Genomic DNA, 288,358 nt, shown 5'->3' with positions numbered 1-288,358 from the left:
TTTTATAAAGATTAAATAAGTTTCAATCATCTATTACTGCATAACAACTCCAGAGTTAGTGGCTTAGAACAACAGCAATCATTTTATTATTATTATCACTCCTGGTTCTATCAACTGATTTGGCTCAGCCGGGTAATTCCTGTTTAAGTTCTGTTATGCTCTGGCAGTCAGATGGTGGTGGTTGGGACTGGATCATCTTGATCTCAGCTAGGGCTGTTGGTTGGTACATCTCCATTTGGCCTTTTCATGTGGCCTAGACTTCCTCCCAGCATGGAGACTGGGTTCCAAGTGTTAGTGCTGCAATGGAACTATATGGAAGGTATACCACTTTTTATGAACTAGCCTGAGAAGTCTCATGGGGTCATCTCTGCCGTATGCTATTGGTTAAAGTCATTGTAAAGATCCATTCTGGTTTACGGTAAAAGATTATAGATCCTACCACTTAACAGGAGGAGTGTCAACAGCACTCTGTAAGAAGAGCATATGGGATAAGGTAAGTTGTGGTAGCCAATGTGCTGCAGAAGGTAGAGCACTTAGAACAGTATCTGGCGCGTAATGAATGCTCAGTAACTCTTAGTTATCATCAGTTCCTGGATTCCAAGCCTAGTGACCCCAATTTGGGACATGTAACCACTTATTTCAGGAAAATTTGGAGAATGTTACTCTATAGCTGTGCCATTTTAATGATGCTACTATATAACTGTGTCTAAGGCTCTATGAGGAAGAACACCTGGGTCTGAGGCTGTTGTATCCTTTGGAAGTAAACCTTGAAATAAAAGACAAGGAGGAAATGCTGGCCAGGCTAAGAAATGTGTCTGAGGCATTTAGTCATAGTATGGCCACAATATTGGAAACCAAGTCCATTTCACTCCAGCACAGTTGACCCACAAACTGTCCTAGTCACTCAGAATAATTAATCTCTGGAAGAAGCTGAATAAAGTACCACCTTCATGTTCATTAAGACTCATCAACTTTGGATAAAACTGAGTAAAGTTTTCTTTGGCAATGGGCAGGGTCCCTTTGAGGCCGAACACCCCTGAGGCCAATCACCTCATGGATATCCTGGGAAGCATTTCTTTGACTTTGGAGTGGCCCTCATTTGAACCTGACTCTCAAAGGCAAATGAATTAGGTGGCTTAGTCATGGGAACACCAATCCAAAGCCAGAGCTTTAGGGCTGTTGTTGCAAGCAAGTGAAACATAGGAAAAGGCTTCTTATGTGCCATCTGCTTCATTATAGACCACATAGCAGCAATAGCAAGACTTGGGCTCTGGGCAGTGTTGACAGATTGGAGCAGCTTTCTTTGGATGTGTCTGAGCTCTTCATGACCTCCTTTGCCTTTTCCTAATATATCTCCCACCTTAAAAAAAGAAGTGGCCTTATTCCTATTCTTTATAGAATAAGGAGTCTGACTCTGAAACAGAAAAGTAGATCTATTGAAAACTGTAGATTTGTTCTAAAAGTATTCAAATGTGAAAATTACTCAAGAGGCTTGTGCTGCTCCTGTTGATGTCATTCAGCCATATGCAACATTGCCTAGGATGTTTCTCACTTATATGTAGCTGTTCTAAAGGTCCTAATGGAGATTTGAGGATTAGAGGAAACTACCAGTTAAATGTTTTTTTTTTTTTTAATTTGAGTAAAGAGATTTATTTGCTAAGTTGCCAGATTGACTTATTATAAAAAGATTTCCTGGAAATTAGTTTTCTTTTGCCCTTCCCCACCCTCTCCAATCCTTTAATAGTATCATAAAATTTCTACGTATTTGGGACGAGACATTTAGGAAGTTTATCGAAGATGTTTTTGTTCGTTGTTCTTTGCATAAAATAGACCACAGAGGTCATAGGAGAATTGAAATGACCGTAATTTATGATACAGTATCAACGTTCAGTGTGCAATTTCTCAGCTGTTTTCAATGGGTTTCCTTCTTTCCTACACACTGTTGGGTAAGGGGAAGGGCACAGATGTGTCATTAGAGAAAACTTATCACAGCAATTAGCAGTGGTAGAAAAGAAAATGTCCACGGAGAAAGAAAGTGCATAACATTTAACAACTAGCAGCAACTTCTGGCAATGTGATACTAATTAAATCTTGAAGGGCCTGTTTCATCCTTTAGTCTTACACGGATTGTTCTGCCCAGGCAAAATGATAACTCAGGTAGTTATATGGATGATATAAAAACTTTCTCTTCTGCCCCTGCTTTCTTCCTTTAGGGAAAAAAGGGAGAGAAGGGTTGATTCTAAACTTTTGCTTTGCACAAAGATCCATATTGCTTGAGCAACACATACATGCATATGTGTGTGTATAAATTCTCATATAGACAGAACACACCTGTTATTGTATTGGTTGTAGAATTGATATTCTGTACTCTTATAACAGCTAAGCTGAGCGTATCATATGCAACCTCCCTCACTTATTGCACATATTTTCTTGCTAATATCAGAAGAAGGGGTCAGTTGTCATGTTCACTGTCAGAGGTGCATCTTGGGGTTGTAGTTTCAGATTTTCTTTTCTTTCTTTCTTTTTTTTTTTCTTTCTTTTTTTTTTAAATTTATTTATTATTATTAAACTTCAAGTTGTAGGGTACATGTGCACAACGTGCAGGTTTGCTACATATGTATACTTGTGCCATGTTGGTGTGCTGCACCCATCAACTCGTCATTTACATCAGGTATAACTCCCAGTGCAATCCCTCCCCCCTCCCCCCTCCCCATGATAGGCCCCGGTGTGTGATGTTCCCCTTCCCGAGTCCAAGTGATCTCATTGTTCAGTTCCCGCCTATGAGTGAGAACATGCGGTGTTTGGTTTTCTGTTCTTGTGATAGTTTGCTGAGAATGATGGTTTCCAGCTGCATCCATGTTCCTACAAAGGACACAAACTCATCCTTTTTTATGGCTGCATAGTATTCCATGGTGTATATGTGCCACATTTTCTTAATCCAATCTGTCACTGATGGACATTTGGGTTGATTCCAAGTCTTTGCTATTGTGAATAGTGCTGCAATAAACATACGTGTGCATGTGTCTTTATAGCAGCATAATTTATAATCCTTTGGGTATATACCTAGTAATGGGATGGCTGGGTCATATGGTACATCTAGTTCTAGATCCTTGAGGAATCGCCATACTGTTTTCCATAATGGTTGAACTAGTTTACAATCCCACCAACAGTGTAAAAGTGTTCCTATTTCTCCACATCCTCTCCAGCACCTGTTGTTTCCTGACTTTTTAATGATCGCCATTCTAACTGGTGTGAGATGGTATCTCATTGTGGTTTTGATTTGCATTTCTCTGATGGCCAGTGATGATGAGCATTTTTTCATGTGTCTGTTGGCTGTATGAATGTCTTCTTTTGAGAAATGTCTGTTCATATCCTTTGCCCACTTTTCAATGGGGTTGTTTGTTTTTTTCTTGTAAATTTGTTTGAGTTCTTTGTAGGTTCTGGATATTAGCCCTTTGTCAGATGAGTAGATTGCAAAAATTTTCTCCCATTCTGTAGGTTGCCTGTTCACTCTGATGGTAGTTTCTTTTGCTGTGCAGAAGCTCTTTAGTTTAATGAGATCCCATTTGTCAATTTTGGCTTTTGCTGCCGTTGCTTTTGGTGTTTTAGACATGAAGTCTTTGCCCATGCCTATGTCCTGAATGGTACTACCTAGGTTTTCCTCTAGGATTTTTATGGTATTAGGTCTAACATTTAAGTCTCTAATCCATCTTGAATTAATTTTCGTATAAGGAGTAAGGAAAGGATCCAGTTTCAGCTTTCTACTTATGGCTAGCCAATTTTCCCAGCACCATTTATTAAATAGGGAATCCTTTCCCCATTTCTTGTTTCTCTCAGGTTTGTCAAAGATCAGATGGCTGTAGATGTGTGGTATTATTTCTGAGGACTCTGTTCTGTTCCATTGGTCTATATCTCTGTTTTGGTACCAGTACCATGCTGTTTTGGTTACTGTAGCCTTGTAGTATAGTTTGAAGTCAGGTAGCGTGATGCCTCCAGCTTTGTTCTTTTGACTTAGGATTGTCTTGGAGATGCGGGCTCTTTTTTGGTTCCATATGAACTTTAAAGCAGTTTTTTCCAATTCTGTGAAGAAGCTCATTGGGAGCTTGATGGGGATGGCATTGAATCTATAAATTACCTTGGGCAGTATGGCCATTTTCACGATATTGATTCTTCCTATCCATGAGCATGGTATGTTCTTCCATTTGTTTGTGTCCTCTTTGATTTCACTGAGCAGTGGTTTGTAGTTCTCCTTGAAGAGGTCCTTTACATCCCTTGTAAGTTGGATTCCTAGGTATTTTATTCTCTTTGAAGCAATTGTGAATGGAAGTTCATTCCTGATTTGGCTCTCTGTTTGACTGTCACTGGTGTATAAGAATGCTTGTGATTTTTGCACATTAATTTTGTATCCTGAGACTTTGCTGAAGTTGCTGATCAGCTTAAGGAGATTTTGGGCTGAGACAATGGGGTTTTCTAAATATACAATCATGTCATCTGCAAAGAGGGACAATTTGACTTCTTCTTTTCCTAACTGAATCCCCTTGATTTCTTTCTCTTGCCTGATTGCCCTAGCCTGAACTTCCAACACTATGTTGAATAGGAGTGGTGAGAGAGGGCATCCCTGTCTTGTGCCAGTTTTCAAAGGGAATTTTTCCAGTTTTTGCCCATTCAGTATGATATTGGCTGTGGGTTTGTCATAAATAGCTCTTATTATTTTGAGGTACGTTCCATCAATACCGAATTTCTTGAGCGTTTTTAGCATGAAGGGCTGTTGAATTTTGTCAAAAGCCTTTTCTGCATCTATTGAGATAATGATGTGGTTCTTGTCTTTGGTTCTGTTTATATGCTGGATTATGTTTATTGATTTGCGAATGTTGAACCAGCCTTGCATCCCAGGGATGAAGCCCACTTGATCATGGTCGATAAGCTTTTTGATGTGCTGCTGAATCCGGTTTGCCAGTATTTTATTGAGGATTTTTGCATCGATGTTCATCAGGGATATTGGTCTAAAATTCTCTTTTTTTGTTGTGTCTCTGCCAGGCTTTGGTATCAGGATGATGTTGGCCTCATAAAATGAGTTAGGGAGGATTCCCTCTTTTTCTATTCATTGGAATAGTTTCAGAAGGAATGGTACCAGCTCCTCCTTGTACCTCTGGTAGAATTCAGCTGTGAATCCATCTGGTCCTGGACTTTTTTTGGTTGGTAGGCTATTAATTATTGCCTCAATTTCAGAGCCTACTATTGGTCTATTCAGGGATTCAACTTCTTCCTGGTTTAGTCTTGGAAGAGTGTAAGTGTCCAGGAAATTATCCATTTCTTCTAGATTTTCCAGTTTATTTGCGTAGAGGTGTTTATAGTATTCTCTGATGGTAGTTTGTATTTCTGTGGGGTCGGTGGTGATATCCCCTTTATCATTTTTAATTGCATCGATTTGATTCTTCTCTCTTTTCTTCTTTATTAGTCTTGCTAGTGGTCTGTCAATTTTGTTGATCTTTTCAAAAAACCAACTCCTGGATTCATTGATTTTTTGGAGGGTTTTTTGTGTCTCTATCTCCTTCAGTTCTGCTCTGATCTTAGTTATTTCTTGCCTTCTGCTAGCTTTCGAATGTGTTTGCTCTTGCTTCTCTAGTTCTTTTAATTGCGATGTTAGAGTGTCAATTTTAGATCTTTCCTGCTTTCTCTTGTGGGCATTTAGTGCTATAAATTTCCCTCTACACACTGCTTTAAATGTGTCCCAGAGATTCTGGTATGTTGTATCTTTGTTCTCATTGGTTTCAAAGAACATCTTTATTTCTGCCTTCATTTCGTTATGTACCCAGTAGTCATTCAGGAGCAGGTTGTTCAGTTTCCATGTAGTTGAGCGGTTTTGATTGAGTTTCTTAGTCCTGAGTTCTAATTTGATTGCACTGTGGTCTGAGAGACAGTTTGTTATAATTTCTGTTCTTGTACATTTGCTGAGGAGTGCTTTACTTCCAATTACGTGGTCAATTTTGGAGTAAGTACGATGTGGTGCTGAGAAGAATGTATATTCTGTTGATTTGGGGTGGAGAGTTCTATAGATGTCTATTAGGTCTGCTTGCTGCAGAGATGAGTTCAATTCCTGGATATCCTTGTTCACTTTCTGTCTCGTTGATCTGTCTAATGTTGACAGTGGAGTGTTGAAGTCTCCCATTATTATTGTATGGGAGTCTAAGTCTCTTTGTAAGTCTCTAAGGACTTGCTTTATGAATCTGGGTGCTCCTGTATTGGGTGCATATATATTTAGGATAGTTAACTACCAGTTAAATTTTATGGTGATTCAGTGGCTCATAGTTAAGTCATTGTGGATGGGTTGTACTGAGGTAATATTCATATGGAGAGAGAGAGAGAGAGCAAGAGAGAGAGAGAGCGAGCAAACAACACAGACCTCCAGACAGATCAATCAGAGTTTCTCATTGGCTGGCTCCATCTGCTGAGAGCATCAAAAGGCATTCAGGGAAGAGACGCCTTTCTACAGATGGGCTGAGGGAGAAATGAGAGAACAAGAGAAGTTCATGGGTAAGGGAAAGTTTCTAATTAACACATGCTGATAGAGCAGAGGCCAGCAAAGGATGAAGGAGTGATAAGGAACACAAATTTAAAAAATAACGAGTGTTTGTTGTATGAGATGGCAATGCCATCTGAAGATTGATAACATCTTGCTATTGTCCTAGGCTGAAATTTTTAAAGTCCCAAACAACAGCAAAGATTAATTATACAATATTTTTTATTTCATCTGTGTCTTGTTTGAATCCACCCAAAACCAACACTGAGACAAGGACTTGGGTGCAAGTAATTTATTTGAGAAGGAGTAAGCACAAATGAGAGAATAAGGAAAAGTCAATTAGAAGTGTATTAACAAACAAATTGAGGGCCTCTAGATCTCAGTCTTGCTGGGGATCCTATGAGGAAACATGTCTAGCACACCAGGACAGAGATACTGGGGTATTTAGTCTTTCAATTCAGTCCCTATTGGTTGAGGGTTTCCTCCAAGGGTGTTATGTTCCCTTCCCTCCTCTCCCCTTCCCCTCCCTTCTTCCATTCCTCTCCCTTCTTCCCTTCCCCCTTCTTCCCTTCCCTTCCTTCCTTCCTCTTCTTCTTCCTCCTCTCTTTCTTTCTTTCTTTCTTTCTTTCTTTCTTTCTTTCTTTCTTTCTTTCTTTCTTTCTTTCTTTCTCTTTCTTTCTTTCTCTTTCTTTCTTTCTTTGTTTTCTTTTTCTTTCTTTTCTTTCTTCTTTCTTTCTTTCTTTCTTTCTTTCTTTCTTTCTTTCTTTCTTTCATTCTTCTTTCTTTCTCTCTCTTTCTTTCCTCCCTTCCCCTTCCTTCCTCCTTCTCTTTCTTTCTCTTTGTCTCTTTCTTTCCCCTTCCTTCCTTCCTCTTCTTCTTCCTCCTCCCTTTCTTTCTTTATTTTTCTTTCTTTCTTTCTTTTTCTTTCTTTATTTCTTTCCTTTCTTTCTCCTTTCTCTTTCTCTCTTTCTTCTTTTTCTCTTTCTCTCTCTCTTTCTTTCCTCTCTTCTCCTTCCTTCCTCCTTCTCTTCCTCCTTCTCTTTCTTTCTTTCTCTTTGTCTCTCTCTTTCCCCTTCCTTCTTTCCTTCCTTCCTTCCTTCCTTCCTTCCTCCCTCCCTCCCTCCTCTCCCTCCTTCTTCTTCTTATTTCTTTCTTTCTCTTTCTCTCTCTCTTTCTTTCCCCTTCCTTCCTTCCTCCCTTCCTTCCTGCCTTCTCCTCTCCCTCCTTCTTATTCTTTCTTTCTTTTTTCTTTCTTTCTCTCTTCTCTTTCTTTCTCTCTTTCTTTCTCTCTTTCTTTCCTTCCTTCCTCCCTCCCTCTCTTTTTCTCTTTCTCTCTTTCTTTCTTTATTTCCTTTCTTTTCTTTCTCTCTTCCTTTCTCTCTCCCATCCTTTTTTTTCTCTTCCTTTCTCTCCCTCCCATCTCCCTCCCATCTCTCTCTCTTTCTTTCTTTCTTTCTTTCTTTCTTTCTTTCTTTCTTTCTTTCTTTCTTTCTTTCTTTCTTTCTTTCTTTCTTTTTTCTTTCTTTTTTCTTTCTTTCTTTGTTTCTTTCTTTCTTTTTTCTTTCTTTCTTTCTTTCTTTCTTTCTTTCTTTCTTTCTTTTTTCTTTCTTTCTTTCTTTCTCTCTCTCTCTTCTTTTTCTTTCTCTTCCTTTCTCTCTCTCCCATCTTTCCTTCCCTCCCTTTCTCTCATGTTTCCTTCCTTCTCTCCCTCCCTCCCTCTCCCCTCCCTTTCCTTCCTTCCCTCCCTCCTCCCTTCTTTCCTTCCTTCCTTCCTTCCTTCCTTCCTTCTTTCATACCTTCCTCCTCTGTTTCTCTCCTTCTATCCATACATCTACCAACCCATATGTCCACTCTAGACTTGTGTGTTCATTGACTAGACGCTGGTGATAACGTAAAAACCATGCCCAGTTGAAATTTGATCCAATATATGTAAATGGGAGATAGATAGATGATAGATAGATAGATATCAATGGAATTATATTTAGAAAAGCATAGATGGCCTGTTCATGCTTTATCTTTGAAACAGTGTTATCTCACTTACCTGAAAGGAAAGGGTTAAATATTTTATCTCTCTCACATTGTCTAACCACTGAACAAAAGCTCCAGAGTTTGTTAAAAAAGATAACTGACTATTCATTTCTCTATTCTATGAATTTTGCTTTTGAAAGAGCTGGTATACGATGCCTCTCCAAAATCACCTTGTTCTTCCTGGATCTATTCAGAACCTGAAACTCCTAGAAAAGAAAAATGCAAGATGTATGAAGTGACCAAGACACTGCATTGAATCTTGGAAGATGTGTGATATGATTTGGACATGTGTCCCCACCCAAATCTCATGACGAATTATATCCCCAGAGTTTGAGGAGGGGCCTGGTGGGAGGTGACTGGATCATGGGCAGACTTCCCCCTTGCTGTTCTCATGATACTGAGTGAGTTCTCACAAGGTCTAGTTGTTTAGAAGTGTGTGGCACCTCGCCCTTCACTCTCTTTTCATTCTTCCTGGTCATGTAAGATGTGCCTCTTTCCTCTTCCTCTTCTACAATGATTGTACGTTTCCTGAGGCTTCCCAGCCATGCTTCCTGTACAGCCTATGGAACTTTGAGTCAATTACACTTTTTTTTTCCTGTTTTTGTTTTTTGTTTTTTGTTTTTTTGTTTTTTTTTTAAAAGTTACCCAGTCTCAGGTAGTTCTTTATAGCAATGCAAGAATGCAATGTGGTTCCCCTGAATAAGACTAGGAACTAGAGGAAGTTCAGGTAGCATTATGTCCTAGATATTGTAATTTTCAACATAATGCAGTAATTCAGAATATCAGTTATATATCTGGCATTATTCTCTAATTTTCTTTTTCTAAATTAAAAAAGATTTTAAATGTACATATTTATGGGGCACAGAGAGATATTTCAATACGTACAATGTCTAATGATCAAATCAGGGTAATTAGCATATCTACCACCTCAAACATTTATCATTTGTTTGTTTTGAGAATATTCAAAATCATCTCTTCTAGATATTTAAAAATATACAATAAATTATTGTTAACTGTATTTACCCTACAGTGCTATAAAACACTGGGACTTGTTTTTCCTATCTAGCTATAATTTTTTTATTGTACTTTTAGTTGACATAATACTTATACATATTTATGTGGTATGGAGCAATATCTCAATACATGTGTACCATGTGTAATGATCAAATCAGGGTAATTAACATATCTATCACCTCAAACATGTATTATTTCTTTGTGGTATGAACATTCAAAATCCTCTTTTCTAGCAAGTTGAAAATACAATAAATGTTAACCACATTTATCCTAGAGTACACTAGAACTAATTCTTCCTATCTAACTGTATGTAATTTTATATCCTTTACCAACCTCTCCGTGTCTTCTCCTCTCCCAATCCTTTCTGGCCTCTAATAACCACAATCCTACTCTCTACTTCTATGAGCTCAAGTTATTTTTAGATCGTACATATAAATGAGAACGTGTGGTACTTATCTTTTTGTGCCTGACTTATTTCACTTAACATAATGTCGTCCAGTTTCATTGATGTTTCCATGAATGACAGGATTTCATTCTTTTTATGGCTGGACAGTATTTCATTGTTATACATGTCACATTTTCTTTTCTTTCCTTTTCTTGTTTTTTGAGACGGAGTCTCACTCTGTCGCCTAGGCTGAAGTGCAGTTGCACGATCTCAGCTCACTGCAAGCCCCACCTCCCAGGTTCATGCCATTCTCCTGCCTCAGCCTCATGAGTAGCTGGGACTACAGGCGCCCGCCATCACACCTGGCTAATTTTGTTTTTGTAGTTTTAGTAGAGACGGGGTTTTACCATGTTAGCCCGGATGGTCTCGATCTCCTGACCTCATGAGGCACCCATCTCAGCCTCCCAAAGTGCTGGGTTTATAGGCGTGAGCCATTGCGCCCAGTCACATGTCACATTTACTTTATGTATTCATCTGTTGATGGACATTTAGGTTGATTCCATGTCTTGGCTATTGTGAATAGTGCTACAATAAACATGGGGTTGTAGATATCTCTTCAATATACTTTCTTTCCTTTGGATAAATACTCAGTAGTGGGACTGCTGAGGGAAAAAAGATGTATTCTGCAGCTGTTGGATGGAATGGTCTGTAAATAACTATTAAGTTCATAGTGCAGATTAAGTCCAATGTTTCTTTGTTGATTTTCTTTCTGGAAGATATATCAAATGCTGAAAGTCTGGTGTTGAAGTCTCTGTCTGTTACTGTATTGGAGTCTATCTCTCTTTTTAGCTCTGATAATATTTGCTTTATATACTTGGGTGCTCCAGGATTGGGTTCATATATATTTCAAATTGTTATATCCTCTTGCTAAATTAATCCCTTTATCATTATTTAGTGACCTTCTTTGTTTCTTCTTATAGATTTTTGTCTTGAAATCTGTTTTGTCTCATGTAAGCATAGTAACTCCTGCTTTTTTATTTGTTTGTTTCCACTGGCATGGAATATCTTTTACTATTCCTTTAGTTTCAGTCTATGTGTGTCTTTTTAGATGAAGTGTGTTTCTCATAGGGAACAGGTCATTGTTTTGTTTTTCTGTGTTTTTGTTTTTTTTTTTTGTTTTTTTTTTTTGTTTTTTTTTTTTGTTTTTTTTAAGCCCATTCAGTCACTTTATGTCTTTTTTTTTTTTTGAGACGGAGTCTTGCTCTGTCACCCGGGCTGGAGTGCAGTGGCCGGATCTCAGCTCACTGCAAGCTCCGCCTCCCGGGTTTACGCCATTCTCCTGCCTCAGCCTCCCGAGTAGCGGGGACTACAGGCGCCCGCCACCTCGCCCGGCTAGTTTTTTATGTTTTTTTAGTAGAGACGGGGTTTCACCGTGTTAGCCAGGATGGTCTCGATCTCCTGACCTCGTGATCCGCCCGTCTCGGCCTCCCAAAGTGCTGGGATTACAGGCTTGAGCCACCGCGCCCAGCCTACTTTATGTCTTTTGATTGGAGAGTTTAGTCCATTCAAATCCTGAAATTTTATTTTATTTTTTTGTGAATGTTTTGTGGTCTTCTCTTTTTTCCTTCCTTCCTTTCTTCCTTTTACTGAAGGTTATTTCCTCTGGTGGTATGATTTAGGTTTTGGCTTTTGATTTTTTGAATCTGTTGTATGCTTTTTGACTTCAGGTTGCCCTGAGGCTTGCAAATATTGTCCTGTAACTCATTATTTTAAGCTGATAACAATTAGCACCGTTTCCACCAAGGAACAAGCAAAAACAAAACTAATAAAAACTGTACATTTTAACTTTGTCATCTCATTTTTTAACTTGTTGTTATTTCTATTTATATTTCATGGTACTTTCCACATCGTAGTTGTTATTTTTGGTTGAAGTTTATCATGTAGCCTTTTTATTAGAGATAAGAGTAGTTTACACACCACAGTTACAATATTATAACATTCTGTGTTTTTCTGCGTACTTACTATTAAAAGTGAGTTTTGTATTTTCAGATGATTTCTTATAGCTCATGAACATCTTTTTTTTTTTTTTTTTCTGATTGAAGTACTCTCTGTAGCATTTCCTGTTGGAAAGGTTTTGTCTTCTCTGACTGTGTATTTTTCAATAGCCTGTCTTTGAGCTCACTAATTCTTTCCTCTGCTTCATCCATTCTGCTATTAAAGGACTCTAATATGTTCTTCAGTGTATCAATGCATTTTTCAGCTCCAGAATTTCTGCTTTATTCCTTTAAATTATTTCAATTTCTTTGTTAAATTTACCTGATAGAATTCTGAATTCCTTCTCTGTGTTCTCTTGAATTTCTTTGAGTTTCCTCAGCATAGCTATTTTGAATTCTCTGTCTCAAAGGTCACTTATCTCTGTTTCTCCAGGATTTGTCCCTGGTGCCTTATTTAGTTTATTTGGTGAGGTCATGTTTTCCTGGATGGTCTTGATACTTGTGGATATTCATCTGTGTCTTGGCATTGAAGACTTATGTATTCATTGCAGTCAGTGTAATCGGGACTTGTTTATTTTATTTTATTTTATTTTGAGATGGAGTCTCCCTCTGTCACCCAGGCTGGAGTGCAGTGATGTGATTCCAGCTCACTGCAAGCTACGCCTCCCAGGTTCCCACCATTCTCCTGCCTCAGCCTCCCGAGTAGCTGGGACTACAAGCGACTGCCACCACGTCCAGCTAATTTTTTTGTATTTTTAGTAGAGACAGGGTTTCACCCTGTTAGCCAGGATGGTCTTGATCTCCTAACCTTGTGATCCTCCTGCCTTGGCCTCCCAAAGTGCTGGGATTACAGGCATGAGCCACCGCGCCCAGCCAATCTGGGCTTGTTTGTACTTGTTCTTCTTGGGAAGGCTCTCTAAGTATTTGAAAGTGCTTGAGTGTTGTGATTTAAGCTTCATCTGCATTAGGGGACACCCCAAGCTCAGTAATGCTATGGTTCTTGCAGACTCCTAGAGATACTACTTTGGTGGTCTTGGACAAGATCCACAAGAATTCTCTGGATTACCAGACAGAAACGCTTGTTTTCTCCCCTTACTTTCTCCCAAATAAATGGAGTTTCTCTCTCTCTCTACTGAGCTGCCTGGAGCTGGAGGTGGAGTGATACAAGTACCCCTGTGGCTACCACCACTATGATTGTGCTGGATCAGAGCTGAAGCCAGCACAGTACTAGGTCTCAGTCAAGGCCTGTGAGTGGTTACATCCAATGCTGTAACCACTCCCTGGTTATAGCCTAGGTTTGCTCATGGCCCTGGGGCTCTACATTCAGCAGGTGGCAAAGCCAGCCAGGAGTGTGTCATTCTTTCCAGGGTGACAAGTGTCCCCAGGCCCCAGGTGGGTCCAGAGGTGCTGTCCGGGAGCCAGGGACTAGAGTGAAAGACCTTAGAAGTCCACCTGGTGTTCTAATGTACTGTGGCTGATGTAGTCCTTTCCTCCCCTTTTAAAAGGCAGAGGAGCCTCATTTCATGACCACTGCCACCACAGGCCCATGAGTAGTACTGCTAGATTACCACTGATATTCCCTTAAGCCCAGAGGCTCTTTAGTCAGTTTGTGGTGAATGCTTCTTAGCCTGGGACTCACCCTTCAGGGCAGTGGGCTCCCTTCTGGCCCAGGGCAGGTTCAGAAATGCCATCCAAGAGTCAAGGCCTAGAATCAGGGACCCTAAGAGCCCACTTGATGCTCTAATGTTATCTCTGTGACTGTACTGATACCTAAAGTCTAAGACAAAGTCTCCTTTACTTTCCCCTCTACTTTTCTCAAGCAGGAGTCTCTACCTGTGGCCACCAAAGCTGGGAATGTGCAGAGTCTCACCTGAAACCAGCAAGCGTCAGAGTCTCATCCAAGGGCCGTTGTATACTACCTGTGTATCATTACTGATTATTCAGGGCCCAAGGGCTCGACAGTTAGCAGGGGATGAATCCTGCCAGGACTGAGTCCTTCCTTTCAAGGAAATGGGTTCTCTTCTGGCCCAGGATGTGTCTAGAAATCTCATTTGGGAGCTAGGGCCAGGAAAGGGAGCCTCATGGCTCTGAGTGGTGCCCTATCTTCTTGTAGCTGAGCTGGTATCCAAGGAGCGAGACAAAATCCTCCCCACTCTTCCCTCTCCTCTCCACGAGTGGAAGGAAGGGGCCTCTTTTGGAGTTGCTGTCTGTGCAGCCTGGGGTTGGGTGAGGGGTAGAGTCAGCACTCCCTTAGCCACCCTGGCTGCTGTCTCAGTAGGTTGTGTGCCCCCTTAAGTCCACTGGCTCTGAGCCCAGTTCATCAACAGGACTCATGCGGGAGTTGCATTCCTTGTGACTCAGACTGTCTTTCACATTTATTTAGGGCCCCAGAGCACTTTAGCCCATGGGGTGAGGCTTGCAGGAACTCAAGTTTCTATCACTGGGATATGTGATTCCTCTTTGACTAGGGCTGATTTAAATGTTCTCTCCATGGGTGGGTGTCAGCTGAGTTTGTTCTGGTTTTGCGTTCTGCTGTAATGAAGAGGCAATGAATGTAATGCAATGACTCACAACTGCTGTGCTCTACCTCTCTCAAGTGCTCACATTGTCTCTGCACCACACTGGCATTGCCAGCGGACTGGGGAGGGGTGGCATTGGTGATTCAAAACTGCTTTTTCTATCTCTTCTGTGTGTGTGCTTTTTGTCTACATTTCTTCTTCTTATTATTATTATACTTTAAGTTCTAGGGTACGTGTGCACAACATGCATGTTTGATACATAGGTATACATGTGCCATGTTGCTTTGCTGCACCCATCAGCTCATAATTTACATTAGGTATTTTTCCTAACCCTATCCCTCTCCAGCCCCTGACACCCCGACAGGCCCCGGTGTGTGGTGTTCCCCACCCTGTGTTCAAGTGATCTCATTGTTCAGTTCCCACCTATGAGTAAGAACATGTAGTGTTTGGTTTTCTGTCCTTGTGATAGTTTGCTGAGAATGGTTTCCAGCTTCATCCATGTCCCTGCAAAGGACATGAACTCATCGTTTTTCATGGCTGAATAGTATTCCATGGTGTATATGTGCCACATTTTCTTAACCCAGTCTATCACTGATGGACATTTGGGCTGCTTCCAAGTCTTTGCTATTGTGAATAGTGCCACAATAAACATATGTGTGTATGCCTCTTTATAGTAGAATGATTTATAATCCTTTGGGTATATACCCAGTAATGGGATGGCTGGGTCAAATGGTATTTCTAGTTCTAGATCCTTGAGGATTGGCCACACTGTTTTCCAAAATGGTTGAACTAATTTACACTCCCACCAACAGTGTAAAACCGTTCCTATTTCTCCACATCCTCTCTGGCATCTGTTGTTTCCTGACTTTAATGATTGCCGTTCTAACTGGCGTGAGATGGTATCTCATTTTGGTTTTGATTTGCATTTCTCTGATGACTAGTAATGATGAGCATTTTTTCATGTGTCTGTTGGCTGCATAGATATCTTCTTTTGAGAAGTGTCTGTTCATATCCTTTGCCCACTTTTTGATAAAGTTGTTTGTTTTTTTCTTGTAAATTTGTGTTGTTTTAAGATTCTGGATATTAGCCCTTTGTCAGATGGGTAAGTTGCAAAAGTTTTCTCCCATTCTGTAGGTTGCCTGTTCACTCTGATGGTATTTTTTTTTTTTTTTGCTATGCAGAAGTCTTTTAGTTTAATTATATTCCATTTGTCAATTTTGGCTTTTGTTGCCTTTGCTTTCAATGTTTTAGTCATGAAGTCCTTGTCCATGCCTATGTCCTGAATGGTATTGCCTAGGTTTCCTTCTAGGGTTTTTATGGTTTAATATCTAACATTTAAGTCTTTCATCCATCTTGAATTAATTTTTGTATTTGGTGAAAGGAGGGGATCCAGTTTCAGCTTTCACTATATGGCTAGCCAGTTTTCCTAGCACCATTTATTAAAGAGGGAATCCTTTCATAATTGCTTGTTTTTGTTGAGTTTGCCAAAGATGAGATGCTTCTAGATGTGTGGTGTTAATTCTGAGGGCTCTGTTCTGTTCCATTGGTCTATACCTCTGTTTTGGTACCAGTACCATGCTGTTTTGGTTACTGTAGCCTTGTAGTGTAGTTTGAAGTCAGGTAGCATGATGCCTCCAGCTTTATTCTTTTGGTTTAGGATTGTCTTGGCAATGCGGGCTCTTTTTTGGTTCCATATGAACTTTAAAGCAGTTTTTTCCAATTCTGTGAAGAAAGTCAATAGTAACTTGATGGGGATGGCATTGAATCAATAAATTACCTTGGGCAGTGTGGCCATTTTCACGATATTGATTCTTCCTATCCATGAGCATGGTATGTTCTTCCATTTGTTTGTGTCCTCTTTTATTTCGTTGAGCAGTGGTTTGTAGTTCTCCTTGAAGAGGTCCTTCACATCCCTTGTAAGTTTTATTCCTAGGTATTTTATTCTCCTTGTAGCAATTGTGAATGGGAGTTCACTCATGATTTGGCTCTCTGTTTGTCTGTTAATGGTGTATAGAAATGCTTGTGATTTTTGCACATTGATTTTGTATCCTGAAACTTTGCTGAAGTTGCTTATCAGCTTAAGGAGATTTGGGGCTGAGACAATGGGGTTTTCCCTTTCTTGTCATCTGCAATCTTGTCATCTGCAAACAGGGACAATTTGACTTCCTCATTTCCTAATTGAATACCCTTTATTTCCTTCTCCTGCCTGATTGCCCTGGCCAGAACTTCCAACACTATGTTGAATAGGAGTGGTGAGAGAGGGCATCCCTGTCTTGTGCCAGTTTTCAAATGGAATGCTTCCAGTTTTTGCCCATTCAGTATAACATTGGCTGTGGGTGTGTCATAAATAGTTCTTATTATTTTGAGATACGTTCCATCAATACCGAATTTATTGAGAGTTTTTAGCATGAAGGGCTGTTGAATTTGGTCAAAAGCCTTTTCTGCATCTATTGAGATAATCATGTGGTTTTTGTCTTTGGTTCTGTTTATATGCTGGATTACGTTTATTGATTTGCGTATGTTGAATCAGCCTTGCATCCCAGGGATGAAGCCCACTTGATCATGGTGCATAAGCTTTTTGATGTGCTGCTGAATCCGGTTTGCCAGTATTTTATTGAGGATTTTTCCTTCGAAGTTCATCAGGGATATTGGTCTAAAATTCTCCTTTTTTGTTGTGTCCCTACCAGGCTTTGGTATCAGGATGATGTTGGCCTCATAAAATGAGTTAGGGAGGATTCCCTCTTTTTCTATTGATTGGAATAGGTTCAGAAGGAATGGTACCAGCTCCTCCTTGTACCTCTGGTAGAATTCAGCTGTGAATCCATCTGGTCCTGGACTTTTTTTGATTGGGAGGCTATTAATTATTGCCTCAATTTCAGAGCGTGCTATTGGTCTATTCAGGGATTCAACTTCTTCCTGGTTTAGTCTTGGGAGAGTGTAAGTGTCCAGGAAATTATCCATTTCTTCTGGGTTTTCTAGTTTATTTGCATAGAGGTGTTTATAGTATTCTCTGATGGTAGTTTGTATTTCTGTGGCATCAGTGGTGATATCCCCTTTATCATTTTTTATTGCATCTATTTGATTCTTCTCTCTTTTCTTCTTTATTAGTCTTGCTAGCGGTCTATCAATTTTGTTGATCTTTTCAAAAAAACAACTCCTGGATTCATTTATTTTTGGGAGGGTTTTTTGTGTCTCAATCTCCTTCACTTCTGCTCTGATCTTAGTTATTTCTTGCTTTCTGCTAGATTTTGAATGTGTTTGCTCTTGCTTCTCTAGTTCTTTTAATTGTTATGTTAGAGTGTCAATTTTAGATTTTTCCCACTTTCTCTTATGGGCATTTAGTGCTATAAATTTCCCTCTACACACTGCTTTAAATGTGTCCCAGAGATTCTTGTATGTTGTATCTTTGTTCTCATTGGTTTCAAAGAACATCTTTACTTCTGCCTTCATTTCGTTATGTACCCAGTAGTCATTCAGGAGCAGGTTGTTCAGTTTCCATGTAGTTGAGCGGTTTTGATTGAGTTTCTTAGTCCTGAGTTCTAGTTTGATTGCACTGTGATCTGAGAGACAGTTTGTTATAATTTCTGTTCTTGGACATTTGCTGAGGATTGCTTTACTTCCAATTATGTGGTCAATTTTGGAATAAGTGTGATGTGGTGCTGAGAAGAATGTATATTCTGTTGATTTGGGGTGGAGAGTTCTATAGATGTCTATTAGGTCCACTTGGTGCAGAGATGAGTTCAATTCCTGGATATCCTTGTTAACTTTCTGTCTCGTTGATTTGTCTGATGTTGACAGTGGGGTTTTGAAGTCTCCCATTATTATGGTATGGGAGTCTAAGTCTCTTTGTAAGTCTCTAAGGACTTGCTTTATGAATCTGGGTGCTCCTGTATTGGGTGCATATATGTTTAGGATAGTTAGGTCTTCCTGATGAATTGATCCCTTTCCATTATGTAATGGCCTTCTTTGTCTCTTTTGATCTTTGATGGCTTAATGTCTGTTTTATCAGAGACTAGGATTGCAACCCCTGCTTTTTTTTGTTCTCCATTTGCTTGGTAGATTTTCCTCCATCCCTTTATTTTGAGCCAATGTGTGTCTCTGCATGTGAGGTGGGTCTCCTGAATGCAGCAAACTGATGGGTCTTGACTCTTTATCCAGTTTGTCAGTCTGTGTCTTTTAAATGGGGCTTTTAGTCCATTTACATTTAAGGTTAATCTTGTTATTTCCGAATTTGATCCTGTCATTATGATGTTCGCTGGTAATTTTGCCCATTAATTGATGCAGTTTCTTGATAGCATCGATGAGATATTTACAGTTTGGCCTGTTTTTGCAGTGACTGGTACTGATTGTTTCTTTGCATGTTTAGTGATTCCTTCAGCAGCTCTTATAAGGCAGGCCTGGTGGCGACAGGATTTCTCTCGCATTTGCTTAACTGTAAAGGATTTTATTTCTCCTTCACTTATGAAGCTTAGTTTGGCTGAATATGAAATTCTGGGTTGAAAATTCTTTTCTTTAAGAATGATGATTATTAGCCCCCACTCTCTTCTGGCTTGTAGGGTTTCTGCCAAGAGATCTGCTGTTAGCCTGATGGGCTTCCTTTTGTGGGTAACTCAACCTTTTCCTTGGCTGTTGTTAACATTTTTTTCTTCATTTCAGCCTTGGTGAATCTGTCAATTATGTGTCTTGGAGTTGCCCTTGTCAAGGAGTATCTTTGTGATGTTCTCTGTATTTCCTGAATCTGAGTGTTGGCCTCCCTTGCTATGTTTGGGAAGTTCTCCTGGATAATATCCTGCAGAGTGTTTTCCAGCTTGGTTCCATTCTCCCCATCACTTTTAGGTACACCAGTTAAGTGTAGATTTGGTCTTTTCACATAGTCCCATATTTCTAGGAGGTTTTGTTCATTTCTTTTTATCTTTTTTTCTCTAACCTTGTCTTCTCACTTTATTTCATTAATTTGATCTTCCATCACTGATACCCTTTCTTCCACTTGATCAAATCTGCTATTGAATGTTGTGCATGCATCATGAAGTTCTTGTGCCATGGTTTTCAGCTCCATCAGGTCATTTAAGGTCTTCTCTACACTGTTTATTCTAGTTAGCCATATGTGTAATCTTTTCTCAAGTTTTTTAACTTCTTTGAAATGGTTTCAAACATTCTGCTTTAGCTCGGAGAAGTTTGTTATTACCGACCTTCTGAAGCCTAATTCTGTTAGCTCATCAAAGTCATTCTCCATCCAGCTTTGTTCCATTGCTGGTGAGGAGCTGTGATCCTTTGGAGGAGAAGAGGCACTTTGACTTTTAGAATTTTCAGCTTTTCTGCTCTGGTTTCTCCCCATCTTTGTGGTTTTATCTACCTTTGGTCTTTGATGTTAGTGACCTACAGATGTGGTTTTGGTGTAGATGACCTTTTTGTTGATGTTGATGCTATTCCTTTCTGTTTGTTGGTTTTCCTTCTAACCATCAGGTCCCTCAGCTGCAGGTCTGTTGGAGTTTGCTGGAGTTCCACTCCAGACCCTGCTTGCTTGTGTATCACCAGTGGAGGTTGCAGAACAGCACATATTGCTGCCTGATCCTTCCTCTGGAAGCTTCATCCCAGAGGGACGGCTGCCTTTTTTAGGTGTCTGTTGGCTCATACTGGGTATTGTCTCCCAGTTAGGCTACATGGGGGTCACGGACCCACTTGAGGAAGCAGTCTGTCCGTTCTTAGATCTCAAATGCCATGTTGGGAGAACCACTGCTCTCTTCAGAGCTGTCAGACAGGGACATTTAAGTCTGCAGAAGTTGTCTGTTTCCTTTTGTTCAGCTATGCCCACCCCACAGAAGTGGAGTCTAGAGGCACTAATCCTTGTTGAGTGTGGTGGGCTTCACTCAGTTTGAGGTTCCCAGTCACTTTGTTTACCTACTCAAGCCTCAGCAATGGTAGACGCCTCTCCCTCAGTCAAACTGCCACCTCACAGATTGATCTCAAACTGCTGCACTAGCAGTGAGCAAGGTTCCATGGACATGAGACCCCCTGAGCCAGGCATGGGAGAGAATCACCTTGTCTACTAGTTGCTAAGACCTTGGGAAAAGCATAGTATTTGGGCAGGAGTGTTCTGTTTTTCCAGGTAGTCTGTCACAGTTTTCCTTGGTTGGGAAAGGGAAATCCCCTGACCCCTGCACTTCCCAGGTGATGTGATGCCCTACCATGCTTTGGTTCACCTTCTGTGGGCTGCACCCACTGTCCAACCAGTCCCAGTGAGATGAACCACATACCTCAGTTGGAAATGCAGAAATCACCTGTCTTCTCTGCTGATCATATTGGGAGCTGCAGTCCGGAGCTGTTTCTTTTTGACCATCCTGGAATGCCCCCACCCCCCCCTTTTTTTTTTTTTTTTGATGGAGTCTCAGTCGGTAGCCCAGGCTGGAGTGCAGTGGTATGATCTTGGCTCACTGCAAGCTCCACCTCCTGGGTTTATGCCATTCTCCTTCCTCAGCCTCCCAAGTAGCTGGGACTATAGGCATGCTGTGGGTTTTTTTTTTTTTTTTTTTTTTTTTTTTAGTAATATGAAGTTAAAACCAGGTACCATGAGTGCTCACCAGATTTTGCTTCTTATGAAGGTGTTTATTTTTTTTTTTTGTTTGTTTGTTTGTGTGTGTGTGTGTGTGTGTGTGTGTAGAGAGAGAGAGTTGTTAAATTTGTATCCTTGCAAGATGGGAGATAAACAGTGGAGCCTTCTATTCTGCCATCTTCCTCCACCTTATTCTGGCATTTCTGTTGAAGGACTAATTCCTTTTATTTCAGAACCATATTGTAGCTCTTATCCTCTTCTATTTTCAAATATATGTTTTTGTATTGCTCCTTCTTTATCACATTATCTGTAAGGTCTAAGACATATTACTTCATAAACTTTGTTTTTCCTCAATGCCTAAGACCCAGGCAACACAGATGACAAGATAATCTGATAGGCTGAATGATCCTCAGGTACAAATTTAAGATCTCTTCCCTGTGAAGTGACAGGTAACATGTTACACAAGTGCGGCAGAAGAGGTAGAGAACCAAATATGACAACAAACTTTCCTAATATCAATCAATGACTACTGATACGTGAAGAGATATTAGATATCAGGGTGTCCAGCTCTTGCTTTAGAAATGAGGAGTTAGAAGGAAAGAGTTTTCAAGGGGGAACTGCTGGTTAATCACATTTCAAAGACCAGAATGTAAGCCTCCTAACTCTCAATTTACGGTTTAAAAATTGTGTCTTAGTTTTTCCTTAAAAATTAGAATCATAAATGATGAAGCATTGGGTGAAGAAGAAGGGTATAGTAAGGTTTGGAAAGGCCTTCCCAATGAGCCCTCTACATACTATTATCCAAGCCATGGTTAAATTACCTATGTGCACCTCTCCTTCTTGATCATCATCTCATAATTAAGCCTATATTCCCTGATCTAAATTTTGCTATCAGAGCCATCCTCTGAAATAAGTGACTTTATATGATGTCTTTACTTTCCTTATAAGGAGTCCCTTTGTTTCCCCTGATAATTTCTATCTCTCACTGCTCAGTCTGAGCTGCCTTATGTTCCTCTTAATGGGTTTCTCTCCAGAGGGCATTAGCTGGATGCATCCTTGAATATATGCCATATGCTTTATTTCCCTTTCTTCTTTTGCTTTTTCAAATTTGCTTTCAATCCTAAATTATTGGAAGCTCTTCAGGTTGAACATTGAATGCTTTCCAGTTTGTCTGATTTTTTAAAACAATCTTAACCAGTTTTAAATGTATAGTTCAGCAGTTTTGAGTGTGTTCATACTGTTGTACAACAGATCTCCAGTACTTTTTTATCTTGCAGATTGAGACTGTGTACCCACTAAACAACTTCCTCTTTTCCCCTTGGGCTTGATTTTACGTTAGGAAGAATAAGAACATACAACAAGATAATTTTCTGGACTGCAATCAGGGAAGGAATCAGCTCCCAATTCCTAGGACCTAGTTTTATGTAAAGATGTGGATACTAGGATGGGTGTCTCAAAATTAGTGGGGAAAACTCATCTAGAAGAAGCAGTCATCTCTTTGGATGCAATAGTCATCTCACACAAACACACACACAGCTTGAATGATATTTGTTCTCTGATTCATCAATATTTAAAACACAAAACAACTGTAGCCATGAGTGATGTGCAGCACACAAGACCCAGACCTTTCTTGTGGCAATTCTTAAATGCATTTGTGTTACAGCACCCTCTCTTTCTGGTCTTCTAACTTTATGCAATTCTAGCCCTAAATCTTTCCATTCCCAGATGAAGCCTGCCATCTGTTCATCAGACTTGTAGTTGGAGGGAGCAGCTGCAGTTTCTATCTAAATCTGAGTGTGTATGTGTTAGTCATTAAGAAAAAAATTTGTGCTCCTTTATGTTTTGAGTCATAACTATGCCATCAGTTGGTCCCAACAAAACTGTCAATGCCAGTCCCATGGGAGCAAGTCTGGGATCTGTTCCCAGCAGTAGGCTCCTGATGGATCTTGGGTAGCTTATATAAAATCTTTTCTATTTGTCTTCATCTAAAAATGGGAACTATTTTTTTTTTAACTCACCTTTTTTCCTTTTTGAGAATGAAGAAGCAGCTCTTTGATCTCCTTCCTTATTGTCTCTGGGCGAGCTGCTTATGTTGAGCTCTAGGAAGAATGTTCCTCTTGAAGAAAGAGTCTAAGTTAAGGAACTATGGTGTCCTAGGACTGGAACAGGCCTTGGAGATCAATTGGTCCAGTTCTCCTCAATATTCATATTTGCATATGATCTTGATAAATCTTGCTGTATCTTTATATTGCTTATTATTTACTTAATATATACTTAAATAAATTCTAGATTGACTCACTTTTAATACTTTGTCTACATGAAAATACCTGTAAATTATAGCTTAGATGTGTCACATATATTAATTTCATATTATACATTAAAATATAAAATTTATAAATATATATATTTTCACAAATCACATTAAAATAAACACACAATCTTTAAAATAAAAAGAAACCGATTGTGTACCATCTAAACTCAGTTGTTCAATATCATACTTTGGAGAATCCTGGTTTAAATCAGCTCCATCAATTTGTACATGCATAAAATGAGATTCAGAAAGTACAAGTGACTTTATAAAGTTGCTTGGCTAGGTGGAAGCCAGAACTCCTGAATTCCAGTCCAGTTTTCTAAGTCATAGAAATGTAGGTGGGAAAAGCTTTCTGGGTGATTAAATTTACCTGGAATTTAGTTTGGAGAATTTGGGGAGATGAGATTGTTTGGAAATAAAGTTTGAGAAGATTATGGAGGACCTTAAATATTAGATACAGCAGTAGAAACATCTCTCTGGGCTTCAAGGTCTTAGCCCAGGGATCTAAGGAACATCTAAGGTTGTACATAATGTTTAGAGGATTTATGCCTTTGGATATTTGGGATGGGAGTGGGGAGATTCCTCCAAAGAGGTTAACAACTACTGTTCTATTTGTTTCTCAAATAGAAGGAAAATTTATTTTAAGAAGATCACCATGGTGCAATATGAGAAATAAAGTGGAATGAGGATGCCATAAAAGATAGAGACTATGAGGTAGTCCCAGCAAAGGTTGTCTGAACAGGGCTGTAGAGAGTCATTCTTTCAAGATGGACTTAGAAATCTGGACTCAGATAACAATGAATCAGGTAAAACTGACTTTCATTTTCTTCATTTATTTTCTGAGGACAACCTAATGGAGCCAAATTGTTGAGTGAGAGTTATATAATATAAATATTACTCAAACAAGTCCTGATTTCTGTGTGTGGTTGTGTGGGGAGAGGGGGAAAGGAAGAACAAAAGGTAATAAAAGAAGGGGTTCCTGCACTATTGGAGAGCTACTGATTATGCTATTACATTGTGCATGTGGGATGTTTTCTGTTACTTTTCTCGAGGTTTATTAATTTCAAAGTAACTGTTGGCACTTACCTGTGTGAGAGTACTGTGGTGCCTCAAGAATGAGAAACATATTTAATGAACAAAGCAGCCCCCATGCAGGCACTGTGCTGGGTGGTTTTACAGGTTACTTTCCATGGTCATCACAACTGAAGAGAATTAAAATGAGTGATATCAATCCAGAGAATTGAATATTGAGCAATGCAGAATAAAGATGTATTCATTTGCTTACCAAATGTGTATTGATCATCTATTATGATCGTCGTGCTGATGGGCACAAAGACCACAGGAAATGAAAAGTCATAGCTCTTATCCTTAAGAAAGCCACATTCAGTTAGAAATAGCAAAACAAATACTTTCACTTATCTACACACATACATGAAAACATTGTATTACAAGTTCAATTAAGAAAGAAAAATAATCATACACTTGAAGATTAATTATATACCATTTTGTTATAATGTTTTTATGGAGGAGCCAGTGCTCCCCCTGCCTCTGGAGATCATTATCCTAATTTTTTATTGCAGTTTTATTGAAAACCTGAAAAAAAGACTACACAAGGGATGATATAGAAGAATAAACACAGAAGGAGATAGCCACTTGGGAATTTACTGATGAATGAGATAGCCTTTACATTGTGTAAATGCCTCTGCATGTAGCTCAGATTGTTACCAATGGAAGGTCACAATTATTTAATGTTTTGGAGATGACATCTATGTTCAAGAGACTGCTTCATAAAAACAGGCTCTCATAAATAACAAAGACATGGTCTGCTTCAGAAATTGAAATTGAAAACTGCAATACAGCTGTAAGTGGCTAAAAGTAAGAGAAAATAAAAGATGGAACATTCAAAAAATCTATTTTTGGATGGACTGTAATTTGGGAAACACTGATGAAGCATAATATAGAAAACAATATTTAGGTCAAACATAAAGTTTAGATTGTGGCTGGGAAACTAAGGCAAAATGTCAGGCTAGGAAAATCAGAAATAGAAGAGAAACTTGTGGCTTTTGACTTTCTACAAATATAATATAAAACTCACTTTTTGAAAAAAATGAAACAAAATAGTCCTCTAATTTATTAAAACTTGATATTGCATTTGCATGAAGTTAGAGCAAGAGTTTAAGAAGTCAGCGGAGTGGAATTTACCCCCTCAGATGATACTGATTTGAAATAGAAAAGAAAATCATTTCCTTTTACTTAACATCTCTTTCTGGAGTTGTTTAGCAGGGCCCATGTCAATAGAAAAGAAATTAAATAAGTAGATTAGCCAGGTGTGGTGGCTTGCAACTGTAATCCCAGCTACTCAGGAGGCTGAGGCAAGAGGATTGCCTGAGTCCAGGAGTTCAAATCTGCAGTGAGCTACAATCATGGCATTGTAATCCAGCCTGGGTGACAGAGTGAGACCTTGTCTCTTAAGAAAAAAAAAAAGTAGATTACATGGTGCAGCTCCTCCTTAGATATAAGATATCAAATACCCCAATGACTCTTTTTAACTTCTTAGTGATAGCTTTAATAACTTTCTCAAAAATGTCAATTAGAGCTGATCTTCTGGGTCACTATCCGCATAATTGCAAAAACAAAAATTTTTAATGAGATTAACAATAATGTCAAGCTTAATCTGTTGATAGCATGTACACTGGTTAGCCATTGCTACAAAGCAAACTCCCCCCAAATTCAGTGGTTAACAGCAATAATAATTTACTATTATAGCTCTATAGCTACAGATCAACTCTGGGTTGGGTGCTTTAGGTGGGGTTTGCCTGGGATGGCTCTGTTCCACGTGTCTCTCATCCTCCCCTTGGGACCAGTGAACTAGTCTCGATAAACATGTTTCGTGGTCATGGTAAAGGGCCAAAAGGCAAGAGGAAGACATACATGGCCTCTGAGGGCTTTAACAGATCATAACTTCCCCACTCATTGTACTAGTGACAATTTAAGCCACACGGCTAAACCCAAAGTGAAAAAGTGTGGAAATAGGTTTCCTCTATGTAGTGAAGAAACCTACAGTTATATGCAAAAGTTATAGGTACAAGGGAGGGTAAAGACTTGTGGGGGTGGGGTATTAATGCTGTCTCTCTCACTGTGCAAGGATGACAGAGATGTGGATATAAATTTTAGCCCTGTTGTTTCTAATTAAATGTGTTGGAGAGGTTGCTTAATTTTTCTGAATCTTCATTTGTTCATCTCTGAAACTGGAATAATGAAATACTCAGATGATGTTGGTAAAACTGCTGGGACTTTAAGTCATCCTTTTTCTTTTTCCTATTCTGTATGGATGGCCATATGTCTGCTGTCATCACATTCTTGCAATGATGCCCATGCACACCTTTTATGCTGCTCCGGATTGCCTCTATCACCTTTCAAAGATATGTTCCTGACAAAAAAGGAAAAGTGAATCAGGTGGAATTCTTCTCCAGTGATGTAGTGTCCAATAATGCAAACCTGGGTAGGTGGGAGCATTTCTCTCTTGGTCTTGGGAATGACTATCAACACCATATTAATTTTTTTCTGGCTCATGCTCTCACCCAGAAATATGAAGGATTTACTTTACTGGAATAACTAGTGCTTTTCCTTTGTACCTCCAATAGTTAACATCAGAATACTATTTAATATTGACAGTGACATCTTTGTTTGGTCCACTGTGAAGTCTACGAGGGCATCTACAACTGCATGGAGGATTGCTTTAGGAGGGTATCCTAGAAAGGCAGTAAAGAACATAAGCTAAGTAGCTAAGTGCATCATATATCTTATGTTGTTTAATCCTCAGGTTCATACTGTTATTTTCCCCATTTTACAGACACATACTTTAATGCTTAAACAGGCTAGATATCTTGCTTAAGGTCATACAATGTAATTTTAAGTTGTAGAATCTAGTTTTAAATGCAGATCTACTTCTTACCTCTATTATTAACTACCTTTTTTTTTGAAAAAAAGAAAAAAGCAACAGTATTATAATTGGGAGCTGCATTCCTGATTTAAGATTTAGAATTAAATAGCCATGGATATAATCTTTTTTTGCCAAAACATAAAAATACAACAGCAAAGGCATCTAAAATAATTGAAAATATTACATATTTTGTGTTCTCAGAAATATGTTTACATTGCACACATAAGTCTCCAACATATCATTAAAGGTACATATTTCACATAATAATTCAGCTTCACAATATATTTAACCTGTCATCAACCCATTAACTCTGGTGAATGTCAGTTGAACACATGAGTCACAATAATTTTGCTCACTTTTGAAAATATGTTAAGGCCTTTTTTGGAAATGATTTGAGTGATCCAGTACTGTTTTAAAAGTAGTCTGGGGAATTCTGAGCTGACACTTTCCCTTTAGCTTTATAAATTTTCCTGTAGCAAGCAGAGGCCCTCTTAAGTTATTTGCTTGACCCTAAATTGTGCTCCACGTTGAGATCATTCTTTTCCAAAATAGTGATTGACCATCTAAAGGTTTGAAGGTCTGGCTGAAGATTTAAATGATGAGAATCTAGTAGAAGAGACATCCTTCGAAACTTACTTTTAAAATCTTTCATTCTTTGCTTTCCAATATGTCTCTTTTAGTTCCTCTCCCACACCAACTGCTCATTTAAATAAGTCACGAAAGTTGAGTATGAGATCTTAATGGGGAAGTTACATGAAGGCAGATTTTATGAATATAAGCTTTCTTTTAGACCAACTGGCAGCCTCTCAGCTAATTTTCCTTTGCTTTCCCAAGCAATTGCCCAACATAACTCATGCTGTCTGTAACACACCAACAAACGGGCAGGCAAAGTTTATAAAACATGGAGATATACAGAACAGTAGAGAGTGGAAAAATATTAGTATTCAAAATATACTAAACATGGGAGTGAGTTGGCTACCACAATTGAGAACCAGGTAAGTTTCCTAAAGGCAAATAGGGAAGAACTTGTTTTCTTCTTGGATGTCATGACACCACTGTCCTGTTTTTCATTTGTCTCTCAGGCCACTTCTTGTTATCTTTGCATTCTTCTCCTTAATCTGGCCTCTAAATGTAGGAGCTTTTAGGACTTTGGCCTGGACTTTTTTTTTTTTCCAATTTACTTTATATTTACTTTATTAGAAAATCTTGCCCTCTAACAAACTTTTACGTGTCATTTTTATTCCGACAAGTTAAGCATTTTTTTTTTTCTATCTCTACCTTGAGTATCAGATCCATATATACAACTGCTGACTTGGTAGCCTCACCCAGATACCTCACCAGCATCTCGAACTCAACATGTTTGAAATTTTAATCAGCCCCCTTTGGTTTGTGCTATGTTAATAAATGCGAACTCTATCCACCTAGTTGCTTGTGCCAGAATCCCAGGAGTCATTCTTTTTATTTATTTCCTCTTTTAAGTCAGTAATTTAAAGTTTATTCTAGCTATAATGCATGCTTCTCTGGCATGCTTCAGAGTCCATTGCTAAGATATTCTGTTGTACTCATCTGACTGATTTACGGATCTATGAAATTTCTGGCACTAGGACATCATCTGAGTTTGGGCCATATAGCAGTGATAAAATGAGTAGGATAACTTTAGAAACAATAAAAGCAAGAGAACACTGTGATTCTAAGATGAATGCTCCCATTATTATTTAATGTTTGAGTGATAAATTAGAATCATTCACATTTAAATATTATTTAAAATTTAACATTATGCTAATATTTGGATGACGAATTCCAGTTATAATGCAATATTGTGCCAACAAGAATATACTGCCTTGATAAGGGCTGTCATTAGGGCCTAGAATTGTGGTTTGCCAATCTGTAACAGGCCAAATGTTTAAGTTCTTTATCAGTGGCTTTAGTGCTATGATCTATACTTTTCCTCTGATTTTTCATCTTCCCAGTGTGGATGTCTGACCAAACTTCAGGGTAGTGGAAAGAGTGTCCTTTTGCCTCATATCATCTTTGCTGAACACAAGTGCTAAATGGATGGCAGTTTGAGAGGGGTGGGTCAGAGCTGAGAGCAGTAGAGGGGAAGTAAAGGATACTCTGGGAGTCATCTTAAACCTTTCCTCCCTCAGCTCACTCTCCACATCCAACCAATCACTCGCCCTGACAAAAGAAAACTCAAACACACCTGGTCTCTCTACTCCACTAGCCTCCATGATCTTTTCCATCGTTAATAGCTTAACCATGTTAACCATCATTGATAGCTATCTAGGGGATCTTCCCTCTTTCAGTCTTTCCCACCTTGAACCCATTCTCTATACCACAGCCAAAGCGAGCATAAATCAGAGAAAGGTGGAGCAAGATGGTGGAATAGAGAGCTCCACTGATCATCCTCCATGCAAGGACACTAAGTTAACAACTATCTACATGGAAAAAACACCTTCATAAGAACCAAAAATCAGGTGAGCACTTATGTACCTGGTTTTAACTTTATAATGCTGAAATAGGCTCTAAAGAGATAGACAAAGCAGTCCTGAATCGCTGCCACAAACCCTTCCCTCCCCTTTGGTAGCAGCAGAGTGGGGCAGAGAGTGTTTCTGGGCACTTGGGGAAGAACACAGCAATTGTGAGGCACTGAACTCAGTGCTGCTCTGTTAGAGCAGACAGTAAAACCAAGATCAGACTGAGCTGATGCCCACCCACAGAGGGAGCATTTAAACCAACTCTAGCCACAGAGAAATCACTGATCCCAGCAGTCAGAACTTACATGCCTGCAAAAGTCACCACTGAGGGCCAAAGGACTCTGCATCTCTAAGTAAACTTGAAAGACAGTTTAGGCTGTAAGGATTGCAACTCTTAGACGAGTCCTAGGACAGAACTAGGCCCAGAGACAGTGGACTGGGGGGCAAGCAGCATACTGAGACACCAGCTGGGGCAGCCAAGTGAGTGCTGGCCTTACCCCTCCCCTAAACCCAGGCTGCACAGCTCATGGATCCAAAGGACACCCTTTCCTTCCACTAGAAGAGAGGAGAGGGAGAAGTGGGGAGGACTTTGTCTTGCATCTGGGATACTCACTCAACCACAGCAGGATAGGGCACCAGTCAGAGTCATAAAGCCCCCATTCCAGGTCCTAACTCCCAGACAACACTTCTAGACACACCCTGGGCCAGAACACTGTTGGTGGAAGTGTAAATTAGTTCAACCATTGTGGAAGACAGTGTGGCGATTCCTCAGGGATCTAGAACTAGTATTACTATTTGACCTAGCAATCCCATTATTGGGTATATACCCAAGGGATTAAAATCATTCTACTCTAAAGAGGCATACACACATATGTTTATTGCAGCACTATTCACGATAGCAAAGACTTGGAACCAACCCAAATGCCCATCAATGATAGATTGGATAAAGAAAATATGGCACATATACACCATGGAATACTATGCAGCCATAAAAAAGATTAATTCATGTCCTTTGCAGGGACATGGATACAGCTGGAAACCATCATTCTCAGCAAACTATCACAAGAAGAGAAAACCAAACACCACATGTTCTCACTCGTAAGTGGGAGTTGAACAATGAGAACACATGGACATAGGGAGGGGAACATCACACACTGGGGCCTGGCAGGGGTTGGGGGCTAGGGGAGGGATAAAATTAGGAGAAATACCTAATGTTATGGGGTTGATGGGTGCAGCAAACCACTATGGCACATGTATACTTGTGTAACAAAACTGCACGTTCTGCACATGTACCCTAGAACTTAAAGTATAATAAAAAAATCCTCAACAGAAAAAATACTAGCAAACCTAATTTGACAATACATTAGAAAGATCATTCATCATGGCCAAGTGGGATTTATCCCTGAGATACAAGGATGGTTAGACACATGCAAATCAATCATTGTGATACATTATATCAACAGAATAAAGGATAAAAATCATATGATCATTTAAATTGATGATGAAAAGCATTAGATAAACATCAACATCCCTTAATGTTAACCCCCTCCCCAAAAAAACTGGGATTAGAAGGAACATAACTAAATATATTAAAAGCCACACACAACAGACCCACAGCTCGTATCATACTGAATGGAGAAAAACTGAAAACTTTCCTCTAAGATCTGGAACATGACAAGGATACTCACTGTCACCACTGTTGTTCAACATAATACTGAAAGTCCTAACTAGAGCAATAAGACAAGACAAAGATACAAAGGACATCCCAAATTGGAAAGGAAGAAGTCAAATTATTCTTGTTTGCAGATGATATGATTTTACATTTGGAAAACCCTCAAGATGCTACAAGAAAACTATTAGATCTGATAAATTCAATATAGTTGCAGGATACAAAATCAGCACACAAAAATCAGTAGCATTTTTTATGTCAACAGTGAACAATGTGAGAAAGAAACCAAAAAGTAATCCCACTTATAACAGCCACACATAAAATTAAATATCTAGAAAACAACCAAATAAATAAAAGAACTCTACAATAAAAACTATAAAACAGTGATGAAAATAATTAAATAGGACACCAAAAAATGGAAAATATTCAATTTTTATGGATAAGAAGAGTCTATATTGTTAAAATATCCATACTACCCATAGCAAACTATAGACTCAATGCAATCTCTATCAAAATACCGATAACATTCTTCACAGAAATAGAAAAAATAATTCTAAAATTTATATGAAACCACAAAAGACCCAGAATAACTGAAGCTATCCTAAGTAAAAAGAACAAAAGAGAAAAAATCATTATTACCTGACTTCAAATCATACCACAGAGTTGTAGTAACCAAAACAGCATGGTACTGGCATAAAACAGACACATAGAGCAATGAAACAGAATAGAAAACTCAGAAAGAATCCACACATCTACAGTGAACTCGTTTTCCACAAAGTTGCCAAGAACATACACTGGGAAAAAGACAGTCTCTTTAATAAATGGTATGGGGAAAACTGAATATCCATATGTAGAAGAATGAAATAGAGCCCTGTCTCTTGCCATATACAAAAGTCAAATCAAAATGGGTTAAAGGCTTACACATAAGATCTCAAATCATGAAGTTACTATGAGAAAACATTTGAGAAAATCTCCAGGACATTGGTCTGGGCAAAAATTTCTTGAGCAATACCACACAAACACAGGCAACGAATGCAAAAATTAATCAATGGGATCACATCAAGTTAAAAAGCTTCCGCACAGCAAAGGATACAATAAATAAAATGAAGAGACAACTAACAGGATGGGGGAACATGTTTGCAAACTATCCATCTGTCAAGGGATTAATAACTAGAATATATAAGGAGCTGAAATAACTCTATAGGAAAAAAATCTAATGATCTGATTTAAAAAATGGGCTAAAGATTTGAGTAGATAATTCTCAAAAGAAGATATACAAATGGCAAGCAGGCTTGTGAAAAGGTTCTCAACATTATTGATCATCAGAGAAATGCAAATCAAAACTACAATGAGATATCATCTCACCCTAGTTAAAATGGCTTCTATCCAAAAGATGGGCAATAACTTATGCTGGAGGGTATGTGGAGTAAAGGGAACCCTTGTATGCAATTTGTGGGAATGTAAATTAGTGCAACCACTATGGAGAACAGTTTGGGGGTTCCTCACAAAACTAATAATTCAGTTCCTATGTGATCCAGCAATCTAACTGCTGTGTATATACCCCATAAAAAGGAAATAAGTATAATGAAGAGATATCTGCACTCCCATGTTTGTTGCAGCACTGTTTACAACAGCTAAGCTTTGAAAGCAACCTAAGTGTCCATCAACAGATGAATGAACAAAGAAAATGTGGTACATACACAATGGAGTATTATTCAGCTATAAAAGGAATGAGATCCTGTCATTTGCAACAACATGGATGGAACTGGAGATCATTACGTTAAATGAAATAAGTCAGGCACAGAAAGACAAACATCACATGTTCTCACTTATTTGTGGGATCTAAAAATCAAAATAATAGAAGTCATGGACATAGAGAGTAGAAGCATGGTTACCAAAGGCTGGGAAGGGTAGTAGGGGATTTTGAAGGGAGGTAGGGATGGTTAATGCATACAAAATAAATAGAAAGAATGAATAAGATATACTATTTGATAGCACAACAGGGTGACTATGTTAACTGTACATTTTAAAATAACTTAAGGAGTGTAATTGGATTGTTTGCAACTCATTGGATAAATGCTTGAGGGTATGGATACCCCATTCTTCATAATGTGCTTATTTCACATTGCATGCATGTATTAAAACATCTCATGTACTATATATGTGTGTGTATATATATATACACACACACATATATATACACCTACTGTGTACCTACAGAAATTAAAAATAAAACTTTAAAAAGTGAGACTAAATCAAAATATAGGTATATTTTGGAGGTATTATGAATTCAGTTCCAGCCCACTGCAATAAAGCAATAAAGTGATTCACACGAATTTTTGGTTTCCCAGTGCATATAAAAATTGTTTACACAATCCTATAGTCTATTAAGTGTGCAACAGAATAATGTCTTTAAAAATGTACATACATACCTTAGTTAAAAAACCTTTTTTTTTTTTTTTTTTGGCAGGGCATGGTGGCTCATGCCTGGAATCCTAGCACTTTGGGAGGTGAGGTGGGCGGATCTTGAGATGAGGAGATGGAGACCATCCTGGCTAACATGGTGAAACCCAGTCTCTCTAAAAATACAAAAATATACAAGAAAAAAATTAGCCGGGCGTGGTGGTGGGCGCCTGTAGTCCCAGCTACTACTTGGGAGGCTGAGGCAGGAGAATGACCTGAACCTGGGAGGTAGAGTTAGCAGTGAGCCGAGATCATGCCACTGCACTCCAGCCTGGGTGGCAGAGCGAGACTCCGTCTCAAAAACAATAACAACAACAAAAACAAAAAAACCTTTTTTTTGCTAAAAACTGCTAACAATCTTTTGAACCTTCAGCAAGTCATAACCTTTTTGCTGGTAGAGGATCTTGCCTCAATGTTGATGGCTGACTGATCATGGTGGTGATTTATGAAAGTTGGACTCGGTATGGCAATTTCTTAAAATAACAACGAAGTTTGCAGCATCAATTGACTTTTCCTTTCATGAAAGCTTTCTCTGTAGCTTTGTGATATTGTTAGTATTTTGTTAAATACTATTTTACTTACAGTAGAAATTATTTCAAATTAGGGTCAATCTTCTTACACTCCGCTTCTGATTTATCAATGAAGTATAAATTTATAAAGCTTATTACTTATAAAGTTATAAGTATATTCTAAATCGTTTGTTATCATTCCAACAATGTTTACAGTATCTTCACCAGGGGTATATTTAATCTCAAAAAACTGCTGGCTTTGCTCATCTGTCAGAGGCAACTCCTCATCTGTTAAAGTTTGATCATGAGATTGGAGCAATTCAATCCCACCTTCAGGCTCCACTTCTTATTCTAGTTTTCTTGCTATTTCCCCCATATCTATAGTAACTTCATCACTGAAGTCTTGAACCTCTCCAACTCATTGATGAGGGTTGGAACTAACTTGTTTCAAGCCCCTATCAACGTTGATATTTTGACCTTTCCCCATGAATCACAAATGTTATGGATGACTTCTAGATGGTGAACTTTTTTCCGAAGGTTTTCAATTTACATCGTCCAAGTTCATCAGAGAAATCACTCTCTATGGCAGCATTGGCATTATAAAATGTATTTCTTTTTTTAATACTTTAAGTTCTAGGGTACACATGTGCACAACATGCAGGTTTGTTATATATGTATACATGTGCCATGTTGGTGTGCTGCACCCATTAACTTGTCATTTACATTAGGTATATCTCCTAATGCTATCCTTCCCCTCTTCTCCCTCCCCACATTAGGCCCCAGTGTGTGATGTTCCCCTTCCTGTGTCCTAGTGACCTCATTGTTCAATTCCCACCTATGAGTGAGAACATGCGGTGTTTGGTTTTCTGTTCTTGCGATAGTTTGCTGAGAATGATGGTTTCCAGCTGCATCCATGTCCCTACAAAGGACAAAAACTCATCCTTTTTTATGGCTGCATAGTATTCCATGGTGTATATGTGCCACATTTTTTTAATCCAGTCTATCACTGATGGACATTTGGGTTGATTTCGAGTCTTTGCTATTGTGAATAGTGCTGCAGTAAACATACATGTGCATGTGTCTTTATAGCAGCATGATTTATAATCCTTTGGGTATATACCCAGCAATGGGATGGCTGGGTTAAATGGTATTTCTAGTTCTAGATCCTTGAGGAATCGCCACACTGTTTTCCACAATGATTGAACTAGTTTACAGTCCCACCAACAGTCTAAAAGCATTCCTATTTCTCCACATTATCTCCAGCACCTGTTATTTCCTGACTTTTTAATGATTGCCATTTTAACTGGTGTGAGACGGTGTCTCATTGTGGTTTTGATTTGCATTTCTCTGATGGCCAGTGATGATGAGCAGTTTTTCATGTGTCTGTTGGCTGTATAAATGTCTTCTTTTGAGAAGTGTCTGTTCATATCCTTTGCCCACTTTTTGATAGAGTTGTTTGTTTTTTTCTTGGAAATTTGTTTAAGTTCTTTGTAGGTTCTCGATATTAGCCCTTTGTCAGATGAGAAGATTGCAGAAATTTTCTCCCATTCTGTAGGTTGTCTGTACACTCTGACAGTAGTTTCTTTTGCTGTACAGAAGCTCTTTAGTTTAATTAGATCCCATTTGTCAATTTTGGCTTTTGTTGCCATTGCTTTTGGTATTTTTCTACTTATGGCTAGCCAATTTTCCCAGCACCACTTATTAAATAGGGAATCCTTTCTCCATTTCTTGTTTTGGTCAGGTTTGTCAAAGATCAGATGGCTGTAGATGTGTAGTATTATTTCTGAGGACTCTGTTCTGTTCCATTTGTCTATATGTCTGTTTTGGTACCAGTACCATGCTGTTTTGGTTACTGTAGCCTTGTAGTGTAGTTTGAAGTGAGGTAGCATGATGCCTCCAGCTTTGTTCTTTTGGCTTAGGATTGTCTTGGCTATGCGGGCTCTCTTTTGGTTCCAGATGACATTTAAAGTAGCTTTTTCTAATTCTGTGAAGAAAGTCAATGGTAGCTTGATGGGGATAGCATTGAATCTATAAATTACTTTGGAGAGCATGGCTATTTTCACAATATTGATTCTTCCTAACCATGAACATGGTATGCTCTTCCATTTTTTGGTGTCCTCTTTTATTTCACTGAACAGTGGTTTTTAGTTCTCCTTGAAGAGGTCCTTCACATCCCTTGTAAGTTTTATTCCTAGGTATTTTATTCTCCTTGTAGCAATTGTGAATGGGAGTTCATTCATGATTTGGCTCTCTGTCTGTTACTGGTGTATAAGAATGCTTGTGATTTTTGCACATTGATTTTGTATCATGAGACTTTGCTGAAGTTGCTTATCAGCTTAAGGAGATTTGGGGCTGAGATGATGGAGTTTTATAAATATACAATCATGTCATCTGCAAACAGGGACAGTTTGACTTCCTCTTTTCCTAATTGAATACACTTTATTTCTTTCTCCTGCCTGATTGCCCTAGCCAGAACTTCCAACACTATGTTGAATAGGCGTGGTGAGAGAGGGCATCCCTGTCTTGTGCCAGTTTTCAAATGGAATGCTTCCGGTTTTTGCCCATTCAGTATGATATTGGCTGTGGGTTTGTCATGAACAGCTCTTATTATTTTGAGATACGTTCCATCAATACCAAATTTTTTGGGAGCTTTTACCATGGAGGACTGTTGAATTTTGTCAGAGGCCTTTTCAGCATCTATTCAGGTAACCATGGGGTTTTTGTCTTTGGTTCTGTTTATATGCTGGTTTATGTTTATTGATTTGCATATGTTGAACCAGCCTTGCATCCCAGGGATGAAGCCCACTTGATCATGGTGGGTAAGCTTTTTGATGTGCTGCTGGATTCGGTTTGCCAGTATTTTATTGAGGATTTTTGCATCGAAGTTCATCAGGGATATTGTTCTAAAATTCTCTTTTTTTGTTGTGTCTCTGCCAGGCTTTGGTATCAGGATGATGTTGGCCTCATAAACTGAGTTAGGGAGGATTCCCTCTTTTCCTATTGATTGGAATAGTTTCAGAAGGAATGGTACCAGCTCCTCCTTGTACCTCTGGTAGAATTTGGCTGTGAATCCGTTTGGTCCTGGATTTTTTTTGGTTGGTAGGCTATTAATTATTGCCTCAATTTCAGAGCCTGCTATTGGTCTATTCAGGGATTCAACTTCTTCCTGGTTTAGTCTTGGGAGAGTGTATATGTCCAGGAATTTTTCCATTTCTTCTAGGTTTTCTAGTTTATTTGCATAGAGGTGTTTATAATATTCTCTGATGGTAGTTTGTATTTCTGTGGGGTCGGTGCTGATATCCCTTTTTCATTTTTTATTGCATCTATTTGATTCTTCTCTCTTTTCTTCTTTATTAGTCTTGTTAGTGGTCTATCAATTTTGTTGATCTTTTCAAAAAACCAACTCCTGGATTCATTGATTTTTTTGAAGGGCTTTTGTGTCTCTATCTCCTTCAGTTCTGCTCTGATCTTATTTATTTATTGTCTTCTGCTAGCTTTTGAATGTGTTTGCTCTTGCTTCTCTAGTTCTTTTAATTGTTATGTTAGGGTGTCAATTTTAGATCTTTCCTCCTTTCACTTGTGGGCATTTAGCACTATAAATTTCTCTCTACACACTGCTTTAAATGTTTCCCAGAGATTCTGGTATGTTGTATCTTTGTTCCCATTGATTTCAAAGAACATCTTTATTTCTGCCTTCATTTTGTTATGTACCCAGTAGTCATTCAGGAGCAGGTTGTTCAGTTTCCATGTAGTTGAGCGGTTTTGATTGAGTTTCTTAGTCCTGAGTTCTAGTTTGATTGCACTGTGATCTGAGAGACAGTTTGTTATAATTTCTGTTCTTTTATATTTGCTGAGGAGTGCTTTACTTCTAACTATGTGGTCGATTTTGGAATAAGTGCGATGTGGTGCTGAGAAGAATGTATATTCTGTTGAATTGTGGTGGAGAGTTCTGTAGATGTCTATTAGGTCTGCTTGGTGCAGAGTTGAGTTCAATTCCTGGATATCCTTGTTAACTTTCTGTCTCGTTGATAAGTCTAATGTTGACAGTGGGGTATTAAAGTCTCCCATTATTATGGCATGGGAGTCTAAGTCTCTGTAAGTCTCCAAGGACTTCCTTTATGAATCTGGGTGTTCCTGTATTGGGTGCATATCTATGTATGATAGTTAGCTCTTCTTGTCGAATTGATCCCTTTACCATTAGGGAATGGCCTTCTTTATCTCTTTCGATCTTTGTTGGTTTAAAGTCTGTTTTATCAGAGACTAGGATTGCAACCCCTTCCTTTTTTAGTTTTCTGTTTGCTTGGTAGATCTTCCTCCATCCCTTTATTTTGAGCCTATGTGTGTCTCTGCATGTGAGATGGATCTCCTGAATACAGCAAACTAAAATGTGTTTCTTAAATAATAAGACTTGAAATTAAAAATTACTACTTGATCCGTAAGTTACAGAATGGATGTTGTGCTGGCAAGCAGACAATCAACAATAACTTCCTTGTACATCTCCGTCAGAGCTTTTGAGTGACCAGGTGAATTGTCAATGAGCAGCGATATTTCAGAAAATATATATATATATATTTTTTCCGGAGCAATAGGTCTCAAGAGTGGTCATAATATTCAGTAAACCATGCTATAGACAGATGTGCTGTCATCTAGGCTTTGTTGTTCCATTTGCAGAGCACGGACAGAGTAGATTTATTAATAGCATCATTCTTAAGGGTCCTAGAATTTTCAAAATGGTAAATAAGCATTGGTTTCAATGTAAAGACACAAGCTGAATTAATCTCTAATAACAGAGTCAGCCTGTCCTTTGAAACTTTGAAGTCAGATATTGTCTTGTCCTCTTCAACTATGAAAGTCCTAGATGGCCTCTTCTCCCAGCAGCAGTCTGTTTTATCTACATCGAAAATCTGTTGTTTATTGTAGCCACCTTCATCAATGATCTAAGCTAGATCTTGTGGATAATTTATTGCAGCTTCTACATCAGCACCTTTTGTTGTAGCTTCTACATCAGCACCTTGCTGCTTCACTTATGGAGATGACTTATTTCCTTCAACCTCATGAACCAACTTCTGATAGCTTCCAACTTTTCTTCTGTAGCTTCCTCTCCTCTCTCAGCCTTCACAGAATTGAAAAGAGTTAGAGCCTTGCTTTGAATTAGGCTTAGGTCTAAGGGAATGTTTTGTGTGTTTTGATCTGTCTAGACCACTAAAACTTTCTCCGTATCAGGAATAAGGCTGTTTTGCTTTCTTATCATTCACATGTTCATTGAAATAACACTTTTAATTCCTCAATAACTTTTCCTTTGCACTCACAACTTGGCTAACTGGTACAAGAGGCCTAGCTTTTGGCTTATCTCTGGTTTGAACATGCCTTCTTCACTAAGCTTAATCACTTTTAGAGTTTGACTTAAATTGAGAGATATAAGACTCTTCTTTCATTTGAATGCTAAGAGATCATTGTAGGATTATTGGTTGGCCTGATTTCAATATTGTTATGTCTCAGGAATTAGGTAGACCAGAGAATAGAGAGAAAAATGAGGGAAAGGCTGATAGTGGAGCAGTCAACATACACACATATTTATTGATTAAGTTTGTTATCTTATATGGGTACAGTTCATGATATTCCAAAACAATTGTGATAGTAATATCAAAGATCACTGATCACAGATCACTATAACAGATATAATAATCATGAAAAAAGCTGGAAGTATTGCAAGAATTACCAAAATGTGACACAGGCACAAAGTGGACATATGTTGTTGGACAAATGGCACCAATAGACTTGCTCAATGCAGGGTTGCCATAAACCTTCAATTTGTTAAAAAAAAAAGAAAAAAAAATGCAATATTTGAGAAACACAGTAAAGTAAAGTGCAAATAAAACAACATATGCCCGGATGTCTTTTCTTTTCTCAAAAATCCTTTGATGGCTTCTCAGGGAACTTATGATGAAATCCAACATTATAATGTGTCCTACAAAGGCATACATGATCTGACTGATTCTCCAGCCTCCTCTACCATAACACTCCCTTCCACTCTTTACAATCCAGCATGCTTTCTTGTGTATACCCAGGGCTTTCCACATCATGACCTTGGGGCACACTCTTCTCTCTACCTGGAAGCTTTTCTCCTAGGTTCTGATTCTCTCTACCTAATTAACATCTGTGAATCTTCCAAATCTAGGCTCGAATGTCACTTCCTCAGAGGGACACTTTCCAAATATATTGATCTAAATTATTATTCTGTATTTATTCTCACATAATACTTTTCCTTAAGTGCTTACCAAAATTTGTAATTCTACGTTTATTTATGTAATGGCTGTTTCCTCTACCAGTAAGTGAGCCTCATGAGGCAGAAACAATATCCACTTTGTTATTATTAGAATATGGATAACATGTAGTTTGTTGGCAATAAATATTTGTTGGAATAAAGGTATTATGATTTTTATTGTAAATTAAAAAATATATATTTCTGGAAAGTCTAATTTTGGGGGAGACTAAATTTATTTTTGGAAGAATTTATCACAGAAGTTCTCATATAAAGACATTATTAGATAGTGTGTCATAATATATTAAGCTAGAATTTATGTGAGATGAAAATATTCATTAAATTAATATCGAAAATATAATACTGGCTTTTTTTCAATCATAAAAAGTAATATTTGTGTAAGTGCCACATTGAACATGTAGGACTCTTGGGATGTATTAGAAAAGCATATTTATTATTATTTTTTAATCTCCCACTGTCTGTATAAATACGTTCAGTGGAGAAAGTGTTTCCCCGCCCTGGTTTACTTTTACATAATAACAGTAAAAAATAATGTTATAGTCACAATCACGGTTTCAATTCAGAAATTGAGACATCCAGTCCCAAGGAATGATCCAAACTCTGACCTTGATTTAAGGCTAAAGTATTTCTGCTCCCATGGCTGGTGATTTTCTTCAGGCAGGAAGGCAGGGAAGGAGAGGTATCACCCTTCTCTTTCCTTTCTCAAGTTAGGCTTCCATCCCCTTGTTTTGTCTTGCTAATTGTGGCTTTCTATCTTTACCAGGATTGGTGTGGTGGCGGAGATGAAGGGTGTAGTGATATAAGAAGGAGAAACAACACGGGTAGAAAAGCTCTAACTGTATGGGCATTTTGTTTCTTTGGCCTGGGCAGGTGTTTACTATGGACTCTTCCTCTCTCTTCCTCTTCAGAAGTCTTTCTAGGAACTCCTGAATGTGTGTCCTGAGAGGCAGGCAATGAATTTCCTCCTTCTGGCAGCTCTTCTCTCAGCCTTTGTGTTCCAGAAGCTCACTTGACACTGACTGTATTGGCCAGGGTTCTTCAGAGAAACAGAAACAAGAATGAGAGTGAGAGTAAGAGTGAGAGTGAGAGCGAGAGCGAGAGGAAGTTATTTTAAGGAATTGGGTCATATGATTGGAGGCTGGCAAGGCCAAAATCTGTAGAGCAGGCTGGCAGGATGGAAATTCAGAGGGGAATTGAGCCTTCTCTGAATAAGTCTTGAGTTTGAATCTGAAGACTGGAAGCTTGGGTCAGTTTTCTGTGTTGCAGTCTTGAGACAGAATTGCTTCTTCTTTGGGAACCTCAGTCTTTGCTTTTAAGGCTTTCCACTGATTAAATGAGGCCCATTCCCATTATGGAGTATAATCTGCTTTCCTTAAAGTCTAGTGATGAAAATGTTAATCTCATCTAAAAAGTACCTTCACAGCAACATCTAGACTAGTGTTTGATCAAACAACTGGATACCATAGCCTAGCCAAATTAAAACATAAAGTTAACCATCACACAGAATATTTCTGGTAAGTCCCATCACCTTTTCAGGATACTGCATTGGACAAGGTTTAAAATGGCTTCAACCTGGCTTTTCTCAAGTAACACATCTAGTCTGAAAGAAATACTCATACATCCTTTGTCCCAACAAATTTCAGACATTTGGGTCACCTAGTGCAACAAACTCCCGTTTGATCCCATTATTGAGGGGGCTTGCCAGTGCCTTCCTGGTGAGAATCAGACACAAGTTCATTGTTCCCCCTGAACTATAAGTAGCACATGGCAAACTGAATTGAATGCCCTCTTTATAGGCTTGATGTGAGGGCCAAGAACTAGAACAGAACAGTTCTCTGCAAAGAAATTTTCCTTAAAAATCCCTTTTCAGATTCTTTCTCAATCACTAAACCCAACTGTTCTTTAGCCTTCTTATCGGTGAGAGGCTTAGGAGTTATAAACTCTTAAAGTGTCTAGATATTCCCTTTGAATATTTGCATCTTTGCCTCATGCTTTACCTTATGTATTTCTACTTCATCTTGGTGACTCAGTCAAAACTTCAGTTATAATTCCATTTAGAAACTCTGAAAACTTAAAACACAGCATTAAAAACTTAGAAAATGAAAAGCACATTTGTCATCATCATCCAGGTCATAGTAAACATTTTGATATATGTCATTCCTGTGTGGTAGGGACAGAAAATTCTTAAAGATACTAAAGTGATATCTGATTAAAACCTCGATATTTCTTGTGGCTGTTGATTAACAATCTAAGGTCATTCTACATCTAAGGTTAATCTACTGTCACCGCTCAATAGCAATTGTTTATGACTATGTTCATATGTCATATAAATATATACATTTTAATAAACACAATGATCGTATTCTTCATATTTTTTTTATAATTACTTTTTTCACCAACATTTTGTGAACATGTTCTCATGCTATTAATTTTATTTATAACATAAATTGTAGTGGCTGCATGGTATTCCACTATTCACAATTTAACTAATCCCCTATCATATACCATAAAGTTGTTTCCTTTAAAAATGCTCTTCTTTGCTTATTTTCTTCATAATACATAATGCTATTATGAAAAACCATGTACATAAATGGTGCATCTCTATTCTTAATTTTTTACTTAATATTTACTTAGGATTAATTCCTAGAAGTTAAAGTATTTTTTGTGGGCATAGTTTTAAGGCTTTCCTATGTATTCCTGAATGACCCTCCAAAAACTCTGGAGAATGAATTTTCTACCGTAACAATACCCCTAACCTAAGAAGCATAAGCTATGTCTGTCAAAACATTGTTAAATTGGTTTTTATCTCTCTGATTATTGGCAAAGTTGATCCTTCCTCCTTCCCTCCCTCCCTCCCTCCCTCCCTCCCTCCCTTCCTTCCTTCCTTCCTTCCTTCTTTCCTCCCTCCCTCCCTTCCTTCCTTCCTTCCTTCCTTCCTTCCTTCCTTCCTTCCTTCCTTCCTTCCTTCTTTCTTCCCTCCCTCCCTCCCTCCCTCCCTTCCTTCCTTCCTTCCTTCCTTCCTTCCTTCCTTCCTTCCTTCCTTCCTTCCTTCTTTCTTTCCTCCCTTCCTTCTTTCCTTCCTTTTTCCTTCCTTCCTTCCTCTGCGTCTTTTTGCAGATTCTCCATTCAAGGTCTGTGCCAATTATTTTATCAGGGTTCTTCTTAACATAAGAATAATTTAAATACCTGTCAATATGTTGCAAATATATTTATCCAGGTAGTTGCTATTATATATACATTTATTTTCAATTGAGACAGGATCTCACTATGTTGCCTAACATGGACTGGAACTTCTGGGCTCAAGAAATCTTGCCTTAGCCTCCCAAATAGCCAGGACTATAGGCACATGGTACTACACCTAGCAACTTTCTTTTTAACCTTATAATATTTAAACATAAAAAGTTAATTCATTTTTAATGTATATATTAATAAATTTCCTTATGTTTTTCCCCTTTGTATTTATGCTTTAAAAATTTTCCTGCACTGAAATTACATATATACCCACCTATTTTTTCTTACAGTTCTAAAATTAAAATTTTTTTGTCTATTTTATTCAATTATTGTATGGAAAGACCAATCCAGGTATCCGTCATTACCACTGACACCTTCTGAATGAAGAGCTCTATTTAGTTTCTTGTGCAGATTTCCATATGCTCTATCATGTGATTCCACCTATCTACTCTGGCTGCCACTGAATGAGCCAGAGGTGTGCACATATCCCAAGAGAACCAATCTGCAGGGAACCAATTTCACAAGTCATCAGCTAAGGGACTATGAGGTGGCCTTGCATGATAGCTCTGTCCAAATGGGAATGACTGGACAAAGAAATTTCTTTTATTACTTGCCTTGGGATTGTAAATAAAGATATAGCTGGTTAGTAACAAAAGGATATGATGGGAAAATGCATGCAAAAATCCCACGAGACAGAGAAAACCATTAGTAAGCAGAAGATATGAGTAAACAGAAGCTATAAAACAGAGAATATAAAGTAGCTAGCTTTTCGATAGCACCAGGAGTGTAGAAATAGAATGGAAAGGTGCAAGGTCATCCGCTATTGAGGGTGAACAATAGATTAACACTAGATGTAGAATTACTTTAGATTGCAAAGCCAAAGACTTGAGATGTATCGAGAATTCAATCAGATGTCACTTTAATATTTGTAAGAGTTTTTTGGTCCTATGAAACAGAAAATAAAAGAATAGAAATCCATCAAATTCAGAGGGCTGTATAGTTATACGGAAACACATTTGCATGTCTTAAAATCAAAAGATTGAAGTCAATTGGATGGAGGCCCCAGATTCTAATGTAACTTGAAGATTAGCAATAACATGAGCAAATCTAGGGTATGTGAGTTATGTGGCTTTCTCCTTTAAATTTTGGACCAATCAACACAGCTGTAAATAGACCCTTCCCATCAGTGTAACAGACAAGGATCTAGTCCCATCCTAGACTGATATCCTTTGGTTATTGGGAAACTTCAGCAAGCTAAGAAGACAATGCCCTCCTCTCAGTTATTTGGGATGACATATTTACTTCCTTAGTGAGTATGCTAGATATTCTCTTATTTGCTGTTTACTCCTTAAGATTCACTCTCTTTCCCTCTCTACTCTCCTCTGAGCCCCCAGGAAACTGATCTGTAACAACCAGATCAAACAGGTTCTCTTGTCTTCTGGCTTCCAGAGGTTCAGAGGGTGACAGAGAAGAGAAGGGTGAAGCATTTGTTCCCCTGTCTTTCTATATGTCAGGCTTCAGGTTGGCAGTGGCTATGATTCCCCAGCCAAAGCCACAGCTCCTGTCAGGGGACCACCTCACAGTTCCAGGTTTTACTGCATTCCGATAAATACCCCTTTAGACCTAGATATGGTATCTGACCTCTTGTTGCTAGCCCTGGGGTTCTTTGCCATTATTGTTGGTTTCCACCACATTTTTTTCAATAATCATTTAATTAAACTTTTGTCCATTAACCTATCTGAATGTGTCATCTATGTGCTACAAGCACCCTAATGGATTACATAATTGGTACCAAGAGAGGTCTCAGAAATAAGCTATTAAAATGGGATTTTGGGATTGAGTGTCTCACTTATTTGATGCAAAGATAAATCATCTTTTTTTTTGTTTTTTGTTTTTTGGCTGGGACACTGGTGATCCATGGTATATGGTGTTATCATGATTACTCAAAGTATCATCAGTAGTAGCATAGAATGGAGTGCAGGTAGAGGTTGAGGGGTTAGGAGATAAAGCTGTCTAATTCTCCCGGCATCCTTTATTGAATAATCCAATTCATTATTTTATATTTAACATTTTAAATGTTTCTTTACTGATTGAAATAGTCTTCTTTACCATAAACTAAATTATTTTATATACTAATGTCTGTTCTTGGGCTATTCATTTTGTTCTATTTATTTGGGTAAGTCTCATGGGATCACTTTATTTTATTGATCCTTCCTGTAAGTCAAAGACATAACACTGGCTCATAATAATAAAAGCTTCTACTTACATAGCATTGCTTTGTCCCAGGCAATTTTCAAAATGTGTTATATATATTAACTCATTCCATCTTCTCAACCACTCTGAATAGAAGCTGTTGTTGTCTATGTTTTGCAGGTGGAAAATGAAGCACAGAGAAGTTCAGTGACTAACCTCAGATACTACTAGCAGAAAGCAGAAGAGCAAGGATTTCAACTTAGGATGTCTGGATCCACAGTCTGCACTCCTACGCGCTATGCTACACTGCCTCTAACTATGAGGAAGCAGGGGCATTTTTTTTCCTGGTGACTAAAAAGATACAGTTCAGGTGCATGGCACCTAATAATCTAACTTACACAGCTTGGAAAAATTGATAGTTACTATGTCCAGACTGTCTTGTTCAATTAACAGTTTCTCAAGTAATCTTCTAGTTACTGTCATATTTTATCTGTATCAGCCTAGCAAACCAAGTCCAAAACATTTTATACATGTCTATCTTTTCTGCTGTTCATATTATTAATTAGTCAAATAAATTCAATTGTTTTTCTACTGTTGGTTTCTCACAAATTATAACTGGCATCTGTATATCTGTGAGAGTTCTACTGCATTGCTGGATTATCATTATATAATTATAAGAGATCACAGATTGCACTGATGAAGGCTATGATGAGACATGATGAAGCAGGGTCCATTGTGACTGGGTAAAACTGTCTTCAATTTCCTGGTCTATAAAGCAGAGATGAGAACAACTGACTCATAGCATTGGGGTGAATATTAGATTAAATAAGATGATGTATGTGGGAGCAATTAATGGTGTCTGGCATGGGGTAGGTCTTTATGCAATGTTAGTTGAATCTAAATCATTGTAGGCTATGGTTATTATATGGCCAAATAGGAGGAGAGCAGGAGTTTTATATATTAATTGAATACTTTCCATAGTCTAGCACTATACTTGATGGTTACATGCATATAGTTTTATATCATGGAATTAGTAAGTATTTTTATAAGATTACTTACCTATGAGGTATAAAGCCTAAAATTAATTTCCAACATTTTGTGCTGCCTTTACATCTGGTGAAATCAGGGGCCTGGAAGGTCTTGAATGTCCCAATCACAAGTTCTCCCCACTCCGCTCTTATAGATAAGGTCTCCAACGAGATGACTCTCTTAATCAAAGGGACCAGGGACAGTTCCTACTTATCCTTGAATAGGTATTTCAGTCCCTGACAGTCTGTAGATTTATTTTAAAAAATCACTTATATTTTTCCACAGGAAATAGGGGGCAGCTCACCCTCTTGAAACTAAAATGTCTGCCTCCCATAGCCCTCCGTTATTGACTTTATTCCTGAATGCAATCTCTCCATGACCCAGTGAAGTGTGCAGTGTTTCTTATGCCACTGTGTGCTGTAAGTATATGTACTAACAAACAGCTGTGATCGCATCAGTTCAGTTTCAGGTGTTGTGTGTTTGGCCATCCCCATAACTCTAGGCTGAGAATCCTTTAAACAGCAAGGTGAAATAGAAGGCTGTCAAAAACCCTAGGAGAAGAAATTGAACTGAAGGAGTCCCACTGAATTCCCAAGATTATAGCTTCCCAAACTTTAATGTGGAAACCCATTACCCGGGCATCTTGTTAAAATGCCCATCTTACTCAGTAGGTCTGCAGCAGGGCCTGACATTCTGTATTTCTAACAAGTTCCCAGGTGATGCAGTTGTTCCTTGGACTGCATATTGACTAACAAGGCTCTAAGAGATAGATTCTAGCCAACGGAGAATGGAACATTCACTGTGTCACTCATTAATGACAATCCAATCATCTAAGAATCTGCAGCTCGCAGAATGGCTGGTGGCACCCACCAGTATCTGGGACATTCAGCCTGAGAAATAAAAAACTCACCAGGATCTGTGTAAGACACTAAGATAGAAATGGTACTAGAAGAAAGAAAATGCTTAGAAGTCATATGGAGGTAGGGGAAAATGTACTTATTAATCTCTGACACTCTGTGATCAAAGAGCATTGCCATTTTAAAGAAGTACATATTAGTGCTCATAAAACTTATCATTGGACTTCTTAGCATTAAAGAACATGGCTTAAGAGGATGTTCCAAGATGGCCGAATAGGAACAGCTCTGGTCTGCAGCTCCCAGTGTGATCGATGCAGAAGATGGATGATTTCTGCATTTCCAACTGAGGTTCCTGGTTCATCTCATTGGAACTGGTTGGACACTGGGTGCAGCCCATGAAGGACAAGCCAAAGCAGGGTGGGGCATCGCCTCACCTGGGAAGTGCAAGGGGTCTGAGGATTTCCCTTTCCTAGCCAAGGGAAGCCATGACAGACTACCTGGAAAAACAAGATGCTTCTGCCCAAATACCTGCTTTTCCCAAGGTCTCAGCAACTGGCAGACAAGGTGATTCTCTCCCGGGCCTGTGCCTGGCTTGGCAGCTCCCATACCCATGGAACCTTGCTCACTGCTAGTGCAGCAGTCTGAAATCGATCTGTGAGATGGCAGGCTGACTCGGGGAGGGGCATCTGCCATTGCTGAGGCTTAAGTAGGTAAACAAAGTGGCCCAGAAGCTCGAACTGGGAGGAGCCCACCACAGCTCAATAAGGCCTATTGCCTCTAGACTCCACTTCTGTGGGTAGGGCATAGCTGAACAAAAGACAGCAGACAACTTCTACAGACTTAAATGTCCCTGTCTGACAGCTCTGAAGAGAGCAGTGGTTCTCCCAGCATGGCATTTGAGATCTGAAAATGGACAGACTGCCTCCTCAAGTGGGTCCCTGAACCCTGTGTAGCTCAACTGGGAGACACTTCCTAGTAGGGGCCGACAGACACCTCATGTCAGTGGCTGACCCTCTGGGACGAAACTTCCAGAGGAAGGATCAGGCAGCAATATTTGCTATTCTGCAACCTCCACTGGTGATACCCAGGCAAACAGGGTCTGGAGTGGAACTCCAGCAAATTCCAACAGACCTGCAGCTCAGGGACCTGTTGGTTAGAAGGAAAATCAACAAACAGAAAGGAATAGCATCAACATCAACAAAAAGGTCACCTACACCAAAACCCCATCTGTAGGTCACCAACATCAAAGACCAAAGGTAGCTAAAACCATAAAGATGGGGAGAAACCAGAGCAGAAAAACTGAAAATTCTAAAAATCAGAGCACCTCTTCTCCTCCAAACGATCACAGCTCCTCACCAGCAATGGAACAAAACTGGATGGAGAATGATTTAGACAAGTTGACAGAAGTAGGCTTCAGAAGGTTGGTAATAACAAACTTTTCTGAGCTAAAGGAGGATGTTAGAACACATGGCAAGGCAGCTAAAAACCCTGAAAAAAAGATTACACTAATGGCTACCTAGAACAAACAGTGTAGAGAAGACCTTAAATGACCTGATGGAGCTGAAAACCATGGCACGAGAATTTTGTGACGTATGCACAAACTTCAATAGCCAATTTGATCAAGTGAAAGAAAGGGTATCAGTGATGGAGGATCAAATTAATGAAATAAAGTGAGGTGACAAAGTTAGAGAAAAAAGAGTAAAAAGAAACAAACAAAACCTTCAAGAAATATGGGACTATGTGAAAAGACTGAATCTACGTTTGATTGGTGTACCTTAAAGTGATGGGGAGAATGTAACCAACTTGGAAAATACTCTTCAGGATATTATCCAGGAGAACTTACCCAACATAGTAAGGCAGGTCAACATTCAAATTCAGGAAATACAGAGAACACCACAAAGACACTCCTTGAGAAGAGCAACCCCAAGACACATAATTGTCAGATTAACCAAGGTTGAAATGAAGGAAAAAGTGTTAAGGGCAGCCAGAGAGAAAGGTCGAGTTACCCACAAAGTGAAGCCCATTAGAGTAACAGTGGATCTCTTGGCAGACACCCTACAAGGCAAAAGAGAGTGGAGGCCATATTCAACATTCTTAAAGAAAAGAATTTTCAACCCAGAATCTCATATCCAGCCAAACTAAGCTTCATAAGTGAAGGAGAAATAAAAGTATTTACAGACAAGCAAATGCTGAGAGATTTGGTCACCACCAGGCCTGCCTTACAAGAGCTTCTGAAGGAAGCACTAAACATGGAAAGAAACAATCAGTACCAGTCACGGCAAAAACATGCCAAATTGTAAAGACCATTGATGCTATGAAGAAACTGCATTAACTAATGGGCAAAATAACCAGTGAACATCATAATGACAGGATTGAATTCACACATAAGAATATTAACCTTAAATGTAAATGGACTAAATGCCCCAATTAAAACACACAGACTGGCAAATTGGATAAAGAGTCAAGACCCATCAGTGTAATGACCTCAGGAGACCCATCTCATGTGCAAAGATGTATTTAGGCTCAAAATAAAAGGATGGAGGAAGACCTACCAAGCAAATGGAAAGCAAAGAAAAACAAGGGTTGCAATCCTAGTATCTGATAAAACAGACTTTAAACCAATAAAGAACAAAAGAGACAAAGAAGGCCGTTACATAATGGTAAAGGGATCAATGGAACAAGAAGAGTTAACTATCCTAAATATATATGAACCCAACACAAGAGCACCCAGATTCATAAAGCAAGTCCTTAGAGACTACAAAGACTCTTACACTATCACATAATAATAATGGAAGAATTTAACATCCTACTGTCAATATTAGGCAGATCAACGAGACAGAAGGTTAACAAGGATATCCAGGAATTGAACTCAGCTCTACAATAAGCCAACCTAATAGACATCTACAGAACTCTCCACCCCAAATCAATAGAATATATATTCTTCTCAGCACCACATGACACTTATTCTAAAACTGACCACATAATTGGAAGTAAAGCCTCCTCAGCAAGTGTAAAAGAACAGAAATCACAACAAACTGTCTCTCAGACCGCAGTGCAATCAAATTAGAACTCAGGATTAAGAAACTCACTCAAAACCGCACAACTACATGAAAACTGAGCAACTTGCTCCTGAATGACTACTGGATAAATAATGAAATGAAGGCAGAAATAAAGATGTTCTTTGAAACCAATGACAACGAAGACACATGTACCAGAATCACTGGGACACATTTAAAGCAGTGTGTAGAGGGAAATTGATAGCACTAAATGCCCACAAGAGAGAGCAGGAAAGATCTAAAATCAACACCGTTACATCACAATTAAAAGAACTAGAGAAGCAAGAGCAAACAAATTCAAAAGCTAACAGAAGGCAAGAAATAACTAAGATCAGAGAAGAACAGAAAGAGATAGAGACACCAAAAACCCTTAAAAAAATCAGCGAATCCAGGAGCTGTTTTTTTTTTTTTTGAAAAGATCAACACAATTGATAGACTGCTAGCAAGAATAATAAAGAAGAAAAGAGAGAAGAAACAAATAGATGCAAGAAAAAATGATAAAGGGGATATAACCACGATCCCACAGAAATACAAGCTACCATCAGGAAATACTATAAGCACCTCTAATCAAATAAACTAGAAAATCCAGAAGAAATGAGTAAAATCCTGGACACATACACCCTGCCATGACTAAACCAGGAAGAAGATGAATCTCTGAATAGACCAATAACAGGCTCTGAAATTGAAGCAATATTTAATAGCCTATCAACAAAAAAAGTCCAGGACCAGATGGATTCACAGCCGAATTCGGTACAAAGAGGAGCTGGTACCATTCCTTCTGAAACTATTCCAATCAATAGAAAAAGAGGGAATCTCCTCTAACTCATTATATAAGGCCAACATCATCCTGATACCAAAGCCTGGTAGAGACACAACAAAAAAAAAGAATTTTAGACCAATATCCCTGATGAACATCAGTGTGAAATTCTTCAATAAAATACTGGCAAACTGAATCCAGCAGCACATCAAAAAGATTATCCACCATGATCAAGTCAGGTTCATCTCTAGGATGCAAGGCTAGTTCAACATATGCAAATCAGTAAATGTAATCCATCACATAAACAGAACCAATGACAAAAACCACATGATTATCTCAATAGATGCAGAAAAGGCCTTTGACAAAATTCAACAGCCTTTCATGCTGAAAACTCAATAAGCTAGGTATTGATGGAACGTATCTCAAAATAATAAGAGCTATTTATAACAAACCCACAGCCAATTTCATACTGAATGGGCAAAAATGGGAAGCATTCTCTTTGAAAACTGGCACAAGACAAGGATTCCCTCTCTCACCACTCCTGCTCAACATAGTGTTGGAAGTTCTGGCCAGGGCAATCAGGTAAGAGAAAGAAATAAAGGGTATTCAATTAAGAAAAGAGGAAGTCAAATTGTCCCTGTTTGCAGATGACATGATAGTTTATTTAGAAAACCCCATTGCCTCAGCCCCAAATCTCCTTAAGCTGATAAGCAACTTCAGCAAAGTCTCAGGATAGAAAATCAATGTGCAAAAATCACAAGCATTGCTATACACCATTAACAGACAGAGAGCCAAATCATGAGTGAACTCCTATTCGCAATTGCTTCAAAGAGAATAAAATACCTAGGAATAAAACTTACAAGGGATGTGAAGGACTTCTTCAAGGAAAACTACAAACCACTGCTCAAGGAAATAAAAGAGGACACAAACAAATGGAAGAATATTCCGTGTTCATGGATAGGAAGAATCAATATAGTGAAGATGGCCATACTGCCCAAGGTAATTTATAGATTCAATGCCATCCCCATCAAGCTACCAATGACTTTCTTCTCAGAATTGGAAAAAAACTACTTTAAATTTCATATAGAACCAAAAAAGAGCCCACTTTGCTAAGACAATCCTAAACAAAAAGAACTAAACTGGAGGCATTATGCTACCTGTCTTCAAACTATGCTATAAGGCTACAGTAACTAAAACAGCATGGTACTGGTACCAAAACAGACATATAGACCAATGGGAAAGAACAGAGCCCTCAGAAATAATACCACACATCTACAGCCATCTGATCTTTGACAAACCTGAGAGAAACAAGAAATGGGGAAAGGATTTCCTGTTTAATAAATGGTGCTGGGAAAAATGGCTACCCATAGGCAGAAAGTTGAAGCTGGATCCCTTCCTTACATATTATGCAAAAATTAACTTAAGATGGATTAAAGACTTAAACGTTAGACCCAAAACCATAAAAACCCTAGAAGAAACCTAGGCAACACCACTCAGGACATAGGCATGGGCAAGGACTTCATGACTGAAACACCAAAAGCAATGGCAACAAAAGTCAAAATTGACAAGTAGGATCTTATTAAACTAAAGAGCTTCTTCACAGTAAAACAAACAAACAAATAAACAAAAAAACACAAAACAAAACTACCATCAGAGTGAGTAGGCAACCTACAGAATGGGAGAAAATTTTTGTGATCTCCCCATGTGACAAGGATTAATATCCAGAATCTATGAAGAACTCAAAACTCAAACAAATTTACAAGAATAAAACAACAACCCCATCAAAAAGTGGGCAAAGGATATGAACAGACACTTCTCAAAATAAGACATCTACGCAGCCAACAGACACATGAAAAAATGCTCATCATCACTGGTCATTAGAGAAATGCAAATCAAAACCACAATGAGATACCATCTCACACCAGTTAGAATGGCAATAATTAAAAAGTCAGAAAACAACAGATGTCGGAGAGGATGTGGAGAAATAGGAATACTTTTACACTGTTGGTGGGAGAGTAAATTAGTTCAACCACTGTGGGAGACAGTGTGGCGATTCCTCAGGGATCTAGAACTAGAAATACCATCTGATCCAGCAATCCCATTACTGGGTATATACCCAAAGGATTACAAATCATGCTACTATAACGACATATGCACAAGTATGTTTATTGCAGCACTACTCACAATAGCAAAGACTTGGAATCAACCCAAATGTCCATCAATGGTAGACTGGATTAAGAAAATGTGATACGTATACACCATGGAATACTATGCAGCCATAAAAAAAGGATGAGTTAATGTCCTTTGCACGGACATGGATGCAGCTGGAAACCATCATTCTTAGCAAACTATCACAAGGACAGAAAACCAAACACCACATGTTCTCACTCATTGGTGGGAATTGAACAATGAGATCATTTGGACACAGGGTGGGGGACGTCACACACTGGGGCCTGTCATGGGGTTGGGGGTTGGGGGAGGGATAGCATTAGGAGAAATACCTAAAGTAAATGATGAGCTGATTGGGTGCAGCAAACCACCATGGCACATGTATACCTATGTATCAAGCCTGCACATTGTGCACATGTACCCTAGAACTTAAGGTATAATAATAATAATAAGAAGAAGAACTTGGCTTATTTCTATTAGTTTCCTAGTAAGATTCATTGGGAAAAATATCTGTTTGACTCAGAAGAACGAGGAATTATTTAGAATTTATTTCATAGTGCTCTAATAACATGCCAGAATCTTCTCACCGAGAAGGACAGGAGGAAAAGGAAAGAAGAAGGAGAGGGTTGGATGAAGTCAAATCTTGTTTCCTTTGGGAGGTCTGACTTCAGTGAAGATCCAAAGGCAGAGGCCTCTTAGGAGTCCTTCTGCTCCCTGGAGGCAGTACATATTAGATTGGCCTTATGCTTAGCAGACAGGACTTAATTCTAATTTCTCCTGACCTTCTCATGTGATTCGTGTCAGCTTCGTCCTCATTTGTTAAGCTTGCTTTAATCATGTGCATAATGCCTCATTATTTTTTATAAAGGAAGCAGCAAAGGAAATAATTATGCAAATGACTGAGGTGTGTTGTTCACTGAGGAGTTGTGGGCTAATTGGGCACTGGTACAATAATACCATTGCCAAATACAGTGCTGCCAAAAAGATTCCCACCAATCCCTATTTCAGATTAAGTACATCAGTGCCTACAGGATAAATGTCCAATAAGGTAAAATGCCCTGAGAACTCAGATAAGGCCAGTATTTTTTTTGCTAAGGTTGAAGTCTTATCTCAGTTGACCAAGGTGAAGCTTCTCCTAGAAACACCTTTTTTGCTTTGTCTTTGGTTGTTGCCAAATGGGAATAATTTGTATGTTGAACCTAGTATTATTTCACTTTGTCTCTCCTTTGGAAAGTCTCACTCATTTATTCATTTTGTCTATTTTAATTCAATCTAGTTAAAATCTTTACCTAGGCCCCTCATGTGTGATTTGGCTCCTTCATACCTTAACTCAGGTCAGCTCTCATTGTCACCCTATCTTCACCACACCATGTGACCCCTAATTCTGTTTTATTAGATCAGGTCAGGAATAGATGTCCTATGCTTCCATGTAACCCTGTGTTTTTCTCTCAGGACATCTGTATTTGAAATTCATTACTGTTGTAAAATGACCTAAGCCACTTTGGTCATTTGCAATTATCATGTTTTCTCCAGAATACATAACCAGCGAGGATATTACACTGAAGGCAGGTTTCAAAACAGATTCTGCACAACAAATACCAAGCAGGGCAAAAACTGTCACACAGCTTGTTCTGTTGGCACAGTGAAATCCTTGTTTTCTGTCTTTTTTCTGTTTTCTTTCTTTTTCTTTTTCTTTTTTTTTTTTTTTTTTTGAGATGTAGTCTCACTCTGTAACCCAGGCTGGAGTGCAGTGGCACGATCTCGGCTCATTGCAAGCTCTGCCTCCTGGGTTCACGCCATTCTCCTGCCTTAGCCTCCCAAGTAGCTGGGATTACAGGTGCCCACCACCACGCCCGGCTAATTTTTTGTATTTTTAGTAGAGATGGGGTTTCACTGATGGGGTTTCACTGCATTAGCCGGGATGGTCTCCATCTCCTGACTTCCTGATCAGCCTGCCTTGGCCTCCCAAAGTACTAGGAGCTTTTTGTCTTTTTAAGCACCCAAACTAGCCCTTAATTAAAGGGTTCATTTGAGGCAGATGTGAAAATATTCAGTAACAAGAATCAACTAAACTTCTAATCAGGATCAAATACTGACTAAATGGTAGGACCCAAAGAAATACCAAGGTCTAGGGCATTATTTCAAAAGATGTAAGGCTATTATATCTTATCTTAAATATTAGATTTTTATATGTGTTTATTGCAAGGTTGGGAGTGCCTATAGAATATTTTTAGTCATTCCATACAACTGGCAGATCTTTTATTTGACCAAAGAAAAATCATCTATAATATCCATTGTACTAAGTAACAAAATTGCTGTTGATCAGATATTAAGGTAACTAGCCTTCTGATAGCTACCTCCTGAGTGTGGATTTTGATTAGTCTTTCAAATGCTAAGTAATCATCCTGGAGTGTGTATTTTTGATTAGGGTAGTTCTGATATTAATCAGCCACCTCTAAGACATAAATTAAAATGCCCACCTATTGATAAACACAGTCTATGAAGTATTTAAAGTTAATTGCAGACAATGTAGCAGTTGTTAAATTTGCAAGTTATTGTCTGACTTACTTGCTGAAATGCAAGCCCCCTGGAGGGGTAGGCGATTTATTCACATCACATACCCAGATTCTGCATGGTTCCAGACCTGGAGCAGGCGACCAAGAAATGTTTTTGGAATACATGGGGATCATCTGACATCATCACTTCTTTGCTTCTCAGTTCTCCCTTTGCTTCTCATTTTCTTCTATCACTCTTCTTTCTTTTTTTCTCTGTCTCTTGTGATTCCCCGCCATCCCTTTCTTTTTTTATTTGTGTGGGAAACTCATGTGACTTTTAAAGAATTTTGGCTATATATTCTGCTTTTGAAGAATTAGGATGTTTGAAGATTTGTTTTATTTTGATTTGGTCACTTGGAGGCTTTATACCTTGTTTTTTTGTCTGCAAAAGGATAGAAGTAGTGCCTATCTAGAGGCTGTGAGAATTTGTGGATTGTGCTTAGCATGCTTAATTCTTCTTCTCCCTCACTCTTTTGATTTAGCCCTAGACCTGCTTCACTAATAACCTGATTACTTGAATTTCCTTAGCCATGTTGTCATTCATTTATTTCTCCTTTGGTCTTGAGAGTGTGCCAAGGCAGCATTTTCTTTGTTGGGTGTGTATATATAATGTAAAGTAGGTGGGCAGGGGCTGGCAGGCCAAGGAGAATGCTTTGCTGCACTTACCATCTTCTTCTAGCTGGGTTCTCTTAAACAAGCCAGTTAATCTCTTTCAGCTTTTGTTTTCCCATCTGTAAGTGGAGGTTATGATGTCAACCTCACATAGAGATCATAAGAATAAAATGGGATTAGTGTGTGTGGAAGACATTCGGCCCAGATCAATGTTCAACAAATGTTAATGGAATGAAATAATCCTTTTTAGCCAATTGCCACATCAAGAGTTCAGCCAGGAAGCTGATCTTTCTGAGCTATGGATAAGAGATTTATTATAGGAATGAGACCCTTATACAATTGTGGGAAGGTGGGGAAAGTGAAATGAAGGGTGACTGGGGAATCAGAGAATACATAAATTTGAAACCCAAGCACATCCAGCCACCAAAGTGAGACCAAGGGAGAGCTGATGGAGAGGACTGTGGGGGAAACTATTGCCTATTTGGATCCACAGCCATGTTTGTTAATGGACCTGGGATCTCTTAAACAGCAGAGGGAATGGCCAGGAAGAAAAGCTTGACCTTGAGTGGAGGAGGGTGACAACAATGTGGACCTCTCTGGCACCTGCATCTGTCTGACACCACATTCCAGGATGACAATGTTCAGAGAGTAATGGCTACTGTTTCATTTCCATCTTCCAAATCTATGCAAATTCCACTTTTGACCAATATAACTCTGTATAATATACAGCATAGGTATAACCATTCTAGGAAATGTAGTTTCAGCTTTGCCAAGTTGACACAGAACAGACCACCATACCAATCTTTTCCAGTTTAGAGCTAACTTCTTTTGGCTTTGATTTAAACTACTCCCCACCCCCAGTAAGGTATTCTGAAGATTACCCTTTAACTATGACTTAAGTTTACAGAGTTATATGCAGTATTAGTCTAAAGAGGCTCAGGATCCCACTTCACACTTAAAATGCAATCTCACATAAGAGAAGGATTTTAATGTAATTATATATTAGTTTCCTTACAAATAAGAAAGGAAGTCTTATTGATCATAATTTGGGTTTAAATTCCAAGTATACAGTATTACCTGTCAGGTTCTTTATGATTTATTCATTGATTTATTATTTGTCTTCTCCCATTAGATTTAAAGTTTTGTGATAATAGAAACATTATCTCTCTTGCGATCTTTTCTGGGAACCCCTTGGGACTCTGGCATGAGAGACCTGGACTCTTTTGAACCTGTGTCTCTGTATCTGTGGTGGACCCAGAGCACCATGGGCAAAAAACTGAAGTAACGAGTACCGTTTCCCACTTGTTAAGGAGAAATTAAGTGTTGTGATTCTTGGTTTTTTTAAGGTTGGATCCTTACATTTTTCTTAATAAAATTTACTTCCTTACTTGAGGCTAATAGCACAACCGTGACACCGCTTACTTCAATATTTTAGTGTAGGTTAAAAGCATTAATCTTCTGCCTTGTTAAGCACATGGGAAGGAAAGAGGAAGGAGATGCTGGCACTGCTCTCAAAGATTTTAAAATCTAGTGGGTTTCGGGAAAGGGAAGAGAACAATTGTAAGATGACTTTGGTCTCTGGAGAACATAGTCAATTCTTGAGGAGGTGAGAACAAAAATCATGAGAAGAAAACTAGAGGGGATGCCCTCAGTGGTCAGCCTTCTAAGACTTCATTCAGCAAAGAAAGTGGGCAGTGTGTGTTTATTCCCAATAGAGGAAACTCGAGGAGATCTGAGGACTGAATTAATCTTGTAACAGTTCTGGTTGAGTGAACTGAGAAGCTTAGTTCTTATTTTAACAAACTGAAACCTAACAAGAATAGATAAAGGAGAAGATAGAGAGCAACCAAAATAGAATGTCTGTGATAACGAACAGGTAAATCGCTAAGGTTACGAGTCTATTTTTGGCATCTCCATGGATCCCCTGGGGGCCCTCTCACCCCTTTGCACCCAGGCGCATGGGACCTTATGCCATCTGTGGTTGCTCCCCTGGCTTTCATGCTACACCATGGCTCAGCAGGACTCTTTCTCCCATTGAATCTTATCTGCTGTCTTAGTCAGTTCAGACTGCTATACAAAATACCATAGACCAGATGGCTTATAATCAACAGAAATTTATTTTTCATAGTTCTGAAGGCTGGGAAGTTTCAGCTCAAGGCACTGGCAAATTTGGTGTCTGGTGTGGGCTCACCTCCTCATAGGTGTCAGTCTTGTGTGTGTTGTCACATGGTGGAAGAAATGAAGGATCTTTCTGAGGTCTCTTTTTAAAACATCACTAATCTCATTCCTGAAGGCTCCACCTCCATAACCTACTAACCTCCCAAAGACCCCACCTCCTAATAGTACCACCTTGCAGGTGAGGATTTCAACACAGGAATTTGGGAAAGACACAAACATTTAGATTATACTTCCTATCTTCATCTTATTCTTCTGGGGCTCTTTTGTTTATTAAATCATATTTTTACCCAGACAATTACTATTATCATTAGAGTGTCTTACATTTGTAGAGTTTCTTTAAAGTTTGCTAAGTGCTTTTAAGTATATCATGTCATTTGATCAACTTATTAAAATGAATTAATATCTTAATAAGTTAGTCCCCCTAGGTATTGATACATTAACTACTGGAAATAGTACCATACTCCCCCAAATATCTTAGATTTGCAGAGTTCATTATACTTGGCTAAGTGTGACAACTGTTATTGAAAAGGCTCTATAGTATTGAAACTTGGGCACTGGGGTAGACTGGTGGGAAAGATATCTTAAGGCGGAAGGGACTTTTGGGCCAGGGTCACCACACTACACAACCCCAGAGAGCGCTGTTTACACTGTGGACACTGGGAAGAGTATCTGGCAGCTGTGCAGGGCACTGCCTTTGAGTGGCCAGAGGCAGCAGCTTTGTTTGTGGCCTTTAATTCACCCCCCTGGTTCTGCTGCCCATGCCCAAGAAGATGACTTAAACCTTCTAGCCAGCAATGGTTTGGGGTAGGGGTTGGAAGGAGGTGATCCTGACCCTTACACTTCCCAAGATGGAATGACTGAAGGCCCCACAACACATCCTTCTTCCCTTAGCCCAGGGGCAGTCATAAAGTTATGCTCCACAGAAATGTTTTTTTCTGAATATTCAGAGTAAGTCTCCTTGGAGCTGGGAATAAAACAGAGGTCAGAGTTCATAAAAGTACGCAAAGCAAAACAGGTTTTATTTTTATTTATTTATTTATTAGATACAGTCTCACTCTGTCGCCAGGCTGGAGTGCAATGGCTTGATCTTGGTTCACTGCAACCTCTGCCTCCCAGGTTTAAACAATTCTCTAGCCTCAGCCTCCCGAGTAGCTGGGATTACAAGTGCGTGCCACCACACCTGGCTAATTTTTGTAATTTTAGTAGAGACAGGGTTTCACCATGTTGATCAGGACGGTCTTGATCTCCTGACCTCGTGTTCCGCCCACCTCAGCCTCCCAAAATTCTGGGACTACAGGCGTAAGCCCATGTGCCTGGCCAACAGGCTTTATTTTTAAAAATATGTACTCCTTTCTCCTAGGCAGCTGTCATTTACAGCTCGGTTACTATGCTCATGTTGCCTAGGACTTGCACACAGGCTGCTGCGATCTTCAGATGAATTTGCACATGATACTCTAGTTTTAGACATAGTTTGTTTGAGTGCCAAGCACTGGATGTCAGGTGCCCTCCTTCCTTCCTTCCCTCCTTCCTTCCTTCCTTCCTTCCTTCCTTCCTTCCTTCCTTCCTTCCTTCCTTCCTTCCTTCCTTCCATCCATCCTTTCTTTCCTTTTCTTTCTCTTTCTTTTCTTTCCTTCCTTCCTTCCCTCCCTCCCTCTCTCCTTCCTTCCTTCCTTCCTTCCTTCCTTCCTTCCTTCCTTCCTTCCTTCCTTCCTTCCTTCCTTTCTTTCTTTCTTTCTTTCTTTCTTTCTTTCTTTCTTTCTTTCTTTCTTTCTTTCTCTTTCTTTTTTTCTCTCTCCTTCCTTCCTTCCTTCCTTCCTTCCTTCCTTCCTTCCTTCCTTCCTTCTCTTCTTCTTTCTTTCTTTCTTTCTTTCTTTCTTTCTTTCTTTCTTTCTTTCTTTCTTTCTTTCTTTCTTTCTTTCTTTCTTTCTTTTTCTTTCTTTCTTTCTTTCTTTCTCTTTCTTTTTTTCTCTCTCTCCTTCCTTCCTTCCTTCCTTCCTTCCTTCCTTCCTTCCTTCCTTCCTTCCTTCCTTCCTTCCTTCCTTCTCTCTCTCTCTCTCTCTCTCTCTCTCTCTCTCTCTCTTTCTTTCTTTCTTTCTTTCTTTCTTTCTTTCTTTCTTTCTTTCTTTCTTTCTTTCTTTCTTTCTTTCTTTCTCTGGCTTAAAACAACAGATATTAATTTTCTTACAGATCCAGAGGCCAGAGTCTCAAGCCAAGATGCCAGCAACGTTGGTTGCTCCTGTGAGCTTGAGGGAGACTCTGCTCCATGCCACTTTCCTACCACCTTGGTAGCTCGCTGGCAATCCTTGGCTTTCCTGGGCTTCTTGATGCCCTGTCTCACATGACCTTCTCCCCTGTCTATCTGTGTTCAAATTTCCTTCTTATAAGGGCTCACACTGATCCAGTGTGACCTCACCTTAACTAATTACATCTTCAAAGATCCTATTTCCAAGTAGATTATATTTCCATTCTGAGGCTCTAGTGGATGTAAATTTGAGGGGTACAGAAGGAAAAAGGTGTGTAGGCAAGATCTGGGGACTGCAGAAGTCTTCCCTTCTTTCCTACCTGTTGGTGCTTACCTTGAACATGCATTTAAAAAGCAGAAGCAATAAAGCAGAGTGGGTTAGGCTCTGGGCCCTCAGTCACAGCATCTGCATGCATATCTCAGCACTGTCTCTCACTGTGTGAAGTTCTACTTCTTCGCTTCTGTCTCCTCACCTACTAAACAGGGATAATGACAGTCTTCACTTCAAAGGCTTATTGTGAATATTATCTACATTAACCAATGTGGAGTGCTTAGAACAGTTCCTGGCACATGGTTTGTGCTCAATTAATGTTACCAGCTGCTGCTTATATTTTATTTTAAATATTTTTAACTTTTATTTTAGATACAGGAGGTACATGTGCAGGTTTGTTACATGGGTATATTGGGTGATGCTGATGTTTGGGATATGAATCTGGTCACCCAGATAGTAAACATAGTACCAAATAAGCAGTTTCAACTCATGTCCCCTTTCTCTCCATCCCTTCCCCTCCAGTAGTCCTTGATATCTATTATTCCCATCTTTATGTCCCTGTGTACTCAATGTTTTGCTCCCGCCTATAAGCAAGGACATGCAGTATTTGGTTTTCTGTTCCTGTGTTAATTTGCTTAGAATTACAATCTCCAGCTACATCCATGTTGCTGATAGACATGATTTTGTTCTTTTAATGGCTGTGTAGTATTCCATGGTTTATATGTACCACATTTTCTTTATCCAATCCTTAGTTGATGGGCACCTGGGTTGTTTCCATGTCTTTGCTGTTGTGAATAGTGCTGCGATGAGCATTCGAGGGCTTATATCTTTTTGGTAGAATGATTTATATTCCTTTGCGTATATACCCAATGATGGGATTGCTGGGTCAAACAAAAAGGTAGTTCTATTTTAAGCTCTTTGAGAAATCTCCAAAATGCTTTCCACAGTGGCTGAACCAACTTACATTCCCACCAGCGTGTATAAGAATTCCCTTTTCTCCACAGCCTTGCCAGAATCTATTATTATTTGAATTTTTAATAATAGCCAGGGCCCCTTCTTATCAATCTTTCACATCAAAATGGTGTTTTCAGAACTTCTTGGTTCTTCTGATCTAAACTCTCTGTGATGTTTCTGCTTCAGAGGCCCAGGAGTTCTGCAAGGACTCCTGATACCTTTGGTTGTCCTAGTAGTTTATCAAGATGTCCTCAGAAAGTGTGACGATTTTACAGGAAAGAGCAATGACCATTTTCTCCGTATTTATTTCACATATTTGCAATACAAGATTAATTATAGGCATTGGAGAAATTCTATCACATTCTTAACAAACCAAAATGTTCTAAAAGTATTGCTTCTGTCAAAACACCATGTGGGTCAGCTATTTCTGCTGACATCTGGTTCATCCTCATTACTATGTTCATGTTAGGTTTGAATTTCAAAAAGTTTGAAATCACTGCTCCAAACACACACAGATTTTGTCTCAGGCCTCATAAGGAACAAGAATAAATGGGAAAAGCCAGGTTTCTTTAAACATTTAGGCATTCCCCCCTTCCCAAATCTCAATTTGACAAGTAAGGAATGCAGGAGCAGGTGACATTTTCTTCAGATCTTGGCGGGAAACATTGAGAGCCACAGAGATAACACAATACATTTGAGCAGCTCTTCAGGGCTTAGGGCAAATGAATGTACAAGTAGCAGATGCTCCTCACAAACTCTTACATGAAAGCTGCCTGTAAAGCAACTTTGTTTGAGGATGGTTTTGAAAGTCAAAAGGAAGTAGGGTCTGTGGGGTGTGGGAGTCTAACCCTCCAGTCCTCACTGTCATCTCCTTGGCCAGTTGGCCATTCTAGCTTCCTCTATCTGTCCACAACTGTTTTCTCTGAACTTTAACTCCATAGTCAATTCATGCCAAAACTTAAGAAATGGTCATTACCTGATATTACTGATTTAAAAATATATGGATGTTATCTTAGTGCCCCAATTTATGCCCAACATCTTAATCAGTGTCATTCATACTACATTCATGACACATTTGAATGCTCACATCAATAACTCTCTGCTTTACAGTTGTGACACTCACAAGCTCTTTATCCAGAGAAACTAAACCATCTCTAGTTGCACCTAAACTGGAGATGAGGTCTTCACAATTTTGCAGAGAAAATCTGACAAGTTGAGTAATTTTTCTCAGCTCCTCGCTAGCACTGTGTTTTACCATTGGTGTGATTATTTATATTTGTTATTTTTTATTTTGGTTGTTGCATGATATACTGATGTTGTCAAAGTGATTCAAAGCCTTAAAAGGGTTTATTGATGTATAAACATAATTATAATAGTAGGCACTGCGAAATTCCAGAAACTGGGACAAGTAAATCCATGGGAATAATGATTTTACACAAGAAAAAGTATATTATCAGAAAGCACAACCATAAATACCTGAATTTGAGTGTTTCTGGACTGACAATTTAATTTTCCCTCATAGTGTATTGTTCTTTGGGAAAAATAACATGGAGTCATTGTAGTCTTTTTCAAACAAAGTTTAATAATACACCCACTGGGGATAATTTCAGCTGCATATAAGAAATATCCCCAACATAACAATGACTTGAGATTCATTTCTCTTTCTCAAAGAAGTCTGGGGTTGGTATAGTGGCCCCATGGTGACATCAGAGCCCAGCCTCTTTACTCTTTATTCTACCTTCTTAGTGTGTGGCTTCTTTCTTACCTTTAATTCATGGTCAAAGATGGCTGCTGGAGTTCCAGGCAACACAATCTTACTGTAGCCAGCAGGAAGAAGTAAGGATGGGTGCACCCATTCTCCTTCAAGAAGGCTTCCTATAAGTCCTAACACAAACACATCTATTTATATCTCATACCAGGATGTAGTCACATGACAATCCTAGCTGTAAGGAAGGTGGGCTGGTAGTCTTCCATCTGAGCATCACAGTGTCCATCCTAAATGTGAGGTTCTGATACTAAGGAGGAAGGGGAATATGAGCATTTTACAGTCAACTAACAGTTTCTTCCACAAATGACCTCCATAGCAAACTAATTTGTTTCCCAAGGATAAGCACAAAATGATGATTTCTAGTATAATATCAATAAATTTTATTGCTAAAGGTGAAGAGACCAAAATGCAAGAATAAAGTCATACTACTTATGACAAAAAATTAGTACTTATTACACAAATCACAAGAATCTTATAAAATTGGTCACAAAGTTAATGATAAATATGTTTGAAGATTATTGGTAAAATTTCTTTATGAATTGGCTCCATTATGCATTGCTCAATATCAATAAAATGTAATGTGAAGAAGCAACTACTATTATGATAGCATTATAATGGTAAATATTTTACTTGGCAGTTGTATAAAACCACAGAGATTCAGAGTTTTAAATTAGCTCCTGACATTTGTCAAGTTATATATGAAGGAAAACTGCTTGATAATTTTTTGTGTTATCTATTCCTGAAAACCCATGATATAGGGGATTTATGTTATTTTAGTTAGGAACAACTTTGTAAATCATGATGTGTATAGGAAACATACATGGAGATTAGTACTGAAGAAGAACCGGCCATATTTACATCAGGTCAAAGAGATTCTACTGAAATGTGAAATCACTCACTGTTTTATTTACACAGGATAGTTGGTGGTCAAGTAGGCCACAGGTTTTAATTTTAGAGAGAATAGTGAAAGTTGTAAACATACATAGTGGTTACCTAGTGTTTTCTGTTCAATGAATTATTTAAAAAGTTGAGCAGCAAGTGAAATCTACTGATGGAAGGTAAAATACAGATAGCCCGAGACATGTGATGGTGGTGCAGTTGTTGAACATTTTAATGGTGGTGAATTAGATGACACGCAGCCGACACCTTGACTTTGGCCTTGTGAGATCTTAAACAGAGAATCTAGTTGAGCCTGCCTGGACTTCTGACCTACAGAACTGTGAAGTAATATATGGGTGTTGTTTTAAGCTGCTGAGTTTGTGGTAATTCTTTATGTAACAACAGAAAATTTAACACAAGATGTTCTAGAGGATGGGAGATAAACACTAAGAAAATTCAGGGGATCACAAGATTAATGAGATTTTTGGCCTAGTAGTGTGAGGCACACTGAACATTCTCTCCAAAGTTAGGGGAATATTATTGCGTCTTATACTTCCCATTACTAGGGAGGTACACAATGCCCGGCAGGCATCTTTGATTTATAGAGGCAGCATATTATGTACTTAAGAATATTGCTTCAACCCATACACTGGGTGACACATAAGACTTCCAACTTTGTGTTGGGCTCAGGACATAAAAGGATCTGCAGTAAGTCTAGACTGTGAGACCCCTTCTGCACTGGAATTGGCACCTATTCCAAATATGGGTTTGCCTTTTCTGTCTGCAGAGCTTCATCCAGCACCATTAACCAAGGGCTGAGAGAGAGTGTGAGCTATAGCATGGGATCCCACATAACATTGCAATGGGCCAAGACACCCATTATATAGCAAAGGAGGTGCAGCAGGGGGCATAGGGCCATGGTATCCACTGGTCCTATCAAATACCCCACCACCTAGAGGCTACTGGACTGAGAGTAAAGCAGTCTGTCAAAGGCCCAGCTGACCTACTGTCTGGGAAAGAGTGCCTTGTGCAGATGGGACACCATCCTCTAGGATGTAGTATACACCCCAAATCCATACACATATCATGTTACACATACCATGTTTCCAAAACGTAGAATATATAGATCTGGAAAGCAAGAGGTGAAAGTAGCAGTGACCCTGTTATAGTCAACCCTAGTGGCCCCCTTAGGGAAATTCTGTGCCTCCCTTCTCTACAACTCTGGGTTCTGACATTTTAGTGGCCTTGGTTTTTACAGGGTAAATCGTTTCACCAAGGAAGATTATTTAAGGTTAGAACTGCTGCTTACTTACTTCAAAGACCTTGTCTCAAGAGACCAGTAGGCAAAGAAAGTAATCGCCATACTGGCAGGAATAGTTGACCCTAACCATCAGCTGCTGTGGAGCAATATAGGAACAGAGAATGATATATTTGGCACCAAGGTGATCCACTTGGTTTGCTCTCGGCAACCCTTTGCCCAGTTTTGATGGTAAATGAACAAATACAGCAATCATGGCCTGAGAAGGTCATGGTGACCAGTGAGTTGCCAATGGCAACCCTAGGAGTCTATCACATCAGCAGCCTAGCTACCTAGACCAGCAGAGATATTAGTTGAGGGAAAGGACACTTTAGAATTGGTGGTGGAGGACAGGGAAGATGACTGTCTGTTACTTCCTTGAGATAGCTGCAATGACAGGAATGGTAGTTTCTCTCATTAACCTTTCTCTTATAAGAGTCCTCCAGAATACTGGCGTTTTCCCAGAATTAATTACACGAAACAAGTGGTTCTAAATGGTGCCAAAAGTTGTCTACAGTGAAGGTCATGGTGTGCCAACCAGATCCCCTTCCAGGTCTGTTTGTTAATCCCCCCAGCTGGCGGGAGTGTTGGTGGCGGATAGTCTCAGTTGAGTTTCCTTTCTGGGACCTGCCATGGAGTGGAGAGAGGTGTCTTGTCTGAATTTATGTCCCTATGGGGTGAAGGTGAGGAGACAGGTGAACCTGTAATATCACCAACTGAAGACAAAGCTGAAGGGGCACCTCAGACTCAGAGGTCCTCACAGGATTGGCTGAGACCTTTGCCGCAACTACACTGCAGTTCCAACTTGCCCCCTGCCCAATCCTGCTTCTTTCTCTCCATTTCAGGTGCCGATCCCAAATTCACTTTCCAATAAGCCTCCTGCACACAAATCTCCATTTTGGAGAATTATCCTCAGGTTTCTGATCTGTGAGGGGTTTTCCCCAACATATATTCCACTAGAAAAAATAGTAATCATTTTATTAAAGTATGTCTGGCATTGGATACCTTGATTTTTAAAGTTGGAAATGTATTTTTTGTTGTCTAACTTTATTATGCAAAAATGGTATATCAGTTTTATTTAGAATTTTAAAAATTACTACCAAGGTTGAAAATATTCTTACATATTCATTTACTAGTTATACTTTTTCTTTCATAAAATATCTGTAGGCATGAATATTTCTGAACCTGACCTTTTAACGTCATTCAGACCAATAACTGTTTCTTTTCCACCTTTCCTACTTCTTTTACATGGTGCACAGCAGAGGATTTTGAAGCATGCTGATCTTGTTTACTGTCAGGGTTTAAGACACTATTCCATTCTTCAATCTCCCAAATTCCTAGAAGGACCTATTAATAAAATTGGGTAGAACGCTGGGTTGAAAATATGCTAAATGTAAATAGGTTTTTTATTAAACAGCAATAAACATACTTCATTACTTCTTTTGCTTGTTTAAGTTTTTTGAGCTTGTGACTTCAACTTTTCCAAGGCTGGGCTATTTACTCTGGATGTAGGACTACATACTTCAGGACTAAATATGCAGACATAACACTCAGTATTCATAACCCTGTATTGGGGCCCTCTTCAGACTGACAAAAAACTTCAGCTTTCATCTGACTTCATAGAAAAGATTATATAAACTTAAGGATATTTGGAAGTCTTTTCAAAAGTCAGAAACACTTTTATATCACTCCAAACTACAATTGACATTTAAAACCTTGATTATGCAAAGAACTTCGTCTCTAGGACAGGAATTACCAAATGCCAAAAATAACTCAATTGAGACCTAGAATCTTTTCCTAGCTCTCAGAGAAGTGATGTTAGTAGGATTAGTTAACAGGCCAGAGTATCCCTTTTGAGCAAAGACAACGTAGGTGATTAATGGTATATTTGGAAACAGGCACCACTTGACTTAGGATGGTTTAACTTGAGAACTTTCATCTTTATAGGCTTATCATAAGTAGGGCTTTAATCATAAAGAACAAATTTTTATTTATGATTACCTAACAGTTGAAACTGATGTTCTCTCAGAATAAAGTCAATGCAAATAATTAGTGATAAGACAATGTGATGTGCTAATTTGAGAGGTGGAAAAATTGTGATGATATGGATTCATGATTGGCTAAAGAACATGCCCTTGAACTAAGCTATACATTTTGGCAAGGGCAGTAATTATCTCTTTTTAAAACTCTTACAAACAGAGCTTGTGAAAACATCACAGAAACATGATAAATGGAGTAAAAAGATGGTTTGAACATTCCAAAAGAGAACCGATTATCAAATTATCAGATTTTAGCGCAAGCTGAAAGGGTTGATATAGAGAAGTTAGCTGAAGTCTTTGAAAATGAGCTACTGTTCAAGATGGGTGTTTAATTTTTGAAAAGGAAACAGGAGATCTCTGTAAGAGAAGTCACCTGAAAACTCCTCCCTTAGAATTGACCATTTATCTTCACTAGCTTATCAGTGGAAAATTTTGCCCCAGGCAATCCAAATATTGAACATTTCTAGGTCCCTGGAGCAAAGAGAATTGCAGATTCTTACTATTTAGAAACCTAGCAGGAAAAGGTGGCCTCTTTAGTCCACTGGACTCTCATTTTCAGGAACTAAACAATTAGCCTATATCCTCCCTCATCACAGATATTTTCAAATGCAGATTTATATCACGTGTTTGGTTTTACATACTAAATATATTTTTATGAAAGTGTGTATACAAAGTGTAGGGGTTTTTCTTTTCATGAGTATTTGGCATTTTAATTAAGCGAAATGGGATTTTAAGGACAAAACTTAAATTTATAAAACTTCAACTAATTTAGCTGTCATCCAGAAACTTTATTGTAAATAATTTGTCAACAAGATCTGCATTTCTAATTTCAGTTTGTCATTCCTTCTGAGGCACAGAGAAAGGAAAAGAAAAATGACGGTTAATGTTTGTTGAGCGCTATGCACAAAGGATCTTATTTAGTCCTTAGAAACAACACTGCCAAATAAGACTTATTATCTGTGGATTTTTAGGTGAGGAACTGGAGGCTATGGGAGATTGAGTTATGTGCCCAAGGTCATTAAAGACAGTAACTTGCAGAACTGAGACTTAACTGCGGTTTTATGTTCACACGCCAATTTGCCAATGATCTATCCAACAAGAAGATAAAGGTGTGACATGAAGTTATTAGTTTGAAAGTAAACATTGTGAGTCTAGGCTGGGCACGGTGGCTCACGCCTGTAATCCCAGCACTTTGGGAGGCCGAGGCGGGTGGATTACCCGAGGCCAGGAATTTGCGACCTGCCTGACCAATATGGTAAAGCCCTGGCCCTACTAAAAATACAAGAAAATTAGCCGGGCGTGGTGACAGGTGCCTGTAATCCCAGCTACTCGCGGCTGAGGCAGGAGAATCGCTTGAACTGCGAGGCGGAGGTTGCGGTGAGCCGAGATAGCGCCATTGCACTCCAACCTGGGAGACAGAATGAGACTTCGTCTCAAAACAAACAAACCAACAAAAAACATTGTGAGTTTTACTTTGTTTTATCCTACAGTATGCCTAGCTTAGGGCTGGATACATAACAGATGAACAATAGGAAGGTGAGGAGATAGGTAAAGCATGGACTTGGGAACTATAGCACTCAGGCTCCAGAGTCAAACCCTTGGGCTGAAATCCTTGATTCACCACTAACCAAACAGGTTACCTTGGGTGAGTAACTTTTACTTCCTCATTGTGCCTCAGTTTCCTCACATGGTAATGTCATGGGATCCTTGGGGTGTTGTTTTGCCAGCTGGAAACCTCTGTGGCTGGTGGCACCTTCTGCTTGAGCATTGCTCACGCCTGCTGGGCTTGTTCCGCCCACTCGGCCTAGTGGGCTGTGCTTGGCTCATGCTACTGGCTCAGATCCCACACCTGCCAAGGGTGAGCCAGGCATGGAGCTGCAAAGAGTGTGTGGGTGAGTGAGTGCGTGGTCTGGCCACTGTGCACAGCCAGGCATGGTGGCTGTTGCGGCAGGGCAGGCTGCTCCTTGCGCCAGGACAGGTGCCAGCCCCGTGCAAGACTGCAGCTGGAGATGGACCCCATGCAGCTTCTGCTGTGGACACCTGCATCTGGACGAGGGGGATGTGTTGATGCCCAGAAGCTTGGAAATGCCAGGAACTGCAGGGCCTCAAAGAGGGTGTCACAGTCCTGGCTCATGGAGCCCCTAGGTCTGGGCTCCCTGAAGGACCCCAGCTCTTCTCTCCTTCTTGTTGCCCACAGCATGGTGAGGTGGCAGGGATATTTCAGTCCTGTTTGTGTTACGACTCTTTCAGTCCTGCCATTTGGCAGGTCCTGAGTTCTTGTTCTGCATCCAGGAAGAAAGAGCTATGTAGAAAACTGGAGGGTGAAAAAGGCAGAAAGGAACTTCATTCAGAGGCAGAACAGCTCTCAGGAGACCCACAGTGAGTAACTCCTTTCCACAGACAGGTCGTCCCATTGAGTGTCCAGTTCTCCGTAGAGAGGAGACCTGCAGTGGGTAGCTCCTTTCCGCAGGCAGGTTGTCCCCATACCTACTGGATGCTGGTGAATCCAGGGTTTTTATAGGCTCAGAAGGGAGGAAGTGCATGCTGATTGGTTCATGGACGGCCATGGGTGGGCCTGGAAAAAGTATAAATTCTCACTCCTGGCCAGGGACTTCACCTGGAACTGGCCGGCCCTCAGGCTTCAGGCCATCCCTGGCTTGAAGGTGGGGTTTCACAAGGGACCCACCCTTTTCAGCCCAGGAACCTATCTGCCTCCTGCCATCAATGCGCCATCCATGGTGCCCAGGCTGTTCCTGCCAAAGGGTGCAGGCCCACCCCAAGCAGCCCTCAGCACCCCGTCATCCTCCCTCCCATGCTGGTTAATGCCAAAGTCCAGAGGAGGCTGAGGTGGCAGGGGGCTAGTGTTTCAGTGCTGCCCTGAGCACGTGCACACCCAGCCAGGTTGCAGTAGTGCCTGGGCTTGGCCACAACTTTGCTCCAGCCCAGAATGGGCACCAGGAGCAGGAGCAGGCACTTTCAAGCCTGTGGGGGGAGGGAACTTCCTGGATTCCGGAAAGCGCAGTGATGCCTAGGTCCAGAACCCTGGCTGGGCGGCTGCAGCTGTGCCAGGGATTGCGGGGCTCCTGTCCCACCAACTGGATAAGGGGCGGGGCTCCCGGCTGTTCCCAGCCCTGCCAGCTCCGCAGAGCATAGCCCGGGCCATGTCTCCCAGGCTGCAGTTAGCATCCCCACAGGGGCTGCTCCAGACAGGCCAGAGCCGCCATCAGTAGAATGGGGATAAAATACCTATCTTTTAGGGTAGTTGTGAGGATTGAGTTGATCCTGATAAAACACTTAGAATAGTATCTGGCACATAATAAGTGCTCAGTGAATATTAGCTTTTATCATTATGATTAATCAGATTTTACTACACTGTGGCTGTGTTCAACTTGAATATCTCAGTTTCCTCATCTGTAAAATGAAGAAAATCATTTACCTTACATGGCAATTTTATTTGGCAATAATATGCTTTTATTATTTCTAAATAAAATATTTTATTATGCTGTGGATCTAATGAAACAATGTTTGTACATTTGCTCTGTGCCAGGTACTATTCTATTCATTTCATAACAGCCTAATAAGGCAGATGCCATTCTGATCCCCATTTTACAGATGAAGAAACCGAGGAAACAAGAGGTTAAACAAATTTTTCAGGGTCACACAACTGGCAATTAGCTCAACCAAGATTCAAACCCAGACACAGTAGCTCCACAGAAGTCTAAGTCTATGATGACTACACTATGCTATGGATCTAATGAAATAACATTTGTAAAGAACCTGCCCAGTTCCTGACGTAGAGAAGCAGCTTAGTAGATGTGAGCTCCTTGCCTATCTTTTCAATAAATACCCTTTGAAATTCTCATGGAATGCAAAATGATATAAATTTTTCAGCTGGCCTACATGGTTTACTAAAATGTCCGATTTTAAATAATAGTGGCTTCCCTGTACTCTTGGAAGGCACACAGAAATATGTGAACACACCTCTCTCTGATTAGGCCCACCTTGGATCATTTTTTCTGTTGACACTTAGGAGTTTCAGTTAGCAAGACATCAACATGCACTCATGGGTGTGCAGTGATATCCTGCAGAGCAGCTGTCAATGATGACAGTTTGGAACAGAACAGCTGGAGGGCAGACCTGAGTTTCTAATGACTGAGAACAAGTCATGGAAATAAGGCAGCCAAAGGGCTCGTGGCTGACAGTGGTGTGCACCTCCCCACGTTGCTGTTCTGGGTTTCTTGATGGAGATGCTATAAAAATTGTAGGTGGTACAATTCTGGGTTGTGCAGGACTGTCCTGAGCAAATCAACCTGGTCTATTTCTTTCACTGTAGCATTTGCAGCATCCTTGACTCCCAGATACTAAACGCCAGTAACTACATCAGTCATAGTAACAACTAAAAAACACAACTAAGAGATGCTGCCACACTTTGTTGCCCTGGGGGAAGATATGGTGCTATCACCCCTGTTGAGAACTGAGTCCTGTGGGGTCTTTTGGGTTTACCTAGGCTTATGTGTAGAAGGTTGCGTCTTCAGTATTATCTCCCTTCTCAAAATTGGGTGCAGTATCCCAGCATTAGCACCACCTGGGAGGTTATTACAAATGCAAATCTCAGACTCCACCTGAAAACTATGAATTAGAATCTGCATTTTAACAAGATCTCCAGTAATTTGCATGTGCATTAGAGTATGAGAAACATTTCCATACTAGGTAGAACATAGATTTTGGAGTAAGAAGGTCCAGGGTTAAAATTCAGACTCTGACTCTCACTAGTTGTGTAACCATGGGAATGTCACTTAAACTTTCTAAGCCTCAGTTTTCTGCTCTCTGAAAAGATCTTAATTTCTCATGTGTAGGCACATAACAGGCATTCAACAAATGTCATTTCTCTTCTCTTCAACCTTTCATCAGAAAACATAGTCAAGAAAACCACTCTAGCTCTTTGGATATCATTAGGGAATTATTATCATAGAATAGTGTGGCAAGACAAAGAAAGATGACTACTTTCTCTCTTTTTCCACAAAGACATACTATATATCAAGTTCCAGTGGTGGCATTGCAGACACCGGAAGAGGGGTTCTTCTGGCTGTGACCAGGGTTAGAAAAGGCCAGTACACCTGGTTCAAACAGGTCAGTTAGGAGGAACAAATCAAATTTCCCAGATGAAATCTGGGACTGATGGCAAAGGATAGATCTTCACAGGGAGAGCCCAGAGAACAAATTCAGACCCAGGAAGTCAGTTAGGCAGATGGTGGGGCATGAGTATCAGAGAGACATCTGGAAAAAAGGAAGAGAGGAAACACCTATCAGGACACTTTCACATCCTTTGGCCTTATCCTCTTCTTGCTCCTTGTGTACCCTGCACATTGCTCTACCAAAAGGTGCCCATTATACACTACAGAATTGTAGATTGGACTGTTTCATTAACAGATTCAAAGCATTTTGAGGATGAGTTTTTGAGAGGTCATGTCTTGTTTTATTGTTTCACCTAAATATTGTATGCAATGTCTAAGAAAGTATCTAGAACGTGTAAAATAATACTGTTTGTTAAGTGATTGAATGGATGAGTGAATGAATGTTTTGCTTCCAACGCTATAATTTCCATCACGGGCCATTCCTTAGAGAAATCCATGGGGCTTTTAGGAGAGTAAACATTGAGACTCTCTGTGAACAAACGCATCCTTGTTGGTTTCAACTCGCATTTGCCTGTAATCAGGTAGCAGCCTGGATTTCCCACCGCCCCCTGTCTTCTTGCATCTAGTGTCTCAAGCCTACGCTTCTCTATAGGAGAAACCAAGGGAAAAAGGATATAAAGTTGTCAGAATTTTCAGTCTACCAGTTTTTCTTTGCTCATGGTTTTGGCTATGGTTAGATTTAGAGTCTGTTACTTTTCAAGGACCAGCTGCCTAAGTTTCTAGGAGATCAAGGAGGCTAGGAAAGAATGATTGTGCCGTTCTTTACTGAAAAGCCACCTGCCAGCCCCCTGGGATTGCTCAAATGGTCAGTGCCCCAAATTCTTGCTCAGGGATTTACCTGAACTGTGATAGATGAAGCATTGAAACTGGCCTATAGGAGACAGACATGAAATCCAGCCTCTCCACCCTTTGGAGGAGAAGCCAGCAGCCAGGTTACTCTGGAAACCCTTAGAAGGGGACAGGTAAAGGCCTCAGGTTGTGTTCCCTTGAGTAGAGCTGCTTGATGAACTTGACTTTTTATAGAAATGGATGTTCAGAAGGAGGATGGGACAACCCCTCAGACAGGCCCTGGGCCTAAGGACATGAGATTAATTGTCATCGAGGATTACTCATCCTATAAAAGTTAAGTGTATTTCATTTCATTGCTTATCAGCTCCAGAGCTTGTTATCAGTGGCTCAGTAAAAGCATCTGCAGCCTGACATGTGTATGAAATGGCTCATGGCACTTCTAAGTTGAAAGTGAATACATTTAAGAAAACCTTGTTCTTTCTCTCCCCCACACTTCCTGGCATGTCTTTTATCAACTCTTCCCTGTTTGAAGGATGCATAGGTCTTCTCAGAAGAGCTCAAGCAGAGATAGGAGAGCTGGGGGGAGTTAGTGGGCAGATGGGGGCATGGAATGGTCCATGGTTCTTCAGGCAGCAAGCCAAGGGCTGAGAATGGTTCTGAATCCCTTCTCTATTTTCTCCCCTACTTTTTCTTTACCTTTTTGATAAAGGTAGGTGAGGTGGGCTGGAAGGATGGGGGAGGAGAGAGAGAAAAAAAACAATGAAAATAGGAAGGGGAATATAATTGGAACATTACATGCAATGTGAGTTGGTCTTTCTTTTCAGTGGTAGAAACATTATTCAGTTTACTAACTCCCTTTTTCTCTCCTAGTACCCAAGTGTTAGCTGTATTTTGAAGACAGGTTTGAGTCACCCTGCCACATAAAGAACCAGGACCAAATGAAATGTCGACTGAGGACAAGAGGAACACGCAATGATAAGTGGAAGAAGAAAGTTATAAATACCAATATGGTCATATGACTAGGGGTAAAAGGGAATTTTTAGTAACTATGCATATTCTCTTGCTTGCTTTGATATGTATATGCGTGTGTGTATAAATCAGTTCTTTTTTCCGTCTTTTCTTATCCCCCTCTGTCCAATATAAAGTGAGTTAAAGTGGCTAACCCTATAATTTGGTATCAAAGGAAGATTGCATCTGAACTGGGAAAGGCATGAATATTCCCAGAGATAAAGCAACAGATGGAATGATGTGTCTTTCTTTTTAGGGAGAAGGTGTGTGCATCCTCAGTTGTGTAAGGAACAGTTGCATAATGTTACAGATAACATATTGTTGTTATTGACTTTTTGCCAAGTTCTCATTTGTGGTAACAGAGGTGGCCTGTGATTATTTGCTTACTTTTAGCTCAGCATTATCACCTTTCTAAGATCTTTGTCATATAGAGGAGAAGCCAGAAATTACGTTTCTCGGAATGCTCTTTCCCTTATGGCTCTGGCTAGAGTTTGTCTATGAGAGGTTCTAGGCAAGATCTGGAAGATGGAAAAAAGGCAAAGCCATTCTTCTTCAGAAACAGTTGCCATCAGGTGTGTGGGCAGGTGTAACTTTCCAGTGCGCTCTTGAGAACCATTCACTTTACTGTTGTAGCCTGAGATGGTGGCCGTTTTCCAGAAACCCTGGCATTTTAGCAATTATCTACTGGTGGTTTCCCTAACCTTTTCTCCTGCTCTCTCAGTGTCTGTATAAGAAACGAAGTTTTATACGAAATCCACAACTTTGTATCAATACTTTAACATATATTCCAGAAATACACAGAGCAGTGTCTTGGTTTCTCATGTCAAACCTCTGAAAGTCCTGGCACAGGGGCTGGCAGTGAGCATTTGTCTCTTACCACCTGACAACACTTGGCTTATGACCGACGTGAACTTTTCAACACTCTTCTCAGTGGTGTTTGTGGCAGCAAACTCTGTCCAAATGCCAAGGGAGAAATGGCTAGTGGGAGAACAAGACAGTAGTCTAGACTGTCTCATAGCTGCTGTGTGGATCTGGTCACAAGGGAAGGGTCAGCCTGGAGTGCCCTGCTGTTGAGCTGGTGGTTATCGGATCAGTGACTTTGACTGGAAGTGCCATGGTGTAGACAGAGACAAGTCAGAATCTGCCAGGTCATCGGTTCTGAGGGTGCCACTGTTTTCAAAAAATCCCAAGCCACCATCCTGACAAACATGAATGTGTAAAGGCTCAATCAACCACAGAGCTGCCCAGTTGCGGGTGCCCCTTAAAATAGGCCCTTTGGGCCACTCTAGAAACCTTTCTTCAGGGAGAAAGCTGCTTCTGCATTGGGTGCCCAACTTTGGCTTCAGGTTGTCTCACATGGCTGGGCATGTTTGATGGGCAGCAGCACATACATGTCAAGCATCTCTGGCATGGAGTGAGAATTTGGCTTGGAAGTGGTCCAGAACATGGACCCTGGAGACCCATTGTCCCCATTTCAATTCTGTCCCACCGCTGTGTGACCTTGGGCAATTTTCTCCATCTCTTTGGCCCTTAGTTTTCTCTTCTGTACAATGGAGATGTTAATAATATCTATTTCACAGAGACATTAACCCAGGTAAAGTTCCTACAGCAGTATCTAGTTCATAGTAAGTGATATGTGAGAATAAGTTGTCATTATTATTACTATCCTGAGAAAAGACAAGTTGGCCCAGTGATGGAATCCCAGGGTAAGATCAGGGAGTGACTCCGAAGGCAGCATCTCTAGCCTAGGCTGCCATGAATTCACATCTGATTCCTGGGAAGAGCAGGGAGGCTGTAAGTTGAAATTAAGAGAGGTTTTCACCAAAATTCTGTGAGACAATGGGGCTCTGTGCTGGCGTCCTGACAGGAGGGAAGGCAATCTCCCCCTTGGCAAAGAACACAGCCATAGATGTGGGAGTCAGCAGAAAGCGACTGTGTCTGGCAGGGGATATGTGCTTTAAGAGCTGACTGGGCTTGCCCTGGACTGCATGCTAGACACCCTTGAGACTGCCTGAAATAGCTGAGAGGGACTTCAGCAATTTCTGCAAGGGGTGGAAGGTCTCATATGAGCAGGAGGTATGAGGGTCTTAATACCCAGATAAGATTTACATTGGACACTTGTCCTTTGGGTGATAAAAGATCAAGGGCTCTGGTGCCAGATGGACATGGTTTGAACCCCACCTCTGCCACTTACTAAACTGTAAATACTTGGAGGGTAGGGACTATCTTGTTCATTACAGAGTACATAGAAGGATTTAGTATGTGGATGAACAAATTTAACATTCTGGAACTTCAGTTTCCCCATCTGTAAAATGGACATAATGTAATGACCACTAAAGCAGATGCAAGGATTATACTAGATAATGCTCACAGACACCCAAGTTCCCTAAAGAATATTATATTCCTTTTTTTGTAGTAATTATGGAATATCTTGCTTAGGATAAAAATTCAGTACATTTGTTGAGTCAAACTGATTAATGGTGTTTTGGTGCAGTAAATGTAGTCTACATCTGCCAAAGACTAGATCCTTTAAAGGAAACGATCATGCCTCTTATAGGTTTTTCCCAATATGATCAGTGCTTTTAAAAGTCATTTATGATTCAGTGCTTTCGAACAAAAGTCAAAATGTAGCCAGCTATTGTAGAGTGCTATCGAATTTTGGGGGAGTAAAAGATCACAGATATGTTACTAAATAATCTAAATAGATTATTGTCTGACCTAGAAAACCTACACTATAGGAAAAAATAGATTTGGACACAAAAATTCATAATATGTAAACACTACACATTCTTATTAAGCCTTTGCTTTCTATGCCCATTTAAGGTAACTTTCTGACCAATCCTCATTCAGGCAAGCGTGGAATAATAGGGTTTTTAGTTGCTTTTGTGCCCATGAAATGTTCCTCAAGAAATGACCAAATAATTAATGGAAAGGGCCTGTTTCATGCTCAATCCTCATTCCCTATCTTGACTCTTTCCCGTCAATCCTCCATGCTATGTCACTGAAAGCGAGTAACTAAACTTGTGAAATCTGACCAAGTAACTAAACCTATTAAACTAATCAACAAGTTCTAGTTTGTAGGTGATCCATTCCTTTCCTATGGAACAAAATGAATGGGTTTTGCTGCTGCTCTTTTCTTTGGAATCAGAATCATCTTCAGTTAGCTTTTGGGGGTTGAAATTATATTTTGGATGACTGAAATTGCCTGCTATTTAACTGTCAGATAAGGATGAGTATGCTGAATTTAATTTTTAAAGGGGAGTGAAGCAAGTGTCAAATGTGTCACTAGTGCCAATATGCCTTAATATGACTTGATTATGTATTGCTATCAACTCATTGAATCAAAGTGTTTGTTTTTACATCTATTTTATAAAGCCCAGAGTATATTTGGGAGTAAAATCACTGCTTGAAAAGTTTCTTCAATTCTGACATTCTTCAGTTCCGTTTCAAGGTCAGAGAGCCCTTTCTGCTATGCAGAAAATATTTACTGGTGTGGGATACATTTTCTTTAAGAACAAGTCAGAACTACTTAATATGAGCAGTGTTGAGCATATCAATCAAGTGGTTTAAATAACAAAATATATCAAAATGTGAATCACCCACAGCCAGACGGAAGCTTTTATCAACTTTAATTGATATAATTATAATTGGTATGCAATATGTCTTACAACAAATGTGGATACAATGACATCAAATATCAGAGAAGTTTCCCATCTTTCCATCTTTAAATGACTTCAGCTAACTCACCCCAAGAGAGAAATCTGGCATTGATCTCTTGGTTAGCATTATTACCAACATCAACTAGCACTATTAAAATCAAAGATGAAATGGTACATTCATTTGCCAAAAAAAAAAAAAAAAAAAAGGTTAAAGGCAAAGAAGGTGAATCAACGTGCAAATTAGCATCTGGCCCAATTGCAAAATTCATTTCCTGGATGCGAGGGATTGAACCATGCACACTTGCAACAAGATGAAGGGCAAACAGATGACATCAAATCAAAATCAACCCCACAAATAATCCAGAAGACCTCAGATGGTAAAGGCCAGAGGTCTACGTCTACTGCTGTTAGTGCTCAGGTGTCCATCCTGTTTTCCCTAATCTCCTGATTCTGATTCAAGAGTCTCTGAGACCTATGTCCTACGCCATCCTTTCACCTAGAAATGGAAACCATTGCTGTGACCCCAGGCATGGTCAACCCTGCAGTGATTCAGCTGCACAAAGGGGTAGTCCAGAGCTTAGATAGCTGTCTGATGTGGCTAGGACACAACTGTCATGTTAGAGAATAAGTAAAAACACACACTAGTATCATAGCAAACAAGAAACTGGGATCACTTATACATCTATGTAATAGTCAAACTGTCTATAAGTATTTTTATCCAGAAACTGAAAATACCGTAGATGTAATTTTATTAATCCTCACAACACATCTGTGAGGTAGTATGGGGTGAGGTCAATATGAAAGCATCACCCCCATTTTAGAAATGAAGACACAGACGTGCAGGGAGGGCAGGAGATTTCACTGTGGCCACAGAAAAAGAAAACAAAGTAGAATCCTGCTCTTTCATCATCTGCAGTCGATGGTCGAAAAGAGGCAGCTTGCCTCCCTCCTGCTCTGACATTCTCTCTAAAGTGTTATGACTAGACCTATCCACGGATGGGACATGGTTGTATAGACCCACTGGAGCCATTTCCCTTAGGTAGACCTGAACAGGTGCTCTCCCTGAGGTCAAGGACGTCAATTTTCGGTATATATTTCAGATATGTGTGTGTGTGTGTGTGTGTGTGTGTGTGTGTGTGTTTTAAGTAACATTTGTGGAATATAGTTGCTAAAATCCTTTGGCCAATTCAAAAGCAGAAAAGATACATTTGGCAAAATAAGGTTCAACCCTTACATATTTTACACTCACATAACATAAGAAGTGTTAGAATTGTTATAGGAAACTGTCACCTTGCTGAATACATCTGCTCTAGGCCCACATCTCTCTCTTTGCCACACACATTTGGAAGCCAATAAGAGCAACAAACCCATTATGTGCCCTTGCACAGTAGCAGCCTTCAGTAAGGAAAAAAAAGCCTGCTTGAGTTCACGGTTTATAGAAGGCCATGGTTCCTGGGAAGAGGCTTGCCCCAGCATTTACGGCAGAGGCAGCAATCAGAAGTGCACCTCTCCAAAGGTGTTTCACAAACACTGTGTCAAAATGGTTTTGGCCAATGGAGAAAACAACACATGGAATGTCCTGTTTTTATCTGCTTTTCCTTTGCCAAACTGAAAGCCCTATGATGGGGGTGGGGAAAGAGAGACAGTTACTCAAGCCAAGCACGGCCAGAAGGGGCGCCCTTGGTCATTTGCTGCCCCTTTTTTCTTTTGGTTGTTGCTTTCAACATTCAGAGATATCACGATTCCAGTAAGCCCCCTCCTCATTACCCACTCTGGTTGTAAAACACCGCTGGGGCTTGCTCATTCTCCGTCTGCACTTAGAGAGTTTAGGAATAATTTTTTTTCAGAATTACTCCAGTGCGTGGGTTGGCAGGTTGTAGAAAGTGGCACTGCCCCTATTGTCTCTGAGACCAGAGGGGTTTAGAAAAGCAAGGGTGGTTTTCATGTCAGTGCTTTGCCGGGCCACAGCCAGAGACAGGACGAGCTGGGGTCAAGTTTCTGTAAACTAAACAGTCATGACAGCATGGTCCAACTTTAGAAACAAAAGTCCATTTTCAGGTTCTTTATGACACCGTAGGACAATATAACACATTTTGAAGTCAGACCCAATGTTTGTTTTCTACTACATGAAATCAGGACATAGATGCTGCTTGCTAATGTCAGCTGTTACAAGAAGACAGAGTTGTAGCCACGAAATAAAGCTCTCTAGGAAGCACACAGAAATAAAAAGGTCACCATGCATACCAAGAACAACCCACCAGCCAATAAACTAAACACTTTGGAGATAAAAACTTAACAGATCATTTCACTTCATTAACAGTAAAACGTATCACTAATCTGTGAGTGTCTTGTTCCGTCACAGTGGGCATTGTGATAAATCAGGGCTTCTCAGTCTCAGCACTATTGATATTCTGGGGTGGGTGATTCTTTGCTGTTGCAGGTTATGCTGTGCATGGTAGGATGTTTGGCAGCATTCCTGGTCTCTAGTAGCACCCCCAAGTCATGACAATGAAAAGTGTCACCAGACATTTTTGAAAGTCCCTAGGGTGGAAGCAGAGGGCAAAATCACCTCCTGGCTGAGAATGATTGCAATACACGGATGCCAAGAAAGAGGAACAATTCTTTCTCAAAATTTATTGTGCAGAACTTTAAGACTATACCCAGAGTTGCTCATTTATTAAAGGGAAGAATTAGTAAGGTCAGTGTGTGGGAAGAATAAACGGATTAATCATAGTCTGTTTCCTATGAAAATGCCTCATTGAGTAATTGCAGATAGACTAGTGCCTCTTTTTTGTTTTGTTTTGTTTTTAAGCAGTTTACAGCCATTATCCAACAGACAGGAAAGCAGTGGACCAATTGCTGTGTGGGTATAAAGCAAAGAGTTTCTGGACTCCTCCAAGCTGTGGATGTCTCCGGCCATTATCGACAGTTGATTCTCACTAGTCCTAATGAGGTACTCAGTGCAGGTTAGCCTCCTTCTCCCCCCGCCAGCTTCTCTTCCACTTCCCCACACCGTATATGCCTCTCCCTTTCTCTCTACAACTCAGCTCATCTCACAGCCTTTTTCTTTGGAAATGCAACTCTGCTGATCATTTGTGGGCTGGGATCCCAGCTGCCTTTTGAACAGAGCAGACATCCTTTACAGAGACAGCTGGCCTGGAGGGGAGAACAGGTAGGGGCACACTGAGATCCCCCAGCAACCTGCGAGATTGTGCCCCGTGACCTGCTGGCCTCCTCCAGGGCACTTCCTATTTTCATCTTTCATTAATTAGGCAGCTAAGAAGCTGCTTTCCAGCTTGTAGAGCCAAGCAGGCAGCATCCTGTCAGAAACAACCAGATAAATAGAGATTAAAAAGGAATCTGAGAAAACCCTGCTCTCTCCCATGCAGGGTGAAATCCTCATAGAGCTCATTTCCTTTTCCCTCATTAATATTTAATGTAATTTCCTAAATAGAAGTTTAAGAAATAACACAAATGAAATGTTCCCCTGAAAGTAACCCCTGACAAAACAACCCAAATCCTCCTCCTCGGTCCTTCTCAAAGTGGGTCCTGCAGTGGGGAAAGAAGCCTCCACCATGGTGGTCTGGCCTGGCTGGTGCAAGGCTGGCCCACTTCAGCTGCCAATCAGCCTCCACTCACCTTTAAAGAATGGTTTTTTTGTACCAGAAAGGGGAAGTTGTAGCAGCCAGAGGAGAGGGAGGAAAACAAAAACAACCATACCAACAAAACAGGACTTAAGATTGTCGTTCAATGCGCATCAGGTACTTATTAATTCTACTGGATAAGCACTTATAAATAAAGAACAGTTAATCCTCATCCCAGGCCATATTCCGTTGTTAGGAGTCGTCGTACAGGGGGTTGTTGTAGTTTCCCCAGGACCCGTAGTCGTGGTCGTCCAAAAGCCTTCCATAGGAGGAATGCCTGGTGGAGAAACAGAAGAGGGTGGTGATTACTTGGAAAATCACCCATCTGAGGACAGCGTAATGCCCTGCACTGAACTGGGGATGCTTACGGGGCAAAAGAGAGGCAAAGGTGTGATGCTGTCGCTAGGACAACAGACCCACCCACTGTGGAGGCTCCGGTCTACCAAACACCCTGTCAGTGACAACTCTTCCTGCTAGGATCCCGACTGGCACATTCTGTTGGGATCATCTGAGTCCTTGTCTTCAGGATCTCCAGCGCTGGGGAAGGAAGAAGAGGCTCCATTTCCATAGTAATTTAATAAGAAGAGATGGGAAGGGGAAGCTTGCATTCCTAACATTCTGACTTAGGTTCTGGGCTTAATTTTCCCTGAAATAATGGTGACACAACCACAACCACTGTTGCTATCACCACCTCTCCTGACATTTATATTGTCTTATAATTTATGAAGTGCTTCTACATTTAGTTTTTACTTGATCCTCAGAATAAAGCCATGGGGCAGGTATAGTTTATACTTATTTCTCTGACAAGGAAAATGGGGCTCAGAGATGTTACTTGAAGAGCCCAAAGTCATCCAACTAAGCTGTCAGCCAAATCCCCATCTCCTGTATCTAAATCCAGCACTCAGGGTTCAAGTTCCCAGAGTCTCATTAGCACCTTAGTTGAATGGTAATATGGGTTAAGCAGAATTTGGTGGATAATTAATTGTGAGATCCTCTCTCATAATTAATAATACATCTATAAGAAATGAAATCAGATTGTTATCACTCCTCTGTTCAAAACCTTTGAACGGATCCTCCTTTCAGAGTAAAAGCCAAGTCATTAAAATGCCTTGCAAAGCCCTATGGGGTCTGGCCCCAGGTACTTTTCTGAGCATACCAGCCCCTATTAAAGGACCCTTGCTCCCTCTGCTACAACCATACTTGTCTCCTTCTCCTCACTCTCATGCCCGACACAACTTTGCCTCAGGGCCTCTGCACTGACTATTCCCTTGGCTTGGAACAATTGTCCTCCAGTTCTCCACACAGCTCATTCTTTCATTTCCTTCAAGTCTTTGCTCAAATGTCACCTTTTCAGTGAGGGCTTCCTTAACAACTTGATATGGTTTGGCTGTGTCCCCACCCAAATCTCATCTTGAATTGCAACTCCCACAGGCCCCACATGTCGTGGGAGGAACCCTGTGGGAGGTGATCAAATTATGGGAGCGGGTCTTTCCTGTGCTGTTCTCATGATAGTCAATGAGTCTCGTGAGATCTGATGGTTCTGTAAGCGGGAGTTTCCCTGAACAAGCTTTCTCTTTTTTTGACTGCTGCCATCCACACAAGATGTGACTTGTGCCTCTTTGCCTTCCGCCATGATTTTAAGGCTTCCCCAGCCACATGGAACTGTTAAGTACGATTCAACCTCTTTCTTTTGTAAATTGCTCAGTCTCGAGTATGTTTATCAGAAGTGTGAAAACGGACTAAAACACAATTCAATTTAAGTTTTCAACCCCCACCCCAGACTCCCAGCTTAATATTTCTCATAGTACTCATCACCTTCTAACACATGATATAATTTACTTGTTATTGCTTCTCTTCCCTAACTAGACTATAACTTCCATGCAGATATGGATTATTTGCCTGTTGTGTTTATTCTTAGCTCTAACTCCAGCACCCAGAAGAATATCTGACACATAGTAAGTCCTCAATATGTGTTTATGAAAGAAACAGTGATTGTAAAAAATAAATCCAGAGTTCCCCTCAAAACTGATCTGTTCATAAGACAGGAGCTTCCTGGAAAGGAGTATGGTCATTTTAAGACTAAAACCAATGGCAGGATTAGAAGAACATCACAAAATGAGCATTTGTTACCTCTAAGGCTCATGTTAGCATATAAATTATTATACCTTGCCACTGGAAATCATGTATGCTAGATACAGCACAAAAAATGACCACTCCCACTAATTTTTATCTCAGCTAGATGTGAAAATTAAACAAAATGAAAACACAATTCCAAGGTGCAAAAGCATTTGGTATACTTTTGTCTGTGCTAAAATAATTGCTACTGCACTTTTGAAGCTTATTTACATCTGCCAGGTATTTGCAAAAAGATGTTTTTTTTTTTTTTTTTTTTTTTTTTTTTGGCAAAGAACTAGACCTTGGCTGTGCTCATTTCAAACTCTTAGCCTTCAAAATTCTGATTTATGTCCTGAAGGCTGACTCAGCTGACCTAATCTAAGTACCTGAAAACCTGAAGATGTTCCACAATTTGCCTTCCATAAAGGCTCACATTCATTTCTGTGGGTGTGGGAATGAAAGAGACCACAAATAGAAACCCAGAAACACCACTGCTTCTTTGATCTATAGAAATAAGGGAGGTCGTTTTGGTAAACAAAGGTCATGGGCTGTCTATGGCCCCAGTTTAAAACCTCCAGTTCCAATCAAGTCCTTTAGCAGGATAGTTGAGAAATGGAAGCTATAGAATGAACAAGTTAAAACCTTGTAACTAAAGCCCTGGAGCCCTGCCTAAATTTCGGCATAACTTACTGCTGCAAGCCTGGCAAACATCTACTTAATAAACATGCCGCTTTATTGATAGGGTACTCCTGCTTCACCTTTGTATGGTAATTGAACTTCTCACAGAATTTTTATATCTATCATATAATTTTATTCCCATAAAATGCAAGTTTGGTCAATAAATGTATGTCCTTGAGTAAGTTTTTAACCCCCTGTTTCTTCATCTATAAAATGGAGAAACTTTTTAAAAAATTGCTTTATGGTTGTTAGGAAGATTAAATAAGGTAATGAATATAAAAGGCTTGCCACACAGTAAATGCACACTGAATGTTGGCCAATATTGTTTTTTAATTTTTAATATGATAAATCTTATACAAGCACATGGTGAATCTGCCAAATAGTAAACAATGTCATTGAATGAAAAGTGAACCTCCCTCCCACTAGGAACTCTTGAAACTATATCCCAGGCATAGTTATAAAACCAGTTTCTTACATGATTGTTATTGTATTTGAATTTTTAAAATGTATTAATATGTTGGAATGGGGATTAGAGGTTTAAAAATCTTCGGGCTGTCAGGTTTTACTGGCTATGGTTATCTTAGGCAAGACTATTTGGTTAATGTTATATCTGAATCTCCTATATTGTAAGACACATCTATACAAACACTAGTAAAATAAAGGAAAAAGACTGGCCTTTACTTTCCGTTTTTTCTGTTCTTGTTTTTTTTTTGCCTTCCCATTGAAGAAACAGTGAGTTGAGTAAAATGCTGATAAGTGAGGAAAGATATACAAGAGATATGGATGAACCAAAATTGGGAATGTACTGAACCCATAGGGCTTATTTACCACATTAATGAGCTTAAACAGGAAAAATTGGGTGTGCAGGGATTCCAGCCAGGTTTGGATAAATTGGATACTATTGTAGTAAGAGTAAGACAAACACAGTTTTTTTGTATGTGTGATAAGAGGACAATAATTAGTGAGCATGTTAAACTTTCTCTCTAGGTCAGATGGCCTACTATTGGCAGACAATCATCACAGAAAAGGTCTACACATTGGCACATCTATTTGTAAACTAGTTCAGTGCCACGAAGTAGCTAGTAAAAGTCTGTGTGGTTTAACAGATTCCCATGGCTTCTCCTCCCCCAAACCCTGGTTCTTCTTGATTAGGAGTAAACAAATGTTACTGCTGCACCCCCAAACTTTCCTATTCAGACTCATTAACTCATCCAATAAATGTTCATTAAGCAACTACTATGCCAGAGACTTGATATTGTTCTAGTGGAGGAAACTGGTAGAGAATGCACTGATAACAGTACAGGGAAGCACATGGTATGAGGGAATATTGTTCTAGTGGAGGAAACTGGTAGAGAATGCACTGATAACAGTACAGGGAAGCACATGGTATGAGGGAAGCATGCACAGCAAGGAACTCAGTATGGAGAGGTGGGAGAAGGCTTCCCAGAGAAGGTCTCTCTTGAGCTGGACAACTTGAAATTAGCCAGATGAGAAAGGGGTGAACCAAACACCTCTCACAGAAGGATCAGCATGTTCAAAATTACAAAGGTGATATATCTGAAACAGGACAACATATCTGAAATACATATGAAACAACAAGGCAATCTCTCTGAGAAACTCTACAGCAGAGAGTGTGTTTGGAGTGGGTAAAACACTCAAAGTGTGATCCTTGGACTAGCAGCACTGGCATCACCTTTGAGCTAGTTAGAAAAGTAAATGCAAGGGCCCCACCTGGACCTACTGAATCAGAATCTATGGGAAGGAGACCCAGGAAATTGTGTTTTTAATAAGCTCTTCTGTTGATTCTTATGCACATTCAAGTTTAAGAACCACTGAGGGAGAAAATGGAGTAAACAACGCCTACAGAACTCCAAAAGGTGACCTGAAAAAGTCAACTGTGTATAACAAATTCTAGAAGATCTCGGCCTTTATGGCTGGCTGGGACTCCTCTAACAACCAGAAGGAATCCAATTGTACAACATGCAATCACTAGAAGACATAAAGTAAAATAGGTGACGTCTAACAAGAGATCTTAAAAGACAGGTCCTGTTGTGTCTATAAATTAAGATTGCATTTATTTTTGTGAAGAGAACACCCCATGTATTCTGTCTGGGTCACTAGCACACCTAATTATAGAAACATCCACATCACCGGTCTTAGCAGATATGGTCTCCTGTGCAGGGAGATTATCTCTTGGTTGAACAGTTTTGAGCCAATTTAAACAAATCAAAACAGACTTATCTCATTCTTCAATCATCACTAATTAAAGACACTTCTGCAAAAGGCAGGCAGGGCCTTTGCTTTCTTTTAAAGTTGCAAACAAACCCTGGCATAAAGACTGCTCAGAGATAGTTTCCATTTATAAATGTGTAACATGGATGCAACTTCACAGGCATTTCAGAACAGCACTAATGAAACTGCCAAACTGGAACATGGAAGACCACCATACCAATATTCAATTAGGAAATGAGCTGTTGTACCATCTTTCTCCTCCTCCTCTCCCCTCTCCTTTGAATTCCTATGCCTACTGAATGGAAACGGTAGGATGGACACTGCGCTCCCAACCTCACAGCCTATGTGTTGGTAGTTACCAGTTTACTGAGTCCCTGTTTGCTAAGCACTATTCTAACAATGACTACAGCAGTAACAGTAATTGCCCTTCCATCATCCTCACCTCATACCAGGCACTGAACGTTTATATGTATCATAATTTAATCTTTGTAACAATCTTGAGTTAGGTACTACTATTATTATAGTCTCATTTTACATGAAGAAACTGAGCACAGAGTGATGAAAAAACTTGTCCCAGGCTGGGCGCGGTGGCCCACGCCTGTAATCCCAGCACTTTGTGAGGCCGAGGCAGGCGGATTACCAGGTTAGAAGCTCGAGACTATCCTGGCCAATATGGTGAAACACTGTCTCTACTAAAAATACAAAAATTAGCCGGGTGTGGTGGCGTGTGACTATAGTCTCAGCTACTCAGGAGGCTGAGGCAGAAGAATTGCTTGAACCCGGGAGGCGAAGGTTGCAGTGAGCCGAGATCACGCCACTGCACTCCAGCAGCCTGGGCCACAGGGTGAGACTCTGTCTCAAAAAAAAAGAAACTTGTCCCAGAGTGCATGTTCTTAGTCATCATGCTACAGTCACTCCAGTTACTCTGCATTCATTACTTCATTTCATCTTTAAAACAACCTTGAAAGATACATATTATTAGCTCTATTTTTTGCAGATTGAAGAAATTGAGGATCAAGGAGTTAATAATTTGCTCAAGGCCACCTAAATAGTAAGTAGAAGAGTCAGCATTAAACTTGACTGCTAAGCTCACATTTTTCCCTCCACGCCACACTGCTGCAGGTTAAAAGCTGGGGTCATAAACCAAGAAGGACCCTGGGTTCAGGGCAGTTCATTTTATAAGTCACATCCAAAAGTGGCTCAGGTTACAAAAAGATGTGGTTCTCCAGGCAGGGGTCACTGTGACAAAACTAGGGGTCATGGGTCCCTGGAGAAAGGGAGTGTGAAAAGCAGATGGCTCTTAAGTTTACAACGTCTTTAGAGGAAATCAGGATTTGGGAAGAAAGGTGAAAAGTCCCAACCCACTGTTAGCAGAGCTTGCCAAGCATTCTATTTTTCTGGTCATGAGGCTGCCTTTTCAAGCAGATTCTCCCCTTGCATTTGCAGAGAACTTGGCTGGGCCAGGGCCATATCCTATGGTTGCAGGTCAGAAGCTAATGGCTCCCTATGGTTTGTGATTTTAGTCACTTGCTGCTCCAGCCAAACCAGCTAAAAGATCACAGAAAACAGACTTTTTGTTATGTTATTGTTTTTAGAAATCTGGAATGAAGAAAGAAGAGTAAGTTCCCAGCCAAAGCAAAGCCTATCCTTAGGAACATACATGCACACACACATGTCAATTGAAGTATTTTTGATGAATGATTAATGGGACTTTCCGACAATCTGGCAAAATAACAGTTGAAGGGGTTTTAGCATAGCCTTAAGATTCATAACAACGATTAATCTCTTTATGTCATCATTTTACCGAAATAATTAATAGAGAGGCAGAAAGGGGTTTTCCTTAGGGGGTTTCTGAAACCCCTTAAGGGTCTAATAACTGTATCCATTCATTCTTAAGTTTATAGTGCTTAAACTTAAGTAGCATAATAGATAAATAGCAACCTTATATTTATGCCACTGTGGATCTTACTATATTTAGGAGACAGAAGCTGAATGGGGAAGAATAATAATGATTTATTCAATTTAATCATTTACTTAATTTATCTGGTGCTCTGAAGGCCTGGGGAAAATATGGCTTAAAATAAAATTTTAATCAGCACTCATCAGAGCAAATTGTAATGGCCTGCTAACAAAATTTTCCAAGCATGGTAAGTTCTGTGATGGCAGAACTGTGTCACATCACTGATGTGGCCTGGCACAGGGCTGACGCTCTACAGCTGTCTATCAAGCACTGTCTTCCCAAGGCTCCTTCCAGTCTACCACTTTGATGATGATGATGATGTTGCCAGTGCTATGTACTTGCTTCCAAACAAAGCTACGAGGTAGAAACTACTGCCCTTATTTTACAGGTGAGGGAAATGAGGGTGAGTGGTGCTCTATGACATACCTATGTCACAGTGCTGGAAGTAGTAGAGCTAGGATTTGAACTGAGGTCTCCCTACTTCTGGAGTCTGAATTGTTAATCACTGTTTTAGACTGCCTGCATATAGCCAGTGTGGGTTTAGAGGTGGTAAACTTGAATTCTTGCCAAAGTGAAGAGGAAGAGTCCTTCCAGTTATTTCCGCACCGTTTTGGGGAAGTGTGTAGCAAGAAGGAAGTGTTTCTATTTCACTCCACACGTCAGTGAAGGTTGTATTTTTGATCCTGTAGCCCGTTAGGAACTCACCATTGGTGATTCTAAAATGACTCAAAAATTTATGTGTAAATTCCTTTTTGGGGAGGAGGGGCAGAACATATTTTTCAACAGATACTCTGTTATAAAATGGAAACGAGGTTCCCAGAGTAGTTCATAAAAGCCAATTTAACTCATAATTAAAATACGGTGTATCTGCAGCAATAAACTAATAATTAAACCAGATGGAAAAAGGTACCATTCAGTAAGACATAATTTATAAATTAAGTTGAGTGCTCAAGGACATGCAGACTTAATGAAGAGAAATTTTTTTTAAATCTAGGGGAAACTTCTGGATGCTTTTATAAAATGTTTTATTAGAAACAGATCATGTGGGGCCTTTCATTCCAATTTCTCTTCAAAACCTGGCTTTCCTGTTCTTTCTATCGTTGATGCAGGTGATATTGCAAGGCACTCTCATACTTGACATTATCAAGATTGATTTGGTGCACATTTAGAACACAAGATGGAGGGAGATGAAAGGAAAGGAGGAGGGAAGCGCTCCCAGTGGGCACTGGGTGGGGCTGGGCGATGAGTGGGGATGAGACGAGGCAGCAGCAGAGTGGATGTGTGCTCTGAGATGAGGAATCGTATCCATGAGCTCTACATGGGAACAAGGGCAGGAGGGAAGGACAGGGTGGCACAGCTTCTTGAGGAAGAAGCATGGCTGCTGGGGGGACAAGTCAGGGGTGTCTGTGTGTGTGCCACAGTGCCCATGGGATTGTGTGTCCTTATGTTTCATTGCTTATTTGTTCAATATATCAAGCACCGGCTTGGTCCCTAGCACTGTCCTCACAGACAAATCCAGGTCCTCAAGGACCTTACATTTTTTGTGGGGAAAAGAGACAATAAACAAGCAACACATATGCAAAAACAAAATGATAGCTAGAAAATAAACTAATAGACAGTGGTCATAGCCAGGATGGACTTAACAAGGCACTAAGAGAGTAAATAACAGGGGCCCTAAACTAGAAAGGACATCTCTCAAATGAAGTGAGATGAAAGTCAATGTATACAGCATGAGAAGGAGCTAGAAGAAGAGCATCTCAGGGAGGGACTAGCAGGATCCCAGGGCCTGAGGAAGGAAGGACAGAACCTGATGTGTCCTAAGAATTGGAGGGAGCTGGAGTGACTGGAGCTCAGGGCTTCCGAGGGAGAGAGGGATGTGATGATTGGAAAGAGGGAGGCAGGCATGGTCCAGGATGACTGAGGGCCATGCTGAGCAGTTACAATTTAATTCTTAGTGCAAGGGGAGCCACTGGGGTTTTTCAGGAAGGGAGTGACAGGGCAGAGGAGCTTACATAGAAATAGTTCTGGCTGCTGAGAGGAGAACGAATTGGAGGTCAAAGGTGAGTGTCCTCACCATGCAGCCTGTGCCTTTCTGTCCTTTGTTATGGGCACTGCACAGACTGGGAAATAAGACGGTCACTTGCCATCTGGCATATTACAGCTGGAAGGACACTCAGAGACTGTGAGTAATGTGGTATTGAGACTTGATTTCACAGAGCAATAGAAGACATAAATGGAGGACTCACAGAGTATTGCAACTTCCTGTTAGGCTAAAGAAAGTAAAATCTCAGCTACTATCACTTAATTTCATAGGAGAAAAGATATTTTAAAACCAAAAATATAAAGACATAATCACAGGGGAAAGAATAGTTTTATAGGAAAAGCCACACCTTCCTTATATTTTTTACATTTTGCATGAGAATCAGTGGAAACCTCATTAACAGATTGGGTACAAATCCACAGTTCGGTATTCAGAACATCAGAATTTAGGAACCATTGATCCCACCCTTCTACCCCCTTTCACAGATGAGAATAGGTGAGCTTTAGGAGGCATGTGGCTTTCCCAGGGTAATGAGGTACATTCAGGACAGAGAGCCTAGGCTTCAGTCTCCCGACTCCACGTTAATTCTTCTTCCATTGCATCATCATGCTGTATATCTCAGCTTACTACTTCTACTTTGCCCAGGTACATCTATACCTGTGTTGTGCGAAGTCGGAGAACACCCACCATTTTTCACTTCTCTGCCAATATTTCTGAGGGGTCAGATACCTCTTAAGGAGCAAGTATCCAGCAAAACAGCGCTCAGAACCAGAGCCCAACAACACAGAATCCTTTTCTTTAAAGAGAAGAGTAAGCTGCGTCTCACCTGATCTTTAGGTAGGCCGCAACTCCAAACACCAGCAGCACCACGGCAATAACTGTCACGGTAATGGCGGCGATGCTGCCTGTGGGGGAGGAAGGGCACAGAAAAGAAGATACATGAGGATACGGGGCATCACGTGACTTCGGCGTGCATCGTATTCACCTTCTGCCTGATCCCATCTTTTCTCTAAAAGGGGAAAGAGCTACTTCAGATCATTCTGTATGACATTCACAGTTAGAATAAAACCCAGGATCTTAACTCTGTTACCAAAACACTTTTTATGCAGGTAAAATTGGGTAAATGGTCAATATTTATCAAGACTTTTTGGCTGACCTGGAATTCAGAGAGGAGTACTTAGTCATATTTTGATTATCTTTTTAAGAATGACATCAATCTGTTTTTGTTGCTGCTGCTGTTGTTTGCAGGGGTAGTGGGTTTTACATTTCTTTTTGTCCTATTTTCTTCTTTTACGGGCTCTGCCTCTTCTTTCTACTACTTGTGAAATATTGAGAGACTTAGGATGTTTTATTCAAGGGTCACTACAAAGTAATGTGGTTGGTTTTTTCATAAAAATATCAGCAGTATCCACTTTAAAAGGGTCGCCTTGGTAGGAAATACACTAATTTTCATGAGGCAATCAAGTCAAAGCATTTTAAAACATTCCTCTGTGGGAAATATGTTCAGTTTTCATTCTTGAATAGTAAATTTGGTTTTATAGAGAATAAAGCAAAGTTTGATATATAGAATAAGGTCAGGTCTGATAGGTAACACTATTTTGTGTTTGTAGAAATATCCTGGTGCGATATAAAGTAACATGAATGTTTTATTCTGTAGTTTGAAATCTGGTTCCAAAAGCAACTATTAATGGGCAGTTTAAAAAATCTCTTTGAGCATGTACCCATGTAAGAATAACCATACCTCCTCCAAATACTACTTTGAAGCACAACATGCTTTTTGTGTGAGCTCTGCATTAATAATGAATATACTTTAGTTTTATTTCACCTTAAAAATGGCAAGAATCAATTGGGCTCTTGTCCCCTAATACTTAAAGTTAGTTTTTGGCACGAAAGCTGGTGTTAGGGACCCCATTTACTCTTTTAGGTAACTGGGAAATTATTTACTAGTACTTCAACAAATGAATTGGACTATTTTAAACACACTGCAAAGAGAACAAGAGATTTGGAGTCTGAATATGTGGATTCGAGTGTGGTTCAACTATTAGTAGCTGTGTGACCATGAACTATTTACTTAACCCTGACGACTCTTATACTACTTACCTGCTGAGACAGAGGAATAAGAGTGTTCTACCCATCTTGCATGATTTTAAGGGGATTAAATGAGATGCCAGGTGCACCAGTCTAAAGCACTATGCAAATATATGATCCTGGACCAAGTCTCATCTCTTGTGTACTGGGTCTCAAAAGTGATGACTTTCCCCCACATTTTTGGAGATTTATCACTGTAGATTATTTTAGTATCTCTTCTTTTATTTATTTATTTTTGTCTGCTGGTTATGAATGGCTCCTGTTACTGTTCCCTTTATTAGCCTTCCCACCAAAAGAATTGTAGCACAGTTAAGAAGCCAATCAGTCCACTTGTTAATTCTTTAGTAATTTCTCAAAAGCTTTGGATGAAAGAATGCTACATCAGACATTCATGCTCCTGCTGGTTATAATTTCTAAAAGACAGATTAAAAAAAAATCATTGCTAACATTAAGACTGAGACCAGAGCTTGTCGTGTCTACAAAGACTTATCATACTTAACCATTTCAGAGCTTACAAGCTTCTGAACACTCACAGATCCATTTCTTTGCTCCTGGAATCATTTTGAGCCAGATTAATATAATTATCAGAATAATTCTCTTTCCCTTTTTTCTATTGTAAAGACAGAATTATGGCACTGAATGATCAAATGTGCAGACTGGGTCAAGCAGAGAACGTCCGAGGTCAGTTCCCCTTTTGGAAAACCTCCACTCCTATTTTGAAAGACTCCTCTTGGCTTCTTGGTCTCTAAACTGTGTTGAAATTAGGACAATTCAAAGTTCACTGAAGCCTTGTAATAGCTCTTTTAAAAGCTTATGAAAGGAGGGTTATAACCACAGGGTAAGGTGATAGGAGTATTTTAAGATTCAAACAGATACAGTCATTGCAATTAAGAGCAGTGTAAAAAGCTGACCTTTTAATTTAATTTCTCTTTTTTAAAAATGGAAGAAAAAAGAAGGAATATAGCTGATTTTTCCGCAAGACTCTTCTTTCTTGCTCCAGGGATAGTTTAATACAGGAAATCACAGGTTTGGCCTTTTTCAGAGATTCTTCTCTAACTTTAGCAGTTGGGTTCCCTCCAACTTTGTGATTTACTGAATTTATTTATATACCACCTCTTTCTAAAGATAAATCAGGCAGGTTCTCCAACTAAAGTGCATTCTTTTTTTTTGGATTGTAAGTGATAGAGTGACCACTTCTCCTCCATGTAATGGGTGGCTCTCTAGCTCCAAGTTTACCTCCAATCTTCAAATGGGGCTCTTCCACGTCACCCTACCATGTCCATAGAAGACAGCCTATATGACCAGAGCTGGAATTAGCCAGTTATTTTCCTCCTGATGGGCCCTTGAGGGCAGCTGGGCAAAGGGGCACTTCTGAGAGTTTGTACAGCCCAATATAACGCCAAATGGTATAAGAAAAAATAGATAGTACTTAAATATTTGAACCACTGTATTAACTATTCTGCTACCCACTGACTCTTCCCAGTGGATGCCAGCCATGGGAACAAGAGTCCTCCAGAAGCAGAAAACCTTTATCTGGCCCTGAGCCTAGGAGATCTTGTATCCTGAGCTTGCTGTTACCTCCACAGCAGTGGCTACTTTCAGAAGCAGCTGGTAACATCAGCCCTGGGAAGTTCCACACCTGAGGGCATCACAGTTTGAGAACATGAAGGGGTTGCTGAGCCCATGTTAGCACAACTTTATAGGGTGACTGAAAAGGCTTTATTTCCTCCTTGTGAAAACAAATGCCATTTCCCCCTGAGTTCTGTTTAAACTAAACTGGAATTCCCCTCCTCCTCCTCTTACATTTTTCAATATGAGGAAGGGAGAGAAAAAATGAGGAAGGTGTGGCTGGGGGGCAGGGGAGCCTTTGCCTTATGAGGAAGGTGCGGGACACTGACGGGCAGTGCACTGGGAGTGGAGACACGGGGAAGGTGGCTCGCATTTCATTTCTTCCTCATTGGGCTTTGTAAGTTAGAGAGTGGGTGTGACTCATGTGATAAAGCCCTGGAATGGGCAGAAATTAAGAACTGGAGGAAACTTATCTATGTGTTTTATAATCCAAGATACAAGAATATTCCACTGTACTAGCACATTTTCACTCTACCAACATGTTCTGCCTATCCAAAGGGTTGGTGAAGGCCTGTGAACCAAAGCCTCTTTTGGTCTCCCTGAAGTCTGGAATTCCTCAGGGTTGCATTTTGCCACTTTTTTTTCATGGCCCAGGACCAGAATAAACGGGCTAAAGAATAACCATAGCTACCGTTTGCAGGTGATTACTTTGGGCTGAGACTGTGCACAAAACTGTACAGCTATCATCTTATTTAATTCTCTTTACAAGGTGGAAGAATTGTTCCCATTTTATGGATGAGGAAGTTAAGGCTCAGAGAGATTAAGGTTTTACATGAGGTAAATGATTGAACTAGCAATTGGAACCAGTACTATTTAATCCAGGTTTTGCATTTTTAATCATTAACTTTTCTTAGCTTGGCCAGTTCCTATTCTTCTTCATCATCTAGCTAAATATCAACTCTTCTGAGCTGTTTTCCTTGACACCCCTGAATAAATTACAGCGTTGTTGTGTATTCTCAGATCTCAGCATCAACTTCTTTCAAGCATTCTGTGTTATGTTCATATGCTTCCCTAGGTCAATTCTATTCATGGCCATCTTGCATCTCTTCCCATTTCTTTGTGCACCGTTAGCTTAAGGCACCATCTTTGGCCCACAGTGGATACTTAACTGATGTATTTAATGTTGAATAAACAAATATAATTTTAGCTTAAAAAAGACTACTGGAAAATTTTTTATACCCTAATAGCTGTGCTAAGAAAGTTTCCACCCAGCTGACTCACCATATATTCACCTTGGAATCACCTGCTCCAGTTCTTACCTGAGTACCTACTCCTACAACTACATCTGTGGTCTCACCTCCCCAGCCCCCTGCCCTTCTCACTGTGCACTTGAAAGTCCCCATCAGTGACCAAGGTGGTTAGCTGAGGAGAGTTCATTTAGGAATGAATCAGTCCATTCTCATGCTGCTAATAAAGGCATACCCAAGACTGGGTCATATATATATATATATATATATATATATATATATATATATATATATAAAGGTTTCATGGACTCACAGTTCCACATGGCTGGTGAGGCCTCACAATCATGAGGGAAGGTGAAAGGCACATCTTACATGGTGGCAGGCAAGAGAGCATGTGTAGGGTAACTCCCTTTTATAAAACCATCAGATCTTCACTATCATGAGAACAGCATGGGTAAAACTCACCCCCATGATTCAATTATCTCCCACTGGGTCCCTCCCATGATGCATGGGGTTTATTACAATTCAAGGTGAGATTTGGGTGGGGACACACAGCCAAACCTTATCAACGAATAATTGTCTAAATAGAGTCAGATAACATCCTTGAAGCAGCCAGAGTAAACTCCTGGTCAGCCTGGTCGGCCACTACTCCACTCCCCTACAACCCTGAGGAAGGAGGCTGCGTTCGGGGTTATTCCTTTCCCTGTTTTAGCTCTGTTCTATATCCTGAGGCAGTCCAGGAATGTGTGGCATCATTTAAGAGTCTCTCTCCCCACACTCACACATCCCCATGGGCCCGCACGCCACACACATGGGCCCCTTTTCTTTCTCACACACTCAGAAGGGGTTCTGTTCACATCCAAGCCTCCTGCCTCTCACTTGACCAAAAGGGTCCTTCTGTATTCCTGGGCTTAGCAATATTCTCAAACCTCAAATGTTCCTCTAGGGACTCTTCTCATTGAGGGATTTTCTTTTTATTTCACTTTAAACATGAAATAAACATTTTATTTGAGCTCTTTGGAAGAAATATTAGTATTTGCCAATTGTATCAAAAATGTAAGTATTAGGACATGATGGGATGAACCCAAACAACCTCTGAAGAAAGAACTTTGCTGGGCTCTTTAAAGAAGTTTTTGTTGCTCTGAGAGAGCCAGGGGTGGAGGAGGTGATGGTGGAAAGTTTCCAGAGGTGAAAAAGAGGTGAGTGTCTCACTGCTATCCATAGATGACTCCTGAGCCACATTCTCCTTGAAAATTCACCAGTCAGCTTATTTAGAAGGTGCGTGTAGATACTTGACCAAGTTCCTGAGTATGTGTGCATGCCTCTGATCTATTTTGAGAAGAGTCTTTAACAAACCTCTTGACTGTTTTTCAATATTCTTGCTCTTTTCTTTCCACTTCCTGGTCCAGAGATTAGGTAAGAATCGGAGAAGAGGAGCAGGTGGCCACTTCAGAGTGTGTGGCGGCTCCTTCAGTCAAGGTCACCAAGAGGGAAGGAACATTTTGTGTCAGAGGAATTCTTTCTCTTTAAAAGCATGTGTCTGTGGATGTGCTGGAGGAGGGAAGTGGGTGACTGGCGAGGGCTTGACAGTTAGAACTCTGTGCCTGCTGAATCTCTATATATTATGCTAGGCTCTTCATTTTCACAGCAAGAAAGAGTATCACATCATGTCTCCTTCCTCCAGAGAACAACAGTAATAGCAAGAGAAATAAACAACAACAAAAATAAAAGCAACTAACATTTTCCTGTTACTGTGTGCCAGGGACTGTTCTATGAGCTTCACTTATTTCAGTTCATTTAATCCTCAGGAGAACGCCATAAAGTAGGTATTCTTGTTATCTCCATTTTACAGTTGGGGTAACTGAGTCACAGAAATGCTAAGGACCCAAAGCCACAGAACTGCTAAGTAGAAGAACTGGGATACAGGCACAGGTTCGAGAGTCCATGTGTTACCCACTAGGCTCTCCTGCCACCCTGGGCTCTAGTACTAAATCTTCAACTGTTTTAAAATAAAACCTACAGCTCTGGTGCATCCTCTGTCTGCTTTCTCTTAGCTGCCCTGGAATCAGGGCCTGCCTTAGGCTGTGTGATGGTGTGGGTCCTCTTGTACATACTGGTGAAGGAAGATTGAAGCTCAATAATTCAAATTAATTGGGAAGAGGGCTAGTTAGAAGCAGACAACAGTTCTAGAACAGCAGCCTTAGATCATTCAGGTCATTGGTTTCTAGTGTGTGTTGTGGTGCAAAATAACTGCTCAGGATGCTGCCAAATGCTGTTCATTTCAGTGTATTAAATAACCCAGGGTACATGGTAACTGCAATTTGCTTCTAGTGGGGCGGTGGTGGGAGTAGGGTGTAGTTTGTGAGATGGAGAGAAAGTTAGAAAAGAAAACCTCAGTTCTTAGACACTGCAACCTAGGTAGATCCTAATTTTACCATTATTGAAAGTCTCTTTGTCTTCTGGCCTTGTCTGCTTGGATTTCATTCCCATTCTTCTTTCCATTCTACCCCATGCCAGGGGAAGCACATCTTGTCTCCTCCCTCTTACCCCAAATCCACCCTATAAGCTTCTCCTGAATGAACTCCATGGGCTCATCTTAAGCCAGGACAGTGTGGGGTACAGAGACTCAATAGGCCAGGGCCCTGAGGTGTCACCACTCCATGGCAGAGACAAGTGTCAGGCCCCAGGAACCATACTGGGGTGTGCAGGATTGGATGGATAGACAGGCAGGGAGGTAAGAGAGGTGAGTAGTGCCAGCCTCTGTATTTCTGCCTGTAACTAAGGTGGGTGGGCCTGTAAAGTCTGGAGCAGTCTTGGAAAGAGCTGGGAATGAAGCTGTTCTCTGATGGATGGGGCAGGACTTGGACAGACAGCAATGGAGGATTGAGGCAGGAACCACTTCAGAGGAGAGCAGACACCCAACATTTATGGGCCTGAAGGGTTTGCACTGGGCCTAAAGACAGAGCACCTTGACTGGTGTTCTTATCTAAAAAATGGACTAATCCCTGTCCTCTCCACCTCGCAGGTCTACTGGGAGGATCAGATGAGATGAAATGCTTTGTAAATTAGCATGAACAAAGAGGGCTGTTGAGATCTTTGTAGAGGCCAGTGCCTTCATTTTATGGATTAGGAGTCTGAAAGGCTGCAGGACTGACTAAGTGACAAAACGAGGACCACAGGCTATATAAGAAGGCACAATGGAAACTAACAGAGATCATGTAAATGGTTGAGTACTCAGGACTAAATCATAAAAACTCTGAAAGCCAGGGATCATGGTGTTTGGCTTGATAGTTTGGGGAGCAGGGACTATGGAAATGCTTTGGGAAGAAGGATGCACCTTTTATGCAAAATCCTTCTCAAGTCCAACTTTCTCTTGGAACTCATCCCTGATGACAGTCACTATCTTGAGTCCTCTTTTTCTAGACATTTGCTGTCTTATTGTGTATGGGACAATTTAGTAAATTTATTTTAGTATGTAACTGATACTGCCATATGTAGCTGTGGGTGGTTATGCATATTATACATATAAGACGTAGATGTACAAAATACACTGTAATACCAGTGGTTTTATGGGAATATGTTCTGCCTACTCTCTAGACTGAAAGTCTCTTAAAGCCAGGAATACCACATTATACTTTATTATTTGTCTAGGCCTAAAGTAAGCGATTCACAAAATCACTCTGATTTCTTCTGAAGCACAGCTACTTTAAAAAACCTGAACTTTATTAGTTGTTACATTGCAAAAAGAAAGCATCTTTATAAAGAAAACAGCTTGCATAAAAGTATGCTACAGAAGTATTTTTAATTAACACAACCTAAGCTTGTCCCTGTAAATAAGTAAATTAGCCCTTTTCCCCATTACTCCTCTCTCAAAATCTTTACATCATTAAGTTACTAGTCATTTGTTTACACAGAGTGGCAGAGGTAAACTTTATCAAAACTATCACAGCTGGAATGTTTTACCTCATGTTTATACTCTTATCTACATTCTAGTTAGTGGGCAGAATTGGGATTCGAACTGTGGGGTAGGATCCCAACATCTATGTTTCTACTTCATGTCATCAGAAGACCTGGTTTAGAGAGTGGCTTCACTTTTATCTAAAAGGATGTTACCTACCTAAAACCTGTAATTAAAAATGTATGCTAGAAATATTAACCTTGGTTGAGATAATAAAATACTTGCTCTTGCACAAGCCCAGTGCTTGTTTCCTCTTTCTTCATTCCTCTCTCATAGGGGCACATCAGCTGTATTTTAAGGACCTGGGAAGCGCACGTTTGCAATTAATGCAAACCAGGCACACATGTCGGCACAGTTCTTGGTTACCATGGTTTTAAAGTTTCTTCACTTCACTTAGAATTACAATCTTTTCCCACACGAATGAAGCCTCTTTTCCACTTGGAATTTATTTTAACTGTGTGTTCCGGTTGTTCAATCTCAGCTCTCTTTTGACACCTGTAATGTAAACTATACTGGTTTTCTGAGAATAATGAGAGATATTCTTCATTGCCTTTTCTCAAGGCAAAGCAGCCATTTTCCACCTTAGAACAACCGATTAACACACAACAACTCCAGCTAAGTGTCCGGGATCAATCCCCTCATTCAGTTGTGCTACTGGTGCTCCCCAGATCAAAAGAAGTGTGCCAGGAATGAGGAACATCAGAGGCCAGGCTGGGGAATCTCAACTCCTAGGTCATCTCTGTGAAGGAAGCTTAGAGGGGTGAATATGGACTGCAGGAAGCATGCCACCATCTTGCTCAGTAGGTGCCAGCATCTCCATGAATAATGAGAGAGAAGAGCTTTTTGTTGTTGCTGTTGTTGTTAACTGTCTCCTCTATCTCTTTAGTATTTCAGTGATGAAAACAAGGCATGACCATGGATAAAATAATACTAAAGGGGCTGGGAGCAGTAGCTCACGCCTATAATCCCAGCACTTTGGGAGGCCAAGGCGGGTGGATCACCTGAGTTCAGGAGTTCGAGACCAGCCTGGCCAATGTGGTGAAACTTTGTACTAAAAATACAATAATTAGCGGTGTGTGGTGTGGGCACCTGTAATTCCAGCTACTTGGGAGGCTGAGGCAGGAGAATCGCCTGAACCCGGGAGGTGGAGTTTGCAGTGAGTCGAAATTGTGCCACTGCACTCCAGCCTGGGCAATGAGAGTGAGCAAAACTCAGTCTCAAAGAAAACAAACAAACAAACAAACAAACAAAAAACTAAAGGGAAAAATAAATGAGAAAAGTTGGCATATGTCCTTTGCAAAAATCATCCAGTCTGCTAAGGTAAAGGCTCAGATTCTTGTGGAGTTCACCAACCTTGGCAGATGAGAGCTTCCACACTGGTATTTTCTCGATTCAGAGGACGTAAGCAAGAAGGAAGAACTTCTAAGAGCCCAAGACAAAGTCCTAACCCTGGTTGCCAAGCAGTGTGCAAGTTTATCTTTTTTATCACAGAATATGGGCAGGGAACAGAGAGTCATAGTTTCAGGTTACCTATCCTGACACCTTGGTCAAGGGCAGTGACATCAATATAATCACTACAGTCCCAAGGACTCAGGGATCTCCTAGGAACCACTAGCTAAATTTAGCCTCACTCCATGTCATTAATCAGCAAGGCCATGCAGGATCTTGCTTTTGAATACTGTATTTACCAAGTGTTAATTTCTCCCAGACTCAGGAATTCAAAGTTTTGGAGTTAAAAACATTGGAAAGAAAAATAATTTCCAAACTTTGATGCAAGTTAAGGGAAGAGTACAACTTCTAGGTCTCAATTGTCCAACCTTGGGGGCAGATGGGACCCAGGCTAAATCCTGCAGCTCAGCTTTTGTTTCCCCCAATGCCCCAAGATTGCCTTTCTCTTAGCTAGAAACCTTCAGTTGTTTGGACTCCACTTTTCTTTGGATTTTCAAGTTTTCTGAAACTGTTATTTTTTCAAATATGAACATGGCTATTTTTCTCCTTTACACTTTTTGGATTATGCTTTTCTGTATTATGCTATAGGCGGGTACTTAAGTGGACTTTTATTATCTAATGGTCAAAGTAATAATCCCTTTGGGAATCTTAAAGTGTTTTTACAAACATTCTAATTCTTCAAGTTAAGAAAATCAAAGTCTAGAAGAGTCAAAACTCTTGCTGGTTGATATCCACACTGAGAATTAAGGACCCAACTGTAATAATAATAGCTAACATTTACACAGTGCTAACTATGTAAGAGGCACTTAATATACTTGTCTCATTTAACCCTAATAAGAATCCTGTAAGACAGGTATAGTACTATAATTACCCTCATCAAATAGATGAGGAAAATGGAACACCTGTGATAAACAAACTTGCTCATTTCTCCCATTTACCAAATAACACAGGTGAGATTTTAACCAGGCAGTCTGATGCCAAAGCTTGTGCTGTTACTAACATTCTTGCCTTCCTAGAGCCTGTCTTTGAAATGACTCCATGATTTCTCCACATGGAAATATGGCAAAGTGTTTTTGATGGCCCACATCCACGGACCTACTGAGATTTTATAATTTTAACATTTGCCTTCATGAGTCTGACAATAAAAGCATTATACTGTTAAATAAAATATAATCTCTTTTTGGCCAATATTTTTGTATCCTAGGATCCGAGGGGGAACAAAGCATGCTGAGGACAATATTAAGTTAGCATCCATTTTATACACTCTTAATGCAATATTCCTGACTTGACTCTCTGAAATGGGATTTTTAGAACCTTTTTGATAAAGATGATGGGAGGGTGTTGATCCATTCTCATTTCCCTGCCAAATTATTTTATAACTAAAAAGACATGCTTTTTTGAGTTGGAAGGTTAGAGTAAGGGTTCAGTCAGGGTATGGAATCAAGCATATCCATATCCGACATATTAATGGTATCAGCTGTGTTTATAAGTTAAATCCCACCTTCTCAGTAAACCATTTCCACAGCCACTTTCATCATATGCGATTGGTGAAAGCATTTGAAACAGAAAAAGAAAATTGCTCTGTAAAGACAAAAGCTTTCCAAATGTAATAAAAGGTGATGTTGGGACAATTAAAATATGTGATAGAGTTATATTGCTACTACATGACAAACTAAATAGATAGTAAATAGCTGATTTTATTACCTTGACATATATATCTCAAAAGATATTTTGGAAATATTTCAAAACCAGATTAAGATTTAGGTTATATAACTGAGCCAAAGGAGAAATATAAGAAGAGACAATAATTCGGAATAATTTTTACTTAAAATAAAATCTGACAGTTGGAGCCCCTTATGGGAGTTTATCTGGCTTTAGGAAACTTTGAGGTTTAAACTAAGTTTAAAGAATAGGAAAACAACAAGTATATGAAGAAGTGCTCAACACCACTCATCATTAAAGAAATGCAAATCAAAACCACAATGAGATACCATCTCACACCAGTCAGAATGGCTATTACTAAAAAGTTGAAGATAGATGCTGGTGAGGCTGCAGAGAAAAGGGAATGCTTATACACTGCTGGTGGAAATTCAAATTAGTTCAGCCACTGTGGAAAGCAGTTTGGAGATTTCTCAAAGAACTTGAAACAGAATTACCATTTGACCCAGTGATCTCATTACTGAGTATATACCCACAGGAATATAAATAGTTCCACCATGAAGACACTTGCACATGTATGTTCACCACAGCACTATTCACAATAGCAAAGACACAGAATCAACCTAAATGCCCACCAATGGTGGACTGGATAAACAAAATGTGTATATACACCATGGAGTACTATTCACCCATAAAAAGAATGAAATCCTGTCCTTCGCAGCAACATGGATGGAGCTGAAGGCCATTAACCTAAGCAAATTAATGCAGGAACAGAAAACCAAACACTGCATGTTCTGACTTAGGAGGAAGGTAAACCTTGAGTATACATGGACACAAAGTAGGGAACAACAGATACAGGGACCTACTTGTGGGTGGAGGGTGGGAGGAGGGTGAAGATAAAAAAAAATATAGGGCACTATGCTTATTACCTCAGTAACAAAATCTGTACAACAAACCTGCATGGCACACAATTTACCCATGTAACAGACCTGCACATGTAGCCTCCAAAACTGAAATAAAAGTTGGAAAGAAAAAAAAAAGAACTGGGCACAAAAGAAAAAATATGAGTGAGAGTTTATAACAACCCATAGCGTTGGCAGCCCTGGAGTCTATGGGAAAGCCAAAGAAGGGAGTCAGAATGGTGAGAAGAGAGGTGGGGTGGGCTTGGGGTGGGCAGCAGAAAGTCCTTTAGACATCTACACTGCTTAAAGGCATCCGAAGGGATGTCTCTGCAGACACAGTGAGGATGTTCAATTTTTCTTCATTCTCATTTCAAAGCACAGGATTAATGAGGCTAACACAATATGTGAATTTATTGTCTAAAGATTGATATTGTCACCAAAAATCACTGATTGATTTGATCGATTCATTGGACATTTATTGAAAACCTGCCCTGAGCCAGACACTCTTAAGAGCTGGGAATATATTTGTGAGCCAAAATAGACAAGGACCCATTCTCAGGTACTTTAAAAGCAGTGAAGGCAATGAACAAAGAAACACAAGAAAAATGTGTTCTCTACATGCTGTGAAGAAGAGATGTGATTGACTTGTGATAACTTGTAACTGGGAGGCCAACACTGGACAGGGGGCCCCATAAGAGACCTTCTGACCAGGTGCTATTTGAGCTGAGACCTGAGGAATGAGCTAGAATTAACCAGGTGAAGTGATGTGTTGTGAGAAAGTCCCAGGTAGCATCCAAGTGAGTGAAGGCCCTAAATCAAGAGGGAGATGTAGGCACCCATGGAACTGAGAGACAGCCAGTGTGGGTGGTGCAGAGAGCGAGGGGAGGGTTGTGGGATGACACTGGGGTGACAAGTGGAGCCCCCATAAAGTGAAGTTGTCTGGACTTCACCCTAAAAGCAGTGGAGTGCCCCCAGAGATGGTGGTGGTAGTAAGGTTATGTGAGACTTGATCAGATTTGTGTTTAATTGTCACTCTGGCTGCTGTGTGGACAACAGGGAGTAGGGAGATGGGTGCAGAGGGGGAAATGAGGGGCAGTTGGGAGGCTATTGCAGTGGGATTATGGGAGCTCTGAGATAAAAACAAAGAGAAGTAGATGAATTTGAGAGCTACCAAGAGTTCAAAATCAACAGTACTCAGTGACAGAGTAGAGCTAGGGAGTGGGAGAGAGAGAACTGAAAAGATGGTGGCAGCACTCACCATAAAAGGACCAGGCCTGGGCATGTACAATGATCTAATATTTGTAAAGTTGAGCCTAAGATACTATATTTGTTAGGATTATTGCTTTCTGATACATTCTGGCCATTTTAAAAGAATCTGACCAAGAAATGTTTACCATGGTCTTCTCACACCTATGTTTGTTTGTTTGTTTTTTTAAATTAAATAATTGTTTTCCCCTTTAACCTATTTTTAATATGTCAGTTAAACATGATGGTCATTAACATACTACAATATACATTTTTTTCACTTCTGAAATTTTATAGGTATCCTTTTAAAATTATTGTTTCATCGTTTCTACAAGTTGAGTCTTTTTTCAAATCTAAGGTTTATGGGTGTCTTGTAGAGCTGAAAGTCCCTTGCAGGTATGGACATAGAGATGTCTAGATGTCTGTGCCTGCTTAGTGCCCTTTATTTAAAGGTATTTATTGGCATAGCTCACACTGTGTAAATATTGGGGTTCAGATCAGCAATTTAATGTTCAATGGTCTTCACCAATTTTCACGGTTGTGTGTGCTTCTCTTCATAATGAAAATAATAGGATAGTGAAAGACCAGTGTACAGGTGGATTTTACAGACAAAAGAGAATATCCACTTTGCAACAAGCACAGTGACTATAATTTTAAAGTTTGCATATGCAAGAACTGATGATGTTTTGAATATTACTTGTTTTGCAATGTCAGTTAATCCCTCAAGCATGTACTGAGCACCAAATTGTTCATAGCACCATTCAATTTTGTCCAGGGAGTCAAAAACACACTGTAGTCATAGTTTTCATCCTTGAAGAGCTCTGATTTAATAAAACAAAGTGACCCAAATTTAACACATCACATCTTTCTCTCTTCCTTTAAGAGCCAAACAAAAGCTAAAAAATGAAAATCCATCAAAACTCTTCTTCTGTACAGCCAATTTTGCATGGCTGCTACCACCATCTGCTTCTCTTCCCACTGGGCACCTCCACCCCTGGGACCCAGCTGGCAACATCTGGCAACTAGCCTATCTAGCTCATTTCTGCAGTAATGCTGAAGCCCATCAGTTCTTCCCCAACTCTGTGTTTCTACTAATTCAGGTAGGATGGGCATTGTGAAAGGAACACTTGACTTAGGGTCAGTCAGCGGAACTGGATTTCAATCCTGGTCTGGTCACTCAAGTGAGAACTTAGCCTCTCTAGACTTGTTTTGTCACCTGTAGAACAGATACTGCTGAGCTCATGCCACTGGGATCAGATGAGGGCTACCTGTGTCAGTCGCTAGCCCAATTCTTGGAACATACATATTCTCAGTACGCTTCATATGACCATGAACCTCATGTCTTCTGTAAAGGATAATTGTAATAAATAATTACCATAGTATAAAAAGCCAAAAGGACCTGAGAGATTGCTTCTCCTGTATTCAGTTTATAACCAAGCCCTTTTAAGTTAGAGTAGTTAAGTGATGTGCCTACTATCAGTGCACGACAATGACAAACCAGAAAACAGTTATAAACTGGCATACATGGTTCCAATTCTGAACTCCCTGCAACTTGACATACATATTCCCATCAGTTGAATACTTTTAATATATGATTCTCAATATGTTCTTCCCCGGATCAAAAGCCTTTGGTGACTATCAATGGCCTAGAAAGTATAACCAATTGTCTTAGGCTGCTCCCTAGGGTTCTCTATTGCTTGTCCTGAAGGCATCCTTCCTACATCTGCAGTGTCTCCCTCCATGTAGCTTGGGACCCAAACTAGGTTACTCACTATGCCATGAACCATGTGCACACTACATTGTAATGTCCATGAGTGAAGTGACTGTATTACTCATGGCTATATCCCTAGTATTTAAGCAGATGCCTGGCTCATAGTAGAAGCTCAATAAATATTTGTTGAAGATGGTGGGCATTCTTCAACATGATAAATAAAATAATAACAATGATAATCACACCAGCAGAATAGTAATAACAGTAGATAATGGTAAAGTAGCAACCATAGCCATTGATTGAGCTATTGCTCAATAGCCATATGCTGTAAATTTATTATCTTACCTGAACCTACCAATAACCCCATCATGTGAATACTATCCCTATCCCATTTTATTGATAATAGGATCAAGGCTCAGGGAGATCTAATAACTTCCCTAATACCAGTTGATTGGCTGTTTTATTCATGTATTCAACAAATGTTATTGAGGGTCTACCATGTGTTGGGTTCTGTTCTAGGGGTTGGGGGTGTAGCCCATACCTTCCTATTTGCAAATAAGGTCCTCGCTTTCATGGTGGCATGAAAACAGACACTGACTCTGTCTAGTGGCAGAAAACAGACACTAACTTATCAAATAAATCATATGATGTCACAAAATGGTTAAGTGATAAAAAGAAAATTAAATAGGGAAAGGGATCAGTAGTGATGGGGGTTACTATTTCAGATGGGGGAGTGAGTAAAGGCTTGCTCAGGAAGTGACAGGTAAACAGAATCCTGACTGATGAAAAGGAGGGAACCACTGAAGATCTGGAGGGAGAATGTTCTAGACAGGGGGGATGGTAAGTGCCAAATCCCTGAGACAGGAGTATCTCTGGTATGTTCAAGAAGCAGTAAGACTGCCAGTATGTCTGAGGGTGAGAGTGGAAGAGGTGGGGGTAGAGGTCCTATGGTCAGATCCTGTTGAGCTTTGTAGGCATGGTAGAGACTTTGGCTTTTACTCTGATTCAGAGCGGGGAGCGACTGGAATGTGAGAGCAGATGAACAGTGGAGTCTGTTCTGAGTTTTGAAAAGATCTGCCCGACAAGGGTGCAGTGAATAGTGAGATCAGTTGCAGGAATATTAAAGTGACACGCGTGAAAGATGACAGAGGGACGAGAGGCGATCAGCCCCGATCTCATGGACTGGATATAGAGTAAATGGGAAAGAAAGGAGTCTAGGATTGCTTCGAGGGTTTTGGCCTGAAGAATTGACAGAAGACAGGAAATGGTCAAGGGGCACAGGCCGAGAGTTAAGGAAATCAGTAATTCGCCTTAGACATACTAAGTGTGAGATGCCTATGAGCCACCCAGTGGAGACGATGAATTGGCTGACAGCTGGCTATTCATGTCTATAGTTCAGTGAAGTAAAACAGGGGGAGAATTTTACATCTCAGTGTTGTCAGTACACAGATGACACTGAAAGTCCTGAGTAATCCATTCAGGAGTGACAGTGGAGAGATCAGGGAGAGAGGAGGCCTGAGGTACTTGACCTGGATAGTGAAGGAAAATGAAGAAGTGAAGCGAGGCAGCAGAGACAGAAGGTAGTGAAGATGCACACCCTGAACGCCGAGCAGAGCCAGTGCTTTAACGATGAGGGCAGTGATCATCTGAGTCAGACACTGCTCCAGGTCAGGTCAAACCAGGTCGAAGCACCAGAGAATACAAGAGCAGGGAGGCAGAATGGGGGAAGGGCTGAAAAACTACCTATTGGGTACCGTGCTCGCCAGCTGGGTGACGGGATCAGTTGTACCCCAGACCTCAGCATCACGCAATAAACTCATGTAACAAACCTGGGCATGTACCCACTAATCTAAAATAAAAGTTGAAATGATAAACAAATAAAATAGGTCTAAGAATTTACCATTAGACCTGGCAATGTGGAGGGCACTGGATTATTCAACAAGAGCAGCTTAAGTGCTTACAGCTTCTGGGTGGATTCTGAATGCAAGTGTGTCCAGATCGTGCTCTTGGTTCCTTGCCTTTGTAAATGAGCACCTGAAACTCCCTTTGCCCCAATCTCCTTCATCTCCCTTTAGGCCCAAATTTGCTTTATTTCCTGCAACTCAGCTCCCTGCTCTCTCCATCATGGAGCCCTTCCTTAACATCTATAGTTAAATTTAACTCCCACAATATTCACCTTGTTTCAGAATTATTCATTGGTGACTATGTTTAGATATTTGTTGAGTGGGTGAATCCTTGGATTAATAGAAACATACTATGTGAACCCACACAGGATAAGACAAGATGCTATGCAAAATGTGGTGTTATTACTGCCACTACTAAAAGCAGTATAAAGAATCTCTAAATAAGAGCATCCCAAAATAGTAACCTGAAGCGCAAACTCACAGAATGCTGCTTGGTCTGCTAGCTAATAAAGGAGCAGTGCAGCAATTCAGAGTGGTGAGAGAGGACTTGACTTGGCTTAGAGATCTGGGCCCTGGGCACAGGGCCCAATGCTGCCACTGAGCTGTGTGATCTTGGGTGAGGCACTTCAGATTTCTGGGACATAGTTTCTTCATCTTTGAAGTGAGCAGGTTCTATCACATCATCCCAAAGATCCTTCTGCCTACCAGGGTTCATTCTTATATTAGAAACTAAGTAGTGATATTAAGAGTTACTTGTCCTGTGTCCTTTCTCTCTACTTAAACGATAACATCTCAAAGGATAGGTCTCATACTTGTTTGCATGAAGAAGAGGGTCTTGGTAGACGCAATCTAAATATTTTTTCATTTAGTAGATCATAAGGATAAACACTCTTTGGTCTGTGAAATGTGCACTGGTCAGTGATGTCCCTCTAATCTGCCACACGTCTCTTCCCCAGCCATTTCAACATTCTGTCGTTTATTCTGAGTTTCTGTTGTATATGATATTCCCATGAACTTCAAGGTTTATGAGCCAACTGCCACCAATTTGGGGCCTCTTGACCCTGCTGGCCTAAAGTTGAGGAAATCAAGATATAGAGCCTAAAATCAAGCCAAGATATTAGAACAGAACTGTCTTGAATAATCCAGCCCATAAAACTAGGGTACTTGTAGGAAGGAGTAGATGTGTCAGTTTAGAGATTCATGTATGCTAAGCTTAGATTTTGTGCTTAGGAATATCAACCTGCTATGTCTAAGGTATCCTGAAGGGGACAGAAAGTGAAGAGAGGGTGGCCGGTTAAAAACTGAAAAAGTTGTACAGACAAGTGGGGGTGAGGGCCTGAACTAGGAAAGAAAAGAGATGGGGTCACTGTATTTTGATGCTCCCTTTGTTTAAGATGGTTCTTAAGATACCGCATCAAAGTCAACACCCACTCTGCTCCAGGTACCAGTGTCAGAGATGTTATCTTCATGTTGGGAGGCTGGGGTGCAGGGGTTGGGACAGAGATAGACTGAAGATATACAGTCAAGCTCAATGTTTTAAGTGCTGGCCTGGAGGTATAAAAAGGGTGCTAATGGGGTGACGGGCTGCACAGAGGAGTCAACAGATTTCCCTCCTTCACCTCTGGAGATCCACTCTCCACCCTTCTCTGTGTGGTTCTCTGACCAGCCCCCTAGGAGGCCAACCTGCATGGACCACACCAGTGCGTCTCCTTGTTGTTAGCTTCTGGCTGCGTATCAGAGGAGCTGGGAGAGGGAGGGCACAGTAGTCATTCCCTTCACTCCAGGGAGGTTAATCTGAGATCGTTGTGTCCGTCAGCCAAGAGTCACTGCTCCTGTTGGCGTGGTCAACTCTACTGGGCCTAACCTTCTGGGTTCTGGTTACTAATCTCTCCTTTCCTCCTAGGTCTGGCCTGTAACAGCCCTGTTATCGTGACCCCCTATGGTTCTCCCGTTCCCCAGACAGACCTTTGTCATTAGTTCCTTTATCCCAGTCTGAGTGTCTCTTTTTTTCTTGTCGTGATCCTCAATGATATACTGGACCTTTGAAATAAAAATGTGCAATTCTTTGGGACTTCTTCCCTTACTAAATTGTGAGCTCTTCCATGAGGAATCACATCTTAGTTAATCTTAGTTCTGTCTCTTCCTACCTCTGCTGTCAAGCACAGTTTCCATTCATGATGGATGTACATCAATTGTTTGTTAAAAGTTGTGATTCTCTCCTCAGTGATGGCCATCCCTTTGACCCCAACTGTCCATGCACGGTGCTGTCTGGAAATGACCTTCTCAGTCCACATCTCTCACAGGACCACCCGGTGGAGGGGCTGCAGCTCCATTTCCCCCTCTAACTTCTGGCTCATCTAAAATGAGCTCATCTCACTCTTTCTCAGCTAAGTGGCCAAATGCTCCCATGAAAGCCTCTTCCCGCCCAACACCCTAAATTGTATAGTCTTCACATCAATGTCAGATGTGGGTGACCTCAGAAAGAGCCCTCGATTTCTCTCCACCATAATTTCCAAGATTACAAAACAAAGATAAAAATAATACTTACTTCATAGAATTACTGGGAAAATAAAAGCAGATGTGACATCTTATAAAATTTATTGTCTTTCCCTTGAAATACATCAGTGACTATAAAGAATAAGTAAGTTTTCTCCACTCCTACTCTACTTTGATTGGTTTCCAAAAGGGAGACACTACTTTAAAACGCTGAGCAGAATAATACAAATGACATTTCCTGAGCATTTACTCCCTGCCAGGAACTGTTCTAAGTGCTTTATGTCATTTCAGTTAATCTCCACAAGAACTGTATGCAGTAGAACCTGTTTTATCCCATTTTATAGATGTGGAAAAATAAAGGCACAAAGAGGTAAAGTAGCTTGTCTGAGGTCAGGAGCCAGAGTTGAAACCTAGGAAGCTTGGCCAAAGCCATGCTGTTAATCCCTTTGCTATCTGGTCTCATGTGCTTACATTGCCTGTAGCATCATTATGACTTGTGAAAACAGGCCATAAAGGTGCAATTGGCCACAGTGAATCATGAAAATTGTTAAGTGACTAAAAGTTTGCACTCTTGTGGAAATTCTTGTGAATTATAATTCAACTTAGGTGTTACACTGCAAAATTCAAATTTTCCATTGTATTTGGTTCACTGAACTGCATTCTTAACGTGTGGATGTCGTAAAGAAAACTAGTGGACTAGACAGAGACTCACCTGAACTTAATGCATGTTCTACTTCCTGCATGATCACCCTGGGAAAGGTGGTGGTGGTCTCCATGTCTATAAGCTCACACATCACTTTGCCTGACACAGTTGTTGGGGATGTTTTCTCCTGGGGCACTGGCTCAGCTGTGGCATGTGAGGTGGGTGTGTGGTCAGAGTTGGACTCCTCTGTCGGTGACTCTGATGCAGTTGGAGCTCCAGTAGGTTGGGTGCTGGTCACAGTGGAGCTGTGGTTGGTAGTAATGGAGGCAGAAAGAACCTCAGGTGGTGAGGTTGATAGGGATGAGGGTGATGAGGCTGGAGCTCGAGGGGAGATGAGTGTGGGAGGCTCAGCAGCTGAATGCGACACTGTAGCTGCCACGCCTGCTTCAGGAGTGCCCGAGCTGTGTTCCTCTGAAGTGGTTGTTAAGCGGACTCCACCGCTTGTTGACGAGAACCCAGGAGGTGAGGGGTCTGTGTTTGTGCCTTCCCAATTCGAACCTGGGCTGGTGATCTCCTCTTCTCTGGACTCTGTGGAAATGTTCTTAGGAAGCAGAGATGTTGGGGCTGATGTTGTAACTGGGAGCACTGAGTTGCTGTGAGTGCCATTGGATGGGGAGGCAGTGTCTGCATCAGTGTTTTGTGGAGAGCTAGTCCAGATGGTGATCGGTGGCATAGTGTTTGCCGGAAGAGAAACGGGCAAAGGAGCTGATGTCGGCAGACTCTGTACCCTCCATCCTGTGGAAGAGCCAGTACAAAAGTGGTTAATATGTGAAACATGGTAATATGTGAAATAGAGGCAACGCTCTTACTCCACAGCTGTTTTGTAGTATTTTCACAGGTATTTCTCATTTTGCATTGTGCCCGCCGCAGTTGTGAAGGCAACTTTTAACGGATTTTCTTCCCACCAATTTCTCTGCAAGTCTCAGTAGGAACCTGCCCAAAACTCCATAAGAACAATTAGTAGGACTGTCAATTCAAGACTGGCCAATGCATGGTATGAACTAATCTTGTCCCCAACTTGCTTAAAATCATGTCCTTAGAGAGTAAGACCCTCTGGGGAATTGATATATGGGAATTTGTCTGGTCTGTCGGCAGCCAACTCCACAGCTCCAGTAGGAACGCTGGGAGTGTGGACATTGGAAGTGGGGAAGGAGTGGTTGGTGATGAGTGTGTCGCTGGCAGGAGGGGGCTTCAGTCTCGTTCCATCCCACAGCTGAGGAGCTCACTGATTGGCTGTTCCATGTCTTGGGGGCTACCCATTCTGCACTTATGCACAGGGATGTAAGGGATATGGACCTGCTGGCTGGGATGAATAAATATGTGAACACATTTCCTGCAGAGAAAGAAAAAGGGAGAGGTCCCAGAATAAAAGCTAGAAAGAGAAATCTGAGCTTTGGAAATATTTTCTGAGAACCCAGTTGTCTGAAATTCTAGCCCAGGGTCCTTACCATCATATCATTTGCCAAATGCACTCCTTCATATGTAGTAAAATTTAGAGCTAGTTTCCATTCTTCCTTTCTCCTTCCCCACCCTTATGCATTTGGTTTCATTCACTGACTCATTCAATGATTATTTAATAAAGGGCTTTTATGTGCCAGTACTTTCCTGGACATGGGGTTTATGGTTTAACTTTTAGGTAACACATCTCTTGATTGCCTCCCCACACCCCCTTGTCATTCCCTGACTAGTATTTCCCCCAGTCATTTGCATCTCAGTAGATGGGAACCCCATTCACTAGGTTGCTCAGTTAAAAACCAAGACGCCACCCTTCAGGCATGTCTTTCCCTCACATCCCACATCAATTCCATTAGTGAATCAGGATGAGTCTACCTTGCAAATACAATCCTGATTCAACCACTTTTCACTATCTCTCCTATTATTTCCCATCCCCTGAGCCATTATAGTCACTAGCCTAGATGACTGCTGGTTAGTTTGGATGTGCCCTCCAAATCTCAGGTTGAGATCATCAGCGTTGGAGGTGGGGCCTGGCAGGGTGTTTTTTTTTTGTCATGGGGGCTGATCCCTCATGGTTTGGTGCTGTCCTCATGGTAGTGAGTGAGTTCGATCAGGATCTGGCTGTTTAAAAGCATGTGGCACCTCCCATCTACACTCCCTTGCTCCCACTCTCACTATGAGATGTGCCTGCTCCCACTTCCCCTTCCACCATAAGTAAAGCTCCCTGAGGGCATCACCAGAAGCTGAGTAGACTTGTTGCTATGCTTGTACAGCAAGTGCTGCAGAACCATGAGCCAATCAAACCTCTTTTCTTTGTAAATTACCCGACCTCAGGTATTCCCTTATAGCAATGCGAAGAATAGCCTAACACAACTGCAACAGTCTCTTAATTGGTCTTCTAGCCCCCAGGTTTCCTCCCTTTTAGTATACTTTCCACTGAGCAGCCAGCATGATCTTTTATAGCAGTAAATCAGCTCATGTCCTTTCACTGATCAAAACCCTCCAAAGGTGTTCTGTTGTACTTAGAACAAAATCCAGAATTACTTCCCTATGTAATCTCATGTTCTCGTCATCAATTTGATTGGTCTCTAATCAAATGTCACCTCTTCCTCAAAGGAATCATCCCAGACAAGTCTAACTAATTCTTTTCTCTTCTAGCCCATTGTCCATTTAAATTTTTTTTTTTTTGAGGCGGAGTCTCGCTCTGTCGCCCAGGCTGGAGTGCAGTGGCACTATCTCGGCTCACTGCAAGCTCCGCCTCCTGGGTTCACGCCATTCTCCTGCCTCAGCCTCCCGAGTAGCTGGGACTACAGGCGCCTGCCACCACGCCCGGTTAATTTTTTTGTATTTTTAGTAGAGATGGGGTTTCACCGTGTTAACCAGGATGGTCTCGATCTCCTGACCTCGTGATCCACCCATCTCGGCCTCCCAAAGTGCTGGGATTACAGGCTTGAGCCACCGCGCCCGGCCTTAAATTTTTTAAAAATTTTTTTATTGTGGTAAAGTATGCATAACACTTTACTATTACAATGAATTTTAAGTGTACAGTTCAATGGCAGGAACTATATACATATTGTGCAACCATCATTATTCATCTGCAGAACTTTTTCATTTTCCCAAACTCAAACTCTGTGCCTATTAAACAACTCCCTTTCCACATTGGAATGGCATAAAAACAACCAACCATTCTACACTCTACTGTCTGTATGAATTGGACTGCTCTAAGTACCTCACATAGAATATTTGTCCTTTTATGACTAGCTTATTTCACTTAGCATAATGACTTAAAACTTCCTTTTTAAGGCTGAATAATATTCCACTGTATGTATGTGTCACATTTTGCTTATCCATTCATACACTGATGGACACTTGGGCTGTTTCCATCTTTGGGTTACTGTGAATATTGCAGCCATGAACGTGGATGAACAAATATCTGTTTGAGTCCTTGCTGTCAGTTCTTTGGGGCATATTCCCAGAAGTGGAATTAATGAATCATATGGTAATTTTTTGCTTAATTTTTTGAGGAAATGCCATACCCTTTGCTCATTTTTGTTTTTCACAATAAGAGAAGGGTTTTCCTGAAATTACATATTTATTTATTCACTTACGTATTGTCTCTCTCTTCTACTAGAATAGAAGCTCAATGAGGGCACAGTGACCTGGTCTTACTCATGGCTGTTCCTCCTGAGCCTAGGACAGCATTAGGTCATAGTAAGTGCTTAATAAGGACTTGTGGGAGAAATGAAGGAAGAGTAGAAAAATGAATTAACCCAAGAACCTTATTCATGAATACTCCAACATCTCTCCACTCTTTTCCACATGTCACGTTAGTTATGGCCACATCCATCATGGCTTCCTCAGGGAGGGCTGCCTACCTGGTACTATTTGAGGGCAAGATTCTTGCTTAAAGATCAACTTTACTCATTTTAATTCCAACATGACATATGCCTATGACTGATGTCTAGTTAGGTCTTCAACTATTTAACTCTACGTACCCTGAGGATATTTCCTTGAAGGTGTCAAATAGGTAAAGGCCAATCATAATCAATATTCAAAAGGAATAGAACACTGCCTAGATGCCAGTCAGAGGAAGGGAGAAAAGATCAAAAGGGAAACATTCAGGTACTAGGGTAAAATCTGTTTACATCATCATTTGCCACTCGGCTGACTCAGGAACTGATGGAAGGCTGTGCTACAGAGTTTATTCTGAATTTAACATTTGGGTTGTCATCAAAATAATTGGCTTTATTTTATTTAAAAGGAGTTCATTAAGGCCATAAGCTTCAGGAGAGTTAATTTCCTGGTAAAGAGGAGGACAGACCTCCCAACTTAGGCCACATGCTATTCCATGCTGTTATAGTGGTCTTTTGGCAGCTGTGAACTGTCAACAGTTTTAGAATGAATCCAGATCAAGAAATCTTTGAAATATGGACAAAACAACAGTTGGGACAAATATTATTAAAACATGGGATCTTGTCTATGACCTTTGGAGCTTACTGGCTTTGCATCCTGGCAGCTGTCATGGATGATTGAAGATTCTAAGGGCAAAAAAAAAAAAAAAAAAAAAAAAAAAGACACCATTTACCATGCATAGCATCATATAATAGATAGGCAGATGGAGGTAGACAGAGCCTCAGTCTGTTAGTCGAGTCAAAGAGTCTTGCCAAGCCTGAGATAAATGAGAAATCAGTCATCTACAAAGGAGAACCAATTCACTCGTTCATTCATTCAAGCATTTATTGAGCTTTTCCCTCAGAGAGCTCATACTCAGCTTCCTGTAATATGACATGATAAGTGCTATATAAAAGTAAAACCAAGTTGTAATGGAAGCCCTGAGGAAAGATTAATAAATTCTGTACTGATACCATGGAATGTAAAAATATACAAATGTCATTTTTCGAATGACATTTAGAAAAGTCACAGAAGAGATGATATTTGAATCCATCCTGAAAGAATAAGAATGCAGAAGATACCACTTAAGATATGTGATGTTCAGAATGACACTTGCATTGTTGTTTCCACTGGAGCTAAAAGCTGTACCATGGAAATCATTATAGTGCTGAAAATGACAAGCTCTGGGAATTGGTTTTGTTGCTGGAAATATCCATTTTCTTGTTTAATTTTACTAATACACTTTTATAATTCCTACTTTGCCTGCTTCCAAAGAAGACTGGAAGTGGTCATTCATTTCCCATAGCTATCTACTGAGTACTTATTTAAAGAACTTTACTTTACAGCCTAGTTCAGGCAATTTCTGCTCCTATAAAACTAACAATGCATGAAATTGTGTGACAATGTTCGTCATCTTCATTTGAACGAGGCTTTAGAAGCCTTCTGCTTTGCCTTATTTGATGGTACATTCCATAATGCACTGACTCCTGGGGTAGGTCTTTTTCCAATGTAAAGATAGCCAAGGCTAAGGCACCACGATGATCCTAGAGGATGCTTGCTGTCTTAGTCTGCTTGGGCTGCTATAACTAAATACCAGATGGGGTGGCTTAAATAACAGAAATTTATTTTTCACAGCTGCAAAGACTGGGAAGCTGAAGATCGAAGTGCTGTCTGATTCAGTTTCTGGTGAGGGCCAAACCCTTGGCTTGCAGATGATCGCCTTCTGTGTCCTCACATGACCTTTCCTCACATGGCATGCGAGTGAAGACAGAGAGCAAGTTCTTTATTGTCTCTTATTATAAGGGCACTAATCCCGTCATAAGGGCCTCACCCACATGATCCCATCTAACTTTAATTACTACCTAGAGGCCCCATCCTCAAATATCACACTGGGGGCTAAAGCTTCAACATTCAGAATCACTGTAGAACTCGTGTCTCTGCAGGAATAACAAACTGCATAAATCAAACCAGCAAGAATGTACCCTTTCTCAGGATTTCAAGGAAATTTTAGAGCTAGAGAGGGTCTAACTAATGAGTGAGTATAACCCTTCATTTGATAAATGAGGGTGCAGACACAGAGAGAGGAAGTGGTGTAACTGACCTTACACTAAGAAGAAGAATTGGACAGTGTCTACCTGGAAAGAACTGTGCAGGGACAGTCAGAACTAGAACTCCTGCTCTCTGACCCCCACTGATACCCTGTGTCCCAGCCTCAAAAAGGCTAGTGGAACTTACTTTAGCAACCACTATTACAGAGAATGCAATGAGGAGCCTATGTGAGACTGGGCAGCTAAAGAAGTTAAAAAAATGTCTACAGTCCGACCAACAGTGTAAAAGTGTTCCTATTTCTCCACATCCTCTCTAGCACCTGTTGTTTCCTGACTTTTTAATGATCACCATTCTAACTGGTGTGAGATGGTATCTTATTGTGGTTTTGATGTGCATTGCTCTGATGGCGAGTGATGATGAGCATTTTTTCATGTGTCTGTTGGCTGCATAAATGTCTTCTTTTGAGAAGTGTCTGTTCATATACATCGCCACTTTTTCATGGGGTTGTTTGATTTTTTCTTGTAAATTTGTTTAAGTTCTTTGTAGATTCTGGATATTAGCCCTTTGTCAGATGGGTAGATCGTAAAAATTTTCTCCCATTCTGTAGGTTGCCTGTTCACTCTGATGGTAGTTTCTTTTGCTGTGCAGAAGCTCTTTAGTTTAATTAGATCCCATTAGTCAATTTTGGCTTTTGTTGCCATTGCTTTTGGTGTTTTAGTCATAAAGTCCTTGCCCATGCCTATGTCCTGACTGGTGTTGCCTAGGTTTTTTTCCTAGGGTTTTTATGGTTTTAGGTCTAACATTTAAGTTCAACCATTGTGGAAGACAGTGTGGCGATTCCTCAAGGATCTAGAACTAGAAATATCATTTGACCCAGCCATCCCATTACTGGGTATATACCCAAAGGATTATAAATCATGCTGCTATAAAGACACATGCACACATATGTTTACTGCAGCACTATTCACAATAGCAAAGACTTGGAACCAACCCAAATGTCCATCATTGACAGACTGGATTAAGAAAATGTGGCACATATACACCATAGAATACTATGCAGCCATAAAAAAGGATGAGCTCATGTCCTTTGTAGGGACATGGATGAAGCTGGAAACCATCATTCTGAGCAAACTATCACAAGGACAGAAAATCAAACACCGCATGTTCTCACTCATAGGTGGGAATTGAACAATGAGAACACTTGGACATGGGATGGGGGCCATCACACACCGGGGCCTGTTGTGGGGTGCGGGGAGTGGGGAGGGATAGCATTAGGAGATATACCTAATATAAATGACAAGTTAATGGGTTCAGCACACCAACATGGCACATGTATACATATGTAACAAACCTGCACATTGTGCACATGTACCCTAGAACTTAAAGCGTAATAAAAAAAGTAAAAAAGTCATGCCTCCATACACCTTCCCACCCAAAGCACAGCCACTTTTCTTTGAAGAAAAGAATTAGTTTTAGTATTTCCTTGAGAAGATAGGATGAAGAAACTCAACCCATTAATTTCTCAGTTAGAGGTGAATGAGCATTGTTTCAAAACACAGTGACATTGCCAGGGATGGTATGCCCTGCCCAGGCTGTGATAGGCCCACAGACGTGAAAGGGACAGATTCAGGGAAGGGCATCTCTTAGACTTAGCCCACGTGTGCAGCCGAAAAGCCTGATGACCAATTCAATCTGGAATTTCTCCTTGTAAGCTTACAATTAGCAGTGGTTCCTGAAGTTTGGTCAGGTTCAAGCTTTTTTTGTGGCAAGAATAACTGATAAATTGTTGCTCTGAAGAAAACCAGATTCTTAGTGAGATAGAAAATTATTTGTTTCCATGTGTATTGTCCTCTATGGGGAGACCACTATTATAGTTTACATCTCTTCGATATTTAAAAGAGCTAGTGTGTGGCTTGGTCCTCAGTTTCTAGACCTGCTAGGAGGGATGTAGGGGCTGATTGTTGGGATATGCAGGCGAGTTCTTACCGTGGTGAGAGGAGTTAAAGGCATTGTAGCGTACAGAGTCTGCCTTATGTGCCTCCTGACCTGACTGGGTGTCAGGAATACGGGCAGTGAGTGCTCTGAACTCTGTCACCTTTTCTTGGATTCCATGAGCAACAACCCGGGTCAGTGGCAGAGTTGCAGACAGACTGATTTTCTGTGTTGCTCACCTATTCTTTTTTTTTTGCCCCGGCCATGTCTTTCCCTGCTCTTAGCTGGTCAAGCACGTGAGAAAACATGTGACAAAGCTTTGGCAAACTTGGTGAAACTTGATCAAAATGCAGTCAAGCCCTTTCCTGCTGCTGCCAAGTTAGCCGGGAGCATTGCCTGTGGTCCCCTGGCAGAGGCCCCACAGCTGCTGAAGGTCTGTGTGCTGAGTAATTGCTACCAGTTTCTCCACCTGTTACGGCCACCATAGTGAACTGCTGAAAAGGCCAGCGGGACTGTTTAACATATATATTAACAAGTGTACTGAGCACTTTACATGCATCATCTCATTTAATCGAAATATAACCTCTGCGAGGTAGGCACTATTGTTATCTCAGTTTCACAGATGATGAGACAGAGGCTCAGAAAAGTTCAGGAATTTTCGTAAAGTCACACTGCTAGTACACGGTACAGCTGAAGCTTGAATGCAACACCATTTGACTTTTAACCATCAGCTTTTTAAGGATTCTATAGTATTTAATTGGGAAAAGCAAAGGTGTTTTCGAAGTCTGGGGTCCATGTTTGTGAGGCAGTCGGTAACCAGTTTGCTTCTATCTTCCCTAGTACATTCCCTAGTGTGGGCAACTAAGTGACTTTTAAAAAGTTATTAGACTGTATGAGCCCTTCCCCTCCCCTTTAATCTGATCACAGAATTCCTACTGTCTTTGGGATAAAATCTGAGCTCCTTGGCACAAGACATGCCACCTTTCATAGTCTGTCCAGTTTAACCCTCATGAGCCTGCAGTCTTGTCAGTCTGAATCACCATAAGCTCCTGAAGTATCCCATGGCCATCTGCCTCCCTGCCTTTGCACCGCTGCTCTTTCTACCCTGACTCCGCTCTCCATGTCTCCCCTCTTGCAATCCCAGTTCTGAGAAATCCAGAGCCTTGTCTTCCCTATGAAATATTCTCCAACTTGATAGACCCTTCCTCCTGTGTGCAGCCACCTCACTTCCCACAGACTCTAATGGCAGCACACATCATATTAAGCCATAGTCTTTCTCCACGCTTGTCCCCATTCAGGCTGGCAGCCCTGATAATAAAAACTAAACTTGTTCTTTGTGTCTTAGTGCCTGGCACAGAGAAAGTGCTCAATATATATTCATTGAGTAGCAACATGGATTTTCTACCCTTTGAAAACAGAAATGTTCTCTGGCTTATATGCTGAGTCATGATAGCAGAAATGTATCCTCCCTTTGAGTTGTCTGTAAGCTCCATGAAAATGACCTGTTAACACAAAATTGTGGATGGGCCTCCAGACAGACTTTTGTTATATTTGTTTGCTTGTTTTTACTTTGGAGACTGCATGGATTTCCTTTCTTTATGCATGATCTAGACCAAGGTCAGCAGCTTTTGGTGACCACCTATCAGTTGGGCCAAACACAGGCTAGTTTTAACATCTTCACATTGAATGAATTGAATTTCAGCAGGTGTTTAAGAGAGAGAGGGAGAGAGAGAGAATGTTAAAACTATAATTATTTACTTACATTTCAAAGCTAGGTTTTAGTGTGTTTTAGGTTGAACCACTATTAGGGACCTACAAAAGTTTTGCACCTACAAAGTTTCCCATGTTGTCTTTGGTGGGGTCTGCTGAGGGCAGCCAATGCTCCAGAAGGCTCATCTAACATCTGCAAAACCATTCCTAATTAGAGTGTGGTCCAACCATATGGTATTTGAAAGCTATCATATGTCAAAACAGAATGCATATGCCCCAAAGCCATCAAACTGTGTCTAAGAAGATACTTGTTTGAAGTAGGAAAGCCATATTCTCCTGAGTATTTTGCTTATGGAAATGAGACATAATTCAATCCAAAAAGAGGAAAGAGCTTCTGTTTTCTAGCCACCGAATCACAACCTGCAGACCTGGTGAATGACTCAATTTCTCCATCCATAAAATCAGTTCTAATGATATCAGCAGTCTCCCCATGGTGCTGTGAATTCTAATGAAAGAATAACATTTGTGAAGAATGCTGTACTTCCTAGGAGAAAAATATGCCATTTTTCTTTCTTTCTTTCTTTCTTTTCCTTAGATGCAACATCTGTCTTTGTCAGTCCCTTAAACTTACTGCTTCTAGGTTGGGAGGGACTATGGTGGTCATATCAGAAGGAAGCCGAGCTAAGCAAGGATGCCAACGAATGCCTGAAATCCCCATATTGGGGTTTCTCAGGGTGGGGCGATGGAGATAAAGAGAGACAATGCAGGAGGGCAAGTAGCTTCTCTTCCATCACTTTGTGGCTGAAGGTGGATATGGGCATGGTGGTGGGGAGTGGGAAGGAGATTTTCTGAAGGACAACATCAGGTTCTCTGGTTCTTTCCTTTCATAGGCCCGGTCCCAACATTTGTGGGGCCCAGGGCAAGAGTACAAACAAAGGCCCACACAGAGCATGTCTAAATATGTAACTTACAAATTAAGATGTGCCCATGGCTCAGCCTGTGCTCCATCCTGGGCCCTGCAGCCCACTCCCAGGGTAACCGTCTGCAGACCCAAAGCTAATGGGACAAGGGATCTGCTGGGGCAGTGTAGGCCCAAGCTGCGGCTGGGTCCACCAGGAGCCAAGATGGAGACCGACCTGGACATGCTTCCCGGGCAGCTTTGGTGGGCAGTCTGCCTTCTCTATGCCTCCCTTTTCTGGCAGAATTTTCAGGCATTTTCAAGCAGAAGGTCGGGAGAGAACTCAGGCAGCACTTTGAATGCTTTGCCAGTGACCAGCTTTAAACAAAGACAGACACTCTGATTCTCTAGAGCCAAGGTGGTGATTCTCTCCTTCCTACCCTCACTCCTGTGCCTGCAGGTCACACACACTGGCCTGGGGGACCAGTTTACTCCCTGTATACTTCTCTTGTTTGCTCAATCATTCACCGAAATAAAAAAAAATTCTCATGGGTTCAAAAAGATAAAAATTCTTTGAGTTTGGGTGTTTGTAAAATTCAGGCATCTGTTGCCTAGTCGAGGGGTGGCATACCCTTCTAGAAACCCACCTCTTATAAGCACAAACTGCTATCAAGTCATTTCTCAAGCCTTATAGCCCCTGGCATCAACCAGAATTTCACAAAGCCCTCATGTTGCCTTGTTTTGATTCTGAACCTCTTCCTTCAGAGGATCTTTTCTAGGCTTAGAATTGCCCAAATGACTGAGGCTGCCCTTGTAGCCTAATGCTCTTGTAGCCACTTGTCCACTTCTTTTCCTGATGTCTCTACCTCAGCTAATTGCACCATCCATGACTCCTTGTTCCCCAGAGAGCTGGAGCCCTTTAAGTGGTCAGTTCCATGGCAATTTGCCTTTGAAAGGACAGTTCTCAGCGGCATCCCAGGCTAATGCATCCTGGCCTTCTTTTTGGTGAATCAGTAGGCAATTTGACTGATTACAGGATAATGTTCAGAAAATGCAAGCAGGCTTTGTATTCATGTTGGCTTCACTGCCAAAGTTCATTGCTGACCATCCGGGGAACAGGGAAGGGGACAGAGATGATTCCAGTGCAAACACATCTCCACAACTGGGAAAACGCCTCAGACTTAGAGGATGTTTCCTCTGATGGGGGAGAGGAAACTAGGGACTTTCTGAGAGAAGGCAAATAATCTGTAATATTGATGTGCCCCTTTCTTTTCTCTCTGCCACCATTTTCTTCTAAGGGTTTTCACCGAAGATGCCAGTCAGCATGAATGGGTATACTTCATGGTTTCTTTTCTTTATTTTTATTTACTATTAAAAATAAAATATAACTTGCATGCAGTGAAATGCACACGACTTAACTGTACAACACAATGAATTTTCACAGGTGTATACCTGTGCTACCACCACCAAGATCAAGATACAGAACCTTTTCAGCACCCCAGAACACCCCATCATGTCCTCTCAACACTTAATTCTCCAAAGGTAATGCTTATTCTGATGGAACATTATGACTTTTAATACAATAGATTAGGCTTTTCTGTATCTGAACTTCACATAAATGGAATTATACAGTGTATTCTCTTTTGTCTCGATTCTTTCACTCACTGGGAGACTCACCTGTGTTGCTATGTGTATTACTAACTCATCATTTATCATTGATAACTTGTACTCGGTTGTATGAATATGCCTCATTTTTTTCACATTCTACAAATGATGAGCATTTAGGCTGTTTTTGATTCAGGATTATTACAAACCAAGCTGCTTGCTTCATGGCTTCTTAGTAACTCTTTTCTAATGCTTATTACATGCCATGTTCTGTGTATTTTATAAGTAATAAGTCACTTAATCTTTACAATAAACCTATGGGAAGTATTATTATATCTCCATCTTACAAGAACCAACGGAGGCACAAAGAGGTTAAATAACATCCCAAGATATACAGCTAGAAAGTAGTATACCTTGGACTAAGTAGTAGTATACCTTGAATTATCTCTTGCCCCCTTAACCACCAAGCCATATAGCTACCTGCAATGGTTAAAACTATAGGTCAAACCACTTATTAGCTTTGTGATCTTGGACAGGTTCATTAATCATTCTGCTTCCTCATCTACAAATATGAAATAACAACAATATCTCCAGTCAAAGGGATATTTTAGGAATTAAATAAATACTAAGGCAGATACTATTGCTTGGGTAATCCGACAGCCACTTCCAATCCATTTCAAAGCTAAATGCTCTCTTTGTGGCCTTCTTTGCAACTAAGGGTGTCTACGTGCCCCAGTTCTGTAAAATGAGATTGATGGAACATATGCTATGAGACATCTGGAAAAGTGTTTGCCTCTTTATAAAAGCAACGTATAAGAAAGGACACCAAGAATAGTTTTGGTGACTATTCTTTCCTCCTCCTTCTTGCAACCATGTCTAGCACAGTGGCAGCCATTCTGTGAAGCCAAGTAAACCCACTAAGAATGATGCCAGTAAACCCACTAAGAATGATGAGAATGAAAGACAGAAAGAGACTTTCTCCTTGATGATATTGTTGCTCCACCAGGCCAGGCCTGGGATGCCTATCTCCAGACTTCCTGTTAAATAAATGCTATATACCTTGGGAGCTAAGGCATGGTTCATCAGGTTTCCCATTATTTGCAATATAAGTAAATGTTAGGCCATGTAAAGAGCTAATCACAATGCCTGACACAAAGAGCTCAATAAATATGAGGTTACTATGTTAACCTCTGTCTAATTGGAACCTGGGCCCAAAGGCTCTCACCTCTTGTAATCTGCTAATGATTTTCTAAAAGTGCTTTGCGGCCCCTATCAGAGGGAGATGATTACTCCTCATGGTATCAGCTGTGAGCGTCAGGAATGGAGTGCTTTCCACATCCTTCAACAAAGCAAGAGGCAGCTGGACCCGTCAGTGTCCCAGAGGTACTCTCCAAGCTGATGCCCAGGAAAGCCAAGCTGCTGCACACACCCACAGATGCATCCAGGAAAAAAAAGACAAAAACCCAGATAAATATGATTGTGTTTTTCCACCTTATTAAAAAAAAGTTCAGAAACTTCTGGGGCAGTTTTCAAAATGAGTCATGGTATGGCATGCATCAGGCTGAATGGCTCCCGGAGGCTGAAGAAGCGGAGGAAACAGCACTCAACAACAATCAGGGACCACACTTTGTTTTTAGAAAACCTGGCCTGAATTTATCAGTGCTGTGAGGCATAAGCTTCCACACACTGATTAGAATGGCATCTTATTATACGATTTATTTCATGTATTGCTTAGTTTACTTTTTAAATATTCTTTTAGATTTTTATTTGTTTAAGTTCAATTCAACAACTATGTATAGAGTGCCTGCTGTGCACAGGGAACCCAGGCATCTAAATTATATGGAGGAAGGCATACTGGAAAAACATATGCATTTGTTTTATTAATATATTTCATACAATCTTTCCATGATTGTTGCAATTCGGCCCCATTTACCCCTCATGGATTTTGATGCTTAATGTCTCCTGCACCTGACCTCTCTGAATAAAGGTCTCTGATAGTGGAATAGTCATGTTTTCTCTTCTCCCACCTATTCTCCCCACAGATGGTCTGTTTCGTCAAGCATGCTGAGAGGAAGGGATTGGTAAGTAATTAAGTAATGCACCAATGTAAGGTTTTCATTAATTATGATATCTGCCTTTCAGCTCTTTTTCTTCCTCTTAAACTGTCTTCTAAATAGCAGCTTTTGAAACTTACAGTGTTGGGATATAGTTCTTAGAATCCAAGAGTCACTGTCCTCTATAGGCATCTAAATGAGAATGAAGTTGGTTGCTCCCTTGAGGGTACCAGGCTGGATGTACTGAGGCAGAGTTTGGATCTCTGAAGTCTCCATCTGGCTTTGTGGGTCTTTAGGTAAGCAGCTTCTCGTCTATGAGACCCAGTGCCCCTGATAATGAACACTCTTTCCCGTCACGGACACTCTATGCTGTGTGGTCATTTTAAAAACTAGGATTGAGTGGAGAAAGGAGGCTGTTGATGGAGCCACAATGTACAGCAGGACCTAACGTATCACCAGAGACTCCAGGAGAGCCTTTGGGTTTTCCTTTCTTGTGGAATATTTCCTAAGTCCTGATATATCATCAAAGATAGGCAGGCAATCCAAGGGGCGTAGGAACCATGTATTCATTCTTTCCCTGAATAAAGAAAGGGGGCTAGAGAATGGAAGTCAATTATTGGGAGATTACTGTAATGCATGCACGCTTGTAGCTCACACCAAAATATGAATAGCATAAAGCTAAGCTGGAACAAATCCGATTTCCAGTTCAGATGTTATTAAGGTAACCTATTAATTTTGTAGGAATGAATACCCTCTGCAAAAATGTTGCTCATAATGAATTAAATCAGTTGAAATCAATGTGGGGAGCCATACTTTATGTAAGAGATGTTGTGGGTAATGAATTTTAATCAAATACTTTAAGTGACAAGGGAAACTGGACGTTTGAAGAAACTCCATGGTGAATCCTCATTTCGTGTAATTAATTACCTTCCAATTTGTCTCTTCTGCAAGAAGCTTTTAGACTTTTAATTTGCCTAAAAGTCCAGACTCTCTTATGCTTTTGTTACCTAACACATTCACTATTCCAGAAAGAGGCAGCTTGCTCTTACAGAGTTTGCATCTCTGCTGAAAATAACATAAATCACTACTTGGGCACACATAGACACATAAACACCATCTTCGGTGTTTCATTTGTTAACCAACCTCCAACTGCTGCAACCGTCAGTATCTCTCAAACGCCTGCAGCATGGCCACCTCTGCTAAAGAAAGTGTTTGCAACGCCAACTGGGGAGTTGTCATTGGCACTGTGATTGGAGTACAGCACATTCTGATGAAAATCTGTGGGAACTATTAAAATGCTACTCTGCAACCATTGCTGACAGATGCTATTAAACACATCAATCTGGAAGGACAGAATCTGGCGACATGAGCTAACTTGGGTGAATTGCGGAAGCTGTACAAAAATTGGCTCTGTTGAGCTCAACTCAAAGAATAATTTTACTTTTGGTGCACTTATTTAGAATAAATCTATATGTGTCGCTGCTTAGAAAAAATATTCAAAAAATAACTCTGCCCACTTTAAACCTTATAAACCACTTTTTAATATATTCCTATGTTCCCTCTGGCAATGTTGGGATTATACAGTGACACCCCAAATATACACATGCTTCATCTGAGGCAGAGTCACCTCTACTGCCTGACTTTATTTTAAAGGTGAGTCTCAAATCTGGATATCCAGCTTTGTGTTCTTTGCTGTATTCCGGTCCTCTGTCTTTTGGGCTTTATATTCAAAGTCAGTAAATCTAACATATCTGGCTTATCTTTCCCTCATCACACCAGCTCCCTTATTTCTGTCATTATCCTGCACCTTATCCAGGTTCTAATTCAAAGTCGAACAGCTCCCAAGAGGCAGAGCTGGGATTTGGGCTCAGATATGTCTGACAATTCCAGTAATCCCTCAGGTCTTTTTGAAGGAGGATCCTACTTCTATAAACATGATGCCCATTAAGGAAAGCACTTCATTTTCAGTGGGCTGAAATATTATCCACACATATACCCTTCTAAATGATCCATCAGAGAGAGAGAACTTTTTCTGTGCAGCCAAATGTGCACATTCTTCATATAGCTACCCAGAAGGAAATGGGTGTGTCACTCTTCAGACCGTAGGATAGATGCCAAAATGTCCCTTGGTAGAAACTACCTGCCAGTCAGACTATGGATACACCTTCTCTCTAGCTCAGAGGCTGCTTGTAACATGACAGGTTCCCATCTCATCCTAAAGGCACTTATCAGCTGAGAGTCAGGTCTCTGCAGCTGGAAACACAAGCATGTCAGCCTGGTGTAGCTAGGGGGCTGTAATTGCATTCACTAGTCTTCATCCAGAAAATCTACCTTTTATTAGGTCCTTATCAAATAGTCACATATAGAAAAGCCAAAATTATTTTTTAGAAAATCAGAAATAGCATTTCTATTTCCTATGTAATTGAATCAAAAGCATTTCAGCTTTGGTTCTTCTCTCTGAAATCTATCCTTTTGTTCACTAGCTAAGCAAGTATGAGCATCATATAAAAACTACAAGCAAACTTTCTGAAAGATGTAGAGAAGATTAATTCTCCCTTCTATGTAGGACTACCCACACAATCTGGGAAGGAGTGGGTCTGGTAATAATTTTGATTTCTGTTTCACTGTAATAAAACAATCAATCAATCTCCATAAAAACTACAGAGCAAAGGGAGAACAGCAAGATTCCCTAAGAGAAAAGTAAAATCTCCAGGAATTAGCAAGTCTGAATCTCCAGGCTCATTTTCAAATGAGTCCCTGATCCCATCATTCCAGCTGCACACAGGGCATTCATTTCTTCTTGGATGACATTTTATCATCAAATGCAATAGATCAATCTACACTAAGCAATTCCCCACTGTCCACCTCCAAAACAATTTTCCTAAATGCTCCCTGATTCTGCCAATAGCACCGGTCAGGTTTAATGTATTTGAAGAAAGTTTGATTTGTTTCTTGCTTTTCTTTTCTATGTCCTGTCAAACTCAATCCTCGTTTATTCTTCAATTTAAAAAATTATTTAGAGCCCACTAGGTACCAGGTACCATGCTAAGTGTTGGGAATAAAATAATGCACAGAGTCACCGCCCTCACAGCACCAATATTCAGTGGAGTGAGCCACTACAGAGTATGAAGTTAGAATGTGGTGTAATTAGTGACAACACAGGGGCCTGTCCAAGCGCATCACGGGGCAGGCCTACAACAGATGCAGGTCAGCGTGTCAGAGTAGACTTTCTAAGGGACGTGACCTCTCAGATTGGATGGAAAAGATGAGTAAGAGTCAGTCCAGGAAGAACAGTGGGGTGGATGGAAGGGGGAATAACATTTCCAGCTTTAAAAGCATTATGTCAAAAATTCCAGACATAAGAGCATATGAAGCCTTATGTCTGGGACTTAGGATGCAAAATGGAGAGCGATGAGAGACAAGGCTAAAAAAATCACCCAGGACCAAATCATGTACGACCTTGTAAGACACGTATGAGCTCTGAACTTCATCTCAGTGATTTTGAACCAAGGGATGATGTGATAAGCGTGATGCTTTTGGAAGATCACTCTGGTGAGGGCAGACAACTGATTGATGGAGGAGGATACATCTGGAGGCAGGAAAAGCTGCTAGGGGCTGACACTGAGAGAAGACATTGTCCTGGCCTAAGGTAGTAGCCATGGAGAAAAGTGAATGCACTCAGGATCTCTCTTGGCCTTGGCTCCTTCTTTAATGGCACTCTGAGTACTTCTCATAGGACCCATGCAGAGTGAATGGATCCTTAAGAGGGCACAGAGTATGTGTGAAACTCTGGAGCCAGACTACCCCATTCAAACCCTGACCGGGTTCCTCACTAGCTCTCTCTTGTGTCTCAGTTTTCTCAAAAGTGAAGTAGGGATAATAATGGCATACATTCCACAGTAAACACTTAGTAAATGGACAGTTAATACATGCAAACACAAATGTGTTCAGGATTGTACTGTCATTTCCTTTATCCACAATCTCACCACATCTCACTCAATCTACCCCATGCTGGCCTCTTAAATCACCTTTCCTTCTATTTGTACTCTGTCTAATTCTACTCTGCACATGACTTCTAGATTAATCTTAAAGACATCTTTCATGATGTCAGTCTCTTTATTCAGATCTTATAAGGCTCCCAATTAAGCTCCAAATCCTTAATCCAACATTGCAAACACTTCCCCACACTGGTCATAGTTAATCTTCTCTAAGTGTATTTCACTTTACAGTTATATCCCAGGATATGCCCTTTAGTTTACAAAAATTTAAATTTGCGAGGAGTTTTATATAATATCTGCTTTGGCCTATGATGCATGCACCCACATTTATGAGAGCTGTTTTGGATTGTGTGTACCTCCCAAGTAGCTGAGCGCCAGGAAACAACAGCCCTTATGAGGTCATCTTCCCAGTTCTGAAGTGTTCCCAGTATTTTTGGTTTTTAAGTTTATTGTAGTGACAATCTTATGCATCATTTACATTGCTATTTATTTATTCATATTTTTTGAGATGGAGTCTTGCTCTGTCACCCAGGCTGGAGTGCAGTGGTGCGATCTCAGCTCACTGCAACCTTTACTTCCTGGATTCAAGCAATTCTCCTCCTGCCTCAGGACTGTAGGCATGTGTCACCATACTTGGCAAGTGTTTGTATTTTTAGTAGAGACGGGGTTTCACCATGTTGGCCAGGCTGGTCTTGAAGTACTGACCTCATGTGACCCACCTGCCTCGGCCTCCTAAAGTGCTGGGATTACAGGTGGAAGTCACTGTGCCTGGCCAGCATTGTTTTTTAATTGATTTATTTAGCTTTTTGCGGCCTAAAAAAGGATAGCAAAGGTTTAAGTTTGTTATGCAGTAGCCATAAATGAGCTAAGCAAATACATTCAGCCTTATTACAAGATAATTAATGAAGGGAAATTGCTTGGGAAGGCCATGCCCTGCCGATGAATGTTATCTGCTGAAGCAACAGTGTCCATTTTAAGGCAATTTGGTGTTGTTTTAGTATGAGTGGCTTAATTTGGGGTCTCAGGATGCATCAACATCTCTTGAAACTAATAGTAATTATGTTTTTGATTTATAAGAATTTGCCTCTTGGGAGTTTTCAGGAAAAAATTACCCTTGCAAGCTGGTTTTGTTCAGAAGGCATGCTTTGCTCAATGTTCTTTCCCTCTACACATCACACCAATTCCTCCTTCTTGGCCCTGTTAGTCTACTGTCCTCCACTTTAATTCCTTCCTTACATTTCTTCTGCCATTTTATCAAAGCCTGATTCTATTGGTATGTCCTCTGTGAAGTCTTTTGTAATAATTACACCTACATCAACTTCTCTCTTTTGTAAACTTCTATTGCCTGTTCCTTAGACTTTTATTTATATTTTTGAGGTATAATTGATGTATAATAAAGTACATATTTGGAGTGTACAAAATGGATAGGATTTGACGTATGTACCTACCTATGAAAACATCACCACAATCAGTAATGAACAGACCCATCACCTACAAAGGTTTTCTCATACCCCTCTGCAATTCCACTCTTCATGCCTAGCCTTGTCTCAGACAACTAGTTATCTGCTTTCTGTCATCAAAAATAAAAAATGGTCATGCATTTCACTTCTTCATTTGTTATAAAATCATAATCCATTGTTATTATTTTTATCTTAGACATGCAATTATCTTTTAAAGACAGGTAAAAAATAAGGGAAAATATTTTATTTTGATCCTCATATATACATTCATTTCACTTCTCCTAGTGTGTCAGTTATATATGGCTGCATAACAAATTATCCCAAATCTTAGTAGCTTAAAACAACATTTATTATTTCACAGTTTTTGTGGATCAGTAATTTGGGAGCAGTTCAGATGGATCCTCTCTTGGGGCCTTGCACAAAGCCGCAAACAAGGTGTAGCCAGGGCTTCAGTCAACTTTAGGCTCAACTGGAGAAGAAACTGCTACTAAGCTCATTGATATGGTGGTTGGCAGAATTCAGGTCCTGGTGACCTTGGAATGGAAGACCTCCGTTTCTTCATGGCTACTGGCCAGAGGCTACCCTCAGTTCTTTGCCACATGGGCTTCCGTATAGGGCAGTACACAAAATGGTAGATGGCTTCATCCAAGCAAGCAAGCCGGAAGAAACAGGGAAAGAGTTTAAGCAAAATTAAGTCACAGTCTTTTATAACCTAATCTCAGAACTGACATCTTAATACTCTTGGCATATTCTATTCATTAGAAATAAATCTCTAGTCTATCTTGCATACAAGGGAAGGGCATTACATCAGGAGGTGGGGATAATTAGAAGCTATTTAGAAACCGTCTGCTACTATGTTTTATTTGTATATATGTTATAAAGTTTACAACACACTATTATTATTTTTATTTTAAAAATACACTTTCTGGAGCACTTCATTCCTTTGTTTAGATCTAGATTTTCATCTGGCGTCACATTCCTTCTACCTGAAGAATTTCTTGCATTGCTTATCTGATAACAGTGCATTCTTTCAGATTGTGTATGTCTGAGAGAGACTTTGCCTTTGTTTTTAAAAACACATTCTTGCTGGGTATAGAATTCTAAATTGAATGTTTGTTTTCTTTCAGTACTTTAAAGCTGTTGCTTCACTTTCTTCTCACTTGCATTGTTTCCATTGAGAACTCTGCTGTTATTTTTCTTTGTAGCTCTATACTGTGGTTTTATTTCTCCTCTGGCTGATGTAAAGACTTCCCCTGCACCACTGGCCTTAAAAAATTTCATTAAAATGTGCCTTAATGCAGTTTTCTTCATGTTTCTTTCATTTGACTTTGTTGAGTTTCTTTGTTTTATTTTGAAAACATTCTATTACTTTGCCTTCAAATTTACTCATTTTTTATGAGGTGAGAGATATTGTGACAATGCTGGTTGGTGTTAATTTTTTTTGTTTGTTTGTTTTTGCATTACTTTTACTGTTTTTGAACTTTGCTCTGGGACATGCTTAAGTTACTTAGAAACATTTTGATTCTCTCAGCTTGCAGTTAAGTTTTGTTATGTGGGGACCACAGCAGCTTTCATTAATTTGGCCCCTCTACTTATGTAATACCCTTTTGAGTACTCAACCTAATGCCCCTTGTATTACAAGGGTTCTTTCCTCTGGCTGCTGGAAATGTGAATTATTTCCAGTCCTGAATTACTGTCAGGAATTGTTCTGTTAATTTTTTTCTGGTGATGTTTCTACATAAGCATGTGCTAATCAGTACTCAGCTTTGGACTTAAAAGGAATCCTCTTCAGGTTCTGGAGCTCGCTATCTCTGCATCTCTGGTATTCTGCCTCAGGAATCCTAGCTGCTTTAGGCTACCTTAAAATTCTCAACTGTGCCTCTCAACTCAGGAAGCTTGCCTGGCTCTGCCTAGATTCCTTTTCCCTGAAACGCTAGCCTGGAAACTGTCTAGGTATCAAGTTGAGGCAATTGTAGGGCTCACTTTGTTTTTCTTGTTAGAAATTGCTGCCAGTTGACCAATATTGGAAAACTACTGATTCATATATTTTGTCTGTGATTTGTTTTTTTGTTTAGCTGTTTAAGGTAGAAAGTTGAATCTGGTTTCCATTACTCGATCATGTTCAGAGGTAGAAATCTTTCCCATTTGCTTTAATAACCTGTAACACAACTTACCCCCCAAACATTTTATATATCCTTTATGTTCAAGAAAAGGTGCTTCTGTAGGGCAGAACCCATGTTATCTGACTTCTTTTACACTTAACACAGTGCTATGTACATGTTGAAAATATATATTTATCTTTACTTGGTCTCTTGGAAAAGTTGGCTGTGAAGTCTGTTTCCTTTGCTTCAAAAACACTACATCCTTTTGATCTTTCTCTTATCTCTGTCTTCTTCACGTCTAGTTCCTCTTACCATTCCATAAATACGAGAAAACACCTTTGAAATGTCATCCAATCTGATGGTTTCAGCTCTTATCTTTGTCAAATACTGACCAGCGACTTTATAACACCGGAGGGCCTCCAACTGGCATTTATGTGCCAAATACAGTGTTTTAAAGGTGAACTCAAGTGAAAAATTTTGCCATCTGGCAAAATTAGTCTGATTATCCTAATTTACTATGCTTGGTTGACACACATTATTTTGGCCAACTCCCTATTTTCTGATCCTCACATCCCACTTTCTGCTGGGATTTTTGGTGTCTTCCCAACTCAGCCAGTAGCAACTGTGACTTTCCAAGACTTTCCCTGGATGGTCCTAAGTTCTTGTCTCTTGGATCACAGAAAGAGCCTGAAGTCCATTTGCTGTTTCTGGTACTGTGCCTGCATATCTAAGTTTCATCTCTGGCCAGCTCTGTGTTGTGCTGAAGCCAACAGTATTTTAGAGGAGCTCACTAATCCCTATTTACATTGCAGCTGCAAAACTCTTCCTCCTTCCAGCTGGAAACACTGATATTGTAGATGAAGATATCAATGAGATTACTATCTAATAGGTGAAAGTCGCTCCTTCAAGGACCTACTGCAGTTGCTCCCAGGCCTTGCTTGCTTGAATAAATAACCCTGTGCAATGAATGTACTATACATTTCCATGTGCATACTCTGCTCTCATTTCAAGCCTAATACGTCCAAAATGCATCTTCCCTGCCAATCTGATCCTTCCCCTGTGATCCTTATTTTCATTAGTGCTGCCTTCAATCTCCTAAACAGGTAACTGTGAAGCTCAGGAATCATCTATGATGCCTTGGTCTCTTATTATTACTTGATATGTCCTCTAGTTCCATAAGTTTTACATGGAAATGTCTCTTGTATGTTACAGTTTCTAACCCTCCAGTGTTTATCATATTCATATTTTTTTCTACATTCCCATGATCACTCCCTTGCTGCAAGGCCTCATTCCTGACGAGGCAACCAATGCAATCCACACAGCATTGCTAGGTGAATTCCTCTGTGATGTTGTGATATATATACTTGGTCTTTATCCCATTTTCTGACATACATCTCCTAAAACACTTTGAATCTCTAGAGTGATAACAGTGTCTTTTGTATGCTCACGAGATGACTGGTGGCTGGCAACTCTAGACAGCAGTCAGGATGGGGGCTGGTTACCAAAAGACCAAGGCAGGATTAGAGGGTTGGGACTTTCAGGCCTACTCTAAAACTTCTACAGAGGATAGAAGGGCTGGAGGTGGAGTTGATCATCAATGGCCACTGATTTAATCAATTATGCCTACCTAATGAAATCTCCATAAAAACCCAAAAGGAACAGGTTTGAGGAGCTTCCTGACAGTTGAACACAGGGAGGTCCCTGGAGGGTGGCTGCCAGAGAGGCCATGGAAATTCCACATCCCTTCCTAAACACCTTGTCCTATTCATCTCTTTATTTGGCTGTTCATCTGTATCCTTTGTAATATCCCTGAACATAAGCTGGTAAATGTAAGTGTTTTCCTGGATTCTGTGGGCAGCTCTAGTAAATTAATTGAACACAAGGAGGGGGTATAGGGATCTTGATTTATAGCCACTGGGTCAGAAATATAAATAACAACCTATTTCCTGGGATTGCTGTCTGAAGTAGGGGCAGTCTTGTGGGACTGAGCCCTTAAGCTGTGGGATCTGACACTATCTTCAGGTAGATAGTATAAGAATTAAATTGAATTAGAGGAGACCCAGCTGGTATCTGTGGGAGGGTTGGTTGCTAATGGGGAGAAATGCCCGCACATTTTGGTGACCAGAGGTGCTGTGTTGTATTAAGACATAAGAGAGAATAGGAAAAAATACTTTGGTTTTTTCCTCTCTGTCCTTGGATGCCCTCAAAGACAAACTGCTTATAGGACTTCTAAGTTTCAACAACTCTTCACTGTGCACAAAACTAAGTCCAAACTAACCCTTCAGCACCAAAAGCCCTTTCCTCAGTGGTTTTGGCTTATACTACCTTTGTAATCTTAACCATTGTGCCTCACCTTACATCTGCCATCTCCAGCCAAACTTAACTTTGATCTTGGAATTCTCTCAGGCCCATTTTGCCTGTTTAAATCTATGAATTGGGACTTTAGGGTCTAGAATACCAACTCTAGCATGCCAGCTCCTTTGTCATTTTCTAAAAGTTTCTAACCAGAAGTAATAGCCATATAGTTATGCTTCAAACAGCACCTAATATATAGTAGGCATACAAGAAATGTTTATTTAATGAGTGAATGGCTCTCTTTTGCACTTTTATAATATTTTGTGCTTGTCCAATAAAACTTTTATCATCCTACCTGATGCACCAGTTAGTTTATTCATTCAACAAGAACTGAGCACCAATGATGTGGAAAGTTCCACACTACAGAGTTCACCGAATTATGGTCATCTTTCCCATGTCTCTCTTGTCTCTCCCACTAATCGTCATCTCTCCCATATTTACACAGCAGCATAACTATGTATACTGCATACCTGCCATCTCTCCCACCATTATGTAAATGTGTCTACTCTATACATGGCCATCTCTCCTACAGTTGTGTAAATGTGTCCATTGTATAAACAACCATTTCTCCTATAGTTGTGAAAAGGTCTACTGTATACACAGCCATCTCTTCCACCACTGGGTAAATACGTATACCGTGCACATGACCATCCCAGTTGCGTAAATTATCCACTGTGTACTTGGCTGTCTCTCCTACAGTTGTGTAAATGTGTCCACCATACACACAGCCATCTCTCCAACAGTTACATAAAGGTACTCATTGTATACACAGCCATGCCTACCATAGCTGTGTAAATAAATGTATCCCCTGCATACACAGCCATCTCTCCCATAATGAAGTCCCCGAGGGAGAAGAGCACATTTCATTCCTCCTGACCTCACTCACAAGCCTACTAGCCCAGGGCCTCACATGACACACAGTAAATGTGAAATTGAGCAGAAATAAGCTTTTCTGAATAAATGAAATAACACAATCAAGAATCAGAAGGATACTGATGATCTATTTGCTTGTATCTCGAATAATCGAAAGGAGAACAAAGATCATGTAGTATCCTCAGAGGAAGTAGGTGCCAACTTGTTTCTTTACATCTGATTTTAATCTCTTTCAAAAAAAACAGAATTCTGTCCTTCTTGATCAACCATAAGAAAATACAACAAACAACACAGGATCCGTCGAGTTTAGTTTCTTTAAAAGGAGATAAAGCAAACTGCATGGCAAACTTTAAAACTTCACAATTTCATCTCTTGACGTTGACATAACCTGTCTTAACAAACACCTTGAATATTTTCATTTTTAATATGCAAAATAAATATTCAGTATGTTATTTCAAATTTAAAAGAAGTTTTTACAAATAATTTTACTTGATGATCTTCTTAGACACCATTTAGAACAGGTTTTGATTTACACGCATCTTTCCTTATATATTAAGATGTTCTACCATTTATAAACAGTAGAACATTCAATATCAATAACTACTAATATCTATACTGAATTCAAAAGTACTATGGAAGTTCTCTATCTCTCCTCATGCCCCCAGCTAACAAAGAAATGGGTCTCTGTAGTCACACCTGAACCCTGTGATCCTGTCCTCCAACCACAGCTGATTGGACCAGGAATAGAACCTTACCAGTGCCGGACCAGATTCTTTCCTCTAGGAAATTGTATTTGTGACTGAGGCACTAGGTAGTCTGTTAGAATCAATGATTAAATTGGGAAGACCTCTTATCACATGCATAAAAAGAAGGGGAAGCCAATTTGATGATGGAAAAGGATAAAGCAAATATAAAAGAGAAGCGCTAATAATATTGAACATTTAGTATGTGTCAGGTCCTAGCTCAATTAATTCTCATAGAACTCAATTAAACTCAAGTGCTTACAGTTAAAGAAACTGACACAAAGAGAGATTAATGGAAGTGCACAGCAGGGGTGTGAATCTAGCTGTCTGACTCCAGAGCCCAGCTTTTGACTGACATTCTACTACCCTGGAGCAGCAGAGCAGGTGTGAGGGACCACGGGATCACAGAGAGTTGGTAGGCTTCCTTAGCAAGAGGTTTCCTGATCTTGTCTAACACTTGTCTGAACTTTCTGCCCTGGATATTACAAGGAAGGCTATTTTTTTTTTCCATTGATTTTTTTTTCCTTTGCTTAAACAATTTCACAGGTTTCAGTTACCTGAAACCCCAAAGTCCCCTGCAACAGCCCTGCCCCCTTCATTTCCACCCCCTTGTGTTGGACCTAGCATTGCCACTAAGTTTCATGTGTATGTGCTGTCATTCTTGTTTTCGGCAACCTCTTCTGCTGTTTGTATTAGTTTTTCACAGATAGACACATATGCACAACGCCTCTCTGCACCTGTTTCTATACTATGCATACAAATCAGTTACTGGTTTGTGGAAATGTAGAGAGAATAACACAAAGGGTATGGAGGAAGATGTCTGGGACTTCATTTAATTGATGGGCCTGGTTAAGTCATGAAGAAATATTTTATTGTGAGTTGCAATTTGTAATATCTGTAATTGGCACTTTGAGTATAATTAGGCAGTTCAAACATTAGCTAGAGAAAGATAATTAAATCTGTGTTTTGCCTTTCATACTGCAAAGGAAACTTCCAAACAACTGGCAAAGGTAAAATCTAGCCAAATCCTTTTCTTTGTTAATCAGGAAAGATTTTAGCAAGCTTTTGTTAGTATCTGAATATATATGAATCTTAAAATTATTATGCACCAAAGACTCCATGTATTGTCAAAATGCCATCTCTCAGCATTATTATCATTAAAAGAGAAAAACAAAACAATGAATTATTCTAGGGCTGGGTGCAGTGACTCATGCCTGTAATCCCAGCATTTTGGGAGGCCAAAGCGGGTGGATCATGAGGTCAGGAGTTTGAGACCAGCCTGGCCAACATATTGAAACCCCGTCTCTACTAAAAATATACAAATTAGCCAGGCGTGGTGGCACACGCCTGTAGTCCCAGCTACTCAGGAGGCTGAGGTTGGAGAATTACTTGAACCTGGGAGGTGGAGGTTGCAGTGAGCCGAGACCATGCCATTGCACTCCAGCCTGGATGACAGAGTGAGACTCCATCTCAAAAACAAAACAAAACAACCAAACAAAAAACCCCAATGAATTATTCTCTCAGATACATAATTTAAGTCTGTTCCTTGTGGTTCTCAATTTCCTGCCAAATGGAATGAGGCAGTTGTATGTTGTCTGGGCCCTGCATTCAGACAGAGTAGGCTTAAATCACTGCTCACTCTCTACTAGCTTTGCAACCTTAAGAAAGTTACTTTTGACCTTGGGCAAGTTGCTTATGACCTTAAGCAAGTTGCTTTGTTACTTCCCTTTCACTGAACCTCAATTTCTTGCATTGTGAAACTGGATAATAGTAGTATCTTCTTCTCAGGATTGCGATAAGGAAGAAATGGACAACCCACTGTTGGAAAAGGCAGTCTGTCATGGGCCCCAGCATCTGCACCCATCCTTGCTGAGTATGCCAAAATGCAAGGCCTAGCTGTCCTATGATGCTGAACCATTTCTGTAGCTAATCACGTAGCCAATTAAGTAGGTCATGGTGACACAGACGAACAACCATATGACTACTAACTCCTCAGGGGAAAGATTCTGGCTTGTTCATTACTTGCCATAAAAGGTACTGAGGGCTTGGTCCTAGATTCCTCAGCTGCAGCACAACTGCCTGCATAGCTACCACCTGGGCCCTTTGTGTTATGTGGGATGTAATGGCAGAGGAACTGGCAGTATCATGTGATGTTCCTGCCGCTTTCTGTGCTGTAAATAAAAATGGTCTTGCTCAGATCCATTGAATCTCATTGTCTACTTTTGGAATCTATGGGGCTGTGGAAAGCCAGCCTTCCCGATTGCTTACTCATGTCCTTTGGATCTTTTTTGGAGCTGTGTCACTCCCTGCCATCCTCTGTGACAAGAGTTGGCAAACTTTTTCTCTAAAGGGCCAGAAGGTAAATATTTTAAGCTTTGGGGCCACACATCGTCTCTACTGCATATTCTTCTTAGTGTATTTTTTCTTTAACAACCTTTTAAAAATTAAAAAAAAAAGTTTACTTCACAGGTTGAACAAAAATAGGCTGAGGGCTGGATTTGACCTCAGCTCTTAGGAGGCTGGTATCTTCCCTGATATCCATGTAAAACACTTAAAACAGTCTATGCTATGTTAACGACATTTCAAAAAAACATTAGCTATTCTTACACTTAATGCTTTTTTATTTTGTTAATCTCCAAGCCTAAGGAAACGCTCCTGGTACTCCAAATAACGTTAGAAAACAATAAAGAACCTTTTGGAAAACATACAGTGCACAGTGACTAGTTATTCTCACTCCTTTAAATAAATTCTGTGTCTTTGGAAACAGGGCAACTCCTTATGTCAGGCTTCCCGACATGGTGCCAAGAATAGGTTACAGGTATGTGTGTAGATATTGAACTCCTCCACCTTCAGGGCAGATGGTCACCTTCATCTGTTTATTCCAGAGCACTGTGCAAATATTATCATTTTCTATGTGGGTCAAGGCATGAAAAACGTTGTTAAACCCTGTTTCAGGTCATTAAGTTACCGCTCAGTGAAGTACAGGTTTGGTGTATAACAGAACAGTTTTCAATTTTTAGACCACTATTTTCAACTAGAGTGTGGTTGGTGTGGAATTCAGAGGAGCATGCAGTTTCCTTTACTGATTCCAGGTGACTGCAGAATGATTTCTCCTCACAGGACAGGAGATAGTAAGTCATACTAATTGGTTAACTCTTAATGGTCCAGACACCCTCTGAGGAAAAAGATGATAAAAATAGCCAAGAAAGCCAAGTGTGGTGGCACACACCTGTAGTTTCAGCTACTTGGAAGGTTGAGGCAATTTTTAGAGATGGGGTCTTGCTATGTTTCCAGGCTAGACTTGAATTCCTGAAATATTTCAAGTGATTGATCACTTGAGCCCAGGAGTTCAAGTCCAGCCTGGCAACATAGCGAGAACCCCATCTCTAAAAATAAACTTTAAAAAACAGCCAAGAATACATCAATGATACAAAGAATAAAGACAACAAGAAGTTTTGAAGGACTGCTGAACTGGAAGGTGAAGGGGTGAGGTGGAAAGAGAAGCCAAAAGGAACTACAATAATAATTGAGTGTCAAAAACTGTCCAAGCACTCGTTCTGGTTAAAAAGGTAAATTCTCCAGGGCCAAATCTAAGAAGAGAGGAAAAGTAGTGGAATAAAGTACATGGGAGCAGGAGGGGAAGTTGAAGGAATAGAGCCATGGGCTGCAGAAGATACAGAAGAGAGAAGCATTGACAGGGATGATATAAATCAGGTCCAGTCATCGTGACCAGAATAGCCAGCTTTCCAGATAGGAGAAACTCCTACTGAAGTCTCATAACTGGTAGTGCTATCCACTGTACCAGCATCCTATGACATCACTCCATCACTGAAGTTCTGTGACAATGACCTTGAGTCATCCACAGATGCAAGAATGATGCACAGTCTGTTTTGTCTCCTGAGTCAGAAAAGCATACGTTTAAAAGATCTCCCCCTCAAAATAGTTATAAGATTTCAGACATTCTCTCCATAAAAGGATATTGATATTTTAGTTTTCTGAAAAATCTATTCCCAGACCATATTCAGTGACTGAAGTCACAACAATCTACTATCTACTGAGATATATAATGACTCTCATAGTACATGAGGGGCGGGTCAGATGAATGCTCTAGAGTCTCCTTGTAAGACCTGTCCTGGTCATGAGTTGAAATCAGTTCCTCTAATTTTCCCTCTAACTTAGTAGAAGATTCTGAGTTGTCACTATAGATACAAGGCAATATCTGGTCCCTGGAACAATTTTTCAAATGATGTCAGTGGTGAGGTAAGGCCGTAGAGATTGAATTTTTTTTTTTCCCTATTGCAGTGTTAACAGAAAAGTACGGAAAGATGCAAGAAACTAGGAAGTGTACTTCATGGGGTCAGGGAGCTGTCCTCTGAATAGTGAGCTGATTGACTGAAGGAGTGATAATGATTTTGTGTATAAAATGAATTAGGACTAAACGGTACGTGTCATGGAATAGTGACAACTTAATTCAAGCATATCACTAAGGAGATTGCTTTAGAATGTTTTCTTTTAAAGAACTTCTCTGAATATGTTCCCGGAGGGAACTGTTTCTGAAAGTCACGCTGGAAATAAAGAGCCCTGCCTCTGGAATACATTCATATTCAACAATGGTGGCACAGTTTCAAACCCTAATCTTAGGAGTCTCTGACTTCATTTTAAAGATATACTCAAGAACTAAGGTTGTACAGTGGTGATCTTTGGGTGGTGAGAAGAGAAAGCTGCTACTAAAAAAAGTTTGTTGCTTGAATTTTCCTTTTTAAAAAAGTTATGTGAATGTGTTTATTATTTTGTTTTCTTAATTTTAATTTTATTTTGTTTTAAGTTCTGGGGTACATGTGCAGGATGTACAGGTTTGTTACACAAGTAAACATGTGCCATGATGATTTGCTGAACCTACCAACCCATCACCTAGGTATTAAGCCCAGCGTGTATTAGCTACTTTTCCTGATGCTCTCCCTCCCTCTTCACTCCTGACCCTGACAGGCCCCAGTGTGTGTTGTTCCCCTCCCTGTGTCTACGTATTCACATTGTTCAGCTCCCATTTATAAGTGAGAATATGTGGTGTTTGGTTTTGTGTTCCTGCATTAGTTTGCAGAAAATAATAGCTACCAGCTCCATCCATGTCCCGGCAAAGGACATGATCTTGTTCCTTTTTATGACTGCATAGTATTCCATCGTGTATATGTACCATATTTTCATTATCCAGTCTATCATTGATGGGCATTTGGGTTGATTCCATGCCTTTGCTATTGTGAATAGTGCTGCAATAAACATATGAGTACATGTATCTTATAATAGAATGATTTATATTCCTTTGAATGTATACCCAGTAATGGGATTGCTGGGTCAAATGATATTTCTGGTTTTAGGTGTTTTTTTTTTTTTTGAGATAGAGTCTCACTTTGTTGCTCAGACTGTTGTGCAGTGGCACAATTTCGGCTCACTGCAACCTCTGCCGCCCAGGTTCAAGCGATTCTCCTGTTTCAGCCTCCTGAGTAGCTGGGATTACAGATGCCTTCCACCACACCCAGCTAATTTTTGTAGTTTTAGTAGAGTTGGGGTTTCATCATCTTGGTCAGGCTGGTCTTGAATGCCTGACCTCATGATCCACCTGCCTCAGCCTCCCAAAGTGCTGGGATTACAGGCATGAGCCACCGCACCTAGCCCTGGTTCTAGGTGTTTGAAGAATAGCTACGTTGTCTTCCATAACGGTTGAACTAATTTACATTCCCACCAACAGTGTAAAAGCATTCCTATTTCTTCCCAGTCTCACCCGCATCTGTTGTTTCTTGACCTTTTAATAACTGCCATTCTGAATGGCGTGAGATGGTATCTCATTGCGGTTTTGATTTGCATTTCTCTAACGATCAGTGATGTTGAGCTTTTTTTCCATCTGTTTCTTGGCCACATATGTTTCTTGGCCACATAAATGTCTTAAAGAAGTATCTGCTCATGTCCTTTGCCCACTTTTTAATGAGGTTGTTTGTTCTCTTCTTGTAAATTTGTTTAAGTTCCTTGTAGATTCTGGATATTAGACCTTTGTCAGATGGATAGATTGCAAAAATTTTCTCCCATTCTGTAGGTTGTCTGTTCATTCTGATGATAGTTTCTTTTGCTGTGCAGAAGATCTTTAGTTTAATTAGATCCCATTTTTCAATTTTTGCTTTTGTTGCAATTGCTTTTGACATTTTCATCATGAAATCTTTGTCTGTGCCTGTGTTCTGAATGGTATTGCCTAGACTTTCTTCTAGGGTGTTTATAGCTTTGGGTTTTACATTTAAACCTAATCCATCTTGAGTTAATTTGTATATAAGATGTAAGGAAGTTTCAATTTTCTGCATATGGCTAGCTAGTTTTCTCAGCACCATTTATTAAATAGGGAATCCTTTCCCCCATTGCTTGTTTTTGTCAGGTTTGTCAAAGATCAGATGGTTGTAGATGTGTGGTCCTATTTCTGAGTTCTCTATTTTGTTCTATTGGTTTATGTGTCTACTTTTGTACCAGTACTGTTTTGGTACCAGCCATTTTGGTTACTGTCACCTTGTACCATAGTTTGAAGTCAGGTAGTGTGATACCTCCAGCTTTTTTCTTTTTGATTAGGATTGTCTTGGTTATATGGGCTATTTTTTGATTCCATATGAATTTTAAAATAGTTTTTTTTTATAATTCTGTGAAAAATGTCAATGGTAGTTTGATGGGAATAGCATTGAATCTATAAATTACTTTGGGCAGTAGGGTCAATTTCACGACACTGATTCTTCCTATCCATGAGCATAGAATGTTTTTCCATTTGCTTGTGTCCTCTCTAATTTCCTTGAGAAGTGGTTTGTAGTTCTGCTTTCAGAGATCCTTCACTTCCCTTATTAACTGTATTCTGAGGCATTTTATTCTCTTTGTAGCAATTGTGAATAGAAGTTTGTTTATGATTTGGCTCTCTGCTTGTGTGTTGTTGGTGTATAAGAATGCTTGTGATTTTTGCAAACTGATTTTGTACCCTGAGACTTTGCTGAAGTTGCCCATCAGCTTAAGAAGCTTTGGGGCGGAGATGATGAGGTTTTCTAGATATGGGATCATGTCATCTGCAAACAGAGACAGTTTGACTTTTTCTCTTCCAATTTGAAACACTTTATTTCTTTCTCTCGCCTGATTGCCCTGGCCAGAATATCCAACACTATGTTGAATAGAAGTGGTGACAGAGGGCATTTTGTTTTGTGCCAGTTCTCAAGGGGAATGCTTCCAGCTTTTACCCATTTAGTATGATGTTGGTTGTGGGTTTGTCATAAATGGCTCTTATTATTTTGAGGTATGTTCTTACAATAGCTAGTTTACTGAGAGTTTTAAACATTAAGGGATGTTGAATTTTATCAAAGGCTTTTTCTCCATCTATTGAGATAATCATGTGGTTTTTGTCTTTAGTTCTGTTTATGTGATGACTTATGTTTATCAATTTGTGTATGTTGAACCAGCCTTGGATCCTGGGGATGAAGCCGACTTGATCATAGCAGATAAGCTTTTTGATGTGCAGACGGATTTGGTTTGCCAGTATTTTATTGAGGATTTTTGCATTGATGTTCATCAGAGATATTGGCCCGAAGTTTTCTTTTGTGTTGTTGTTGTGTCTCTGCCTGGTTTTGGTATCAAGATGATGCTGGCCTCGTAAAATGAGTTAGGGAGAAGTCCCTCTTTTTCAAATTTTTAGTATAGTTTCAGTAGAAATGGTACCAGCTCTTCTTTGTACCTCTGATAGAATTTAGCCATGAATCTGTCTGATCCTGGGCTTTCTTTGGTTGGTAGGCTATTTATTTCCGCCTCAATTTCACAGCTGGTTATTGGTCTATTCAGGGATTCAACTTATTTCTGGTTCAGTCTTGGGAGAGTGTATGTGTCCAGGAATTTATCCTTTTCTTCTAGATTTTCTAGTTTGTTTGCATAGAGGTGTTTACAGTATTCTCTGATGGTTGTTTGTACTTCAGTGGGGTCAGTGGTGATATCTCCTTTATCACTTTTTATTGTGTTTATTTGATTTTTCTTTCTGTTCTTCTTTATTAGTCTAGCGAGTGGTCTGCCTAGTTTAACATTTTTTTTCAAAAAACCAGATCCTGGATTCATTGATTTTTTGAAGGTTTTTTGTGTCTCTATCTCCTTCTGTTCCTCTCTGATCTTGGTTGTTTCTTATTTCTGTTAGTTTTCGGGGTTGTTTGCTCTTGGTTCTCTATTTCTTTTCATTGTGATGTTAGGGTGTCTATTTGAGATGTTTCTAGATTTTTGATATGAGCATTTTAGTGCTATAAATTTCCCTCCTAACACTGTTTAGCTGCATCCCAAAGATTCTGGTACATTGTCTCTTTGTTCTCATTAGCTTCAAAGAACTTCTTGATTTCTGCCTTAATTTTATTATTTACCCAGGAGTCATTCAGGAGCAGGTTGTTCAATTTTGATGAAACTGTGTGGTTTTGAGTGAGTTTCTTAATCTTGAGTTCTAATTTGATTGTGCTGTGGTCTGAGAGACTGTTACGATGTCAGTTCTTTTGCATTTGCTGAGGAGTGTTTTACTACCAATTATGTGATCAATTTTAGAGTAAAGTGTCAGGCAACTCTGAGAAGAATGTATATTCCATTATTTTGGGGTAGAAAGTTTTGTAGATATCTATTAGCTACACTTGATTCAGAGCTGAGTTCAAGTCCTGAATATCTTTGTTAATTTTCTGTCTTGATGATCTGTCTCATATTGACAGTAGGGTGTTAATCTCTCCCACTATTATGTGTGGGAGTATAATTCTCTTTGTAAGTCTCTCAGCACTTGCTTTATAAATCTGGGTGCTCCTGTATTGGGTGCATATATATTTAGGATAGTTAGCTGTTCATGTTAAATGGAACCCTTTACCATTATGTAATGACCTTCTTTGTATTTTTTGATCTTTGTTGGTTTAAAGTCCATTTTGTCTGAAACTACGCTTGTAGCCCTTGATTTCTTCTGCTTCCATGTGCTTGGTAAATTTTCCTCCATCCCTTTATTTTGAGCCTATGTGTGTCTTTGAACATGAGATGGGTCTCTTGAATGCAGCACACTGATAGGTCTTGACTCTTTATCCAGCTTGTCATTCTGTGTCTTTTAATTGGGGGCATTTAGCCCATTTGCTTTTAAGGATAATGATGTTATGTGTGAATTTGATCCTGTTGTCATGAATCTAGCCAGTTATTTTGCAGACTTGTTAATGTAGTTAATGTAGTTAATGTAGTTGCTTCACAGTGTCATTGGTCTGTGTACTTCAGTGTGTTCTTATAGTGACTGGTAATGGTTTTTCCTTTCCTTAGGAGCTCTGGCAAGGCAAGCCTGGTGGTAACTAATTCCCTCAACATTTATTTGGCTAAAGAGGATTTTATTTCTCCTTCACTTATGAAGCTTAGTTTGGTCTGATATGAAATTCTGGGTTGGAAATTCTTTCCTTTAAGAATGTCGATGTTGGCCCCCAATTCCTTTTTGCTTGCAGGGTTTCTGCTGAGAGATTTGCTGGTAGTCTGATGGGCTTCCCTTTGTAGGTGACCTGGCCTTTCTCTCTGGCTGCCCCTAACATTTTTTCCTTCACTTCAACTTTGGAGAATCTGATGATTATGTGTCTTGGAGTTTATTTTTCTCATGGAGTATTTTACTGGGGTTCTCAGAATTTTCTACATTTGAATGTTGGCCTGTCTTGCTAGGTTCGGGAAGTTCTCCTGCATGATATACTGATGAATGTTTTCCAACTTGGCTCCATTCTCCTTGTCTCTTTCATGTACTCCCATTAGTCATAGGTTCAGTCTTTTTACATAATCCCATAGTTATCAGAGGTTTTGTTCATTCCTTTTCATTCTTTTTCTCTAATCTTGTCTGCCTGTCTTATTTCAGAAGATAGTCTTCAAGCTCTGAGATTCTTTCTTATGCTTGGTCTATTTGGCTATTGATACTTGTGGTTGCATTGTGAAGTTTTCGTGTAGTGTTTTTCAGCTCCATCAGATCATTTATGTTCCTCTCTAAACTGGTTATTCTGGTTAACAGCTCCTGTAATGTTTTATCATCGTTCTTAGCTTGTTTACATTGGGTTAGAACATGCTCTGGTAGCTCAGTAAAGTTTGTTATTACACACTTCTGAAGGCTACTTCTGTCAATTCATCCATGTCATCCTCAGCCCAGTTCTGTTCCCTTACTGGAGTGGTATTGAAATAATTTGGAGGAAAAGAGGCACTCAGGGTTTTTGAGTTTTTGGCATTCTTGCATTGATTTTTCCCCATGTTTGTGAGTTTATCTACCTTTCATCTTTAAGGCTGATGACCTTCAGTTAGTTCACTTAGGGTTTTTGTGGGCTCTTCTTGTTGATATTGTTGTTGTTACTTTATATTTGTTTGTTTCTCTTTTAACAGTCAGGCCCCTCTTCCGTAGGGCTGCTGTGATTTTCTGGGGATCCACTCCAGACCCTATTCACTTGAGTCCCTCCTGCACCTGGAGGTGTCATCAGTGGAGGCTGCAGAACAGCAAACATGGCTGGCTGCTCCTTCCTCTTGGAACCCTGTCACAGAAGGGCACCCATCTGATGCCGGCAGGAACACTCCTGTATAAGGTGTCTGGCAATCCCTGTTGGCATGTCTCACCCAGTCAGGAGGCACCAGATCAGTGACCCACTTAATAATATACTCTGGCTACCCCTTGGCAGGGCAGGTGCCCTGCACTGGGGGAAGTCCTCCTCATCTGGACTGCCCAGACTTTTCAGAGCAAGCAGGCAGGAAAGACAAAGTCCACTAGACTGTGGAAACTGTAACCACCCCTGCCCCCAGGGTCTCCATCCCAGAGAGTTCAGAGTTCTGTCTGTAAAGCCCTGGCTGGAATTGCTGAAATTCCCAGGGAGGCCCCCCACTGTGAGGAGGAATGGATTCAGGTCCCACCTAAAGAAGCAGCCTGGCCATGATCTGCCACAGCTGCTCTACAGAACTGTAGGAATTCCTCCCAGTCCAAACGGCCCAGCTTCCCTGGCATCAGCAGGGGAAAATGGCAGACTGGAGCCACAGTAATGGCCATCACCCCTCTCTCCAGGAACTCGGTCATCTTAGGCAGTCTCTAGCCTGCTGCCACTGGCTACAACTCAAACAGCCACAAAGAGTTTATATGATTCTGTGCTTGGGACCCAAGGCCCTGGTGGCATGGGCTCACAGGGGGATTTCCTGATCCACAGAAAAAGCATGGTTTCCCTGATGAGGTAGCACAATCACTCACCACCTCCCTTGGCTGGGGGTAGGAATCCCCTTGCCCTATGTAGCTCTCAGGTGGGCCGTGGCTCCACCTTGCTTTTTCTCACTCTCTGGCTGTTGTACCAACTGTCTAGTTGGCCCCAATGAGAAAAACCTGGATACCTGTGCTGAAGGTGCAGGATTTACTTGCCATTTTCATTCTTCTCCATGAGAGCCACTGATGGCAGCTGCTTCTAGTCAGCCATCTTGGCCCCTCCTCCCTATTGCTTCAATGTTCTAATTTTCTACAATATCTACATACTGCAACTATAATAATGCAAAGCTTAATTAAAAATTATACTCAAGCCATTGCGAGGTTGATTATATAATTATGCAGAAGTTGTAGAATTACCAATTTACTTGTCTCTCCTATCCCCATGCATATAATTAACATAACAAATGTAGTCAAAGGCGACTACATGTTTATAAAATATACCTTTGACTTCATGTTCATGAAATACATGCATTTGATAAACTTCTCTGGTGTGCATGTTCTGGTAAAATTTCTGGCAAATGCCAAAACCTAGTAAAGAATAAGCTTTCCCTTCTGTTCACAGCCATAGTTATGTCTTTCAGCTACTCAAAAACTCACACAAAGCCAATTAAAGAAGTTGAAATCACTGAACTACTTCTAGGTGGAGCTTCACATCCTATGCTTTTGTTTTGTTTTATAGAAAAAATAATACCACACTCTAACATGATTGGGAAAAGCAAAACTCTCATTAACTGCAGTGTCTGGTTATGACTAACTAGAGTTCATTTAATTCTAAAGCCAGGCTAAAGATACTTTGGTTTTTAAAGAGTGATACATCAGAATGTGTAATACATCTAACAGGGGATGGAATATTTCAAAAACTGGATGCCAAAGTCCACCTGTTTTAGCTTTGCAGAGACTGCACTGATATCCAAAGGTTAGGTGAAAGAGGGAATGTGCAAATGTCTGATGCAGTGTCTGATGCTGTCCATATTACTTGCTTTGGCTGCCATAACAAAATGCCACAGACTATGTGGCTTAAACAACAAAAATTTATTTGCTCACATTTCTGGAGGCTGGAAGTCTGAGATCAGGGTCTCAAATGGTCAGGTTCTGGGGAGATACCCCTTCCTGGGTTGCTAATGACCACCTTTTGCCTGTGTCCTCACATGATGGAGAGAGACAGAGAGTAGACTCTCTGGCGTTGCTTCTTAAAAGGGCACTACTCTCATTACAAGGGCCCCATCCTGATGACCTCATCTAAACTTAATTACTTCTGAAAGCCCTATCTCCAAATACCATCACATAGAAGGTTAAGGGCCTCAATATCTGAATTTTAAGAGAACACATTTCAGTCCATAGCACTGCCCCTGGAAGTCACTCCCTCAGGGCAAATTTTGGGAGGTCACAATAACATTTGCATTCACATTTACCTTTCTCTACTATGACTGCAATCACCTCTACATTCTATAGTAACAAACCATAATAGAGAATAGAAAACTTCTGACAGGCTAGTGCTGGGAATAAAAGCCTTATATGTCTCCATGCCTCCTGAGCTTGAATGAGTCAAATTGTATTGACAAAGATACAGGAGTCTGAAAAACTGGACAAGTCTTCTGTTGAAAGCTATTTAACAACTTCCGGTGGCCCATCCTCCTAGGGTGTCATTGCTATGACAGTGGAGACCTGGGGACCCATGATGGGTAATTCTTTGTGTCAACTTGACTGGGACAAAGGGTACCCAGATTAAACATTATTTCTGGGTAAGGTCTGTGAGGGTGTTTCTGGATGAGACTAGCATGTGAATCCATGGACTCAGTAAAGTAGACTGCCCTCCTCAAAGTGTGTGGGCATTATCCAATCCGTGGCAAGTCTGAACAGAGCACACACAGAGGAAGGAGGGATTTGCCTCTTCTTTTTCTGCCTCATGGCATAATGTGGGACATCTCACCTCATCTTCTCTGGTCCTTAAACTAAATTACGCCATCAACAACTCTGGTTCTAAGGCCCTCAGATTTGAACTAAATTACACCACTGGCTTTCTTGAGTCTCCAGCTTGCAGACAGAAGATGGTGGAACTTCCCAGTCACTGTAATTACTCATCCGAGCCAATTCTTTATAATAAATCCCTCTCTCTCTTTCTCTTTCTTTCTCTCTTCCTCTACGCGCGCGCACACGTGCGCGCGCGCACACACACACGAAACATATTTTATTATTTGATTATCTAATCATGATCAATATAGGAGCCCAGTGTCCTAAAATCTGAGGGTGGTGTCCTGGGTTCCTCTGGAGGAATTTTTGTCAAGAGAGAGAAGACAACCAGAATCTACAGAGTGTGAATAGTATGGGTTTTATCTACCTAAAAAAATGGTCTATTTAACTTTATGACCATCTTAAGGCTTGTGCCACTGTAAGAGCGTCCTGGGAAGGATTCCTCCGGACAGGACTTTGTATTCAACTTGTACTGCCTTCCAGGAGTCAGATGCAGATGAGGAGACTGGATGTCTCCAGTTCTATCCCTGGACTGTGATATACAACTCTGGGGCAGGCAGGGGGCTGGCTGGGAGGGAGAGTTTCTTGTTTACAAGTTGCTGAGATCTTTATGGGGAAAATAAAATTACTTTTAGGAAATAAAAGCATTTTATATGATGAGATCATTTATTCTTTTAAACACCTTAAAAGTCTGTTCATATTTATTGGAAATTTTTTTATATATTCATATGTACTGTCCAGTATCTTCAGATGGCAGGTTTCACTAATTTTTCTATTTTAAGTTTATATTACATATGTGTACCACTATGAAAATATTCAGATTTTATACTTCATTGATGGAAAGACAAAAATCAAAAATCAAAATTCAAACCCAAAAAATGTTAAACAAGGCTCCTAAAGGCAGTGTGGACATGAGAAAGAGGAGTAAATCTAAATACCTCCCATGGGATGGGGTTGTAGAAAATCCATTCTTACATTATTTTGTTTAATCTTCAGAATAACACCGTGAGGTGTGATTGACTCATTATGTGCAAGTGAGGACAATGAGGCTCAGAGAACTAAATATCACATGGTAGATAAGGGGCAGAGCCAATGTTTTCAACTGTCATCTACTCAAAAGCAAAGCCTCGTCTTCTCCACTGCACTGTACCAGCTTGCAGATGTCCTCAAGCCTCCTGTCCCCACAGTGTAAGTCTTCATTTCCTCTTACTGCCTGGACACCTTGAGGCATCAGCAAGATGACACCATCAAGGACTTAACATTTAAAATAAAATAACCCAAATAATTTAGAGGCTCACCTGTTACTAGGCTCAGATTGAGCTTGTGTTACTTTCTGCTGACCAGAAAAAGAAATCATGAAGTACTAGTTTGTGTATTTACCAGAAGAATTTTCATAAGCGTGCTAAGAAACAAGTCTCTCAAATATAACTTTTGATTCCAAGAAGCTATTTACAGCAGAATGTCAAGACTCACATATTACTACCGAAGAGCTGCACTAAAAGACATAATTTTGAGAATATTCAGATCCATCTGCAGATGTTCAAAAAGGTAAAGATTTCAGAAACGTGTTGACTTAGATTTGTGCTTCTTTCTGAAGCTATTTTATTGTACGAAGCATATAAACACGTAACTCAGTGCCGAATAAAGGGATTCTGAAAGAAACAGAAAGAGGTTTCAAAACTAAGTGAATGAATATGAGTGAAAGGTAAGTATTACCACAGGCATTTTCTTTTTGCCTTATAAAAAATAAAGCAAATCCAATGTTTAGGGCAAAAATCAGGGCTCCCCAACAGTACACCACAATCTTGCAGATGCTCAGGCAATCCCAGAGCCATGTGGCCCTGTTTTCAGCTCATGTTCCCTCTGTCCCTGTAGTTTCATGGGAAGGTGACGTGGGCAGCACTGCTCCACTGAGCATTCTCAGGAATTTCAGTGTTTTTACCCCTTCCCTGCTCAGAGACAGGGCATGCTTGTTGTCAACATCCTTGCTCATCCTTGCAGACTTCCAGCCATACCCTCACTACCAGCAACTTCAAGGAGCTACATATGAATAATAAATATGTGTGATAGAAAATTATTATGCTTGTGGCTGTGAAAGATGTCCTCTGGTCTTGTTAGGAGCAGACACCATCCAGCTAATCAGTGCTGCAGGAAGAATGTGTCCCAAGACCTTGAACTTCTCAGAAACCTTGAAAACTTTCTTCTAGAAAGAATAGTCTAGACTAGGCTGGGAAAAGATTAGGATCAAAGGTAAGGTATTAAAAGGTTAAGCCAGCTCTTCATTAACCCTACTAGTGTACCAAGTAGGTGACAGAGTGTGCAATTCAGCAAAGCAAGACTCAGAATCTCAGACAGGAAGGAGATCTGAGGACTTGCCTCGCCCACATGCTTTATTTTCAGATAAGCAAACTCAGCTCAGAAACATAAACATAACTGTATTTCATCAAATCTAAAAAGTGCCAACTATCAGACACATTGTTATTTTATGTAGTGTTAAGAGTGACACAAAATGCTGTTAATAAAATAGGCTGTGCCATTGATTGTGAAACACATCTCATTTTTAAAGTGGTAAAAGCAAAAACAAAAGAACAAAACAAAAGCTGGAAAAAAACCCCAAACATCTGATATGGTTTGGCTGTATCCCCACTCAAAACTCATCTTGAATTGTAACTCCCATAATCCCCATGTGTTGTAGAGGGACCGGGTGAGAGGTAATTGAATCACGGGGTCAGGTTTTTCCTGTGCTGTTCTCGTGATAGTGAATAAATCTCACAAGATCGCATGGTTTAATGAAGGGCAGCCCTCCCACCCCCGCACACACTCTCTTGCTTACCGTCATGTAAGACATGTCTTTGCTCCTTCGTCTTCTGCCATGATTGTGAGGCCTCCCCAGCCATGTGGAACTGTGAGTCCATTAAACCTCTTTTTCTTTATACATTACCCAGTCTTAGATATGTCTTTATTTGCCCTGTGAGAACAAACTAATACAGTGTCTTAGAAGGGATATCTTGATGAGACATAGGAAGCAACTTGCCTCCAAATGTTCACTTCTCAGTCCTTAGGTCTCCTGTTGTCCCCCACTATGCTCATGCTGCTTCATTTCCAATGAGAAACCTAAAATCCAGGCGTGGGGAAACTACCCCAAAGTCACTGAGTGAAGAAGGAGCAGAGCCAGGACTGACACTAGGCCCCTGATTCCTTTGTGCTGGCTCTCACAACTCTATATTGCCTCTCACTCTAAGGTATTTATCTCTTGCTCTGGAAAACAGAGCTAAATTAGTCAGCAGAACATTTGCCTCCTGATTAGGTTTAGCTTATGATAACATAACAATTAAATTGCTGCCCTGAACACATGCAGGCAGGCTGGAAGCAGCCTGGGTAGACATTTGCCAGGGTAAGACAGGGTCTCTGGATCTGAAACGTGCTCAGTAAAATCTATAAAGCAGGTAATCCACGTGCCAGGCAATTGAATAGCTATTTATCCAGTTAGATTAGACGTTTTCCTCTATCTAGACTTACTGGAATATGGGAGAGAGGCTGAGAATAATTTTATTTTCTCACAGACCTGGCCCTTCCCTCTGTCACACAGCTGGAGCTCTGGGACTTCTCCACAACACCTGTGCCACTGCTTAAATGACGGAAGTTTGCCATGTCTGTGACTAAGAGCCTGGCAGCTGACATGTGAGCCGTCCAGCCTCACGTGGTCCACAAACCCCTCAAACTTGAAAAGAAGAACAGAGCCACACAAGAGGATAGCTCCTTCTGCAGTGCCTCCTCTGACCTGCCTGGTGAGGCACAAGTTAGGCAAGGAAGAGAATTATCTGGAATGTCTTATCTGGCTGGTGCCCCAGGAAACCTGAGATACTATATATCTCCTGTTCACATACTAACACTTCTAAATTTAGCTTAAGGAGCTGTGGCCTCTAATTCTTCATATGAAGATAAGCTTCCTTTAACTCAGTGTTTCAACCTCTGCATCGTGACTAGATGACATGTGAGTGGAGATACTGGCTGCCCCCTGTCCCGCCTCCATCCCTAGGCTGGTCATCTGGCTGTGAACCGCTGTGATTTTTAAGTCTGCCAGTGACTTAGACAATAACAAAAGGTTGCATCCAGACTAACCTGGCCCATGTTAAGAACCCTGGGAGCTCGGCCCACAGATCTCAAGATGAGAGTGTAGTGCGCTATCAATTTCTACAACCTCAAAAACAGTGAAAAACAAAACCCCTGCTGCTCCTCGGCTACTTTATTCTTATCCACTGGGTGACAGCTGATAGTAAGGTGTTGTGGGCACCCAGAAAAGAAGGAACGGCCCAGCTGACCATGCTGGGAGGGGAACAAAGACATCTGCTTTCTCACTAGGTATTTAGTTTCATCGCAACACTACTCAGTCTTTTAACTTTTATTTTCTCTGGCTTCCCTGCCTGATGAAGAAAGGAGACAGCCTCAGAGTTCTGCCTCCAGACCAGGTGCTTGAGAAACACATCATTCCTCTTGCAACACTGACTGTTTTCACAGCAAGATGGGCCCTTTAGCTCTCCTCATGAAATGTGAGGCCGTGTGCCCTCTCCGCCTTCCTCTGACTGCAGGGGACCGCTGGGTGAGTCTGGAAGACACGACACATGTCCTAGCACTGGATACAATGGAGTGGCAACTACATTCAGACTTGGTTGTCTGCAACTTGGGTGATACAACATTCTGAGTGCTGTACTATATATTCTGGCATTTAAGTCCCTTCTTTCATGTTAAATAGAAATTTAGGTTCATGCTTTCCCTCTGAGTGCCAACAAACCCTCCTTAAACAGCTTACCACAGTTATAAAAGGGCCTTGGACACCTGCCCCCCAACACAATGACAAGGGACCCATGAGCTTGGCTCTCTCTGGGTACTTCTGTAAATGAGAAAGAGCAGCAGGGGATGTCAGCTGCCCTTCTGCACCCTCTCCCTCATCATCAGGAGAAGCCCTATGTACACACCATCACCTACCGTCACAATGTCCACCTGCAAGGAGAGAGAAGCAGCCAAAACTTGGTTTACCATGTGCTTGTAGTTAGTCCATTTTGCTTCTCTGTCAGAAGGTTATTTCCATTTTTGAACATAAACTACTCTGGCAAACCAGCCCATAGCCTACTTTCAAAGCCTGTCTTTCAAAACATTTCTTAAGTATGGGAAATCACCACTATTCTCAGAATGACTGGAAACCAAAAATCCTACAGATCTACCCGTATTTCTAGAATTTAATTTTGACACCTTCCCAAACTCAGGCTTGTTTTAATTGTGTTCAAAGAAGTTTCATCATGTATTTTGCCACCTTTGAGCAAAGGGGAACAGAAGTAAATGGCCAAAAGGAAAAGTTCTTTCATTTGTTTTGAATGAATGAATACAAAATGCAATGAATGAGTTAATGAATAGGACAACCATTGGCAAAAGAAAGCACAATGGACAACTGACCCCAAACTGCCTTATCTCTGCAGTCAACAAGACTATGTCCAGGGGCTGAGGCTGGTTTCACAATTAATTAAGTTCCAGAATTATTTTCCCTTCCTCTTTCTTCTTCTATGCACACTGACAAATAATCAGGGCATGACATGTAAAAATTTTAAATCTCATTTGAAGTTGAAATGGTATAGAATTCAGGAAGTGCTGAAGTCTTATTAGCATTACAGCATCCTTATAAACAATAATGCTTAAAATCAGAATAATCAACTTTTATATTTCCTGACCTGTACAGATTTAATTATCTAGACCTAATGTTTTAGTAATCTTATTTTCAAATGATATAATTTTTTTCTCTTAATTTTATCTTGAAACAAATGCTCAAGTTTATTTGTAGAAGTTGGGGAAAGTAAAGTTCAATGTCTAATTTCTCTGATGAATTTAGAGCTCTTTTCCTCTGCTTTCCAGGAGACAAAATAGAGAAACAGAAATAGGATCAAGTTCTATAAATAAATAGTGGTTGGCTTGTCCTTAAATATCATAAACTGTTGAAAAGAAATGAAGTCATAAACATATATTAATTTTATTTTAAAAGCTGGCTAAGAGATGGTGTTAAAATTAAAAAGTTTTGCAAGAAGGAAAATGAAAAGGGGAGGAACCTGCAACCACTTCAGAAATAATGAAATACTTATATTTTCTGGTCAGTTTCTTCTAAAGCAACAGAATTCTGTGTTTGCCACTTTACCACTGTGCTGGTGGGATACTTAAGTAACACACCAAAGCAGTGAGGTATTGGCTAACAATCCATCTATGTGTTGCTTATTAATAATGGTTACATTTTGCCCAATATTTTAACCACAGTTTCACCTTCTCCCTATATTAAAAGATCCCCCAAGGAAAAACCACAAGTTTAATAACAGCAGAACAAGACGTTACAGGTAGGCATGTATTTGGTTGGATTTTGTGACCTTCTTTCATGTCTTTTCAGAGTTTATTTATGGAGTTGGGAAAGTCAGAATGTGTTCGCCTATGAAAATTTTTTTTGGAACTGAAACAAAACAAAACAAAAAAATCCAACCAACTTTGAACTTGTTTTCACTAGCCCAGCCCATGTGCCACTATCAGCCTCCACTGGCCTTACCCCAACAAGGCTTCTGCTTTGGTGCTCTCCATGACGCAATCTGTGTCTCTGCAGACAGAACTCTAAGGCGTCTCCAGAGCCAAAGTCAGGTGAAGAAATGGGGTTATTGTGCAGATTATTTTAGGTCAGAATACAGGCCAAAAAAACAAAACTGGTTCCATTTGAAATTGTCTGACTGCACTCATTTTGTCACGTGGTTTTACATGGAGAGACATTGCTCCAGGAATTACCCAAATGACCAAAACAAACAAACAAACAACAAACAAACAAAAACACTCATTCTCAAGAATAAATAATGCAAAGTGGAAACTGAGCTTATCAAATTTTTCAAAGCCTTCCATACCTCAATATGTTAATGTGAATTAATGTGCTGGACTGGCCCAAAGGAAAATAAAGTCCTTCTGTAGTTTATCTTTTATACCTAAATTGGCAGATTTATGGAATTCATGTTTTCATTACACGTAAAGTTCTTACAGTTCTTACACCTGGATAAGGATCTTTTGACTGGAAAGTTCCACATATTTCAAGGGCTTTGTCTCGGAGAAAGAACGGCTTGGTGGATTCCAGGTACCAAATCATCTGTAAAATCACATGCCAAATCCCAAAAGTTTACTGTCTCCAGGACCACAAACCAATCAATCTGGGAGGAAATTGGCTCAAATAACATCAACACTGGTAATGCCAATGGCCAAACTCTAGATGGCGAATGTGAAATCTTGGGTGGAATCTGCTCCCAGGCCAAGAAAATTAATACAACCAAATCATCTGGATACAAGTCAAGCTATGAGGTGAATGTGGGTAGGATAGTCACCACTCAAATTCAAACAGTGTGACTGATGATGACAAGGACCCTCTCCTTGACTGAACTTCAGCTGGGTTACCCTCAGCCCTCTTCTTGACTAGGCCTCGACCTTGGCGCCTCTCCTGTCTGTGGCTTGCCTAGCCCAGTCTCAGCAAGAATTCTGCCAAGTCATTTTAGTGAGAATTCCCCTACCCTTGATATCTGATAAAGTTCCTCACCCCACACTTTTGATGTGTAAGTCCTTGGCTTGCCTTCAAAAAACCTCTTCAGTTGGTTTAGCAACTTCCCCTTACCCTGGATGTCTCCTGTCAGTGATCTGCCGTCCATTCGCCCCTCACTCTACTCATTGGTTATAAACCCCCATTTGTCGTTATTGTATTTAGAGTTGAGCCTGATTGCTTTTCCCTCTTAAAGTAGTCTTGACACATATTGCAATAGTCCTGAATAAAGTCTTTCTTGCCATTTTAAGAATTAAAACATTTTTTTAACATGATAGCTATGTTTATTTTTTTTTTTTATTTTTTTATTTTTTTTTGAGACGGAGTCTTTGCTCTGTCGCCCAGGCTGGAGTGCAGTGGCACGAACTCGGCTCACTACAAGCTCCGCCTCCCGGGTTTACGCCATTCTCCTGCCTCAGCCTCCCGAGTAGCTGGGACTACAGGCGCCCGCCACCTCGCCCGGCTAGTTTTTTGTATTTTTTAGTAGAGACGGGGTTTCACCGTGTTCGCCAGGATGGTCTCGATCTCCTGACCTTGTGATCCGCCCGTCTCGGCCTATGTTTAATAGGAGCCAAAGGTCAAGGGACGTTGGTGACAACCACTGTCCACTTAGCAAAGAGCTTAAGTTCAGCAAGAAGCCAAAATTGACTATTTTAGTTTTGAGGCTTTACCTGTAGACAAACTATTTATTTTGGAATGATTTTAGATTTATAGAAAAGTTGCTATGTGCCCCTCACCCACTTACTCCCACTGTTAACATCTTACTTTTGTCGAAACTAAGAAACCAACATTGTTACATGGCTATTAACTAAATCTAGACTTTATTTGAATTTCACCAGTTTTTAAAATTAATGCCTTCATTCTGTTCCAGGATTTCATCCAGGAACTCCATTGCATTCAGTTGGAATGTTTTCCCAGTCTACTCTGTTACATAATGATGTCTTAGCCTTTCCTTGTTTTCAGCACCTTGACACCCTTGAGAATCACTGGTCAGGTACTGGGGAGACTGTCCCCAGTCTGGGTTGGTCTGATGCTTTTCCCATGATTACATGGGCCATGATTTTTTGAAAAGAATACCATAGAAGTGAAGTATTTTTCTAATCACACGGTCATGTTTTTGAGATGACTTTTTGATGTGGCAATTTTTGCTCATTAACCTTACAGCAGGATTCTTCATACCTCATTGCTAACCAAAGTGAAACTCACCTCTCAAGGCTTTAGTGAAGAATTTTACTAAAGATTTCATACCGGAAGGTGGGGAAAGGAAAAGAGGAGAAAGTTACACCACATATAACAGAGCACAAGTTAATGAAAATCCCTTCTAATATCAGTTTTGCCCTTTTACAAAGGAAGGACAGCACCTGTATCCTCCACTTGCCCAGGAAGTTTCTGGAATCCACCTGCTCTAGCCCATCTGTACCCCAGATCCCCACTTCTTCTTGCTATGCATCTGCATGTCATCATCTAGTTCAGCAAAAGACCTTCTGAAGACTAACTGCACAGAAGACACCTAAAGATAGTATTAATAACTAAGAAATAGTTTTTCAATCTCAAATAACTTTTTTCGTTTATACAAAAAAAGTTTATTAAGAACATTTTTACTCCACAATTTAACAGTGAGAACTGAGTTCTGAACAATGCCCCTCATCCATGATGAATTGGAAGGTTGAAGCGAATTAGAAGGTTGAAGCAAATTGTCTTGCTGCTGGAATCTGGGGGGTGGAATGAGTGAACAGGAGCTTACTTTGATCAAGTGTTAAACATTGGACTTTCTTAACAGTCATATTCACAAAGTATCACAAATTCACTTATTATTTTGCTTTAGTAGTTTGAGTCTCAGTCTCTTTCTAGTTATTGGTCTTTAGGCAAGTCTATTCCTAAACTTTCAAGAGAAGTAGAAACTAACCTAGATTTCTCATAAGGACAGGTAATTTATCCATTTACTCACTTAGCAAAAAATTATTCATTGTGTTTAGTTGATAGTCACTACCCATTAATAGAGTTTTTCTTTTATTTACCTATGTTTTAATTCAACAGATATTTACTAAGCTCCTACTGAATGTCTGAGAACAGACTAGACCCTAGAGATAGGGTCTCTACCCTCATAGACTCTATAGTCTAAGGAGGAGATAGATATTAAACAAATAATAATAAAAATAAAGTGTATTAAAAGCTGTGAAGAGAATCATAAACAAAAGATCAAGGAAGGATGCAATGAGTGAGAGAGTGTGTGTTTGTGTGTGTGTGTGTGTGTATTTTGCCAGGTGTGGAAGGAGTTGATTTACTTTTTAAGAGTAGGGGTCAGGAAGGCTTATCTGAGGGAGCAATATTTGCAAATGATCTGAAGACTTGAGTAAGCGTTAGCTAAACTGGCTAATAGGAGGAAAATTACAGACCAATGCTGAAAGCAGGACCTGTGGGAATGTTCTAGGAACTTAAGATGACAGTGTGTCTGAAGTGGGGGGACTAATGTGACCTCATCAATCACGCAGGCCAGGCTAAAACCAAGTTTAAGATTGTGAATGCTGTTCTCCAGGTAGAGCTTACCGGTAAGTGCTCAGGAAGGCAAGAGCTAAGTATTAATAATAGCTCCTTCACATAAAAGAAGAGTATTATTTGAACCGTGAGTATAATGCTAATTGACTTGTCCCTCTCTTCCTTAGCTATCCCTCCCTGCTTCTACACAACCATGCCCATGTCTTAAGCAGAAGGCAGCAAACTTTCAATGTCTACTCAAACTCCCTGACACCATGCGCCATTCCCTAACGAGGGTCATTTACAGCTAAAGAGTGCTATTTCTCTTTGCAGAAGGGAAGAGATACACTTATGTAGATCAAGTACAACAGTCCCATTAGCACATTTGACTCTTAGTTTAAGGATAAATAACTACAATGATTGCTGCAAAGATCTTGTCTTTGTCTACACCTGATTATCCCATTTTTATTTTTATTTTTTGGCACATAGAAAGATTTGTAAATTTTATAATATGTAAACATATTACAAAATTTGCCATTTTAAACATTTATAAGTGCTTAATTGGGTGGCATTAATTATATTCACAATGTTGTTCACCCATTGCCACTATCTATTTCCAAAGCTTCTCAATCATCCCAAACAGAAACTCTGTACCATTAAGCAATCACTCCCATTTCTTTCCTCTCCCTAGTCCCTGGCAAGCGCTTATCTACTTTCTGTTTCTTTGACTTGCCTATTCTAGATATTTCATATAAATGAAATCATATAATATGCGACCTTTTATGTCTGACTTCATTCACTTGGCAAAATGTTTTCAAAGTTCATCCACATTGTAGCATGGATCAGAACTATATTCCCTTTTGTGATTCAATAATATTTCACTGCATGTATATACCATATTTGATTATCTATTTATCTGCTAATGAACATGGGTTATTTCCATATTTTGGCTATTGTGACTAATGATGTTAAGAACATTAGCTAAAAGTATCTGTTTGAATTACATGTTCAATTCTTTTCAGTTTAATATACCTTTTCAAGAAATAACACATTTTTAAAAATTGAAGTAAAATGCACATAAGATAAAATTTGCCATCTATATTAATCTGTTTTCACATTGCTATGAAGAAATATCTGAGACTGGGTAATTTATAAAGGACAGAGGTTTGATTGACTCACAGATCCGCATTGCTGGGGAAGCCTCAGAAAACTGACAATCATAGCAGAAGGCAAAGGAGAAACAGGCACCTTCTTCACAGCATGATAGGATGGAGTGAGTGCAAGCAGAGGAAATGCCAGACGCCTATAAAACCATCAGATCTTGTGAGACTCACTCATCTTATGAGAACAGCGTGGGGGAAACTGCCCCCATGATCTGATTACCTTCACCTGTCCCACCCTTGACATGTGGGGATTACAATTTAAGATGTCTTAATTGTTCTTAAGTGTACAGATCTATGGCATTAAGTATATTCACATTTCTGAGTAATCATCACCACCATCCATTTCCAGAACGCTTTTCATTTTGCAAAACTGAAACTCTATACCCATTAAAGAATAACGCCTCATTCTTTCTCTTCCCAACCCTTAGCAACCACCATTCTACTTTCTGTTTCTATGAATTTGACTACTTTAGGTACCTCAAATAAATGGAATAAAACAGTATTTTTCTTTTTGTGACTGGCCTACCTATTCACCCCTGCTCTCTTATTTGCATGGCATATTTTTTTCTATGTTTTCACTTTTAACCTATTTGTGTGTTTAGATCTGAAGTGTCTCTGGTAGATAGTATATAGGTGGATCATACTGTTATAAAATCCATTCTCTTATTCTGTTTCTTGATTGGCAGTTTAATCCATTTAGATTTAAAATAATCACAGATAAGAACTTACTTCTGCAATTTTAATTCTATTCTATATTCCTTATAGCTTTTTTTGTTCCTCATTTCCTGCATTGCTGTCTTCCTTTCTGCTTAGCTGATTTTTTTTTGCAGTTAAATGCATTAATTCTTTTCTCCTTTTTCTGTGTATCTGTATATTCTTTAGCTGTTTTCTTTGTGTTTTTTTATGGTATTATATTTAATATCTTAATGTTATCACATTCTAATTTGAATTTATACATCTTAACTTCAATAATATACAAAAACTCTGCTCCAATACAGCTCCACTCCCACCTCTCTTTAGTTATTGATATTACAAAACTGTATCTTTACACATTGTGGGTCCAAAGGTATAAACTAATTTTTATGCATTAATCTCTTAAATAATGTAGAAAACAAAATGTAGAATTAAAAAGCAAAGTTAAAATAAGACTAGATTTTAAAACTGATAATAGTTTTAAAAATAAGCATTAATCTCTTAAATCATATAAAATGCATAAAGTGGAGTTACAAACCAAAGTGTTAAAGTTATCAGATTTTATAATTGTTCGTGTATTTACCTTTATTGAGATCTTTATTATTTATTCACATGTCTTCAAATTACTGCCTAGTGTTCTTTCATTTCAACCGAAAGGACTTCTTTCAGCATTTCTTTAGGGCCGGTCTAGTGGTAATATACTTTTTCAGATTTTGTTTTTCAGGAAATGTCTTAATTTCTCCTTCTCTTTTGGAAGCCGGTTTTGACAGATACAGGATGCTTGGTTGACAGGTCTGTTTGTGTGTTTTCTTTCAGTACTTTGTATATATCAGCCTTCTGCTTTCTGGCCTCTAAAGTTTAGAATGAAAAATACGCTGATAATCTTATTGAGGATCCCTTATGTGACAAGTTGCTTCTCCCTTGCTACTTTCAAGGTTCTCTCTTTGTCTTTGTCTTTCAACAGTCTGAATATAATGTGCTTTGGTGTGGGTCTCTTTGAGTCCATTTTAGTTATAGTTTGTTGAGCTTCTTGAATGTTTATATTCATGTCTTTCATCAAATTTGGAAAGTTTTCAGTCATTATTTCTTTGAATAATCTGGCTTCCCTTTTCTCTAACCCTCTTCTCCTTCCAAGACTTTCATTATGTGTATATTTGTCTGCTCGATGATATCCCACAGATTCTTTACACTCTGCTCACTTTTCTTTGATATTTTTTTCTGTTTTTCTCCAGAATTGACAATTTCCATTGTCCTATCTTCAAGTTCACAGATTCTTCAGTCTGCTCAAATCTGTCTTTGAATCTTACTGGCAATTTTTTTTATTTCAGTTACTGTACTTTACAGCTCCAGAACTGCCTTTTGGTTTTATTTTAGTTTTTTTCTCTCTTCATTAATCTTTCTGTCTTGTTCATACATTGTTTCCTTGACTTTCTCCACATCATTTTTCAGGTTTTTGAGCATCTCTAAGACAGTTGTTTTAAAGTCTTTGTACCACAGATCTTCCATTGGGTATTTTTTAGGTATGTTCCTATTGGGTTATTTTTCCTTTTGAATGGGCCACACATACTTTCCTATGTTTTTGTGTCTTGTGATTTTTGTTGTTGTTGAATGCTGGACTTTTGAATATAATAATGTAGTGATTTTGGAAATTAGATTCTTCCCCTTCCCCAGGGTTTTCTAATTTTTTCTTTTAATTGCTGTAGGCTGTGTCAGTGCTGATGATAAGCCCAACATGTAAACTTAAGGTCTTCTCGGTTAGTTTTTAAGACTGTGTCTTTCCCTGGGCATATGTTATGACTTTCTAAATGCCCCATATACGTGATTGTTTTTGGAAGTCTTAGACTTTAAATGTCTGTCTCCCAAAAGGGGAAGAAGAGGAAAATAAAGTGGGAGGAGGAGAAGAAAAAATAAAATAAAAGTGCACTGGTCCTTTAGATCTTATGGAACTTGCTTTAGCCAAAGGGAGAAGGGCTTGCAACAGTGAAGAAAGGGGGTGCAACAATGGCTTCCTCCTATACGTGTGTACCTCAAAGATTAGACACAGCAATCAGCAATCAGAATATATATCTCCAGTTTTTGTAGGATTCTTTTTGTTCACCCTGGCGTCTACAAACTGCCTGCAAGTTACATATGAAACATGTGCACAACTGCCTGCCATGGGGCTGGAAAATGAATAGCTGCTGCCATGTTGCAAGCTGAAATTAACCAAAATTTACTATTACCAATCATTCCCCTGGAAGTTACAATCATTCTGATAGATTCCAGAATTCCAAAATAGACCAGACAGATTCTGCAACTGCAATTTTGTTTAGATGGGGAAACTGGTGCTTCCTATTCTGTCGTATTCCCATAGCGCTCTGATCAATCCTTCTTAACCAATGACTCTGCTAAATGGTTTGATCATCCTAATTTCTTAATGATGAATAATCCGAACTTATGTTTTGTAAATGCTAAAAAAGATCAATATTTTTGTTGACACAAGTTTAATACTTAGGCGAAGTAACAAAAATTAATAATAGTATAGCAACAAAAAGAACAAAACACTAGTTATGAAAATAATGGTGCTGAGAATTTTGTGCTAAATGAGCTGCTGCTGATACAAAATGTTCCCATGAACAGGAGCAAAAATATCTATCAGTGAGTTATGGATTACTTGGGATTTACTGGATGTAGCATGCATATTATATTATTAAAAAAAGAAGTAGAAATGAGCATGGTGAGGGGAGGAAGGGTGGCTGAGTGGAACATCAGAACCCATGATGCATTTGCAACAGACACTTTCTGAGGTGGAAAGAATAATCCAACCAGACTTCAGGATAATGAGAACTTTGCCTAGGATGCAAGAAGGGCTGCTGGGTTCTAGCACCAGGTTTGTCATTAGTTATGCAACCCTGTGCAAATCAATTTCCCTCTGAGAGACATTTGTAAAATGGTGATGGGGGGAAGATAAGAGCTTTATATCAATTTCTAAGGTCTTTTACAGATAAAACATTTTATGATTTTATAAACCTAGATCTCTAGTGTCTAATACAACAGCCACTAAGATGCACGGCTATTTAAATTAAATAAAATGAAAACTTCAGTTCTTCAATTGCACTAGCCATATTTCAAATGCTCAGTAGTCAGATACAGTAGTCAGATAATGACTAATAAGTTGGACAACACTGATACAGAACATTTTCATCATTACAAAGAGTTTTGTATTGGATAGCTCTATTTCAGATCTTTTCCTTTAAAAAGACTCTTGAGAAGCCTAATGTGGACATTATTTATGTTCTTAGATAGTGCTATTGATTTTATTATAAAAATTGACTATTGCTACTAAAAATACTACAAAGAGTTGGCATTTATTGAGCACGACCATGTGCTAGAATTGTCCAGAGGAGTATTTTGACTTAATCCTCATAACTCTTGGAGATAGGAACTATTATTAGGCCCATTTCACAAATGAGAAAAACAAGATTCAGAGTGACTTAGTAAGTTCTTCAGAGCCACATTCTAGAAATGGCAGTGCTAGGGCTTAATCCCATTAACTCTCATTTCTCAGAGTACCAGATATTTCACTTTGACCCCAACCTTGGTCTCTGGTCTTACTGTCCTATGGCCGAGCCTCATAAATTCCTCACAATCTTTCTTGTGGACACTGGACCTTTGTATATACTTTGTCAGAGTACTCCTCTACCCCCTACTTTTCATTTTCTTTGCTTGGCAAGTTCCTATTTATCCTTTAAAAAGTAACTCAAATATTACTTCTTCATCAAGTAAAATAGTCACCCTGTCTGCTTTGGGTTTCTGCTATATTCCATTCATACCTCCAGCACAGAGCCTACTAGGCTGCCTTATAGTCTCAGTACACGTCTGGTCCCCTACCAGACTGTTAGTACATTAAAGATGAAGGCTAAGCCTTAATTATTTTTGTATATCCCTAGTTCAGGGAAAGTGCTGAGTCAAGGTTAGCTGAATAAAAATATCAAAATATCTTCCTAGGATTAAGCGTCATCACCCTTTTCAACCACTCTGGTTTATATAGATGCTTTCCATTATTCTTGGAACATGCAGTTTTAGATTGTTATCTGTAAGCAGAGAGCTCCAGCACCTTCATGCCAGGAGCAAGGTATAAATAAATAAATAATCATTATTTCTGAGATAAGTAGTTATTCCCAAGCCTCTCTATGAGTAGTCGCTTGTCTTTTACAGGCAAGAAAATATTGTCATTCCCTACCAATTCTCGTGAAGTTCTGTTCACATTCCCTACCATGCACCAGGCATGGGCAGCACTCTGGGCTACCTGCCTGCAACAAGAGGCCATTTGGAATACTGCAGGCCTATTAAGGTGCAGCTTGGCCATTGTCTAGCTTCAACCTCTCCCTGAAGTGACAGACTGTAGTTGCTTAAGGAAGGAATATTAAAGTTGTGCACAAAGGTCTTGGTGCACAGTTAAGAAGACACCTGGCAACCCCACACACTCTCCCAGGGTGCAGAACAGCACCACCCCATTCTCTGGGTGCAGCTCTTTACTCTAGACAAGTGACAGAAGAACAAAATGTTATTCTGGTTCTCCTTGTCTTCTAATGTCATAGAGGCACCTCTATATTGAATCATCTTTTTGCTTCCGCATCTTAGAAAAAGCTGAGGTAGGCCCAGATCTTTAAAAAGAACAAAAACCCCTAATCAATCAAGCTAGCAAACAAACAAATCAAACAACAAAATCAGAGCTATTACCAGAACAAAGTGTAGGGAGAGAAATACTATTCATCCAAGACTTCCTGTATATTAGGACTGTTCTTGATAAATTAATCTCTTATAATCCAGCAGTCTTAAAAGGTATGCTTACTGATCTTATTTTACAGATGGAGACATTAAAGCCCACATAAGAAGTGCTGAGTAATAGAAAGAACATGAATTTATTGGCAGAAACACCTGAGTTCAAGTGTGGGTGTCAGTAACTCTGTGGCTTTGGACAAATTATTAAACCTCATTAAATCTCTGTTTTCTCATCTGGAGATTGAAACCAGTAGTACCAACTTTCCAGGGCTGGTATAGAGTAGAAATTAAAATGTCTGTAAAGTGCCTAACACAATGGTTGACACCTTATTAGATTTAATAAATGTTCGTTCCCTCTTCCCTTGCCCACTGTATGGCAGAGATGTAATTCAAAAGCAGGGAGGTGGGTCTCCAAACCCAAGTTCCTGGCACATCTGTAATGAGAACTTATCTGAGTGGCTCCTCCACCACTCTGGTGATACAATCAGATTGGCTGAACTTGAATGATTCTTTCCTTTATACTGGCAAACCACTATTAATTTATGTATTCAGCCCAGATGTAAATCTTGTAGAAGTCAAAATCAAAATATATAAATCATGCATCTCCCAGTGCATTCTAATGTGCCTGCAGTACAGCCTGATCATAAAAATATATACCAGCTACTTAAAGTCATAGACCTACTCAGAAAAAAAGTTTAACATTGGCAAAAGATTATAGAGTAATTACTCGGCTTCAGGTTCTAGGGAATTTGCAAAAAGCCAATAAGACATAGGGAACACCAATAGCCTTTCTTGTGCTAAATCTCTCCCACAGTCCCCCTGTTTTGAATCAGGCCATGTCATCCCCTGGAAAGAAAAGAAATGCAAGTTCACAAAAATTGGTCTTGTAAAAAGTTGTAAGCTGCATTTACAACGGGGAAGATTTCAGTCTCAGTTGTTTTCTTGCTGTTCATAGATACATTTATCCTTTGTTTGGTATGGAGAAAGATTCTGAACTTTCAGAAAAAACTTTCAAATCTAGACTCCAAAAAATGTAGTTTATCTTACTATGGCATTTATTTTGCAGACAGTTCCCTCTCCAACACATGAGTCTATACAAATGGTCTCACCTGGCAACATATTTCCCAGCCCATGCAGCCCTCCCCTGTCCCTGATGCCCTAAGGACACTGCAGAGACAGCTGTGGGTGCAATGAAAAAGTGCAAACTTGGAGTAATAAGATCAGCATCAAGTTCTAGGTCTGCACTTTTCTCTCTGACTTTGTACATGTCACTTCAATTCTATGAGTCTTGACTTTTGTCATCTCTATAATGGGGACATTAGCTGACTACCAAGAGCGTTTGATGACTGAGTGTTCCACCTGAAATCTCTGTAAAAGAAATCACATTGTGTTATATAAATTTTTAAAATCAGAATTTAGAGAGCAGAAACTGAAGAACTGTAGGTTCAGCTGGTATTTCCATTTTTAAATTAAAATTCATACTTGCTACTAGTCTGATTTCTTTTGAATTAGTTTTTTTTTCTTTTTGAGGTCTAAACTTTGGAGACCTTTGCATACATAAGTAGCTTCCATAATACTGAGCTTTGTGCATTAAAATGTAAGTTTTATGATACTCCACATAATGGACTGTAATGGGAAAAGCACCAGACCAGGAAACCAAAACATCTATAACTGACTCCTATGTTTACTGACATACCTGAACATTCTGCCCCTCCATTTCTTCATCTGTAACTTGAGAGGACAATGTTTGTCTTCAAGGGTGATCTGAGGGTGAGATGAATTCATGCAAGAGTCATCTACGTGATGGAAGCTATGGCCACAAAAAACTAAAGCCAATACTAGAATATCCTGAGAAGCCTTATGAATTTTCAAAGAAAGGCTACATCACTTAACAGTTAAGTTAATCACAGAATGAATGTTAGATATTCTTAAACTTACTAGGGGCACAAAGTTCAGGTCTTGGATAAAATCTATGGATCATCCAAGAAAAAATGCAAATAAGTACATACACATAATGTTTTATACAATTTCAGGTGTTTTGTGGGCTTTCTGTTGCTCATTTGTGGTTCATTTATGTTTAGATAGACCTCAGGTTAAGAATCCGTTTCAGATCATAAAGAAGAGCAGACACTAATGATCATCTCATTTCATCTTCTTATTTAACAGATGATAACTGGAGGTATGGAGCTTATCAGTGACCTTGCCACTGCTAAATATAGCTTTAATGAGTTTTTTTTTTTTCATTTTTCAAAATCTGCAGCCTACATTATATAGAGTAAGCTTAGTCATTTGGAATATGTTCATTAGCAGAACATTTCATTTATCCTCCCTGTTAAATCAAAATAAACTTATGCATATCTTATACATTTTCAACAATATAAATGGAATTTATATCTTGAAATGATGTCGTATGGCAAGAAAGCACAAACTGAATTAATCTAGTGCTCCTTTTAAAGCCAAGTTGCCAAACACTTTTAGAAGGAAACTTTATCCACCATGGCTTAAGCCTAAATTCCTAGGTGAATTATGATCTGTTAATCAGGTTTCCTGAATTTACACAGCTCCCAGATAATTGCCTAGGTTCTGCCAAATTCCTCATTAAAAAGAAAAATCAAGAGTTACTGAAGCCTGATGCTAAGAAAAATGCAGTTTTATAACAATAAGATCAAGAAAATGCATAAACAATATAATTTGCACATTTAGAAGCCTTGGTGAAGAGGGCCAACATTCTCATTGCAGATGGGATTTGAGACCTATTACTTTTCCACTGTCATTGAAACCAGCAGAAATTGCTCTCCTACAGGTACAGGATTGATTGGTGTTTTCTTAACATGATGCGGCACGATGCTAGAATAGGCCATCAGCATCATAAGTGAAAAGAAAACGAGCAGGTAGAATCACTGAGTGTACAGCAAGATTCAATCTACACTTTGGTATCTCTATAATTTCAAAACAGCAGTATTTTTTTGTTGGGCATTGTGAGTCAAACACAGGTCAAGTTTACATTGTTAGAAACCTTGCAGTAAGTGCTCAGCAAAGAACACAGGCACACTTTCAAATCCTAGCTGTCATTCTTGGTAAAATTGGAACAGAACAGACATGGCTTGAGAAGGAAGATAAATGTCATCATTTTTACTAGTAAAGACTTAATGAAGTATCAACTGGCACATGCCAACGAACCTTGCTTCTCCAGTTCAAGTTTTCTGTGCCCTCCTAGAAACACTAAAACCCAACGTTGATTAAGTAAAAGAAAAATTGGGTCTATTTCCTAAATTCCTGTCCCTGAACACACCATCTCAGAAGGCTTTTGGTTCTTCCTGGGTAGTTCTTGCTGAAATAGTGAATTTTCTCTTCTCACTAACTTAAGAATAATTTACTGTGGATATCAAGCCTAACAGCTTTAGAAGATTTATTCCATATCTACTCTTAGTTTTTGCTTCAGGTGCCGTGTAATGTCTTAAGCTGCAGTACACGTCACCTTTGGAGAGGAGGTTGTGAGGTGGCCAGGCCAGCCAAGATAGAGTCTGTAGTCTCCAAATCACTCAGCTTGACTTGCCAAGAGAGGCCACTTCACCAGGCGTGACCCACTTCCCTTCCTCTTCCTGGGGTTGGAGCCCAAGCTGGCTCACCTGTTTCCCTCAGTCAGATGTCTCTGGAGAGGCCAGGATGTTCTCAGATGTCAGTGGTGGTGGGGATCGCTTTTCAAACTTTAATGTTTCTTGTCAGTTCTTTCATTCTGGAAGAATTATCATAAAGTACAATCTTCCATGGAAAAGTTTGGTCATCCAAAGCATGTGCCCCAAACCAGATATATGAGCTGGTTGACCTGTTCACCTCTTACATAACCTCAGATTTCCTGATTAAGTCCTTTAATCTTAATTGTTTTAGAAAAAGATTCAAAGCTTCTAAAGCTCTTTACTCCTACCCTCCTGGGCACCAATGTTGGGTCCCAGGCTGTCTTGCCACATTGCTTTAGCAAAACAATGATTTTCCCTGGAATTTTAAAAATATAATGAGGCTGTTCTCTTGCTTTGTAACTTTTTATCTCAGCATGAACTCAGTTCTCATCAAGGAGCTTTGTTTGCAGCATCAGAGCTTTAATTTTTTTTTATTCCTTATATAATAACTCTCATCAATAATGGCTTTAGACAGCAGATCTCTCATTTTTTCTTAGAATATTTCTCTTGCCTATATAAGCAGAACTATTTAAGTAGTTAAATCTCCTATAAGGGAAATTACATTTTTTTCTAGAGGAAGAAGTTTCAAATATTGATTTTCACTATGACATATAAAGAAAGCTGTGATTCCAAAAGAACATGAAATAGGTAGCTACAGAGCCAAACAAACGTCCATGCTTACCTAATAAACATTGTAGTTACTAATCAGAAGAAATGGATGTCTATGATTATGGCTCTTCAATATATAGACTATCTTATTTTTGTGGGGAGGGAAAGTGAATTTTAGATGCTCCAGAAAATGTATTAATCTATTGAATATTAATTTTCTCTTAAGAAATTATTTCAATGCTATTTGGTCTCCTTCTTTTAAAGACTTCTAATTACTTTAGTAAGGAATGAAGCAGGTAAGGAAAGAGGAAAACATATACCTCACTCACAAATATATGCATATACACATTTTGCATATGCACACACATAAACACACACTTTTCACATTGGCGAACAGAAAACCACTGTCCTAGAATTTCACATTTTCTATATTTTTTAGTGAAAGATTCTTGTAACTTCTTATGTTCCCATATTCAGTAATACTTACACAGAACTGAGCAGATACTTTTAATGGTGTTGGGAAAACTGGCTAGCCATATGTAGAAAACTGAAACTGGACCCCTTCCTTACACCTTACACAAAAATTAACTCCAGATGGATTAAAGACTTAAATGTAAGACCTACAACCATAAAAAACCCTAGAAGAAAACCTAGGCAATACCATTCAGGACATAGGCACGGGCAAAGACTTCATGGCTAAAACATCAAAAGCAATGGCAACAAAAGCCAAAATTGACCAACTGGATCTAATTAAACTAAAGAGCTTCTGCACAGCAAAAGAAACTATCATCAGAGTGAACAGGCAACTTAGAGAATTGGAGAAAATTTTTGCAATCTATCCATCTGACAAAGGACTAATATCCAGAATCTACAAGGAACTTAAAGAAATTTACAAGAAAAAAACAAACAACCCCATTAAAAAGTGGGCAAAGGATATGAACAGACACTGCTCAAAAGAAGACATTTATGTGGCCAACAAACATATGAAAATAAGCTCATCATTACTGGTCATTAGAGAAATGCAAATCAAAACCACAATTAGATACCAACTCATGCCAGTTAGAATGGCGATCATTAAAAAGTCAGGAAACGACAGATGCTGGAGAGGATATGGAAAAACAGGAACGCTTTTACACTGTTGGTGGGAGTGTAAATTAGTTCAACTATTGTGGAAGACAGTGTGGCAATTCCTCAAGGATCTAGAACTAGAAATACCATTTGACCCAGAAAGCCCATTACTGGGTATATAGCCAAAGGATTATAACTTATTCTACTATAAAGACACATGCACATGTATGTTTAATGCAGCACTATTCACAATAGCAAAGACTTGGAATCAACCCAAATGCCCACCCATGATAGACTGAATAAAGAAAATGTGGCACATATACACCATGGAATACTATGCAGCCTTAAAAAAGGATGAGTTCATGTCCTTTTGCAGGGACATGGAGGAAGCTGGAAGCCATCATCCTCAGCAAACTAACACCAGAACAGTAAACCAAACACCGCATGTTCTCACTCATAAGTGGGAGTTGAACAATGAGAACACATGGACACAGGCAGGGGAACATCACACATTGGGGCCTGTCATGGAGTGGGGGACTAGGGGAGGGATAGCATTAGAAGAAATACCTAATGTAGATGACGGGTTGATGGATGCAGCAAACCACCATGGCACATGTATTATAATGCCTTTGCTTTCTCTCCTTCCTTCCTTCCTTCCTTCCTTCCTTCCTTCCTTCCTTCCTTCCTTCCTTCCTTTTCTTTCTTTCTTTCTTTCTTTCTTTCCCTCCCTTCCTTCCTTCCTTCCTTCCTTCCTTCCTTCCTTCCTTCCTTCCTTCCTTCCTTCCTTCTCTCTCTCTCTCTCTCTTTCTTTCTTTCTTTCTTTCTTTCTTTCTTTCTTTCTTTCTTTCTTTCTTTCTTTCTTTCTTTTCTTTCTTTCTTTTTCCCTTTCTTTCTCTTTTCTTTCTTTCCTTCTTTCTTTCTCTTTTCTTTCTTTCCTTTCTTTCTTTCTTTCTCTTTCTTTCTTTCTTTCTTTCTTTCTTTCTTTCTTTCTTTCTTTCTTTCTTTCTTTCTTTCTTTCTTTTCTTTCTCTCTCTCTCTCTCTCTCTCTCTCTCTCTCTCTCTCTCTTTCTCTCTTCCTTCCACTCCTCCTCCTCCTCCTTCTTCTTCCTCTTCCTCTTCCCCTCTCTCTCTCTCTCTCTTTCTTTTTGACAAGGTCTCGCTCTGTCACCCAGGCTGGAGTGCAGTGGCATGATCTTGGATCACTGCAGCCTCCACCTCCTGAGTTCAAGCAATTCTCCTGCCTCAGCCTCCCGAGTAGCTGGGATTACAGGCACCTGCCACCATGCCTGGCTAACTTTTTGTATTTTTAGTAGAGACAGGGTTTCACTATGTTGGCCAGGCTGGTCTTGAACTTCTGACCTTGTGATCCTCCCACCTTAGCCTCCCCAAATGCTGGGATTGCAAGCATGAGCCATGGCGCCTGGCCTATAATGCCCTTTCAAATTCCATTTGCTGATGTGTAATCACAGGAAACCGGCCAACTGGATCTCCTGGAACCGGTCATCTCTCCTGTGTTTCCTCTGTGTCGTTTTTATGTCCAGTGCATTCACCATGCCTCTCACTGTGCAATTCCTGATCCAAGTGGTGTTGCAGGTTCCAGCCTACTTCCTTCTTCCCTATAAGATGTATTTGTCTTATAGGCCACTCACCCGGGCCCTTCCTTTTCTACATGCCAGTACATGATAATGGATAATAACTTTCAGCTATTTTAAGTTAATGTGTTACTTCTCTCAGAGATCATAAAGCCTTTAAATCTTAACTCCCAAGGAAAGGAATGCTGGTGAACAAGCTTGAAGAGGCTATGGAGGTCCTGAAGTCAAGGGACTAACATTTACATGAGATTTTTAGTTAAGTTCTTTCACTAACTAGCTGTAAGACCTTGGAGTCCACATTTTGAGCCCCAGTTTCTGCAGTTCAATTTGACAAGCACAGAGCACTTACCACATGTGGGAGGAAGGGATATGAAGCTGAGACATTATCTCTGTTCTCTAAAAGCTGAAAGACTAGTAGGGCTGACATGTGAAGAACAGGGAAAAATTTGAGCCTGCAAAATGAAGAGACTTTTGGTTGGCAGAGAATGGGGGACTGTGGCATTCTAGAATGAGGAAATGGCATGAGCAAAGGCAGAGAGGCCTGAAAGCGTCCAGCAGTCTTCTTGGGGAAGACTTTCCAAACAAGAATGACCTCTGCTTCTCTGGCCTTTCACATCATGATAAGAGGCACCTCCCTTGTTTTGTTCCACCTCTAGTTCAGATCCCAAGTCACTTGCTAAATTTTGCAAGCAATTAGGGGGTCTAGGGGACTTGTTTCAAAACTTCTTATAATGGAAGAACGTAATCATCTGCAAAGTAGGAGAGAAGAGTATAATGAATCCCCATGTTCCTTTCAGTCAGTTTCAGCAATTATTAACTCACAGTCATTTTTCCTATAATATTCCCACTCCCATATTATTTTGAAGTAAATCCCAAGCATCATAGCATTTCTTCTATAAATAAAATAGTATGTATCTCTAAAAGATAAGGGTTGTTGAAAACATAAGGGTTATATTATCATATTGAAAATATTAACAATACCTTAATGTTATCATATATCTAGTCAGTGTTCAAATTCACAATTGTCTCATAAATGTCATCATTTATTTTTACAGTTTTGGTTTGATTCAGGATCCAAATAGGTTCATAATTGTGATTGGCTGCTATCTCTCTTAAGTCTCTTTCTTGACTATAAATTCCTCCTATCTCTGTCAATCTTTCTCTCAATCTCTTTTTTTTTTCCTTGCAATTTATTTATTGAAGAAACTTGGTTATTTTTCCCATAGAGTTTTCCACAGTCTGGAGTTTGCTGATATCATCCCCACAGTGTGATTTAACATCTTTCCCAATCCTCTGTATTTCCTGTGACTTTATTGTTGGAAGTAGAAGCTTGATCAGATGTAGGCTTCTTTCAATTTGGCAAGACTGCTTCATAGGGGATGGCGCATTCCTCCATTAGGAGATGTAGTACCTGAGAGCATCATACTCCATGGTGGTGGCAGTCACTGATGATTAGTACCCAAGCCCACTAACTCAGTAGGTCATGCAATATGGTGATATTCTATTTTTTTCATGCCTTCTTCATTTATTAGCTGGAATAATCCTATAGAGAAAATTATCCCATCATCTAATATTTGGTCACTCAATGGTACACTTCATAAAATAAAGGCAGGCTTAGATAAATAAATCAATAAAATACTTGATTTTTTTTTCTAGTCATCTATTATGTATTCAAAATAATGTGTTGCTTATTAGCATTCTCCAATGAAGGTCAATGAATTTTGTATTATTATTGTTTTGTTTTTGGTATTATTGTGAACTTACGAGTTTAAACGTACTTAATGTGTTTCAATCTATTACAATTATAATCATCATCAATGCTCAAATTGTCCCACCTTTGGCCAGTTGGTGCCTCATTAAGTGGTTTTGAGTCCTTCTGACAGGATCCTAGTATTCTTTGAGAATATGTTTATCATCGGTCTAACAAGATATTCCAGATTCATCTTATGTATTTCCTAACCCAGACCTGGAATTAGCCACTTCTCCAAAGAGCCTTCATTCTTTTTAGCAGAAATAAAATTTACAAACCATAATCTGAGCACCTATAAGATTATCCTCTTCCTTTGGAAAAGAGCAGGCAATTTGGCATGGCCTAAATGAGTCCCAAGACTGGCAAGACACTGTGGGAGGAAAAGGGGTGACCGTTTAGGAGTTACCGATAAGAGATGATAAGGCTCTCAAACAAGGCTGTGGGGATGGGGAAGAGAAGCAGAGTTGGCAAAAATTCTGGAGGCTACATTTATGCAAGAGAATTTAGCAACTGATTTGGTAGTTCAAGCGAATGGGGCAGAGGTGGGTAAAAAGTAGAGACCTGGGTTCAACGTCCAGTCCAGTTCTGTTACTTATCTACTGTGTGATCTGTGGCTCATTACTTGACTTCTGAACCTCAGTGACCTGAATGGCAAAATGGGAATAGCCTACTTTCTAGGGTGCTGAGAGGATTAGATGAAGTGGCAGATGAAATGAATGTAGCACAATGTATGATACCTAGCAAAACTAAAAATTTAAAAATGTGACACTCCCGAATATCTAGTTTTATCTATAATGTGAGAGGTTGGCCTAGATCACCCCTAAAACTTCCAGTCAGTTCTGCTCCGGCTTTCTCCCCAGTCACACCTGTGTTGCTCTCTGATAATGTCATAGAGTATTAATAATGTATCCTCCAGCGTAATTTGCCTACACCACATTGTATCGATTATTTTATTGAAAAGATTATGTAACAAATTTAACATTGCCAAAAGAAAAATAAATTGTATATTCTTCTGAGGGCTGTTTTTATTTTTTTTATTTTTTTATTTTTTGAGACAGAGTTTCGCTCTGTCACCCAGGCTGGAGTGCAGTGGCTGGATCTCAGCTCACTGCAAGCTCCACCTCCTGGGTTTATGCCATTCTCCTGCCTCAGCCTCCCGAGTAGCTGGGACTATAGGCATCCGCCACCTTGCCCGGCTAGGCTAGTTTATTTTTGTATTTTTTAGTAGAGATGGGGTTTCACCATGTTAGCCAGGATGGTCTCGATCTCCTGACCTCGTGATCCGCCGGTCTTGGCCTCCCAAAGTGCTGGGATTACAGGCTTGAGCCACCGCGCCCGGCCTGTTTTTCTTTTTTGATATCTGTATTGGCCACTTTCATTTTAGAAGAGCTCAGAATAATGTTTTAAGAAATTGCTCCCATATATGATGAAGAGAGGAGACCTAAAAAACTAACAAAGTATATTAAATACTGATCAGTTAGGACAGAGTCCCTTAAAATACTATGCAAGATGGTTATCCTGATCAATGACTTATGCAGCATCTGGTTTTAGAAAATGGGATATTTCTTTAAGTCAATTCCTTCCCAGAACCTTCTCTGACCATCACATCAGTGATGCCCGGTAAACGTTTTTGAGGTTATTTGCTTCTCTAAAACCTTATTTTTGAGGGCTCCAGCAGAATGAATTTTGAATCAAGATTTTAAACATCAAAATAGCCATCTAGCAGTCACTATAACCACATTAACTGTTGCTGAAGAGGGATTAACAATATTCATAATATCTCTACTTTTAAAATTGTAAAGGGAATACAAACTGTTTTTTGAAAGTTCAGGGAATGAAAGAGAGAGGGAGAGAAAGTAAAAGTGACCCAAGCTTCACTTATCAGATACCACTGTATCCTTCTAAACCCTTTCTCCACAGGCACACACAATGCATATTTAATTTTGTAGTTTGCTTTTCCAATGTACTGCGAAATATAAAGCTACAATATATTATGTCAATATATTATATTCATTTTTGCATGTCAGTACATCATGGACCATTTCATTATTTTAAGCAGTTGCCTAATATTGCCCAGTATGAATGTTGAATTTATGTTGGTTGATCTAACCAGCACATTATTGTTAGACATTTACATTGTTTCTAACTTATTTTTATTAAAAACAGTTCTTAACCCAAACAGGCAAACAAACAGGACTTTGAATCAGGTATGGGTAGGTAACAGATACATTCTTATCTATTTCTGTGTAATGTGGCTTTAAAAAACCGTTATAAAACAAGAGACAGCTGTTTCTTATAACATTAATTTTTTTTTAACCAAAATCTTGGCTGTAAATTTCTGAATCTCAAAAACCACACTTTCCTCTTTTCTGTTACCCCTCCAATCTGAAACTCTATTCTCAGTGATGGAACCATTTTCACTTCCTGAGCAGCCACACTTGTCTTTGAGATTGGAGGCATTGAAAGCCTGCCTGCTCTTGCTGATATGCAATTCTTTTCCTTCTGGTGAGAAATTAGGCCCTGCTTTTCATTTCACTCGGAGAACATGGTGACTCCCATGGGAGAAGAGGTGGGGCCATGGTCACCTGTCCTCCAGCGCCACAAGCACAAGACCAGAAACAGCTCCCTGCTGGGCCTCCAGCACAGGTCAGAGCTACTCTCTGGGAACACACCTCTGTTTACAGTCAGGGCTGCTGACATCAAGATGGCTGAGAGCCTGCCCTTCTCAAGAATGGACAAATGGACATATCATGGAATAAGCAAAGCAAATATTTTAAATAAACACAAAGTGTCATCCTCTTCTTTGATTTGTTTATAGGTTGCTCTTCGAGTTGATATAATCTTAAATTTTACCATGATTACTAAGGCTGCAAGGCAAGCATGTTATTTTTTAAGCTCATATTCTTTTTGTCAGCCAAAAAATAATTAAACATTCTTATTTTGAGTAAGTCAGTGTGTACCATGAGGATCTGTTTCATGATGAAGCTGGGGGATATGCCAACCTTGGGGACTTTAACACCAGCCACATCAAGAGGTGTCAGCCCTGCTGGGTAGATGACAAGTGATTCCTTCTCCAACCTCGGCTAAGGTACAGGTTTTATTTGAGGCAAGACTTCTGCATCCCTTCTATCCATTGCTTAGTATAAAACACAATTCATATTTCAGAATAACCAAAGACGGTAGCACAGGGTCTCTAAGGTCAACAAAGCTCCCATTCTGTTCTTGAGCTTATTAGTGACTAACTTATAACTTTACCACTCATCATCTTAATTTACTTAAATTTCTCAGACTTAACTGGGTAACTTTCAATCGTGCTTCCCTTAGACTCAAGTCACTTTTCATCACCAGGTTATTTTTAGTTATTTGGAATTCTCAAAAATGCTCAAATGGTGAAGGTATCTTTATCTTCCCTAGCTGAGCTCAAAGGTGACATTTTCTTAATTGTCCAGGGAGTTTATAAAGTTTCAGCTATTTTTAAATGATGTCTATGGCACCAAATAAAGCTTACATTTTAAGAAGAAGAATTTTGTGTGTGTATAGCTCAAAAATAGCTGATTTTCAAAGTTTAGCTTCTGTAATCCTCAATGAAGACTAAAGGCCTGACTCATTTTTTTTTAAAGCTTTTTGGAAGCACTAGACATAAGCACCTGATAGTAAGCAAGTTTGCCAATGTCTCATTTTTGGGTCATTTAAGGCAAAATCTGAATTAAGTCTTCATTTTGCCAGCCCTCAGAAATGTATTTTAATCATCCAATTCAACAAATAGATTTTTAGTATCCTCATGTGCCCACACAGTGTTCTAACACAGTGGGATACCATAGCAAGCAAGAGGGACAAAAATCTCTGTCCTCCTAGAGCTATGTTTTAGTGAGGCGTAAGGAGGGATGGAGGGCGATAGACTTTAAAGAAAAAGTAGAGGCAAGAGTCAGATAAGGGGCATCAGGAATATGGTGTTGGCAAGTGGAACAGACTACAATTTTAAGAGGTCGGTCAGGGTTAAGTCTCATTGAGAAGGTGACATTTGACAAAAGTTTTAAGGAAGTGAGGGAATTAGTCATGTGGGTATCTGGAGAAAGTACATTCCAGACAGAGGACTTGGCTACTATGTGCTACTAGGTAGTCCTGTGGCTGGTGCAGAGTGAGCAAAGAAGAGTGTAGAAGATCCGATTCAAGAACCAACGAAGCCCCAGCTCACGGAGGTCTTGATGGTCACTCTAAGGGTTTTGGCTTTTACTCTAAAAACAATGAGGAGCCATTACAGGACTCTGAACAGAGCAGTGACTGACATAGTTCCAATGAATTCTCTGTTGCTATGCTATGCAGAAAACAGACCTGAGAGGGGAGGGGTGAAAGCAAGTATATCTGAGAGGAGGCCACTGCAGTGCTCTTAGAGAAAGATAGTAGTAGCTTGAACCAGAGTGGGAGAAACTGAGGTGGCAAAACGTGGTTGGACTCTGTACATATTTTAAAACAAGAGCAGACAGACTTTCTTGAAGGTTGGGATGAGGAGTGTTGAGAGAAAAAGAGGACTCAAGGATGACTCATGATTTTCAGTCTGAGCAGCTAGAAAGGTGGCATTTCTATTCACTGATATGGAGAAGGCTTTAGGTAAGCCCCTTAGGGGAAGAAAGTCTAGGAGCTCAGTTTTGGACATGTTGAGTTTGAGATGACTATTAGATATTCAACTACTGATTTCCTTTTTACTAAGTCAAAATTTATCATCCTCAAAGAATGTAAATTCCCTGAGGGCAGTTTTGTCATTGTTCATTAATGTATATCCAGAGCCTTGGACAGGGTTTAGCACATGTCGATTTTCAACTAAAAATTCACTGAATGAAAATTTATAAAGCACACACTATGTTTCTTGCTCTGTTCTACATGCTGGGGATACAACAGTGGAAAAAAAACCCACCATCATTTCTGTTCTCATACACTTTACAATCTCGTAGTGGGAGACAGAGAAAGCAAATGAAGTAAAATAAAATAAATCCTTTTCCTGTTGGTGTACATACTCGATAGAGACTGGTTGAATGTCTACTCCCATGGCACTCTATGTCTATTGTCATAACCCTACAAGGAAGGAAACTGAGAGCACAGAGTTGGCATTGCTTGCTGGCCTATCTTACTCTAAAGCCTCTGTTACCACACCATATTGCTTCTCATATAAAATAACACAAATCCCTTCATCACCTGATAAATATCAGGGCTACGTTTCTCTTCGTATGAGCATCTAAAGGAGAGTCTTCTCATAATCAGTTTGTTTTTGAAGAGCAGTTCTAGGAAGGATGCCTGGAAGTAGGCAACCCTAGACCACTTTGCCCTCCTTAACTGAGTCAAACCATGTAGCTGCTTTTATCTTTACATCACAGGGCATTTTCTTATTCTTCACTCCCTTTTATGATGCCAAAGTTACCTTAATTACCCACCATAAAGTCTAACACGTCATTTCATCTGAAAGGCTCACTTTGTAACTTTTCACAGAACTAAGGAGGCATACTAAAACAAATATTATATTCATGTAAATTTGAAGAGGTATCCCTTATTCCTTTAAAAACGAAATCAAATGAATTTTTCATATCTAGAAGTAGCATCTAGTGTTGGTTTGAGACTTAGTACTCCAAAATAATTTTAATCCTCCTCCTCCCCTGATTCAGCCATTTGATGTTTTCTTGGTCTCATGAAACATTATGCCCCCAGCTTCTCCTCCGTAATGTGTGCAGAAATTCTGAAACAGCCACTGCCCCTTCCTACTGTGCATTTCTTACCATGTTTCTGCACGTAATTTGATATCACACTTCCTGCCCCCAGCAACATTTCCTATCATGTAAATGATGAATATTTTTTCTTCTGGTCTGACCTATCTGAATATGTCTCCAAAAAGGAGACTATCTGGGCTCTTCTCCTGAATGTCATTTCCATCAACATTGTAATTTTTAAGATAAAACATCCAGGGTTCCCCACTAGTTGAATGTGGTAAAAGTGTATGTCTTGATGTTGCCTTCAGGCAGCAATGCTCATTAATAGCAAGAATTCCCATGATCAGTAGAGTGTGTGATCTACCAATAACTTGCCTCTTTTCAAGGTGAAGAAAGACATCTTCAATCCACCAGATTTTCTTTAGGACCCTCTGATGAACAAGTGGCAGTGAGGTCACCTCATGTTGTAATTCTGAGATACACTGAAATCCTCTCCTAATATGACACATTACATTAACTCAATAGAATGACTGGGATCTTAAACATCGTCCTAAATACATATAGTCAGTGCATTGTAACTAACATACTAAATAAACAGACCGCCTTTAACCTTTACAATAATTGTTACTGTTCTTCCTGAAGAATCCAATTACAGTACAAAGCAAGAGTCCTACAGTATGGAGTGTTCTAACAATCAAATAATGGTCAACACTAGTTAGTTATGGTATCTATCTGCTGTCTATCTGTGGGATCATGCTATGGCTTCAATATTTGCATACTGAAAAAATTCATATGTTGAAATCCTAGTCTCCAAGGTAAAGATGGTATTAGGAGGTGGGGACTTTAGGAAGTGATTAGACCATGAGGATGGTGCCTTATAAAAGAGGCCCCAGAGGGCTGCCTTACCCCTTCCACCACATGAGGAGGACACAGCTAATGAACCAGAAAGATAGCCCCCTCCAGACACAGAACCTGCAGATGCCCTGATCTTGGACTTCCCAGTCTCTAGAACTGTAAGAAATAAATATTGTTTATAAGCCTCCCTGTTTATGGTATTTTGTTATAGTGGCCTGGACGAACTAAGACAGATCACAAAAGCTTTTCCAAAAAAACTAAAACCATGTCATAAAGGATAGAGGACCAATAACTATCCATTATGGATACAACAGTGGGTGAATGAACTCTGTAAGTAATGAAGTTATGCTTGTATACTACCCCTGGTAAAAATATCACAACGTAAAAGGTAACATGTATTTTGTTAACTTCGTGTTAGGAAATATAAGGTGTTCTAACCTCTGGGAAGTCTGAATGGTAGCTCCAAGTTTATAACCATGGCCAAAACAACAACAACAACAACAAAAACAAATAAACAAAACCCTCTGTCATCTAATTCCTTTCATGTTCAACACCTGCACTGAAGTTCCCAGGTCCTTATTTCCTTGTTCATTGAAAAGAAAATCAAATGTTGGAATTTGAAATGTAAGTGGAAGATGTTATAATCAAAGGTGTATTCCACCACTCACCTTATTTTGTATTGAATAGACATGTTTTCTAAATATCACACCTGGTAATTTATCTTAATATTTTTTCCACTTACCAGTAAGGTATTCACAGATTTTTGCCTTAGGTATAAAAGGTACAAATATCCACCACAGTTCAATTGATCAAAGGATTTTTTTAAACATCTGTCTTAAAATTCTATCTAATATGTTGCTTCAGGCTCTATATAGCCACAGCTTCCAAGTGATACCAATAGACTTACCCAGCAGGGATTATGTAAACCTTATATAATTAATATTTGTGAGATTTCTTAAGATCCTGGCACAAAAGACAGCACTGAAATTCAAAGTTTTCAGTTTTAATCATAACTTTCCTTTTAAATTAAATGCCAGTTAGAGTCCGGAAGGCTTCGAGTCCCAGCCCCTATAGCAAGACCATTGCTACCATTAAAAATATACTTTTTTATATAAAGGAAGAGTCAAAAGGGGTTAAAGTCGTTTAGGGAGGCCATATAAATCCCATCAATGTTCAGAAATACACAGTTAATGGATATATAATCAGAATCAAAATATCTCATTGGCGTGAGTGCTGCCTTTAAATCCTAATCCATATAGTTGCTAACCCAGAGAGCTGCTCTTAAATCTCCATCTTTTCCCATGAACAGATTATTTCTAATGAAATGGTGCAGGGTAACTAAAGCCCCATGAGGCAGGCTTCAAAATAAAGCTAATCTTGTATCAAAGTCTCTACATAAATGAACTGCAGATGAAAGGCCAAAAGTATGGTTGGCAGTTAAAACACAAGACAACCAGTTGAATTTGAATTTAAGATAAACAACAAAGAAAGATTTGGTCTAAGTATGTCCCAAATATTGCATGGAATGTACTTAGAATTCACTGTTCATTTTACATTCAAATTTGACCGGACAACCTTTGTTTTTCATTTGCTAAATTTGGCAATACTAACCAAAGGAAAATTAAGACTATTTTCAATTGACATGATACCATCCTGTACCAATGAAAAGCACAGATGAGTTGAATTCTATAACTGTCTATTTCATTTTAATGATTTCTATTACTTAGCCAATGGCAAAGTTCCCAACATCTATAAGCCATGTTAAAACAGGTGAAAGAAATTGGTTATGCTGGTGTAAAGGGTTGTGAGGAACATTTAAAGACTCACACATCAGAAAATACAATGTTACATCAACCTGTCATTTAAATAATTTAAGCTGTAACTAAAAAAATAAATGTCATGAACTACATACACAAATCAGTCTTACTGAATAGTTGCCCGGCTTGCACATTAACTAGATGACAACCTATTAGCTCTGTATGTCTAAGTAAAAAGCAAACATTGGATAAAGCAGACATTCACTATCTGCCCACCTCTTCTCAGAATTACCACTGTCTTCTACATAAAACATGAATTTTTCCAAGAAACTGCTTCACTTGATATCTTATGAACAAAACAAATAAGTTTGATTTCTAAACTAATGTGCCCAATTTTAGTGATAGATACTTCCAAAGGGAAGCAAACAGTCTTAACTGCTATTGCAGGATTCCTTCATTTAGATTTAAGACAGTCAAATTTGTTTTGAAAACACTTAAAAAATGTTGTTGTCCATTGCTTCCGGTGGGGTGCTATAACCCCCTTAGGGTAAATTACTGCTTAAGAAAGTCTGCTTAAACAGTATAATATTTGGCCAATGTTTTTCTCATAAAAACCCAAGCACAATTAGACTGGGGTCAAATGCTGAAGTTAAATTAGAGATGCGGAAATTATTGATGATTGCCATTGTTTTGGAGCATTCGGACAAAATGACCTGTCTTTTCCTAAGTTGTTAATCTGAATTATCTCAAGTTTGTAGCTCTGGGGAACTGACCTTTGAGGTTTAGCTGAGTTGAGTTTTTGAAACACACCAGTTTTCCAAAGTTTCTATGGAAGAAATAAAAGTCCTTGATGAGACTTTACATCTATTTGTTACTGAGAATTTTTTGGACTCTTGTGCTAAATCTGAGTTGGCACATTATTAACCTTTTCAAATTAGGCATTTAGTAGGCTCAGCTGAATATTTTCTTAATTTGCACATTGGTTTGCTGGAACAGCTGGCACTGCACTGGAATATTAGTTGAGATCTTTGATTTACATAGTCCAAGTACAAACATATAAACTCTGCTTTTGGAGAGAATGACCTAATTAGTGCAGAATATAGTACACTTCATTAATAAGAATAATAGCAACAACAACAGCTAACACGTATTGAGCATTTGCTATGTCTCCAGCACTGTATACCTATAGGTATATTCAGTTATTGAACACTTTCAATAACTCCAATTTTTTATTCTCCAAATTTTGTAGATAAGAAAATGCAGAGTGGTTAATGTACTTGCCCTCAATCACACAATTAGTAAGTGGTAAAGCTTAGATTTTTACCTAGGCAATCTAGCTGCAGAATCTACGCACCTACCATCCTGAAACACTACCTCTGTAAATGCATCAGTTAACAACAAAGAGAACAACAAAGAGTGTTCATGCACCTTCTCAGGTCAGTTTTCATGTGAAGGAAATGTCACATCTTTGACTGTGACCAAAGATTTTCAGGGGAATAGGAGTTTCTCAGGCTAAGGAATGCAAGTGACTCTTCACAACCACCCCCAACAAACCATAATCAACTTTCCTGTTCCTTTAAATGTGTGCACAATTTTGTGCATTTTAATATATGTGTGATAAGGCTACTAAGCTGAAATATATCAAGTACAGAGTCATAAATGTGCAGGGTGAAGTCAGTCTTCCTTCAAGGATAAGGACATTCTAGGTGTTAGTTACCTGGAGAAGAGGTACCTACCAGAACCAGAACACAAATAGGATCCCTAGCTGTGTGGCAGACTGGGAATCTAGCTCTCTGGTGTTCTACGTCTTAATCACCAAGGGACCAATATGTCTGTGCAGGGTGGCTGGGTAATGGGGGGAAGGTCCTGAGAGGAGACAGGGGCAAACAGAGCAGATCCAGTGCAAGAGAAATAGGACCAAGAGGTTTGTGCCTCTCTTACCTAGTGTCTTTCCTTTTTGTCCTTCTTGAGTATTCAGAAAATGCCTCTGAAAGTTCTAATATATCTCATACTTCACTGAGGGAGTTTTTAAATAAATAGGGCCATAAAAAACTTGAATGTAACAACCATGGTGGCAAGAACAAAGGACGAGAATCCAGATGGGGAGCAGGAGAGCGATAAAGGTGGAAGCTACCAGGGGCCTGCCATTCTCATTCCCTTCTTGGTTTTGGGGACAAACGCTGGAGGCTCTGGTTTGTATTTTAATCTGGAATCAGTACTGCAATATGCCTTATACTGGCATAAGAAGTGTTTGATAATGGTTTATACAATAGACATGCTAGTTTTCTACTATAATCAACCTTGAGAGAACTGAAGACCATCTAAGATTTCTCTCTCCTTTTAGAAATACAAACGAGGCTGGACACAGTGGTTCACATCTGTAATCCCCGTACTTTGGGAGACCGAGGTGGGAGGATCACTTACGTTCAGGAGATCAAGACCAACCTGGGCAACATAGGAATACCCCTCATATCTACCAAAAAATAAATTTTTTTTTAAAAAAGCTGTTTATGGTGGTGTGAACCTGTAGTCCCAGCTACTGGGAAGCTTGAGGTGAGAGGATGGGGAGGCCAAGGTTGCAGTGGAGCTGGAATAGCGCCATTGCACTCCGGTCTGGGTGACAGAGCTAGGCCCTTTCTCCATAAATATATAAATATGTTTATATATACCCGAGTGAATAAATGTGGAGATCTACCCTCGCTGGCTTGTTGACAATGCACACATATTTGCAAGTGTCCATTATAGGTGCTGGAGGAAATATTATGTATATTTTGAGAGGATTTGTTGAGCCAAAAAATAGGCCCCTGCGTAATGCTTTTCCTGGCTCAAGAAAGTATCACCTTAAGAATTTTACAGAAATATTTTTGAAGCCTATGGCTAGAAGGGGAAAAAGGGAAGGAAACAGAAAAGAAATAAGGCCTGGTGAAACTAACTAGAGGTTTGCTAGGGAGTTCTGGGATAAGCCCCCAAAACACATGTGCCACTTTCACTTCAAGAGTCCTCATCTCTTTCTTCTTTACCAACACGTCTATTTTTTTCTTTAAAAATTATATTTTACATTCTGAAAACACCTTAAAATTAAGGTGCAAAGAATCTCATGAGGTATTTATGCCAATTTTCATATTTTTTTCATGAAATTTATTGCAAAGTAGCTCTAACAACAAACTGATGTCTTAAAGAGATTCCTTCAGAGGCACAAACTTCAGCGGGAATGCAGCGTCCATTAGCTTCATCATTGTCCGCTTGGGATATGCACATCGAAACATAACTAGGGAAATGAGGCAGTATGTCTTCCTGAGTCTCGAGCCTCACAGCTGGAAGGCTGTGACCATCTGGAATCTGATCCTAATTAGTGCATGGGGGTAGGTGTGGTGCTCAGCCGGTCCCTGACCTACCAGTCTCCTCACTCTGGTGGTGGGTCAAGGGTGATATTCCTCCCGCAATAGCGGAGTTAAACTAAACTGTAACGCTGAACCAAAAAAAAAAAAAAAAAAAAAAAAGCGTCTTGGGGGTGGGGGTGGGGGTGGGGAAGCTACAATACATTGCTTGTTCGGGTTAATCCCGGTTTTGACAACTGCCAGAGCTGTTCAAAAAAGGAAATGATTAAATAAATAAGACAAACCACTAAGTCAAATTAGCAAACGAACCCCTCTACTGACTCACTCAAGGGTTTCTGAACCTCAAGAAAAGATTTTTGAGTGAGGAGAAGTAAAGGTACCTTCCGTGTCATTACGTAAGCATCTCCTGCTTTGAGGATTACGGGAATTACCACCGGCAGCCAGCCAGGAGCTCCGCTGCCTATTACACCTGCCTGACCCAGGCTCTCTGAGCCCAGCCCGAGGCTGGGCAGCCAAAGCCCAGGGGTTCGGGAACTGTCCGCGGACGCGTCTCCAAACCGTGCCGAGATACCCGCGCGAAAGAGGTTTTCTCAGACGGACGTTCAGTAAGTAGAGAAAACACACTATAGTTTCAAATTGGGAAACTTTTCTTTATAACTGCATTACCCGTTGTGAGCTGCCAGGAAACCTCTAGCTTCTTTTCAAGGGATTGCGACGACTCGTGTCCACAATTGCAGGAACCCGACGAACTCAGAGGGAGGAAATACAGACTCAAGCATGAGTAGAATCGGTTTGCGCTATGTGACTTTGGTTCACATTTAACTGAAAATGCCAGTGGCCGCGCAGTCGGGCTACCTTTTCCACCAGCACCATATCCACAGCCAGTTGTCCCTTTGTGGGAGACATTTTCTGGAAAAAATGGGTACCTGAACTCCACATTCAAACTCCACATTCAAAGCGTCTTTCTGAATCTCTCCCCGGTCCCCGCCAAGCCAAGCTCAGTCGTCTGGCTCCCCTTTTCCCCATCCCCGCTGCCAGAGGTCGCCGCCGTCTGTGGTCTCGAAACCCGAGAGTGGCTCCTAGGAAGCCTTTCAGAGGTGGTGCAGAGGGAGGGGAGAGGATGCTAGTTTAGCTAGGTTAATAGCTTCTTCCATGAGATACGTTTCTGGGGAGCTCTGGGGCAGAAGGTAGCCTTGCAACCCCCAGTGACGACTGCGAGCCTGACCAAGGCCGGCCGCTGCTGTTAGTGCCACATCATCCTAAGCGTAACTAGGAAAGGATGCCGGAGATCAGAGACCGCCAAGACTCCAGAAAGCAAACCTGCCCCGCCAGGCGCGCAGCCGCTGCTGAAGCCTTCCCAGATGCGAACCTCCCACCCCCACTTCCCCGGCTTTTTCATCCCTTCCAGTGCCGAACCGCAACAAGAAGTCTGGTCCCGTACTCTGGCAGAGTGCGCTCCGAAACCCTGGTGAAGAAAGAGAAGCCTTGAGGCGCAGTCCGTGTTGCCCACCCTGGGCTCGAACGCGCAGCTCAGCAAGCCACCTGTTCCACAAAGCTGGAGTTTGAGCGGGTGCGGGCGCGGGCTGCGGCAGGAAGGACCCCATCGTCCCCTCCCTCTGCACGGTTCGGGACGGCCAAAGGCGCACATCACCTCAAATCTAAGTGCGCACACACCTGCGCACTCAACCCGGAGACTCGCACCACTCGAGGCGCCGGCGCGCGGCGACTAGCTGCCAGGTCTCCTAGCTTCAGCCCCGACCCCGCGCTCGCCACTGGGGCCCACCCCGCGACCTGCCCTTCCGGGAGGATGGCGCCAATTACCTGACGTTAAGATGCAAAGAGCGAAGAGAGTCTTGCAGACCATGGTAACCTGGTGTTTGGTGCCAAGCCCGGAGCGGGCGGCAGGGAGTTTGCGGACTGACAGAGCGCACTGGGCGCCGGTAGTGACTCCTCTGCCGGGTGGGCTGCGGTGGGAGCCGGGAGGCGCGGACAGCTCCAGTGCAAGGCGCGAGGCAGACGAGGCGAACGCAGCCCAGCTCCGTCAGCTGCGTGCCCTCCAGTGCTCCGCGCGCTTCTGCTCCATCCCAGCCGCCCGAGCTCGGGGCCGCCTCCGCCGCCGCCGCCGCCGCCGCCGCGCCTGCAGCTGCCAAACCCCTCCCACCCGGGCCCCGCGGCAATGACAGGGCCACCCCCTGGCCTTCCATCTCTCAGCCCTCAGGTCCCGAGAGCCCCGGCCCAGAGCGGCCTCTGCTGGACAGTCAGGACGCGAGAGCCTGGGTTCGGTAAATGTTTGCAGCACCTTGCACTGTGCTGGGAACTAGGGATACAAAGAAGTGTGAGCACATCTCTGCCCTTAGGAATCTAGCCCAGCTTTTCTTACATGAGCTTACAGCCTTTAGAGAGGTGACCTTATGTCATTTTAGGTGTTCCCTCGGAGAACCGACGCATGTTCCAAGAATGAGGACCTTCTTCATTTGTCCAAACACTTCTGCGTGTACACACTAAACCCTCATCCACATTCAACCCGGCTGAGTTTCCTGGGGCCTGAACCGGGATGTCTGCCGCTGTATTCAGTTCCTTACTAGAAGAAAATACTAATGTCAGGTAACTGATGGTGGAATAACTAAGCCAGACATCCTACTAGGCGTTGTTTCATGAATCCTTCCAAGAATTATTATTATTCCATTTTACAGGTGAGAAAATGAAGGCACGGAGAAGACAATGTTCTCTCGGTCGCATAACTGGTAAGAATAGTTTGTGCACTAGGCCCATAATAACAAAGGCTGACATTTCCTGAGTGATTGCTATGTGCTAGGCTCTGGACAACGGGCTGTTCAAGAATCAACCAAGTCATTTAGTTCTCACAACAATCCTTGGAGATTATTTCCTCGTTTTCAGGGGAGGAAGTGGAGGCACAGAGAGGTTTAACTTGCCCGAGTTCAAACAACTCACAAGTAGTGATAAGATGCCTGCCTGGGCACCCTGCTCAACCTCTGTACTCTACTCCCTCTCCAGAGCCCAAAGCTTCTCCAAAGCCTACAGATTAGAACTGACCTTTCATTCAGTTCCCTCCCTGCTCCTGCTACACTTTAGGCTTGCTTAATTCTCACACTTTGATCAAAGCAGATGGCAGGTTCTCTCCCAATTCTGTTATTAATGAACCTGTTGGTCTCCTAGTCACCAGAGCTAAGGCACTGCAGGAGTTAACAAGCCTTTGTAAAGAAATTATTTGCGTGGAAGACAGCTTTCTTTTTTCTGTGATATCTTCTTCATATGCCATGGGCTCTGTTCTCACTTCTTTCTCACATACCAGAAGCTGACTCTAGGAGGCCTGAGCACCTTTCTATGGTCAATTCCTCTGCCTGACTCTATCACACTACCACTTGTAGATTTTGCTCACACTTCCACAACAAGATCAAATTTGGATCATATTTTTTTCTTTGTGTTGGTAAATCTATTAATTTCTGTTGGCATGAGAAACAAAAAATACTCAAACCAAGTGCCCATCCCCTCTTCGTCCTCCTTGGCCAGATAAACTGCAAATTCAATTTGTTCAACACGTTCTCTGAATGCTTTTGACTTCAAAGTACTTCCGGTTTCTAGGGTAATCTATGTGATTATGAACAATTTCTGCATCTGGGTTTTGGTTGTCATGGATGCAGGGACCACACACAGATGGAGTTATGTAGCGACATTCTATCAGGCACTGGCCGCTTTAAATAGGGCAGGTTAAGTAAGTGACTGTATGGTAGAAATAAAGATTTATGAAGACCACTTCACAGGAAAAATTTATTCAATTGAAATTCAGCAAAACTCTAAGGAGTCTTTCCGGAGTGCCAAGCATGTGCAACTCTAACCTTGATATCTAAGATACTGGTTTGGTTCTCAAAGAATCATGACCCCTACACACTAATCAGTGAAAATTTCCAACACTTTTCTATTGTACGTAGGATAGAGTTGAAATAATTTATTTGATTAAAATAGTTCATTTTAATTGCTGATTAAAAATTTTAATTTATTAATTTAATCAGAGCATATTTAATCACTTATTTTATGCCAGGCCTTATGATAGGCAATGGGAATATAATGGTTGTAATAGCCAGGGTAGTGTAGGTTTTGCTGCTGTAATAAACCAGCCCAAAGTCTCCCAAGCTTAAGCAATAATGGTTTATTTTTTGCTCATCAAAATCTGCTATGGATCTAGGTTACTCCTCAGGGTAGCTGTCCTCAGGATTCAGTGTTGTACCACCATATCGAAACCTGCTTTTGTTACAATAGGTAGCTAGCCAGGCATGAGTGGGGCAGGAGAGGGCTCCCCCCACACCCCACCAGGAAAATCAGGAAACCATCATATGGTGGCCAGGAAGTTATTAACTATCACTCTAAAATAATAATTGGTTACAGCTGACACGAGGGAATGGCCATCTCCCCATAAATAGGGAACACCTGAAACTGATAATCAGCAGCTTCCAATAAGATCTCAGGAGTTGGGCAACTGAACTCAAGTATGTGCATTAAGATGCAAAATGGTGGAGTTTAACTGGGATATGACTTTCTGGGGGCATTAAAGGAATGCAAGATGCCAGAAGTAGGCCAGCATGTAAAACTCTAAGTCCAAGGTCAAATGGGGCGCTTGACCTCCAAGATGCCTGCTTGGGCCTCTTCCAACTGTACTTCCTTTCTTGTTGCTCTAAAGCTTTTTAATTAACTTCCACTCTTGCCTTGAAATTTGCCTCAGTCTCTTTTTCTGCCTTATGCCTCTCAATTGTATTTTTTCTTCCGAGGCAAGAATTGAGGTTGCTGCAGACCTGTACTGATTCCCCGCCAGTGACTTGGATAGCTTTCACCGCTAACAGTTTCACATCCACTGAGTTAGGGGAAGAGAGAAGTAGAGAATTAAGTATTCAAATCTTCCATCTAAAAGTGGCACTTCTGTTCATATTTTATGGGTTAAGGCAAGTCAATGGTCATGCCCAACTTCAGGAAAGCAAGAAAGCATGTTATTTTTGTGTGCTCGGATAGAGACGAGGACTCTATAGAAGGGAACGCTGTGATGTGTGCCACAAGGGCCGATTGTCTCTGCACCAGGAAACTTATTTTCTAGTAGTGGGGAGTTAAACATTGAATGAATAATCACAAAGACGTATGCAATAGCATTACATTAAATGCCACAATAATAATAATGATGAAAATTTATTAATTGTTCCAAGCATTTTATGTATGGTCATGTGTTTAAATTTCTACACTCTAACTTTGTGAGACAGATACTGTAGAAGACCAGAATATGCCACTTCAGAATATGTCTTTTTGGTATAAGTATTTGTTTAAGAAACAGCAGCTATAGGAGCCACTCTGAGAACAGAGTGGAATTACCTTTTTGTAGGGTGAATTTAAATCTATAAAGGGAATTTTCATTTGTAAGAATGTCTTCCTCTGAGTACTAGGAAGAAAAGGATGGCACTAAATTACTAGAAACTCTTATTAATGGAGAGGGCACTGACTTAAATCTGCATAACAAACTTTACCTTTGTTTACCATGCTTTACCTGATCACTTCCTCATAACTGCACCCCTACCCCCATACTCCTCTTTCTTTGTTTCAGCTGAAGATGATATTTAAGTTTGAATTCAAAGCCACCTCTTTGAAAATTACTAATTCCCTGACTATCTCATATATATATGAAATATACATGTTAATAAATTTGTGGGGTTTTTGTTGTTGTTGTTAATCTGTCTTTTGTTATAGGGGATCCCAGCTTAGAACTCGTAAAGGGTAGAGAGAAAAATTATCTTTTCTCCCCCCAAATACTATTATTATCCAAATTTTACAAAGTAAGAAACTGAGAAATACTTATACAGAATAAAACTTTGAAGGAAACTAAGGGATGCAATGAGATATAATAGCAGGGGAACTAGTACTCCTCAGTGCGGTCAGGGATGGAATTTGCATGTAACCCATTGACTTACAGCAAAAGCCATTTTTTTTTTTAGTAGAATTCTTAGTTCTTTCATAATACTCCACTGGGATAAAATTTCAGATAAATCTACCTTTTACTGACTTTGACTCTTTTTTGATCGTTGATAAAATGAATTTTTAGTGTTGTGGACTTTTAATATTTTACCAAAAAAATTGCTCTTGGCTGACTTAGATTTTTACATCCTGAATATATTATACTTTATAATTTTAGATAATATAGAAGTATTATTTCTGGATTCTTGATATCATGAGATGGTTTCATCTGGTCTCTTGGCTTAAGTGAGAGAATAACTTGGCTGAGAGAGCTGCAGTGGTTAGAGGTTGGGTCCTAATCCCCTCTGCCATCTACTAACTGAGTGATTCTAATTAATTATTTGGCACCTCTATTCCTTTGTTTCTGTATCAGTCTGCTAGGGCTGCCATAACAGAACATCACCAACTAGGTGGCTTAAACAACATAAATGTATTCTTTCCCTTTTATGGAAGTTGGATGTCTAAGGCCAAGGCGATAGCAGTGTTCAGGCTCTTGACACCATTGCAAGAAGGAATTCAAGGATGAGTCAGAAAATAGTGACAGTAGGAGATTTATTGCGAAGTGAAAAGCATATACTCGAGAAAGGGGATTGTGGGGATACTTAAGACAGAGTTGTTCAATGGAGTTTGGAGTTTCTGTCTTTATGGGCTTCTTTAACCAAGGGGTGGAATATTCATTAAAATTCCTGGAAAAAGTTCGGGATTTCTCAGAACTGTGGTACCACCTATTTTTTACACCAAATATGGGTGTTCTCAGACTGTCCTGAGACTGGTGGGTATGTAATTGCTAATGTTAACAATAATATAATGAGGTCCTAGGAGAAACCTAGGTCAAATCCAGTGCCATGTTGGGTCCAGTTGGTCTTAGCCAGCTGGGTCCATACCTTGGGTTTTCAGGGTCTTATCAGTTCCTAGCTTCTGCAGCTATTTCAACAGTTTCCTTTTGCTAGTCAGGCAAAACTGCTGTCTGGAATTTTCTATTTTCCTGCTACCACCCTGTATTATTCCTGTATCAAAGGTGCTGGCAGTATTGGTTTCTGGTAAGACCCCTCTCCTTGTCTTACAGGTGGCTGTCTTCTCACTATATTCTCATTTGACCTTTTCTCTGTATGTGCACACTCCCGGTATCTCTTCCTCTTCTTATAAGGATACCTGTCCTGTTGGATTAGAGTCCCATCTATATAACCTCATTTAACCATAATTACTTACTTAAAGCCCTATCTTCAACTATAGTCTATTGGGGGTTAGGGCTTCAGCATGTAAATTTTGGGGGACACATTCAGTTCATAACATTTCACCCTTTGGCCCCCTTGAAATTCATGTCCTCTCACATGCAAAATACATTCACTCCATCCACCCCAACAGTCCCAAAAGCTTAACCCATTCCAGCATCTAAAATCCAAAGTCTCATTAAAATACTATAAAAATCAGATATGGGTGAGACTTGAAGTATAATTCATTGTGAGGCAAAATTCCTCTCTAGCTGTGAACCTGTGAAATCAGACAAGTTTTGTGCTTCCAAAATATAATAGTGGTACAAGCATAGGATAGTTTCCTCCTGGCATTATAGGGAAGATTGAAAGGATTATATATGTGAGAGGCTTGGTGTGTTCTAAGTACCAATGAATGTCAGCCATTATTAGAGGAGAAGCTTTGGAGTACATTAAAACATTACAAGCTCTAAAATACAAGGAAAAAATGGCTGGGCATGGTCCCTTATGCCTGTAATTCCAGTGCTTTGGGAGGCTGAGGTGGGCAGATCACCTTAGGTCAGGAGTTCAAGATCAGCCTGGCCAACATGGTGAAACCCCGTGTCTACTAAAAATACAAAAATTATCTGGGTGTGGTGGTGCATGCCTGTAATCTCAGGTGCTTGGGAGACTGAGGTGGGAGACTCGCTTGAACCCAGGAGGTAGAGGTTGCAGTGAGCTGAGATTGCATCTTTGCACTCCAGCCTGGGCAACAAGAGAGAAACTCTGTCTTAGAAAAAATAAAAATACAAGAAGAAAACATTAATACCTGCTGTGGCTATTTCTTGACACACAGAACTATGTGTCTTGGGGTCTACCTTTAGTAATCACTCTCCTGCTACAATTGAGCTGCAGTGGAAAGTTCTAAACTATCTCTGTCAGCCCCTTCCCCACCTCACTCTCCTCCCCAAAGGCAAAAATGCAGCAGCCTCAAGACCCTCATATATTTTGTCTTGGCTTTATTTCTCTCTCTCCAAGCTGCATTGCAAAATACTTTCTTTGGGTCTGCCATACTTCTCCGCATTACTTTGCTTTTCTCTTCTTAACTCCAATTTTTAATTTTAATGGCAAAAAAGATTAAAGGAAGTAGTGCAATATGTGCAAAAGGGCAAATTTGGAACTCAATTAAGACATATCTACTTGAATGGGGCAGTTCTAAAAGAGCATGATGAAACATGATAATTACCCTGATTTAAATAACATTGTTCATTGTTTGAAGCTGCATGAGGTACTTCAGGACAATAAACCATGTGTCAGTAATTTTTATTTTGACTAAGAATAAAACCCTCTAAACCAAAAATAAAATTCTAAGCCCCCCAACCAACCCAATGAACCCTTCCTCTTGGCCAAGGGGATTCCACAGTTAACCGGAAAAATTAGTTCAGGCCCTGATGGGAAGTGGAGGTCAGACATGCCTCATTAATCCTCCTCCCTTTGGAACTCAGGCATAGATGATCATCATTAACATTAAAATGGAGACCTTAAGACTGACAGAATAGACTCTTTAAGTCTGATAAGAAACATTTATAATCTATTTTCTCTGAAGCCTGCTACAGGGAGACTTCATCTGCATAATAAGAACCTTGGTCTCCACAGCCCCTTATCTTAACCCAGACACTCCCTTCTATTGATTCCAGGTCTTTGGATCAATTCTTTCAACCAATTGCCAATTGGAAAATCTTTGAATTCACCTATGACCTGGAAGCTCCTAGTTCAAGTTGTCCTGCTTTTCTGGACCAAACCAATGTACATCTTACATGTATTGACTGATGTCTTCTGTCTCCCTAAAACGTATAAAACCAAGTCATGGCCTGAACCACTTTGGGCACATGTTCTCAGGATCTCCTGAGGCTGTGTCGTGGACCTTGGCAAAATAAACTTCTAAACTGATGAAGACCTGTTTCAAATACTTTTTGGTTTACAGCTCTGACAATATTTCAGGAAGGAAGAAACTCCTTCTTAGATATGATGCACATAATGAAATCTCTATTTAAACTAGTGTAAAACTTAATTGAGTTGATACAGTACTATCCAATAGAAATAAATTACAAGCCACATAGAAATTTGAACACTTCTAGTAGACACATTTTAAAAAAGTAAAACTAAGTTATATTAATTTTAACAATATGCTTTAATTCAATATATCTAAAATATTATTTTGACAGGTAATAAATATAAAAAATTGAGATATTTTACACTGAAAAAATTCAAAATCTTCAAATTCTAGTGTATATTTTATACCTGTAGGAAATTGCAATTCAGACATGAATTCATCTCAATTTAGAGTGTTCAAAAGCCAAACATGGCTAATAGCAATCAAAATGGACAGTGCAGTTTTAGAACCTGGACCTAGTCTTTTGCCATGCCTCTGAATATGTTCTATAAAAGTAAGAAACAGTGCTACTGAGGCTTTCTAAGCTGACAGTACTTTATAGTAGTTGAAAGCTTGAAACTTGCTGATTGCATGGCCTGAGGCAATTTACTTAACCCCTGTAACCCCCAGTTTCTCCATTTGTGAAATGGAGATGATATTAATAATCCATTACTTCAAAGCATTGTTTTAAGTATTAAATGCATGGAAGTTTTTTGGAATTGACCCTAAACAGAGTAGACTCTTAACAAATATTTCATGTTATTTTTGGTAGAAATGATTATGATGATGTTGAGAAATTGTAATTAACAGTAAAATCAGACTGGGTGTGGTGGCTCATATCTGTAATCCCAGCCCTTTGGGAGGCCAAGGTGGGAGGACTGCTTGAGCCCAGGAGTTCAAGACCAGCCTGGGCAACACAAGGAGACCCTGACTCTACAAAACACAAAAAAATTAGTCAGGTGTGGTGGTATATGCTGTGGTCCTAGTTACTCAGAAGGCTGAGATGAGAGAATCACTTGAGTCCAGGAGGCTGAGACTGCAGTGATCTGTGATAGTGCTACTGCACTCTAGCCTTGACAACAGAGTACCTGTCTCAAAGCAAATAAATATATTTAGTAAATAAAAAATAAAAATAGTAAAATCATGCCAAATATTTCTGTACTATTTTGAAGAATTAGATTCCTTACTACTCAAAGACACTGACAATATCCCTTATCCTTAGAAATTTACATATGCATAGTTTGGAGTAGCATTTCTCAACCTTTTTGGTCTTAGGACCAAAAAACCTTTATACCCCTAACACTTATTAAGAACCTGCCCCCAACTCCTGGCCAAACTGTTTATTTAGGTTGAAGGAACATTTTAAGATCCCCTTCAGATAATTGGAATCTGTCCTCTTTTATACTACATGAATACTCAACAAGCAGTAGTTTCTTAAAAGTTTGTTGCAATACAGAATCCAAAAGCATTTCAATGTAAGTTTCATATTCTGTCAAATTAAAATCCATTGATCTATCTTATGTATTGAATATATCTTTTATCCATGCATGATTTTATATCATAATGCATTGGTCGCATAGAAAATATTAGTTCACCAAGTTCCTTCAAATTTTAACATATTTCATTATACAATGTCAAAAGGTCACGTTTGTTAACATCTTCACCTATATCATCAGAAAAATCTTTAATCATTGGAAACTGTCAAACTAATAGTAAAAAATGCAAGTTTCCCAGAATTCTAATATTCCCATGAAAGCTTGAATCTTATTGATACCAAACAACATCAATTATATTATTTCCTTCCTTCCTTCCTTCCTTCCTTCCTTCCTTCCTTCCTTCCTTCCTTCCTTCCTTCCATCTTTCCTTCCTTCCTTCCTTCCTTTTTTCCTTCCCTTCTTCCTTTCTTTCATTTATTTTTCTTTGTTTTCTTTCTTTCTTTTTTTTTTTTTTTTTGAGACAGGGTCTTGCTCTGTCTCCCAGGATCCAGGATGGAGTGCAGTGGCATGATCACGGCTCACTGTAACCTTGAACTTCCTGCTTCAGTCTCCTGAGTATCTGGAACTACAGGTGCACATCATCATGCCTAGCTAACTTTTTTTTAATGTTTTATAGGGATGGGGTCTCTGTGTGCTGCCCAGGCTGGTCTTGAACTCCTGAACTCAAGCAATCCTTCAGACTCAGCCTCCCAAAGTGCTGAGATTACAGGTGTGAGTCACTGCACCTGGCCACACTTGTTTTGTTTGACACAACATGCTAACTTCATAGAGAAAATGTGTCAAAAATACTGAAGCCTAAATAATCATAGTTTGTCTGTTGTAATGTTTTCAAGTGAAAATAGTGTTTCATAAAAAAAATGGCTAGTTTAGCTTTCAATTCAAGTCATCACACATATACATTTCCTTGGAACAACCACTTGCGTTGGTATTCAGCAAAAATGCTTTATGCATACTTTTCATTCATTTATATGAAAAAGATGTGTGTTAAAGATCAAGATTTTATAAAAATTAAGAATTTTTGCTGCTTCATCAAGGACATTCATAAAGACCTGAATGGTGGTGAGTAATACAATGACTACTAGTATAGTTTGGTGCCACTGCCTACATTTGTGTTAAAGCACCAGAAGTTTCATCCAGAATTGCTTTTGTAGTATCAATGGAAAAACCAAAATGCAGAAAAAAAGATAAATAACATCTTAGTAATATTATGAAAATAGCTTGGACTTTGCAGATCTAAAGGATCAAACTCCCAGGAGTTTGTGAACCACACTTTAAGAACTGCTGGCTTAGAGAAATATGTTAGAAAATTGTGAAGGACATTAACTGTTTTATGGGCCTAGAGTATCCCTTTCTTCAGGTAAGTGTTTTTTCCTCTGCTTTAAGCAACTAGTTTCAATGGTGGTGGCTATTTTCCTATGGAGGTTGCCTCCTACCCTATGGGTGACTGTTACAGGGTAGACACCAGACTCTGTATATTCAATATACTTTCTCAGAATTCTTAAACTTGGAACCAGAAAATGCCACTAATAGTTGCTTTCTGAGAACAAATTTACGAAGTTCTGGCATTTTGGTGAATTACCCAAGCATGTAGAAAAAGCTAGTCTAAAATAAGATAAAGAAGCCCAACTCTCAGAATCAGAAATGGGAGAAGGCTTGGTAGCATTCCAATTCCTGGTTCCACTTGTCCCTGAGGCCCAACCACAGTCCTGCCCTTCCTGCTACTCTGTGAGCATTTTGATAAATTTCCCTTGCCTCTAAACACTTTATATTTTCACAATCTTTATGAATTTGTCCAACTGTCTTTTTTTCTGAACATTTTTACTAGCATCAGTTGTTACACATTTTAATAGATTCCACTTCAGATTACACTGAATTTGAGTTTTTTTCAACTTTGAAAATATTCCTGACTGCAGTTTTACTCAGACCATTCATAGAGGCTATGAATTCATGTTATTGACTTCAAAGTCAGTATTAAATTATCAAATAAGCATCAGCAACTGAATAGTATTTGATAACAACTGTCAACTCATCAAGAGTCAAAGAAAAACATTCAAAATTATTTTCCTTGTTTCTTAATTTATCCAAAATTGACTCCCAACATCCTCAACTTATTAAGCAACTGTTCTCACAGAAAGATTAATAATCTAAACAAGTTTATTTTCTTTGGACATCTTATTTTTGTTGTTGCTGTAATTGAATAAAATTTAATTAACTTACGTCTGGTAAATGGCTGTTCTTGCTTGACTAAAAACTAAACTACTTGGAAACTTACTTTGGTTGAAGATTCATTTCAGACTTTAGTGAGAAAAATCTACTGAGATATTTTGTTTTAAAGTTTCAAATTTTTCTGACTCAGGGAGTATGTACATCAAAGATAGTGTGGCAATTATTTAGTCTGGTACTGTAGACCTATGTTGTATTCTTTTAATGTAGCAATGATGTAATAACATGTATAAAACACAATGCTTACCATTGATTTAGGTAACAAAATAATCTACTTTCCATTCTATTTTAAAAATGTGATATTCAAAATCTGTTTTTCTCTTCATTTTCTTGTTTATTTTGGCAGGATGAGTATGCAATGACAATAAAAAAAAAAATAAGATAAAATGCAGTGGTATGTGCTGAATGTGTCCTCCAAAGAGCATGTATTGAAATTTCAATTCCTAGTACATTGTGTTGGGAGATGGGGCCTAGTGAGAGATAATTATACCATGGGGGTAAAGTGAATGAATTAATATTATTATCATGAGAGTGGGTTTGATATAAAAGATCAACCCTCTTCTCTCTGTCATGCCCTCCTTTGCCCTTAGCCATGAGATGACACAACAAGAAGGCCTTCACACAATGCCAGCCCCTTGATCTTGGCCTAAGTCTCCAGAAACATGTGCCAATAAATTCATGCTCATTATAATTTACGCAGTGTCTGGTATTTTGTTATAGTAGCACAAAACAAAGACAGGGAATATGTGTGACACTCAAAATGCTTCCAACCTGTGCATTTTTCACTGTGATTTGTAGTGCACTAAAAAGCAGTGCAAAGCCCTGAAAGTGCCACAGTCTCTGTCACAACTACTCAGCACTAACACTGCTGTTGTGGTATGAAATTTGCCACAAGCAATAAAGACATGACTGCAGCTCTGTTTCAACATAATTTTTTGTTATAGAATCTGAAATTTGAATTTCAAATCATTTTCAGGTGTCATTAAGTATTCTTTGGCATTTTTCCAACCATTCTGAGGTCACGTGTTACACAAAAAGAGATTTGGCCTGCTGGCCATAGTTTATCAACCCATGCTCTACAGATTTCCATTTGATTTTGCTACATATTCTGGATTAGTTCAATCCTGTAACAACTTCAAATTATTAGCTTGGGGTTTCTTGAGCTAGTAGTGTATATTCAAACTCCAAATCCATGTAAGATTAGGGCTATGATTCTGATTTATGAGATAGACTATTTTCCTTATTTGTTTTGTTTCCTTTTTCACTATGGAGCTTAGTTGAGATTTTTACAAATTATCTTCTATGTCTTCTTTTACCATGAGGCATATTTTTTTTTCCTAACATAGCTTTTCATTTAAGCTCTAGCTACTTTTCAAAGGCCCTGACTTTATACAAGTTCAGTTCCATTATTCCAGCTTATTGAAGCCAAGTAAGTGCTTATCTTTTGTATCTCATGTGGCCATTAAACCTAGGGCATCTACTGCTTCACCTACTGCTGGGCACTCTAATTACAGCTCCATTCCCCCTCTTTTTGGTAGCCCTAAATATTTCCCTTGATTGTTTTCAAGTGTTTCTGTATTTTTATAAAAACTGATAGTTTATCCAGCACTTTAAAGATCTTTTATAGCAGTAGATATGATTTTTCAAAATAGCCACGCCTCTGTATTTATAGAAGCGAAAGTCGCTTGTATTTTCTTAGCCCTGTTTTTTCTTTCTCTTTTTTATTTTTTGTTTACTTTCTCTAACTCAGTTTCTAATTGAAGCTTCCCATATCATTACGCTGGTTGAAAACTTTAACCTTAGTTATTATAAGTTACTCCTATCTTTCTGGATTTTTTATTAACCGTAGCTGCAGAATCTTACGCAATGCTAAAATTTGGAGTTTAAGTGAGAGCATTTGGTTATCGAGGTGTCTGTTCATTCTGAAACCCCGTGTACTTCTAAGACTCAGTTATTCTCTGTAATATGGCTCTTCAGATCCAAGGACTCTCTGCTAGGGTTCAAATATAGAATTCTTTGCAAAGTTGCCTAGATTCCCACCAAACAGTCATTTTATTACTGAAGTATTCCAGCTGCTATAGGAGTTATGCTTACAAAGTAGATCACGGGTCTCCTCTGCATTTACACACTCAGAACTCTCTGTTCTCACTATTCAACCTATCCTTCTAACATCAGGGATTTCTTGTTTTGGGGAAATCATATTCCTATCATGATTCTTGCTTAAATATGCCATCTATACCCTAATCTTCTCCCAGCTTTAAGAATTAGCTGTTCAGAAACAAAGACCTGGAAGATTTCCAAGCAATTTCTGGTGTTTTGCTCTTCCACAACTCTTTCCTCCATGCCCCTCTCCTCCAGGCTGGCAGTGAGAACTGAATCAATTTGTTTGAATGGAGACAGGATAAGAAAAAAGTACAGCAATATTTTAAAAGGTATTTTAGCTTAAAATATTTTTCTGCCATACATTTGAAAGGTAATGATAATCATTCTGACAAAAGTTGAGGGTGGTTGGAATAGGTCAATGGCAGTCAAGATAGAAAGAAAAAAAACAGATTTGAGATACATTTTAAGGATAAAAACAACAGGACTACTAACTAATGGCACGATGTGCAGTTGAGGGAGAGGCAAGAATCAAGTATGACTTCCAGATCATGCTGGACCAATTCTGGAGCCTTATTTATTGAGCTGTGGAATTCTGTAGAAATAAAGTATTTCGAGAACCCTTTTATATCCATTTTCCTACTTAAATTAGGGTCATATTCTAAATGATTCAATAAATAGAGCAAATAACAGTTAAAGATGTAAAAAACTGACCCTTATTCCTACCGTATGCCATCGTTGATCCTCTACAAAATTCCATTGAGCTCTCAGTTTGTATTTCAACTCTCGAAGATTTTGAAATGGATGAAAGAAATTATTAAATATCCTTTAACTGAAGACATGCCAGTATGCACTTTTGCTTTTGACTGAACTATTTAAACTATTTTACAACTTTGTAGAGTTGTAAACCTGTACAAGATTCATAGTGATATAAATTGTCTTAGTCTACAGATATGCAACTTTTGTGCAGTGGAGTACAATTAATTATCACCCTGTGGATAGTGACTAGTTTTTGCCAATTTTGCATCCATTTGTAAGATTATTTCAACATTTCTTCTCTGCCTATAAATGTATGATATTGCGTGTTCTTTGAAGCACTTGTAATATCTCACTGGTTGCTTCATTTTACCAAGGAGTTAAATAAAACCCTTGACATGTATTATTATTATTTTTCTGAGACAGGGTCTCACTCTGATGCTCAGGCTGGAGTGTGGTGGTGCGATTATGGCTCACTGCAGCTGTGACCTTCCAGGTCAAGAGATTCTCCTTTCTCAGTCTCTCAAGTAGCAGGGACCACAGATGTGGGCCACCACACTGGCTAATTTTTAAAAACACTTTTGTAAAGATGAGGCCTCACCATGTTGCTCAGGCTGGGTTTGAACTCCAGCTCAAGTGATCTTCCTGGACTGTATTCATTTTCCTTTTAGTTTAGCTATTATTAGTTTATTACAAAAGAGAGACATAGAAATTATTTACATAATGAATGATTTCAGAACTTTATTGGAATGGCAGCTTCACGATTATGCCATTTCAATAGTGATTTATTTCAGTCTGCATACTTTTCAAGAATGTCACCATCTCTAAACTATCTCTAAATAAGAAATAATCCTTGTCTAAAGCACTTCGATGCTTCTACATTCTGGGAAAAAAACTTTATCTCCAACTTGGATGCTAACTGGTTGAATCTCTCCACCCTTTCTTTTAGAGACCAATCTAACAGCTACTACTGCTGCAAGTAATACTTTTCTTTGACATTTGTTCTGGAAGCATCATGCCTCTTTTGGCTATAGTTTCAGCTACAGTTCTTTCAACCAATACTCAGTCAGAGAAATCAACTTTCTAAATGTTTATTCTGCCAAGACTCCTGCACCAAAGCTCATACTCTACATTCCTAATGCAGCTGCAAGAAAAGATTTGAAGTCAGGTCCTTGGGACAGGTAAAAAGGCCAGCCAGCCCTGCCCTCTGAAATGAATTCAATTTTTGAATCATGATTTTTTTTCTTTAAAAACTGTTTTTTGACAGATCAATCATAGTTTAAAATATTAATATCTTTGGTCTAAATTCCATTTAGAACAATAGAATTTTATATTAGGGTGGGCAAAAATTGTAAAGATTTTTATTGTTTAATTTCTCATTTCACAGAGTGGTTAAGTGATATATCCAAAATTGTAGTTAACCATGTTCAGATTAAAATTCATAGTTAACTCAATGACTAGTTCAGTACTCTTTTCATTACACTCTTTAATTTAATGTAATTTCTTCTCCTTGCCTTTGTGAGTTTAGGTAATACATAAAGAAGTAGCAAACCAGGCGTGGTGGCTCACCCCTGTAATCCCAGAACGTTGGGAGGCTGAGGCAGGTGGATCACCTGAGGTCAGGAGTTTGAGACTAGCATGGGCAATATGATGAAACCCTGTCTCTACTAAAAATACAAAAATTAGCCAGGCATGGTGGCACACACCTGTAGTCCCAGCTACTTGGGAGGCTGAGGCAAGGGAGTCGCTTGAACCTGGGAGATGGAAGTAGCAGTGAGCCAAGACTCTGCCACTGCACTCCAGCCTGTGTGACAGACTGAGACCCCGTGTCAAAAAAAAAAAAAAAAAAAAAAAAAAAAATGTAGTAGACCAGTTTCTTCAGAAAAATAAATTTAAGCACTAATAATTTTATGTATGTGTCTTCAGGATAAATTATGTATTTGAAAAGCACAGGAAAAGTTTCACTTTGAGTCTGAGAAAAACAAAACCAAACCAGCAGATCAAATAATATCTTTTCACTGTAGGAAAACACTTACTGTTAACATGGCTAACACAACAGGTTTAGAGACTCTGAATTCTGTCAATGTGACCTTTTTGTTGGTTGTTTTTGAGCAAAAGAAAAATCTACTAGAGTTATAAATGCTGACATTTTTATAGTTGATTTACAAATTTTATTCTATTTGTTAGTCAAATTTCATTAATTTTTAAAGTTTTTGGATAATATTTAGACCCATATACAGAGCAAGTCAAACATATTAGGACATTTAAAACTGTAATATTGGAAAAGAGAAGATGGTTGAATAGGAACAGCTCTAGTCTGCAGCTCCCAGCGAGATCAATGCAGAAGGTGGGTATTTTCTGCATTTCCAACTGAGGTATCTGGCTTATCTCATTGGGACTGGTTAGACAGTGGGTGCAACCCACAGAGGGGGAGCTGAAACAGGGTATGGTGTCACCTCACCCGGGAATCACAAGGGGTTAGGGAACTCCCTCCCCTAGCCAAGGGAAGCCATGAGGGACTATGCCATGAGGAACAGTGCATTCTGGCCCAGATACTATACTTTCCCACTGCCTTTGCAACCTGCAGACCAGGAGATTCCCATGGGTGCCTACATGACCAGGACACTGGGTTTCAAGCACAAAACTGGGTGACTGGGCAGACACTGAGCTAGCTGCGGGAGTTTTTTTTTTTTTTTTTTTTTTTTCCATACCCCAGTGGCGCTTGCAACACCAGCGAGACAGAACCATTCACACCACTGGAAAGGGGGCTGAAGCCAGGGAGCCAAGTGGTCTAGTTCAGCGGATCCCACCCCCATGGAGCCCAGCAAGCTAAAATCCACTGGCTTGAAATTCTCACTGCCAGCACAGTGTTCTGAAGTTGACCTGTGATGCTCGAGCTTGGTGGGGGCAGAAGGGTCCACCATTACTGAGGCTTGAGTAGGCAGTTTTCCCTTCATGATGTAAACAAAGCTGCTAGAAAGTTCAATCTTGGTGGAGCCCACTGCAGCTAGGCAAAGCTGGAGTAGCCAGACTGCCTCTCTAGATTCCTCCTCTCTGGACAAGGCATCTCTGAAAGAAAGGCAGCAGCCCCAGTCAGGGGCTTATAGATAAAACTCCCATCTCTCTGGGACAGCACATGAGGGAGGGAGTGGCTATGGGCACAGCTTCAGCAGACTTAAATTATTCCTGTCTGCTGGCTCTGAAGAGAGCAGCGGATCTCCCTAGGACAGTGCTTGAGTTCTGCTGAGAGACAGTCTGCCTCCTCAAGTGGGTCCCTGATCCCCATGTCTCCTGACTGGGAGACACCTCCCAGCAGGTGTCAACAGACACCTGACACAGGAGCCTGGAACGCCAGTGAGACAGAACCGTGGCTGGCATCTGGCAGGTGCCTATCTGGGAAGATGCTTCCAGAGGATGGAACAGACAGCAATCATTGCTGTTCTGCAGCCTCGGCTGATGATGCCCAGGCAAATAGGGTCTGGAGTGGACATCGAGCAAACTCCAGCAGACCTGCAGCAGAGAGGCCTGACTGTTAGAAGGAAAACAAACAGAAAGGAATAGCATCAACATCAACAAAAAGGATGTCCACACAAAGACCACATCCGAAGGTCACCAACATCAAAGACCAAAGGTAGATAAACCCACAAAGATGAGGAAAACCAAGAGCAAAAAAGCTCCAAAGGATTACAACTCCTTAGCAGCAAAGGAACTGGATGGAGAATGAATTTGACAAATTGACAGAAGTAGGCTTCAGAGGGTGAGTAATAACAAACTCCTCCGAACTAAAGGAGCATGTTCTAACCCAAGGCAAGAAAGTTAAGAACCTTGAAAAAAAGTTAGAGGAATTGCTAACTAAAGTAACCGGTTTAGAAAAGAGCATAAATGACCTGATGGAGCTGAAAAACACAGCACGAGAACTTCATGAAGCATACACAAGAATCAATAGCTGAATCGATCAAGCTGAATAAGGGATATCAGAGATTGAAGATCAACTTAAAGAAATAAAGCATGAAGACAAGATTAGAGAAAAAAGACTGAAAAGAGACAAACAAAGCCTCCAAGAAACATGGGACTATATGAAAAGACCAAACCTACGTTTGATCGGTGTACTTGAGAGTGACAGGGAGAATGAAACCAAGTTGCAAAACACTCTTCAGGGTATTATCCAGGAGAACTTCCCCAACCTAGCAAGACAGGCCAACATTCAAATTCAGGAAATACAGAGAACAACACAAAGATACTCCCCAAGAAGAGCAACCCCGAGACACATAATCGTCAATTTCATCAAGGTTGAAATGAGGGAAAAATATTTAAGTCAGCCAGAGAGAAAGGTTGAGTTACCCACAAAGGGAAACCCATCAGACTAACAGCGGATCTCTCTGCAGAAACCCTACAAGTCAGAAGAGTGAGGGCCAATATTCAACATTCTTAAAAAAAAAAAAGAATATTCAACCAATAATTTCATATCCAGCCAAACTAAGCTTCATAAGCGAAGGGGAAATTAAATCCTTTCCAGACAAGCAAATGCTGAGGGATTTTGTTACCACTGGCCTGCCTTAATATGAAAAGGCAAAACTGGTACCAGCCACTACAAAAACATACCAAATTGTAAAGACCATAGGCACTGTGAAGAAACTGCATCAACTAATGAGCAAAATAACCAGCTAGCATCATAATGACAGGATCAAATTCACACATAACAATATTAACCTTATATATAAATGGGCTAGATGCTCCAACTAAAAGACACAGACTGGCAAATTGGATAAAGAGTCAAGACCCATCAGCGTGCTGTATTCAGGAGACCCATCTCACATGCAAAGACACACATAAGCTCAAAATAAAGGGATGGGGGAGTATTTAACAAGCAAATGGAAAGGAATAAAAAGCAGAGGTTGCAATCCTAGCCTCTGATAAAACTGACTTTAAATTTAACCAAGATCAAAAGAGACAAGGCCATTACATAATGGTAAAAGGATCAATGGAACAAGAAGAGCTCACTATCCTAAATATATATGCATCCAATACAGGAGCGCTCAGATTTATAAAGCAAGTTCTTAGAGACCTACAAAGAGACTTAGACTCCCACACAATAATAGTGGGAGACGTTAACATCCCACTGTCAATATTAGACAGATCAATGAGACAGAAAATTAACAAGGATATTCAGGACTTGAATTCAGTTCTGGACCAAGTGGACCTAATAGACATCTACAGAACTCTCCATCCCAAATCAACAGAATATATACTCTTATCAGCAACACGTAACACTTATTCTACAATTGCCAGCATAATTGGAAGTAAAATACTCCTCAGAAAATGTGAAAGAACAGAAATCATAACAAAAACTGTCTCTCAGACCACAGTGCAATCAAATTAGAACTCAGGATCAAGAAACTCACTCAAAACCACACAACTACATGGCAACTGAACAACCTGCTCCTGAAAGACAACTACTGGGTAAGTAATGAAATGAAGGCAGAAATAAATAAGTTATTTGAAACCACTGAGAACAAAGATACAATGTATTAGAATCTCTGGGACACAGCTAAAGCAGTGTTTAGAGGTAAATTTATAGCACTAAATATCCACAGGAGAAAGTGGGAAAGTTCTAAAATCGACACCCAAGCATCCCAATTAAAAGAACTAGAGAAGAAAGAGCAAACAAATTCAAAAGCTGGAAGACAAGATAACTAAGATCAGAGCAGAATTGAAGGAGATAGTGACACAGAAAACTCTTCAAAAAATAATTGAATCCAGGAGCTGTTTTTTATAAAGATTATCAAAATAGGTAGACCTCCAGCCAGACTAATAAAGAAGAAAAGATAGAAAAATCAAATAGATACAATAAAAAATGATAAAGGTGATATCACCAACAATCCCCACAGAAATACAAACTACCATCAGAGAGTACTATAAACAGCTCTATGCAAATAAACTGGAAAATCTAGAAGAAATGGATAAATTCCTCGGCACATAAACCTTCCCAAGACTAAATCAGGGAAGAAGTCGAATCCCTGAAGAGACCAATAACAAGTTCTGGAATTGAGCCAGTAATTAATAGCCTACCAACCAAAAAAAGTCCACGACCAGATGGATTCACAGACAAATTCTACCAGATATACAAAGAGGAGCTGGTACCATTCCTTCTGAAATTATTCCAAACAACAGAAAAGAGGGACTCCTCTCTAACTCATTTTATGAGGTCAGCATCATCCTGATACCAAAACCTGGCAGAGTCACAATGAAAAAAGAAAATTTCAGGCCAATATCCCTGATGAACTTTGATGCAAAAATCCTCAATGAAATACTGGCAAACCAAATCCAGCAGCACATCAAAAAGCTTATCCACCATGACCAAGTTGGCTTCATCCCTGGGATGCAAATCTCATTCTACATATGCAAATCAATAAATGTAATCCATCACATAAACAAAACCAATGACAAAAATCACATGATTCTCTCAATAGATGCATAAAAGGCCATTGACAAAATTCAACATTCCTTCATGCTAAAAACTCTCAATAAACTAGGTATTGATGGAACATATCTCAAAATAGTAACAGATATTTATGACAAACCCACAGCCAATATCAAACTGAATGGGCAAAAACTGGAAGCATTCCATTTCAAAACTGGCACAAGACAAGGATGCCCTCTCTCACTACTCCTATTCAACACAGTATTGGAATTTCTGGCCAGGGCAATCAGGTAAGAATAACAAATAAACTGTACTCAAATAGGAAGAGAGGAAGTCAAATTGTCTCCGTTTGCAGATGACATGATTGTACTTTTAGAAAACTCCATCATCTCAGCCCAAAATATCCTTAAGCTGATAAGCATCTTCAGCAAAGTCTCAGGATACACAATCAATGTGCAAAACTCACAAGCATTCCTATACACCAATGATAGACAAACAGACAGCCAACTCATGAGTCAACTCCCATTCACAATTGCTACAAAGAGAATAAAATACTTAGGAATACAACTTAGAAGGGATGTGAAGGACCTCTTCAAGGATAACTACAAGCCATTGCTCAACAAAATAAGAGAGGACACAAAAAATGAAAAAACTTCCATGCTCGTGGATAGGAAGAATCAATATTGTGAACATGGCCATACTGCCCAAAGTAATTTATATATTAATGCTATCCCCATCAATCTACCATTGACTTTCTTCAAAGAATTAGAAAAAACTACCTTAAATTTCATATGGAACAAAAAGCCCATATAACCAAGACAATCCTAAGCAAAAAGAACAAAGCTGGAGACATCAAGCTACCTCACTTCAAACTATACTACAAGGCTACAGTAACCAAAACAGCATGGTACTGGTACCAAAACAGATATACAGACCAATGGAACAGAACAGAGACCTCAGAAATTATATCACACATCTACAACCATCTGATCTTTGACAAACTTGACCAAAAAAAAAAAAAAAAAAAAAAAAAAAGCAATGGGAAAGGATTCCCTAGCTAATAAATGTTATGAAAACTGGCTAGTCACATGCAGAAAACTGAAACTGGATCCCTTCTTTACACCTTATACAAAAATTAACTCAAGATGGATTAAAGACTTAAACATAAGACCTAAAACCATAAAAACCCTAGAAGAATACCTAGGCAATACCATTCAGGACATAGGCATGGGCAAAGACTTCATGACTAAAACACCAAAAGTAATGGCAACAAAAGCCAAAGCTGACAAATGGGATCTAATTAAACTAAAGAGCTTCTCCACAGCAAAAGAAACTATCATCAGAGTGAACAGGCAACTTACAGAATGGGAGAACATTTTTGCAGTATATTCATCTGACAAAGGGCTAATATCCAGAATCTACAAAGAACTTAAACAAATTTATAAGAAAATACAAACAATGCAATCAAAGAGTGGGTGAAGGATATGAACAGACATTTCTCAAAAGAAGACATTTATGTGACCAAAAAACATATATATAAAAAAAGCTCATCATCACTGATCATTAGAGAAATGGAAATCAAAACCACAATGTGATACCATCTCACACCAGTTAAAATGGCAATCATTAAAAAGTCAGTAAACAACAGATCTGGAGAGGATGTGGAGAAATAAGAATGCTTTTACACTGTTTGTGGGAGTGTAAATTAGTTCAACCATTGTAGAAAATAGTGTGGCGATTCCTCAAGGATCTAGAACCAGAAATACCATTTGACCCAGAAATCCCATTACTGGGTATGTACCCAATGGATTATAAATCATTCTACTCTAAAGACACATGAACATGTATGTTTATTGCAGCGCTGTTCACAATAGCAAAAATTTAGAATCAACCCAAATGCCCATCAATGATAGACTGAATAAAGAAAATGTGGTACATATACACCATGGAATATTATGCAGCCATAAAAAAGGATGAGTTCATGTCCTTTCCAGGTACATGGATGAAGCTGGAAACCATCATTCTCAGCAAATTAACACAGGAACAGAAAACCAAACACTGCTTGTTCTCACTCATAAGTGGGAGTTGAACAATGAGGACACATGGACACAGGGAAGGGAACATTAGATACTGGGGCCTGTCAGCAGCTGGGGCGCTAGAGTAGGGATAGCATTAGGAGAAATACCTAATGTAGATAACGGATTGATGTGTGCAGCAAACCACCATGGCATGTGTATAGTATACCTATGTAACAAACCTGCACATTCTGCACATTTATCCCAGAACTTAAAATATGTATTTAAAAAACTGTAATATTATAAGCTTAATATTTTTCTTTTTCTTTTACGTATTTCTGTTTTCAGGCTTACTGAAAACAAAAAACCTCCCTGAATTCTTGAATAATTCCTTTAAATATAATAAATTAAATTCAACTTATTCAAGAGCTCAGAAAAATTTTTGTTTTTTAAAATATATAATATATAAACTAAAATCTTTCCATTTAAAATCACCAATGTAAATTACAAATCTTTGTATTTAAAAATAGAATTAGAAGAATTATTTTACTAACAGGTCACATTTTCTGAAGTGCTAGAAGTACATAAATTATAAAATATGAAGAGGTTACTAAATCACAAAAATATGTTTATTATGGATTTTTTTTTTTACAGTTTTGGTTCTCTGAAGTATTTTTATACTTAATTTTAAATCTTCCTGGTTTTAAAATATGCTTACCCACCACAAAAACATTTACCAAATTCCAAGACATTTTGGGGATATTTCCTCACATATGTAATGACTAAAAGATATTAGCTGAGGTAATGACGGGATTCTTGTCTGCAATACTGATGAAACTTCAATTATCTGAAGGATTTCATAATGTAAATCTTAGTCTCCTAGTCCATGCAGTTCACTTCCCTGCTTTGCTCTTGGATGTCTCTATTCCCACTGAAGAGGGCTCCTGAATATGGCTCTTCTTTGGCAATTAAAATGGCTGTAAATTCTTTACACTTGAGAGGCCTTCCTTCATATTTGTCTATGTGGCAAAAGTGTTCACCTGTAAAAAGTGACATCCAGTTGAATCCTGAAAATCGTGACTCTGAATGACTATTTAATCACAAATGTTAAAGTCTTTCTATTGCCAAATTCTTGAGTTTCAAGCCACAGAAACTGATTCCAGTTAATTTAAGCAAAAAAATGTGTTCATTTGACAGATAGTTCAAAATGGAAAGAAAAGTGAAACATCAAGCCTCAGGAACTAGCAACCCTCCAGGAAAAGGACAGCAGGAGCGAAAGGACCGTTTTATTTTTTAATGAGTCCTGTCAGAATATTCAAGAATTATCTTCATCCATTTTAGTTGCTAAATTATCCACATAAGATTAAAAATATTGAGCAAATGAGTCTGATTGGCCTAACTTGTGTTAAGTGCCACCCCTTACCCAAGAAGATCACCAAAGGAAAACAGATGCCAATACTAGATGAATAAGAAACTGATGAGGCCAAAGAGCCTTCCTGGGATAGAAATTGTTTGCATATCTTTGTTGCCTTCAAGCTAATGAAGATATACCCTTTTGGGTAATCACTGGATGCCAGAAGTGTTGTAAACCCAATCTCAGTATGTAACCAATTTTGATGTTATTTTCATCCTAGACAGATCTTTTGGTAGAAAGCAAAGTTATAGTGGTGTAACTTTTCTACTAAAATTGACTCCCACATCACTTAATCCTTAAATTAGTAACAAGTCACTTGTCTGGAAGGAAAATAAGGCCACGTAAATTATTGGGTCAACCCATCTGTGCTGATGAGCACAATAAATCTGCACCCTGAAGCAATCAGGGTGCAAGAGGTCACTGGTGGTGAAATGAATAAATGTTTCTTCGTTGCATCAACAGCCATTAGATGGGAGCAGAGCATATTGATTATTCAGGAGAGCAGAAATAGTCAACGTAGTAGTCACCATCACAGAATCAGCATCCCCACTACAAGTTCAACTAATTAAATCAGTGTGCCCTCACAAGAATATTATCTTGTGGAAATATAATTCTCCTGGCATTTGCATTAAAATAGGAATCCATTTCCCTATAGTACTCCCAAGTAAAGATTATGATCTTCTGTGAATTTGTTTTGACTGTTACATGCAAAATTTTTTTCTGTTTATTCCATCTGTCATTTGAGTATATGCTTGCAATTTTTTTTTTTTTTTTTTTTTTTTTTTTTTTTTTTTTGAGACGGAGTCTGGCTCTGTCACCCAGGCTGGGGTGCAGTGGCCAGATCTCAGCTCACTGCAAGCTCCGCCTCCTGGATTTACGCCATTCTCCTGCCTCAGCCTCCCGAGTAGCTGGGACTACAGGCGCCCGCCACCTCGCCCGGCTAGTTTTTTGTATTTTTTAGTAGAGATGGGGTTTCACCGTGTTAGCCAGGATGGTCTCGATCTCCTGACCTCGTGATCCGCCCATCTCGGCCTCCCAAAGTGCTGGGATTACAGGCTTGAGCCACCGCGCCCGGCCCTATGCTTGCAATTATTTAGGTAATATTCTGTGCTTATACAACATCCAAAGAGATTAACTGGTAATCCTTGTCTTTAGATGTGGCAAGAATTCCTTAAAATCAATTAGAGATCCTTGTATTATTTCTTCCCTTTGATGCTAATTAAAAAAATCTCCACTAAGCTATAGTTTAAAGACCAGCACTGTTCTATTTTAAATTATTTATATTTAAAAATACTATTTCAAAGCTATTTCTGAGTATGCAGTCATGCTACCTTAGATTATAATACTTATAATTAAATAAGAGTAGGCTTGGTGATTAGAAGAGAATTTTGGCAGTCAGGGCAACATTAAAAATACTTAGATCATTTTGTTATATGTAAAATTTTGACATACTATTTAATAAAGCTATATAGTAATATAAGAAAGCTATAAAAACTTCAAGAAATTTAAGAAGGGGTTTGTAGACTTTATTTTTAATAATTCAAATCAGTGCAAGAAAGGTCTTATTAGGGCCATAATTTGATAGGCAAAATGAAGTAGAAGTCTGCATAATTAACAAGTGATGTACAGATCAGGGGACTGGAGTGTGCTTTAGCTTGAGTTATCTGGATTGGTTCATTATATATATTTGTGGCCAGTTTTATGTAAGCTGTCCAATAAAAGTTTGAACTCTCCTTTTTACATATGGTATTGTCACTGGAAGGAGGGTGTCCAGAAAAATACTACATTTTTCAGCACCTCCTCTTTGCCTCCAGATAATGATTAGTGCGTTTGAGGGAAATGTGACCAGAATTTGTCTATCTGTGTCCCTCCCAGACTGAGACTTGTAAGAAGCAGAAGAGACTTCTCTACTTTGTTTCTCCCTCTCTCCCCAATATAGGAGGAGTCTGGGCTCTCTTTTCCACGGAGAAGACAGCGTCTCTCCCCAACTAAGAAAACCTGTAGTAAATTATCATACGACCAAGCAACCAACATTTGTTGCGTTAAGCCTCTGAATCTTGGGATTTGTTATCAAAACTAGTGTTACTCTGATTAATATAGCATGTTTAGCAAGATACGTGTGTCATCTTTCAGTCTGTCTCTATATCCATCTATTTGTCTATCCATCTATTCATTCAACAAGTATTTATTTTGAGGTTTTTTTTATTTTTTTTATTTTTTTTTTATTTTTTTTTTTTAATGTTCCAGGCACTATGCTAGGCATCAGCAATGAAAAATGAGCAGGATCCTCTTTTGTTTATAGAGTAGGGGATGGATTAATTGGAATGAATGGGAGGAAGGGGCATGAGAAGACAGATACCCCAAAACATCCTTTGTAAATATGACGAGTAAAAAGAGGAGTATAGGAATCTCATTCAACTTAGGGAGTCAGAAAGGCGTTTCTGTAAATTAGGCGTTTGAGTAGGAATGAGCCAGACAGGAGCTGAGAATTGAGGGGGTGGGAGAAGATGTGGGGAGCCAGAGAATTCTAAGCAGAGTGAGCAGCATGTGTAAAAACCCTCCAACTAGGGAAAAATGTATGAGTCAGCAACCAAAAGAATATACTGGCTAAAAATCATTTACAGCATTCTTTAGTAAACAAGCACATTAAAGCACCAACAGTTTCCAAGTTGTTTGGCATAATGGCTCTTTCCAGTCAGACGCTGGTTTCAGTGCTATCCGAAATGTGAAACTAACGAGAGAAGCTGGCATGGACTGATTAGCTGCATCTTTCTTCTGTAAGCCATCCTATTGCTGTGTCAGGCTAGGAACAAGCCAGCTAATTATGAACAGACTTTTAGCAGCTGTCTTTTATTGGTGTGGCAGTGTTGCATCTCTGATTCCCCAGAAGTATCTGTTTTAAGTATTTTGTCCTATTATTTTTTCATATAAATGCACCTCCAAATCAGAAGCCAAATTGGTCATATTGATTTTACTTTTTTCTTCCCCTTTCCCATCCTTTGTTCCTCCTCCTTCTCTCCTTTCTCTTCCTCCTTCTTCTGGAAAGATTTCTTTGAGAAAAAATTACTATAGGCCAAAAATGCATTGTAATACTGTATTGTACATCAATAGAAACTCATGATGAACAAAAACATAGTAAACAATGAACCACAGAAGTCCTTATTTCACCTAGTATCTAGGAGCCTTGTATGACTGTATATCAGATATAGTAATAAAAAATACTCCTTCTTGAGACTTCTCTTTCTCTTTATTGACACATTGTCTTTTTGGGCATTGATTTCCTCATGTACAAAACAGGCATAGAACTCAAAGTGGAAGCAAGTCCATTTGGCAAACATCTGTGCTGAATACTGTACTATAGTATTTAGTATATAGTATTTGCAACCTATGGAAGCCCAAGGTAGCTGAAAGATTTGTCTCTAAGAAGATAGTCAAGATGAATTTTATTAGATCTGGATTAGGTTTGGGTAATGAAGAGACACCAGTTGAATACCTCCTGCCAGCCTAAGTGAGAACTACTTACCAGAGAGGTCTCTTCTGTTTCCTTCTAGCTTTGTACATAACAACAAAAACAATAATTGTAACAGCTACCAGTGATTACATTCTCCCAGAACCCATTGCATTGAATTTCTCCAACAAAGCAGGTTGTTTAGATAGCACTGTTTTGATGCAGCTTGGGTCAGGAATAGGCTGAAGCCCAGTAACAGGAGGACATCTTCTGCTCTAGCTACTTTCAGTCAATGTTACTATTTTTGGTGGCAAAAAAAAATTGCTTTTTTTGTTTTATTACTTCCATTTTATAGATGAAGAAACTAAGGCTCTGAAAAGTTAAATGACTTTCCCCAAAGTTCCTCACCTAGTGAATAACAGAGCCCAGAAAGTTCCTGATATGGTTTGGCTCTGTGTCCCCACCCAAATCTCATGTTGAATTGTAATCCCCAGTGTTGGAGGAGGGGCCTGGTGGGAGGTGATTGGATCATGGGGGCAGACTTCCCCCCTTGCTGTTCTTGTGATAGCGAGTGAGTTCTCATGAGATCTGGTCATTTAAATGTGTTTAGGACCTCCCCACTTCTTCCTCTTCCTTCTGATCCAGTCATATAGGACGTGCCTGCTTGGTCTTCGCCTTCTCCCATGATTATAAGTTTCCTGAGGTCTCCCAAACCATGCTTCCTGTACAGCCTGCAGAACTGTGAGCCAATCAAAACTCTTTTCTTTATAAAGTACCCAGTATCCGGTACCCAGTAGTGTGAGAACAGAATAATATAGTTCCTAAGTCCTTGCTCTTTCCTTCAACAGTTCTGCTTCCTGCAGCTGCCATTTTCAAGGACCACCATTTATCAAGGTCTCCTGGTACCACTCTCCCTCGTTACGTGCTCCATACATATGCAGTCTGGTTTAATTCCTCCTCATCTGGAACTGCAGGAGCTGGGATGAACCAGGGCAGCCGCCTGCTCTGGAGTTATTCTGTCTTCTCTGGGCCCCTTTGTTGAACTCCATGACCTTACAATCTGGGATTTTAAGTCAAATAACCTTTTCAACTTGGCTACTTTAGGTTTCTTTAGCTGAGATTTGGCAATGTAGCTTCTGCCTTAGCCTCTTGGCTCTCTAACCCATGGTGTGATTGCTTTGGATTTGATTTTGGATTCCCCATTTGTGGCTTGGGAGGGCTTGTCTCATCCCAGAACATGGAGACAAGACTCCCAGTCCCAGGTCACTGTCTCCTGTCCACCATCCTAGACCCCAAGGCCCCCTTTTTTCCTTCCCTGGATTTGCCAGAGGAGGGAGCAAGAACAGACTGGTAAAATAGAAAGAGAATGAACTTGTAGTCGAAGTATTGAATCTTTCTGGAATTCCACTTCTATTTATAAAAAGAAAATAATAATACCCAGTTTACTAGATTATTTTGAGGATTAAGTAGACAATAATTTTACATGGATTCAGCATATAGCAGGCACTCAATAAATAACTACTATTGTTAGAATCACATTAAAAGAGTTCACATTTTTAAAGTGATTAACACTGAGCTCAGCACATCATAAACTTTACCCAAAGGTGAGCTATCAATCAAACCCCAGGGTCTAAAAGAGATCTTTGAGGTAACCAAGTTCAACTCTGTTTTGTTATACTGGGAACTATTATTTATGCAAATCTAACTATAACCCTTACTTCTCTGTTTTCAGTTAGTAATTATAGTAAGAAAATGTCTGTATTGTTGAATAATGTAGTTTCATAGGGAAAATGTCATACCAAATTGTGAGACTTACGTTTACACTAAATGCAGTAAGATTCAGCTACCTCAATAGAAACTACTTCTTTACTTACGCCATTATTAAAGTCACATGGTTTTTCACATTCGCGCATTATTTTACTTAAAGCACAATATGTCATATTTATAAGTCCTCTTTATTTAGACTAGTGAGGTTGGGAGCTGATCAGCATTAGTGAAAATTCTGGTTAATGACTTACATAAAAAGAAATAAAATTTTTTTGGAACTTACTTTGACTTACGGGTATACATTACGAATTACTTAGCAACACATTTCTTTGTGGATTTAAAAGCTTCAGTATTTTACTTATTCAAATTATCAAACATTCTGAATTTAATAAGTCAGTTAATAAAGTTTTATTATATATTCTTAAATTTCTTTATGCTGTGGCTACTCTGAATTTCGGCAAACATAACAAGAAATTTAACTATCAAGAGCTTGGTTTTATAAATATCATGTTACACGAAAATTATATCTTATAGTCTGAAAGGCCAACCAACCTAGTTTTAACTGGAGCAACTAGAAATAAACCTCTCAAAGATGAAGTTTTTTTTTTAATCCCATTTTACTCCCTATTTAACTATTTTAACAAGACATCTTCACTGCTTGAATTTTGATATCTGTGGTACAATACCACACTTTTTATGAAAAGACAGGGAATGATACAAGAAAATAGATACTTTAGCTTTGAGACACTGAATGTTTGAAGGAACAATGACCAAGTCATATATGACAGCAGAACACTGACCTCTACAGCAACCAGTCCAGAATAGTCAGGACCTGGTCAGTCACTGCCAGCTTCTCTATTTTTTGTCCCTGCTTCCAAATATGTACCAACCAAGGAAAGACAATGTACCCCCAAAAACAATCACATAAAATGTCTCACATCCAGTTATCCTTTCTCCAGTTTCCCCATCCAAACAGCCTCTAAATGAATCATAGCTGAAGCCATCTCTTCACTATTTTACTGCAAAACTTCCATATTCCCCCCTCTGTCTTTGAGTGTGTCCCAAACATGTGATGATGCTGAGTCCTTTGCTATAAGCTTTGAATATATACTCTCTGCTTGTTCTCATCTGGGCAGTCTCTGTTTATTTGTGTTTTCTTTGAAAACCCACCAAGATTCAGTATGCACTGCTTAATGCTGTGGACCCAAGGCTCTGACCAAGTGCAGTGCTCACAGAGGCCTCTGTGCTTTGCTACTCGTGGCTTGTTCAATCCATTCTGACTCTGTAAGTCTGCACAGACCTGAACTCTATTTCCTATGCATTGTGTTCCTTGCATATTTATTCACAGTTTGATGCCAAGTTGTCTTATTATTTTCTGTTTGACATCTTTGGTAGAATCAAGTCATTCCTTTTTATCTGTTTTTGCTCTTTTTGTGCTTCCTGTTTGTATTGTGTGATCTAATAGTGTTGTCTGCCATAAGGAGAATCAAACAGTAGAATACTGGCATAGGAGCTCCAGGCCTATTGTTCCAGTTGGCCTTACAGATTGGTGAGCTTGAAATTCTCATGGGACTGGCATCTGTTTGGATGTACTATGCTATGAGTCTCCAATAAAACTGGATAAAGTTTTTCTTTTGCCTTGATTTCTGTTTGGAGAACTTGACTTTGATTCAGAGAAGGCACTCTCGCTAGCTTTCCACCTGCCAGTGAGAGGAAGGGGAAAGGTAAGTTGTTGGATCTGCATTTAAAGGTGGTATGATGGGTCATTTTATGTGTCAAAATGATTGGACTAAGGGACGTCCAGATAGCTGGTAAAATATTTCTGAGCGTGTCTGTGAAGTTGTTGCTAGAATAAATTAGCATTTGAATGGTAGACTGAGAGTAAAGATTTCCGTCACTAATGTGACTGGGTACTGTCCCATCCATTGGGGAACTGAATACAACAAAAAAGTGGAGGAAGGATGAATTCATTTTCCTTTCCTGAGTTGGGCCATCCATCTTTTTTTGCTACTAGACACTGGAGTTTATGGTTCTCAGGCCTTTGTACTCCACAGCTTACACCAGTGGCTCCTTTCCTCCACCCATCAGTTCTTAGGTCTTTGGCCTCAGTCTGAATAACACCACTGCTGTTCCTGTTCTCCAGCTTAAAGACAGCAGATCACAGGACTTCTCAGCCTCCATAATTGTGTGAACTAATTTCTACACTAAATCTCCACATACATATTTATATATAGTATATCCTATTTGTTCTATTTCTCCGAAAAACCTTAAAAATACAGGTGGGACAACATCAGGTTGGAAACCTGAGACACAAAGCGCATAAGCATCATTTTTGCCTGACTGTTGCTAGCTGTCATTGAGTTGTCTAGGTTTAAATCCTTTGCTCTTACAGGAAAAATTTCTGTGTCTTACGTGTACTCTCATTATTTATGCTACCATATCTGTAGGTTGTATAACTTCATCAAGGATCCTTTGAACCTTCAATGACCACTCCTGGGAATATTTGATGTGAACAAAATTGTTTATTTAAGGAGTCACCTAGCAAAGAAAGGAAATAAGATTATTCAGGCACAATGTGCAGTATTTTTTATTATTATGTAACAACATATAGGGCATGATCTCTCTAAGGATGGAAAAACATCTTCTCCTGATAAAGACTATCCAAATGTATCCTAGATTGCTCACGAAATGACAATTGGAGGACTATTAGGTTTAACTGGATATTGCAGACAATGGGTGCAAAGATTTTCCGAAATTTTGACACTTCTTTGTGAAGTGAATGAATCCTTAGTAAGAGACTCTGTCCTCTGGGAGCCCAAATAGGAACAGGTCTTCTGTAACCTGAGAACTCTTCAACAGTGTCCTTTCCTAGGCATCTTTATTAGTTTCCTAAATATTCCATAACAAAAGTACCACAAAATACTTTGGATGGCTTAAAACAACAGAAATTTATTGTTTCAGCCTCTTGTCTGCAGGCTAGAAGTGTCAAATCAAGGCATCAAGGCAATATGCTCTCTGAAACCTGTAGAGAGAACCTTTCTTTGCTTATTCCTAACTTCTGGTATTTTCTAGCAATCCTCGACATTCATAGGCTTGTAGAGGCATCACTCCAATCTCTGCCTCTGATGTCATATGGCCATATTCTCCCTGTGGCATCTCCTTATCTTATAAGGGCTTTAGTCAGGTTGGATTAAAGGCCCACTGTATCCCAGTATGACCTCATTTTAATTTAACTCATTACATCTGCAACCACTGTATTTCAAAATAAGGTCATGTTCTGAGATAGAGAGGTTAAAGTTTCAACATATCTCTTGGTGATGGTGAGAGCAATTGTACCCCTATCAGCATTCCTAACTACAGAAATCTCCTTTGTCTGCTGGGCGAGGTTGCTCACACCTGTAATACTAGCACTTTGTGAGGCTGAGGCAGGCAGATTCCTTGAGCCTGGAAGTTTGAGACCAGCCTGGGCAACATGGCAAAACCGTGTCTCTACTAAAAATGCAAAAAATTAGCCAGATGTGATGGTGGCACACCTGTAGTCGCAGGTACTCGGGAGGCTGAGGTGGGAGGATCACCTGAGCCCGTGAGGCTGAGGCTGCAGTGAGTTTTGATTATGCCACTGCATTCCAGCCTGAATGACAGGGTGAGACCCTGTCTTAAAAACAAACAAATAAACAAACAAACAGGCAAAACTCCTTTGTCTATTTGTACGTAAACAAAATAGATGAGCCCCTGTGGCTTTAACTAAACTTCATGTAAACCACGAAAACCATTCCTTACAGCCTCAATCCTGACCTTGTTGCAAAGGCCCTCTTGTCTCAGGACGATAGCAGCAAACTGCCAAATTTGTTGATGCTTCTGGTGAACTAGTCCTCTGTTCTCTACTTGGTTCCTCAGACAGTATAGACATTCCTACTCACTGAGGTTTTGTTACTGTCACTCTCTTACATTACAATTCACTGTTATATCACCCTGAATCCTGCCACTCTACTCTCTCTACCAGAAGAAGTGGAATCTTGCAGTCCTTTTCTTTTTCATAACCTTAGTTAGAAAACTTTCTGTGCCTCACTAAGATTTACTAGAGACTCTCATTGAGAACCCCAATCTAATATTATTTGTTGATGGATTCTACCTCAAAATTAAAACTAAAACTGGAAGTTATCAAACAGGGTATGTTATCATTAATTTAAGTTATCCTTTAGAATATAGTCTCCTGAAGTAAAACCGGGCTGGCGGAAATTATTGTACTTTTTAGAACCTGTCAATTAGTCAAAAACTAGAGAGTAAACATATATGTAAAATATATATACAGAGATTCTCTGTATATATATACACAGAGAACAGGTATACCTTTGAAGTGGTATCTGACTTTGGGATGCTTTGGAAACAGAAAGGATTTCTCACCACTGCTAGAACCTCTATCAACAATGAACACCAAGTTAAGGAACTGTAAATGCAGTCCTACTTCCTAGAGAGGTGCCTATTATAAAGGTGGAGACCCGGGCCAAAAGTGATCACAGAGAAGTGAAAGGAAATGCTCAAGAAGATTATTATGCCAAACAGGCAATCTTAACCAAGGTTATGATATTAACTAAACCCTCAAAGGAAACTTCTGGAGGAAATCAGAGATCATTATAAAATATCAATGTTTAGTTCCTGGTTTGTAAGAGGAAGAGTGGAAAATACACGGTTATACCTTTCACTAGATGATCTCTGGTGCTCTTGAGTTTACTGTTTGGTAGCATTAGATGATTTCAGATCTATACTGTTAAATTTTTCCATGAGACTGCTCATCCTGATGTGAACAAGTTGGTTACTATCATCTTAAATCAACATTAATTGGGAAGCTTTAAGAAGATACCTAAAGGTCATTTGTCATCTGTCAGTAACATAACCCTGGGAAAGCTCTAAAGGTGAGACATGGTCAGGAATAGAACTTTAATGGCCCTTTGAACTCCAGCAGATGGATTTTATCCAACTCTCCTCCTTTTTAGGATTCAAATACCTTATTATTGTTGTAAGTTTATTTTCAATATAGGACGAAACAGCATTTCCTTGCCAAAAAGTTATAGCACTTGCAGTTGTTAAAAAGTTGCTAATGCTTTCAACTTGGAGATACCAAGTATATATCAAATGACCAACCTACACATTTTATGAGAACTGTTATAAAATAACTCAGTAAGGTTTTACCCCTTACTCAGAAACTACACTGCTTTTACTACCTATGATATTCTAGAAAGGTTCAAAAAACCAGTGCCATCTGTAAATTAAAATTACCAAACCTTTCAGAAAAAATCCTGCAGCTCCCACAGCCAAAATACCTTCAATGGCCCTTACAGGCATATGACTGACTCCTTTAGGGACACATTGGTTTTCCCTCTGTGAACGGGTAAGTACAAGGCCCGTACATTGAGGAATTTCACCTCCAGTACTAGACCCCACCCTGCTTCACATAGAGATGACAAAATATTGAAAGGAGTGCCTACGCTTTATTCAATCCTGTCCTTAATGGGTTAAGGTCACCTTCCCACAACTTCCTAAACAGTCTCTTTGTGATCTTCAATCAGTAGGTATTTTTCCATTGGAAGAGATATGAGAGAAAAAATGCCCTCAAAACTTATTGAATTGAACATTATCAGGTATTGTTAGCAACAACCACAGCAGTGAAATGATAGGCAGCCAATCTTTAGGTTTATATTTCATAACTAAATAAGCAACCAGAATTCCACACAATAAGAAGTCTACTCCAACAGGGGATCTCGATAATGAGGGTTTTCAGAGATCCTCTAGAAGCTGCTCATCTTCAGCATCTTCAGAAGCTGACTGCTGACATAAGACTTTCAGAAGAAGCCAATGACCTCAATAGTAGACAGATTCCAAACAAGATCTTGAACCAGAACCCCTGAATAACTTGTTTGGTTTGTCACTGCTTACTTACAAACATTCTTCTTCTCATTTTCTATAGATCTCTGATTGCCATCCACTCATAATAGCCTCTTTTCACTTTTCTTTCTTTTTTATGATAATTGTCAGATCAGAATATAATCATTTTAATTCATTTATTAGGTTTACCCCAAAGAGTAGTCATTGTCCCCATTCTTGCTGATTGCTGGACATCCTATTCATCACTGAATCCCCACAATAAAACCACTGGGATAATTTCTGGCTTCATGAAATGAAATCAGAGGGAATTTTAGCTGATGGTGTTTCCATTTACACTGCCATGCACAGATAACTTTAAACAAATCAACCTATGACTTTGCTGAGTCCCTTTCTCTAAGAAAAATGACTAATTATTATAATCTACTGATAAAATCTAGGTTATTCTAAACTTTAATTTAACAACCTTCACAGGGTGTGGGCCACAGGGCAGTGGGCCAAATGCTTGGCCACCTTATGAGACAAAAGGGACCCAAATGTGTAATGCAATTAACATAAGGCCTGGTTCTGACCTCATGTCAAAACGACTCCGTTTTCCTGGTTTTCCCTGTGCCCCTAACTGAATACCACTTCCATTGTGCTAAGGATGCCTGATCCTGTTTGCCTCAGACTATCACCTCGTATACTTTAGGAACAGTATTTGGAGACTTGTTTGTCTCCGAACATAGAGACTCTGATTCTATAAATCACCAAGACTGTAAATTCTGATTCACACACAAGCTTCAAAACAATGCCACCTTTGATTATTCGGATTTCCTAGCTGGGGAAATTATTGACTCATTGTTTATGCAAACAATCAGAGTAGTGTTCCCATGCATGGGAATCATACAGACATGAAACACTGTAAAAAACTGATCATCAAGATTGGCAAAAGTTATTAATGATATCACCTTTGCTTTAGATGAAATACAGACCAGTCTCAACTCATTGCCATGAGTAGTGATGGACAATCACATTGCTCTAGATCTCTTATTGGCTAGTAGTGGTAGCATCTGTGCCATTGTTAATTTTTACTTTACTTGTATCAGTGAAACAGACAGGGTAGTACAGGCCATACATCACCATAATGAAAAAGCTACTTGTTTCTCTAAGGCTGATTCTCAGGCCTATGAAATTTGTTCTTGACCTTGGTTGGGTAATTGGATGGCATTTCCGTTTCCGTGCATCTTACAGGAACGATTAATTATTCTCAATTCTCCCATAGTGGTCATTATACTAGTTCATTCCATTCTGCCCAGAAAAACTGCTCTCTTCTTACATGATTGCCATGATGATATAACAAAAAGGGCAAGACAGTTGATTTTGCAGTTGATTGTGGAAGTGGGTGAACAATCCCTGAAAATGAAGGTTTAATATATAGCCTTTTGTGAAGCAGTCAACCTTTTACAAGTGAGATACTGATCAAAAATGAAGACTGAGAAACTGACTACAAAATTAGATGGTGGACAGACCATGTATCACAATAGAACTCTGACCCCCAATCTCTGCAGCAAACAGCCGAGGAAGCTAAGCCACAGCTCTGCAGCAACTGTCCTGCAATGATCAGGACGTGGTTAATCATTGCTAGCTTCCCTATGTTTGCTTTTGCTTCCAACTCAGGAGCAACCAGAGAAAGCCAAACACTGTATATTCTGTAAGCCATATGATGCATATCATACATATAATGTCCTTTTAGTTATCCCTCTTCCAGCTTCCCAGTGCAAGAGTCTCCAATCACATCATACCTGAAGCCTTCTTTTTTATTCACTATTTAAAAACCTTCTAATTTGTTCACTTTCCCACTTCCTTGTCCGGTTTTGAATTTCTGCTGAATGCAAGTGATGGTGGCTGACTACCTTGCTAGAGCAAACTCTAAATAAATTGCCTCTGTTTGTTCTCATTTCAGCAGTCATCATTTATTTCTACAGTTTCTAATCATTGTGACTTAGCTTTGTTTTAGAATATCTATAACAATGCTTATAAAGGTAGTAAAATACCAAGTCGGTTTCAGACATGAAAGGTAACTGTGAGGGGATAGTGAGAAAAGGTTCTTTTGTTTAAAATAAAGGAAAAATAGTTTTGGAAAATTGCCTAGGAATCTTCTGAAAAACATAAAGGAGAGGAAAATAAGTGATTTGTTTGGCTTTGTACAATGACTTGATGGGCTAGATGGAGTCTTTATTTTTTACAAGTAAAGAAAGAAGAAAAGGTTCAGTGCTTTGTATCTGAGAACGATCTTCTTACATAGGTTCTAACAGCACTTTGAAAAAGTCATTTGGTATCAAATATTATAAAGTCTTTTTCAAAAATGAGAAGTGTGAGCATTGTTGGCTTTTCTAGGAGAATAGAATAAAGATTTATATTTTCTCATTAAATATTATGATAATTATTCTGGCTAGTCTGTATGACAGGTTTTTATATACTGTGTATGCTATGTCAACTCTTAGCAATAAAAACAAAATCCCAATAAATAGTTGCTGAATTTTAAATTTAGACTGTTTTTCCCTACAATGTAAAGAAAGCTATTACCAAAGTTACATATTTATATGGAGTAATTTTATGGCTTGAAGTAATCCTCACACCAGCCCCCCAGTCCTGTTGGCAGTACTTTCTATCATATTGAATTTAGTCCCCTTGTCTTGATTTTATAAAAAGAAAAACTGCACCATACTCTTTGTTCTTCTGCTTTAGTATGGAAGAGTGCCTTAATATTATAAATATGGTCTGTAAATCTAATTCTTCAAAGCCAAATTTATTGTTTTAGATCTATCAGAATGGCACTTTTTGTGCTCATTTTGGAAAAAATGACTTAGGTGTATGAAATTCAAGTTGCAATACATTATTTTAAAAACACTACTTACTACAAATATAGTGATTCTTAACTTTCTAAAATGCCTCCAGTGTTATCTAAAAATTCTAAAAGGTTATTATTCAAAATAATAGCAAGCATAGGGAAGGTGTGGTTCTTTCAGCAGAGAGATGGGGAGTGAAATAAAATTCCCACAGGGCTTTATAATTCCAGGGAGGTTGGCAGAGAATCTGGGGAGTGGTCTTTCCTTTGAGGTCTTGGTTTCCTCACTGCCAATGTGGAATAGGAAACCGGGTTTTGAGAATGTCATAGACTAATTCAATTCTTTTTCTTTTTTTTTTTTTTTTTGCCTCTGGTCTCTTGTTTGTATAACTGTTGCTGCTGTCTGCTCACAGAGATGATATAAGAAATGATCACCTATGTAACACTGTAATGTTGAGGCTAAGATTTCAACTTGATCGTTAATTTTTTCTATAGTCTTTGCACATCTCTGTAGTCTTTCATGAGGACTTCATGTTCCTCTATATTTTACCTTCTCTTTTTAATGACTGCAGTGTTACACTTCCAGTTTTATTACTCATACTTTCCAAGAGCAGAACATGACATGAGCCCTTTCCTATTACAGGTCTTTGAATATGACTTTATTGCTCTCCTGCTTCCACACTCCTTTTTTCATTTTGATACTTTTCTCATACCACCAAGACACTATCTCATCTTGCCCTAATAAAAAAGAATTGATTTCTTTATATTTTTATCCATTTATTTAACAAGTACTTATTGACTACTTACTACTCTGCTGGGCACTGAGGGTGCAATGATGTTTAAGATACATTTCCCTACCCTGAAGGACTCACTCTTGTAGTGGGGAACACAAAGTCAGCTAGTGGACACCAGATGGTACCTGACAACTCCTTTCCTTGAACATTTAAGAAACATTGTTCAGATACTTATTGCTTATGCCAGAGGAAGCCCATGGCCCTTGGCAAGGTTTTGTTGTTGTTTCCGACTCTATGGGTTTATAGTCTTATGGTCATCTCATTCTACAATTGATTTCACTTGTTTTTCGCCTTCCGTGGCTATCCTATTTTCTATGCCATGCACAGACCATATGTGGAATTCATCCCCCTTTCCTGATTTCCTGTAAAACATAAGGCATTAATGCATGTACTATGCATTGTTAAAGGTTTCAGGTGATGTGATGACAAAAGACACATGAAAATAACTAAACATGAGTGTTACTCTCTTTTTAGAATTTCTTAGGTCAATTCTACTATCAGGAGTTGGCCAATTTTGATCTAATGACCTCCCATATGTGGGTGTTGTCTGATCCTTTGCTCCCTCTATAGTGTCCTTACATTTGGAATTTGCTTCCAATTCCCTAAATTCTTGCTCATTTTGAATGCAAGGCAATTTTATTCTTTGTTTCACTGAATCATTCCAAATCTTACTCTGGAGGTCTCTCCTTTTACAGCCACAGTGGACTGGGAACCAATTTTGTTAAGTAGAAGACTTTCTACTCTACGGAAAATTTTTTACACTTCCTTAGGGGCTGAAGTGGCTGCAGTCAGTGTTGGTTTTAAATAGTGATGTAGTTTTCCCCTCCCTTGCCTGTGTGAACTATGTACGGTGCTGGGAATCACTGTGGAGATCTTAGACCATGCTATGTGCTGTGGGAGTCAGAGAAGGTACTTCAGAAAGTCAGGAAAGCTTCCCAGAGATGAGATCTGAACTGGTTTTAAAGTATGAGGATGAATTTACCTGTCAAAAAATTTGGGGAAAGGATGAATGTTTTATTTTAGCATAGTGTATAAATATTGGTATAATTAAGTGAATCTATTATTTGTAATTAGCAAAAAGTATAATAAATCATTTTTCACTTTATATATTAAAATGTTGTTATCCTTTCTCAGCCTAATTGTCTATTATTTAATATTTTCAGATCCTTTCTTTTTTTGAAGCTACAACGTGTTATCAACCTCTGCTCCTGCTTTCCTACCCTGCAATCCACTATTTCAACTATGTCCTCTGGATCGGGCTTGACTGTTCCCTCTTTCACCATTATCTAATTCAGCTTGTCAATTATTAATGCTAGATAATTCCCACATTTCCCTTTTCCTCTGACTCCTTTCTTCCTATCCCCAGATAAAATTATAAAATGAGAACTGAAAGTAAAACAATCTCCTGTCCCTACACTAAACAATAACTGTTGGCTTTCCTGTCTCAAGTTAAATAATGCCGAGAACAAGAATAACTTAGCTTCTTGTCACAGGAAATATTTACTCCTCAAAATAAGACTCTGAATCAACTAAATTAACAGCTTAATCATCAAGATTTGCTTTGAGACCCTTGCCTTACTGTGCACATTATTCTAAAGCTGCTGGGTCATGATGCTCCATAATCCCAACCAGTGACCTGCCTTGCAAGACCTGCCTAAAAACCACCCAGTCAGATCTTAAAGCGTATACATATCCCCTTCTGATTTCCTTCTTCCAGGATGCTACTAAGACTGTATCAAGAGGCTCTTCTCTGTCACTGAGGAGAGTCTAATAAACTTAGTTTTGCTTGCTACATTTTCCTGGTGTCTTTTAGGGGAATCCACAAGAATCATTCTCATTTGATCTCCTATAGCTCCAACTGTAACACTGTATCCCTCAATTTCAGTAAATGCTCTAACTTCATTCTCTCTTCCCTATCCTAAAAAAATAGAAAATGGGCTATATAAAGTTTCAATGTAGAGCTATTCTTATGCTCTCTGTTGGTGTCTATAGCTCCTGGGGTGGTCACCTCACTGACTTTTCTCTTTCTTATTCATCTTCAGCCATTTGCCCTTGAAGTGAACTTGTCCCACAAGATTATCTTTTCTTTTTACTTTTTTGTGAGGCCAGTCTCATTCAGTTCTACAGTTTCAACAATGGTCTTTATGCAGATAATTTTACCAATTAGTGTTTCCAGTTCTTTTTTTTTTTTTTTTTTTTTTTTTTTTTTTTTTTTTTTTTTTTGAGGCAGAGTCTCTCTCTGTCACCCAGGCTGGAGTGCAGTGGCCGGATCTCAGCTCACTGCAAGCTCCGCCTCCCAGGTTTACGCCATTCTCCTGCCTCAGCCTCCCAAGTAGCTGGGACTACAGGCGCCCGCCACCTCGCCCGGCTAGTTTTTTGTATTTTTTTAGTAGAGACGGGGTTTCACCGTGTTAGCCAGGATGGTCTCGATCTCCCAACCTCGTGATCCGCCCGTCTCGGCCTCCCAAAGTGCTGGGATTACAGGCTTGAGCCACCGCGCCCGGCCTAGTGTTTCCAGTTCTAACCTCATATGAATTGCAAGCATAAAATCGTGATAAGAATGAACCCTGGACTTCATACTTTGATCTTTTTCATTATCTTTCTTTCTTGTCCCAGATCTGATCTTTCTCTTATATTTTTCATCTCAGTTAGTAAATATGCTAATGACCATTCCTTGGCAACAATGACCATTCCTTGACAATGAAAACCAATAATAAATTAATAATAATAATAACCAATCTAGTTGTGGTAAGAGTTTTGGTTACACAGAGCTCATTTGTTTTTCTCAGCAGTTGTAAAATGAAATCATAAAGCTTTTCTGCTCTACTATTCAGGTATGTAAAAGAAAAATAGACTTTCTTTATTTTCTATGTTGGATCAGAAGGAATGAGAGCTAACACTTGGATATATGTGCATAAATCCATCATGAAATTTAAAACCTGACTTGCTTCTTTTCCCCTAAACCCCCAAATTGCAGATGCCTATAAGTCTTCTTTCTGCCCATTCCCTTCCTCACTCTTCCCATTGATGGGGAGCAGAAAGAGTCACAAAAGACTAATATTGTGATAACTTTGCCCAGGAAGACTAACTACCCTGTCTCCTGTTGGAAAGATAAAGTAAGACATTAGTCTTGTGTGACTTATTAGTCTTCCATTGTAAATGGCAGCTTTGGTGGATGAATAAATTAGGCAATGCAGGGAACTCAGGTTAGAAAGCTATTGTGACTGGTTTCTTGGATGGAGAGGTTGCGGCCAGGGAAGTTGCCCCTCCGTTCACCCACGGCCCTCAGGTTGTTTTGTGCATCAAGGCTGCTGAGTTTTTTCTTAGCGCTCTTCTATATGAGAACCAAGCACTTTGGCATGCTGGCTTAGATGGTTTATCTCTTTAAATATGTTGTGCTATCATTTTCACTGTGCTTTTTTGGTATCATGTTACTGTTACCATGAGGCTAAACTGCACTTTCGTCTCCTTCAGGATTTCAACCAGTACATGTCACAAAAATTATTTAACCTTCACCCCTATTAACTTATATGCTGGAACAGAGAGATTTTCTGCCTGGGGCAGTGCAGGGTTTCCACAAGACATGCTGGGCTGACTCCTGCTTCTGTTCCTCTCTGTTCATTCTCCTTCACAGATATTCCTGGGCTGGGACTGAACAGATTTTCTCTTACATCCCTTCTCATCCTTATTCCTATTCTTAGAGGGATTTCCTTCACATTATATTGGATTCATTTTCATAGTGGAATGCAATGCCCTCACCCTTCCCCAAAGGTATAATGGTAGAGTAGTTACCAGAAACATGCTTCCTGGGTGGAGCAAAGTCCAAATGAATTTAACTCATTTAAAGTATTATCCCTGTTGTCACAAAATTTATTGATATATAGAAGTTTTGTGGGCAGGATATTGACAAATTTGCAAAGGTTCCTGGTGAAATTCCAGCAGAGAAAGGACTGAGACTCAATCCTTTCAGCCTGAATTCAAAGTTACAGACATCATATTTGTCAAAGTGAAAGGGATGTCTCTGACTGAGGCCTAGTGTCAGACAGAGGCACTCAGGCCAGGCGGAGCAGATGGAGAGAAAGAAGCCTTGGCCTCTGGCTAATCAGTTTCTCAGAGAGGCTCATTCCAAGAAGAAAGAGATACTTGGCTCGACTGGAGAGAGGCACACATGCAGGGGAAGGGACATAAAACAGCATGCTTTACCGTTACTGTTTACCTCACCCAGAAAAAGAATTTCTTTAGGAATGTAAATAGCTGTGAAATAAATTTTAATCATTTGTTGTTCTCAAAATTTAATAAAGCTGATCTGTTCAGTTAGCTTTCTGGCCATCTGTCACTGACAATCTATTCCTCTGTTTTGAAGAAACCTCCATGGCCCAGACATTCTCTGCTACTCTGTCCTGCCCTGTTTCCTGAGCCTGGGGACATGAGGCTGGTGCTGACATTTGGGTTCCCTGACAGTGAGGCTGCCAAAATCAGTGATGCAGATTAGGGAATCTGCCAGGCTCTCAAGTCTGTTCTGCTGGACAGTTTGGCCAATCACAAGTTTGTCACTTCATCTCATGACTGTGTACTTGCTAATGCAGCTGTTAGGATTTTAGAAAAGTGGGGTTAGCCCACATAAGGGGCTGAAAGGCCAGTGCTTCCTGATCAGGCTGTCATGTTTTATTATACAAATATGGTCCATGCAGTTTCTGACTTGGTGGTGGGGATGGAGTGCTAATGGACTGTAGTGTCTTCTCTGTAGTACCGTATTTCTTTTATTCCAAGGCTCACTATCAACTTAATAACTCATTTTCAGAAAGAAAAAAATCACACTATTTCCATCATGTTAAACGTATTTATTAATTGTAAGGTGTGAGTTCTGATTTCAGAAACATTTAACTCACAGGGAATACCTTCATTAAATGATCAAGAAAATATAAAGACTTCATGAATATGTAATGATTATGTTGGCCAAGCAGGACTCATGGAGTGTGATCAGAAAACAACTTTACCTTCTGTGCACCTCATCAAGCCCACTTTGACATTTGTAGGGATAACTCTTTTTTGGTTACCCTGCATGGTTCCAAAATGCAGTTTCAATTCAAGACCTAATACGTCCAAACCAACTGAGGAGACTGAAGAATTAAATGATTCTCTTACTAGGATCTTTTGCCTGAAGTCCATTTGGCACAAGGGAAGGCAATGATTCCATCTGATTGTTATGATTCCTTCCTTTATCCCCAAGCACCCAGTGGAAACTTTCTAGGTTCCTTCTGCTGAGGTCCCCTTGGACCTTCAGGTGTTTTCTTAGACAGCATCTTAGAAGCTTCACACCAGCTTTCTCATGCATAATCCATAGGAAATACCAATGCTTTTTTCACCCTAAAACCCTAGGAACACAGGACAATCCCATTGGAGCTACCACACCCTCACTTCTGTATCAGAGATATCTCATCAAAACTACTGTGCTGAGGCCACACACTGCCAAATTCTGGTGGCCATTTACTTGATATTGCCTTGTCTTAGTTGGTACAACTGGTGCTCTGTGGGCATCCCAACTTCTTTGTGTGTAATTTTGGGCCTCCATCAATGACCAATGCAAAAACATAGGAGGACTTTTGATGCTAGGATTCTGCTATGACTGAGGCAAAGTGAAGAAATGCCCTCTCTCCTTTTGTGTCAGAGTTTGTCAGAAGGATCACAAAATACTGTTTTTTTGTTTTTTTTTAATTTCTAGATTTATGGGTACAAATTAAATTGTGTTACATGCATACATTGTATAATGGTCAAGTCAGGGCTTTTCGGGTGTCTGTCACCTAAGCAATGTACATTGTACCCACTAGGTAATTTCTCATCATCCGTCCTCCTGGTATTCCCTCATCTTTTCAAGTCTCTGTTGTCTATCTTTCTACTCTCTATGTCTATGTGTATACATTTTGTTTATCTCCCACTTATGAGAAGATGTGAGATTTGACTTTCTCTGTATAACTTGTTTCCCTTAAAATAATGACTTTCAGTTCCATCCGTGTTGCTACAAAAAACAGAATTTTATTCTTTATATGGCCAAATAGTATTCCATTATGTATACATACCATATTTTCTTTATCCAATTACCTGTTGATGGATACTCATGTTGATTCCATGACTTTGCTATTGTGAATAGTGCTTTGATAAATGTGAGTACAAGAATCTTTTTGTTATATTGATTTCTTTTCCTTTGGGTAGATACCCAGTAGTGAGATTGGTAGATCAAATGGTAGTTCTATTTTTAGCTCTTTGAGAAGTCTCCATACTTTTTCCCATAGAGGTTGTACTAATTTACATTCCTAACAACAGTGTATAGGAATTCCCTTTTATCTGCTTCGTCATCAGTGATTCTTATTTCTTGATTTTTTATTAATAGCCATTCTGACTTAATTTGCATTTCTGTGATGACTAGTGATGTTAAGCATTTTTTCGTATACCTGTTGGCCATTTGTATGTCTTCTTTTAAAAAATTTCTATTCACATTCTTTGCCCACCTTTTTTTTTCTTTTTTTTCGACAAAGTCTCACTCTGTTGCCCAGGCTGGAGTACAGGAGCACAGTGACACAATCGTGGCTCACTGCAGCCTCAACTTTCCAGGCTCAAAAGATCCTCCACCCTCAGCCTCCTGAATAGCTGGGACTATAGTGTGCACCACCATGCCTGCTTAGTTTTTTATGTTTTGCAGAGATGTGGGGGAAGGTGGGTGGTCTCACTATGTTGCCCAGACTGGTCTTACACTCCTGGGCCTAACCAATCCTTCCACCTTAGCCTTCTGAAGTGCTGGGATTGCAGGCATGAGCCACTGTGCTTGGCCTCTTCGCCCACTTTTTAATTGGATTATTTCTGGGATTATTTTTTGGAGTTGTTTGAGTTCCTTATATATTCTGTATATTAGTCCTTCATCAGATGAATAGTTTGTAAATATTTTCTCTTATTCTGAAGGTTATAGGTTCAGTCTATTGATTGTTATTATTTTTTTGTTGCACAGAAACATTTTAATTCATCTCATTTGTCTATTTTTGCCTTTGTTGTATGTGTTTTTGAGGTCTTAATTACACGTTCTTTGACCAGATCAATGTCCAGGAGAGTTTTCACTAGGTTTTCTTCTAGTATTTTTATAGTTTTGGGTTTTATGTTTTAGTTGTTAATTCATCTTGAGTTGATTTTTGTATATTGTGAGAGATAGGAGTCCGATTTAATTCTTTTGCATGTGACTATCCAATTTTCCCAGCACCATTTATTGAAAAGAGTGTCCTTTCCCTAATGTATCTTCTTGTTGACTTTATCAAAGATCAGTTGGCTATAAATAGGTGCCTTTATTTTTGGGTTCTCTATTCTGTTCTATTGATTTATGTGTCTATTTTTATAACAGTACTATGCTGTTTGGGTTACTACAGTCTTGTAATATAATTTTAAGTCAGGTAATGTGATGCTTCCAGCTTTGTTCTTTTTGCATAGGATTGCTTTGGCTATTTGGGCTCTTCTTTGGTTCCACATAAATTTTAGGATTGATTTTTCTAATTCTGTGAAAAACAACATTGGCATTTTGATAATGATAATGCACTGAATCTTTAGATTGCTTTGGGCACAATGGTCATTTTTACACTATTAATTCTGATTCATAAGCATGAAATATTTTTCTGTTTGTGTCATGTATAATTTCTTTCATTAGTGTACAAAACAGTTTTGACCCTATATTTTTAAAAAGATGTTTAGCAAACCCAGTCTTTCAGTTTTTATTAATTAATTTGCTCTTCCTTGAACTTAGACATGGAGTTAGGAGGCAAATAAGAATAATAAACACTGCTATGCATCCAAAATAACTACCTTTCTGTCAGCTAAGGCTTTGTTGCTGTCGGACTCCTGGAGTTTGTTTTTCTCTTCCTTAAACCTGAGTTCTCTCAGGAAGCATCTGGGTCATTCTGCAATGGCCAGCAGGCTGGTTGCCATAGTAGTTAGCCAAACATGTCCAGACATGTTGCATACTCAAGCTGGGATCTCAGCTTCTGGTGATGAAGTAATCAAGTGTCGTAACAGAAAAAAAGCTGATGTATTCAGATGTCTTATCGTTTGGCGGCTGGAGCAACCAAGGTTGAGAGAGGTAAAATTATTTGGTCAAGAACATACACTGGTTAGTGACAGAACTCAGACAAAGCCCTCATCTCCTGATATCTTGACAAGTGCTCTTTCCACTTCAGAGTTCTGTCTGTCTTTACCAGAGGAGGATATACTGAAATTATATATAGAAAGTATCATATTCAGAAAACTACTTTCTGGTTTTGGAATCAAGTAACATTATATATCCCATGTGTTAAAAAGAGGCAGCAGAGTTTAATTCAGGACAATCCTATATATGTGGAATGTCTGCCAGTTCTAGATGGTAATGTTGTCAGTTGAAAAAATATTACAGAAGAGAAGATTCACTAGTTTTTCCTCCTTTCTTTCTTTCTTTTTTTTATACTTCAATTACAGTATGGGTTTTCCCAGTAGTTTCTTCAAATCTGAGGTAAAGCTTGGCAGATTGGGATTGTTTTCTTTATTATTAGTCTAGATGAATGGAAGCTCCTGTTAAATTATGGGGATTTTCAAATAAAATGGACAACTTTTAGCCTTCCAAAATTAGTCAAAAAGAATGCTAGTCTTGAAGATAAACCCAAAGACTTTCCCATTGTAGAGTAACAGAAGCTATGAAAAATGCCTGGGTGGATGATGTTCAAGGCATCTCAATATTGTATGGAAATGCAGATTAGAATTCTTGAGTCCCTAAGGAGGGTGCAGAAGTGGCTAGTCAGGAAAGACCTCAGCAGTGGAATTAGAAAGACAGAGAATGAGAATGAGTGGACTGATACGTAGAGGACAAGGTGGGCTGAGGTCCTCAGCATCACGTGCTAAGAGGAAAATGACTGAGGCCCAAGACCAGTTAAGATGAACTGTGCCTCAATGGAGACTGGCAAGGACTGACAAAGACTACCTCCTTGACCAAACTTAGGCTCCTCGGAACCCTCTTTTTGACTAGGCCTTGACCATAGAACCATCCTGTCTTTGGTCTGCCTAGCTCAGTCTTAGTGAGGAATCCTGCTAAGTCGTCTCCCCACCCTTGATATCTGATCAAACACTTTATCCACCATCTTTGATGTATAAGTCCTTGGACTGACTTCAGAGTAAGAATTCTGTTATGTTAGCTTAGCAAGAAGCCCCATACTCTTGATCTCTCCTCTTAATAATTTTCCATCTAATGACTCCTTCACTCTGCCCGTTGGCTATAAGTACTTGTCCTTGCTATATTCAGAGTTGAGCCCAGTCTTTTTCCTTTATTGCAAACCTCTATTGCAATAGTCTTGAATAAAGTCTTCCTTACTATTTTAACAAGTGTGAGAATAATTTTTTTCTTTAGTAGGATAGGGGAGGGCACACAGACCCCATGCACCCTCTTTACCAACCAACTGGGGCTGGGATGCTGTGTAAGTTTCCCTTACATCCAGATGCTGCCTGAAAGTAAGGGAGAAACAAAACCCTGAACCAAAGAGAAATTAACCAAAAGAGCCAGAGAAGTAAACCACAAGAACCAAGTTATCTTAAAATGGTACAATTAAGCATTTCCGTTTACAGTAAAAATTGGGGCTGGTAAGTCCAGATTTAGCAAAGTTGTATGGCTTGGTGTATCTCAGCTACTTTACTTCATTTAAGAATTATATATTTCTAAAAACTGTTGCCTTTAGGGTAATTTGATTTTTTTTAACTCCAGAAAAATAAAATGTACCTTTTGCAGAAAATGATTAATGTGTATTAACAGAGATATTTCCCTTATCACATTAACCCTCTGTGCTTCAAGGAGAGTCAAGAGAGTTGCTCAAATTTTGTTATTTCTGGAAGTTTTCTTACCGTAAAGCTTTCCCACTTAGTAATTTTTAAAAAGTGTTTATAGTTTCAGGTATGCCTCTCCACCACATAATTTGCATGTACTTAATCAGGATCTTACTTTTATTATTAAAAAAATCCAATCCCTGTGAATGTCAGTGTTTATGAGCTCTCCTTCTAATAGCCAGAGAGGTCTGTCTCATTCAGTCTAGCTCTCTGCAAAATTTAGCGAGTGGCTGTTCATCAGGCAGTAAATGTCAGGGTGACAAATTGCCAAATCCAGGGCAGCTTCTCCTCCCAGCAGTGAGCACTTTTCAGATCATTTTGCTTTTAAGTGTTTTTCGCCTTGTTTCTAATGGAAGAGAGAGAAGGGGGAGGGGGTAACGATAGTAATGCACTTTGTTCAGTCACTTAGTTCTAAGTCAATAGTTTTCCCTAATGCAAAGAGATGTTATTCCCTTTATAGCTCCAGGTCTGGTTAGATTTCTGAAAGGTCAGGGAGCACATCAAGCACATCAAGGAATCATGCCCCATTTTAAAGGTACAAATTTTTTCTTTATCTCCTGAAGGATGATAATAATATTTCAAAAGTGTAAGGAGTAAAATGATGTGTAGTAAACATACATTTATTACTATCTTTTGCAATTTGTGTAATGGTAGCTCTGATATTCTGACCTATTTGCTGAAGCATTCGGTATGCAATTTGTCAGCTGATATTTATAGTTACAAGAGCTCTTTCTTTAGAGAGAGATCCCTTTGTACTGGAATCTGAAGAAAAAAAATGGGAGTGTAAATTGGGTGTATTTAAATATAACCTGCTGAACCAACATACTTGGAACAATGTGTCATCAACCATTCTTTCTCTCATTCTATTCTCTAATGTATGGTTATATAATCAAGAGAAACTGTGTGGCCAGGACTGTACCTGCAACTTGAGATGAAAACTTGAGGACGAGTACCCTTGCAGTCGTATGAGATTGAACTGAATACCCACAAAATCCCTTCCAAATTTGAAACTCACTTATATAATTTACGCCCTTAAATTTTCTTTGGCATCAATTATTTGAAAAATTCAGGTGATAAGGTGTATGTATTATCCAAGTTCAAGGCCACTCTTTTACTGGTAGCTTTCTTGAGATGAATGAACTTTATTTCCCATATTTCATCTACCATGGAGTCTGGCAATGGTGTTGGAATACTATCAATCATCAAACGCTATGATTGCTTCTAAACTATTACTTTTCATCCTTCAAGCAAAATTCTTCTCTCTTCATGAGGCTCCTACCTTCAGATTATATCATCTTCCTTGGTATCATTCAAGTTAGCTCACTCCTGGTCTTTCTTTATAGTCTCAGACTCATCTCTTCACATTATCATCATCATGTGTGATGTCAGGCCCCTTGGCTTTTAATAATGTACCAACCTGGCTTTAGAGTTTCCTGACATCCTTAACTTCACTAATTATCATCTGATGACAGCAATCTATATCCATGGGCACACCTATTAACTTATAGTTACATACAACTGTTCCACTTCTGGAATTCTGAATTCCATTTTAGTCTAACCTCTAAACCTAATTTATATTTGCCTTTGACCTCGTTGACATTCTTGACCCAGTCATTTCATCCTAGCTTTCACCCCCTTAATAATTCAAAATTCCCTCCTATTTAGATCTCTTTTGCCTATTTATATCTAGCTGAGATTGCATTCCACTATAAGAAATAGAAAATTCAACCAGTAGTTTAGTTTAAATAAATAGTTGCCTATTTTTCTCATGTAATAGAACATTTAGAGGTAGGAGTTTACTTTAGGGGTTTTCGATGCTCTGGAGTGTTTTGTTAGGGATTCTGTAACAAAGTACTACAGTCTGAGTGATATAATCAACAGAAATTTATTGCCCCAGAGTTCTAGAGACTGGATGTCCAAAATCAAGATGTCAATCTGCATTTTATTGCTTTAGGGGGAAAAAACAAACAAACAAACAAAAAAAACCAAACAACAACAAGGTATAGATAGGGATGGTCATTTCTGAGCTTGGTGGGGAGGAAACTGTTCTATGTCTCTCCATTAGCTTCTGGTGGTTTTCAGGCAATCTTTGTCATTCTCTGGCTTATAGAAGCATCACCCTGGTCTCTGCATCCTCACACGGCATTCCCTGCATATGTGTCTGTCTCTACATTTCCCCTTTTTATAAGAACAGCAGTCAGATTGAATGAGGACTCACTTCAATGACCTCATTTTAACTTGCTTAGCTATGTAAAATCCCTATTTGCAAATAAGGTCACTTTGTGAGGCACTGAGGGTTAGGGCTTCACCTTTTAAATTTTGAGGGGACAAACTCAGCCCATAACATATTCCATAATGTCGACATGGCCCCAGGCACTTTCCACCTTTCTTCTCACCAATTTTACCCTGTTGACTTTGATTCTTATGGTTTTTGCTTAGGCATAACAGGTAGCTGCTACACCTCTAGGATTGCTCCATACTCCAGACTAGGAGCAGGAGGAAGCAAAAATGGGCTGTATATCATCCACACCTGCTCCTTTTCATCAGGAAAGCAAAACCTGTCATGAGGTCATATTCAGTTGAAATAAAAACCAGGAAATAAGTATTTCTAGCTTCAGTGGGAGGGGAAGACAAAGGAGAAGAGGGGTGGGCCTGGGTGTTGAATTAAGTCTGCCTATATTGTCTACCACACCATCTTCAGCCACTTCATAACAAGCCCCCTAGTGTCCTCACCACAACTCTATCTGTTGCATCTACTTTGGTTGCCCCCAACCTTGGTTTATGTCTGCCTTTCTTATTATAGCACCCAGGACTGGTGAAAGCTCCTGGAAAAAAAACCATCTTCCAAACTGGAACCACTGCTACATCATGGTCTCCACCTGAAGGGGTCTTTAGCATTATTTTGAAACAGTTTTACATAGCTCTGATCAGCTCCCTCATCTGTCGGCCGTGGCAACTCCCAACATTCACCGTCTTCTTCTCTTGCTGCCTGCTACCCATACTCTCTCACTATAAAACTTGTGGTAATTAATTGTGAACAGTTTCAACTACCCTTTCTCTTACTCCACTGGTTTTCATCTTCCTTCTATCCCGTTTCGTTTGTTCAAATGTGATTCCCTAATATAAACGCTTCATCTTGTTTCCTCTGCCTCTCCTGGGATTCTGCTGCATGGAGGACTCCATTATCCTGTTTTCATCCTTTCTTTCTCTACTATCTCCTTCAGCCTTAAGTATATTCAAATTTCTTCCACCAAAAAATAAACAAATATATAAATCCTTTTATCAACACGTATATACATTATTCTCTGGCTACCATTCTTACCTTTTCTTCTTATCTTCATGATAAACTTCTTAGAAGGATAACCTTTATTTGTTGTCTTCGTGTCTTTACCTTTCAATCACTCTTAATGGTACTCTAGTCAACACCTTGCTAATCTACCGAAATTTCTGTGGTGGTAATTTCCAGTGACTTCCAAAGCAAGAAGTCCAACAAACTTCTTTAGTTTCCACTTCCCACCTTATTTGACTTAATTTGGGCACTGGAAATGTTTAATACCATGGCTTCTGAGTGGTATCTCCTGGCTCTCCTCCTCTCCGATTTGTCCTTCTTTCTCTACTTCACTGGCTTCTATTCTTTTACATGCACCTTGAATGTTGTGTTCTCCTTGGAGGTTGTTCTTGGCTTCCTTCTCTGTTCTTCATTCTCTCTCTGGGCATCTACTTCCCTGTTTTCACCATGACTCAAATCTCTACCCACCTCTCCCCTGAGTTCTGATTATTGTGTCAAAACTACCCACTGAATGCTGGTTCCTGGTATTCCACAGGGATCTTAAACTCTACTTACTCAAAACAAAATTTATTATCTGCTTTCCTTTCTGTCTCCACCATCTATCTTTCTTTCTTTCTCTCTTTTTTCTTTTCTTTCTGTTCTCTTTCTTTCTTTCTTTCTTTCTTTCTTTCTTTCTTTCTTTCTTTCTTTCTTCTTTCCTTCTCTTTTTCTTTCTTCTTTCTTTCTTTCTTTCTTTCTTTCTTTCTTTCTTTCTTTCTTTCTTTCTTTCTTTCTTTCTTTCTTTCTTTCTTTCTCTCCCTCTCTCTCTCTCTTTCTTTCTTTCTCTTTCTTTCTTTCTTTCTTTCTTTCTTTCTTTCTTTCTTTCTTTCTTTCTTTCTCTCTCTCTCTCTCTCTTTTTTCTTTCTCTCTTTCTCTCTTTCCTTTATCCCTACACTAGTAAAAATGAATCCTACATCATCCCAGAGAGTTCTTTTTTTGCCCCCCACTGAGTGGTCACCACGTTTTGAAGAGTTTCTAAAGCTGAATTTCCTCCATTTCCATTGCTTCTTTTGGTTCATATGATTTTTTGCCTGGTCTAGAGGAATAGGCCAAATTGATGTCCCTATCTCTTGTCTTACACCCATACAATCCATTTTCCAATCTTCCACATTACTAACGTCACAATGCCCATCAATTCATATACATCCACGCTTCAGAAAACTCCTAGTAACAGGACACAGCTTCCAGTCTTTGCTTTGCTACGAAAGCCCCGCCTAGTCAAGCCCTTGTCTCTCAGGCTTTATCTCTTGTTGCCTCTCTCATCTCCAATAACCCTATGCTTTTGCTATATCAAAATATTTGCATTGTTTTCTATATATCCAGTCTTTTTCAAATATATATGACTTTGGTAATATAGCCACCTTGGCCAGCAATATCCTCTGCTATCATTTGACGATTACCTACCTATCTGAAGTCCTTCTTTTATAGACACATTCCTCACCCCTTCACCATTCTTTGGAGAAAAATGTCTATCCTCTTTTGTGTTACTTCCATATACTTATGTCAAAGTTTCTCCACACTTTATTACAGTTTCTTATTTACATGTCTGTCTCTCCCTTTTAGACTTAATGCGATTGAAGGATTGGAGGTAGGGATTGAACCTCATGCATCTGTGAGTTCACAGCATCTACAAAGCTTGGCATGCAGTTGTAGGGATGTATATGTGAACTCCTGTTTAGTGGAGTGCAAAAACACTGAATTTAAATTTAGAAGATGAGGCTTAGGTGTTAACTCCACCGTTTATCAGCTGTGTGACTTTGGGTAAGTCATTTGACCTTTCTGATTCTTAATTTTATATGAGTATTTTAAAACTCTTATCATGTACTAACCTGTGCGTTTAACCAGAGGGTCTCCCTGTCCTACCCCTCTGTGGTGAGCCTCAGCCTCACATGTATTGGAAAGCACACTGTAAGCTGTTAAAATTTATTCAGATGTTGGCTGGTATTATTACTGTTGTCAATGCTTAGATATTAGCAAACATTGATGAAAATAAGAGCACTGATGAGTGACTTTCAGGCAACAATGTGCATTTGCTATAATTGGGAGCAATGACATGCATTTATCTATCAGCTGAGTAGTGTTTGAAACTCAAGATTAATATATAAAAATCTTGCTCTTTGTTAATACCTGAGCAGGCTGGCATATTTTGTTAGTTTTCTGTCTAGGATAACAATAGATTAAAAGCATTGAGAATACTCTTGAAATGCTAAATTACATTTAGGTTCTCTTTTTGGAAGTGTGCAAAAATTGTTTCTTATGTCTCTTAACTCATTTGAACAGACATACTTTATCAAAGCCAACTTGGGGTAACATTGATACTGGCCATGAGTGTGTATCTTTACATATTTTGTATGGTGTTTTGTTCATGTATCAGGCTTAGGGCCACCCTGTTAATATTCTGGCCTGTGTGCCATAATCCCAGCCTAGTTGGAGAAGCTGCTTTCCTGCCTATTTTATGTTCTCCTGTTTCATTTGCTCATGAGATTGTGATATTCTCCCTTCATATCCTTTTTGACAATTGAAAGCAGAAAGTATTCTTGAATATTCTTTTTAGCAAGCTTGTGGGGAGCGGTTGGTAGAATTTACTGAGGCCTGGTAATTTTCATTCCTTTCTGTGTTGATGTTTCTTCTACTATTCTGCCCTACCACACCCTCTTCCCCTGACCAAGCCCTCTGTATCCTCACTCTCTGCCCTCTTTAGCAAAGCCTTTATCAAGCAGAGGAGATAGTAAGTGTGCAGTTTTTTGTTAAGAGCTGAACTGTGTTGTCCCAAAATTCATTTGTGGTAGCCCTAACCCCTGGTACCTTGGAATGTGACTATATTTGGAGAAAATATATTTAAAGAGGTGGCTAAGTTAAAATGAGGCTGTGAGGGTGGCCCCAAATTCACTCTGACAAGTGTCCTTATAAGAAGAGTAAATTTTTCTGATGGCCAGTGATGATGAGCATTTTTTCATGTGTCTGTTGGCTGTATGCATGTCTTCTTTTGAGAAATGTCTGTTCATATCCTTTGCCCAGTTTTTTTCTCGTAAATTTGTTTGAGTTCTTTGTAGGTTCTGGAGAAATGCAAATCAAAACCACAATGAGATACCATCTCACACCAGTTAGAATGGCGATCATTAAAAAGTCAGGAAACAACAGGTGTTGGAGAAGATGTGGAGAAGAAATAGGAACACTTTTACACTGTTGGTGGGATTGTAAACTGGTTCAACCATTGTGGAAAACAGTATGGTGATTCCTCAAGGATTTAGAACTAGAAATACCATATGACCCAGCCATCCCATTACTGAGTATATACCCAAAGGATTATAAATCATGCAGCTATAAAGACACATGCACATGTATGTTTATTGCACTATTCACAATAGCAAAGACTTGGAATCAACCCAAATGTCCATCAGTGACAGACTGGATTAAGAAAATGTGGCACATATACACTATGGAATACTATGCAGCCATAAAAAAGGATGAGTTTGTGTCCTTTGTAAGGACATGGATGCAGCTGGAAACCATCATTCTCAGCAAACTATCACAAGAACAGTAAACCAAACACCGCATGTTCTCACTCATAAGTGTGAATGGAACAATGAGATCACTTGGATTCTGAAAGGGGAACATCACACACCAGGGCCTATTTTGGGGAGGGGGAGGGGAGAAGGATGGCATTGGGAGTTATACCTGATGTAAATGACGAGTCGATGGGTGCTGATTAGTTGATGGGTGCAACACACCAACATGGCACAAGTATACATATGTAACAAACCTGCACATTGTGCACATGTACCCTAGAACTTACAGTATAATAATAAACAAAAAAGCGGGGGAAATTTGCACACAAAAGCAGATGCTAGGGATGTGAGCAAACAGGAAAGACCATGTGAGGACACAGCAGATAAAATTAAGATGAAATGAATCTGAAAAATTTAGGGAACCTAGAATTCGTGGAACCTGATGCTTGGATATAGGAGATGAGAAAGACGGAGGAAAATTAGGATGTTTAGATTGTTAGCTTGAGTGGTTAGTTGCATTCTGATGTCCTTAATGGAAACGGTCACTATAGAAAGAAGAGTAGGTGCGATAGTGAAGTGCGAGGAAGGTTATTCTGCCTTTGTTTAGGGACATGTTGACTTTTGCTGGGCCCATGGGACACCGTAGTGGAGCTGTCCAACAGGTGCTTGTTTATATCAGTCTGGCCTGGGGATTTAGAGTTGGGAAATTACCACCATTCGAAGGTTAGGAACACCCAAAAGCAGTTTTTGTTGTTGTTGTTTTGTTTTTTGTTTTTCACCCAGGGGTTGCTTGTGAGAAGAAAGAGCCATAGGCAGAAGATGGAACTTAGTGGGACATGAGTATTTAGGGAATGACCAGTGAAATAGGAGCCTAGGAAACAGATAGAGCACAATTGTAAGAGATCTGGGTAAGTGCACAATCATGAAAAGAAAATGGACAAAGAAAGTTTCAAAATGGAGAGGGTGCAGCTCTTTTTCAAAGCTTCAATTATTGACATTCAGTTATCAACAGTGATATAAAGAAGTTTTTAAAATGTATATGGCTTCTCCTAGTGTTCCCAAGTCACATTGTGGAGATGGCTTGGTATCCTTCTTCATTCTTGGCTCTTAAAACCTGATTCTGGCTGGGCGTGGTGGCTCATGCCTGTAATCCCAGCACTTTGGGAGACCAAGGTGGGCAAATCACCTGAGGTCAGGAGTTTGAGACCAGGTTGGCCAACACAATGAAACACCATCTCTACTAAAAATACAAAAATTAGCCAAGTGTGGTGGTATTCACCTGTAGTCCCAGCTGCTTGGGAGGCTGAGGCAGGAGACTCACTTGAACCTGGGAGGCGGAGGTTGCAGTGAGCTGAGATCATGTCATTGCACTCCAGCCTGGGCAACAAGAGCTAAACTTTGTCTCAAAACAAACAAACAAAAAACAACCCCCAAAAACTTGATTCTACTTGACTTCAGCGTGGCCCTTCCTGCCTCTGAGAAAGTCAATCAATACTGTTTTCTTCAAGCTGCACAAGGTCCCTATCCTCATCTTTACTCCTGAAACTTTTGGCTTAAGATTTGGTCTTGCATTAGGAATTCAAGTATCTGGTATCTTAACCTAAGCCAATGTAATAATAATGTTCTCCCTACTGACTCCCAAATCACATTTTAAAACTTCATTTAAAAAATCTTCCCTTGAGACATACAAGTAGCCAACAAACATATGAAGAAATGTTTCACATTACTAATCATCAGAGAAATGCAAATAAAACCACAATGAGATATCATCTCCCATCAGTCAGAATGGCTGTTATTACAAAGTAAAAAAGCGACAGACGCTGGTGGGGCTGTGGAGAAGAGGAAATGCTTATACACTGTCAATGAGAATGTAAATTAGTTCAGCTGCTGTGGAAAGTAGTTTGGGAATTTCTCAGAGAAACCTAAAACAGAACTACCATTTGACCCAGCCATCTCATCACTGGGTGTATATCCAAAAGGAAACAAATTTTCCTACCAAAAAGATACACTTACTTGCATGTTTATTGCAACACTATTCACAATAGCAAAGACAGAATCAACCTAGGCGCCCATCAGTCGTGGATTGGATAAAGAAAATGTGGTATATATAAACCATGGAATGCTATGCAGCCATAAAAAGAATGAAACCATGTTCTTTGCAACAACATGGATGCAGCTGGAGGCCATTATCCTAAGATAATTAATGCAAGAATAGACATGTTCTCACTTACAGGTGGGGACTAAGCATTGGTACTCACAGACATAAAGATGGCAAACAATACAAACTAAGGACTACTAGAGGGGGGAGGTAGGAAGAGGGACAAGGGTTAAAAAGCTAACTATTGGATACTATGCTCAGCATCTGCGTGGTGGGATCATTTTTACTCCATACCTCAATATCATGCAATATACCCAGGTGAAAGGCCTGCACATATATCACCTGAACCTAAAATAAAAGTTGAAAAGAAAACTTCCCTTGAATATGTTAGCTTATTTTTACAATTCCTGATTTATTTCTGGTTTTTAAGGAATCACAAAATCTTAGAGTTGGAAGAACTTTAATGGATCATCTTTCTCCACGAAAGTCTTAAACCCTGAAGTTTAAGAGCCCCTTTTAGAATATTCTTGCCAAAATAATTACTCAGGTTGCTCAAAGCCTTTCATGAGCTCCTTGCATTCCAGGCAACCCTTCCATTGTTGACTGGATCTCATGATAATTTTTGAACATGGCCTTGACTAGCCCGCAGCGTACATTTGTGGGAATTGGAAACAGGCGCTCCCTGTGGGTATATGCAAATCCTGGTAAGTTATGACTTTCACTCATTGAATCCAGTTCTGTGAACTACAGAGGGAGGGATAAATCCCATTTTTTAATGTAAGAGTCGTTCAGTATTCAGAGAGAACTATCATATTGTTACCTAAGTCTTCTCTTCAGGGAAACCTTCATTCCTTGTAGAAAGGACATAATTTTGATACTCTACTGCTCTGTTCTAGATGGAGTCCAGTTTGTCATTGCTCCTCTGAATGGAGCAAAATATTTCAAAAGTGTTCTGATTGTGAGGTAGAAGTTTCCTGTAACTACACTCACTGTATTTCTATGAGTGTAGGCCAAAACAACACTCACTTTTTCTATTCTGCTAGCTGCATTGCCCAATTGTTTAAAGGGAAACTTGAAGTCATGTAAAGTACTTGGCTTAATGAACCTCATATATTGTACAATTTAATTTGTGATTGTAGGTTCAGGACTTTTTCCTGATCTCCGTTTTTTTCTTTAATACTTCCTTATTAGGTGTTTTAAGAAGGGGTTATTATTCAACAGATGTTAGTATCCTTACCCTTAAATAGTAGACTACTCACTTTTTGTTTATATTTTTGTTATACATAAAGATGTTTTTATGATAAGAGCCCTAGTATTTTTAAAAATTCCTTCTAATTGACCTTTGCATATTCTAGACTAAAGTCTCAGTTCAATTTCATAATGGTGATGGAAGTATGAGGCACCCTTGTGTTGTTACTTCCTTTTTTTCTATCCTTTGCTCAAGTAGCTGCACTAGTAAACTGAATAGAGACTCCAACTGCATTTGACTCGTGCAGCTGTGGCATCACTGTGCTAGCAATCATGAAGCTTTCTGTGTGTCTCAAGCGTCTTGAGAACAGATCTACCATATCTTTGGAAACTCCAAATGCATTACAGTCTGGAATATCCTTCCCTCAGAGACAGGAAAAGGAGGCAAAGAAGTATTCTTTCCGCTAAAGTCAGAATATATAATAATGACTGTCTAAGTTCAATGTGGAGGGGTATCTCACAGCAACCACTCTTCTTTGCTTGGTGACTTCCTGTTTAGCTACTAAACAGGCAAACCCAAAGACATTAATGAAAGTATTTCATTTTACCCAGACTTTGCTTCATTGTGAGCTAGTGAGCAAGTACAGGGGCTCACATAAAATGTATGGCTGCTTCCAGAGAAACCAAAACCTACTTCAGAAAAAGATCAGCAGTGAGACCAATGTGTGGAGAGAATTTTAAGAAAACATAAAGAAAAACAGATTAGTGGCTCTTAACCCCAGGTCCAATGAAAGGCATCTGTTCCTCCAGCATCTTTGTGCTTGATCTGATTGACAGTATTTATTTTTTTGTTTGTATGATAGGCCCAACCTTCCTAGCTGCCTAAGGAAAAACCAATGGCTAAGTATACAAGGCTAAGTAAGAGTGGATTCCTCTTCTTCCCCTCTAGGTCTTGTTCAGTTTGCTGTGTTCTAGACTGCCATCTGGTGGTCAAGAAGGATCAATCACTGCCCTTGCAGTGAAGAACTCTCTAAAAGCGAAGGCTTGGCCATTTTGTGTTCAGCTCTTTCCAGTAAATACTCCACGGCATGATTATTTATTTTTCCTTTCCTCTTATTCATAAATCAGAGTGGCTGTTTGAACCTAACCACCCTTATCAAAATCTTTAAAAATAGTTAAAATATTTTGACCCAGTGCTTCCACTTTTATAATCTCAGAGAAACATATGCCGACAGATTTATGTATGAGCATGTTTCTCAAAGTGTTATTTATAACAGCAAATTTGGAACTCCCACAAATGTTCAAAAATAGAAATTGTTAAAATTGGAGTGTTCTGTACCACTATTCACTTACGCATTCACTTATGCTTTAGAAGAACATTTAATGACATGGGAAAATGTTTATAATATATTATGAAGTGAACAAAAACAGTTAAAAAGCAAGTAAAACTTCACAATCTCCATTTTGGCTTTCTGTGTATTTCCTCCTTTCAAAGGCATGAACATATAATACTTTGGGAACCAGAAAGCAATGCCACCATAAATATTTAATAAATATGGTTACCTGCATAGTAGAGTATTAGTACCAAGTTTGTTTTTTGTTTGTTTGTTTGTTTTTAAGTAACACGTCTTTTAAGATATCTATCCTAGAACTTTTTTAAAAAACATACTCCTATAGAATATTGGTGCAAAAGATCGTGAACAATTGCTTTAGTGTTCTTGGGATCAGGAATAATCCATGAAGCCAGAGCATGCAGCTGCCACTTCAGATTTGCTAATGAGTCTTGTGGCTGAGACAAAAAGCATGTTATTTGTTGCATGATCCTAAAGAGTTATTAATTTGTTCTAAGGCTTATATTTTGCTTCCAAGAATTGTCGGTGGGGATGTGGAAGATGATGCAATTCAAATCACTGTGCAGTGTGTGCTGTAACCAGAGCTCTATTTTGTAATTGGACACAGTCCATTTCTTGAAGCTTTTTGAAGACATAGCTTGGAGATTTTTCTTTGTACAATGAAAAGGTACACATAGACTGCTTTGCTTGCTTCACTGGGTAATTAGCCCACAAAGAGAAGATTGAAGGCGCTTTCACTGGTTTCTTTAAATGTAGCTAGGAGCAGCTGCCCTTGGGTCCTAGGAGCAGCTGTGTGGCTAGCCAAACCTAGCTAGAAGGTGTTCCTCCTACAGAGCTTTCTGTTTCACATTTGTTCACTTAATACATTTGGACACGATTTCCATATACATGGTTAACATGTCACTTCTGTCTACCCTAAGGGCACCAGGTGGTAACTCCAAGAAGAGGAAATCATTTTCAGAGCTCCCTGCTGGCTCAATCAACACTTTTCAGTTCTCCTAATGAGATGGTTAACCTGTTTTTTTCATTTAGCCATTTGGTCAACAAAACTTTAATGGCTGTTATAGAGTAGTTTCTAATTTTCACACTTACAGACATTAACATCATTACTATTAGATTGGGAAACAGAGATTCAACTAATCCTCCAGCTTTAGCCGGAAATATATCTCCATAGAGATTTTTCACTGAATTAATTCTGCTAAATTCTACAGTCAAACATAGTTAATGTTTCTGCTTAGTCATTTTCAAAGAAATAGAAATGAAATCTGGCTGGTGTACATTAACCTGTATGTGCTTCTTAAATAAATGTACAAATATAAATGGGCTCAAACATTAATCAGACTATTATCTTAGCATATTAAAAAATAAATTTACATAGCACACTGTGTTAAAGTGAGTATTACAAACTTTTAGTTATAAGTAGTTGTTTCTCTTTGGCATGTTTCATTGGGCATGTTTCAAGAATTCAGTAAGTCCTCAAAGGCTGTTTTTCTGTATTGGTGCTACTTTCTTTCATCTAAGTAAAACATATTCTCAAAATAATATGCACTGGGAAATATGATTCAATGCACAAATACTGCTATACACATAGCTTTTGGGGACGATAGTACCAGTTCTGTGATTGTCATAAAGATCTTTAAGATGTGGTAGGTGGAGTACATCAGTGTCAGAGTTACAGAAAATCAGAGACAGAAGAATTTGCTTTTTGAATTTAGACCCTTGTTAGTAAGCCTTATCTATTTTGACTTCAAATATAATTTCAACCTTTAAGAAATTGCTTCTATTATCCTTTCTGCCTACTGCACTTGGCTCCTTTCTGAGGCTTATCATTCATCGAAATTTTAAGTAAATAATTTTCTTTTTTTTTGGATCAAGAAACCTAGGCAGAAAAAAAATACTTTTCATAAGTGTCTTGAGCTTAAACTATTAACCTAGAACTTTAGATATTAGTAGTCCATAAATTGGAAATAACAAATTAGCTACATTTAAATGGATTTATTCCAAGGCTTTATAAATTGATGAATAAAGTGGGAAAAAGTATATAGACTCATAAGGTATGTTAACATAATAATAGTTCCAGTATATTGGATCCCACTACAGATTGTTTCCTGCATTGAACTAGCTATTTATATACATAAATATCATTTAAAGTATTCCCTTGCTCCAACCTCTCCTTATCTAGTTAACAGTGCTATCCATTAAAACTTTCTGTGATGATAGAACAATTTTATATCTAGTTACATATGGTCATTGAGGACTTAAAATGTGACTACTGTAACTGAGAAACTGAATTTTTAGTTTTATTTAATTTTAATCAATTTCAACTTAAATAGCCACATGTAGCTAATGGCTACTATATCTGATAGCACAGCTTTAATGCATTAACTGGCTTTATTATCTTCAGAGTACTAGGCACAAACTATGATAATCTTTTTAGTTTCCTTGTTTCCTAATTATCTGTCTTCTCCTTGCAAACTCCCAAAAGGACCTGGTCTGTCTTTTTCACAGCTATATTATTATAATCTAGGACAGAGCGTGGCATGTAATAGATACTCATGTTATTTATTTAAAATGCACACATGTATTATTATTATTATGATGTATTATTATGTATCTACTACAGATGGTGAGGAACAAAGAGGGAACAACTTTTAAAAGATGACAGGGATTCAAACCCGGGACTATTTGACTCAAGCTCCAAACCCTTCCATTCTACTAGTTGTCCATAACTACACCCATGACTGCACTTCAGACTCCTGATAACCAAGCCCCAAGAATGGAAACTGTTTTAGTGGGATTGATACCCAAAGCTGACTAGAAGTTCCCTGATCTACTTTGGTTGCTAGCATTCTGGGCAGGAATCTTTCAAGCCATTGAGTTAAGGCATTCTCCCAGAAGTTTGAATGTACACATGTTACTGTCAGGGAATAATACTTTAACCTATAATTTCCCAGATTGTTCATAATACTTAAGAATTCTAGTGCTCTTTCAGGCATGGTGGCACACGCCTGTAGTCCCAGCCACTTGGGAGCCTGAGGTGGGAGGATCACTTGAGAGCCCAGGATTTCAAGGTTACAGTAAGCTATGATCGTGCCACTGCACTCCAGCCTGGGAGACAGAGACTCTGTATCAATTTAATAAGTAGAAAAATAATTTTAGTGCTCCTTAAGATATAGTGAATTGCTCTTCTAGGAAGAGAGAAGTTCTGAAAATGTTTTTTCTAAAATGTATTTACAATGTATATGTAAAAAAACAAATTACATACATTTTTCTTGGCTGTTCTCGTTATTTTTAGATTATCTGCTTTAAAAAAAATGTGTGCCAAAAGTTTTAGGAAGCTACCTGTAGAAACCCCTGAGGTTTGATTTATGCACTGATGCAGAGTGCAGACTTACAAATACCTCTTTAGGTTAATGTAGGCAATCCAATTAAGATTTCTTGTGTATGTTGCCTGGAGTGGTGAACTTTCAACAAATTTGTGATATTATCACACTGTAATGAACTAAACACTCATACTATACAAATGTATTCCTTATGAGGTGTAAGCCCTTTCAGAAGCCTTTAAATAAAGAGCATTCAAGTTTATTTAAATAAACAAATCAAGTCTTTAGAAAGTGAACGATTGTAGCCTTTGCTTCCTTAAAAGGTGAGAACTGTGCTTTTCAATATGAAATAGATCTTATCCATGGCAAAATGTAGAATCACCTAAATATTGAGAAACCTTGTTTTATGTTATCTTTGCTTTCGTATACCTGTGCAAAATAAGGTTTTCATAGAATGTTGTATTGGAAACAAAATACAGGATAGGCATAAGGCTAGATCGGACAAATGCTCTGACGTGGCAATAGCATTTCTAATACTAAGCAGTATATATATACACACACATACATATATATATGTATATCTGACATAAAATATATTTTCATTTAAAAAATAACAAAAATATAAAAATATTGATGCTTTGACGTGACATATATTGTCTTTGACATTTCCTGGTGGGGGTCTGGGATGCTAAGGGCACTGAGGAAGGTTTGGCCTGGCTCAAGTCCTAATCCTTCTCATGAGGGGGCAAGAACCAGATCCAGGGTTAGAGTCATTGGTTGCTAAAATGGAATATCTTGCACATGGTCATCAGGAGGGCTTTTCAGTTTGGAGACTGAGTGACAGCCAAAGTTCTTAGAGTGCATAAAAAGTCAAGCAAGAGAAACCAAATTTGATAACATCAAAGGTCAGAGCAGTCTCAAAAATTGGAGAGAGCTGAAAGTGGCAATTTATGGTAATGAGAGCAAGCCTAGAAACAAAGTAGATTGTGCATGAGCTGGGGGTGTTTCATTTTAATTGAAATAAAGATGTAGCAATTGGCGGCACTGAGATTTGAACCTATCTGATAATTTAAACCCTTCCTCCTCTTCTCACTATAGGATTCAAATCCTTCCATTTCTCATTGTAGAAACCTTGTTGAGACTCACTTTCCTTTTGCTGATAATAGTAGTCTCCATCTCATAGGCAGACTGTGAAGATCAAATGATTAAAATGTTATAAATCATTTAGCCCAGCATCTGTTACAGGTTGGTACTCCATAAATATTGGCTGCTATTACTAAGGCAAGGAAGATTCTGGGCTGTCATCATGAACAGAACCAGATGAATCTAGGCTAATGTAATAGTTACATATGTGCTTGGAATCAGACATATCTTGGAAAAGTTACTCAACTCTTCTTTTCATTAGCAAAACAGAGATAATAATTACCTCACTGGTCTGCTGCGAAGGTGAAGTTAAATAATGTATATAAAATGCTTAACACTTCACTGCCTGTTACAGGCCTAAAGATCTGTGAATGAAAGGCCCATGGCCTGATTTCATTGGTTGTCAGCCATAGGGTGGACGGGCTTAAATGTAAAGAATTAGATCAACACTTTACAACTTGGCAAAAGCCAATGTGTGTTGATCCATGGCTTGGAAAACCTCATTTTCCAAGTTCTTCAGGCTGGTATGTCAGTGCTATACAAATGTGCAAGAGACTTATGATTCCTAGGGCTACAATAACATCTCATTATTGGAGTTGTTTTTCCTACTGCCCCACCTTAATGCAGTCTGAACATTTATTTGAGTTGCATAAAAACAACAGCAACACCATATTATCAAGGTCACAATTAAGTAAGGTTTTCAGATATGCCAATATTTTATTTCAAATTCCACAAAAAGCTGATTTTTCATAGAAAGCGGCTGGGGGAAATATAGGGTCTCTCCCTTTCAGACAATTGCTATTTTTTCACTTTCATTTACTTTAAGAAGTTTATGACTTAAAAGAATAGAATTAGTAGAAAAGGAATCCAGCAAAAATGTGATGAGCCGTTTGCTGAATGTTGAGAATTCTCTGCGGTTAATTAAGGAGAAAAAGATGTTATACTTCAGAACTTTTGCATCCTTGACTATGTAAGAATTTTGGACATTGTAAAGGGCCTGCCACGATGACACCATCCCTCAGCTGAGAAAACTCACTCAATATCTGAAGAGATATTCTCAAAGCATCCAGCTTTTATATATTTTGTTTGTTTTTGATTGTTTACATAAATCATTAGAGTGAATGTTATCAGTGTCATCATAGCCTTAAAAATAAATTATTGATTTTTTGTTTATATGACATAGTTTAATGGTTTAGATTTGATTTATTTTTAAAAACTCTAAAAAAGTAATTTTGAGTTTTTAAAATACCTTTGCCCTCCAAAAATGTATTTAATAATATAAATAAAGCCCCTGTGGCGGCTTTATCATGTGTCACATTTGTAATGTGATTAGGCTAAATTACATTTCCTAGAATTTGCTTTCCTTTATGTTTCTGCATCTGGCTGCGTCTGTAGATTCCAGAATGTTTTTGCTGTTCCCCCTTTTCCAGCCATCTTTCATTCCCAACTGCCAGGTAACATTCTTGTAAAAAGAAAATTCATATATGTGTTTGTGTATGTATATACATGTATAAATTTTCTACATATACTTTATTCTTTCTCTAGTGGTCTAGTTGTTTGACTAAATCTTGAGAGAATCCTCCTTCACCAATTCTAGGCTTTTCTCAAGAGAGATCTACAGCTACTAGTGTGGTGCATCCATATAGATTTTTCTTTCTGTGCATATCCCTAAACATTGTCCAACATGTTCCTCACTGTGCTGGGTGCTTTCAAGTGATTTAGAAAAGAGCGTAAAAGCCAATCTTGTTTATATTATCTTTTTGAAGTGCCATTTCATTGATATCAATCTGTACTTATATTTTTCAGTTTTGTGTACTGAGCTGATAGTTCCTCTTTTGGCTTGAAGTTAGTCTAATTAAGATATTCTCTTAGTTAAAGTTTCTTCTCCATTTCTTAGGGATTGTTTATTCAGCTACCTTTGAAACCACTGAATAGATAGGTCATCTGGATTCAGAATGAGCATTGAAAAGATGCATCTGCCTATTAATTAGCTTTCTCTTTTTGCTAAGTGATTTATACTACTTCTGTTCATGTTTGGGTTTTATATTTCTCACTCCATTGTTTAGGTCAAGAGTGAGCATTCAAAATTTGAGATATGGAAAAATAGCCATTCATATATTTCTTACTTTCTTTGATTTATCTTGTTTCCAGCCTTATCAGCCTCAGTGGAGGTCCATGGTTTGGGTATAAAATAAAATCATATTGTTGAAAATCTAAATTATGTAAGACATAGGAGTAAGTACTGTGGGGAATTATAGGAAATTATTAAAAGAATCTCTGTTCTAGAAAACCAAATACCACATGTTCTCACTCATAGGTGGGAACTGAACAATGAGATCACTTGGACTCGGGAAGGGGAACATCACACACCGGGACCTATCATGGGGAGGGGGGAGGGGGGAGGGATTGCATTGGGAGTTATACCTGATGTAAATGACGAGTTGATGGGTGCTGACGAGTTGATGGGTGCAGCACAGCAACATGGCACAAGTATACATATGTAACAAACCTGCACGTTATGCACATGTACCCTAGAACTTAAAGTATAATAATAATAATAAAAAAAATCTCTGTTCTCTAGTTTATAATCTAGTTAGGAAAAATAAGGCATAAATATACAACAATCTAATTCTTAGCAAAATACCTAAATTACAGCTACAAAAATTAATGAGATGTTACACAATGACATATGATGAATTGCCACATTACAGCAGAAGATTTAGAGATGTTGTTTTCAATTGGTGTTGGGAATATGGGTATGAGAACAGAGGGTGATATAGAAGAATAAGCTAAGAAACTTCTTCAAGCTCTTCATTGCCATCTTCTATCCCCCAGCTGACTGAAAAGCACTGGTTAAAAGAAAAGCATATTAATTTTTTTTCAGCAAAACCAAATATCTCCTATTCTATTATGCCTCATCTTTGTTCCATATCTCTCAATAGCTTTCTCCTTTATCTTGAGTTTCTTTCCAACTGTCCAAACTCCAAAGACTTCAAGTTTCAAAACCACATTCACTTATATTCAGTAATACAGCATCAATCTACTTGCTTTTTTCTAATGATTTTTTTTCACATTTTATTTTATTTTATTTTATTTTATTTTATTTTATTTTATTTTATTTTATTTTATTTTTTGAGATGGAGTCTCACTCTGTTACCCAGGCTGGAGTGTGGTGGTGCCATCTCGGCTCACTGCAACATCTGCCTCCCTGGTTCAGGCGCCTCCCAGCTCAGGCGATTCTTTTGGCTCAGCCTCTTCAGTAGCTGGGACTACAGGCATGCACCACCGTGCCCAGCTAATTTTTGTATTTTTTTAGTAGAGACAGGGTTTCATCATATTGGCCAGGCTGGTCTCGAACTCCTGACCTCATGATCTGTCCACCTTAGCCACCCAAAGTGCTGGGATTACAGGTGTGAGCCAGTTCGCCCGGTCTCATAACTATTTTTAATTTTACTATTCAAACTTAAATGTGCCTATGCTCCCAAACTTGATTTAATTATATCTGGGGTGTGGCTGTGGCATTAATATTTTTACAAGTTCCTGGGTGACTTTTACTTGCAGCAAGGATGGAGAACCATTATACTAAGCATGCTTTAAGAAAAGTTGACCTGATTATAATTGACTGCTTACATACCTGTTACCCCATTCCCCCAATTAGATTGTAAGATTGTCAAGGAAGAGATCGTCTTTGTAATAAATAAGTGTATTTTGGGTAAGGGAGTTACTTTGTTAGCCCAGGTCTACAATCTATTACCTGCAATTCCAAAATTCTAAAGCTCTGAAATTGAAAAATGTTTCTTAACTCGTTTGGAAATAAAAATTGACCTCAACTAAGATAAGGCTGTTTATAGTCTTAATGGATTCCATGTAGTATGGATGTTTGTTTCACTGCAGAAGGTTAATGTTTGGTTATGAAGTGCTGCCCTAGACTCTTCTGAAGGTATTACATATTTACACACACAGAGAATGAAAAAAAAAATCTGAATTCTGAAACACATCTGATCCCAGAACTTCAGAGGAGATACTGTAGAGCAGTATTTATTAATGGGGGTTTAAGAGAGCTAAGGTCTTAGGGGACAAGGTAGAATTTAGAATTTAGGTCAGTGGTTCTCAAACCTGATTGAATCACCCACTAAGCTCTTAAAATCCAGCAGTGCCTTGTATCACCTTTAAGATACTTATTCAATGGATCTGGGTTTGGGACTGGGTGCTATTTTTTTTTTTTTTTTTCCAACTCTTCAGGTTATCCTCTTGTGCGGGCAGAGTTGAGAAGCAATTATGTGGACTAACGATTCTAAGTTAGGAGCTTCCCTGACCGTTCCCCGAGTCTGGGGAAAGTTTTCTAATGACATATGATCCTTTAGAGATGTGCCTCTATCACTCACACTACTAACGTGAGCCAGCATCATCTGAGATGAGTGTTGAAGCCCTTGAGGGAAGAGACAAAGGCTAGAAAACATGGAGACGTAGTAGAAGAGAAAGTAGCCTGGATTTTTTTGTTTGTTTGTTTGTTTTTAATTTTACTTTAAGTTCTGGGATACCTGTGCTGAACATGCAGGTTTGTTACATAGGTATACATGAGCCATGGTGGTTTGCTCCACCTATCAACTCATCATTTAGGTTTTAAGTCCCACATGCATTAGGTATTTTTCCTAATGCTATCCCTCCCCTAGGCCCCCAGCACACAACAGACCTGGGTGTGTGATGTTCCCCTCCCTGTGTCCATGTGTTCTCACTGTTCAACTCCCACTTACGAGTGAGAACATGTGGTGTTTGGTTTTCTGTTCCTGTGTTAGCTTACTGAGGATGATGGTTTCCAGCTTCATCCATGTCCCTGCAAAGGACATGAACTCATCTTTTCTTATGACTGCCTCATATTCCATGGTGCATATGTGTCACATTTTCTTTATCCAGTCTATCATTGATGGGCATTTGGATTGGTTCCAAGTTTTGAGATTGTAAATAGTGCTCCAATAAACATACATGTGCATGTGTCTTTATAAGAGAATGATTTATAATTCTTTGGGTGCATACCCGGTAATGGGATTGCTGGGTCAAATGATATTTCTGGTTATGGATCCTTGAGAAATTACCACACTGTCTTCCACAATGGTTGAACTAATTTACGCTCCCACTAACAGTGTACAAGCATTCCTATTTCTCTGCATCTTTGCCAGCATCCGTTGTTTCCTGACCTTTTAATGATCGCCATTCTAAGTGGTGTAAGATAGTATCTCATTGTGGTTTTGATTTGCATTTCTCTAATGACCAGTGATGATGAGTTTTTTTCATATTTTTTTTGTCACATAAATGTCTTATTTTGAGAAGTGTCTGTTTTATCCTTTGCCTACTTTTTGATTTTTTTTCTTGTAAATTTGTTTAAGTTTCTTGTAGATTCTGGATATTAGACCTTTGTCAAATGGATAGATTGCAAAAATTTTCTCCCATTCTGTAGGTTGCCTGTTTACTCTGATGATAGTTTCTTTTGCTGAGCAGAAGCTCTTTAGTTCAATTAGATCCCATTTGTCAATTTTGGCTTTTGTTGCCATTGCTTTTGGTGTTTTAGTCATGAATTCTTTGTCCATGCCTATGTCCTGAATGGTATTGCCTAGGTTTTCTTTTAGAGTTTCTATGGCTTTAGGTTTTACATTTAGGTCTTTAATTTGTCTTGAGTTAATTTTTGCATGAAGTGTAAGGAAGGGATCCAGTTTCAATTTTCTGCATATGGCTAGCCAGTGTTCCCAGCACCATTTATTAAATAGGGAATCTTTCCCCATTGCTTGTTTCTGTCAGGTTTGTCAAAGATCAAATGGTTGTAGATGTGTGGTGTTATTTCTGAGGTCTCTGTTCTGTTCCACTGGTCTATATCTCTGTTTTGGTACAAGTACCATCTGTTTTGGTTACTGTAGCCTTGTAATATAATTTGAAGTCAGGTAGCGTGATGCCTCCAGCTTTGTTCTTTTTGCTTAGGATTATCTTTTATCACAATATACAGCCTTTCTTAATGAAATTTAAAGTAGTTTTTTCTAGTTCTGTGAAGAAAGTCAATGGTACATGGATGAGAATAGCGTTGAATCTATAAATTACTTTGGGCACTATGGCCATTTTGGTGATATTGATTCTTCCTATCCATGAGCATGGAATGTTTTTCAATTTGTTTGTGTCCTCTCTTACTTCCTTAAGAAGTGGTTTGTAGCTCTCCTTGAAGAGGTCCTTCATGTCCCTTGTAAATTGTATTCCTAGGTTTTTTATTTTCTTTGTAGCAATTGTGAATGGGAGTTCACTCATGATTCGGCTCTCTGTTTGTCAGTTATTGGTATATAGGAATGATTGTGATTTTTACATATTGATTTTGTATCCTGAGACTTTGCTGAAGTTGTTTATAGCTTAAGGAGTTTTTGGGGTGAGACAATGGCGTTTTCTAAATATACAATCATGTCATCTGCAAACATAGACATTTGACCTCCTCTCTTCCTATTTGAATACCCTTTATTTCTTTCTCTTGCCTGATTGTTCTGGCCAGAACTTCCAATACTATGTTGAATAGGAGTGGTGACAGAGGGCATCCTTGTCATGTGCCGGTTTTCAAAGGGAATGCTTCCAGCTCTTGCCCATTCAGTATGATATTGGCTATATGTTTGTCATAAATAGCTGTTATTATTTTCTGATCTGTTCCATCAATACCAAGTTTATTGAGATTTTTTTTAGCATGAAGGGGTGTTGAATTTTGTTGAAGACCTTTTCTGCATGTATTGAGATAATCATGTGATTTTTGTCATTGGTTCTGTTTATGTGATGTATTACGTTTATTGATTTGCATATGTTCAACCATCTTTGCATCCCAGGGATGACTTGATCGTCATGGACAAGCTTTTTGATATGCTGCTGGATTCGGTTTGCCAGTATTTTATTGAGGATTTTTCTCATCGATATTCCTCAGGGATATTGGCCTGAAATTTTCTTTTTGTTGTGTTTCTGCCAGGTTTTGGAATCAGGATGATGCTGGCCCCGTAAAATGAGTTAGAGTGGAGTCCCTCTTTTTCTATTGTTTCGAATAATTTCACATGGAATAGTACCAGCTCCTTTTTGTACCTATGGTAGAATTTGGCTGTGAATCCATCTTGTCCTGGGCTTTTTTTGGTTGACAGGTTATTAATTACTGCCTCAATTTTAGAACTTGTTATTGGTCTACTCAGGGATTTGACTCCTTCCTGGTTTAGTCTTGGCAGGGTGTATGTGTCTAGCAATGTATCTGTTTCTTCTAGATTTTCTAGTTTATTTGCATAGTGGTGTTTACAATATTCTCTGATGGTAGTTTGTATTTCTGTGGGATCAATGGTGATGTCTCCTTTATCATTTTTTTATTGTGTCTATTTAATTCTCTTCTCTTTTCTTCTTTATTAGTCTGGCTAGTGGTCTATGCATATGTTAACTTTTTCAAAAAACAGCTCCTGGATTCATTGATTTTTTTTTTTAATTTGTTTTTTGTGTCTCTATCTCATTCAGCTCTGCTGTGATCTTAGTTATTTCATGTCTTCTGCTAGCTTTTGAATTTGTTTGCTCTTGCTTCTCTTTTAATTGTGATGTTTTAATTGTGATTTTAGGATATTTTTAATTATTATTTGTACCCTAGTGATGCTTGGAACTCCAGTGAGGCAGAACCATTCATTCCCCTGGGAAGGGGGCCGAAGCAAGTGAGCCCAGAAAGCTAAGAACCACTGGCTTGAAATTATCACTGATAGTGAAATTGTCACTGACCCCCTTTTAATTGTGGTGTTAGGATGCCGATTTTACATCTTTCCCACTTTCTGATGTGGGCATTTAGTGCTATAAATTTCCCTCTAAACATTGCGTTAGCTGTGTCCCAGAGATTCTGGTACATTGTGCCTCTGTTCTCATTAGTTTCAAATAACTTTGTTATTTCTGCCTTAATTTCCTTATTTACCCAGTAGTCATTCAGGAGCAGATTGTTCAGTTTCCATGCAGTTGTGTTCTTTCGAGTGAGTTTCTTAATCCTTAGTTCTAATTTGATTGTATTGTAGTCTGAGAGACTGTTATAATATCTGTTCATTTGCACTTGCTGAGGAGTGTTTTACTTCCAATTATGTGGTTGATTTTAGAATAAGTGCTATGTGGTGCTAAGCAGAATGTATATTCTGTTGATTTGGGGTGGAGAGTTCTGTAGATACCTACTAGGTTCACTTGGTTCAGAGCTTAGTTCAAGTCCTGAATATCCTTATTAACTTTCTGTTTCATTGATCTGTCTAATGCTGACAGTGGGATGTTAAAGTCTCCCACTATTTTTGTGTGGGAGTCTAAGTCTCTTCATAGGTCTCTAAGAACTTGTTTTATGAATCTGGGTCATCTTGTATTTATGGATATATATTTAGGATAGTTAGCTCTTCTTGTTGCATTGATCCCTTGACCATTACATAACACCCTTTTTGTCTTTTTTGATCTTTGTTGGTTTAAAGTCTGATTTATCTAAAACCAGGATTACAACTCCTGCTTTTTTCTTTTTTCTTTTTTTTTTTTTGCTTTCCATTTGCTTGGTAAATATTCCTCCATCCCTTTACTTTGAGCCTATGTGTGTCTTTGTATGTGAGATGGGACTCATGAATACAGCACACCAATTAGTCTTGATTCTTTATACAATTTGCCAGTCTGTGTCTTTAATTAGGGCATTTAGCCCATTTACGTTTAAGGTTAATGCTGTTATTTGTGATTCTGATACTGCCATCATGATGCTAGCTGTTTATTTTGAACATTAGTTGATGTGGTTTCCTTATAGTATCCTTGGTCTTTATATTTTAGTGTGCTTTTCCAGTGGCTGTTACTGTTTTTTCCTTTCCATATTTAGTGCTTTCTTCAGGCACTCTTGTAATGCAGGCCTGGTGGTGACAAAATCCCTCAGCATTTGCTTGTCTGTGACGGATTTTATTTCTCCTTCACTTGTGAAACTTAGTTTGGCTGGATATGAAATTCTAGGTTGAAAATTCTTTTATTTAAGAATGTTGAATATTGACCCCCAGTCTCTTTTGGCTTGTAGGATTTCTGCAGAGAGATCTGCTATTAGTCCGATGGGCTTCCCTTTGCAGATAACCTGACCTTTCTCTCTGGCTGCCCTTAACATTTTTCTCCTTCGTTTCAACCTTGGAGAATCTGATGATTATGTGTCTTAGGGTTGATTTTCTTGAGGAGTGTCTCAGTGGTGCTCTCTGTATTGTCACTGGTTCTGTTCATGTGATGTGTTATGTTTATTGATTTTCATATGTTCAACCATCTTTGCATTCCAGGGATGACTTGATCGTCGTGGACAAGCTTTTTGATATGCTGCTGTATAAAGTGTAAGGAAGGGGTCCAGTTCCAATTTTCTGCATATGACTAGCCAGTGTTCCCAGCACCATTTATTAAATAGGGAATATTTGAATTTGAATGTTGGCCTGTCTTGCTAGGTTGGAGAAGTTCTCCTGTATAATATCCTGAAGTGTGTTTTCCAACTTGGTTCCATTCTCTCTGTCACTTTTAAGGACCCTAATCAATCATAGGTTTGGTCTTTTCACATAGTCCTGTATTTCTTGGAGGCTTTGTTCATTCCTTTTCATCCTTTTTTCTCTAATCTTGTCTTCATGCTTTATTTCATTAAGTTGATCTTCAATCTCTGATATCCTTTCTTTCACTTGATCGATTCGGCTACTGATACTTCTGTATGCTTCACAAAGTTCTCGTGCTTTGTTTTTCAACTCCATCAGGTCATTTATATTATTCTGTAAACTGGTTATTCTAGTTAACAGTTTCTGTAACCTTTTGTCATGGTTCTTAGCTTCCTTGCATTGGGTTAGAACATGCTCCTTTAGCTCAGAGGAGTTTGTTATTACTCACCTTCTGAAGCCTACTTCTGTTAGTTCATCACACTGATTCTCTGTCCAGTTTTGTGCCCTTGCTGGAGAGGAGTTGCAATCATTTGGAGGAGAAGAGGCGTTCTGGTTTTTAGCCATTTTTTAGCTATTTTTTTACTGCCCCCCCCCTCACCATTTTCATGGATTTCTCTACCTTTGATGTTTGAGGCTGACAACCTTTGGATGGGAATTGTTTTTGTATGGGTTCCTTTTTGTGGATATTGATGTTATTCCTTTCTGTTTGTTAATTTTTCTTCTAATAATCAGGCCCCTTTTCTGTAGGTCTGCTGAAGTTTGCTGGAGGTCCGCTCCAGACCCTATTTGCTTTTTTGTCTGATGGAAGCTGCAGAACAGCAAATATTGCTGCCTACTCCTTCCTCTGGAAGCTTCATCCCAGAGGGGTGCTGGCCTGATGCCAGCCAGAGCTCTTCTGTATGAGGTATCTGTCAACACCTGTTGGGAGGTCTCTTCTAGTCAGGGGGCACAGGGGTCAGGGACCCATTTGAAGAGGCAGTCTGCCCTTAGCAGAGCTTGAGCGCAGTGCTGGGAGAATACTCCTTGTCAGGATCCACTGCTCCCTTCAGAGCCAGCAGGCAGGAATGTTTAAGTTCACTGAAGCTGTGCCCACAGCTGCCTTTTCCCCCAGGTGCTCTGTCCCAGGGGCTTTATCTATGAGCCCCGGACTGGGGCTGCTGCCTTTCTTTCAGAGATTCCGTGCCCAGTGAAGAGGAATCTAGAGAGGCAGTCTGGCCACATCCACTTGGCCGCGATGTGTTATGTTCCGTCCAGTCCTTAGCACTGTCAGAGGAAAGCTGCCTACTGAAGCCTCAGTAATGGCGGATGCCCCTTCCCCCACCAAGCTCTATTGTTCCAGATTGACTTCAGACTTCCCTGCTGTCAGTGGTAATTTCAAGCCAGTGTGTGGTTCTTAGCATTCTGGGCTCCCCTGCTTCAGCCCCCTTCCCAGGGGAATGAATGGTTCTGCCTCGCTGGAGTTTCAAGCATCACTAGGGTACAAATAATAATTAAAAATACCCTCCTACAGCCAGCTCAATGTCTGCCCAAACAGCTTCCCAGTTTTGTGCTTGAAACTCAGGGCCCAGATGGTGTAGACACACGAGGGAATCTCCTGGTCTGCGGATCGCAAAAATGGTGGGAAAAGCATAGTATCTGGGCTGGATAGCACAGTTGCTTGTGGCTTCCCTGGGCTGGGAAGGGGAGGCCCCTTGCTCCTTGCACTTCCTAGGTGAGGTGATGCCATGCCCTGCTTCTGCTTGCTCTCTGTGGGCCGCACCCATTGTCTAACCAGTCCCAGTGAGATGAACAGGATACCTCAGTTGGAAATGCAGAAATCACCTGCCTTCTGCACTGGTCTCACTGGGAAGTGTGGACCACAGCTGTTCCTGTTCGGCCATCTTGCCAGATCCCCCCAAGTAGTCTGGATTGACTGAAGGGCAGGCTGAAGAGGCAGTTAGCCATCTGACGTTAGAACTGTGAATGCTTATTTTATTGCTATTAGAATTATTGTGTTTATGTAGACACTTTAAACTGAACTTTTCTGTATTTATTGTGCAAAACAAACATTTTATTCATCCTTGTCTTTTCTGCCAATAAACAAGGTCGAATTTTCAAAATTCATTTCGCAATATTTTCTGTTTCCATGGTGGTCTCAGTGTAAGTATCTCTGGTGCCACGTGTGGGATTTGATGAAATGCCTTGAAAATCCAAAACAGATGAGAGCAAATCACCTATGGAAGAGGGTGGTAGAGGTGTCTATTGTGAAGTAAATCTGCTGCATGCCAAGGAACACAAGAAGTTATCATACATAAGGTTTTACATGTCATGCTGGCTGCTTTCCATCTTTGAGCATTTGTGCTTCATGGGTGGAACGTCATTCCTGTGAGTTATATTAGACATCCACCCTGTTTTAATTTATAGTGTAATGTCAGAGCCATAAATTACAAGCCTTAAAAACCAGCCTCAATAATGACAAATAAATTGAGTCATGCCATGTGCATTATTAATATGTTCAGCCTGTATATGTCTCCTGAAAGTATGCAAAAGAAAATCTAAGATGAATTTTTTCTTTTGGAATCTTAAAACAATAAATCAATGCTTATAAAATGTAACAAAAGTGCTTGGCACAGAGTAAGTGTTCAAAAATGTTATTCGTTATTGTTAATGGTATTGTCACTGCAGTGTGTGAAAGTGTGGGGAGGTTGGTGGCCTGAGCTGCATGCAGCACTAGATGCCTTGCAGATTTGATAAAGTGCACTTCACAAAAGAGGCATCTCCCTTCCCACAACTGTCATGTCGTTTGACTCGTTTGCCATGTCATTTGCATTAATCTTTGAGTTGAGACCCAACTATGTGATCAAGCCTAGCCGAGGCAGAGACACTTGAGTATTCAAGCTTGAGTACACTGGTTTGGGTTATTTGAGATGAATGAACCTGTAAGAGGCATCTTGTTATAGAGTACAAAGTCCTGGAACCCAGGAGTTAGAACCTGAGTTCTTGTATGGGTTCTTCTCTAGATGAGCCCAAGGACCACAGACATGTTGCTTCACATCCCTGGGTCTTAGTTTCCTTATGGGTGAAATGAAGAATTCAAACTAAGATGGCTGGTGGAGGCTGGGCGTGGTGGCTCACACCTGTAATCCCAGCACTTGGGGAGGCTGAGGCAGGTGGATCACTTGAGGTCAGGAGTTCCAGACCAGCCTGGCCAACCTGGTGAAACCCCATCTCCACTAAAAATACAAAAATTAGCCAGGTGTGGTGGCAGGTGCGTGTAATCCTAGCTACTCAGGAGGTTGAGACAGGAGAATCGCTTGAACCCAGGAGGCAGAGGTTGCAGTGAGCAGAGATCATGCCACTGCACTCTGGCGTGGGTGACAGAAAGAGACTCTATTTCCAAAAAAAAAAAAAAAAAAAAAAAAAAAAAAAGATGGCTGTTAGAGTCTTAATCATCTTTAATGTTATTTGGATATGAATTTAAAGAAAACCAAGATTATGCCTCAATGGGAGACTTTGAAGGTTTGCTGCCTGATGGCCTACACCAAGGGTTGGCAAGCCATGGCCTTGTAGAGCAAACCCAGCGTGGAACCTGCTTTTGTATGATCTGTAAGCTAAGGATTTTTTTTCTCTTTAATATAGTTTTAAATAACTATATTAAAGATGGTTATATAAATACCTCCATAGTACCTCAAATTTTTCTTCCTTTAGGCTACAAATCCTAATCTATTTACATCTGACTTTCCATAGAAAAATGTGTTTACTCTCATACTATTCACATCCTACATAGAGAGTTCAAAATAAAAATCTCATGGTGACCTTTTGTTACCAAAGAGAGGTTCTTTTCTACCCTTCTCTCCAAGATGGATGGATGCCTGTCATATTGTCCCATCAGTTAAATGAATTGTTCCTTTTATTTTCTTCCCAATGCTTTAAAAATTCCTAAATTGTTATTTTATTAGAAGAATGACAGTTAAAAACTTACAAATCATTTTCAAAAACTTTAAGTATTAACATTTCTGTTTGACTCTTTAGATTGGCAATAGGTGCAGCCCTTTCTATTCCTTTTTGACCATCTGAGGAGAACTTTCTTTTTCTTTTTAAAGATTTATATGGCATGGCTATTTATTAGGGGAAAAAGCCTACACAGTCAGTTCTTCCCTGAGATTTTTTTGTGCTGGAGCTGGGCAACCTGCCTCTTTCTTTTCTGAGCATGTAGATGAAGGGCATGAGTGCTGATGCGGTCAGTGGCTGTATTAGTCTGTTCTCACACTGCTAATAAAGGCACACTGAAGACGGGGTAATTTATAAGGGAAAGAGGTTAAATTGACTCACAGTTCTACATGGTTGGGGAGGCCTCACAATCATGGTGGAAGGTGAATGAGGCGCAAAGTCACAACTTACATGGCAGCAGGCAAGAGAAACTGTACAGGGGAGCCCCTATTTATAAAACCATCAGCTCTTGTGAGACTTATTCACTAACACAAGAAAAGTATGGGGCAAACCATTCCCATGACTCAATTATCTCCACCTGGCCCTACCCTTGACACTTGGGGATTATTACAATTCAAAGTGATATTTGGGTGGGGACACAGCCAAATCATATTAGTGGCCCTGTCTCCAGCCTTATGGAGAGGCTGTCTATGGGGAGAGAGAACGAAGCTGACATTGAGATAAGCCAGGATGAATAAGCAACAAATTAGGAGAAACGATTTGGCAGTATTGAGCCCCTGCTTTATGAAACAGCCCTTTTTGTTTATGTGAGTTCCAAATTTCCCCTTGGCCTTGGTTAGCTTGTGTTGAATTTTTCTCACTTGCTACCAAAGTTGTTCCTGACTAAGAAGAACTTTCTTTTTTCTCAGAATAAGAACTTCAGAACCTAGAATGTGATCTTATTTAGAAATAGGGTATTTGCAGATACAATTAGTTTAAGATTTCAAGAAATCATCCTGGACTTAGGGTGGGCCTAGTCATCCAGCAACTGATGTCCTTATAAGAAAAGAAGAAGACAGAGAGACACACACAGAGAACAAGGCCTTGTGAAGACAGAGGCAGAGATTGGTGTCATGATTCCATAAGCCAAAGAACACCAGGAGCCACCAGAAGCTGGAAGAGGCAAGGAAGGATTCTCCTTTAGAGCATTCGGAGGGCAAGTGGCCTTGTTAAGACCTTGGTTTTATACTTCAGGCTCCTGAACTGTGAATAGGATACATTTCTGTTGTTTTAAGGTATCTAGTGCATGGTAATTTTATGATCTGAGTCCTCGGATGTCCATACATCCATACTAGAAGAATGTTTCTAGTATCTGGTCAAAAAGAACAAAAGCATGTCTTACTTTTCTGAGCACCTGCTGTGAGTCACAGCATTTCTGTTGTTTTAAGCTACCCAGCGCATAGTAATTTTAAGATGTCAGCCCTTGGATGTCCATATACTCTTCTAATACCTGGTCAAAGGGAACAAAAGCATGTCTTACTTTTCTGAGCACCTGCTGTGAGTCACAGCACTTCACTTCTATACATCTGTCATCCCAGCACACTGTAATGGTGAACTTATATCTCTGGTTTTTCCACTACAGCCTGTCCTTTCACAAGTGAAGACCTTAGGTTATCCTTTATATAGTCTCCTTCTCCTAGCACAGGCCCTGCTCCATCATTGAACCCCAGTAAATATTTGTTTCATGTATGTGTGCATGAATGAATGAATCATGTCTAACATTTTGCTAAGCATTCAGAATGATTAATCAGAATATGGAATTTCTCCAGGAGCTTAAAACCAGGATGGAAAGGAAAGACAAGCCAGAAGCAGATAACCTGCAGCAGTTCCAATGATAACCAGTCTAAGTGTGACTAAAGGAGAAGCCAAAGATACATTGACTTTATAAAGCTCTGTACACACTCCCCCAACCTCTGGCCTATATAGCACTGCTCTAGAATCAGATTGGCTGGCTCCATTAGCCCAGCTCTGCTACTTTTGAACTGATGTCTCTCCAAGACATCCATACTTAAAACCGAAAAGATGTACTTATTTTTCTCCTATGTAAGAATTCCAGGTAATGTCTTTCTCATTTCTCACTTGTCCCTTCTCATTAGTGTCTAATATTAATATTGTATTGAAATTAGAGTTGCCAGCAAATCACACAGAACTCAGTATATGTAACCCTTAAGGTAGATATAAATTGCAGTTACAATTGTGTGTGTGTGAATATAGGTGTATAAATCTACATATACATGTAAACAATGCAATTTCTTATATAACACGTTATTTGACATCTTCAGCATTTAATATAGGATTTGAATTTATTTTGTCCAAACCAAAGGCTGTTTTAATTTAAAATTCATAGGTTATTTTATAAGGTTTCAGTACATGAGAACCATGTCTTTTGTTTCTTTTGTCTCCCTTAGAGCATGTAGCAGTTTTGGAAAAATACCGGGAAGTTACTCAGGCCCAAACTTTAGGGACCTCTGGACCACTTGATGCCTCCTAACCTGCAATTTCACCTCCAAAACCTAGCCAGTCCTGCCATCTCAATCTTCAAATATGTGTCAAATAGAATCACTTCTTCTCTTCTCCACTGCTACATTCTGGGTCTAATCATCATCATCATCTCTTGCCTAGACAATTTGCAACACCTCTTAATGGTAGCTCATCCCTTTCTTGTTCCTTCTAAATCTATTCTTCACACAACATCCAGAAGTTCTTTTTAAAGCATAAGCCTTACAGTCTCCTCTATCACACTTAGAGAATATTTCAAACTTGAACCCCTTCTAGTGGCATCCGAAGTCCATTGTTATTTTTTTTTTTTTGCCAACTTTTTCTCCATGCATTCTTCGTGCTATGTTCTCTGCTGTAGCCATGCTGGCCTTTTCTCATTCCAAAGATATTCGAGCTCATTTCTGTTGTACTTGTCATGTTTCTGCTATAATAATTCTGTGTAACACCACCTCACTATGCCAATTCTCAGTGGCTTAAAACAAAAACGTTTTTCTTGCTCATGGCTTTGTGTGTTGATTAGGGTATCTCTGATTTATGTCAGAGTCAGATGGGTCCATGTGTTTCTGGAAGCAGCAAACTCTCGGGGCATACTCTTCTTATGGCAGGTGGCAGGAGCATTGGAGGCAAGGCTAAACCATACAAGAATATTCAAGTCTTCTAGACATATGTGATTATATTCGCTCCCATACCATTGGACTCAAAGCAAAACACACACCCAAGCCTAAAGTTGGTGGGACGTAACTCTGCCCAGAGTGAGTCATGAACAGGAGCAGAGGGGAGAGTTGTGAATAAGTAATACTCTCTACCCCATTGGCCTCAGGGACTTTGCTGCTGCTATTTATTCTTCCTGGTCCTCTTTCTCCCGTCTCTCTCTCTCTCTTTTGTTTTATCTAGGTTCTTGCTCAAATATTATCTTATCAGAAAGCCTTCCTTGACCTCCCTCTGAGATAGATTCCCAGAAAACCAGTAATTCTCTAGTATATATCCTGCTATATTTTTCTTCCTGATGCTTACCTCCCCATGAAAGGGTATGGTGTATTTAGGTATCACTCTTGTCTTTGGTGTGTCTTTTAGAAGGCAGAAGCCTGTCTGTGTCTACCTCTGTATTTTCAGCATGTGGGACATTGCAGGACCCAAGACAATACTTTCAATAAATATTGGTTGGATTAAGCAAATGAAGCAATACTATGATTGCTTTTCTTGGAAAGAAGATTAATTGAATTGATGAAATTACAATCAGAATGTGTCATGCCAGGAGGAGTACATAAATTTTTATGTTTAAAGCTGTGTGTATGTATACATGCACATGTGCTCAAGTACATATGTTTTCTACTTTTATTGGAAGGTCACTTTCATGCATTCTAAATTCACATCTAGACTTAGATGCCTTTTGCTTTAGATATGCTTAATCAGTAAGACATTTTAAACTTTGCAAGATCTAAAGATACATTAGAATTCTTTTCATCAAATTCAGCCTTTTCTTCTGATTTTCCCTGTTTTTCTCAAGTGGGACATATTCTTCTTAGAACTCTAGAGTTACATTTGACATTTAATTTTCTCTTTTCTTCCTCATTTAATAATGGTTGGCCATGCAGACTCATCACCCACAACATCTCTCATACACTGTTTCCTTTCTTTTCTATTTCTGTTTCTGTCGCTTGAGTTTCAGACTTCTATCTTTCCCTGAACAAGAAAATCTTAAATGGATTTGCTTATCCTCATCTGTTGTACACACTATGTGCCAGAACGCTTGTCCTAAAGTTCTGATTATATGACTCTCATATTTAAAACATTCAGTTTCTTCCAGTTGCAGGCTATACTAAGAAAAAATCTATGTAGAAAGTGTAAGTTTGTTGTTGCCTTAAAATATGAGTCGTTTTTAATTTCCCAAATATAACTATAGACAACTATTTCCTTTGGATTAAAACAAAAATCAGTGATCAACTCGCTATAAAAGGCAAATAATTATTTGTTGTTTGTCCGAAACTCAAATTTTATTGGCTATATTTTCTCTTTTTTTTTTTTTTTTTTTTTTTTTGAGATGGAGTCTTGCTCTTTCACCCAGGCTGGAGTGCAGTGGCATGATCTTGGCTCCCTGCAACCTCTGCCTCCCAGGTTCAAGCAATCCTCCTGCCTCAGCCTCCTGAGTAGCAGGGATTACAGATGCCCACCACCATGCCCAGCTAATTTTTTGTATTTTTAATAGAGACGGGGTTTCACCATATTGGTCAGGCTAGTCTTGAACCCCCAACCTCGTGATCCACCCACCTCGGCTTCCCAAAGTGTTGGGATTACAGGCATGAGCCACAGCTGTATTTTCATTTGTGAAATCTGGCAACTCTACCTTGAAGGCAAAAGCAGGAAATGCTTCAAAGTTCCTTCAAAAACAAAATAAAAAATATAAAAAACTACATAAATGTATTATAAAATTCCAATCCCAAAGAATCCATGATTATTTGATTTCTGAATTACTCATAATGGGTTTAATATTTATATTGAATTAAATACATAGCACACTTTTATTCATGTACACCTGAGTAACACATGGAAGAAATGTTGGGGATTGCATTGTCAACATGGTTTTTTGCACTACACAACCCATTCAGATTTAGTAATGTCTGCAATTCCAAGTTGTCCCTAGGATGAAAGTAAAGATGTCCTTATGCCACCATACAGTGTCTTTTGTATTAAACCATTCCAGAACTTTATAAATGGAACATTCACATAAATTGTCCCCATTTTACAGATGCCAGGAAGTCAGAAGGGTAGCCCAGAAGTCTGGCTTAATCCATCTTTCGGAGGCTTCCGAACACATCACTTCATGGATTGTGCAAAGAGTACCTTTTCAAAGCATACAGTGAGTGTGCACTCTGAAGTGAATCAGCAATCACAACAGTAAATCTTACATTTGTATGTTGCCAACAGACATTATCTCATTTGATCCTCATAAAATGCTTGTGAGGTAGTACTTCCCTCCTTTTTACAGAGGAGGGAATTGAATTAAAAATGAGAGTAATATAGTTAAAAGGTCACTTGAATAAAGGCCTGTATTATTTTGTTAGGGTTTGCAATTAAGTCATGTATACTAATTTCCTTGAAGCTGATGTAACCTTTCCCCCATATAATACTAGTGACACAACTTGAGTGCCTTGATGGAAGATGTCCAACTTTTTAATTTGTCAATGAGGAGTAACTGAGAAAATTGTATTGTCATAGTGTTTAACACTATGGTCATTTAAATGTAACTAATATTTTTCAGGTGCTCTAATAGTATTGCCTAGTTTTTGAACACTTCTGTGTGCTGGACACTGCTAGGTACTTTGTGATTACAGGTTTTCCTGGGAGACATTGAGAGTTAGGTTCCTGACCATCACAATAAAGCAAATATGGTAATAAAGCAAGTCATGTGAATTGTTTAGCTTCCTAATGCAAATTAAGTTTGTGTTTACACTATAGTGTAGTCTATTAAGTGTGCAATAGCATTATGCCTAAGAAAACAATGTACATACCTTAATTCAAATATACTTTATTGCTAAAAAATGCTAATGATCGTATGAGCCTTCAGCAAGTTGTAATGCTTTTGCTGGTAGAGTGTTTTAGCCCAATGTTCATGTCTGCTGACTGATCCCTGTGGTAGTTGTTGAAGGCTTGGCTGGCTGTGGCAGTTTCTTAAAATAGCACAACACTAAAGTTTACTGCATAAACTGACTTTTTAAAATGTTTCTTTCTTAGCATGAGCTGCTGTTTCCAAGCATTTTATCTATACTAGAACTTCTTTCAAAACCGGAGTGTCAATCTTTTCAAACTCTGACATTTGTTTATCAACTGAGCTTAGGTAATATTCTAAGTTATTTGTTGTTATTTCAACAATGTTCACAGTATCTTTACTAGGACTAAATTTCATGTCAAGAAATCACTTTGTTCATCCATAAGACGCAATTCCTCATCCACTCGAGCTTGATCACGGCATTGCAGCAATTCACTCCCATTTTTAGGCTCCACTTCTAATTCTAGTTCTCTTGCTATTTCCACCACATCGATAGTTACTTCCTCCACTTAAGTCTTGAACCCCTCCAAGTCATCCATGAGGGTTGAAATCAACTTCTTACCAACTTCTGTTAATATTGATATTTTGACCTCTTTTGAGGAATCACAGATGTTCTGAATGGATCCCGAGTGGTGAATCCTTTCCAGAAGGTTTTCAATTTACTTCACCAATATCCATCAGAGGAATCACTATCTATGGCAGCTATAGCCTTACAAAATGTGTTTCTTAAATAACAAGACTTGAAAGTCAAAATTACTCCTGGATGCATGGGGTGCAGAATGAAAGCCATGTTTGCAGGCAAAAAAGCAACATGAATATTCTTGTACATCTCCATCAGAGCTTTTGGGTGACCAGGTGCATTGCCAATGTGCAGTAATTTTAAATGACTTTTTCTGAGTAGTAGGTCTCAACAGTATGCTTAAAATATTCAGTAAATTATGTTGTAAACAGATGAGCTGTCATCCAGGTTTTGTTGTTCCATTTATCAAGCACAGACACAATAGATTTAGCATAATTTTTAAGGGCCCTAGGATTTTCAGAATGTTAAATAAGCATTGGCTTTAACTTTAAAGTCACTAATTGCCTTATCCTCTAAGAGAGTCAACCTGTACTTTGAAGGTTCAAAGCCAGACATTGACTTGTTCTCTTTAACAGTAAAAGTCCTGGATGACATCTTCTTCCAATAGAAGGTTGTTTTGTCTACACTGAAAATCTGTTGTTTGGCATGGTACAGGTACAGAAACAGACACATAGACCAATGGAACAGAATAGAGAGCCCAGAAGGAAAGCTGCACACGTATAACCATCCGATCTTTGACAAAGCTGAGAAAAACAAACAATAGAGAAAGAACTCCCTATTCAGTAAATGGTTCTGGGATAACTGGTTAGCCATGTGCAAAAGATTAAAACTGGACACCTTTCTTACACCATATACAAAAATCAACTCAAGGTAGATTAAAGACTTAAGTGTAAAACCCAAAATTATAAAAACCCTGGAGGCCAAGGTGGGCGGATCACGAGGTCAGGAGATTGAGACCTCCTGGCTAACACAGTGAAACCCCATCTTTACTAAAAATACAAAATATTAGCCGGGCATGGTGGCAGGTGCCTGTAGTCCCAGCTACTTGGGAGGCTAAGGCAGGAGAATGGTGTGAATCCAGGAGGCAGAGCTTGCAGTGAACCAACATTGTGCCACTCCACTCCAGCCTGGATGACAGAGCAAGACTCCATCTCAAAACACAAACAAAGACAAAAACAATAAAACAAAAACCCTGGAGAACAACCTAAGCAATACCATTTTGGACATAGGAACTGGCAAAGATTTCATGTCAAAGATGCCAAAAGCAATTCCAACAGAGCTTCTGCACAGCAAAAGAAACTATCAACAGGGTAAACAGACAATCTGCAGAATGGAAGAAGATATTTGCAAACTATGCATCTGACAAAGGTAGTATAGGCAATACCATTCAGGGCATAGGCAAGGGCAAAGATTTCATGATGAAAACACCAAAAGCAATTGCAACAAAAGCAAATATTGACAAATGGGATCTAATTAAACTAAAGAGCTTCTGCACAGAAAAAGAAACTATCATCAGAGTGAGCAGACAATCTACAGAATGGGAGAATTTTTTTGCAATCTATCTGTCTAACAAAGGTCTAATATCCAGAGTCTACAAGGAACTTAAACAAATTTAGAAGAAAAATCCAAACAACTCCATTAAAAAGTGGCAAAGGAGATGAATGGATACTTTTCAAAAGCAGACATACATGTGTCAAACAAGTATATGAAAAAAAGTTCAATATCACTGATCATTAGAGAAATGCAAATCAAAACCATAATGAGATACCATCTCACACCAGTCAGAATGGATATAACTAAAAAGTCAAAAAACAGCAGATGCTGGCAAGATTGTGGAGAAATGGAATGCTTATACACTGTTGGTGGGAGTGTAAATTAGTTTTAAATTGTGCAAAGCAGTGTGGCAATTTCTCAAAGAACTAAAAGCAGAACTACCATTTGACCCAGCAATCCCATTACTGGGTGTATATGCCAAGGAATATAAATCATTCTACCATATCCATGCACACATATGTTTACTGAAGCACTATTCACAATTGCAAAGACATGGAATCACCCCAAATGTCCATCAGTGCCAGATTGGACAAAGAAGATGTGGTACATATACAACATGGAATACTATGGAGCCATAAAAAAGAACAAGATCACGTCCTTCGAGGGAACATGGATGGAACTGGAGGCCATTATCCTTAGCAAACTAACACAGGAACAGAAAACCGAATACCACATGTTCTCACTTATAACTGGGAGCTAAATAATGAGAACACAGGGACACAAAGAGGGGAACAACAAACACTGGGGCCTACTTGAGGGTGGAGAGAGGGAGGAGGAAAAGAATCAGAAAAAATAACGACTGGGTACTAGGTTTAGTGCTTCAGTGGCAAAATAATCTGCACAACAGCCCCCATGACGGGAGTTTCCCTATATAACAAACCTGCATATGTGCCCCTGAACCTAAACAGAGAGTTAAAAAAAACAAAAAGAAAAAAAAGGAAAATCTGTTATATAGTACAGTCATCTTCATCTGCTATTTTAGCTAGATTTTCTGGATAACTTGCAGTAGCCTCTACATGAGCACCTTCTGCTTTACCTTGCACTGTTACGTCATGGAGATGGCTTCTTTTCTTAAACCTCATGAACGAATCTCTACCAGCTTACCACTTTTCTTCTCCACCTTCCTCCCCTATCTCAGTCTTCACAGAATTGAGCAGAGTTATCCTTGCTCTGGATTAGGTTTTTGCCTAAGGAGATGTTGTGGCTGGTTTGATCTTCTATTCAGACCACTAAAACTTTCTCTTTATCAGCAATAAAGTGTTTTTGCTTTCTTATCATTCATGTCTTCACTGAAGTAGCACTTTTTAAATTTTCTCAAAAACTTTTCATTTGCATTAATAACTTGCCTGTGTGTTGCAAGAGGCATAGTTTTCAGCCTACTTTGACTTTTGATATGTCTTTCTTACTAAGCTTCATCATTTCTAGTCACTGATTTATAGCAAAACATGTGACCCCTCCTTTCACTTGAACACTTAAAAGACTCTAAAGTTATTAACTGACCTAATTTCAGTGTTATTGTGTGTCAAACAATAGGGGCTTCTGATAAGTTGGAGAGAGAGCTGGTTGGTGGAGCAGTCAGAACATATACAACATTTACTGATTAAGTTTGCTGTCTTATATAGGCTTGATTCATGGCACCCCAAAACAATTTTAATTGTAACATTGAAGATCACTGATTATATAGATCACCATGGCAGATATAGAAGACATAAAAAGTTAGAAATATTGTAAGAATTACCAAAATGTGACACAGAGACACAAAGTGAGCACATGTTGTTGGAAAATTGTGCCAATAGACTTGCTAGACACAATGGTGTCACCAACTTTTAATTTGTTTAAGAAACCCACATTATTTGTGAAGCATAATAAAGTGAAGTACAAGAAAAGAATATATGCCTGTGTTATCAGAGTAAGTCTAAAAGACAGTTAATAATCTTCATCATTCTATTAAATACATAATACTCTAGTCATCATGGATTGTTTCACCAGCTTTGTATAAATAACTGGCCTAATCTCTTTTATTTCCAGCTTAATCACCGTAGCACCCAGGTATAAAGAAGTTCCCTTTTGATTGTTCCAGAATTCTGAGGGCTTATTTGGTTTTAAGAAGGCCGGTTCAGCTCTCATAGGCCAAGCAGAAAGAGGAACTTGCAGAGCCTTGTCAGTTCACAAGCACTATTGTTGTTTTGCTTTCAACCCTATAGTGTCTACGTTGTTGACTATTGGTTCTGAGTGGTCCCATGTGTAGGCACTTGCTCTGCAGCCACACTCTTGCTGAAGCTTGAGTGAATGGTTCTGAATGGATCCTGAGTGGTGAATCCTTTCCAGAAGGTTTTCAAACTTACCCCACGTACTGAATACTGTACTGAATACTGTAAGCAATTGGTAATACAATAGTAAGTGTATTTCTAAACCTGTGGTCTTATCCCATGCTTATTTCACAGTTCATATTCACATGGTTGGCTAGTGTTCTTTTTATTATGATGCCATGTAAGGAATGCTAGGTAGTTGATTTGGAGATGTTTTCAGTCTCAGGCATACGCTGTGCTGGAATCAGCTTCTCCCATAAAATCTTAGGGTCTTATGTTGATCGTGGGCTTGCCTTTTCCTTTTGGGGAGTTCTCACTTCTCGTTTGGGTGATGTTCTAGCAGTAGACTTTGGTTAGGGCCACCTTGTGCTATCTGACAGCTTTTCCTAACTAGAAATCTCAAAGAGTAGAAGTTGCTCATTCACTCATGAAACAAATATCAATTTTGCACTTATTATGTTCTAGGCACTATTATTAGCAGATTACAAAAGAGATTCTGTCTTCATCAACTTGTATTTTGAGGGAAGGTGGAAAATAAACTATTAAAAAATCGAATGCATAGAACATTAGGTTGTCATAAGTTCTATGGAGGATAATAAAGCAAGTGTCAGGGGAGGAGATGGGGGCAGCAATAGTTGCTATTTTAAACAGGGTAGTCAATGCAAGACTCATTGAGAAAGGGTTGTTCAATGAAACGCTTGACAAGGTTGGGAGAGTCAGTAATGTAACTATCTAGGGGAAAACATTCCAGGAAGAGGGAACAGAGATTTAAGAAAAAACCTCTGAGGTGTGAATGTGTTTTATGTATTGTGAGAAGAGCAAGGAAGCTAGGTGGCTGGAGCAGAGTGAACGGGAGGAGTAGAATGAGCTGTGAGTGAAGAGGCAGTGGGGAGGTAGTAGGGAGCCAAATTGTGGGACTGTGTAAACGTGATAGGGATTTGGATTCTACCCAGAGTGAATTGGGAAGCTACTGAATGGTGCTGAGCACAGAAAGATACAGTCAGACCTAAGTTTCAACAGAATTACATGGATTCTTGTGGAAAATAAACTGCAAGAGGATGTAGGAAAAAAAAAAAAAAAAGAACAGACTTCTCATTAACCCCAGTGGACTGAATATATGCATTTATCTTGTGTGTCCCCTGAAATTCCACTAAAATAATAGTATATAAATAAAACTATTATAAACCCATAAGGAGAGAAAGAGGTGGGGAGAGAGAAACTACTTCAGCAGTCAAGATGCATAGTTAGATAGATTATATAGACACACACGTATATACCTAGTCTTATGACTAACAGGTACACCTTCTGAGACATGTCATTAGGCAATTTCTTCATTGTGCAAACACCCTAGCATGTACTTACACAAACCTAGATGGCATAACCTGCTACTCACCTAGGCTATATGGTATAGCCTATTGTTCCTATGCTACAAACCTGTACAGCATGTTACTGTACTGAACACCGTAGGCAATTGGTAATACAATAGTAAGTGTATTTCTAAATATATCTGAACACAAAAAGCATACAGGAATGGATGAAATAAAAAATTTTCATCTCCATTATAATCTTATGGGACCACTGTTGTATATACAGCCCATTGTTGACTGAAACATCATGAGTCCCATGGCTTTAATGGAAAGCACATACAAAGTACTACCAGTCACTCTTCTTAGCAGTAAACAAAACAGAATTTCTGCTAGTTTCCATTGACTTATATTTTGAAGGAAGGTGGAAAATAAATTTTTTAAAAAATAAATACAGATCAGATCCTGAAACTTAATACAGATCTTGCAAGTTGGCATCTTTCAGGGGAGGATAAAGACCAGGAAACCTATTCACTCCAGAGAGCCCCAGAAGGGCTTAGGAGTTGGAGTAGCCGTTATTTCAGACGTTATGGCAAGGGATGGGATTGGAAGTAGGGGAATTGATTGAAACACTCTATATGGAACAAGTGGATCCTTGGATTCCTTCCTTTACCCTGAAAGGAAAGCATGAGTTTACTTTCTAGAGAAATTAAACCTGAGGACATTGGTCATGTCAGAAAGCAAGTGTGAAAACTGGAAATTAAATAAATGTCTACCCACTGAGTGGTGAGTTCCACAATCCTCTTTTCCCAATCCTGCTTTCAAAAAGCTGCAGCCAGATGTACTCCCCCAGCCAGAAGTGTGAAAGGTTAGTGTCTGAAAGAAACTTCCACGCCTGAGAAGACCCGCAGATACTGCTGACATTTGAGAACCCTTGACCAACAAGCCCACCCACTGTCCGATTATCCTAGAGTTAGCTCAAATGGTCATTAAGTCCTGCCTGAGCATAGAGAGTTTCTGTTTGGCTGTTATTGAGTGTCGTTGCTGTATGGAAAGGAACAAAGTAGACCAGTGCTGTCATGAATGGATTTATGAAGAAGTTTATCATTGGTCTGGATGAAGGAGGATAGATGGCATCTTATTGGCATCTCCACAGTCAATAAGAGGGTGTTTCAGGGAGAGGGAGTCATGGGAATGAAAGGGTATGCAGTTAGGACTATGAGGAGAACAGAGAGCCTAGAGCTGTAAGGTGCATTCCATAGAAAAGGGAGGAGGGGGGGAAGCTTTGGATTGGTTTGGATGACCAAATAATAAAAGGCTTTATGGGGGCTGGGCATAGTGGCTCATGCATGTAATCCCAGCACTTTGGGAGGCTGAGGGAGTGGGTTGCTTGAGTCTAGGAGTTCAAGATCAGCTTGGGCAACATGGTGAAATCCTGTCTCTACAAAATAAAAAAAAATACAAAAATTAGCTGGATGTGGTGGTGTGCCCCTACAGTCCCAGCTACCCAGGAGGCTGAGGTGGAAAGATCACTTGAGCCCAGGAGGTGAAAGTTGCAGTGAGTTGAGATCGCATTACTGCACTCCAGCCTTGGCAAGAGAGCAAGACTGTCTCAAAAAATAACTAAAATAAAATAAAATATTAAAATGAAAAAAAAAAAAATAAATGAAAGGCTCTATGGCAGCAGTCCCCAACCTTTTTGGCACCAGGAACCGGTTTCATGGAAGACAATTTTTCCACAGACCAGGAGTGGGGGTGGGGGTGAAGGGTGAGGATGGTTTCAGGATTTTTCGAGTGCATTACATTTATTGTGCACTTTATTCCTATTATTGTTACATTGTAATATACAATGAGATAATTATACAACTCACCATAATGTAGAATCAGTGGGAATCATGAGCTTGTTTTCCTGCAAGTAGATGGTCCCATCTGGGGGTGATGGGAGACAGTGACAGATCATCAGGCATTAGATTCTCATAATGAGTGCACAACCTAGATCCCTCGCATACGCTGTTCACAATAGGGTTCGTGCTACTATGAGATTCTGATGCCATTGCTGATCTGACAGGAGGCGGAGCTCAGGCGGTAATAAGAGCAATGGGGAGTGGCTATAAATGCAGATGAAGCTTTGCTCACTTGCCTGCCACTCAATTCCTGCTCTGTCAGACTGGTTCCTAATAGGCCACAGACCGGTACTGGCCTCGGGGTTAGGGAACCCTGCTCTATGGGCCACAGAGGAATTGATGCTCAATGTAATGTAGAGTTGAATGAACATCTTTTTGAGCAGCCAATGTGCTTGTGTAGATGTTGGCGGGGGGGGGAAATGAATCAGGCATGTTTAATGTCCTAAAAAGTTCAAACTCTAGTGAGGGAGAAAGATCCACAAGTAGCTGAAGAAGTTTCAGTGCCACTGTAAGAGGGTCAAGGCACCATGGTCGGAATTCACATAGGGTGCCTCTCTGAGGCTGGCAGTTCAGAAAAGGTATCCTGAGGTTGGAGGTAGAGCTTATACGAAGCTTTGAAAGATGCTGTGATGGGAGGTTGAGAAGAAGGTATTCCTAGCAGAGGAAGCAACATGAGTAAAGGCAGGGAAATATGAAGAAGTTTACAGACCCTTTAAATGTGCAGTCTTACTGCTGAGTATTGGAAGGGGAGGGCCAGGAGTTGGAACTCCAGAGGATATGGGGGTCAAATCAAGGAGAGCCAGCTATCATATTTAGGGAAAAAATGGAAAGCCCTAGAAGGGTTTTCAGAAAAAGGATGACATGGTCAGATGGAAGATTAGTCTACGCAGGTCCTGGGGAAAGGATTTCAGCAGAGATTTATCTGGGGAAATTGTAATTATCTAGATGAGAGCCTGAACAAGGCCAGAGGTAACACCAGCAGGACTCACTGATGGACTGAACACGAGGAGCAGTATTACAATAGTTTGGCAGGGACCTGGGTCCAAACTCTGGCTCTGCCATTTATGCTCTGTGTCTATGTAACCTTAGACAAGTAGCTATACCCTCTCTCCATATGCCTCAGTGGCTCATCCCTTTCTTGTTCACTTACTTGATTTTTTTCAAGCTTCTGTTTGCCTCCCTTATACTTTTGGTACAAGTTTCCTTATTGTCCAATATTCACCCTCAATCCTGAGCATCCCTCATGTCTCTCCTTTCTTTAAACCCAGGCTCACTGACATACTATTTGAGCAACAGGAGTTTCCTACTAGGCCTTCCCTTTCTTTCTTCATATGGATTATTTGTAATTAAATGCTTAGAACTTTGTTTCTTAGAGTTTATTTTCTGATGTTACCCTTTGGAACATCTGGCTTTTCTAAGCATCTTTGACTGTTGTATGCACTTGTACCCACTCTCTGAGAGATTCGTAGAATTCTGGACACTCAGTGCCACATCCTGGACACCAGAAACTTGCACACCTTTTCTGCACCAACTGTGAGATGAGCGGGGCAGGCTGGCATGGTGTTGGGTAGGAATGAAGACTTTTAGAGTAGTGAGCAAGAAATGTAACTTCAGGGAACACCCAGAGTGAGCTCATAATAAGGCACAGTCATACACATATGTGTGTGCTACAGCGTGTGTGCATGCATATTCCCCCAGATATGTGCATGACCACATGTGTGAGTGTGGGTTTATGTAAAAGGATGTCTTGCCTGCTGTGGTGGTTAATACTGAGTGTCAACGTGATTAGATTGAAGGATGCAAAGTATTGATCCTGGGTGTGTCTGTGAGGGAATTGCCAAAGGAGATGAACATTTGAATCAGTGGGCTGGGAAAGGCAGACCACCCTTAATCTGGGTGGGCACAATCTAATCAGCTGTCAGCATGGCTGGGGTAAAAGCAGGCCGAAGAATGTGAAAAGCCTAGACTGGCTTAGCGTCCCAGCCTACATCTTTCTCCCATGATGGATGCTTCCTGCCGTGAAATATCAGACTTCAAGTTCTTCAGCTTTGGGGACTGGGCTGGCTTCCTTGCTCTTCAGCTTGCAGACAGCCTATTGTGGGACCATGTGATCATGTGAGTTTAATACTCCTTAATAAACTCCCCTTAATATATCTATCTACCTATCTATCTTATTAGTTCTGTCCCTCTAGAGAACCCTGGCTAATACACCTGCTGATCCAGGATTTGGCTATTAGGTTAAATCTCTACATTGGCCCACATGCCCTCAAATGTTATCACGTGTCCATGATGTGAATGGTGCTCCCATGGAAGTGGCATACCTGAACATAACACCTGAACAGTGCACAATCTGAACATATGTACTGGAAGGAGAGTGGATTTTTAACATATCCAAGTAGGGAGTCCTGACAAAGTAGGCTTTGGGGTATATTAGGTCTGATACTTAGCGTATAATTACTAGTTCCTGAGAAATAAAAATTATTCTAATATCCATCTTTTCAGTGATGACAGATCATGTGACCGATTAGACCTGGCAGCCCATGAGAAGCACAGGTGGACCCTTTTTCTCCACTTGGATATCTTTATAGTGTACATTTTCTCCACTGTGTTCAGACATTTTCAGAATTTGACAATCTCAGAGGCATTTACCGAGGTAGATAAGTAATAGCTGCATTTAAAAAAAATTATTATTATACTTTAAGTTCTAGGGTACATGTGCATAACGTTCAGGTTTGTTACATATGTATACTTGTGCCATGTTGGTGTGCTGCACCCATCAACTCGTCAGCACCCATCAACTCGTCATTTACATCAGGTATAACTCCCAGTGCCATCCCTCCCCCCTTCCCCCTCCCTATGATAGGCCCCGGTGTGTGATGTTCCCCTTCCTGAGTCCAAGTGATCTCATTGTTCAGTTCCCACCTATGAGTGAGAACATGCGGTGTTTGGTTTTCTGTTCTTGTGATAGTTTGCTAAGAATGATGGTTTCCAGCTGCATCCATGTCCCTGCAAAGGACACAAACTCATCCTTTTTTATGGCTGCATAGTATTCCATGGTGTATACGTGCCACATTTTCCTAATCCAGTCTGTCACTGATGGACATTTGAGTTGATTCCAAGTCTTTGCTATTGTGAATAGTGCCGCAATGAACATACGTGTGCATGTGTCTTTAGAGCAGCATGATTTATAATCATTTGGGTATATCCCCAGTAATGGGATGGCTGGGTCATATGGTAGTTCTAGTTCTAGATCCTTGAGGAATTGCCATACTGTTTTCCATAATGGTTGAACTAGTTTACAATCCCACCAACAGTGTAAAAGTGTTCCTATTTCTCCACATCCTCTCCAGCACCTGTTGTTTCCTGACTTTTTAATGATTGCCATTCTAACTGGTGTGAGATGGTATCTCATTGTGGTTTTGATTTGCATTTCTCTGATGGCCAGTGATGATGAGCATTTTTTCATGTGTCTGTTGGCTGTATGAATGTCTTCTTTTGAGAAATGTCTGTTCGTATCCTTTGCCCAGTTTTTGATGGGGTTGTTCATTTTTTTTTTGTAAATTTGTTTGAGTTCTTTGTAGATTCTGGATATTAGCCCTTTGTCAGATGAGTAGATTGCAAAAATTTTCTCCCATTCTGTAGGTTGCCTGTTCACTCTGATGGTAGTTTCTTTTGCTGTGCAGAAGCTCTTTAGCTTAATTAGATCCCATTTGTCAATTTTAGCTTTTGTTGCCGTTGCTTTTGGTGTTTTAGACATAAAGTCCTTGCCCATGCCTATGTCCTGAATGGTATTACCTAGGTTTTCTTCTAGGGTTTTTATGGTATTAGGTCTAACATTTAAGTCTCTAATCTATCTTGAATTAATTTTCGTATAAGGAGTAAGGTAAGGATCCAGTTTCAGCTTTCTACTTATGATAGCCTGCATTTCTTAATTTAAGGCACAGTGATCAGAAAAGGCCTATGACCTCTAACAAAAAGTGTGGTTAGTGGCCTGGAATCATGAAGTTTTGTCCAGTTTCCTTGGCAGAGATAATTCAGTCTGAGATAACTCATTGCTTAGTGCATTTCCCTCTTGGCCACTCTGTGGCCCCCCAGGGGCCACACTTCTTGGATGCAGTCAGCTGCCTTCTGCAAGGACTGTCAGTCTAGAACCATAACATAGCTAATGACATACTGCTATGCGAATCAGCGTGACTTTAATTATTTCTCCTGGGATGAGTTCAAGGGCTCATAGATTCTCAGAAAGCTTGGACTAAGACTGTGACTTAGTCGCAGCCAGACAGGGCATGATAGATCCCTGGTAAAGCTTAGCAGCTGTGGCCTATCCGCACTAGAGCAGTGATATACACAGATGTTGCTATGGTGACTTCCATAACTGAGAGGGTGTGAGAATCTGGGGATTCCCAGGGGGAATACTGTATTTCCTCACACCAAACTCTGTAACCTGGCATTCACAAGCCCTCAAATACAAGCTGTACCAATTAAGATCCCTAAAAATCTGGTCCCTTGCTATTTATATGTAAAAGCCATGTGAACTTTAACGGAGGAGCTTGTGTGTGTGTTATAAAAATGTGATGGAAATTTTCTAGTATTCGTACTAATGTTATACCTCCTTTATGAAAAAATGGTATGGAAAGAGAATAATTAATTTCTATTGAAGGTGTGATATCTAGTGTTTTCTTGTGTAGTTTCATCATTGAAAATCTCTAAGTACCTTGAAAAATCAAAGGGTCTAATTTAGTAACGTGGATATGCAGAAACAATGTATATCAATGTTTAAAGTCTTTAAAGAAAATTCTTTATCTGGTTGATAATAAATTGCCCCTCGGACCTAGACATTCAACTAATCAAGAAACTAATTCATTCAGTCAACATGTATTTATTGAACACTCTGTCCTGGGTGCAGGTCCTGGGCATAGATTGATGAATGAAACAATTAGAGTTACTGTTTTCATGAGCTTATGGTACAGAGGAAGAGAGAGAAAACATTGTGTAAACTAACATAAAGGTATAATTGCAACTGGAAAAATGCACACAGGAATTAAACAGGGCAAAGTGGTAAAGGATAGCTAGAAGGCTACTCAAATGTACGTGAAATATCAAATGCAATTACATGTATGACTAAAAATAGGGCATACACAGAGATTTATGTCTAGAATGGAGAAGAAGGGCACTTTTGTATCTGTACTTCAGTGATACATGCCTGGCTAAAGTCATAGTCATTTGTGTTCAGGGCCTGATGATTTAGTAGTTGAATGATATAGTACATAAGGAAGGGGAGATGCCTATCTGCAGTTTCTTCTGGGATGAAAATGAATTTTGTTTTGTCACCCTGGGAACAAGAGAGCTGACTATGGAGTTGGGAGGGGGGGTGTTGAAAATGAGTCTACCTGTATCAAAGGTGCTGGGGAATGACAGAATTAAAGCATTTGCATAGGACCGATTCCTAGGAGAAAACCGGAGAAAAGGGAAGGAAAGCTGCATTTACTGTACACCTACCATGCACCAAGCATTTTATACGTCATCTCACTTATGCATGGACGTTGCTTCTATTTGGGAGATTAGGAAATTCAGGCACAAGAGATAAAGTAATTTGCTCAACATTTCATAGCCTGTGAGTAGAGTCTGGAATTCAACTCCTTGTCTGCCTGTCTTCATAACTTTCTAGTCCATGTTTTTTTTTCCCACTGTCTTTATGCTCTCTAAGCCATAAAGAAGCACAATCCCTGTGTACAGTTTACAAAGAAAAAGGGTGACAATATAATACATTTATGTTTGTATCTTTCCCATAAAACATTTTATTTACTCCTATGTATAACAGTAGGTACTATAACAATTTAACGTACTATTATAAAATGTCTTCAGATAGATCTTAGAAAATATAATGTAGAGAAAGACCATATCCATGGATTGAACAATTTATGCTGTAAATATGTCAATTTGACTAAAGTTATTCTATAAATTCAATATAATTCCAATAACAGTACTAGTAGGATCTGTTTGGAAGAAAGCTGACCAGTTTTTAAAATTTATATGTGTGAGTAAAGGTCTATAAATAGCTAAGAAAAATCAAAGAGTAGAAATTCTCACTTCTAGTTATATTTTATACTTAAAGTGGCACTAGTGCAGGAATAGAGAGTCCAGGTACAGATTTATATTTATTTGAATATTTATTACATGTCAGACAGCATCACGTATCAGGAAAAATTAGTTCACTATATGGAGAGAAATAAAGTTGGATTCCTTATACAACATTGAAAAAATGGATTTAAGA

The 288,358-nt window shown here is 39.5% G+C and overlaps 1 protein-coding gene and 1 long non-coding RNA gene across 2 annotated transcripts; one reads left to right on the top strand and one right to left on the bottom strand.

Moving 5' to 3' along the window:
* Positions 1-79,356: 79,356 nt before the first annotated feature.
* On the bottom strand, positions 79,357-191,026 carry PARM1 (prostate androgen-regulated mucin-like protein 1). The gene is made up of 4 exons (XM_007998902.3): positions 190,713-191,026; positions 113,014-113,739; positions 92,900-92,978; positions 79,357-83,324 (listed from the first exon to the last, which is right to left on the bottom strand). The coding sequence occupies exons 1-4, from the start codon at positions 190,753-190,755 to the stop codon at positions 83,240-83,242; spliced, it is 933 nt and encodes a 310-aa protein (XP_007997093.3). The 5' UTR covers positions 190,756-191,026; the 3' UTR covers positions 79,357-83,239.
* Positions 189,064-202,368, top strand: LOC119620880 (uncharacterized). Its single transcript, XR_012093367.1, has 4 exons — positions 189,064-189,496; positions 191,315-191,495; positions 191,585-191,635; positions 197,788-202,368. It is a non-coding gene; the product is annotated as an uncharacterized lncRNA (long non-coding RNA).
* The last annotated feature ends 85,990 nt before the right edge of the window (positions 202,369-288,358 follow it).

The sequence above is a fragment of the Chlorocebus sabaeus genome, chromosome 7 (genome assembly GCF_047675955.1).
Source record: "Chlorocebus sabaeus isolate Y175 chromosome 7, mChlSab1.0.hap1, whole genome shotgun sequence".
In the NCBI taxonomy this organism is placed as follows: domain Eukaryota; kingdom Metazoa; phylum Chordata; class Mammalia; order Primates; family Cercopithecidae; genus Chlorocebus; species Chlorocebus sabaeus.
The sequence above is the reverse complement of the archived record's forward strand: the minus strand, read 5'-3'. Positions and strand labels throughout refer to the sequence as shown.

Excerpts from the sequence above, each read along its gene's own strand:
- PARM1 (XM_007998902.3), bottom strand. The coding sequence starts at position 190,755 with ATGGTCTGCAAGACTCTCTTCGCTCTTTGCATCTTAACGTCAG. Across the intron at positions 92,979-113,013 it reads AGAACATGCATTAAGTTCAG|GCAGCATCGCCGCCATTACC; the intron begins GTGAGTCTCTGT and ends CCTCCCCCACAG. Across the intron at positions 83,325-92,899 it reads GCGGCCTACCTAAAGATCAG|GCATTCCTCCTATGGAAGGC; the intron begins GTGAGACGCAGC and ends TTTCTCCACCAG.